The following is a 288358-nucleotide window of genomic DNA, read 5'->3' as shown; positions in this document are numbered from 1 at the left end:
CACAGTTACAGTGCCCTCCATAATTATTGGCACTTCTGAAAAAGATGTGTTTTTTAGCTTCTAATATGTTTTTTTATTCAAATAATATGGGACCTAAATGGAAAAAAGAGAAAAATCCAACCTTCAATACAAGTGCATTCATTCAGTGGGGAAAAAAATCCCACATAAAGAAAAAAATATTTGACATCAAATAATGTGTGTCACAATTATTAGCACCCCTGGTGTTAATACTTTGTACAACCCCCTTTTGCCAACAAAACAAGGTCTGGGGACTGAGATGGCCATGGGAGGAGCTTGATTTTGTGTCTGGTGAACCATTTCTGTGTAGATTTGGCCATATATTCAGGGTCATTGTCTTGCTGAAAGACCCAGTGACGACCCATCTTCAGCTTTCGTGCAGAGGGCAACAGATTTTGATTTAAAATGTCCTGGTATTTCAAAGCATTCATGATGCCATGCACCCTAACAAGGTTCCCAGGGCCTTTGGAAGCGAAACAGCCCCACAGCATCACTGACCCACCCCCATACTTCACAGTGGGTATGAGGTGCTTTTCAGCATGCGCATCTTTCGTGGCACGCCAGACCCACTTAGAGTGTTTGTTGCCAAAAAGCTCAATCTTGGTCTCACACAAAAATACACACGGTCCCAGGCTTCAACTGGGACCGTGTGCTTTGGTCAGCTTTGGTGCTTTGTTGTGACTCAGATCAGAGAATCAAAGGGGCCGTTCAGGATTGATTTGCTTTATTTAAAGAGTGCTGAGGGTGGGTGTGTGGTCTTTTTTCCCATTTACACTCAACTTTCAGATAGTAAGTAAACATGACGGTAGCTTCAGGAACGAATCGCACTGCTGTGAAGGGAGGAGAAAGAATAACTCCAGCCAGCTTTGCTCTTCTTAAAGGGCCAGCATCGCAACAAATGAACCAAAGCACACATACAATGGGGATTTCATAATACATAAACATCTGAGTGTCTAAAAAGTTACGAGTGCATTGTTCCACTGCAGCGATGGGAGATAGGTCATTGGATAAATGCTGAACTTCTCCCACCCATTCTATGGCTATTTATTTCAGAAAATATGAATGTGCATGTGTCACTCCATGAAAAAAATGCAACAAGTGCTATAAGGGTAATATTTTTATTTATTTTTATTTTGAAATAATAGTCTTCCTACAGTGTTTGGCTTAAAACATTTTTTTTGGAAAAGTATTTTACGAGCTCTAGATAATTGTTTCACAGGCCAACTTTAAAAAATGTGAGATGACAGGTAATCGCCATTGTGTTTCTTAGCCATTTTATACTATAGTCTGTACTGCATTTAAATGTGCAAGTGAAACAAAAAATAAGTTTTATCTACATTTTTTTAAATACAGTATTTGATGTTGTATCGTATTTTGACCCAGGTTTAACGAGGTGCATTTTATCGTGATTTTGGGTGTATCGTCCCATCCTTAGTAGAGTAGCCAAAAGTTATACTCAAGTGAGAGTAGTGTTACTTAAAAATAATATGACTCAAGGAAAATTAGTCATCCAAAAAAACTTACTCAAGTACAAGTGAAAAAGTATTCGGTGAAAAGCATAGTCAAGTGTCAAGTAATGAGTAACTGCTTACAATGTCTGATTTATTTTTCAACAATATTACTATAAACAGTGGGGCAAATAAGTATTTAGTCAACCACTAATTGTGCAAGTTCTCCCACTTGAAAATATTGGAGAGGCCTGTAATTGTGTAATTGTCAGCATGGGTAAACCTCAACCATGAGACAGAGAATGTGGGGGGAAAAAAAACAGAAATGGTGGAAAATAAGTATAAATACTTTGTTATGTACCCTTCGTTGGTAATAACGGAGGCCAAACGTTTTCTGTAACGCTTCACAAACTTTTCACACACTGTTGCTGGTATTTTGGCCCATTCCTCCACACACATCTCCTCTAGAGCAGTGATGTTTTGTGGCTGTCGTTGGGCAACACTCACTTTCAACTCCCTCCTCACCCCGTGGCGTCAAAATGATAACAAGAACGGTGAGCAAAAATCCCAGAATCACACGGGGGGACCTAGTGAATGACCTACAGAGAGCTGGGACCACAGTAACAAAGGCTATTAACAGTAACACAATGCGCCGCCAGGGACTCAAATCCTGCACTGCCAGACGTGTCCCCCTGCTGAAGAAAGTCCACGTCCAGGCCTGTGTGCGGTTCTCTAGAGAGCATTTGGATGATCCAGAAGAGGACTGTGAGAATGTGTTATGGTCAGATGAAATCAAAATAGAACTTTTTGGTAGAAACACAGGTTCTTGTGTTTGGAGGAGAAAGAATACTAAATTGCTTCCGAAGAACACCATACCCACTGTGAAGCATGGGGGTGGAAACATCATGCTTTGGGGCTGTTTTTCTGCAAAGGGACCAGGACGACTGATCTGTGTAAAGGAAAGAATGAATGAGGCCATGTATCGAGAGATTTTGAGTAAAAATCGCCTTCCATCAGCAAGGGCATTGAAGATGAGACGTGGCTGGGTCTTTCAACATGACAATGATCCCAAACACACAGCCAGGGCAACAAAGGAGTGGCTTCGTAAGAAGCATTTTAAGGTCCTGGAGTGGCCTAGCCAGTCTCCAGATCTCTACCCCATAGAAAATCTGTGGAGGGAGTTGAATGTCCATGTTGCCCAACGACAGCCCCAAAAGATCATTGCTCTAGAGGAGATCTGCATGGAGGAATGGGCCAAAATACCTGCAACAGTGTGTGTGTGAAAAGCTTGTGAAGAGTTAGAGAAAACGTTTGGCCTCCATTATTGCCAACAAAGGGTACATAACAAAGTATTGAGACAAAGTTTTGGTATTGACCAAATACTTATTTTCCACCATGATTTGCAAATAAATTCTTTAAAAATCAAACAATGTGATTTTCTGTTTTTTTTCCCCCCACATTCTGTCTCTCATGGTTGAGGTTTACCCATGCTGACAATTGCAGGCCTCTCTAATATTCTCAAGTGGGAGAACTTGCACAATTAGTGGTTGACTAAATACTTATTTGCCCCACTGTGTATATGTGTGTATATATATATATATATATATATATATATATATATATATATATATATATATACACACACACATATATATACACATATGTAATGTATGTATACACACATATATATTATATACTGTTTGGGTGTGCGACGAGAGTGGATCCAAATGCAGACAGGGGTTATGGCGAGTATTAGTTTATTAGCAAGCACAAGCAATAAGGGGGTGGGTGTACGTCACTCTGCAAACAGACTAGTTGATCGGGCGACGAGGTGGTGGCGTCCACTGGCTTATGAAGATGGCTGATTGGCATTGCCAACAGCTGTGGCCGCTCCACCCGTCTGGCGTCCAACCTGCAATCAATAAAAACACTCACACCTGCCCAAGGTGGGCCAGGGCTCAGGAGGGAGTGGCCGAGGCCCTAACAATATACTATTTTTTTCGATTATTATTATGCTGAACAATAACTTATTACATGACTGTTTCACGCCCAAAAATACACAAAAAAATCGCTTTAAAAACAGTCTATGGGTGCCAATTTAACAATTGGGAGGGATGTTAAAATCGAGTAATGTTGACAGCAGGGGTCTATGCAAAATAGTTTATTTAATACTTTAAAAACGTCACATGGTTGAACAGGCTTATGTGATCAAAGGACTTCCGACTGCAAGCTTGTGTGGGGTCATGTAACTGTATTGATACTGTTAAGTCTTGCGATTCTTGACAAATCTGCTCAAGTAGAAGTAAAACATATGGTGTGGTAAAACAACTCTTAGAAGTACATTTTTATCAAGAGCAAGTGAATGTACGTGAAGAAGTAAATGTAGCGTTACTACTGTAACTACCAAATGCGGCCTGTTTATTATGACAGTTAGAAAAACACGAAACCCGTTCTTGTACATTTTTCCACACCTATTTATTGTGATGTGCTAGGCACAGATAAACAATAATGTTTCCTACCTTGAAAGTGACGTAATGGATGCTTGAGATATTTCAAACCTACCCAGTGTGATATAAATGCCTTTGAGTTCCATTTGGTGACAACTAATAAGCTCACGTCCTGTGTTGTGAAGAAATCATGAGCGGTCACCTGGTCCTCCTGCTGCTGGCACTGGTGGCCATGCCCGCCTATTCCCAGAATGGTATGCTACTTTTTTCATACAAGGCAAACGATGGGGGTTAAAATAACTTAAAACCTTTTGTATGTCCTTTTTAATTTGGTGTTATTAGGGAAAATTGACCTTTGAAGCTAAATATTTATTTTGAAATCCAGAGCTGCCTTAAAGTGCCTGTGACACGAAAAAGCATGTTTATCTCATAATACACGCGGTATTTTATGCTCTTGAACGAAATGGACCACTTGGATGTGTGTGGAAGCGATCGCTATATTTATTTAGTTTTTTGAATCCCGCGCCATGAAAATGAGTGACTTACGGTGTTGTGCCGAAAAATAGCCACCCCGTGTGAAAGGTCCCCCCTGACGGGAGCGCATATTTATAACGCTTTATTGAGGTGAAAACATCAAATTTTTTCAAAGACGCATTACAGTAATGGTTTAACGACTAAAATCTGTTTTAAATAAATAAATAAATTACAAAAAATATTAGTAGCCTATTGTATTTTAGTACCAAATCGTGGACTGGGCCACATACAGTAACCAACAGTAACATTTTTTAACAGAAATGTATTAGTCTACAGGTTTTCACGACAACATCTCAATGACAATCACACAGGTATGACATTTATTAGTTCAAGCAGAGTAAAATAATACATATTCACAGTACAAGATTTATTAGTTCAAGCAGAGTAAAAGAATACGTATTCACGGTAAGGCAAGGCAAGGCAAGGCAAGGCAAGGCAAGGCAAGGCAAGGCAAGGCAAGGCAAGGCAAGGCAAGGCAAGGCAAGGCAAGGCAAGGCAAATTTATTTATATAGCACAATTCAACACAAGGCAATTCAAAGTGCTTTACATCACATGAAGATCATAAAAATCACATTTAAATCAATACAACGTAAAAACCAAGACAATCAAAATCGGAAATAAAACTATACATAAAAATCGCATTTAATCACAAATAGAATAAAAATAAATAAATAAAAATAAAACAAAAACTACTACTACTACTACTAATTGAAATCAGCAATGGAGATAAGCACAAGAGGAATAGAAAACAAGTAGATTAAGATATATAGACAGTTATGGATATGCAGTGCTAAACAAAAGCATTTTTAGCCCTGATTTAAAAGAGCTAACAGTTTGAGCATAGTTCAGACGTTCATGTAACTTGTTCCAGAGGTGAGGAGCATAATAACTAAATGCTGCCTCACCCTGCTTGGTTCTTGTTCTTAGTACATGCAGGAGACCGGTTCCAGACGACCTTAGGGGTCTAGATGTCTTATAGGAATCTCACAAATCAAGCATGTATTTTGGTCAAAGGCCATTAAGTGTTTTGTAGACGAGCAGTAGTCTATCCTTTGACTCACTGGAAGCCAGTGTAGCGATTTCAAAACCGGCGTAATGTGGTCCAGCTTCCTTGTATTTGTGAGGACTCTGGCTGCAGCATTCTGTACTAGCTGCAGCTTCCTGATTGATTTTTTATCTAGACCAGTAAATATACCGTTGCAATAGTCCAATCTGCTGAAAATGAATGCATGCATAAGTTTTTTCATGTCTTGTTGAGTCAGAAGTCCCTTAATTCTGGTTATATTTTTTAGGTGGTAATAAGCAGATTTAGTGACGGACTTTAGATGGCTATCAAATTTTAGGTCTGAGTCAATAATTACGCCAAGGTTTCTGACTTGATATGTAGCTGTAAGTGACATTGTGCTAAGTTGCCTGCTAATCTTTGACCTTTCCTTTTTTGGCCCAAAAATGATCACCTCTGTCTTCTCCACATTTAACTGGAGAAAATTCTGGCACATCCATTCACTGATTTGATGAATGCATTTACCGGTACTCAGGGAGACTAAGGGACTATAATCATGTGGGGACACAGAAATGTACAGTTGTGTGTCATCTGCATAGGCGTGATAGGAGATGTCAAACCGTTCCATTATCTGAGCTAAAGGAAGCATATAGATGTTAAATAAGAGTGGTCCAAGAATTGACCCTTGAGGGACTCCACACGTGAATTTGGTTCGTTCTGACAGATGGTTTCTGATTGATACGAAGAAATCCCTATCATGTAAATAGGATGTGGACCACTGAAGAATAGTGTCAGTAAGCCCTACCCACTGTTCCAATCTGCTGAGTAGTATGTCGTGATCAACCGTGTCGAATGCGGCGCTGAGATCCAATAGTAACAGAACAGATGATTTGCCTGCATCGGTATTCCGACGAATATCATTTAGGACTTTGATAAGCACGGTCTCGGTGCTGTGTTGTGGCCGAAATCCAGACTGAAATGAGTTAAAAGGATTGTTTTGCATCATAAAACTGGATCTGTTCGAACACAACCCTTTTGATAATTTTCCCCAGGATTGTCAGGTATAAGAAAGTCGTTTCTGTGTCCATCGATTGGTAAGAAAAAGCTGTTTGTACGAGTGACGTGTGGGCGCTCCTGTTAGGGGGGACATTTCACGCGGGGCGGCTATTTTTCGGCACAACACTGGGAGAGCCCTATACTCGGCTTTTTCCCCTCTTCATGTGCCTGGCATTCTGTCAAATTTTCCGACCGATCAGAAATGGCAACTTTAGCCGCGAATACAGCGAATACACAGTAAACACTACAAATTTTTTTTCTATAAAGGACTACTTACGTTTGATCATGGATGGGCACATTCCCCGGCGAGCTCTCCTGTCCGTAGTAGCAGGGAAACGAGCTGTAAATTGCTCTCCGCCGGGCGGTTTGCCGATCGGCAAAGACAATCGACAACCCAGTTGTCATGTGAACTGATATGGGCTAGTTATGTGTGATTTTCCGCTTCGAAGACTTTGAAACATCACTCGGTTCGGGTTAGCATGTCTGCTAGCTGTCATGCCTCTTGGTTTGTTTACATTCTCCGAAGCCGGGGAAGGGAAATGACATAAGCCTGATTTAGGTGGCATAAAATATCGTTCGGGAGGTGCGACAGTAAAGGTGAAGTCGACAGTTTTGACCATTATGGAGTAATTTTGCCATGTCGTCTTCAATGAATGCATTTTTATCATTTCATATTCCATTTAGCACAAGACTGTTATTAGTCATGACCATGCCATTTATTTAGCTATTGGGGAAAAATACTTGGATAAAAATAATATCCTGTAAAAATATTGGAGTAGAGAGACTGAAACTATGACATTTTGAGGCTCTCTTCGTCACGTTTTCATCGTTTTGAATAATTCCCCCTTAACGGGCTGACTGGTCCTTCTCAAGCCATTTATTTAGCAATTGGGGAAAAATATTTGGATAAAAAGAATATCCTGTAAAAATATTGGAGTAGAGAGACTGAAACAATAACATTTTGTGGCTCTCTTGTCACGTTTTCCTCATTGTGAATACCGGTAATTCCCCATCAATTGGCTGCATACTGAATCAGATGAAATAGTTGACTCCGCTGACGTCATCCACCTGTTGGGGACGCTAGAGCCCTATAAATGGTAGGCGTGGCTAACCGGCAAATTAAAAGACTAATTTCTCGTCATCTGCTCTTTGCTAAATTGTTGTATATAGTCGAATCGTCTCAAAATATGATTCTAATTCACATAATAATCCTATTTAAGACTTTTTTTCTCCTGTCGTACGCACTTTAAAGGACGATGAATGAAGTGATTTGTGAATTTTTCAATACATTCATAGTAAATTGCAAATGTTTTCTACACTCATTTGGAAGTGTCAGATTACATTTCGGAGGGGAAAGTGCAATCATGATTTGGAGAGTGGATTGAGGACTGAAAAATAACCCATCAAAACTCAATGTCGACCCTCATTATTTGAGCGGAGGCTAGGAAAAAAATGGGTTCACTCTCATTGGAAACTACCAAAATAGAAACCATTTGCCTTAAGACCAAATTCTGAGCAAAAGACTCATTTTTAATACACTGTGTATTCATTGCTATTCTTTGGATCTTCTGAAAGTACGGTTTGGAGACGTCTGGAAACATGCAAATAAAAGGACTCTTGCGCAAAGCCACGACTGTCTGATTTAAATACATACAGTATATTAATAGTCTCACAATTTCTTTGCAGGTGCCAATGTAACTGATTTCAAAGAGGAGGAGGCAAAAGAACAAGAAATCAAGGCGGAAGAGGGAAAAGAGGAAGAAAAAGAGGCGAGAGAGGAGGAAGAGGAGGAAGAGAAAGAAGAGGAGGAAGAGGAAGAGGAGGAAGAGGAGGAAGAAGAAGAGGAGGAAGAGGAAGAAGAGGAGGAGGAAGAGGAAGAAGAGGTGGAGGAAGAGGAAGAAGAAGAGGAGGAAGAAGAGGAGGAAGAGGTGGAAAGAGAGGAACAGGAAGACGATGGACTATGAAGTGAAAAAAGATCAAGAAGAGGAAAGGGACATCCTAAGAGTACGGGATGAAGCACCGTATGAGGAGGTGACTGGAATTATTTTTGGGTGTTGAGGTGCGAGGACAACAAACATTATTATGAAAACATGTAGTGATTTTTCTGTAGGTATATTCAATTATAGAAAACTAGCAAAGCCTCAAGACTTCTTTTTCCACTCACTCAATTTGTCTCAATCAAAATGTCCAATTGTGCTTCATAGTAAATAATATATATTTCATAACCTATAAAGTAGATTTCTCTTTGTGCTTATAAACATCTGAACGTTTACAGAGTTGAGAATGCATTGTTCCACTGCAGCAAAACAAGACAAGTCATTGGGTAAATGCTGAGCTTCTCTCGTCCATTCTATGGTTATTTGTTTAAGAAAATATGAATGTGCATGTGCATGTGCAAACAAAATGTAACAAGTGCTATAAGGATATTTTTTAAATTTATTTTTATTTTGAAATAATAACTTTTCCAAAGTGTTTGGCTTTAAATGTTTTGTTTTCTGTTCTTTGAAAGTTTTTTTACTCGCTCTAGATAACATTCTATCTTTCACATTGCGGTGAGGTTTGTCATGTCATGGTTATTTCCTGCTTTATTTTTTAGGTATTTCCCTTGTTGTTTCAGAGCACTTGCCCTTCCTCCTGTCCTCCCTAATCACCAATTGGTTCCTCCTGTTTCCTATTACCTTCTGCGTGTATAGTACATTCAGTGATCCCTTTGTGTTGTGCCAAAGCGTCATCGTCCGCTGACGCGTCACCCGAGCCTGCTATTGTCCAAAGCCAAAGTCACCACGTGACTCCAGATTCGAGAAGAAATTCTTAAGGCTTTTGAGTTTGTTTGCTACTTTGTTTTCTGATGGTGTGTTTGTCCTCTGTGGTGTAGTGATTTTTGTTTTAGATCCTTCTTTATTTTTACCCTGATGGAGAGTTTGTAAAATAAACTCTTTTAACCAGTAACTCTGCATTGAAGTCTTGCCTCGAGTCCAGTCGTGAATCTTTCACAGCCCAAATCCACAAAATGTGAGATGACAGGTGATCGCCGTTGGGTTTTGTGGCTACTTTATACTGTAGTTTGTAGTGCATTTGCATTTACAACTGATACAAAAATGTTTTAAGTCCATAGTTTATTTTATTTTTTTTTAATTAATTATTTTTTTTACATTTTTTGATATTGTACCGTAACTCATTGTATCATAGCTTTTGGAGGTGCAGCGTATCAAGTTTAGGTGTATCGTTCTATGCCCCTGGTAGAGCAGCCAAAGGATTTACTCAAGTAAGAGTAACGTTACTTCAAAATAATGACTCAAGCAAAATTAGTCATCCAAAGAATTTACTCAAGTACAAGTGAAAAAGTATTTGGTGAAAAAAATACTCAAGTAATGAGTAACTGCTTACAATGTCTCATTTTTCAACAATATTATATTTTTTTCACAGAACGCCATCTACTAATATATTAACTGTCAGTATTAAACTGAATTATAACCTATTTCATGACTGTATTAGGTCAAAAAATACACACACAAAAAAAACACAAAAAACAAAAACCAAAAAAAAACATATCGTGCCAGTTGAATAACTGGGAGGGATGTTAAAATCAAGCAATGTTGACGGCGGCGCTCTATGTGAAATAGTCAAATTTTATTTTATTTTTTTTGTTTACAGTACATTAAATACGCTACATGATTGAACAGGCCGTTGTGATCATAGGATTTCCGACTGCAAGCTTGTGTGTGGTCGTGTGACTGTATTGATACTGTATGTCTTGGGATTCTTCACAAATCTGCAAATTCACAAATCTAAAAGTATGATGTGGTAAAACTACACTGAGAAAGACTTTTATTTAGTTATGCAAGTGAATGTTAAGAAGTGAATGTAGCATTACTAATGTAATTACCAAACGCCGCCTGTTTATTGTGACATTTATAAAAACACAAAACCCGTTCGTGTACATTTTTCCACACCTATCTATTGTGTTGTGCTTGGGACCGATAAACAATGATTTTTCCTACCTCGAAAGTTACATAGTGGATGCTTGGGATCTTTTAAACAGACTAAGTGTCATGTAAAAGCCTTCGGGTTCCATTTGGTGACAAATAACAAGCTCAAGTCCTGTGTTGAGAAGAAATCATGAGCGGTCACCTGGTCTTCCTGCTGCTGGCACTGTTGGCCATGCAAGCCTATTCCCAGAATAGTATGCTACTTTTTTCATACAAGGAAAACAATGGGGGTTAAAATAATAAACTTGTAAAACTTTTTGTTCTTTGTAATTGTGTGTTTTTAAGGAAAATTGACCTTTGGAGCTATATATATATATATATTTGAATTCCAGAGCTGCCTTGAAAGACGAGAATTGACGTGATTTGTGACTTTTTCAATATTCATAGTACACTGCAAATATACTGCTAAAAAAATAAAGGGAACACTAACATAACACGTTGTAGACCTGAATGAATGAAATATTTTTATTAAATACTCACCTGAGTATTTTTATTAAATACTCAGGTGATGAGACTCAACATTGAGTTTTAATTAGTTATTTTTCAATCTTCAACCAACTCTCCAAATAATGACACTTTTGCACAGTCCTCTCCAAAATGTAATCTGGCACTTCCACATGATTGTAGAATATACACTGCTCCAAAAAATAATGGGAACACTAACGTAACACATTGTAGACATAAATGAATGAAATATTTTTATTAAATACTTTGTTCGTTCCATAGTTGAATGTGCTGACAACAAAGTCAGACAAAAATTATCCATTAAAATGAAATGTATCAACCCATGGAGGTCCAGATTTGGATTAATACTCAAAATGAAAGTGGAACAATACACTACAGGCTGATCCAACTTTGATGTAATGTCCTTTAAACAAGTAAAAATGAAGCTTAGTAGTGTGTTTGGCCTCTGCGCGCTTGTATGACCTCCCTGCAACGCCTGGGCATGCTCCTGATGAGGTGGCGGATGTTGTCCTGAGGGATTTCCACCCAGATCTGGACCAGCACATCACTGAGTTCCTGGACAGTCTGAGGACCAATCTGTCGTCCTGTAGAAGATTCCAGGAGATGAGTAGTTACTCCAGGAGAGCTGGACAGGGCCGTAGAAGACCCTTAAACCCTCAGCAGGATCGGAATCCACTCCTTTGTTCAAGGAGGAATAGGATGAACTATGCCAGAGCCCTACAAAATGACCTCCAGCAGGCCACTGGTTTGAATTTTTCTGACCAAACAATCACAAATGGGCTCCATGAGGATGGTCTGAGGGCCTGACATCCTGTAGAGAGCCCTGTGCTCACTGCCAATCACCGTAGAGCTTAAGAGGCATTTGCCATCGACCACCAGAATTTGCAACTATGCCACTGGCTCTGTGCTCTTCAATGATGAAAGCAGGTTCAACCTGAGCACATGCAACAGACGTGAAAGGGTCTGGAGATGCCATGGAGAACGTTATGCTGCCTGCAACATTATCCAGCATGACCGGTGTGGTGGTGGGTCGGTGATGGTCAGGGGAGGCATATCCCTGGAAGGACACACAGACCTCTACAGGTCTACATGGCACCCTGACTGCTATTAGATATCGGGATGAAATCCTTGGACTCATTGTCATAAGCTACGCTTGTGCAGTGGGACCTGGTTTCCTCCTGGTCCACGACAATGCCCAACTTCATGTGGCTGTAGTATGATACAGTTGCTGAAGGAAGAAATAATTCATAACACTGACAGGCCCCCACGTTTGCCTGACCTAAATCCAATAGAACACCTCTGGGACATTGTGTTTAGGTCCATCTGGCAGAGCCAGGTTGCTCCTCAGACTGTCCAGGAGCTCAGTGATGCCCTGGTCCAGATCTGGGAAGAGATTCCCTAGGACACCCTCCGTCGTCTCATTAGTAGCATGCTCAGGCGTTGTAGGGAGGTCATCCAGGTACTTGGAGGCCACACACACTGCTGTGCCTCATTTTGACTTGTTTACATGAAAGTTGAATCAGCCTGTAGTGTGTTTTTCCACTTTCATTTGAGTATAACTCCAAATCTAGACTTCCATTGGTTGATACATTTGATTTTCATCGATAATTTTGTTGTCAGCAAACTCAACTATGGATTGAATAAAGTATTTAATGAAAATGTTTCATTCATTTATGTCTACAATGTGTTACGTTAGTGTCCCCATTATTTTTTGGAGCAGTGTATATTCTACAATCATGTGGAAGTGCCAGATTACATTTTGAAGGGAAATGTGCAAAAGTGTCATTATTTGGACAGCTGATTGAAGATTGAAAAATAACTCATCAAAACTCAATGTTGACTCAGTGTTGACTCTCATCACCTGATTTTATAATATGTGAAGTTGATTTCTTTTTGTGTGTTTTTAACTAGCTCTAGATAACATTCGTTTACAGCCCGAAATCCACAAAATGTGTGATGACGAGTGATCGCCATTGCGTTTTACGGATACTTTATACTGTAGTCTGTACTGCATTAGCATGTGCAACTGATACAAAAATAAATACGTTTTAACAAAAAATTTTTTCCTTTTTAAATTTAAAAATTTTATTTTTATTTTTTTTACATTTTTTTGATATCATATCATGACGTCATGTGACCCTGACTTTTCGAGGTGCATCATATCGTGAGTTTAGGTGTATCGTTCTATCCCTAGTAGAATAGCCAAAGGTTTTACTCAAGTAAGATTAGTGTTACTTCAAAATAATACGACTCAAGCAAAATTATTCATCCATAAAATTTACTCAAGTACAAGTGAAAAAGTATTCAGTGAAAAAAATACTCAAGTAATGAGTAACTGCTTTAAATGTCTGATTTATTTCTCAACAATATTAATTTTTTTTTTCACAGAACAATGCCATCTATATTAACTGTTAGTATAATACTGAACTATAACCTATTACATGACTGTATTAGGTCAAAAAACACACACACAACCCAAAAAATAGTTAACTTTTTTTTTTTTTTTTTTTTAACAGTACTTTAAACACGCTACATGATTGAACAGGCCGGTGTTATCATAGGACTTCCGACTGCAAGCTTGTGTGTGGTCATGTGACTGTACTGATACTGCACGTCTTGGGATTCTTAACAAAACTGCTCAAGTAAAAGTAAAAAGTATGATGTGGTAAAACTACACTTAGAAATAGATTTTTCTCAAGAAGTTATGCAAGTAAATGTAGGAAGCATTACTAATGTATCAAACGCCGCCTGTTTTTTATGACATTTAGAAAAGCACAAAACCCGTTCGTGTACATTTTTCCACACCAATCTATCGTGTTGTGCTAATGGATGCTTGGTTGGGATCTTTTAAACAGACCAAATGTGATATAGAAGCCTTCGTGTTCCATTTGGTGACAAATATTAAGCTCAAGTCCTGTGTTGAGAAGAAATCATGAGCGGTCATCTGGTCTTCCTGCTGCTGGCACTGTTGGCCATACCTGCCTACTCCCAGAATGGTATGTTACTTTTTTCATATAAGGAAAACAATAGGGGTTAAAATAATAAAATTCAAAACCTTTTGTACTGTATGTCCTTTCTAATTTTGTGTTTTTTAGGGAAAATTGACCTTTGGGGCTACATATTTGAAACCCAGAGCTGCCTTGAAAGACGAAAAATGACGTGATTTGTGACTTTTTCAATATATTCATAGTACATTGCAAATATAATCTACACTCATGTGGAAGTGTCAAATTACATTTTGGAGGGGAATGTGCAAAAGTGTCATAATTTGGAGAGTGGACTGAAGATTGAAAAATAACCCATCAAAACTCAATGTCGACTCTCATCACCTGAGCATAGGGTAGGGAAAAAAATGGGTTCTACCTCATTGGTAACTGTAAAAAAATGGAAACCATTTGTCTTGAGACCAAATATCTAGCGAAAGACTCATTTGTAATCAGAGGTGAAAGTGGCTAGAATTTCTTGCCGGAACTCCGCGACGTGAAGGTCGCCGCGGAGCCAGAAATTTTATTTATCTATTTATTCTTTTCTTTCATTTTTTTTTTTTTTTAGGAGGGGGTTGGGGGCAAAAAGGGATTTTCATTCAAAATTGTATTTTTTCAATGATTTGCAAAATAAAAGTTAACAAAAACAGCAATAACCCCAACCACCATCTCCTAATTTTTTTTTTTTTTTTTTTGAGCATTTCCTCACATACTAAATGCCATATCTCAACTACTTAAGAACATAGGATGTATATCAAAATTGAAGTTAATGTAAACATTTACTTTTTTTATAACAAACATATGAGTAACATGCTTTTAGAAACATAGTTACAAATGACATATTATAGAGAATGAAATGGAATATATTTTGAAGATCGCGCAAACATTGACTTTTTTTTTTTTTTTAATTATAAGGAAATGAATAAGTAGCCTAACATAAATGAACAAATATAAGTCCAAAGTACACATTGACAGCTCAGATGTTCTGAACCTCCCCATCAGAGCAAATAACACTAAATATGATAAATAAGCCTCCTCAACTCTTTCGTCGCTCTTAAAGATTTGATCCATTTTATGTTGCATTGTCCTTTTTTTGTTGCTTCAATTCAACAAGCTTTTTTTTTTTTTTGCTGTTCGAGAAAACATGCATATTTGAACCAATCAGAGCTAACTATCCCTGCTGATCACATGTCAGTATGTCAGCCAATTGAACTGTTAAATGAGTCCTCATCATCGTCAGACTCGGATAACTGCAGCAGCTGGGGCACGGATTACGCTACACAAGCACTTTAGTATGCTTGTTGTTAACACTTGTGTATGTAAATCTGATGTTGGTAGATTGTTTTCTTCTTGGAGATGAAATGCATGTGTGGCAGCTAAGCACTTTTTTTTTTTTGTTACATAGCGTTTTGACAGTTGCTGTCATATTTTCAGAATCAAAGCACTGTGTACCAGAACAGCATTGCGGCCCTGAAATTATACCGGAACCGTGTTCCTGACCGTTCTGGCCCACTTTCACCCCTGTTTGTAATACACTCCCTGTGACTTCATTGATTTTCTCTGGATTTTCTGAAAGTACAGCTTGGAGACGTCTGGAAACATGCAAATAAAAAAGGGCTCTTACACAAAGCCACCGCTGCCTGATTTAGGTACATACAGTACATTAATAGTCTCACAATTTCTTTGCAGGTGCCAATGTGACTGATTTCGGAAAGGAGGAGGCAGAGGACGAAGAAATCAAGGTAGAAGAGGTAAAAGAGGAAGAAGAAGTAGAGGAAGAAGAGAAAGAAGAAGAAGAGGAGGAACTGGAAGAAGAAGAGGAGGAAGAGGAGGAAGAAGAAGATGAGGAAGAAGAAGAAGAAGAGGAAAAAGAGGAACAGCATGGACAAAGAAGAAATAGAAGACATAGGGGACGCGGTAGAGGATCAAGCACAGGATGAGGAGGTGACTGGAACTATTTTTGGGTGTTGAGGTGTGAGGACAACAAACAGGCTTATTATTCCGAAAGAATAAAATGATTTTTCTGGAGGGAATAATTCAATCATAGAAAACCCCAGTAAAGTGTGAAGATTTCTTTTTCCACTCACTCAGTTTGTCTGAATCAAAATGTCAAGTTGTGCTTCTTAATAAATGATACATATTTTATAACCTATAAAGTAGATTTCTTTTTGTGTGTATAAACATCTGAAAGTTCACAGAGTTGAGAATGCATTGTTCCATTGCAGCAAAACGAGACAAGACATTGGATAAATGCTGAGCTGCTGATGTGCATGTGTCATTATATGAACAAAATGCAACAAGTGCTATCAGGGTATTTTTTTTAATTCATTTTTATTTTGAAATAACTTTCCCAAAGTGTTTGTCGTTGAACTTTTTTCTTTTTTGTTCTTTGAACGTTTTGAACAAGCTCTAGATAACATTCTTTCACAGCTCAAAATCCACAAAGTGTGTGTTAACAGGTGATCGCCATTGCGTTTTGCAGATACTTAATACTGTAGTCTGTACTGCATTTGCATATGCAACTAATGCAATTATATATATATATATATATATATATATATATATATATATATATATATATATATGATATATGATATATATATATTATATATATATAATAATAATATATATATCTTATATATATATATTAGGGCTGTCAAACGATTTAAATTTTTAATCGAGTTAATTACAGCTTAAAAATTAATTAATCGTAATTAATCGCAATTAATCGCAATTCAAACCATCTATAAAATATGCCATATTTTTCTGTAAATTATATATATATTCTGTAAAATAAATTGTTGGAATGGAAAGATAAGACACAAGATGGATATATACAGTGCCTTGCAAAAGTATTCGGCCCCCTTGAACCTTGTAACCTTTCGCCACATTTCAGGCTTCAAACATAAAGATATAAAATTTTAGTTTTTTGTCAAGAATCAACAACAAGTGGGACACAATCGGGAAGTGGAACAAAATTTATTGGATAATTTAAACTATTTTAATAAATGAAAAACTGAAAAGTGGGGCGTGCAATATTATTCGGCCCCCTTGCGTTAATACTTTGTAGCGCCACCTTTTGCTCCAATTACAGCTGCAAGTCGCTTGGGGTATGTTTCTATCAGTTTTGCACATCAAGAGACTGACATTCTTGCCCATTCTTCCTTGCAAAACAGCTCGAGCTCAGTGAGGTTGGATGGAGAGTGTTTGTGAACAGCAGTCTTCAGCTCTTTCCACAGATTCTCGATTGGATTCAGGTCTGGACTTTGACTTGGCCATTCTTACACCTGGATATGTTAATTTTTGAACCATTCCATTGTAGATTTGGCTTCCAGTTTTGGATCATTGTCCTGTTGGAAGATAAATCTCCATCCCAGTCTCAGGTCTTGTGCAGATACCAACAGGTTTTCTTCCAGAATGTTCCTGTATTTGGCTGCATCCATCTTCCCGTCAATTTTATCCATCTTCCCTGTCCCTGCTGAAGAAAAGCAGGCCCAAACCATGATGCTGCCACCACCATGTTTGACAGTGGGGATGGTGTGTTCAGGGTGATGAGCTGTGTTGCTTTTACGCCAAACATATCGTTTTGCATTGTGGCCAAAAAGTTCAATTTTGGTTTCATCTGACCAGAGCACCTTCTTCCACATGTTTGGTGTGTCTCCCAGGTGGCTTGTGGCAAACTTTAAACGAGACTTTTTATGGATATCTTTGAGAAATGGTTTTCTTCTTGCCACTCTTCCATAAAGGCCAGATTTGTGCAGTGTACGACTGATTGTTGTCCTATGGACAGACTCTCCCACCTCAGCTGTAGATCTCTGCAGTTCATCCAGAGTGATCATGGGCCTCTTGGCTGCATCTCTGATCAGTTTTCTCCTTGTTTGAGAAGAAAGTTTGGAAGGACGGCCGGGTCTTGGTAGATTTGCAGTGGTCTGACGCCCCTTCCATTTCAATATGATGGCTTGCACAGTGCTCCTTGAGATGTTTAAAGCTTGGGAAATCTTTTTGTATCCAAATCCGGCTTTAAACTTCTCCACAACAGTATCTCGGACCTGCCTGGTGTGTTCCTTGGTTTTCATAATGCTCTCTGCACTTTAAACAGAACCCTGAGACTATCACAGAGCAGGTGCATTTATACGGAGACTTGATTACACACAGGTGGATTCTATTTATCACCATCGGTCATTTAGGACAACATTGGATCATTCAGAGATCCTCACTGAACTTCTGGAGTGAGTTTGCTGCACTGAAAGTAAAGGGGCCGAATAATATTGCACGCCCCACTTTTCAGTTTTTTATTTGTTAAAAAAGTTTAAATTATCCAATAAATGTTGTTCCACTTCACGATTGTGTCCCACTTGTTGTTGATTCTTGACAAAAAAATTAAATTTCATATCTTTATGTTTGAAGCCTGAAATGTGGCGAAAGGTTGCAAGATTCAAGGGGGCCGAATACTTTTGCAAGGCACTGTACATTCAACATATGGTACATAAGGACTGTAGTGGGCATTTCACTCTACTGTCATTTAAATCTGTCTATGCTGTCCTCACTCCGAAGCGTCTACTTTTTCCAAAGCTAGACAGCTAGTGAACGACGCCATAATAATCAGACTTCTTCCTTTTTCATCTGATTTATTAATAAATTGGCCTCCAACCATTGTCCTCTTTAGACCGTCGTAAAACTACAAAAAAAAGTAAACAAGCATTGCATTAACAACAACGTTAGCTTAGCACGCTATACAGGTTCACTAAACATAAACAAAAAGCGTCTCATACAAAAAATATAACATTTCGCTTGCTAACATAATATGTACATTATTTACAACAACCATACTTACGGACAAATCTTGTCCAAGGATCATATAAGCACAACATTACAACGTGGGCGTCAACCCGAGATGTCGTGCAGCCATGTTGAACTGGCAAGACAACAATAAACCATGTCGCAAAGCGACCACAAGAGTTCGCTGTTAGACAGCACAAAAAGCCTTGCTGTAAAACTTACCAAAAGGCAGAATACTGTCTGAGCGGGACATGTGCGTTAATTGCGTCAAATATTTTAACGTGATTAATTAAAAAAATTAATTACCGCCCGTTAACGCGATAATTTTGACAGCCCTAATATATATATATATATATATATATATATATATATATATATATATATATATATATATACATATATATATATGTATGTGTGTGTGTGTGTGTGTGTATGTATATATATATATATATATGTATATATATATATTGTGGGGCAAATAAGTATTTAGTCAACCACCAATTGTGCAAGTTCTCCTACTTGAAAAGATTAGAGAGGCCTGTAATTGTCAACATGGGTAAACCTCAACCATGAGAGACAGAATGTGGAAAAAAAACAACAACAGAAAATCACATTGTTTGATTTTTAAATAATTTATTTCCAAATTAGAGTGGAAAATAAGTATTTGGTCACCTACAAACAAGCAAGATTTCTGGCTGTCAAAGAGGTCTAACTTCTTCAAATGAGGTCTAACAAGGCTCCGCTCGTTAACTGTATTAATGCCACCTGTTTTAACTCATTATCGGTATAAAAGACACCTGTCCACTATGTCAGTCAGTCACACTCCAAACTCCACTATGGCCAAGACCAAAGAGCTGTCGAACGACACCAGAGACAAAATTGTAGAACTGCATCAGGCTGGGAAGACTGAATCTGCAATAGGTAAAACTCTTGGTGTAAAGAAATCCACTGTGGGAGCAATTATTAGAAAATGGATGACATACAACACCACTGATAATCTCCCACGATCTAGGGCTCCATGCAAGATCTCACCCCTTGGCGTCAAAACGATAACAAGAACGGTGAGCAAAAATCACAGAACCACACAGAGGACCTAGTGAATGACTTGCAGATAGCTGAGACCACAGTAACAAAGGCTACTACCAGTAACACAATGCGCCGCCAGGGACTCAAATCCTGCACTGCCCGAAGTGTCCCCCTGCTGAAGCCAGTACACGTCCAGGCCCGTCTGCGGTTCGCTAGAGAGCATTTAGATGATCCAGAAGAGGACTGGGAGATTGTGTTATGGTCAGATGAAACCAAAATAGAACTTTTTGGTAGAAACACAGGTTCTCCTGTTTGGAGGAGAAACAATGCTGAATTGCATCCGAAGAACACCATACCTACTGTGAAGCATGGAGGTGGAAATATCATGCTTTGGGGCTGTTTTTCTGCAAAGGGACTAGGATGACTGATCTTTGTAAAGGAAAGAATGAATGGGGCCATGTATCGAGAGATTTTGAGTGAAAATCGCCTTCCACCAGCAAGGGCATTGAAGATGAGACGTGGCTGGGTCTTTCAGCATGACAATGATCCCAAACACACAGCCAGAGCAACAAAGGAGTGGCTTCGTGAGAAGCATTTCAAGGTCCTGGAGTGGCCTAGCCCGTCTCCAGATCTCAACCCCATAGAAAATCTATGGAGGGAGTTGAAAGTCCGTGTTGCCCAACGACAGCCCCAAAACATGACTGCTCTAGAGGAGATCTGCATGGAGGAATGGGCCAAAATACCAGCAACAGTATGTGAAAATCTTGTGAAAAGTTACAGAAAAACATTTGGCCTCCGTTATTGCCAACAAAGGGTACATAACAAAGTATTGAGATGAACTTTTGGTATTGACCAAATACTTATTTTCCACCATGATTTGCAAATAAATTCTTTAAAAATCAAACAATGTGATTTTCTGTTTTTTTTCCCCCACATTCTGTCTTTCATGGTTGAGGTTTACCCATGTTGACAATTTCTGGCCTCTCTGATATTTTCAAATGGGAGAACTTGCACAGTTAGTGGTTGAATAAATTATTTGCCCCACTGTAATTTTTAAAAAAAATATTTTTTTTACATTTTTTGATATCATCATGATGTATTGTGACGTTGGATTTCGATGTGCATCGTATCGTGAGTTTAGGTGAATCGTCCTATCCTTAGTAGAGTAGCCAAACGTTTTAGTCAAGTAAGAGTAGCGTTACTTTAAATAATGACTCAAGCAAAATTAGTCATCCAAAAAATTGACTCACGTACAAGTGAAAAAGCATTTGGTGAAATAAATACTGAAGTAATGAGTAACTGCTTACACTGTCTGATTTTTTTTTCAACAATAATATAATATTTTTTTCATAGAACAATGCCAACTATATTAACTGTTAGTATTATACTGAACTATAACCTATTACATGACTGTATTGGTGTTATGAAAAAATATCTGACCCTTTTGGAATTTCTCACATTTCTGCATAAAATCATCATCAAATGTGATCAGGCTCAGGGGCTGGACAACTTGCAATCATTAATGGAAGAACAAATTCAAAGGTTTATCAGGATGTTTTGCAGGAAAACCTGAGACTGCCTGTCAGACAGTTGAAGCTAAAAAGAGGATGGATGCTGCAACAAGACAACGATCCAAAACACAGATGCAAATCAACTTCAGAATGGTCTCAGAAGAACAAAATACACATTCTGGAGTGGCCAAGTCAAAGTCCAGACTTGAACCCCATGTGGATGCTGTGGCATGACCTAAAGAAAGCGATTCATGCCAGACATCCCAGGAATCTGACTGAACTACAGCAGTTTTGTAGAGAATAATGGGCCAAAATTAGTCCTGATCGATGTGCCATACGGATCTGCAGCGACAGGAAGTGTCTGGTTGAAGGGTATTGCTTCCAAAGGAGGGGGCCACTAAATATTAAATGTGATGGTTCACTTACTTATTTTTCCCCCTTCTGTCATTCTTTGTATACTGTCCTAGTTAAATTATGAAACCCTATAAATGTGGTTTTAGTTAAAGCAGACAGTGTTTTTTTCATCTGTGTGATTTTGACAAAGATCAGATGATGATGATTTTATGCAGAAATGTGTGAAATTCCAAAAGGTTCAAATACTTTTTCATACCAGTGTATAACCTATTACATGACCGGATTAGGTATAAAAATACACAAAAATAATAATAATAAAAAAACAAAAAAACACAGTATCATGCCAGTTGAAGAACTGGTAAGGATGTTTAAATCGAGCAATGTTAACGGCAGCGCTCTATGTGAAATAGATAAAAAAATTTTTTTTTACAGTACTTCAAAGACGCTACCTGACTGAATAGGGCGGTGTGATCATAGGACTTCCGACTGCAAGCTTGTGTGTGGTCATGTGACTGTATTGATACTGTACGTCTTGGGATTCTTAACAAAACTGCTCAAGTAAAAGTATAAAGTATGATGTGGGAAAACTACACCTAGAAATAGATTTTTCTCAAGACGTTGTGCAAGTGAATGTGAAGAAGTGAACGTAGCGTTACAATTTTAACAACTAAATGCCGCCTGTTTATTATGACATTTAGAAAAACACAAAACTTGTTTGTGTACATTTTTCCACACCTATCTATTGTGTTGTGCTAGGGACAGATAAACAATGCTTTTTCCTTCCTTGAAAGTGACGTAGCTTGAGATCTCTTAACAAACCAAATGTGATATAAAAGCGTTCGGGTTCCATTTGGTGACAAATAATAAGCTCAAGTCCTGTATTGAGAAGAAATCATGAGTCTGGTCTTCCTGCTCCTGGCGCTGGTGGCTATGCCCGCCTATTCCCAGAATGGTATGCTACTTTTTTCATACAAGGAAAACGATGGGGGTTAAAATAAAAGTTTAAAACATTTTGTATGTTCTTTCTAATTGTGTGCTTCTAGAGAAAATTGACCTTTGGGACTAAATATATATTTGAAATCCAGAGCTGCCTTGAAAGATGACAAATGACGTGATTTTTCAATAATTCATAGTACATTGCAAATATAATCTACACTCATGTGGAAGTGTCAGATTACATTTTGGAGGGGAATGTGCAAGAGTGTCATAATTTGGAGAGTGGACTGAGGATTGAAAAATAACCGATCAAAACTCAATGTCGACTCTCATTACCTGAGCGCAGGCTAGGTAAAAAATACGTCATTAGAAACTATAAAAATATAGATTATAAACCATTTGTAGACCAAATCCCGAGCAAAAGACTCATTTGCAATACACTGTGTCGTCATGCTTTTCTCTGGATCTTCTGTTGTCTGGAAACATGCAAATAAAAGGGTTCTTCCGCAAAGTCACGGCTGCCTGATTTAACTACATAATAATGATGATAATAATAATAATAATACATTTTATTTATAACACACTTTACATTTGAAAAACAAATCTCAAAGTGCACATACGTTACATTAATAGTCTCACAATTTAGAAGAAGATAGGGGGGCTGTATTCCCTCGCTTCTTTCTGGGCAAAAAAGCTCTAAATGACTGCAAGGAGGCTAAATATCTCGGACATTTTATAACTGATAATTTCTCAGACGACAGGGACATTCACCGTCAATCGGGATGAAAGTGGCTAGAATTTCTTGCCGGAATTCCCCGACATGAAGGTAGCCACGGAGCCAGAAATGTTGTTTATTTATTCATTTATCTAGTTATTTATTTTCATTTTTTGTGGGAGTCAAACCACCTAAAACTACTGAAATGCAAAGACAACTGTTTTGGCACAGTTATTTCAATGACACATACAAAAACTGATTTTCGTTCAAAATTATATTTTTTAAATGATTTGCAAAATAAAACAAAAACAGCAATAGCCCCAACCTCCATCTTCTAATTTTTATTTTCCCTCATTTCCTCACATACTAAATGCCAAATCTTAATTTCAACTACTTAAGAACATAGGATGTACATTAAAATTGAAGTTAATGTAAACACTTACTTTTTTTTTTTTTTTTTAATTATAAAGATATAAGGAAAATACATTCAGAAAATTAAGTACAAATGACTGCAGAGTGAAATGGAATATATTTTGAAGATCGCGCAAACTTGACTTTTTTAAAATCATAAGTAAATTAATAAGTAGCCTAACATAAATGAACAAATATAAGTCCAAAGTGCACATTGACAGCTAAGATGTTCTGGAACTCCCAATCAGAGCAAATAAAACTAAATATGATAAATAAGCCTCTTCAACTCTTTCCTTGCTCTTAAAGATTTGTTCCATTTTCTGTTGCATTGCCGTTTTTTGTCACATCAATTCAACAAGCTTTTTTTTTTTTTTTTTTTTTTTTTGCTGTTCCAGAAAACAGGCACATTTGAACCAGTCAGAGCTGTCTCTGCTGATCACATGTCAGTATGTCAGCCAATTGAACAGATAAATGAGTCCAGGCGTTTTGCTTTGCCGCGTGCATTCGCACATTGACGTGACTCCTCATCGTCAGACTCAGATAACTGCAGCAGCTGGGAAAACCTTCATGCCGTCCGTGGAATAAAATAAAAAATATTGTTGGAAATGGATTACGCTACACAAGCACTATACTATGCTTGTTGTTAACACTTGTGTATGTAAATCTGATGTTGGTAGATTGTTTTCTTCTTGAAGATTAAATGCATGTGTGGCAGTTCAGGATTTTTTTTATTTTTTTACATAGCGTATTGAAAGTTGCCGTCATATTTTTGGAATCAAAGCGCCACGTACCGGAACTGCGTTCTGACCCTCAATCTTATACCGGAACTGCATTCCTGACCGTTCTGGCACACTTTCACCCCTGCCGTCAATGCAGTAAACTTTATGCACAGGCAAACATGCTTAAGAGAAAATTTTTTATGCGTTCCATCCACGTGAAAATATCACTGTTCAGGGCATATTGCACACCATTTTACACTGCTCACCTGTGGACCAGGTACTTAGCGAAGTCCATACAGAGGCTAAATGTAGCTTATAATGATGCCTTGAGGCTGTTATTGCAGGTGCCTAGATGGTACAGCGCCAGCCAATTATTTGTCAGTTCTGGGTTACCCACCTTTAAAGCGCTACTAAGAAATCTGATGTATAAGTTCATGTGTCGGTTAAATGAGTCCGAAAATAGTATTTTAATGATAATAACAGATCCTAAAAATAGTTATAGATGTAGGTCAAGCATGTGGCGCCATTGGAGTAAAAGCCTGTTTGTTGTGCACAGATAGTTTGTGCCTTTTTCATGTTTTTGCTTTTTCAGTTTCTGTGTTTTCGTATGTCATTTTTCTATTGATTTGTGTGATATGGACACCCTGTGTGAATCTTGAATAAAGATCATATATATAATTTCTTTGCAGGTGGCAATGTGACTGAATTCAGAGAGGAGGCAGAGGAACAAGAAACTAAAGCGGAAGAGGGAAAGGAGGAAGCGGAGGAAGAAGGAGAGGAGGAAGAAGGAGAGGAGGACGAAGAAGAAGAAGAGGAAGAAGAATATGAGGAGGAAGAAGAGGAGGAGGAGGAGGAAGAGGAGAAGGAGGAAGAAGAAGAGGAGGAAAAAGAGGAACAGGAAGAGGATAGACAAAGAATAAAAAGATCAAGAAGAGGAAAGGATGGTCGTAATAGGACAGGATGAAGCACAGGATGATGAGGTGACTGGAACAATTTTTGGGTGTTGAGGTGTGAGGACAACAAACTGGCACATTATTCCGAAAGAATGAAATGATTTTTATGTAGGTAATAATTTAATCAAAGAAGACTCTAGCAAAGTGTCAAGATTTCTTTTCCCGCTCACTCAATTTGTCTCAATCAAAATGTCAAATTGTGCTTCATTAATAAATGATACATATTTTATAATCTATGAAGTTGATTTCTGTCATGTACGAGACGGAGGACCCAGTTGCGTATCGCGGACAAAGGATTTTATTGATATTGACAGGTAAGGGAAAACTATCAGGTCAAGCGATAATGGCAAGTTGACATACAGACCTATGTCTTTCGCTAACGATCTGACACTGGATGTTGTCTGCTCGAGGCTTTTATAGTTTTCTCAGTTATTCTTTATGACATCATAAAGGACTTTGTGATGCATGAGTATGAAGCGACATAATAAAGGGTCTTGTGATGTATGAGTGTGAAACAATATGATGAAACATTACTAGCTGAAATATTACACATGCAAGAAGATGAGACATTAATGGCAGAAACATTAATACATTAATGGCTGAAACATTAATACGTGACAGATTTCTGTTTGTTTGTATAAAAACCTGAGCGTTTAGAGTTGACAATACATTGTTCCACTGCAGCGAAACAAGACGGGTCATTGAACCCCCCTCTCAAGGGACGGCTCCAGAAGTCCCAAGGATTGAGCCCATCGAGGGCTACTAATCAGAGTCCATGGCCTCATCCACCGAGGGCATTGGGTCAATCTCCTCTTCGCCAGTGGAGGAATCAATTACCGATGGCACAGGTTCGGGTTCAGAGTCAGAGTCAGATGCAGGCATGGGCTGAGAGCAAGTCGCTCTAGGTCGACCCCGCCGGACGGACGGTTGGTCCGGATGGAGGCGGTGGAAGTCTGATATGAGGGTCCGATCTACAATCCGCCCAGCTGGAACCCACATCCTCTCCTCAGGGCCATATCCTTCCCAGTCCACCAGATATTGGAGGCCCCTGCCCCGACGGCGTGACTTGAGCAGGCGGCGAACTGTGTAGACAGGACCGTCTTCCACCAGGCGAGGAGGGGGAGGTGGTGCCGCATCGGGGACCAAGGGGCTTTCATGGACTGGCTTTAGTTTGGAGACATGGAAGGTTGGGTGAACCCTCATAGACCTGGGTAGTTTGAGTCGGATAGCTGATGGGCTGATGATCTTCTCGATGGGAAACGGACCAACGAACCTGGGTGCCAGTTTACGGGACTCCACTTGGAGTGGCAGATCCCGGGAAGAAAGCCATACTTTCTGGCCCACTTGGTAAGCAGGGGCTGCGGTCCGTCGTCGGTTGGCTCTGATGGCATAACCAGAAACAGACTTTAAAAGAGCGGTACGAGCTTGAGACCAGATTCGACGACATCTCTGTACGCAGGCTTGGGCGGACGGGCAGGAAGCGTCACCTTCCTGGCTGGCGAACAGGGGCGGTTGATAGCCGAAGACCGTGTGAAAGGGAGACAGGCCGGTGGCAGAGCTGGGAAGGGAATTGTGAGCGTATTCCACCCACAGCAGATGTTGCGTCCAGGAATGGGTGTTTCGTGAAGCCATGCAGCGGAGGGATGTCTCAAGTTCTTGGTTGAGCCTTTCCGACTGGCCGTTTGACTGGGGGTGATAGCCTGACGTGAGGCTCGCTGTGGCTCCCAGGAGGCGGCAGAACTCCTTCCAGAAAGAGGATGCAAACTGCGGACCCCGGTCAGATACAACATCCCTCGGTAGTCCGTGAATTCGGAACACCTGCTCCATAACCACCTGTGCCGTCTTCTTAGCAGTGGGCAATCTTGGCAGCGGAATGAAGTGGGCCATCTTGCTGAACCTGTCCACGACCGTGAGAATGACAGTGTTTCCTTCAGAAGGAGGGAGTCCAGTTACAAAGTCCATTGATATATGGGACCAAGGGCGTTTGGGGACTGGCAGGGGTTGGAGCAAGCCGGCTGGGGGACGGCTGATGGTCTTGTTCTGGCTACAGGTGGGGCAGGCCTTCACGAAGTCTTGGACATCTGTTCTCAACGATGGCCACCAGAATCGCTGGGAGAGCAGGTGGATGGTGCGTGTGACCCCAGGGTGGCAAGCCAGGTGGGAGTTGTGTCCCCACTGGATCACCTGGGACCTCAGATTATCAGGAACAAAGAGGCGATCAGTGGGGCAGGCACTGGGACCAGGCTGATCCCGGATGGCTTCTTTAACCTGCTCCTCAATGTCCCAGGTAAGCGTGGAAACTAGGCAAGATTCCGGGTTAACAGGACTGACAGGTTCAGGGTTTTCCGCGATTACAGGACTGACAGATTCAGGTTCAGGGTTTTCCGCGTTAACAGGACTGACAGATTCAGGGTTGGTGGGTATGATCGCCTCCCTCAGGCAGGTCTGATGGCATCTACTGCCCCATTCTCGTACCACTCCAGTCTCCCAATCTATGTTAGGGTTGTGCTGGCGCAGCCACGGATACCCAAGGATGAGAGGCTGACCTGGTGAGGGGAGCAGATGGAACTGAATGGACTCGTGGTGGTTTCCGGACAGAAGCATGGTCACCGGGGCTGAGATGTGGGTCACTGTGCCGAGTAGATGTCCATCCAGAGCTCGTGCAGGAACGGATGGGGAAAGTTGGTGACGCCGAATGCCGAGCTGTTGGGCCAGATCCACATCCATGATGTTGGCCTCCGCTCCAGAGTCGATGAGAGCGGTCAAGTGACGGGTGGTGTCAGACAGCAGGAGGCGAATTTGGAGAAGGGGGGGTTTACGAATGGGGAGAGACAGAAGACACGTTGAGCTCACCCGAATCTCCCCTACGTCTGGTGAGCTCTGGCTTTTGCCGGGCAGGTAGCGATTTGATGACCCTCACCTCCGCAGTACAGACACAGATTAAAGGTGAAACGTCGCTGGCGCTCTTCAGGGGTTAGGGCAGCACGGCCGATCTCCATGGGCACGGGCTGGTTTAACTGAGTGGGAGTAGCAACTGTAACAGGCTGAGAGGCAGCGGGTGCGTTCCGACCTCCCCTCTCTCGCCGTCGGGTCTGAATCCGACGATCAATGCGGTTTACAAGGGCAATGGCTTCATCAAGGGTTCTGGGTAAATCATAGGAGACGAGCTCATCTTTGATGTAGTCCGCCAGACTGTGATAGAATGCGTCGATCACAGCTTCCATGTTCCAATTGCTTTGCCTCACCAGAGTTCGGAATTCAATCGAATACTCCGACAATGACCGACTACCTTGACGGATGGTCATAAGGGCGCGGGATGTCTCAGCGTTAGCAAAGCCCGGGTCGAACACTTTGATCATTTCATCGGCAAAGGCATTGAAGTTGTTACAAGCTGGTGTTTGTCTCTCAAATTCCGCTGTTCCCCAAAGCCGAGCCCGACCAGTCAAGTGGGTGATGACGTATCCAACCTTAGCCCCTTCGGTTGAAAAGGTCCGGGGTTGCAGGGAAAATTGTACTTTGCAGCTTGTCAGAAACGCTCGTACCTGAGTTGGGTTGCCGTTAAAACGTTCGGGGTATCCAATCTTGGGCTCAGGAGCGTCAATAGCCAAGGCTGGGTTCACCGGAGCCGAGGTTTCTGGAACCAGATAATGGGATTGTGATGGCAATGGAGTTGCCAGTTTGGTGAGAGTTTGGATCACCTGAGTCAGTTGTTCTTGCTGTTGCTGGAGTTGCTGCTGGTGTTCTTGGCCGATCTGGATTAACGATGCGAGGTCACCAGACATCAGGGAGACCTTCTTTTCCGTTTGGTGAAGACGGTCCAGAACAGAGGGTTGATACGCTGGTTCCATTCTGGTCAGATCGTACTGTCATGTACGAGACGGAGGACCCAGTTGCGTATCGCAGACAAAGGATTTTATTGATATTGACAGGTAAGGGAAAACTATCAGGTCAAGCGATAATGGCAAGTTGACATACAGACCTATGTCTTTCGCTAACGATCTGACACTGGATGTTGTCTGCTCGAGGCTTTTATAGTTTTCTCAGTTATTCTTTATGACATCATAAAGGACTTTGTGATGCATGAGTATGAAGCGACATAATAAAGGGTCTTGTGATGTATGAGTGTGAAACAATATGATGAAACATTACTAGCTGAAATATTACACATGCAAGAAGATGAGACATTAATGGCAGAAACATTAACACATTAATGGCTGAAACATTAATACGTGACAGATTTCTGTTTGTTTGTATAAAAACCTGAGCGTTTAGAGTTGACAATACATTGTTCCACTGCAGCGAAACAAGACGGGTCATTGAATAAATGCTGAGCTTCTCCCGCCCATTCTATACATAGCTATTTGTTTAAGAAAATATGAATGTGCATGTGTCATTATATGAACAAAATGCAACAAATGATATAGTGATATTTTTTAAATGAATTTTTATTTTGAAATAATAACTTTCCCAAAGTATTTGGCTTTAATTTTTTTATTTTTTGTTCTTTGAAAGTTTTTTTAATAGCTCTAGATGACATTCTTTCACAGCCCGAAATCCACAAAATGTGAGATGATAGGTGATTGCTAGAGATGTCCCGATCGATCTAGTCCGATCACGTCATTTTCAAAGTATTGGAATCGGCAAAAAAATATCGGCCAAGCCTTTTTTTTAATATATATATATATTTTTTAATTAAATCGTTTTCTAATTGTATTTAACGTTACAGACATAATATGTTACACTTATCCAGAGTCTTTAGTTTCGGCTTAAGGTAGGGTTATCAAATTTATCCCAATGACGGCGGTAATTAATTTTTAAAAAAATGTATCACGTTAAAATATTTAATACCTAATGCATGCGCTGCACGACCTACCCACGTATTGTCACGCTCCATCTGTAATGGCACCGTTTTGCCAATACAGAGAGCTAAAAGGCAGCGTAAAATGAGTAGGGTGAATTTTGGCAGCCTTTGGAGACTTATTATAATTAATTAAAATCTTACAATCCCTCTCCCTACAATTAGAAATATCGAGGGAAGCAATGTGGGGAAGCAAGGTAGCAATTGATCTTTTCCTTAACACCTCATGTTACATCCCATCGCAGAGAAGATATATGAATTGGTAGCACTACGCACAGTCGTGGTTTTACTTGTCATGGTTCCACTTCCCATCATGCATTGAGCATGGCCTTCAGTATCATTTACTGAAAGCTCAACAAATACACTAGATGGCAATATTTAGTCCCAATAAACAAAGTCACAAATCTTTCTATCCGTGGATCCCTCTCACAGAAAGAATGTTAATAATGTAAATGCCATCTTGAGGATTTCTTGTCATAATAAACAAATACAGTACTTATGTACTGTAAGTTAAATGTATATATTCGTCCGAGTTTTGTTCATTTTTTTCTTAATGCATTGCCAAAATGTATATGATCGGGAAAAATTATCGGGAATGATTGGAATTGAATCGGGAGCAAAAAAAAAAGCAATCGGATCGGGAACTATCGGGATCAACAGATACTCAAACTAAAACGATCGGGATTGGATCGGGAGCAAAAAAACATGATCGGAACAACCCTAGTGATAGCCATTGCGTTTTGTGGCTACTTTATACTATGGTCAATACTGCATTTGCATGTGCAACTGATACAAAAATAAATACGTTTTTTTATTTTATTTTAAAATTTTGTTTTATATTTTTTGATATCGTATCGTGACGTATTGTATCATGGCTTTCCTAGGTGTATCGTCCTATCCCTGGAAAAGTAGCCAAAAGTTATACTCAAGTAAGAGTAGCGTTTCTTCAAAATAATATGACTCAAGCAAAATTAGTCATCCAAAAAACTTACTGCAGTACATGTGAAAAATTGTTAGTTGAAAAGAATATGTGAGTAAGAACTTACAATAGTGTACATTTTATTCACAGAACAATGCCATCTATCTATATGAAGCGTCTGCGTCTGAGATATAAATACCTGGATGAGCACTAATTATCTTTTACTTAACCCTGAAAAGACAGAAGTCCTTATAATAGGTCCCAAAAATGTAAGAGACTCTTTAACTGCCCAGATAGTCACTCTTGATAATGTAAGTGTAGCCTTCAGCACCACAGTTAAAAACTTAGGGGTTCTATTTGACCCAGACTTATCATTTAAAGCTCATATTAAACAAACATGCAGAACAGCCTTTTTTCACCTGGGCAACGTAGCCAAAATTAGAAATATTTTGTCTAAAAACGATGCAGAAAATTAACTCACACGTTCGTTATATCTAGATTGGATTACTTGATCTCCTTACTTGCAGCTTGTCCTAAAAGTTCTCTAAAAGGTCTTCAGCTAGTCCAGAATGCAGCGGCAAAAGTTTTAACGGGAACTAATAGCAGACAGCACATCACCCCTGTGCTCCAGGCCCTTCACTGGCTTCCAGCCGAGTTTAGAATTAAATTTAAAATCCTCCTTCTTACATTTAAGACCATTAATGGTTTGGGGCCATCTTATCTCACCAATGCTCTGGTTTCATACCGCCCCAACAGAACACTCCGTTCTCAGAATGCAGGTCTACTCGTAGTTCCCGGGGTATCTAAAAGTACAGTAGGAGTTAGAGCCTTTAGCTACCAAGCTCTGGTCTTATGGAATCAGCTTCCAGCTAGTATTAAAGAAGCCAACACAGTCTGTACATTTAAGATTAGACTAAAACCGTTCCTATTTGACAAAGCTTATGGTCAGGCTAGTTGAAATCGGACTTGACTCACAGTTCAGTCTGAGCTGCACTAGAAGCTATAACGCTGGGGGAAGTTCAGCCACTGAGTCCTATCCTATTTTCGTCACTCTACTTACCACTTGCCTTACTCCATTTCTCTTTTCTAATTCTAATATCTAGTTGACTAGTTTCTTCATCACTAGTCACCCGGTGTCCCCCCTGAGGGGAGAGGGGCTATTTTTCAGCGGCAGCCTCCTGACTATCCTGACCCCTGGCTGGATGGACGTCTTCGTTAACCACCACCCCCACCACCACCACCACACCTCGTCATCTGGCTAGATGGACCTCCTCTTGTTTATTCATTCCATTGCATCGCTACAAATTGGACCTCCTGCTGCTAATACCCACCATCAGTCCTGGTGCATCTATAGCCTGTCCGTCCTGGGAGTGGATCTCTCCTGACCGTGGTTCTCCCCAAGGTTTCTCATTTTTCCCAAATAGTTTTTGGAGTTTTTCCTTGCCGATATGGAGGGTCTAAGGATGGGGGTTGCCCAGGACTTGAACTTTATTAATTCATCTACTGTTTCTGACTGTTTCATATTGCCTCTGCAAAGCCCTTTGAAAGAACCTTGTTGTGCTATAGGGCTATACAAATAAAATTGAATTTAATTGAATATGAACTGTTATTATTATACTGAACTATAACATATCACATGAATTTATTAGGCCAAAAAATACACAAACATCATCATCAAAAAAAGTCTATCGGTACCAGATTAATAACTGGGAGCGAGTTTGAAATCCATGCTTTCGAGTAATGTTGACAGCAGTGCTCTATATGCGAAATAGTTCACTTTTTACGGTACTTTAAAGACGCCACATGATTGAATAGGCCGGCGTGATCATAGGACTTCTGACTGCAAGCTTGTGTGTGGTCTTGTGGCCAAAAAAGGAAACGTCAATGATAAGCAGGCAACTTAGCACAATGTCACTTACAGCTACAAATCAAGTCAGAAACCTTGGCGTAATTATTGACTCAGACCTAAAATTTGATAGCCATCTAAAGTCCGTCACTAAATCAGCTTATTACCACCTAAAAAATATAACCAGAAATAAGGGGCTTCTGACTCAACAAGACATGGAAAAACTTATGCATGCATTCATTTTCAGCAGATTGGACTATTGCAATGGTATATTTACAGGTCTTGATAAAAAATCAGTCAGGAAGCTGCAGCTAGTACAGAATGCTGCAGCCAGAGTCCTCACAAATACAAGGAAGCTGGACCACATTACACCGGTTTTGAAATCGCTACACTGGCTTCCAGTGAGTCAAAGGATAGACTATAAAATACTACTGCTTGTCTACAAAACACTTAATGGCCTTGGACCAAAATATATACCTACTTGACTTGTTAGATTCCTATGAGACATCTAGACCCCTAAGGTCGTCTGGAACCGGTCTTCTGCATGTTCCAAGAACAAGAACCAAGCAGGGTGAGGCAGCATTTAGTTATTATGCTCATCACCTCTGGAACAAGTTACCTGAACGTCTGAAGTATGCTCAAACTGTTAGCTCTTTTAAATCAGGGCTAAAAACGCTTTTGTTTAGCACTGCATATCCATAACTGGCTATATATTTCAGTCTACCTGCTTTCTATTCCTCTTGTGCTTATCTCCATTGCTGATTTCAATTATTATTAGTAGTAGTAGTTATTGTTTTATTTTTATTTTTATTTTTATTTTTGTTTTATTTTATTTTATTTTATTTTTTCTATTTGTGATTAAATGCGATCTTTTGTCTTGGTTTTTACATTGTATTGATTTAAATGTGATTTTTATGATCTTCATGTGATGTAAAGCACTTTGAATTGCCTTGTGTTGGATTGTGCTATATAAATAAATTTGCCTTGCCTTGCCTGTATTGATACGTCTAATTTGTATAATGGAGTCATGTTACTATTGATGCGACGTCTCACCGGTGAAATTTGTAGAGCCACTCTGAGCATATCTGACAAAAATAAAGTCAAATCTAATTCTGCATGCAGAGTAAAGCGGAAAAATGTAACGACTCTAGTGTATCCCAAAGTAGCGGAGTAAGAGTAGCGTTTCTTCACAAATCTGCTCAAGTAAAAGAAAAGAGTATGGCGCGTGAAACTAAGAATTCGATTTTTCTCAAGAAGTTATGCAACTAACTCAAGTGAATGTGAAGGAGTAAACGTAACATTATTAATGTCACAACCAACCGCCGTTTCTAATGGCATTTAGAAAAGGGATAGGTACAGCATAAAATGAAGATGAGTCCTGCTTTGAAAATGACATGGCGGATGCTTGAGATGTTTTAAACATTCCGAGTGAGATATAAAAGCCTTTGGGTTCCATTTGGTGACAAATAAGCTCATGCCCTGTGTTGAGAAGGAATCATGAGGGGCCACCTGGTCTTCCTGCTGCTGGCACTGGTGCCCATGCCCGCCTATTCCCAGAATGGTATGCTACTTATTTCATACATTGCAAACAATGGGGGTTAAAATATTTTTTGGAACTTTTTTAGTTAACTTTTTGTATATCTATTCCAAATCAGTATTTTAGGAAAAAATGAGCTTTGGGACTAAATATTTATTTGAAATCCAGGGCTGCCTTTAAAGAAGAGCACTTGAGTTTTTCTAGTTACAAGCCATCACTCAGAAGATTATTTACAATGGCTTGCAAGTGCAAACTTTCACTTATCGGAAGTGTACCTGCTGCATTCAAGTTGGATAGGTCATGCCTTTAATTTGAAATGTTCACCGTAAATGCGCACGCTAATGAGCTCATACTCCATCCATCCATTATCTTCTGCTTGCTCCGGGGTCGGGTCGCGGGGGCAGCAGTTTTAACAGGAAAGCCCAGACTTCCCTCTCCCCTGCCACTTCAACAACTTCCTCCGGCGGGATCCCAAGGCGTTCCCAGGCCAGCCGAGAGACATAGTCTCTCCAGCGTGTCCTGGGTCGTCCCCAGGGCCCCCCGCCAGTGGGACATGCCCAGAACACCTCTCCAGTGAGGCGTCCAGGAGGCATCCGAACCAGATGCCCGAGCCACCTTAGCTGACTCCTCTCAATGCGGAGGAGTAACGGCTCAATGCCGAGTCCCTCCCGGATGACTGAGCTTCTTACCCTATCTCTAAGGGAGAGCCTGGACACCCTGCGAAGGAAACTCATCTCAGCCGCTTGTATCCGGGATCTTGTTCTTTCGGTCACGACCCACAGCTCATGACCATAGGTCACGAAGCCTCTCCGTGAGTCATCACCTTATCGTGGTGGAGGGGTTTGCGTGTCCCAATGAACTTAGGAGCTATGTTGTCTGGGGCTTTGGGCCCCTGGTAGGGTCGCCCATGGCAAACAGGTCCTAGGTGAGGGGCCAGACGAAAAATGGCTCAAAAAGACTCCTTATGATGAAAAAGATTAATGAACTCAAGGTTCCCTTGCCCGGATGCGGGTTACCGGGGCCCCCCTCTGGAGCCAGGCCTGGAGGTGGGGCTCGAAGGCAAGCGTCTGGTGGCCGGGCCTGTCACAGCCCGAAAAGGCAACGTGGGGTCCCCTTCCCATGGGCTCACCACCTGTGAGAGGGGCCAAAGGGGTCGGGTGCGTAGTGAGTTGGGCGGCAGCCAAAGGCGGGGGCCTTTGCGGTCCGATCCCCAGCTGCAGAAGGTAACTCTGGGGACATGGAATGAGCTCATACTAAATTGCAAATATTTTCTTCACTCATGTAAAAGGGTTATGGAAATCGAATCACGAACCTACTGCCAAATGATGGTGCCAAATGTTTTCAATAATACATTTAGAACGTATCCCATTTATTTTTAAGGACAAACAACAGATTTTTGAGGACTTGAGCGTACATATAATTAGTTATGTCAAGAAGTTGAAACTAATATGTGAATTACTGGATCAAGCTGTGCACTCAAATTTTGTGTTAATGTGGGATAAATGGGGAAAAAGGTGAAGCTGGAGGTTATTCATGATAGGGGAACATTTGTTCATTTATGTTGTGAGTAGTTTTTTTTGTGGTACTTTTTGGCAGTGTGAATTATCACTTTGATCGATAAAAATAATGTCATTAATTGGAGAGCGGGTTGAGAATTGGGGGAAAAAAAAAATCTACAGTATGTCAACTTATCATCTGAGCGTAGACTAGAAAAAAATGGGTTCACCCCTGTCTAAAAAGAGTACAAAAATAGAAACCATTTGTCATGAGACCAAATTCTGAGCAAAAGACTCACACTGTGTATTCATTGCAAATAAAAGGAATCTTGTGCGAAGCCACGACTGCCTGATTTAACTACGTCTATACTCTCACAATTTCTTTGCAGGTGTCAATGTGACTGATTTCAAAGAGGAGAAGGCAGAGGAAGAAGAAACCGAGGAGGAAGAGGAAGAGGAAGAAGAAAAGGAGGAAGAAGAGGAAAAGGAAGAAGAAGAAGAGGAGGAGGCGGAAAAAGAGGAACAGGAAAGGGTCGGACTAAGAAGTAAAAAAAAAAAAGAAGATCAGGAAGAGGAGAGGGACATCCTAGCAGTACAGGATGAAGCACAGAATGAGGAGTTGGTTGGAACAATTTTTGGGTGTTGAAGTTGAGGACAACAAACAGGCTCATCATTCCGAAAGAATGAAACGATTTTTCTGGAAGTCATAATTAAATCATAGAAAACTCTAGCAAAGTGTCAAAATTTCTTTTTCCAGTCACTCAATTTGTCTCAATCAAAATGTCAAATTGTGCTTCATCATAAATGATACATATTTTATAATCTATGAAGTTGATTTCTTTTTGTGTGAATAAACATCTGAGCTTTTACAGAGTTGAGAGTGCATTGTTCCACTGCAGCGAAATGAGACAGGTCATTGGATGAATGCTGAGCTTCTCCCGCCCATTATATGGCTATTTATTTAAGAATATATGAATGTGCATGTGTCATTATGTGAACAAAATGTGATATTTTTTTTATTTATTTTTATTTTGAAATAATAACTTTTCCAAAGTGTTTGTCTTTAAACATTTTCTTAACTAGCTCTAGAAAACATTCTTTCACAGCCCAAAATCCACAAAATGTGAGATGACAGGTGATCGCCATTGTGTCTTGCAGGTACTTTTTACTGTAGTCTGTACTGCATTTGCATATGTAACTGATACAAAAATAAATATGTTTTAATTAAACAGATTTTTTATTAATTTTTTAAAAATGTATTTTTATATTTTCTGATATCATATCATGACGTATAGTGACCCTGACTTTTCGAGGTGCATCGTATCATGAGTTTAGGTGTATCGTCCTATCCCTAGTAGAGTAGCCAAAGGTTTTACTCAAGTAAGAGTAGCGTTATTTTAAAATAATATGACTCAAGCAAAATTAGTCATCAAAAAAAATTACTGAAGTACAAGTGAAAAGTATTCAGTGAAAAAAATACTCAAGTAATGAGTAACTGCTTACAATGTCTGATTTATTTTTCAACAATATAATATTTTTTTCACAGAACAACGCCATCTATATTAACTGTTAGTGTTATACTGAACTATAACCTATTAAATGACTGTATTAGGTCCAAAAATACACACAAAACAACAACAACAACAACAACAAAAAAACAGTATCATGCCAGTTGAGTAACTGGGAGAGATGTTACAATCGAGCAATGATGACAGCAGCACTCTGTGTGAAATAGTTAATATTTTTCAACGATATTTTAAAGACGCTACATGATTGAACAGGCCGGTTTGCTCATAGGACATCCGACTGCAAGCTTGTGTGTGGTCATTTGACTATATTGATACTATACGTCTTGGGATTCTTCACAAATCTGCTCAGGTAAAAGTATGATGTGTTCAAAACTAGTCTTAGAAGTAATTTTTTCTAAAGAAGTCACACAAGTTAATGTGAAGAAGTGAATGTAGCGTTACTAATGTACTGTAACTACCAAACGCCGGCTGTTGATTATGACATTCAGAAAAACATAAAACCTGTTCGTGTACATTTTTCCACATCTATCTGTTGTGTTGTGCCAGGGACAGATAAACAATGATCTGTCCTACCTTGAAAGTGACGTAGTGGATGCTTGAGATCTCTAAACAGACCAAATGTGATATAAAAGCCTTCGGGTTCCATTTGGTGACAAACAATAAGCTCACGTCCTGTATTGAGAAGAAATCATGAGAGGTCACCTGGTCTTCCTGCTGCTGGCACTGGTGGCCATGCCCACCTATTCCCAGAATGGTATGTTCCTTTTTTCACACAAGGAAAATGATGGGGGTTAAAATAAAAGTTTAAAACTTTTTGTATGTTCTTTCTAATTTTGTGTTTTTAGGGAAAATTGACCTTTGGGGCTAAATATGTATTTGAAATCCAGACCTGCCTTGAAAGACGACAAATTACATGATTTGTGACTTTTTCAATACATTCAGAGTACATTGCAAAATTATTCTACACTCATGTGGAAGTGTCAGATTACATTTATAAGGGGAATGTGCAAAAGTGTCATAATCTGGAGAGCGGATTGAGGATTGAAAAATAACCCATCAAACTCAATGTCGACTCTCATCACCTGAGAGTATGCTAGGATTTAATGGGTTTTGGAAAACTATAGAGAAATAGAAACCAAATTCAAATTTGTCTTGAGACCAAATTCTGAGCAAAAGACATTTGTAATACACCTTTTGTGTATTCATTGCTTTTCTCTGGATCTTCTGTACAGGAGAGGAGGAAGAGGAAGAAGAAGAGGAGGAAGAAGGAGAGGAGGAAGAGGAGGAAGAAGAAGAAGAGGAGGAAGAGGAGGAATACGAAGAGGAGGAAGAAGAAGAGGAGGAGGAGGAGGAAAAATAAGAGGAGGAATAGGAAGAAAAAGGAACAGGAAGAGGATAGACAAAGAAGAAAAAAAGATGGATGGTCGTAATAGGACAGGATGAAGCACAGGATGATGAGGTGACTGGAACAATTTTTGGGTGTTGAGGTGTGAGGACAACAAACAGGCTCATTATTCCGAAAGAATGAAATGATTTTTCAGTAGGTAATAATTCAATCATAGAAGACTCTAGCAAAGTGTCAAGATTTATTTTTCCTCTTACTCAATTTGTCTCAATCAAAAGGTCAAATTGTGCTTCATAATAAATGGTACGTATTTTATAATCTATGAAGTTGATTTCTGTTTGTGTGTTTAAACATATGAGCGTTTACAGTGTTGAGAGTGCATTGTTCCACTGCAGCGAAACGAGACGAGTCATTGGATGAATGCTGAGCTTCTCCCGCCCATTCTATGGCTATTTGTTTATGAAAATATGAATGTGCATGTGTCATTATAGGAAGAAAATGCAACAAGTGAGATAGCGATATTTTTAAAATACATTTTTATTTTGAAATAATAACTTTCCCAGGGTGTTTGGCTATAAAATGTTTTATTTTTTTTTTGTTCTTTGAAAGTTTTTTAATTGCTCTTGATAACATTCTTTCATAGCCCGAAATCCACAAAATGTGAGATTGGCGATTGCCATTTTGTTTTTTGGCTACTTTATACTATAGTCTGTACTGCATTTGCATGTGCAACTGATACAAAAATAAATACATAGGTTTTTTTCATTTTATTTTATTTTATTTTATCTTTTTTTTTTTTTTTTTTTTTTTTTTTTTTTTTAATCAAATTGTGACGTATTTTATCATGGCTTTTCGAAGTGCATCATATAGAGTTTAGGTGTTTCGTCCTATCTCTAGTAGAGTAGCCAAATTTTTTAAAATTCAAGTAAGAGTAGCATTTCTTCAAAATAATATGACTCAGGCAAAAGTAAAAGCAGTTGTTCAAAAATGTACTCAAGTACAAGTAAAAAAAATGAGTAACATTGTGAGTAACCGCTTGTATTTTTGTTGGATTTTTTTTTTTTAACCATGGTATTTTTTTTCTGAGCACAAAGTTATCTATATGGACTGTTGTTATAATGATACTGTACAATAACCCATTAAATAACCACATTAAACGAAAGAAACACACACACACACACACACACACAAAATTCACTGAATTCCGACGAGAGAAAAAAAAAAAAAAATTACATAAATGAAGCATTATTCGTCCAAAGACCACGAGTGCCCTCTGGTGGAAAAATAGTTTCTAGTTTGAAAAGTTAATAGTTCCATCATAATTACTATTATAAAATTAAAAGGATCATATGCCCGGTTTTCCATGGTCATTTGGTGCCAAATAAAAACTGGGAGAGAGGTTAAAATCCATGCTTTTGAGTCATGTTGAGGGCTGCGATCTTAGATGCTTTAAAGACAACACATGATTGAACGGGCTGGCGTGAACATAGAACAGCAAGCCTGCGTCTGATTGGTATAATGGAGTCATGTGAATATTGTTGCTACGTGTCATTGGTGAAATTGGTAGAGCTACTCTTGGCATCGCTGGCAAAAAAGAAGTAAAATAACTCTAATTAGTAGAATAAAGTGGAAAAATATAACAACTCTTGTGCAGCCCAAAGTAGCGGAGCAAGAGTAGTGTTTTTTCGACACAAACCTACTCAAGTAAAAGTAAAAAGTATAGCTCTGTAAAACTACTCTTAGAAGTAAAATTTTTTAAAAGGTTACTCAAGTAGGTAAATGTGCCGGAGTACATGTAACTGTTAGGTTTTGTGTTGGTTCCCTCCTAGCGTGTTTTTGTGATTGCCCATTGATTTCACCTGTTGTACCTGCCCGTAGTGTATCTGCCAACCTGCATCCTTCTGTGTCACCCATCTGTTCCTCGTTGTCTCGTTACCCCTCGTCTTTGTGTGTATACAAGCTCCCAGTTTCTTTTCACTCCTTGTTGCGTCATTGTCAGTGTCAAAGTCGAGGTCCTGTCCAAGCCCTCGTGTACTAGTCCCTCCGATAAAGTACGTTTTGTTTGAACATTGCCTTTTTGATCCCCAGTCCTTTTGGTTGTACTTTGTGTTTTTGTTAGTTATTATTAAAATGTTTTTTTGAGTTCACCGCCACCTGCCTTGCTACATTTTGTTTCCCTGCATTTGGGTCCACACCACCAGCCTGCCTGCATTCCGTGACAGTAACGCATGACCACCCACCACTGGTCAACCAAAAAACTTACTCAAGTTGAAGTGAAAAAGTATTATTTGAAAAGAATACCCAAGTCGTGAGTAACAGCTTACAATGTCTGATTTATTTTGAAACAACACTATACATTTTTTTCACAGAACAATGCCATCTATATGAACTGTCATTATTATACTGATATAACCTATTACATGACTGTATTAGGCCAAAAATACCCCCAAATCGTCATCAAAAACAGGCTATTGGTGCCAAATTAATAACTGAGAGCGAGTTTGAAATCCACGCTTTCAAGTAATGTTGACGGCAGTGTTGTTAATCTCACTTCAAAAAAGGTAATTACAGTTACAAATTACTTCTTCCAAAAACTAATTGAGTTAGTAACTCAGTTACCTCAATGTAAAAGTAATTAGTTACTCAGCAAAGTAACTGTCATTACTTTTCAGGTTCTACACGTTATTACATTATCCATTCTATAACGTCTTTCACATTGAATATGTTTATAATAATCTGATTGAATTAAACTGTCTTTTTGGTTCCAGAAAAAAAACAACATAGGTCACAGTTTTTACATTTTTTAAAATTTCCCCTATATAGGAGTGTAATGGTATACAAACTTTAACTTTCAAATGCTGTGAGAAAAAAGCCTTTTTGTTTGTCCTGTTGTACTGAACCCGCACTGAACCGCGATCCCCGTACCGAGCTATGTACTAAACCGTGACTTGTGTGTACCATCACACCTCTAATATATATACTGTAGATATTTTTTCAAAATGCAGGTGAGGCTCTGAATCTCTTCCCTCTCTTATCTTTGCTCTAGTTGTTTTGATTGAAAGAATTACACAAGGTTTATGGCTATGTCATTCAAGAAAAGTTTAGGGCAAGAGATTATTTTTGATAATAAAAAACAAAAACATTTCATTATTATATTGTAGCATCTACAAGGACAACGCGCACTTGGTGAAGATAATGCATCCCCAACAGGAAAACAGTCCATTATTTTCAATTAATCGTACCCACCTGAATGCCACGAACTGCAGGGGGGCGCAGTTCCTCGGGGGACATGCTTTTTTTTCTTTTTTTTTTGCCGTACTAGAATAAAGTGTACTTACACATCCACTCAGTGGGTGGCAGTGGCGCTCTCATTTTCAAAGTGGGCGCAGTATTTTTGAAGTAAGCAAGAGCACACAGAAGAGAGATATGAAGAGCTGTGCGCCGTTACCCAGCAACCCACTGTCTTCTCCGGTTCTCACGTGTCCGCCCAAGAAGTGCCATTTTCGGCTTGGGATCATCATGACGACCGCCCTCACCTATGGTTCTCCCTCGGCCGCCGAGAATGCGCTTTTTTCGGGCCGTTTGCCTTTTGGCTTTGACATTTAATACAGTGGTATAGGACAGGTTGTATTTCGCTTGGTTGTATTTCAGCGAAAACGTGCCGAATATTGCCAACAATCGTCCCGCTTTGTCAGTGTTATATAAGTAAACCAGTGAGCACTGTTAGCATGCTCAGTGCAAAATAACCCCACACCATTGCAAACTGGAGGTGATACTGCGAGCAGCAAGTAGCGAAAATAAAAACTGTCCTTCTGTCCAAAGACACTTTTTTTCTTCTATTCAATTTTGTTTTTTCGGTCAAATTTTTTGGCATATTGTCCTCATGAGTTAATGTTTCTATATATTGTGAATTTTTTTAATTATTTACTGATTTTATTTTTCAGTATCAAATGGTCAAAAATGTACCTTTAGTGTTTTTTTACAGTTTGGATGTGACTTTTTTTTTTTTTTTTTAAATTCAGGCAAATTGATGCGCGTTAAGTCTTTTCTGTTACAAACAAAACAATGTTAATAAAGTTATACTTTATAAGTTGACCTCTGTTATTTTCTCTAATAGAAAAAAAGGACACAATTTGAGGCATAGGCATACTTATTATAACTTATTATAGACAAATTATACTATTTACAGTGGCGGCCGAGTTTGGGGGGGCGCGAAACATTTACGTCTTCCTTGGAAGGGGGGGGGGGGGGGGGCCGTAACATAAAAATAATTGAGAAGCACTGTCTATGCTAACGCTCCGAGTCACCTAGCATCGCATTTGCAATGGTGCCACAACCCCCTTTCCCCCTCCCCTCTCTCACTCTGCTCTCTCCGTGTCTCTAAATTTCACGTGTGATTCAACCAAATTTTAGTAACGCGCGCCTTCTTTTGCTCAGTAACGATAATGGCGCTGCAAAAGTGGAAATATTAATTAATTAGAATACTCACTAGTCACTATTGACAAAAATAAAGCCTGTAGTAACGCCATTATAATTTAATGCCGTTATTAACAACACTGGTTGACGGCAGTGCTCTATGCAAAATGGTTTTTGTTTTACGGTACTGTAAAGACGCCACATGATTGAACAGGCCGGCGTGATCATAGGACTACCGACGGCAAGCGTGTGTGTGGTCATTTGACTGTATTGATACGTCTGATTCATATAATGGAGTCATGTGACTATTGTTGCGACTTCTCGCTGGTGAAATTTGTAGAGACTTAGGTAGGCATGTCTGGCAAAAATAAAGTCAAATCTAATTCCGTACGCAGAATAAAGCGGAAAAATGTAACGACTCTTCTGTATCTTAAAGTAGCGGAGTAAGAGTAGTGTTTCTTCACAAATCTGCTCAAGTAAAAGTAAAGAGTATGGCGCGTAAAACTAAGAAGTCGATTTTTCTCAAGAAGTTACGCTAGTGAATGTGAAGGAGTAAATGTAACATTATTAATGTAACAACCAAACGCCACCTGTTTCTAATGACATTTAAAAAGGGGATAGGTATAGGATATAATGATGATGAGTCCTACCTTGAAAATGACGTGGCGAATGCTTGAGATGTTTTTAACATACCACATGTGATATAAAAGCCTATGGGTTCCATTTGGTGACAAATAATAAGCTCACGTCCTGTGTTGAGAAGAAATCATGAGCGGTCACCTGGTCTTCCTGCTTCTGGCACTGGTGGCCATGCCCGCCTATTCCCAGAATGGTATGCTACTTATTTCATACATGGCAAACAATGGGGGTTAAAATACATATATTTTTTTTAAATTAAGGAAAATGGCAGAAGTGAACTTTTTAAAAATGTCTATTCTAGTTGAGTATTTTAGGAAAAAATGACCGTTGGGGCTAAATATTTATTTGAAATCCAAAGCTACCTTGAAAAACGACTAACTTGAATAAAGAATGAGTTTTTCTAGTTACAAGCCATCACTCAGCAGATTATTTACAATGAGTTACAAGTGCAAACTTCCATTTATAGGGGGTGTACCTGCAGACATCTGCATTCAAGTTGGATAGGTCATGCCTTTAATTTGATATGTTTACCGTAAATGGGCACTCTAATCTGCTCATAGTAAATAGCAAATATTTTCTTCACTCATGTCGAAGGGTCAGATTACATTTTGGAGCAGAATGTGCAGAAATGTATTGCACTGTTATGGAAATCGAATCACGAACCTACTGCTAAATGGTTGTGCCAAAGGTGAAAACAACAGATTTTTCAGGACTTGTGGATACCTATTATTAGTTATGCCAAGAAGATGAAACTAATATGCGAATTACTGGATCAAGCTGTGCACTGTAACTTTGCGTGTATGTAGGATAAATGGGGGGAAAAAGGTGAAGCTGGAGGTTAATCATGAAAGGGGAACATTTGTTTATTTGCGTGGTGAGTGTAGTTTTTTGTATTTTTTGGTGTTGTAAAGTATCACTTTGAAAATCAATAAAAATTACTGTCATTAATTGGAGAACGGGTTGAGGATTGAAAAAAAAAAAAAGAGAGTCTACAGTGGGGCAAATAAGTATTTAGTCAACCACTAATTGCGCAAGTTCTCCCACTTGAAAATATTAGAGAGGCCTGTAATTGTCAACATGGGTAAACCTCAACCATGAGAGACAGAATGTGGAACCCCCCCCCAGAAAATCACATTGTTTGACTTTTAAAGAATTTATTTGCAAATCATGGTGGAAAATAAGTATTTGGTCAATACCAAAAGTTCATCTCAATACTTTGTTATGTACCCTTTGTTGGCAATAACGGAGGGCAAATGTTTTCTGTAACTCTTCACAAGCTTTTCACACACTGTTGCTGGTATTTTGGCCCATTCCTCCATGCAGATCTCCTCTAGAGCAGTGATGTTTTGGGGCTGTCATTGGGCAACACGGACTTTCAACTCCCTCCACAGATTTTTTATGGGGTTGAGATCTGGAGACTGGCTAAGCCACTCCAGGACCTTGAAATGCTTCTTACAAAGCCACTCCTTTGTTTCCCTGGCTGTGTGTTTGGGATCATTGTCATGCTGAAGGACCCAGCCACGTCTCATCTTCAATGCCCTTGCTGATGGAAGGAGATTTTCACTCAAAATCTCTCGATACATGGCCCCATTCATTCTTTCCTTCACAGAGATCAGTTGTCCTGGTCCCTTTGCAGAAAAACAGCCCCAAAGCATGATGTTTCCACCCCCTTGCTTCACAGTGGGTACGGTGTTCTTCGGATGCAATTCAGTATTCTTTCTCCTTCAAACACAAGAACCTGTGTTTCTACCAAAAAGTTCTATTTTGGTTTCATCCGACCATAACACATTCTCCCAGTCCTCTTCTGGATCATCCAAATGCTCTCTAGCGAACCGCAGACGGGCCTGGACGTGTACTGGCTTCAGCAGGGGGAAACCTCTGGCAGTGCAGGATTTGAGTCCCTGGCGGCACATTGTGTTACTGATACATTGTAGCCTTTGTTACTGTGGTCCTAGCTCTCTGTAGGTCATTCACTAGGTCCACCCGTGTGGTTCTGCGATTTTTGCTCACCGTTCTTGTTATCATTTGGACACCGCGGGGGAGAGCTTGCATGGAGCCCCAGATCGAGGGAGATTATCAGTGGTCTTGTATGTCTTCCATTTTCTAATAATTGCTCCGACAGTTGATTTCTTTACACCAAGCGTTTTACCTATTGCAGATTCAGTCTTCCCAGCCTGGTGCAGGTCTACAATTTTGTCTCTGGTGTCCTTCAACAGCTCTTTGGTCTTGGCCATAGTGGAGTTTGGAGTGTGATTGACTGAGTTGTGGACAGGTGTCTTTTATACCGATAATGAGTTAAAACAGGTGCCATTAATACAGGTAACGAGTGGAGCCTCGTTAGACCTCGTTAGAAGTTAGACCTCTTTGGCAGCCAGAAATCTTGCTTGTTTGTAGGTGACCAAATACTTATTTTCCACACTAAATTGGAAATAAATTCTTTAAAAATCAAACAATGTGATTTTCTGTTTGTTTTTTTCCACATTCTGTCTCTCTTCGTTGAGGTTTACCCATGTTGACAATTACAGGCCTCTCTAACCTTTTCAAGTAGGAGAACTTGCACAATTGGTGGTTGACTAAATACTTATTTGCCCCACTGTATGTCGACTCATCATCATCTGAGCGTAGACTAGAAAAAAATGGGTTCAGTCTCGTCTGGAAATTCTACAAAAACAGAAACCATTTGTCTTGAGACCAAATTCAGGGCAAAAAAAAGTAATTTGTAATATACTCCCTGTGTATACACGGCTTTTCTCTGGATCATCTGAAAGTACAGTTTGGAGACTTCTGGAAACATGCAAACGAAGGGCGCTTGCGCAAAGCCACCACTGACTAATTAGCCTATATACATTAATAGTCACGCAAATTCTTTGCAGATGCCAGTTTACTTGATTTAGAAGAGGAGGAGACAGAGGAACAAGAGGAGGAGGAAGAGGGAAAGGAGGAAGAGGATGAAGAGGCAGAAGAGGAGGAAGAAGAGGAAGAGGAGGAAGAAGAAGATGAAGAAGAGGCAGAAGAGGAGGAAGAAGTGGAAGAGGAGGAAGAAGAGGAAGAGGAAGAAGTGAAAGGACTAAGAAGAAAAAAAAGATCAAAAAGAGGAAAAGGACATAAAAACAATACGGGTTGATTTGAAAAATACGGGTTGAAACATGGAATGAGCTGGTGATTGGAACCATTTTTGGTGTCGAGGTGTGAAGACAACAAACAGGAAACATTATTTCAAATGAATGAAGCGAGTAATCATTAGCTAATAATTCAATTAAAGAAAACTAGCAAAGTGTCAAGATATCTGATTCCACTCACTCAATTGGGACTGGAGTGGACATGAAAGCAAACAGAAAATATTCTTGATTAAATTGCCATAACAACCAATCGTCCATTTTGGCCACATACACAATTTTGATCATTTGCTTGTCCAACAGATTCTGCGTTTAATGCCGTTAACGGCAGCCATTACATTTGAAACAATGTCAAATTGTGCCTAATAATAAATGATACTTATTTTATAATCTATGATTTTGGTTTCTTTTTGCTTGTATAAACCCTTGTAATTAAATTGTATTTTACGGACTACTTTAGCCTATATATATATATATATATATATCTATATATGTATATATAGATATATATCTATATCTATATCTATATATATCTATATATATATATATCTATATATATATATATCTATATATCTATATATATATCTATATATCTATATATATATATCTATATATATATCTATATATATATATATATACATATACAGTGCCTTGCAAAAGTATTCGGCCCCTTGAATCTTGCAACCTTTCGCCACATTTCAGGCTTCAAACATAAAGATATGAAATTTAATTTTTTTGTCAAGAATCAACAACAAGTGGGACACAATCGTGAAGTGGAACAACATTTATTGGATAATTTAAACTTTTTTAACAAATAAAAAACTGAAAAGTGGGGCGTGCAATATTATTCGGCCCCTTTACTTTCAGTGCAGCAAACTCACTCCAGAAGTTCAGTGAGGATCTCTGAATGATCCAATGTTGTCCTAAATGACCGATGATGATAAATAGAATCCACCTGTGTGTAATCAAGTCTCCGTATAAATGCACCTGCTCTGTGATAGTCTCAGGGTTCTGTTTAAAGTGCAGAGAGCATTATGAAAACCAAGGAACACACCAGGCAGGTTCGAGATACTGTTGTGGAGAAGTTTAAAGCCGGATTTGGATACAAAAAGATTTCCCAAGTTTTAAACATCTCAAGGAGCACTGTGCAAGCCATCATATTGAAATGGAAGGAGCATCAGACCACTGCAAATCTACCATGACTCGGCCGTCCTTCCAAACTTTCTTCTCAAACAAGGAGAAAACTGATCAGAGATGCAGCCAAGAGGCCCATGATCATTCTGGATGAACGGCAGAGATCTACAGCTGAGGTGGGAGAGTCTGTCCATAAGACAACAATCAGTCTTACATTGCACAAATCTGGCCTTTATGGAAGAGTGGCAAGAAGAAAGCCATTTCTCAAAGATATCCATAAAAAGTCTCGTTCAAAGTTTGCCACAAGCCACCTGGGAGACACACCAAACATGTGGAAGAAGGTGCTCTGGTCAGATGAAACCAAAATTGAACTTTTTGGCCACAATGCAAAACGATATGTTTGGCGTAAAAGCAACACAGCTCATCATCCTGAACACACCATCCCCACTGTCAAACATGGTGATGGCAGCATCATGGTTTGGGCCTGCTTTTCTTCAGCAGGGACAGGGAAGATGGTTAAAATTGACGGGAAGATGGATGCAGCCAAATACAGGAACATTCTGGAAGAAAACCTGTTGGTATCTGCACAAGACCTGAGACTGGGACGGAGATTTATCTTCCAACAGGACAATGATCCAAAACATAAAGCCAAATCTACAATGGAATGGTTCAAAAATAAACGTATCCAGGTGTTAGAATGGCCAAGTCCAGACCTGAATCCAATCGAGAATCTGTGGAAAGAGCTGAAGACTGCTGTTCACAAACACTCTCCATCCAACCTCACTGAGCTCGAGCTGTTGCAAGGAAGAATGGGCAAGAATGTCAGTCTCTCGATGTGCAAAACTGATAGAAACATACCCCAAGCGACTTGCAGCTGTTATTGGAGCAAAAGGTGGCCCTACAAAGTATTAACGCAAGGGGGCCGAATACTTTTGCAAGGCACTGTATATATATATATATATATATATAAGTCTATATACAGTATATAGCCTTGTATATTACATATAGCCACGACATCTTTCTCTCCGTTTGTACCCTGCGGATTTTATAACGAAGCAGGTTATTTATGGATTTTTTTTTTTTTTTTTTTTTTTAAAATGCGAATGAGCTTCATATTTTCCTGTTAATTAAAAAAATGTTTTCATTTCACTTTGGGGCCTGGTGCTTCATGATGACTGAAGCTCCCTCCGGATGTTGCAACGAGCACGACACGAAGTTTGATTAAAAAACAGGGTTTAATTCGCTCTTGACAACTCTTGAAAAGCCTTGGCAACCCGTGAGAACTGGTCAAACACATACACAATGAAAAATACACTTAAGAATATATACAGAGATAATTGCAAATTAAATAAAGAAAGTGCACAAACCTCGTGGGCTCACATCCACAAGGAGCTAAAAAGTTCTTCTCCAAACTTCTTAATGCAGTCTTTTTAGGAGTTTGAACAACAAAAAAGAGCAGCACGGAGTTAGCTACCATCCGACCGCTCGCTCGCCTTTTCTTCTCCCTCGCTTAATGATTGCGTCATCCAAAAAGCATCGAGTAGAACAGTTATTCTCTAATTAAGTTCCTACTCACAAATCACCACCAGATGGCGGAAAGGTGCAAGTGCAAGTAAAATAAATGAGAATATGAGAGACTGTAACACTCCCACCAATCACTTGTGATTACTTTGCGTGACTAAAGGTCTGAACTTTTATAACAACTATTTGAAGTTATATTAAATAAACATTTTAATGGCAATGAGTGAGGCTGGACAATATCATTCGGCTTCTAGAAGTGTCACTGTCTTCTGAATCGGCCTTTCAAGGTAGACAGGTTTCAAGATGCGTTTCCCGCTACTATCCAGAGTTGAATCACTCATGAGTAGTTTCACTTTCCTCACTCTTCCATCTTGTCCAGGATACACTTCCACAATTTTTGCCAATTTCCACTGGTTGCGTGCGCTTAAGTCATCTTGTAGAAGCACAATATCATTGACTTGGGCATTTCTGCGTTCCTTAGTCCATTTCTGTCTTCTTTGAAGATTGAGGACATACTCCTTTCTCCACCTCGTCCAGAAAGTATTTGCTAAGAGCTGAACACGACGCCATCTTTTTCTAAGATAAAGATCCTCTCTTACAAATTTCCCTGGAGGTGGTGCAATGATCGTTGATTTCATCGTGAGTATGTGGTTCGGTGTTAGGGGTTCTGGGCCTGATGGATCACACAGATGGTCCGTTGTAAGTGGTCTGCTATTGACAATTGCCATTACTTCATACAGGAATGTGCGGAGTGATGGCCCATCTAGTTGTTTTCCAGATTGTTCGAGGATGGATCCAAGCACGCTTCTTATCGTGCGAATTTGCCGTTCCCATACACCTCCCATATGACTTGATGCTGGGGTATTCATGACAAATTCGCATTCAAGTCTTTCCAATTGGCCTTGATCCATTTCTTTGAATGCGTCCACAAACTCATTTCTGGCACCGATGAAATTTGTGCCTTGATCACACCTTATCTGTCGAACTGGACCTCGAATGGCAATGAATGCACGTAGGGCGTTGATAAAGGCATCTGTACTCAAATCTTCCAGCATTTCAATATGTATGGCTCGGGAACACATGCAGGTGATTACCAAACCATAGCGCTTCAACTCCTTTCTACCGTCTTTGATGTAGAAAGGACCAAAGGAGTCCATCCCACAATATGTGAACGGTGGACTGGTCTCCATTCGTTCTTCAGGGAGATCTGCCATTATCTGTTGTTCTGTGCGTCTCCTGAATTTTCTGCACTTCACACATTTGAAGATGAGTGATGATACAAGCTTACTGCAACCGAGAATCCAATAGCCATTGGAACGAAGTTCATTTACTGTGATACCTCTTCCTTGATGGTATGCTCTTTCATGATAATGTTTAGCAAGCAGCGATGACACATGACCTTTTCTTGGAAGAATCACTGGATGCTTAACGTGAGAATCTAAAGTGGCATGTGTAAGACGTCCTCCAACTCGAAGAATGCCTTGGTCATCTTTGAATGGGCATAACTTGTGCAGCTTGTTGACTTTGTCTTCAGTCTGCATTGTCTTTGAATGTTTAAGCGACTGCATAACATGAGAAAATGCTGTGTCTTGGACCAGTTTTAAGATCAGTACCTCTGCTTCCTTTCTGTCTTGAAGAGTACTTGCTTGACTGGATCCTTTCCTGGGATTCTTTTTGTCCTTCAGGAATCGTGTAAGTCTGGCAATAGCTTTAATCATTCTTGACCAGTTGGAAAATTTGCAAAGGCGATCAAGAAGTGACCTTTGTTCATTTGCTTGAGTGCTCAGAACTTGAACATTTTTAACTTCTGGGTCACAAACAGATAGCTCTCCCACCTTGACTTCAACACTGGGCACAACTTTCTGCCAGAGAAGAGCAGGGCCTGTGAACCAATTTGATCTTTGGAGCTGTTCTGCTGTCAACCCTCTTGACGCATGATCTGCTGGATTTTCTTCAGAGACCACATAGCTCCATTGCGTTGACTCTGTACTTTGTTTGATACGTTCTATACGGTTTGCAACAAAAACGTGGAATCTTCTGGCTTCATTGTTGATGTACCCGAGTACAACTTTGGAGTCTGTCCAGTACACTTCTTTTGACAGTGTAATTTCCAGCTCTCTTTTCAACATGTCACCAGTGCGAACAGCCACTACAGCTGCTGACAACTCAAGTCGTGGTATGGTTGTGACCTTAGAAGGTGGCACTCTTGATTTCCCCATTGCTAAGGAACAATGAACTTCTCCAGCTGTGCTTACTGCTCTAAGGTAGGAACACATTCCATATCCAGATACACTTGCATCGGAGAAATGATGGAGTTCATAGTGCTGAACCTTGAAGCTTGATGGTATGTAGCATCTTTGGACTTTAACTTTCACCAGATTTTGTAGGTCAAGAAGCCATGATTCCCAATGAGGTCTCAAACTGTCTGGTAAGGGGTCATCCCAACTGAGTTTATCCCGACACATTTGTTGCAGGATCTGTTTTCCCAGCAGGATAAAGGGCGACACAAATCCCAGTGGGTCAAATACTGACGCAACTGTGGACAAAACTCCTCTTCGTGTGAGTGGATTTTTCTTGACGACAATCCTGAATTGAAACTCATCCGACTCAACACACCACTGCACGCCAAGCGCTCTTTCTATGTGCATTTCACCTAGTGCCATATCCAAGTCTTTGGCTGCTACAGCACATTCTTCACTTGGGAGTGTAGCTAGGACTTTGGTGCTGTTGGAGATGAATTTGTGCAAACGAAGTTTGCCTTTGCTGCATAGCTCACGTGCCTCTTTTACTAGCTCAATAGCCTGAGGTTCAGTGTCAACACTTGCCAACCCATCATCGACATAGAAGTTGGTTTTAATGAACTTGATGGTGTCGTCACTGAAATGTCCTTCACCTTCAGAGGCTAGGTGCTTGAGTCCATAATTGGCGCAACCGGGGGAGGAAGCTGCACCAAAAAGGTGTACTTTCATCCGGTAAATGACAACCGGTGCTTCCACATCGCCATTCTCCCACCACAAGAATCTTAGATAGTCCTGGTCATTGGCACACACATGAAACTGATGGAACATGCGTTCAATGTCACACATAAACGCCACATGACCTTTACGGAAACGACATAAGACTCCAAGCAAGGTGTTGGTTAAATCTGGGCCTGTCAACAAATGGTCATTTAGACAGGTACCTTTGAATTTGGCGGAGGCATCAAAGACGACACGAATTTTACCTGGCTTTTGTGGATGATACACCCCGTGATGTGGGATATACCAAGCTGGTGTCTTATCACTGTCTTTTTCAGGAACTCTTTCAGCGTCGCCATGGGCTATGATTTCATCCATGAACTTTTTGTAGTCCTTGTAAAACTGCATGTTTCTTTTCAGCTTTCTTTCCAAGCATCTGAGACGATGGATGGCACATTCTTTGTTGTTGGGTAAATCAGGTTTTTCATTTTTGAATGGAAGTGGCATCTCATAATGTCCATTTTCTTTGTGTTTGATACCTTCTTTCAATTTTGCCATAAATCTGATGTCTTCTTGTGAGAGTTGTATGTCCTGTGTAGTTTTTTCAACAAAATCTGACTCCAGCATCTTTATGACATCTGCAGGCGTGACCATTTCTTTTATCTGAGTTCTACAGACATAGTGGACTTGACTGGTGAGACTTGAAGATGGTTGAATGCTTGGCATTACTTGCTTCACGATGATTTGGTGGCTTACACCGATTGCATCGCCATAATCAAGACTTGGATTGCCGAAGCCAACTATACTCCATCCCAAATCTGTTCTTTGCCCAAATGGTTGATTTTCTTTCCCTGAAACTATTTCTCGGGGAACAAGTGCTTGTGGGCAATTGTAGCCAATCAGAAGGCCAACATCACAACTTTGTAAAGGAGCGATTTCATTTGCGATATGCTCAAGATGAGGCCAAACCTTAGCTGTTTTTGGAGTTGGAATATGATCAAGGTTGGCTGGAATGAAATCCCTTGCATAAGAATCAGGTAGAGGAATTAATTTATTTGAATAAAATCCTCTCACTTGCAAACCAGATATCTTGTGACAAGCTATCACGGCATTTCTTGTAGACATTGTGGTGAGCTTTAGTTGGACTGGTTGAAGCGTGGTGTTCAGAGATCTTGCAGTTTCCTCAAGTATGAAAGTTGTGTCACTTTGTGTATCAAGAAGTGCATACACAAGAACTTCATTCTCTGGCTCCTTTTCATTTGACAGCCATACTGGGATGATGGAAGACGTATGAGTGTCTTCATCATTTTGCATAATTCTGTTAGATGTTGCTGCACTTGTTTGTGGAATATTATTGTCGTTTGGTGCACATTCTGTTTGTCTTGAATTTGAAGTGTTACTACTGTTTGTCTTTTTGGTCCTTGCTTGCACTCTCACTTCTTTCGCTTGGTCGTCATGAAGACAGGTTGGGTGTTTTTTACTGCAAGTGTCGCATGTTTCTCTTCCTTCACAATCCTTTGAGCGATGGCCAGACTTTAGGCATCCAAAGCATAACTTCTTTTCTTGGACTAATGCAAGTCTTTGACTGATTGGTTTGTTCATGAACTTCCAACACTTCTGTAGGCTGTGGCCAGCTTTCTCGCAGAAGATGCAACTTACATTGAAAGTCTTTTCATTTGTGTTAGTTGCCAAAACCTTTGTTTCGTAGTTTCTGCTTTTAACGACTTTTATCTTATCAGCTTCACTTGGTTTCAGAGCATGGAGAGATGTTATGGGGTTACATGCAATTTTTGCTTCAATGTTGAGGAACTCAACAAACTGGCTGAAGCTTGGAAATGTTTGACTTTGCTCTTGTGTTTCAGTCACCTTCCGATTCCATCTTGATGTAAGCCAGTCTGGCAGCTTTGACAGCATCTTTTGATTTTCATTGCAGTCATTGAGTATTTCAAGTCCTTTAATCTCTGACATGGCTGCCTTGCAACTTCGAAGAAAATCAGCAAACTCTTGTAACTCTATACTGCCCTTTGTGCTTATTTTTGGCCATGCATCAAGTTTGTCTCTGAATGCTTTGGATATAAGGAATGGATTGCCATACCTTTCGTCAAGGACTGCCCATGCAGCATTGTAGGCTGATTCTGTGCCCAACAGAAAGTAGCTATCTATGGCTTTTCTGGCAGGTCCGCTCACATATTTCCGCAGGTAATATGTCTTCTCTTCAGCTGGAATATTTTTCCTGTCAATGAGAGTCTTAAAGGAATTTTTCCAGTCTTTATATCTGAGTGGATCCCCACTGAACATTGCTGGTTCCGGTACAGGAAGTCGACTACAACTTATTGACTCAGCAATGACTTTGACAAGCTCTTTAGTACTTATTTCTTGATTTGGATGAGACACATTTTGAGTTGATGAGCAGGATTTACAATGTGAATCACTTATATTCGATTTTACTTCATTTTGTTGCTTGAAATTTGAATGAAGCAGCTCATGTATTTCTTCATCTGAACATGCGCTTTGCTCATATACTTGTTGTCTTGCCTTAGCTGCTTTCAGCTTCTTGATAGTCTCTAGCCGCTCTAGTTCTCTTCGCTTTGCTTCTAACATTCTTTGCCTTTCTGCTATTTCTGCTTCTTGTCTTTCCATTTCTTTAATATGGCTTTCTTGTTCAAGCAGAACTTCCAAGACTGCTTCATTGGCTGCAACTTCAGCAGCTGCATCTTGTCTTTTAGCAGAACTCAGACTAGAACGTTTTGAAACCTTCGAGTGACTTGAAGACTTTGTGATGTATGATTTGATGCTCATCATTTCAGAATTTGCAGAACTGAACGCAAATTCTGTTTTTACTTTTTCTTCGTAATTTCCCATTTTTTTCATTTCTAAACACTCTTCAGCAGATTGAATAATTGTCTTCGTCACTGCTTCACATGTGTCCATTCTTCGTCTTGTGTCATTATCAGGAAAATCAATGCGTCTTAACTCATCATAAGTTGTGTTCACAATTTTTGAAACTTCCGTAACATTGTTTACAATTTCACGCAAGAGATCTTCTGAGCATCCTTCATTCAAGGCTTTCTTAGCATCCTTAGCAGCATCTTTCCACTTTGCGTAGAAAACACCAAATCGACGTGTAGCTTTACTTACAAGCTCATCGTGCAGCTCTTGGCCCTTTTCCGTCAGCTTGCGGGTTCTTTGGCTCCTTTGTTGCTCTTGTTGAGTTGTAAGTACGTCAATTTTGGCACCTTCACTTGAAAGTGGTTGCTCAATATCACTATCTCTGCTTTTTGACCGAGACTCAAACGTTGCCATTATTAGTTTGACTTACGTTTGATTTGCTTGAAACTTATTGTGAAAAAACGCAATATTTGAATTGGCTATATTTTGAAAATGTTTTGTCACTTACAATTACTGCTAGAATTTACATACACAGTAAACTGCCTTATTTTCAAATGGAAATTAAAGATTCAATTTCAAGAAATATAGTTACACATACATTAGTCAACAATTACACCTTACACACGATAACTTCTTATTTCTAAAGCAATTAAACATTTGCTATTTAAATCACCCCAAAAATGAATGGAAAAACAATTAAACTCACATATAACATTGAATAAAACAGTGTATGAAATAGTGAATACGTTATATTACAGTCCTTTGACAACAAATGTTTCTCTTTTTTTTTTTTTTTTTTTACACCATGAAATGACTCAAGATTGTTTTCAAAAGTGGCTTATCTTGTCACACTCGTGAAGGTGGAGTTCACGTCGTCATTTAAGATGGCGGCACGATGGTCGTTCGCTCTCGCTCTGGCACCGCCTTCCTCGTCAAACCATGCGCCGAGTTGAACAGCTCTCACTCGCCCTGGCACAGTCTTCCTCATCAAACCATGCGTCGGAGTTGGAGAGTTCTCACTGAAGCTCCCTCCGGATGTTGCAACGAGCACGACACGAAGTTTGATTAAAAAACAGGGTTTAATTCGCTCTTGACAACTCTTGAAAAGCCTTGGCAACCCGTGAGAACTGGTCAAACACATACACAATGAAAAATACACTTAAGAATATATACAGAGATAATTGCAAATTAAATAAAGAAAGTGCACAAACCTCGTGGGCTCACATCCACAAGGAGCTAAAAAGTTCTTCTCCAAACTTCTTAATGCAGTCTTTTTAGGAGTTTGAACAACAAAAAAGAGCAGCACGGAGTTAGCTACCATCCGACCGCTCGCTCGCCTTTTCTTCTCCCTCGCTTAATGATTGCGTCATCCAAAAAGCATCGAGTAGAACAGTTATTCTCTAATTAAGTTCCTACTCACAAATCACCACCAGATGGCGGAAAGGTGCAAGTGCAAGTAAAATAAATGAGAATATGAGAGACTGTAACAATGACATTGCCACTTAGAGTATGGTCAAAGGCTCTACTTACGTTCCAATCTACAGTGTACTCTCAGTACTCCCTGTTCACAATTTTGATCATTCACTGCCAAGGCCCTTCTGGTTCAAAAGGATCCGGTGTTTATCGCTATTAGCGGCTGCCATCAGTTCCTAATAATGAATGATACAATGGTATCTGTACTTACAAAATCAATTGGTTCTGGAAGCAGTTTCATAAACTGAAAATTCCATAAGTAGGCACATTTTCTATGTAAATTTTCAAATCTTTTCCACGCCCCAAAAAAATTCAGACATAATTTTTTCAATACATAAAAATGCTCCAAAACATGTAACAAATACATGTTACAATTAGATTTATTGCATGTTTTGGCGTTGTCGCTTCCAAAACATGTAACAAATACATGTTACAATTAGATTTATTGCATGTTTTGGCGTTGTCGCTTGACCTCGTACCCACAATGCTGCATGTTTGTTTTCTGTTCTGGAGGCTTGAATAAAAACGGAGTCGACACACAAATACTGAGTCTCAGGGTGTGTTCAAACAATAAACAAAAGCTTTAATGAATGAGGCACATACTTTTCGGAATATGACTCCCAGTACATATCTCACGTTTTACAATCTAGTGGGCGTTTACTTTAATCATTCAAACCATTGGTCAACAGTTCTGGGGTTGTCTATGACTTCCCCTTATTTGATTATCAAAGACTTGAGTAGACTAAGGGGGAATCATGTTACACCTTTGTGGTCTTTAAAGGACTAAGATAACTGGGCTTACTATTGTGACACCAAATTGTGTATGGCGGAAAACACTCAGGTGACTTGAAGTTCCGCTCTGAGACCCCCAATTTAGCCAACTTTCAAAATTGTCCGATATGCATGTGTGATACATCATTGGAAAACTTAAAATCTCAATTTTCTGGAGGAGGACATTTAGAAAAAGAAGAAAAAAAAAAATTGAACAACAAAACCCTATCTGGAGGCAAGAGCACGCGAGAGCAGAATTACAGACGCCATGATTTTAACGAGATATTATCGCGTTCTTACCTTGTTTCGATCCAAAAACTCCATGTAGTATGTATCACTGAGTGTCAAGACAGCTGTGGCCATTCACAGCTGTATTTTTTTGGCAATTTTATGGGTGAAACATGGTAATATAACAAGGGTTGCAATGCAGAAATTGCAGACATCAAGGAGTGGTCAAGATTTCCTTTTTCACATATTTACCCTTTTAAACTTTAAAAAAAAATTTTTTCTTTGTTTGGATCGATTATCATCTAACATATCAGAAAAATGCGTCAGAAACAAAAAATATACAATTAAGCGATAGTTATGAGGTGAATATCCGTGACTTTTTTACAGACACCATTTTTTTCATTGTGACGTAATTTGTTTAAAAGTTAAAAATTATTCATTCATTCATTCATTCATTTTCCATGCCGCTTTTCCTCACAAGGGTCGCAGAGGTGTTGGAGCCTATCCCAGCCAACTACGGGCAGTAGGCAGGGGACACCCTGAACTGGTTGCCAGCCAATCGCAGAGTTATAAATATGCGAGTGAATAATGTTTTTAAGTCGTTTTTTTTTTTTTTTAAATGAAATATTAGACATCAATGAATGATTCGAAGCTAAAAATGACAGACATTTTGAATAATAAATATGATGAATTACCTTTTTTTATGGCTGGGTAGAAACAAAACCGGTTGCGTGACGTCTGTAAACGAGGGTTTTCAGGGTAAAACGGGAAAATTAAAAATAGTTCGGGGCTTAATGCACCATGAATCTGCTATGGCAGCATATAGACATATTGTCCTATCAAACACAACAGTTCTGTTGGCTTAAAATATAGCAGTTTCTTTTAAAGAGGAGTGCAAGAGCAGAAACTGCTTTTTCAGTCTTGTCTGTGTTTTCCGCCATATGGTAAAACTAACCGGAATGTGAATGCATGGTTGCTCTGATTGAGAATAAAATGCTACATACAAGTGAACATAGCACATGACAAATATAAAATAGGTTTTGCATAAAGTAATAGAATTTTTTTTAAAAATGCATAGCAGCATGCGAGTAGCAGCCCAATATGGTATTTTTGCCTTTCGTATCCTGAAATTTCTTTCATAACAAGAGGCAATATTTTCCCGTTGAGGTGTGTTGTCACCTGAAAATTCTGTTTGTAGAGACGTTCGTAAGAGGAATTACTGTACATATCTTCCAAAGTATATAGTGAATATTTTTGGGTTTAATTCCATTTTAAATGCAAGTATGGTTGAGAGCAGTGGTCCCCAACCTTTTTTGTACCACGGACCAGTGTGGGCCTTGTTTTCACGGATCGGCAATGTGTGGCAGAAAATTACAATAAATATAAAATAAAATGACAGGGCTAAAAACGAATATTAAGTGCTGAGAAAATGTAACTCACCATACGCCGAATCAACCTTTTTTAGCAGTGGCCGCTCCTAAAGCTCGACGGCAAATATCCTTTGTTGTAGCCATAATGAGCTCTTCTCCAATCGTGACAGTTTTCTTGGCTTTAGCAATAGTTCGCCACGAGATATGATGCTCTCAGTGCATTCGCTTTGTTGTCTTGTTTGCTAGGTTTTAGCCACATATTATGCAGAATGGACTTGGTTGTAGGCTCCTCTTCTGGCTCAGCAGGTTGCCTTTTCCCCGTAGAAAAGTTGTCCAAAGACGTCGCCGCCTCGCAGCACACAGCAAACAGCAGCAAATGTTACTGTTTACATTGACTGACGCTGGGCTGCTACAGGTGTGCAAACACCCCAGTAATGGCGGCCAACCACTAGATGGTGACGTACACAAATCTCTGCTCGGATTAGTCAGCAGAGTAGACAGGCATATTGATGAGTCATTAGGCACAGGTAATATTGTGGTCGTTAACAAATGATTTATTATCTCTCAGTGGCCCAGTAGCAAATGCGCCACGGACCGGTCATTGGAGTTCACTGGTCTAGGGCAGTGCCAGCATAGGCGAGCAAGGCGGTTGCCCAGGGCGCCATCTAGTGGAGGGGGCGCCAAATTGCTTTTGGGGAAAATAAACTCAGGGATAAAATAATACTCATACTACGCTTCCTGAACGTTTTCTAAGCGCATTTCAATATGATACATACAAAAAAATAAACAAAAGGAATTTATTCTATTCTAGACTGTATCCATAGAAAAGACCAAATGAATAAACGAGACGAGCGTCTTCTGTAAACATTCACACTTCTCTTTATTTATTTTTCTTAACCCTTCCTTCCTCGTAACCCAAGCATACTCATATACTGGCGCCCACTGGCGGCATGGCGGTATTGCAGATGAATAGCATAATAATCCCAATACACAACAGAATTTCAAAATGACTTCTGGTCTGAATCATGACCTGGCGCCCTGAACTTCTTGTTGTCCTTGTTTTGTTCCACATCATACGTGCATGTATTAGAAGGAGGTGGTCATATCAACTTAACAGAAGCATTGAGTGAGAGAAGACAACAGATGTAATACAATGGAATATACAGTGGGGAGAACAAGTATTTGATACACTCACAATGGGAAAACCCATTGGCAGTGTATCAAATACTTGTTCTCCCCACTGTATATTTTGATATCCCCACCAAAAATCCCAAAATATGTCAAGCAAATTTCATAACATCAGTGACACATAGAAAGAGAAAAACAAACAATCATTCATTCATTATAGGTAAACTGAGTAGGTTTGCCAACCGATCTTGAAAAAGGGTATTGTCCTGTATTTAGAAACAAAAGTGCTTTTAGTACGATTTGTCCCGTGTTATCATGAAACTCGAAAATAGTGTCTTATTTACAGAACGAACGAATATTAGTATGAGGCGATACAAGAACATGTAGGCTTGTAGGGAAAAACATTCACCAGCCTCTCCAATTTTGACAGATGAGCTTACGGAACAATGACAATACGAAATCCCACTCATCTCATTGGTTGATATACTGTCACTTGCCATCATGATAACGGAAGACAACATAAGGGGGACAATGTGAAACAATGTCGGAGAAAAGAGGATTGAGTGAAGCTTGAGTAAAAAGCATGTTCAAAATGATAATAATTATTTTTTGTTGTTGTTGTTTTTTTTGTTTTTTTTAACCTGTCCTGTTCAGCTGTTTGACACGGAGAATGGAAGTTTAAGTGCCCGGATAGTCTGAACAGTTTTAATGTTTCACATTGAGAGCCTGACATACTCCCTTTGTGATCATTCAACATACCTCATTTATTATGACAAAACAGCGAACAGGAAGGGGAACAGAAGAAAAGAAACACAAGAGAAGAAAGACAAGAAACACAAACAACACAAGAAATACATTGAACGCCTAACTACACTAACTACTAATATGTTGGTGCTATCGTCAGCTAAATGTATTTCCGGTTGACACCATGTAGGGGGCCTGTTGACCAGGGAAAGAGGGGGAAGAAGGTGGGGGAGTCTATAAGCTAAGTGATAGAAAGGGGTAGAGTGTACACAAATCATCTCTGTGATCTAGAACCCAGTATTCGTGCGAATCCCTTGTGGGTGAAAGCCCGTTGGCGACCGACCCTACGCCGCCCCATCGCCAATCCCGGCACCGGGACCCCCCGCCCGAGTGCGCCCAATCACATCCAGCCGCACGCGAGCCCCCCCGGGCACGCAACAGCCACGCAGACAAGCGGAGACGCCACGCGGGCGCCGACACAGGGCCATGGCCCCCACCCAGCCAGCCCGGAGAGGGAGGGCGGTTCTGGTGGGGGTGGGGGGGACGCAGCCCATCCCTCCTCCTGCAGCCCAGCAAAGGAGCTCCCTCATCCTCGTCCCCCCCGCCCCCCCGGAATCCAGGGTGGTCCCCCGGGCCACCCGCGGGCCCATCTACCGGCCCTCGGGGATGGCAAGAGGGGACGCACCACCAACCCCACGCCCGACCCCAACCCCGTCCGCCCACCCGGACCACAAGCCGCTGCCGCAGCCCCCCGGCCAACACGGCACGCCACGGGGCCCCCAGTGGTCCACCAAGCCCAGGGCAGGGCAGGGCCCCCCGCCGTAGCAGGCAACATCCAGCCGATACACCGCCGCCCAGCCAGTGATCCGCGGCGAGCAGAGGGCGGATAGTGCCGGATACCCAGTTAGAGAAGAGAGGGGAAGGCGGAGGCAGGAGAACGCCGAGGAGCCGCTGTGGGGCGACGCGAGACCGGAGCCCCGACCTCCCCCCACTCCCGCGGCCGGCATCCCAGGCAGAGGGGAGGCAATGCCTCGGGAGCCATGCCATAGAAAAAAAGTGTGGGACCCACCTACCACCCTGTTACTGTGCCTGCCAGGTTCCCGGCTGGCAGCCATAACCCAGCACCGTGATGGGATTGTGAGGGGAGGGTAGTGCAATGTATGCATTAAAATAGGAGATCTTTGTTTGGGGCAGAGGGACCGCTGCATGGAAATTCAGCCCAGCTGCCCGTCCCACCGCCCTTTGCCAGAGCTCTCCTGTGGAGTAAGATGTGTGTGGTGCATTAAAAAAAGGTGCAATGATGGTAGGGCCTGCCGTGAGGAGGTAACCGTGAGGCACCCCCCCACCAGGTCCCAACCATCCCACAACCTTGGTGTGTGATGCATTAAAAACAGGGGGGAGCCAGGCCAGGACTGTATGGCCCCGTCCCAACTCTCCCCGGAGAAATGAATGAGTATGTAAGTGCCGGGGTGAAAGGTATTTACAGTGCTGAAGTGAGGAGTGCGTGAGTTAAGAGGCAGGCTCCCGCGGGCGTGGCCCCGTCCACCGGAGCAACCGGCTGCAGGGCGGGAGAAGCGCCAGGGCCCCGATCAACCCCCGCCCCAGACCACCCACACGGCGCACCCGCAGCCCCCCCCCCCCCCCCCCCCCCCACACACACACACACAAAGGCTCAGGACCTTAAGAGTTAGATTATACAGTTTTAAACAGGACAGTTGTTAATTTTATTCGAGTATTTTTGTGTTTTTTTTCTATTAAAAATACATTGTTGATAATTATTGTTTTTCTGTGTGCTTATAACACTCAAATATGTACATAATTAATTTAGGTTTGAGTAAAATTAATGTAATATCATAATTATTAATGAAACAAAAAATATTTTCACATACTGTACAAAAAAATAATTCAAGAGTGACAGGCATCGGGCCAGTCGGCTCTACCAAGGAGGTGTCAATTATTTATTCATGTTTTTTCAGGGAAATGGCCTAATACCGAGGTCACGAGGGTGCTGGAGCAAATATTGGCGACAGTATGAAAAAAATCATTTTTTCCCCTTCTTTTTAATTAAAATGGAAATTTTTACAAACATCTGCTTCGAAAATAAATGACAAAAAAATTGACAGATGTATGCAGATATACACAATACTGGTTACATCATAATTACAAAATAATAGACTGTAATACAAACAAAAATATACGCAGTTTAACATTTAAAATGATATGGAAATTTTAACTAGAGGCTTCAGGGGAAAGAAAAAAATATATATTCATATATACATAAACACATATATTTTAATCAGTTTACTATTTTTTTAAAATGGCTAAATAGTCTTATTGATATAAGTGTATACTGTAATACAATTGATTGAAAAAATGTAGGTGGTTTCTTAGAGAACTTTTGTTCGTGAATAAAAAACGTAGCATAAACAATTATAAAATATATGAAATAATCAAAACTATTATCGCTGGGCTAGTAACAAATACAGTAATGTGCTGTAATGTCTGTTAAATTCATGTTATCGGGGCATGAAAAAATCCTATCCTCCGTGAACGCCGCAAGAGAAACGTCCCTCTTTCGTCATTACGTTGAATGACGTCATTGCGTTCGACCAATCACGAGGCGACCCTCGATCTCCGGAAAGAAGCAGATGATATGGCAGCTTCGAGAGCGACCAGGTGGAACTTGCTTTGTTAACACGACTAAAACATTGATTATGAACATACTTTGACGCAGAGAGGGTGACAAGACATCCGCTCAAAATGATTTACTTAATCCTAATTTCTGCATTCTCCGGAGCAGTGTTAACGTTGATTTTACAGTTCTTGTTGATCTACCGGAGGAGCCCGGAGCCCATAGAGAGGACAGAGCAGTACGCCAAAGTAGTGCCTGATAACGCTTTGAAGGATTACTTTAATACCCAGCATGTCGATCCAGGCCAGCTGCAGCAGCAGGACAGCACAACCTTTAGTGGTTCCAAGCAGCAAGAGGCCGCTACAACCAGACAGCAGGAAGCCACGACTGTAACCGGCGGCAGCCCCAAACAACAACAATCGCCGCCTGCGCACAGCGACTCCGTTGATGCGGACAAGCCCGAAAGCTGTCATTTCCTCAATGCAATCTTTTTGTTCCTGTTCAGGGAGCTGCGGGACACTCCTGTCGTCAGGCACTGGCTTACTAAAAAGATCAAGGTAGAGTTTGAGGAACTGCTACAAACGAAGACAGCGGGTCGGCTGCTGGAAGGACTCAGCCTGCGAGATATTTCTTTGGGTAATTCTCTTCCGGTCTTTAAGACGGCCAAACTTATGAAGCCGGTGCATCTGAACGAGGACGGCATGCCGGAGGAACTCAATTTTGAGGTGGACATAGAATACAATGGCGGCTTCCACCTTGCCATTGACGTGGAGCTGGTGTTTTGGAAGTCTGCATACCTGTTCGTTAAGATGAGGCGCGTCGTGGGCAAACTGAGGCTGCAGTTCACCCGAGTGCCCTTCACTCATTGGTCCTTCTCCTTCCTCGAGGACCCACTCGTGGACTTTGAGGTCAAGTCCCAGTTTGAAGGCAGACCTCTTCCTCAGCTCACCTCTATCATCGTCAACCAACTCAAACGAGTCATCAAAAAGAAACACACACTACCCAACTACAAAATCAGGTAGGTTATCAGTATTGTCTTTGTTATCATGTCCTTTGATCTTTCATTCATTAATCTTCCGTACTACTTATCCTCACGAGGGCTGCGGGGGTGCTGGAAGGTAAGTAACCCAGGTCAGGGGTCCCCAACCCCCGGAGTGGGGATCGGTACTGGTCCGTGGCTAACCACTTGACATGGATGTTGTAAACATACAATAGGCCCACTACATGTAGCAGAAAAATAAAATGCAGGATTTTACATTAAACAAAAAAATTAAAACTAAGTATAAATTATTCGCTTGAGCCATGAGCTGTGCTAACGACCAGGGACGTGCGGTGAGGTTCATGGTTGGTGAGGCACTGACTCCTTTAGTGTCAGATTTCCAAATATATAAACCAACAAGGGTAGCTTATTCAATTGGCTACTGGTTATTTCATATCTCATCAGCATTCTTCACAAAACACGCACACACGGTACATATTATCGATACGTAAAAGTAAGAAAATAACATGCATTTGCTCTACGCCCTCAATGTGTTGGTCGTCGCAATTCTATAATTCATGCAACATAAATGAGAGTAAAGAGTGGTGTACAAAACCACAGAATTCAGTTCTGACCTTTAGTGAAATATTCAGTTGTTTTTAAAACTTTTAATTCTGATACTTTAATCAATTTATTACAGATTGCTAAACATAAAGTGTGAAAAGAAAAACAAAGAATATTTTATTTAAGGCCAAAATTTTGTTTTTAAATATTCTATTGTTTTTTTCTTGGTCTAAGCTCTTTTTAAAAAACATTTTTTTTATAAGATTGAAATGAAAACTGTTTGTGCTCTTGCGCCTGTCCTTCACCACAAAAACCGGCGTTACTTTGGAAGGGCATAGGTTTGGTATCAACATTCGTAGGGACGATATAACAGCACGGGACATTAATTAGACCAAACAGATTGGATGAAGGGGGCAAAGGGCCACATTTCTCATGTATATGAACCTAATTAATTAATAGGCAAAATGATCAATGCAAAATAAATCCTTATCTTCTGATAATAACTTTTACATGCATTGGTTCAGATGATACACTGTTCGATTCAAACCTTTGTTTTCAAAAAATACTAAAGAAACATTTTGAAAACTTCCTCAATAAATGTCTGGTTTTTATTAGCAAACATAAACATAATGAAAATAATTCACTTAATAATGGTAGGGTCAATTCTATCCTTACAACATATGGAACTATTGAAAGATCTAAATTCTCTATATAACTGAACATTATATCATGCAAAAAAGGTAAGGTTGCTTAAAAGTTGGTTGGGACAATTTTAGCATCCTGAAAAGTTGGTAGTGTTATGTCCCTCCCGTCCCTATGCAAACCTACGCCCTTTTTGTAAAAGTCCTCCTTATTTTCCTTTACTTTAAAAAAAATCTCTCCGCTTCAGTGGAGAGGATTGCTTCAATTAGATCGTTCAGTGTTCTATTTGACAAGCCAGAAAACACAGTGGATGTGTCCAAAAGTCTAGCTAACCTTTCATCTTTCTCAGCAAAACCATGTAATCATTCTACATATATGCCACGTTTAGAAGAGCTTACAACCTCATCGTTACCACGAAATGTTAACTCCTGTTTAGCTAGGATGCAGGTTGCATTAATGAGGTCTCTCAAACTCTTTTCTTTACCTTAGCATTGAGGATGCTACCGTTGAGCTTCCGCTGTTCGTCAAAGCCAAATCGATCCTTGAGCTTCCAAAAGTTTTTAAAGCAATCAGGCTTTGAATGTGAGTGGTCGAGCTCTCATGTTTGCTGAGGCTTCGTGGTAGTTTTTTAATGTCACAATATCTCGTGTTAGTCCAGACATTGGGACAAGTTGAGAAGAAAAGGCAGGGAAAGCAGCAAAGGCAATTTTTCGAAGGACAGCCACATAGCCAGTCTTTTCGGGTATACAAGTCCGTTTGAAAAGCGCGAGTTATCTTCTGTCCCGTAGTTTGAAGCAAACCTTTTAGCTCCGGTGTTGTGTTAACCGCGTCCACATTTAACGGAAAGTCCAGTTTCACGTACGCCCCCTTGCAGTGCGGCAGAGTACTATCTGCCGCAATCTGTGCCTTTTCACTGCGGTTTTATTTCCCATCAGCAAAACTAAATATGTCGCTAACAAACATTAAACTTTAAGGGATAAAGACATTAGCCAGACTGTGGAAAATCAGGTCAAATAAACGTATCTGGAAACATTATAATGGCGACATGCAGATGTACGGCAACCAGCACGCTCCAATTCCATGTATCAACCCAGTTTGTAATGGATTGTGCAATCAGAGGTGAGGCTTTACTCGTTGCTGCCGCACCTCTCGTTTCATTTCTTTATTTGAACAGGAAATAGGCAAATTCAGCAATTTTGACTATAAAAAATGTTTGAAATAAGTCATACATAAAGAGCAATGGACAAATATTCATATAAATTTGATGCTATAATTATTTTTTTGTCATGATGACAGGTGAGGCTCTGCCTCACCTGCCTCCCCTGACCGCACGTCACTACTAACGACATACCCCGAAGCATAGACTTCATAACCTAATGACATGACACGGGAAACGGGGCCGATTCGTAGGGGGCCTGTTTTCAAAAACTTCAAATTTAAATATTTTCAAAACCAAAGCTGCAACCGACCTAAAACCAAAACAGGCACCTACCTTAGCCATATACAGTGGGGCAAATAAGTATTTAGTCAACCACCAATTGTGCAAGTTCTCCTACTTGAAAAGATTAGTGAGGCCTGTAATTGTCAACATGGGTAAACCTCAACCATGAGGGACAGAATGTGGGAAAAAAAAAAAACAGAAAATCACATTGATTTTTAAAGAATTTATTTCCAAATTAGAGTGGAAAATACATATTTGATCACCTACAAACAAGCAAGATTTCTGGCTGTTAAAGAGGTCTAACTTCTTATAACGAGGTCTAACGAGGCTCCACTCGTTACCTGTATTAATGGCACCTGTTTTAACTCATTATTGGTAAAAAAGACACCTTTCCACAACCTCATTCAGTCACACTCCAAACTCCACTATGGTCAAGACCAAAGAGCTGTCGAAGGACACCAGAGACAAAACTGTAGACCTGCAACAGGCTGGGAAGACTGAATCTGCAATAGGTAAAACGTTGGTGTTAAGAAATCAACTGTGGGAGCAATTATTACAAAATGGAAGACATACAAGACCACTGATAATCTCCCTCGATCTGGGGCTCCATGCAGGATCTCACCCCGTGGCGTCAAAATGATAACAAGAACGGTGACCAAAAATCCCAGAACCACACGGGGGGACATAGTGAATGACCTACAAAGAGCTGGGAACACAGTAACAAGGCTACTATCAGTAACACAATGCGCCGCCAGGGACTCAAATCCTGCACTGCCAGACGTGTCCCCCTGCTGAAGCCAGTACACGTCCAGGCCCGCTTTGGGGCTGTTTTTCTGCCAAGGGACCAGAACGACTGATCTGTGTAAATGAAAGAATGAATGGGGCCATGTAACGAGAGATTCTGAGTGAAAATCTTCTTCCATCAGCAAGGGCATTGAAGATGAGACGTGGCTGGGTCTTTCAGCATGACAATGATCCCAAACACACAGCCAGGGCAACAAAGGAGTGGCTTCGTAAGAAGCATTTCAAGGTCCTCCAGGTCTCAACCCCATAGAAAATCTGTGGAGGGAGTTGAATGTCTGTGTTGCCCAACGACAGCCCCAAAACATCACTGCTCTAGAGGAGATCTGCATGGAGGAATGGGCCAAAATACCAGCAACAATGTGTGAAAAGCTTGTGAAGAGTTACAGAAAACGTTTGGCCTCCGTTATTGCCAACAAAGGGTACATAACAAAGTATTGAGATGAAGTTTTGGTATTGACCACTTATTTTCCACCATGATTTGCAAATAAATTCTTTAAAAATCCAATGTGATTTTCTGTTTTTTTTCCACATTCTGTCTGTCATGGTTGAGGTTTACCCATGTTGACAATTACAGGCCTCTCTAATATTTTCAAGTGGGAGAACTTTCACAGTGGTTGACTAAATACTTATTTGCCCCACTGTATGAGTCTCCATGAGCAGCGGCATAAAAAAATTAGAAGTCGTTCCCTTATAAAATCCCGAATAATTATTTTTTATATAAGTATAACAAAACTTAAAATGGCTTAAAAAGTCTCAGATTTTACACTAGATGCACAAAAATCACCAAATGCAGAGATTATCACCTATATATTCAGGATCAATAGCAATATTTAACATATATGTTTTTGACCAAATTTTTTTTTTTTTTTAATTTACTGCAAGTTTTCAACAGCTAATAAATCACTCAATTCAACATCAGAAAATTAATACTTGAGGAAAACATGCAGAATCAATTATGAATAATATGTAAATAGATTATTAATAAATTCTGCATACAATCACAGCTTGTTATAGAATAGAATATCCCTTTATAATCTTTATACACTATATATTGTTAGCGAATGAACAGAGCTTTAGTGGTGAAAATCCATGTGAATAAATGCTTAAGTCCCCGAATTCTTCATAGATATGGACGTAAAACAGTCTTGTTTCTCGGTTAAAAGCAAAGAAACCGTGCAGTTAGCGTTTATTTTTATGTATATTGTCGGAGTACCATGCTACTCTGTTTGTGAATGAGGCTAGCGGCCGCCTGCCTCAAACAGAGCTTTTCTGGCGAAAATTCTTGTGAATAAATGCTTAAATCCCTGAATTCTTCATAGATATGGACGTAAAACAGTCTCGATTCTAGGTTAAAATAAAAAAAAAATGTGCAGGCAGCATTTATTTCCCGTAAATATTGCCAACTATGAGGCCAGTCAGTTACGAAAATTAGCCGCCTCCATGTTGAAACGAAGAAGAAAATTCCTGCGAATAAATGTTTCAATCACACATGCATGGTACGAAAAATATAGTATTTACCTTGAATCCTCGAACAAATCATTCCTGAGACAATCCTTCCTGTTTGTATGCAGTACAGCTTTCGTAGTTCTTCAGAAATCCAAGCTTAAATCAGACATGAGCCGTCTTTGGCTATTACTAAATGAAACTCGACCCCCTCTGATAAGGCGTTACGCAAAGAATGACGAAGTGTCACGTCAATAGGTAATGAAGTCTATGCGTCAAAGCAACAATGATCACTACTGGATGATAACGTTAGCAGTAGGAGTGAGAACTTCTTGGTACCTCACGATACGATACAATTTGCGATACAAAGCTCATGATAACGATGATCTGACGATATGGCGATGCAATGATTATCCATACATTGGTCAGGAAATCATTCTAGGATATTTTACAAACAACTAATATACAGAAAAACAAGCTTCTGCTGTGAATTGGAATGAGTTTATCATTAGTAGACGTCCAATCCATTTGAACTGGGAGGGTGGCAGCGAATGAACATTCGTTCATTTGCTGCCATCCCTAGTAGTGGCAGCCAATGCCAGGCAATGAGGTAATTTTGGTCCATTTAAGGTCATTTACCTGTTTATTTTTAGTTACTTCCTGTTGATTTTGGGGTATTTTATGGGTCTCTTCCTGTTTATTTTGAGTTACAGAACAGGGAATGACCTGGGAGTCACCCAAATGAATAGGCAGTGACTCAAACTCAACAGAAAATGACCTGTAAATGCCCTAAAATGAACAGCAAGTGACCTGTAAATGCCCTGAAAATCAGACAGACTGACTGTGAATGCTCTGGTTTCGAATGAACGAACGTTCCCAGTCTAAATGGATTGGGCTTCGAGCACCGTCAATGCAGCCTTAGAATTAACTGAGACCATATTATGGTGGAAAATTTTGGTAGCAACTTGTCGGTTCATTTTTATTATTTTTTTTAGACATTGACACCTTTTCAAAACGATATCTCGATTTTTGGTGGGAGCATATCGATAACCTTTTGGGATACAAAGTATCACGATATATCACCATTTCGATATTTTGTCACACCCCCTAGTTAGCATCTTACATTTTATTGCTTAAAAAACAATAAACAGCCGTCTTCTCTTTCTATAACAAGCAAGGCTAATGGCAGGGGCCATTTTACTGAGACATGTAGCAGCAGGGATGAAAACTAAAGGTAAAATGAAATATTCAGCAACCTGCCCTGTATTCCACGGACTGTTTTTATTTCTGCAGAAGGTGTTGAAATCTGAATTCTGTGATCGGGGATTCCTGTGGAGATTAAATAATACATGCCTGGCAGGCAAAACAACACCCATTGGACGCTCTGGTGGGGCGTTTTGCGCCAGCAGGCTGCAAGTTTGACATCACTGCTGTATCGTTCAAAGCCTTGACATCAAAATATGACTAAATTCCGATTTACTTGGAGTGGCTATTACCCGCAAACCAGTGATAATTGGCTATAATTATAAAGAAGGTCTCAGATCTTAAGCCAGTGCAACTGTGCCATGTCTCTAATTTGTAAACTAAAAATGCCACCACCAAATACGTACTATAATTTTCCAAATACAGACGTCCACAAGTATTACCAGTCCCGCACGAATTTACATTTCATTGTTTATTGTAAATGTGCGACGTCTCATGTTTCTTTTCTAGTCGCGTTCTTTTCTCTTTGTTTGTGTGCCTCCCTGAGTAAGGGAGGTTGCTTTGCAAATTTTATTTGCCAGTCTTCACAGTTTTCCAGCCGCAACTCATAATACGGCCCCACATTGGAGTATAACGAAGTGAAACTCCAAAACGGCTTGTGTGCCGCATCCAATTCCTATTTTTGTTCATGCACATTTGTGCCGAATGCAAGACCCAAACTTCACGCTGTACCACCATCATGTTTAACTATTAGTATATTATTTTTGTAAAATGCTGTGGACTGTGCATTCACGGCAGACATAATGTAACACGATCCTTCAAATTTGATTAGCTTTTGTTTCTATAATCCATAAAAATCTCCCAAAAACTCTAGGGAATCATTAAGATGGTTAGCAGTGTTTTTCACCATTGTTGTTTTCGTCAACGATGGCGATTACGAATATATTTTGTCGTCAAACAATTTTGTTCATGACGATGACGAGCTAAAAATATGTCTTTAAGGACTAAAACATAATGAGACAAATGCCAGAGTCGAAAATGCGACATAGTTTATGTCACATGTTCACAATCCATATCATTTTTATCATGTTTGTAGTACATTTGGATGTGCTCCCGAACACGATGGTTTATCATGCCATCTGACACATAAGGCATTTAGTGTTTTCAATTGATGTTTTTCTCAAGTCGACAATCCCATTGAACAAACAGTAGTTCATGATATCATATGATTGTCATTCTTCCCTCAAAGGCTTTTTCTTTGCTCGTTGTCATGAAACGGCTTGTTTTAACACCCAGGCAACGTTTGCTATTTACACAGACTCCTATTATAACCCCGGATTGTCCCTTGAGGTTTCAGGTCTGTTGGGGCACAGCAGTTCTCTGCTCATAGTCAGTTTGCCATTGGGCCTCTTTAACTAATGTAAATTTGTGATAATGTTCCTGATACAAACAAAATGAAGTGGAAGGGAAGTAAAGCGAAAATGAAAAAAATCAATTTAATTGGGATGGCATGTATTGAATAACCATGTTTAAGTGTCATTGACGGTGATAGATGTACAATCCATTTAGACTGGGAGGTCTGGCAGCGATCAGATATTTGTCAAATATTTTTTTGGTATTGTAAATGATAACTGCCAGCCCCTCCCAGTCCAAATGGACCGAACATCTATCGCCATCAATGGCAGCCAATGAGTTATTTAATAAAAACATTCAATCTGATCCAGGGACGGAAAGGCTGTTGATGTGTTTCCATAGTTTGAGTGTTGAAAGTGGTAATAGTCCAAAGTTATGTGTGGTCAATGTAAAAACAGAAGAAAGCACGCCCGTCCCATCAGACCATAGGACATGGTTCCAGTAATCCATGTGCTTTGTTGACATGTCTTCAGCAAACTGTTTGCGGGCTTTCTTGTGTACCGTCTTCAGAAGAGGCTTTCTCCTGGGGTGACAGCCATGCACACCAATTTGATGTAAAGTGCGGTGTATGGTCTGAGCACCAATAGGCTGACCCCCCCCCCCCCCACCTCTTCAATCTCTGCAACAATGCTGAAAGCAGTCCTGTAACGAGTCACATGACCTTTTGGAGGGAAAATGACAAGCAGTACTCAATTTGGACATTTAGGGATGTATGTATTTACTAAGGGGTGTACTCACTTTTGTTGCCAGGAGTTAAGATATTAATGGCTATATTTTGAGTTATTTTGAGGGGAAAATAAATTTATTATATAAGCTGCACACTGACTACTTTTCATTGTGTCAAAGTGTCATTTTGTCAGTGTTGTCCCATGAAAAGATATACTTAAATAGCTGCAGAAATGCGAGGGGTGTACTCACTTTTGTGATACACTGTACAATGCTATGGCAAAGCTATTATAGGTTTGTTCTAGACAATATATCGAAATGGTAAAGTATCGCAATGCTTTGTATCCCAAAAGGTTATTGATATGTTCCAGCAAAAAAATCGATATATTGTTTTAAAAAGGTGTCACTGTTGGGGGAGGGGGGTAGAACCAATAGGTTGCTACCAAAATCTTTCACTGAATGGTATCTGTGTTAGCTCACTGACTGCCACTGACGGTGCTAGACGTCCAATCTATTTTGACAGGGAGGATCAAAGATAGATTGAATGTCTAGCGACGTCAATAGCACTGAAACAGAGCATTCGCAGCCAGGCTTCCCAGTTTTGGGGGCATTTATAGGTTACTTCATGTTCATATTAGGGCATTTGGAGTTTCCTTCCTGTAGATTTTGAGTCACTTCCTATTCATTTGGGGACATTCCTGGGTCACTTTCTGTTCAGTAACCCAAAATCAGCAGAAAGTGATCTGTAAATGCCCCAAAATAAACAGGATGTGATCCGTAAATGCCCCACAATCAACAGGAAGTGATCCCTGAATGGCCCAAAATCAACAGGAAGTGATCCAGAAATGCACCAAAATCAACATAAAGTGACCGAAAATCAATATATTGCATATTGTCGAATGATTTCCTGACCCAGAGGGCTCACACTCCTCAGCGTCCTTGGTAAAGTCTATTCAGGGGTGCTAGAAAGGAAGGTCCATCGGGAAGTCGAGTCTCTGATTCAGGAGGAGCAGTGTGGTTTTCGTCCCGGCCGTGGAACAGTGGACTAGCTCTACACCCTTGGCAAGGTCCTCGAGGGTGCATGGGAGTTCGCCTAACCAGTCTACATGTGTTTTGTGGATTTGGAGATGGCGTTGTCCTGTATCCCTCAGGTAGTCCTGTGAGGGGTGCTTTGGGAGTATGGGGTACCGAGCCCCTTGGTCAGGGCTGTTCCGGTCCCTGTATGACTGGAGTCAGAGTTTGGTCCGCATTGCTGGTAATAAGTCGAATTCGTTCCCAGTGAGGGTTGGACTCCTGCTCTTTGGCACCGATTATGTTCATAACTTTTATGGACAGAATTTCTAGGTGCAACGAAGCGTTGAGGGGGTCCGGTTTTGTGGCCTTAGCATTGCATCCCTGCTTTGTGCAAATGATGTGGTGCTGTTTGCTTCATCAAGCCGTGATCTCCAACGCTCACTGGAGCGGTTCGTAGCCGAGTGTGAAGTGCTTGGGATGAAGATCAGCGCCTCAAAATCCGAGACCAAGGTCCTCAGTCGAAAAAGCGGGGCATGCCCTCTCTGGGGTCAGGGATGAGCTCCTGACCCGGGTGGAGGAATTTAAGTATCTTGGAGTCTTGTTCATGAGTGAGGGCAGAAGGGAGTGGGAGATCGACAGGCGGATTGGTGCAGCATCTGCTGCGATGCGGACTCTGCACCGGTCCGTTGTGGTGAAGAAAGAGCTGAGCCAAAAGGCGAAGCTCTCAATTTACTAGTCGATCTACGTTCCTACCTTCCCCCATGGTCACGAGCTGTGTGTCGTGACCGAAAAAACAAGGATACAAGCGGCCGAAATGAGTTACCTACCTCCGCATGGTGTCTGGGCTCTCCCTTAGAGATAAGGTGAGAAGCTCGGTCATCTGGGAGGGACTTAGGGTCGAGCCGGTTCTCCTCCGCGTTGAGTGGAGCCAGCTGAAGTGGCTCGGGCATCTGGTTCGGACGTCTCCTGGACGCCTCCCTGGAGAGGTGTTCTGGGCATGTCCCACCGGCTGGAGGCCCCTGGGACGAGACTATGTCTCTTGGCTCGCCTGGGAACACCTTGGAATCCCTCTGGAGGAGCTGTTTGAAGTGGCTGGGGAGAGGGAAGTTTGGGATTCCATTCTAAAGCTACTGCCCCCTCCACCGACCCCGGATCAAGCTGTAGATAATAAGTGGATGGATTTCCTAACCCATGGATTTATAATTGTTATCTCGGCATATTGTGCGATATCGTTAACCTTGTATCTCAAATCGTATCGTATCGTGAGGTACCCAGAAATTGCCACCCTAGTTTTGATCAGATGTCTCAATTGCGTTTTTAACCGTGTCACCAGAAGTGGTTAAAATGTGGTTAGGATATGCATAATTATATACTTTCTTTTATTGCAGTATTTTAGCATGTTGCTGGGAAGGGTAGCCTGGCAAACCACCAGGCTTATAAAGCACTGGGGGAAACACTGAAAGATCCCTTTGGGCTTTCATATATCTGTATTTAAGGCGTTCATTTAAACCTCCACACCATCAAGATATCTAACACTTAGTGATGAATTGGAAAATATGCAATAATCAGTACTAACATACCCCTAAAATAATTCATCGTAACAGTTGTATAGCCAGGTCATTGACTTTTCCGGATCGTTTTTCAGTAACTTTTGAGGGCAATGAGAGAACCTTTATTGTGTTACTGTTGAAGGTCATGAGTGAACTGGAATAATAAAGCTGGACATCCAATGGCATCAATATGAGGCGGTGTGTTGTCATACTTGATTACGTGTCAAGTTACTTCATTACAAATTAATGTAAATTTTGAGCCATGGATCCTACTGGCTTGGGAGTGCGTGTGAGCATGTGAATCTCTTACAGTCCAATCATCCAGAGGGAGAGTGGGAAGGATGATGTAATGGTAAGCAGCCTGAGTGCATCAAAATTGGACCCTGGGTTTTTCTGTTGTCGCAGATGGTAGTCATGTGGACGGGAGGGTTGGGACTTTAGCCCAGGTAATCCAGCCGTTACAGGTTTGTAGACTGAAATAGACTGAAAATTCCAGTTGTGGGAAGTATTACGTTTAAAGTAAAAGCCTTGTTTCAGTGCTCGAAGTTAAAGGAATTATAATATTTTCGATCGAGTGCATCCCAGCAGAATTTCAAAAAATAATGTAAAACGTGTTTTTCAATAGAAATAAGTGACACGACCAAACATAGTGAGGCTGCAGGCTGACTACACTTACAATAAGCAAATATCACGCATTGTGAACATATGACAGAAATTGTAGGCTTTACGACTTGTTAGACGAAAACTGGCAATGGTCTCATTATGTTATAGTCATGTAAGACACGTTATTAGCTCGTCATCGTTTCGTCATTGTTTGTCTTCGTCATCGTTAATAAATAAAAACACTTGTTATGAGAATTTTTCTCAGTGCCGTTATACATGGTACACTGGTAACTAGGGATGCAACGCTACAGTTAAGTCACAGTTACGATACGATTTTCGATACGAGGGACACGATTTTCGATTCGATTCAATACATTTAATTAGGGCTGTAGCTATCGAATATTTTACTAGTCGATTAATCGATGGACTAGTTAGTTCGAATAATCGAGTAATCGGATAAGGAACATGAAAAATTAAAATACCCGAGCTGAGCCTAAAACAGTCTAAAAATATTTTTTAAATGAGAATCTATGTACAACAAAAGAAAAATTGGCTAACTTACACAGAAAAAGTCCGCGAGCTTAAATGCTATACAATGCGAGTTTAAAAAAAAAATTTTTTTTTACAATGCTCTTAACAAATGGTTCAGACACATATTCCCACAAAAAACGGTCAAATATACCTTAAAACTAAATCATGAATGCATTAAAAACATTAGCGCAAACAAAAACGTGGCTAATGATGGTCTTAACAGGGAGCAGCTGGTTTCAGCCATGAGAAATGAGTTAAATCATATTCATTGGTCTTAACAGGGAGCAGCTGATTTCAGCCATGAGAAATGAGTTAAATCATATTCATTGTTGCCACCCAAATCAATTAAAACTACATAAAAAAACACTTTCAAAATAAACCAATACAACGCCACTTTAATTAAACGAATACTCGAAGCAACAAAATTTAAGTCGATTATTTTTTTCTAATCGAATACTCGAGTTAATCGATTAATCGTCGCAGCACTACATTTAATGCTCTTAATTTGCCACTCATTGGCTACGTTCATACTACAGGTCTTAATGCACGAATCCGATTTTTTCGTGTTTTTCCGACTCGAGTGAGGCATTAACTTGACGGTCTGAACGTGACAAGTCGCATAAAACTGGACCATTTAAAATCCGATCTGGGTCACTTTCGTATGTGGTTCAAGTCTGATCTGGGCCACATTTTTCCAGACTGTCGCGGCGGTCTGTACTGTCCAGTCTCTCAAATCGGAATTCATGTAGCAATTACGTCATCAAAAAGTGAGAGAGACGCTACGGTAGCGGTGCACCTGTGCGTCATTAGCGCCTAGCTTGCCTTGAACACGGCTTTTTAGGAAGGGTCGGACTTGACAACAGTCATAAAAAAAATAAAAATGGGTTGAGGATAAGCCTGAGAATGATCGGTTTTCTGTCTGCTTCATGTAAGCAATATTTCAACATTGCTTACACGGCCAAGAGTCGGGGCAAACTGCCCTTATGTGTGTGTGACATGCACGGACAGTGCGTGCATGCTATCGATCCATATACTTTGAATATAAGCCTAGACGGGGATTATTTATGTCTGTTATTTGTGTCCTATTTTTAAAAAGCAAAATATACCCCTGGAATGACGGATGACAGTCAGCATGTGTGGTCATTTGTTTTGATGCTTCTGCGCATGCGGGTCGTCTTGCTCAGCGCGCGTCGGACTGCGAATTAGTGCGCATGCGTAATACTTGAATAGTCTCAATAGACAAAGGCAGTATGAACGGGCACGCCAAAAAACAGATATGAAAAAAAAAATCGGATTTGTGCATTAAGACCTGTAGTATGAACCTAGCCTTAGTTCATCATGTAACCGTGAGTTAGCCCTCTGTGACCCACTGTCTTAACCTGTCTGTTGTCAAAGTGAGGTAATTCGTTGCAGCCAAATCGGCAGCAATATATTGCCGGACTTTGTTGTACGTATCCGTAAAGATAGTCTTTAATAAATACGTACAAGTGGGGATAGCATCTCAGCTCACCCAAAATGTTGCCAAACAACGGATCTGTACGATATTGAAGCTGACAAGCCACCTCCCCAAGTTTGTCTTTCCTCATGAGCAATGATCCTTGTGTGCCACAGCTCCCACCTTTCTTGCAATTTAGGGGAGGAGTGGAGGAGGGGTGCTGCTAACGGCAGAGTTTCTTTTTTCAAGGCAGAGCTGCGCCGGACATTTTAGCGAAAGACACTACAAAAATGAATTCGGAAAATACATTTTGGGAGCTTTTCATTTGGATCGAATGTTTTTGCGTATTGAATTGAAGAGGGCGTAGCGAATGGTTCATTTATAAAACTGACTATTGTTGCATCCTTACTGGTAACATTTATGTTCAAGATGCACATTTGAGTGATGTTGCGTTTACTTTTTGAAAACTGCCCCATAGAATCATGGAATAAAGTGTGGTTGTCTCATACAACCACACTGACTTCTGCAAGTACAGTCCAACCTGTCTATCGAGTAATATAGACACACACAAACCGACGCTAAACCATTATCTGACACACCTACTACAGGTCCTGAGGTGAGGGATGCATCCCACGCCTATTTGAGGATGACTGTCATGGCAGGACGTCCATGTAAAGAGAGAAGAGATGGAGGCAGCCATTTAAAAAAAACAACGAATTTTTTCGAGCAGTGGTATCGAACTTATTTTGGGTCGCAGGCCACATTTATGCCAATTAGATCTCACGTAGGCCGTGCTAGTTTATTTTTGGCCAAATAATTTAGCTCGCTGGCATTCATTTGCCCCTCCCAGTCAAAATGGATTGGACGTCTGTAGTCGTCAATGGCAGGCGATGAGTTCATTTTGTGTAACTTGAGTGTTATTTTAAGATAGTTACTGGTCACTTTCTGTAAATTTTGGATCTGTTGATTTTTTTGGGGCATTTCCAGAATACTTTCTGCTGATTTGGTGTCACTTTGTGTTGATTTTGGGGTATTTGTGGGTAAAGGTGTGCAAAATTTCCGATCCTTAGATTATTCGCGATTCGGCCGTGGAAGATTCGAGAACGATTCACAAACATCCAAATTCCGATTATTGAAATATGCGAAGTAAAGCGGAATTACACAACACTCAGCGCGCCGCGCGGTCTTCGGGACGGAACGGAGCGAGAGTAGCCAAACATCATGCTTCCCATTACCCGGCCCCTCGGGTAATGCCAATGCTCAACTCACGGCTCTAGCTCAACTCATGCAACGAGATAAAAAAACGCAACAACATACCTGACTGCTGCCGAAAAGCTGTACATCCATATAATGTTACGGTGGATATCATTTATATAGGACTAGATGCAATATAGATTTGCTAGTGTTAGCAGCACATCTACAAAAAGCTAGATGCGAACGTTATAAACGGCCGCCATCTTAAAGCAGTACACTTCCCTGCAAGGCTGTTGTAGCGAACCTTCCAAGCAAACCTAATTAACTTTTTATCTAAAATACTCCTAAATCGGTAAAATATTGACTTGAATCTATCTTTAAAATAGTTTTAAAACTTTCACATGTCGAAAGTAGACAAAAGGGAAATTATGGAATAACGGGAGCAATTTTTACAAATTTAACGGTTGATTCACAACATTAAATTAATTGAATGTAGTTTAAAGCTGCTGATACAGAATGGTGACTGGAGTTTTTTATTTAATGTTATTTTTGTATATTTGTTTACCATTTACTGCTATATGTTAACTTGATATTGAAATAGTAGTGTGGTTTAGCCTGAGAGTATTTTTGAACAATTTTGGAACTAATGTACAAAACATTTAAAAAAAAAAAAAGAGGAAAAAAAAAAGGAGGGGGGTGCATCAATAATCGTTTTATAATCGAATCGGAGCCTCTGAATCGTAATCGTAATCGAATCGTTAGGTGCCCAAAGATTCCCAGCTCTATTTGTGGGTCACTTACTTGTTAAATCATTGGCGGCATTGACGGTGCTAGACGTTTAGACTATTTTGACCGGGACGGGGCGAATGAACGAATGTAACTGTGGAAAGAAAGTAAGCAAAGTGCAGTAATGTACGCAGTCGATCACAAATCTATGGTTTTACGGCGCCATGGTCAAAATAAAAGCGTGTGATTTTGTATGCACTGTATGAATGAGCTACAATGTGCCTGTCAGGCAGATCAACCCCGCAACCTGGTTGGGCTTTACATTTGACACCCTTGGTTTAGGGCAATTGTTCAATTTGAAATGATCAAGCTGCTCTTATTTTCAGCCTACTTTCATGAAAGACTCATCATAGAACTGTATTGTAAAATGACCAATAATTTATTTTTCTGATCATTAAAACTTATGTTTTGTAATGTTTTCTTTTTCAATTCAGATACAAACCTTTCTTCCCGTTTCAAGTGCAGCCACCCCTGGGATCGACCTCTGATCTAGAATTGTCAGTCCAGGAAAGCAGACTCGTGGAAGGCCGGCTCAAAGTCACTCTTATTGACTGCAGCAGGTCAGTCATTTGAATTTAACGCTCATTTTGTGATGACGTGTTGTACAGGTAAATGCGTTCACCCATTGTTGGTTAATTTAGAATAGGCATTACATGTGTACACCATTCATCCTTGATTGGAAAATAGATATGCACTGTACAGTAAAGGTATGACAAAATATTGAAATGGTGATATATTGTGATACTTTGTATCCCAAAAGATTATCGATATGCCCCTGCTAACAATCGATATATCCTTTGAAACAAAAAAAAAAAAAAAAAGGAACCAACAAGTTGCCACCAAAATAGCTATAGGTGAATGAACGTTTGTTCATTTCAAACCAGAGCATTCGCAGCCAGTATTTTCAATTTTTGCGGTATTTATAGGTCACTTTTTGTTCATTTTAAGGCATTTACAGGTCAGTTCCTGTTCAGTTTGAGTCACTGCCTATTCATTCCTGGGTGATTTCCCGTTCTGTAACCCGAAATCAACAGGAAGTGACCCATAAATGCCCCTAAACCAATAACAACCCCCAAATTAAACCTGTTTGTTGCCCCTGACCACCATAGACATGAACAATCGTTTATCCGCTGCCATCCCTCCCACTTCAAACGGATCGGAGGTCTACCCGTCTACTGCAGATGGATTAAAATAGCTTGGTTTTCCTGTTTATTATCGTATTTTCTTCACTATAAGGCACACTTAAAAGCGTTAAGTTTTTAAAAAAGCTGACAGTGCGCCTTACCTTTGAATCAATATTGAGCCGCAACAGGTCTCACAGCAACTCGGAGCGCAGCTCCATCTAATAGATACATAACGTCACCCCAGCCTCTACTGTAGCGTCTATTCTATGCGCCTTATTCATTAAAAAGTTTTAAAATAGGCCACTCATTGAAGGTGTGCCTTATAATGAAGTGTGCCTTGTAGGGCGGAAAATACGGTAGTTGTTAGAACGATTTCCTGACCAATGTATTGATAATCGCTGCATCGCCATATCGTGAGATAATTGTCATCATGAGCTTTGTATCGAAAATCGCATCATATTGTGACGTAGAGCTGGGCGGTAAACCGAAAATTTACCGTCAGCGAAATTCTTCACGATGACCGACTAATTTTGACCATGTCGGTAAATTCGGTAAATTAATAAAACAAGAAAATAGTCTTTTCATCCCACTTTGACTTTGTGTTGTTCGTCTGTGTTCATTCCCCTTTAAGAAAGCAGCCAATGTACTTACGTAGGGAGTCACGTGATCATCAGGAAGCCAATCAAACAGAAGCCCGGTTAGCTAACGCTATCAGCTAACGCTACAAGCAAAACGTGATGGAGTGTGGCTTAAGGGAGGTCCGCCAAACTTTCACCCGACATTTAGTAGACTCTTGGTGTCATCCAGACGGACTTTCACCTGCTGTCCTCCATTGTTCTCACGATTTCCGGAGATTGTGCTTTCAGTGCTTTCTACTGGTAGCCAGGCCACAGGCTAACGCTAGCGGCCGCTAGCGGCTAACGCTACAAATGAACGTGATGGAGTCGGATAGCGGCTCTAACCTTGTCGAAACGGCTGAACTTTATGAGTGGATTGGGCACGGACTGCATCTAGCAATTACTATGTCGCGTTATTTTGTATCTGACTGTGTGTGATTTCTCTGATAGCTTTTGTGATGGTAAAGCATTCAGCATAAAGCACAATCCAACGGTGAAACTTAAATATGACCGAGAAATTGCCCCAGCTATTTTTCTGTATGTGCTTAATTCTGTGTCATTATTGCTATCATAAAATCTAAAGTGTTTCATTTGCAGAAGATCAATATAGCTTTAATGTGTGTCTGTCTGTCTGTCTGTCTGTTTGGGGGTTCATGTATGCGTGCATTTATTAAAAAATGCACTGGGGGGAAAAAAAACCCTGAAACCATAAAGTAAACACTTGTATTGAATAATTATGTCACAGCAGCCATTAACAATAAATTGTCTTTTTGAAGTGTACTGTTCAAGCTGCAAGTCATTTGTGTTACAATGACATGTTTGCACAGGCATATTGATTTTGACAATGTACATTGTTCAAGCCATACACGCTGTTATAAATGCTCATACTTGAATTCTTATTGTTTACAATACATTTTTATAAACTTAATGTTTAGACTGCATGTACAATTGTTAAGTATATCAAATTGAATGCTGGTAACTAAATCAACAAGAAACTGTTCATCTGTATTTCATGCATTGATTCAGATTTTCAAATTATATAACAGTCCGCTTGGGCGACTTTATCGTCATTTATCGTTATCGAGGTAAATCTGCTCAATTTATCGTGATACGTGTTTAAGGCCATATCGCCCACCCCTATTGTGACGTACCAAGAGGTCCCCACCCCTACTGTACAGTATATACCATAGTCATTGTGGATAAAGCGCTCCTACTGTGATTTACAGTTACTTGCTTTGTTTTGAATAAGGATATTTATTGAGGAATGTGTTAAAGAAGGAGAGATTATGAGCAAGTACTCACAGTTCTGCTGTTGGGGTTTTGATACCAAAGCTGCTACTTGTGTGTGTGGAATTTTTATGTTTGATTTCATTTTCAGTGTTTAATTACTATTATATGCCATGAGATTGGTGGCAGAAGACCGTAAAACACCATTTGTTTTGTTTGGGTGCTGCGGCTTCCGGGCCAGGGCCTCAAGGGGGGCCAGTTTGCGAGTGTAAAGGAGGTGTGGTTGGCCAAAGGCAGGGACAAACAGAAAGGTAAGATGATGCAGGGAGCTGTAATATAGTGTTTAAATAATAAAATATAACCCCCTCTCCAGCCACACCCGGGTCTTAGGGGGGGGCTAGTTTGCAGGTGTAAAGGGGGCGTGGTTGGGTGAGGGTTGGGCCAAACTGAAAGGTAGGATGATGTGAGGAGCTGTAATATATTTTTTAAGTGTTAAAATATCTCAAATCATTCCTGACTCAGCTGGTTGTCTGGAAGGGCCTGCAAAAAAAAAGTTTCCACTAGCACCGCCTCCGCACCAAACATTGGATGATCGTGTTGAAATGCCAAGGGTCCCGCGAATAATTATCCAGTAGGACCCCCACCTCAGGGGCCTGTTTATACTTACCAGACCCAGCCCTATTCATATTTGTTCCGCCACTGCCAACTTCCATTTACACCCTAAGAACAATGAGACAACCACTACGAATATTTAACCAATCAGAAGACAGCGACTATGGCAAAAGTTCAGCATGCCTGTGTGCGCGGTAATGGGTGGAAGGAGGTGACATTGGAAGTGGCAGCTTAGACTATGTGACGTAGAAAAGTTACAGAATTCTGAAACCGCTCGTTTTAATCGTTACACCCGAAGTCATAAAGTATTTAGTCCTGAGTCCGTCATGTTACAAGACTTATTGAAGTACCATGTTGGAATGAACATTGTTGATTCATGGTCATCTGAATGCCATTTTGTCAAAATCATTAGTTAAAAAAAGGCTTTTGGGTAGAAAAAAAACTGTACAACATAGCGCGTAGGAGGTGCACACTTTGCAAGTAAACACTGTGTAGGCTCCTGAAGAGGCTGAGTAAGGTCCAGCTATGTCTCTGCTGAACAGTTTTACGTACAAAACACGGGTGGATTGATAGCCCGAGACATAATAAAACACAAATATTATCTACAGAAAGAAACAAATTCTAATAAAATTTGAATTTTGACAGCGTTCCTTGTCTACTTTGTACAGAATGGGAGAATTTAATTTGGGAGGGAAAAATTTCTAAAGTGCTAAATCTAAATGGACAGTGAATCATTTTACAAGAAAAAAATTAATGTGAAAAATATACATACTGAATATTTTTTTTTAAGAAAGCTATTGTTAGAGGCGAACAAGCTTCACTATGACATTTGTTAGGAAACTGCTGCCCCCTATTGTGCTCAGGAGGTCAATGCAAAAACCCTTACAGTGCTATTAAACAGAAGCAACGTTGCAATGTCATCATTGATCTCGAGGAGCGGTGCAATTGATTTTTTTTTCCCGACAGAAAAATGTCTGTCCATGAGTATCTCTCTTTAACCACTTGACTCATGCAGTAGGACAGCGACTTGAAACAAACCGGGAAGTCTGAATGCAGGGGCGAAACAAATGTGAACAGAGCCCGGGTGTGATGAGCATAAACGGGATCCTCCGAATGGACTATCCAAAAGGGGTGGGGGGTTGGTGCTAGTGGACAATTAGTCATGCGCCCCTCCACACTGGGTTAGCAGGCTCCTAGTTAAAGCAGGTGGTGAAAAAAGAAAAAAGGTGGAGCTTGCCATTGAAATGAAGACTGAAATGATATAAAAATATCAGCGTGGAGTGCGTATCCGTGAACTGCTTGACAATACTCCTCCGACCTCTGTTCGCCAGTCTTCATAAATTAAGGTGACAATTATTATTGTGGTACCATCGTCAAAGAGATCGCCAGCTTCGTCAGGTTTTTAATCATTTATTTCAGAACTTGTGCAACACAACACACCAACTGTCCACTGCAGTTTATGCCAACAACAACTGGACATTAAAAGAGAAAGTAAAATGAAATCTCAACAGCACTCTCTCTCTCTCTCTCTCTCTCTCTCTCTCTCTGTCCTCAGCCAAGCGATGCGTTCAGGTACACCACGCAAAATACAACTGCCACATTAGAATCCGATTTGTTACATTGTTAGAGGTAATATTATTATTATTATGACTATTATTCTATTAGTAATCTGATTTTTTGTTCATAATTTATTTGTTTTGCTCTTTCCAATAGTAACAGCAGTATTTACAGTGCCCTCCATAATTATTGGCACCCCTGGGTAAGATGTGTTTTTTTAGCTTCTAATATATACAGTGGGGAGAAGAAGTATTTGGTACACTGCCAATGGGTTGGCAGTGTATCAAATACTTGTTCTCCCCACTGTATATATATGTTTTTTCCTAAATAATATGGGACCTTAATGGAAAAAAAAGAGAAAAATCCAACCTTCAATACAAGTGCATTTATTCAGTGGGGAAAAATCCCACATAAACAAATAATTATTTGACATCAAATAATGTGTGTCACAATTATTAGCACTCCTGGTGTTAATACTTTGTACAACCCCCTTTTGCCAACAAAACAGTACCTAATCTTCTCCTATAATGTTTCACAAGATGGGAAAAGACAGAAAGAGGGATCTTCAGTCATTCCTCTATGCAGAATCTCTCTAAATCATCTAGAGACCTGGGTCCTCTCCTCTGTCCTCTCCTCTTCAGCTCAACCCACAGGTTTTCAATGGGGTTGAGGTCTGGGGACTGAGATGGCCATGGGAAGAGCTTGATTTTGTGCCTGGTGAACCATTTGTGTGTAGATTTGGCCATATGTTTATGGTAATTGCCTTGCTGAGAGACCCAGTGACGACCCATCTTCAGCTTTAGGGCAGAGGGCAACAGATTTTGATTCAAAATGTCCTGGTGTTTCAAAGCATTCATGATGCCATGTACCCTAACAAGGTTCCCAGGGCCTTTGGAAGCGAAACACCCCCACAGCATCACTGACCTACCCCCATACTTCACAGTGGGTATGAGGTGCTTTTCAGCATGCGCATCTTTCGTGGCATGCCAGACCCACTTAGAGTGTTTGTTGCCACAAAGCTCAATCTTGGTCTCATCTGACCAAAGCACAGGGTCCCAGTTGAAGCCCCAATACCGCTTGACGAACTTCAGACGTTTGCGTTTATGATTGTGAGTGAGGAAAGGTTTTCTCCGTGCATGCCTCCCAAACAGCTTGTTGGCGTGTAGACAGCACCTCATACCCGCTGTGAAGTATGGGGGTAGGTCAGTGATGCTGTGGGGCTGTTTCACTTCCAAAGGCCCTGGGAACCTTGTTAGGATGGATGGCATCATGATTGCTTTGAAATACCAGGACATTTTAAATCAAAATCTGTTGCCCGAAAGCTGAAGATGGGTCGTCACTGGGTCTTTCAGCAAGGCAATGACCCTAAACATATGGCCAAATCTACAGAGAAATGGTTCACCAGACACAAAATCAAGCTCCTCCCATGGCCAACTCAGTCCCCAGACCTCAACCCCATTGAAAACCTGTGGGGTGAGCTGAAGAGAGTACAGAGGAGAGGACCCAGGTCTCTGGATGATTTAGAGAGATTCTGCAAAGAGGAATGGCTGAAGATCCCTCTTTCTGTCTTTTCCCATCTTGTGAAACATTATAGGAGAAGATTACCGGTAGGTGCTGTTTTGTTGGCAAAAGGGGGTTGTACAAAAGTATTAACACCAGGGGTGCCAATAATTGTGACACACATTATTTGATGTCAAATAATTATTTCTTTGTGTGGGATTTTTTCCCCACTGAATAAATGCACTTGTATTGAAGGTTGGATTTTTCTCTTTTTCTCCATTAAGGTCCCATATTATTTAGAAAAAAAAATTATTAGAAGCTACAAAACTACATCTTAACCAGGGATGCCAATAATTATGGAGGGCACTGTATTAAGGATTTAGTGTAGGTTTTTGGGATGTGGAATGAATTAATGGAATTATAATGTATTCTTATGGGAAAATCCTTCTCAACATACGACCATTTCGACTCACAAACAAGGTCCTGAAACGAATTAACTTTGTACGTAGATGTGCCACTGGAAAAGATTTTTAGAATTAAATTCAATTCAGATGTTGTCACATGACCTTGAACTCGCGGTTACAAATCCTCACAATGGTGGAGTTGAAACAATTCAGTGAAGAAGAGCCCACTTCAGTCCTCCACAGAAATGTGACCCGTCACCAGTTTTTGCTGCCTTGACAATTTATTACTTCAGGAGACGGTTACTTTTTACAGCATTTTATAGTTATCTGTCTTAGGTTGTCTTTGTAAAATTTTAAAAGGGTTTTGGATTTAGTTACATTTAGGTACAACATCTACAGAAAAAAATGGCATTAATTAGTAGTAGAAACAAATGTTTTTTTGTCTGATGTACTGTTTTCCCTTTGCCTGCAGACTTTTCATCCTGGGCTCATATGACAGAGAAACCTACGTTCACTGCACTATAGAGCTAAGCAGTCACCAGTGGAAGGAGAAAACGCGTAGCTCGATCAAACGAGTGAGTACCGTTTTTTTAAACATTTAAAAAAAAAAATAAAATAAATAAAGATCCTGATTAAAAAGACATACACAAATTCATCAATTACCGGTAATTTTTAATAGGACATAGAAATATTCTTTAAAAATTCATTCCACCCAAAGCAAGTATCAGAAAGACTTCCAAATAAGTTCGGAACTGAAATGAGTTTAAAATATTTGTTCCTAAATCAATGCAGACAGATGAACACTCATTGTGGTGTAATACAATTACTTCCTCCTCAAATGCCATATATTGCCTAACCCTGGTGTTATTGACACGTTAATACAAGACTATTTTCACTTTCCTTCCATGAATGAGATTATCCCATTGTTGACATTTGAGTGGCAAAGGACATTTTGAGGCCTGAAGCAAACCTTTTATTATTGCCTGCAATTTCCAGATAGCACAGTTATCGCTCCTTGACTAATGACCATTTTAGTGTGAAATGCCAGTCCTAACTAATGGCTTTGACGCTACCAAACATTCTTGTGGATTTCCTTTCCTCACATAGAAAAGTGACATTTAAAACTCTTTAAAAGATGATTCATATTGCTCAGTGGGAGCTGTCATGTTTAACCCTTGTCCAGCAGGTGGCAGTAATATACAGTATAACGTCCTTTTCCCCATTTCTCTTTTTCATGATTAGTGTTGTTTCTCTCACTCTCTCACTCTCATTGCTACAATACATGAGTTCATGTACTGTCTTTGGCTTATTTTATGTTATGTTAGATTCCATCCATTGTCTAATACAGGCTCATACATGCAAGTCAATGTTGCTAACAAACATCAAGCTTGTGTTTATCATAGTGGGTGATGTATAAATTACGTCTCTGTTGTAAATTTTCTTTTAAGTAAGAGGGGTCCAAAGAAAATTAAAAATAGACTGCAGGTTCATTGACCGTTGATCATTGGTTTAGGTTTCCTCTTCCTAAAATACTCGGTGAATATACATTGTTAATGTAATTACCACACTTTTCAGAGTATAATGTGCACTTACAATTCTTTCTTTCTTTCTTTTTAAATTTGTAGTGCGCCTTGTTAATGACTTGTTAACAACCTAGTTTTTTGGAGCATTACGACAACAGTAAAGTGCTCAAGAAGCACATTCATCATTCATAAAACTCATGAATAAGACATATAATAAATAAATGAAAAAAAAAAAAAGTTTGTTTTTCATTGCTCAAGATTTGCGCTTTTACTTATTTTTGCAGTATAGCACAAGGAGGGCTTAAATATTATGTATGATAAAAATGTTCAGCAATTACATGCATATCGTTTTAGAATGTTTGTTGTCATATCATTAATACCGTAATCGCAGATTTCCTTGAAATATTATGGAATAATTTTGAGCACCAAAATGTAATACAGTAGATACATACTCACTTACTATAATGGATTATAACGTCTTCAGTAGTAAATATGAAAAAGAAATTGTAGGAATGTTTGAAAGTGAACTGGCCACTCTACCTCATCCATCATCTATTCAAATTGTACCTCGTAATCCAGTGATTTTTGAATATTTGAACTTTCTCGTCCTGACACTTAGCCTTATCAGTGCAGCTCTCTTCAACTGTGTAGATTAAAAAAAATGTATGGGAGAACCTGATTCAAGGTGGCATTTGAGTCTGATTATCAGCCGTCTGCAGTCGGTGTGTCCTCAGCAGGACAACATAGTCAGGATCAAAGGGTTTGCCATCTGGAGAAGGTCAAATCGCCATCTTATTTACCTTCATGATTGCCTCGTAAGACCGTTCCTACTGTAGCTATTGCTTTTAATAGACATTTCTGTTGTGTGAGTCAGTGGTTTTCTTGTAAAATAAAAATGGAAGTGTTTGGAGGTTCAGACCGAACACCATTATTTTTTCGAATTTATAGTGTTTGGGTTTTCATTCCTTTAGGATCTTCACCTTATATTTTTTTCTACCCTTATGAAATACATCGATTCGTTTTCCTATATGCTGGGTTCACACGGTAATGAAAAATCTATGGAGGACCAGGAGTGCAAAAATTCAATAAATAAATACACAATTAAATAAATAATTAAAAGTGTCATTAAAATGCTTTTATTTCAATATTTATTTCAATTTTTATTTATTTATTTCAATTTATATTTATTTATTTCAATTTTTATTTATTTATTTCGATTTATATTTATTTATTTATTTCAATTTTTAATTATTTATTTCAGTTTATATTTATTTATTTCAATTTTTATTTATTTATTTCAATTTATATTTATTTATTTCAAAATTTATTACGATTTTTATTTATTTGTTTCAATTTTTATTCTTTTATTTCAACTTTTATTTATTTCAATTTGTATTTATTTATTTCATTTTAGATTTATTTATTTCAAAATGTATTTCAATTTTATATCTATTTATTTCAATTTGTATTTATTTATTTCATCATTTATTTATTTATTTCAACATTTATTTATTTCACTTTTTCTTTATTTCATTCTTGCACTCTTGTTCCCCGTGTGGCCGCATGAAATAATTTTATCTGTCATTGGCTCATCAAACTCGGTGGGCGGGCGTGAACTAGGCGGGGTTTGAGTTGATCGAGTAATAAGCGATTGCTTCGTCCTATTTCTTCCCAACATGGCGGCATTATCTGAGATTTTGCATGAGCTCTCTTGGGACATGTTAGATTTCTCAGAACAAATTGAAGCAGGACATTTGGACCCTGAGTACGTGTCCTACAAAACAGAGCAATTAGTTAACGTTATTGGCATCATCTCGGCTCTGTCAGATCAAGATGTTGATCGAAGAGTTTTCGATAGTTTAGAACTGCGGTCAAGCCAGCCTCCACTCGTAAAAACGAAGTCAAACCAGCCGCCCCTCATTTGGATTATTGTTTGCATTATGTGCATTACGGTAATGCAATGCGCTGGCTTCAAAATGCAATGACGTGGCTTCAGAGCGCAAGTCCCTTTATTAAATATATGGGGAAAAAAACGGTGACCTATTCGATAACGGGTCCACTTTAGAGAGACACTGGAGCAGCCCTAGACCCAAACTAAATCATTATCATGTAAAAATAATGTCGGAGTTCAGAGTAATACTACTTAGAAAACTGCTAGTTGTTTCTGTCATTTAGCCTTATTTCAAAACTTGATTAAAAAAAAAAAAAAAAAAAAAAATCTGGTAAATATCCAAGGACCGTTCCACTTCTGAGTTATACTAGAGTTTCCCGTATGCAGACATCAGCCCGTTTAAAGGCGCTGGCCCGCACGATGCAGAAGCCACAGACTGGACTCCACCATGGGCTGCTGGTAGAGTTCTCAGAGTGTCCTCGATTAAATTTGCTGCTTCTCTGAGCAGCTCTGGGCACATTTTGGACATATGTATGTTTTGCTTGGACAACACGCGAAATGCGTCAAAACCTACTACCGCTACACTGACCAGGCTACTAATCTTCGTCGTCTTTGTGATTTTGAGGGAACAATTATTTTTCAGATTATACGGATCTACACTGCCACCTTATGTATCGGGTGTACATAAAAATTAGCCAATGCCTCAGGCGTCAATCTATTATCTGAGATCGACTAGTTAAGACTTGCTTTGCTGAGCAACCAATCAGACGTTAGAAACTTTGACGAGCAAACGTGACAGATAAAATTATTTCATGGTTGCACCTCCAGAGGAACAAGAGTGCAAGAATGAAATAAATAAAAAGTGAAATAAATAAAAGTTGAAATAAATAAATAAATGATGAAATATATAAATAAAAATTGAAATAAATGAATAAAAACTGAAATAAATAAATAAAAATTGAAATAAATAAATAAAAACTGAAATAAATAAATAAAAATCGAAATAAATTTTGAAATAAATAAATGTAAATTGAAATAAATATACATTGAAATAAATAAATATAAATCGAAATAAATAAATAAAAATCGAAATAAATACATTGAAATTGAAATAAATAAATATAAATTGAAATAAATAAATATTGAAATAAATAAATAAATATTGAAATAAAAGCATTTTAATGACACTTTTAATTATTTATTTAATTGTGTATTTATTTATTGAATTTTTGCACTCCTGGTCCTCCATAAAAATCAACCTAAGTGACATTAATTAAAAATACCTTTTCCAGTTCTTCAAAAAGTTTCCAAAATTATTTATTTCGAAAAACTCGTGCCTGAAATATAAATAAATGGTTTCATGTGTTTGACGAGCACTAATGAAAGACTATCAATGAATTCTTGTGTGGCTTAAGTTTGTGGAAGAAAAAAAGAACATTCAGCCCTTGCATTGTGCAAAATAAATTTCAACTATATGTCACGCCAATATTACTTAAACCAAAGTATGAGTTAACTGAAATGACCAACTTACATTAGAATATGTACTTTTTTTATTCACCACTGCACTATCTGTCCACAGATCTATTAATTTGGCTTGAACAGAATCTGTTTTTGGGTCTGTACAGAGTAACAGTCTAGTAGCTCATCAATGGGATCTCCGACATGTTTTCCTTACCGTTTCGACTTTACGATGCCAGTGCCTCGTCCCCAGCACCATTAGATTCTGCTTAGCTAGTGCATAGTGCTTGTCTGTGTTTATAAGCCAGGAGTATCTTTGCCTTTTTCGCCCTCCTTTTTCATGGCCCCAAAGAAAGCTCGGTCTTCTAGATCCAGCCAAAAGAAAAGCAATTACTATGGAAACGAAGCTGAACATCATAAAAAGAACGGAGAAGGGAGAGACGCCGACGACCATCGGTAAAGACTTATGCTGCGTTTAACCGTGGCGAGAAAACACCTTGCTCGTTGTCAAATGCAGTTTTGTGTTTACACAGACCTCACGTTGCCAACAGTCAAAGTCGGCGAAACGAAACAATATCTGGTTTACCAACACTTTTAAAGACTTAAGATGCTTTAGATGTTTTAAAAGCACTTTTGTGTTAGCACAGACCTTATGTCGGTAATAGTCGATAGAGGTGGGAATCTTTGGGCACCTAGCGATTATATGATTATGACTATTATATGATTCGATTATAAATCAATTAATGATGCAGCCACCAGCAATTAGCTGCTTTTAATGTTTCGTACATTAGTTACAATAATTGTACAAAAATCCTCTCAGGCTTAAATAAACTGCTATTTCATTATCAAGTAAACAGTTCTAAACAGTAAATAAAATACTCAAGTCCACATTCTGTATCAGCAGCTTTAAACTTCATCCAATTAATTTAATGTTGTGAGTCAACTGTTACAGTTGTTAAAATTGCTCCCGTTACTCCATAATTTCCCTTCTGTTCACTTTCGACATGTGAAAGTTTTAAAACTGTTTCATCATATAAAGATAGATTCAAGTCAAGATTTTGCCGATTTAGGAGTATTTTAGATAAAAAGTTTAATAGGTTCACTGGGAATGTTCGCTATAAGATGGTGGCTGTTTACTAACGGCAGCGAGTTTGTCATTTCGCATCTAGTTCTTTATACATGTGATATCTACTGTAGCATTATGTGGGCGTAGTTTGTATCGGCCTACAGCTGCAGTCAGTTATTATTGTTTTTTTTATCTAGCGGCATGAGTTGAGCCAGAGCTGTGAGTTGAGCATGATGTTTCCTCTCGTCTGTTCCTCATTGCATCCCGAAGACCACGCTGACTGTGTTTTAGTTCCGCTTTACTTGGCATATTTCAATAACCGAAATTTGGATGTTTGTGAATCGTTCTCGAATCTTCCACGGCCGAATCGCAAATATCGATAAGAATCGGAAATTCCGCACACCTCTAATAGTCGAAGTCTGTGAAACTTGAAACTTCCGGTCCACGTAACGGAAATATGAGGACACCAATGTAACGAATCGGGTTGCTTGTATGCTTCGGGTTGCAATGTTGATGTGTTGAATGTTGTGTTTTCTGGGGTGTCCCTAAATGGACTGCGTTTCTGACTGGAGTAAAAGAAGGAGGTGTGGAGGAGTTGGGGAGTTGGTTTTGTTTTCGTTTTGTTGGTGTCGGCTACAGCTTACAGTATTATTATTATTCATTATATATATACAGTATACAGTATATATCATACATATACCAAAAAAAAAAACCGAAAGATAATAACGAGTCATAATTTTCTGGATTTTGGATTCACTAGTGGCTGTATATCTCACCATAATAGGTCCACCCCTACACTTATCAGCAAAAGAATCACAGTTCAACATTGAGAACCAAATCAGGAACACTTTGTGCTAAGATGACCTTGGAATCGCTGAGCGAATGACGTGTGATTTGTTGAAAACAAGGACGTGACTGATGACAAAAGATTGTAGTACAATGCTAGTAATTAACAGGCGCAATGACAAATGTCCATTTTTATCGATGTTCTGGCCTGTTGAAAAATGGATTGGCATAGTTTGGGCAGGCCTATTTTGATGAATGGGAACCTTCTTAGGTAGTATAATAATGATAATAATAATAATAACTAGAAACTGCAATTTCGGGAGAAATTACACACCTTGGTCTTTCCTCTGTGGAGATACAGATCTTAGCCCCACTCAGGTCTATCAATAGAATGGACCATAATGCCAGTCAATGGCACTAAACAATGTAAAAGCCATTAGAAAAAGATTGGGAGAATTGGACGTCCATGTCCGTCAATGGCAGCACCCTCCATAAGCGTCAATGCAATCGGGGACATTTGGGGGACACGTCCTAATGATATGTAGTCATTTTCTGTTGATTGAGGGGAATTCCCATTGAAAATGAATGGGAAAAATTTTGGACGTCCATGGACGTCAATGGTATCAACTTACATAAGCGTCAATGGAATCCAAGTACATTGGCATCAATAGAATGAACAAACATGAAGAAATGCCAATGGAAATGAATGGGAAGTTTGGACGTCCATGAACGTCAATGGCATCACCCTCCATAAGCGTAAATGGAATTGGGGAAGTTTGGGGGACACGTCCTAATGATATCTAGTCATTTTCTCTTGATTTGGGGGAGAAAAAAAAAATCCCATTGAAAATGAATGGGAAAAATTTTGGACTTCCAGGGACGTCAATGGCAGCACCCCCCATAAGTGTCAAGGGAGTTGGGGACGTTTGGGGTATACGTCCTATTGATATCTGGTCATTTTCTGTTGATTTGGGGAAATTTAGTTTTTTCCCCATTGAAAATGAATGGGAAAAATTTTGGACGTCCATGGACGTCAATGGCAGCACCCCCTATAAGCGTCAATGGAGTTGGGGACGTTTGGGGGACACGCCCTATTGATATCTGGTCATTTTCTGTTGATTTGGGGAAATGTAGTTTTTTCCCCATTGAAAATGAATGGGAAAAATTTTGGACGTCCATGGCCGTCAATGGCATCGACATCCATATAGTCAATAGAATCCAAGTACATTGGCATCAGTAGATTCGACATGCATGGCCGTCAATGGCATCAATGCAATGTAAATTCCATAGAAATCCCATTGAAATGAATGGGAAATTTTCCCATTAGAAATGAATGGGATAGTTTTTGGCAAATTACCGGGGAACCGTAAATTTTTACCAAATTCTGTATACAACTTTTATGCCCCTCACCGTCCCGGAATTTTTGATACCCAAATTATGTGATTTGGTCAAAAATTGTAGGACTAGATACATTTTGAAAAAAAAAAAAAAATCTGGAAAATTGCCGTTTGCGGGAAAACGGAAAATTTTTCGGGGCCCTTTTTAAAAAAGCCATCGTCGCGCAAAAATTCCGGACGTTTCGATATCTGAACGGTGCCGATCGGTGCAGCGGTTCGGGCTGTGCGGCGCGCCGAAAAAACGCGGAGAATAAGATGAATAATAATAATAACTAGAAACTGCAATTTCGGGAGAAATTACACACCTTGGTCTTTCCTCTGTGGAGATACAAATCTTAGCCCCACTCAGGTCTATCAATAGAATGGACCATAATGCCAGTCAATGGCACTAAACAAAGTAAAAGCCATTAGAAAAGATTGGGAGAATTGGACGTCCATGGCCGTCAATGGCATCACCCTCCATAAGCGGCAATCCAATCAGGGACATTTGGGGGACACGTCCTAATGATATTTAGTCATTTTCTGTTGATTTGGGAAAAAAAAAAAAAATTCCCATTGAAAATGAATGGGAAAAATTTTGGACGTCCATGGACGTCAATGGTATCAACTTACATAGGCGTCAATGGAATCCAAGTACATTGGCATCAATAGAATGAACAAACATGAAGAAATGCCATTGGAATTAATGGGAAGTTTGGACGTCCATGAACGTCAATGGCATCACCCTCCATAAGCGGCAATGCAATCGGGGACATTTGGGGGACACGTCCTAATGATATCTAGTCATTTTCTGTTGATTTGGGGAAAAAAAAAAAATTCCCATTGAATATGAATGGGAAAAATTTTGGACGTCCATGGACGTCAATGGTATCAACTGACATAAGCGTCAATGGAATCCAAGTACATTGGCATCAATAAAATGAACAAACATGAAGAAATGCCATTGGAAATGAATGGGAAGTTTGGACGTCCATGAACGTCAATGGCATCACCCTCCATAAGCGGCAATGCAATCGGGGACATTTGGGGGACACGTCCTAATGATATCTAGTCATTTTCTGTTGATTTGGGAAAAAAAAAAAAAATCCCATTGAAAATGAATGGGAAAAATTTTTGACGTCCATGGACGTCAATGGTATCAACTTACATAAGCGTCAATGGAATCCAAGTACATTGGCATCAATAGAATGAACAAACATGAAGAAATGCCTTTGGAAATGAATGGGAAGTTTGGACGTCCATGGACGTCAATGGCATCACCCCCCATAAGCGGCAATGCAATCGGGGACATTTGGGGGACACGTCCTAATGATATCTAGTCATTTTCTGTTGATTTGGGGAAAAAAAAAATTTCCCATTGAAAATGAATGGGAAAAATTTTGGACGTCCATGGACGTCAATGGTATCAACTTACATAAGCGTCAATGGAATCCAAGTACATTGGCATCAATAGAATGAACAAACATGAAGAAATGCCATTGGAAATTAATGGGAAGTTTGGACGTCCGTGGACGTCAATGGCATCACCCTCCATAAGCAGCAATGCAATCGGGCACATTTTGGGGGAAACGTCCTATTGATATCTAGTCATTTTCTGTTGATTTGGGGGAAAAAAAAAATTTCCCATTGAAAATGAATGGGAAAAATTTTGGACGTCCATGGACGTCAATGGTGTCAACTTACTTAAGCGTCAATGGAATCCAAGTACATTGGCATCAAAAGAATGAACAAACATGAAGAAATGCCATTGGAAATGAATGGGAAGTTTGGACGTCCCTGGACGTCAATGGCATCACCCTCCATAAGCAGCAATGCAATCGGGGACATTTGGGGGACACGTCCTATTGATATCTAGTCATTTTCTGTTGATATGGGGAAAAAAAAAAATTTCCCATTGAAAATGAATGGGAAAAATTTTGGACGTCCATGGACGTCAATGGCAGCACCCTCCATAAGCGTCAATGGAGTTGGGGACGTTTGGGATATACGTCCTATTGATATCTGGTCATTTTCTGTTGATTTGGAGAAATTTAGTTTTTTCCCCATTGAAAATGAATGGGAAAATTTTTGGACGTCCATGGAAGTCAATGGTGGCACCCTTCATAAGCGTCAATGGAATTGGGGAAGTTTGGGGGACACGTCCTATTGATATCTGGTCATTTTCTGTTGATTTGGGGAAATTTTGTTTTTTCCCCATTGAAAATGAATGGGAAAAATTTTGGACGTCCATGGCCGTCAATGGCATCGACATCCATATAGTCAATTGAATCCAAGTACATTGGCATCAGTAGATTCGACATGCATGGCCGTCAATGGCATCAATGCAATGTAAATTCCATTGGAAATCCCATTGGAAGTGAATGGGAACTTTTCCCATTCGAAATGAATGGGATAGTTTTTGGCAAATTTCCGAGGAAGCGTAATTTTTTTCCAAATTCTGTATACAACTTTTATGCCCCTCACCGTCCCGGAATTTTTGATGGCCAAATTATGTGATTTGGTCAAAAATTGTAGGACTAGATACATTTTGAAAGTTTTTTTTTTTTCACGGAAAATTGCCGTTTACGGACGAACGGAAAAATTTTCGGGGCCATTTGTAAAGTTTCCTGTGTCACGCTAAAATTCCGGTCGTGCCGATACTTGAACGGTGCCGATCGGTCTAACGGTTCGGGCTGTGAAGCGCGCGTTTTTTTTCCATTCAAAATGAATAGGAAAGTTTTTGGCAAATTTCCGGGGAACCGTAAATTTTTGCCAAATTCTGTATACAACTTTTATGCCCCTCACCGTCCCGGAATTTTTGATGCCCAAATTATGTGATTTGGTCAAAAATTGTAGGACTAGATACATTTTGAAACTTTTTTTGTTTTTCGGAAAATTGCCGTTTACGGGCGAACGGAAAATTTTTCGTGGCGGTTTGAAAAATTCCCATCGTCACGCGAAAATTCCGGTCGTGCCGATACTTGAACTGTGCCGATCGGTGCTACGGTTTGGGCTGTGCGTTGGCTCAAAAAAACGCGGAGAATAAGATGAATAAATAATAAGTACAATAAAGTTGCACAACAACATAACCTTGTTCTTTCCTTCAGAAAGACCAAGGTAATAATAATAATTTACACATGCACATAATACACATTAGATCTTTCAATCTCACCATTGTTTTCGTTGGGTTTCAACGTAAGACTGTTGAGTCATTGGTTCTGTTTAATTGGAAATATTGTACCTCTGTTTGATGGTTTTTAATGACTATTATTTTAAGTTGGGTGTATTGTGTTTGTTTTGTCTGAAAAATACCAAATCATCACGAATATTTCTATTTAGTTATTTATATTTTGTGGCTTTTATATATTGTGGTGCTTTTAATTTATTTGTTCTGCCACACTGTTTGATATGAGGGCTTGATAGAAATATGACCCAAGTGATAAGCGGCATTCCTTTTACTCCGGCTAGATTTTTATCGTTTAAATTTCCGTTAGTTTTAGTACTGCTGGGGAGCAGTTATATGTTTCCATCAACCGTCTTTCCACCGTCAAGTAACAAGTGTTGTTGTCATATGCTATTTCATGTCTTAGCGCACTGTGTCACTATACAGTACTTTACATTTTGTGAATATTTTTTGACATTACTGTCTGATTAGATTATATATCATAAAGAGTTATACCACCAAATATTGAATCTTGTTGACTTCAAGTCATCGTATGCTTCGGACTATAAGCTACTTTTTTCTCACCTTTTGAACCCAGCGAGGTTAAAGCAACATTAGGTAACTTTTGAGTTTTGGTCAATTTTTGCGACGCAGATGGACAAAAGTGGTAGTGTTTTGCCTTAATGAAGACTGCGTTTCCCATGAGGACCAGCGCATAGTATCGTAAAATCCTGATCTCCCAGTCACCTGCAGATGGATTGAACGACATTTCTGTTTCCAGCGGCTGTGTGAAAGATGAATAGTAATGAGGAATCAAGGTGTGGCTAGACAATAGCATAGGAAGGTGTTTGATTTCGTCTAATTTTTAATCCTGCGGCTTATAGTCAAGTGTGGCTTGTTTGTTGATTTATTTGGGTTAGTAGGTTTTTATTTTTTCATTATTAAACCAAACTTTATTTTGTATTAAATGTAATTAAAACTCTCATTTGTCATGACATTTTACTGTGTTGGCTGCTATTGACAATGATAGACATCCGATTCAATCAAAGCATAAACAGTGGAGCAATACATGTAGACAGACAATATAACTATACTAATAGGCATTTTTTTATCTTCACTTTATTTGACAGCGTTCTCATAAGACTGTCATAAATATGACATGACACTGTCATGGGCATTAATGAATGCTTATGACAGATGTCATTACGTGTCATCTGGCAAATGTTGTCACTAACTCCATTTATGCCCTGCTCTGAGCTTTTAAATCCATTCATAAGTGAGATAAATTGCTGGATGACCCTAAATGACATCTGTCATAAGCATTCATTAATGCTCATGACAGTGTCATGTCCTAATTATGATGGTCTTTTGACAGGCTTATGACACCGCTGTCAAATAACGTGTTACCGGTTAATATCTTTTGGTGTAAAATATCCCATAATACAGTAAGGAAAGCTGCGTCTTATAGACCCCAATCACCAACGTCACACAATCACGTGATCGCTGTATTGTGCTGCCATATTGTCCGTCATTGTGTGTCGTATTGTCAATGATCGTAGTTTGTAAAGGTGGATTCACTTGCAAATTATGGAAACCCCGGTGCTTTCAGACACTGTAAACTCATTGGATGAGTTGCATAAAAGCCGTTATTTGGAAAAGCTTCGGTCGATCCAGTCGCCAGATCCATATTTGATGCCCAAACCGGTTTCCTCCCTTCCGGTCCCGTCTCGTGCGTCAGAGCTCGTCCTGAGACCACAAAATTTCCAATCATACTCCAGTTTATGTCACGATGAGGAGTCGGGTACCCAAAATCGGCACCGGCCCGAATATAAACCGACATTTGGTCAGCTGAGCGTCACCGTTGTCACGATTGTAAAATGAAATTTGATCGACAACGGGCCGGTGTGTACCGAAAAATAGCTGCCCCGACTGAAATGTTCCCCCTGCCGAGAGCGCTTATTTATAATGCTTTATTGACGTGAAAACATCAAATGTTTTCATGGACGCATTACAGTAATGGATTTACGACTGTAAGATCAGTTTTAAATAATTAAATTACACAAAATATTGGTACTGTATTTTAGTAACAAATCGTGGACAGGGCCACATAACTATCTTTGAACAGAAATGTATTACCGTAATTTCCCGAATATAAGGCGCACCCGTGTATAATGCGCACCCCAAATTTACTTGTAAAATTTGGGGAAAATTATTGTACCCGTTTATAACGCGCACCCTAATTTTAGCACCAATAAATAGAAGAATACAAGAAAACAGAGCTCGTGTACAGATACAGAGATGTCATTTTACTGACTGGTGAAACACAGCACAAGCATAGCACATTGGTAGTTCAAAACATTACCGTAAACTGACAATATTTACGGTAATAATATGATTTGACAACTTCTCCAACTTACCAGAATCTAGGAGAAAACAAAACGGATGCGACTTTTCTTTTAAAGGCTGCTGTATAACTTGCTCGTTTCCTCATGATGAATAAATGTTTCTTCCATGGATTGATACGGTAAAACTACTGAACTATTGTTATTTGGGTTTGAGTTTTCCGAGGGACCGATATAGTTGACGGACACAGGAAGTGTGTGTCCTTACATTTGTTATGCTCCGAATTGTGGAGCTGCAATAAACGTCGACTCAAATGAGTTCAAGAAACTAAATTCTGTGCTTTATGAAGAGTGAAAAAAGCAGAATTTAACACAGACGAAATCATTCGGCCGATTAGTGTGAAGTATTACCGAAACAAAATGGTGACGTCACGTACCGTAATGGTCGGCAACGGGTCGCCGCATACGTTTCTTCAACACAACGTGGCCGTGTCAATGAAAAAAAATCGGTTTATATATATATATATATATGTAATACATATATATTTCTGTCTCCATCCATGTACCCGTTTATAATGCGCACCATGAGTTTACAAGTTGATTTTGGGGAAAAAAAGTGCGCGTTATATTCGGGAAATTACGGTAGTCTACAGGTTTTCACGACCATATCCCAATGACAATCACACAGGTATGACATTTATTAATTCAAGCAGAATAAAATAATACATATTCATGGTACAAGAAAGTCGTTTCCGTGTGGGCTCTCCCGTCAGGGGGGACATTTCACACAGGGCGGCTATTTTTCGGCACAACACCTGTTGTTGCGCTCACCTTCTTGCTGCGCGACCGTGGCGACGAGCTTCGTAGTCTCCGTCTGATGATGTCTGCGATCGTGTTAGCATCATATTGATGTTTTCGCCGCTGTCTAACGGCTGTCGACACAAACGCATCATGGACCGAGATAAACAAACCGTGCTGCTTTCGAGATTTGCCCTTTTAACAATGGCCACACCGCAACTACTAAAATGACCATTTATCTTCTCTGTTACTGCAACCAACCGACACACATCCCTTCACCATTTTGATTAAACAATGTTAACGATTGTCAGGAAGGTTTTTGGGTTCGTTTACTAGGCGGTGATTCCTTAGACAAGCAGAAAAACACGCAGTAATAGGAGGAATGTACGTAGCGGTAATATGTAAACACGATGAGCTGACGGACAATATGGCGGCACTAGTCAGGGGGGCGGAGTTGTGACGTGATTGGGGTCTATAGTCCGGTGCGGCTTATCTATGAACAAATAATGTTTTCGTGTCACATTTTGTGGGTTGCTGCTGATAGTCAGGTGCGCCTAATAGTCTGAAACTTACAGTATATTTACACTACTGAAACAAACTTTGCAGAACAAAGAGAAAAATGTCCAGTGACAGCAAAAGGTAAAAAAAAATCACAACCAAAATAGTTCAACTGATTGGATAACAAATGTTATTTTTATTATTATTATTGTCACATTTTAATATATACCTTTGTTTATGTAAAAAAATATTTACACGTAATTTGTTTGCAACTTTATTTTGTGCTACACAATTGACTTGCTAAAAAAACCCCTGTTGTATTAATAACCCTTTTATTATGACTATAATGTTGCGATGGCTTTGTTAAAATTGGGGAAAAAAGACATTCCCTCAATACATTTCCAAGGGATTCAAAATCCTCAAACTCAGGTGATTCGAACTCATTTGTTTCCATGTCATGCTGTCAATGATCTATTATTAGTAGATTTGCGCAATGTTTACATCGCAGTGTAAAGTAAGAGCGGCTTAAATATTGGCTACAATAAAAGTACTGCTAATTTAAAACGGGAATTACATATTTTTAAAACACCCATATATCGCTATTGCAAATGTTCTTGAAATGTCGTGATATAATTTACTGTAGAGGCTATATTGTCCACCTCTAGAACTGACCCTTTTTTGATGCGTACATTTTTTTTCCAGCCTGATTTTGATCTTCTATTGTTGTAAACATACGCAAGCTTCAACAAGTGAAGACATACGTACTGTACGTTCTCTTCAAATGATTATTTCTTGGATAGCTCCATGTGCCCTCTATCTGTCTCATAAATTGTTCAGCAAATTGGGCATGGTCAAGATGAGAATCTAGGAAATTTTGCGGGCAGTTACGTAGACCTTTGTCAAATTCCATGACGTGAGTGCTCTCTATTTCTTGTTGTTTTGCTGTTCAGTCATATCTTGAAAAATGGTCAAGTGTCTAGCTCACAGCTGTCAGCCAAAACCAACACTGAATGATAACACTTGATGCTAGATCAGCCCTGCGATGAACCCCTCCCCCATGTACAAACATTAGGCACGTATAAACACACCCTTTGCCCATTGGGCATTTGTTTGATGTTCCACTTAGGTGTTTTTGTATATCTTTGATGAAAGATGCTGATGAGAGAGCCTGCACCCCCCCCCCCCCCCCCCCCCACACACACACACACACAAAAGGAACGATGGAGTCCAAAATGGAAAATGTCGCTTTCTATTCAGGATTTGGATACCTTGTTAAAATAGTCATTTTCATCATAACCTTGGTGTATTCATGTAACACTATTGAAAATTACTTCATTCGTAGTTGATAGGTGAAATAAGCAGATGTACTTTCCAGTTAATTTAACAAAACCAGTGCAGCAGTCAAATTGCTGGTGCTGTTGGTTTTGGAGATTTTAGTGCTCTGTCACCAACGTTTTCATTGTGTATGTGCAGTGCCGCGCGAAAAATGTTTAATTTGGATGGCAGAGTGCTCTGATGGCTCCTTGCCGCATCTTGTAGGCTAGATTGTTGGTGGTGGTATCATTTCAGAATGAGGAAATGACCGCTACAAGTGATTGTGCTATAGTGGTACATTTAAAACTGCATGGAGTGCAAGTTGCAAGTTATGAACTCACTCACGGCCAGCTGTTTTCAGCTAATTTAATCTTTATAATGATAAATGAAAAAAAAAAAGATCTTGAAGTAAAATATAGCATTACCAGACCTAATTCCATTAGTTTACATTTCCCTGTTAATGTTGAACACATGATCATTTTCTGCCACCCTCCCCAAATCCTTATTTCTCCTTATTTAAGCATTATATAATATAAATCGATACTTATATATGAATGGAACTTTGTGTGTGTGTGTACGTTCCCTATGGACTGGCTGAAACGACTGGGCGGTTTTTGACAAAATGTTACACGGTTGTACTTTGTGTCTGGGAGTGTTCTTAGATGGGTATCATATGGGCCAAAGACGCGTCTCTTGCGGTTGCAATGTCACAGTTGGCTTACAAACTTGATGGTTCCATGTACAAATTTAAATGTGTTGTGATGATATGTTATGACTTTGAGTACTCCACAACAAGACGCTGGATTAAAAAAAAAAAAAAAGATAACATTTTCAGGAATATTACTAAGAGATTCATTTCGACTAGATATTCATACTGTAGCAACTGTGATTTATCATGTGTTACGTCCGCAATGGTTCATGGGTAGTTTTGGCTACCATGACTGAGAGTGGTGGTTGCCGTTGTTATTTTCTGGTGTTTTCTGTTCAGTAAATGATTGTCTAAACATTGATTTTGTACCCTATATGAGTATAAATTTGAACTCTATCTTAATGAAGGCATACTTATTAATTTTTAAAGAGTTCTCCATGTAATGCAGTGGCTTGATTTGCTTCCAGCTGTGAACATGAATTGTCACTCAATGCGAGCTTCACGATTGCCTTTTGTTCACCTTTGTGGTCCTTACGTACTTAAGAAAATAGATGGATATTCAATTGTATTTTAATACTTTATTATACAGCACATAGCACATAGCTTGTGTGAAATAGTCCATGAATAGAACAGCATTGTGCGTCGGTTCAACGGAGTACCCAACGGATCCAATCACCTCAGGTAATTTTCCATTTCGGGTCGATGGGCAGATGACACATTCATCATCTGTTTCCGTTTTTCCGTGTCCATTACATGCCCTATTCTAATTCTGTGTGACAATGTTAGCAGCAACGCAGTTAAAATTTGATTAAAGATGAGAGATTTTCCCAACATGTTTTTTTTCTTCTAATCACTTTTTCCCCTGATCAATTCTCCTCAAGGATGGAGTAAATTGAGCTGCCGCTTTGTGCATGACAGCCAGAGGCACAACCACATTACAGCTTTCATTCAGAAAGCTGTTTGCTGATCCTATAGCATGTGCTCTCATTAGTGAGGAAATTACATGTTACTGGTCGGTGACTGTTAACTGCACCTCTTCTGATACCTACACTGAGGAATCATTAGTCACATACTTCGCCACTGATACTTCAGAACGAAAATGTTCTTTTTTACAACGCCGTACTCTCTGAATTCCTTTGTACAGCCTTAATAACATTACATTATACATAACAATTATATTAACAATGTTCATCAGTTTCAGTGAGCATCCATATAGAATGTTGGGTTTTCACCTCTTAGCCTGTGGGTCAGCAACCTACGGCTCTAGAGCCATTGGCGTTGCCCTAGTGGCTCTCTGGAGGTTTTTCAAAAATATTTGAAAATGGAAAATAATGGGGATGGGAAATATATTTTTTGTTTTAATGTTGTTTCTGTAGGAGGGCAAATATGACACAAACATTATTCTAATTCGTTAATACTGTAATGAAGTTAAACTTGAGGCGGCATCCTACAACAGAGTAGTCAAGTGGTGCATCATTCTCTATAGGATGCACCGCAAGGAAAAATAAACATTTAATAATGAAGGCTCATTATGTATTTGTAGCCCACTTAGTCATTTTAATAATAGACTAATATAGCGTATATAGCTACATACAGCACGTGTTGCCTTTATTACAAGGCTTATATAAGGCTTTTAATTTTTTGCGGTTCCAGACATTTTTGTTTTTTGGCCCTCTTCCAACATTTTGGGTTACCAACCACTGTCTTAGCCAAAGGCCTTGCATTCACGTTGTTGTAACCGCTATCTGACACCAAGAACACTAATTTTGATAATCTGAAGGAAGGCCTAACAACTTTCCAAAAAGTAGACAATTTAATCCAAGTCGAGAATTTTCACAAATAACGAGAACAGCAATGACAACTGTCAGACCAACGGAGGGCAAAAACTGGACCTAGAGTCCAGGCGGGGAGGCAGATAGAAGTAGCAGTCAGGGCGGTGCCCAGGTGTGTCGCCAGTTTTGGATTGGGCAAAAGAGTTGATAGCAAATGATGTCTGGGTGACGCTGATTATCTTCTGTCGACGCACAACGTTAGCTTAGAACTATCTATCTGTCTGTTATCTTTGGCGAGGATGTGATGTGGATCATCAACTATCCGCATACTAGCCTGTTCTTATCAATAAGGCTAGGTTCACACCACAGGCTGAAATGACCCAATTCCGATTTTTTTTTTATGTTTATCTGACCTGAGTTGCATTGAAGCGGTACATTTCAGATTCGATCTGATGGTTTTAAATCCGATTTGGGCCACATTTTTCGAAATATGGTGGCATTTTGAACTCTCAAGTCTCCATAATCAGAATTCATGCAGCAATTACGTCAGCAAAGCGTGAAAGAGGCAGGGAGGACGGCAGCAATGGAGCTACTAATGTACTAAAACAATAGAAGCAGGCATGTGAATGATTATTGATTAGTATGTTAGCAAAAATACCATTTCCCTTCAAGGACCACATAGCCTTTGTTTGATTTAAGTAAAAGTAGCGTTACTTCAAAATAATAATAATAATATTCAAGTAAAAGTACTCATCCAAATAATGTACTCAAGTACAAGTAAAAAAGTATTTGGTGAAAAGAAAACTCAAGTAATCAGTAACATTGTAACTGCTTACGATGTTTGATTTTTTTTTTTTTTTTAAACAATGGTATTTTTTTCTCAAACTGAGCCAAAGAAATTAAAAAAAAAAATCATTGCATTCCGGCGAGAGGAAAAAAAACCCACAGAAATGAAGCATCATTCATCGAAAATGCACGAGTGCCCTCTAGTGGAGGAAATAGTTCCTAGTTTGAATAGTTGAACAATGAATACCTGTAGTTCCTTCATAGTTCCTATTATGAAATTAAAAGGATCATATCTCTGTTTTTTCGTGGTCATTTGGTGCCAAATAAAAACTGGGAGAGAGATTAAAATCTGCACTTTCGAGTCATGTTTAGGGCAGCGCTCCATTTCAAATACTAAAGTTTTTCAGTGCTTTAAAGACGCCACGTGATTGAACAGGCCAGCGTCAGATTGGTGTAATGAAGTCGTGATCATTGTTGTGACATCTCATTAGTGAAACTGGTAGAGCTACTGTTTGCATCACAAAAAAAAAAAAAAGTCCAATACGTAGGAAAAAAAAAACAAAAAACGTGTTAACGACTAGTTGAACCCAAAGTAGCGGAGTAAGAGTAGCGTTTCTTCTTCACAAATCTACTCAAATAAAAGAAAAAAGTATGGCTTTGTAAAACTACTCTTAGAAGTACAGTTTCTCAAAAAGTTACTCGAGTAAATGTAACGGAGTAAATGTAACGCGTTACTTATTTAACCATTGCCCGATATTTGAATTTGATAACTTGAACGACTTCCATGTTGGATTGAACTGTCTGGCAGAATCTCAATTTGATTTGGAGCATCAGCACGGTTCTCTTGACGTAGGCCACTGCCTTATTTTTAGCAGTTATCCCCACTTACTATACAATATGTAATTTATTATGCTCTCGAACAGAGATTAGAATTACACTAGCTGAACTGAATGGTGTAGTCATGTCCGCCGTCAATGGCAGCCATTGAGTTAACAGAGACACTATAGTTTAAGATTTTTTTTTTTTTTAAAACTGTGACCCCTTTTTAAAACCATAAATTGATTCTTTGCAGGAGCATATCGATAACCTTTTGGAATACAAAGTATCACGATATATCACCATTTCTATATTTTGTCATACCCCTAGTGACAAACATTGGTTTTCAAAACGGACATGAAATGCCCATCTGTGGAAATTTCCTTTCTACTTTTCTGAACAAATTACAGATGGTCAATGGCCGTGCTTTTATTTTTTAAGTGATTGTAGTCATATCTTGACGTCATTATTTCTCAATGCAGGTACTGTGATGACCAAACAAAAAAAGATGTGGGCGCACGAACCAAGGTGGCTTTTCATAAAAGTGCAAATTAGGCAAAGCTCCCGTTTTGTTTGCATGTGTTTCCATAACAACGTCTTTGTTCTGGATGCTTTTGAAATGTATTTGCTATGCTAAAAAGGAACCTGAAAATTCAGGTTTAGCCACATGGCAAAAAAATGTCAAATGGATCTTCATGGCTATTTATTGAGGGAAGTGCTATTGATTTCATCATTGTGTCTGCTCATTATGTTTTTTAATTTAGGCAAGTTCAATGAGTTGGCACATCTCATTTGAGTCATAGTTGTAGAGATAACCGTTGGATACATGGTGATGAGCATTACTGAAGTAATAAGAATATTCGGTTGCAAATGTTTGTGAGTAGGGATTTTATCAATTTCATCATACACTCAACACCCTCTGAAGTAATCACCAAATTGTTTAAAAGCCTCTGAGTGAGTCAGGAATGTACAAATCTGTTGCATTAAAGATAACCCTAACCCAAACCCTGTGGGATATGTGAATAAATGTGACCTGACTTTGACAAATTCATCAGTTCGCAAAAATACGTGTACAGTGCATACGAAAAATTCATTTTACTAGATAACTTTTCGAAGCTTTTTTGCTTCGTATTACGAAAAATGACTCATCATACAAAAATACTATGTACTGTAATAGGTAATTCCCACTCACAGCAATGCAATAAAGTAATTGCGGTTGATTATAAATGTAAACAAACGAAATATACACACAACAATGTGCTACACAAAGCTCATTTTATATGAAACAAAAGAAGAATATAAAAGGCACAAACAGGGAGATGGAATAGCTAGCAAGCAATGGCTGCCGAAGTTAGCCCGTCTTTTAGCACCAATGTTTGCTGTGAGTTTGTGTAGTGAACTGATAACAAATGAGCTGGAACTAGACATGTGCTGATTACCGGTTTCAAGGCATACCATGGTATGAAAACGTCAAGGTTTCAAAACCTCAAGGTTTCAAAACCTCAAAAACCGGAATTTTTTTTTTACCCTAAGGAAGGCTTTGGCTGAAGAAAAGTGACGGGCGGCAGCGGCTTAGAGGTAGAGGGCCAACCAACAGGCAATACCTCCAGTATGATTTTGCATTTATCCAAGCATCACTGACCCACCCCCATACTTCACAGTGGGTATGAGATGCTGTCTACACGCCAACAAGCTGTTTGAGAGGCATGCACGGAGAAAACCTTTCCTCACTCACAATCATAAACGCAAATGTCTGGAGTTCACCAAGCGGTATTGGGGCTTCAACTGGGACTGTGTGCTTTGGTCAGATGAGACCAAGATTGAACTTTTTGGCAACAAACACTCTAAGTGGGTCTGGCGTGCCACGAAAGATGCGCATGCTGAAAAGCACCTCATACCCACTGTGAAGTATGGGGTTGGGTCAGTGATGCTGTGGGGCTGTTTCGCTTCCATATTTAAGTTGTGGCACTCAAAGGGACTTAAAACAGTTAATGACTTTTATATTTCTGACACCAATGTTATGATGTCCTTTGATCAATTACGATTGAAATTTGGACTAGATAGGAAACATTTTTTTAAATACTTGCAACTCAGGAGTTTTATTAAAACAAATCACAGTCTCGATCTCCTTAAACCGCCTCTCTCCCTCTTAGAAGATTTAATGACTAAAGACATCCTTGGGAGAGGGGCTATCTCAAGGTGGTATACAACTTTAATGTATAACTCTCCTGAAAACTCAAAGGACAAAATGAAGGCATGGAGTCATAATTTGGTTGAGGATATAACAGAAAGGGATTGGGCTAAGTTGTGTGTGAATGCTCAAACTAAATGCATGAACGCAAGGCTGAGACTTATTCAATATAAGTGGATAATGCGAACATACATAACACCTGTAGAACTAAACAGATATAATAAAAACATTCCTGATACCTGCTTTAAATGTACAAGAGAAAAAGGTACCCTATTTCACTGTGTATGGCAATGCGGAGAAGTTAAGAAATTTTGGCACGAGGTAAAAAAGATGTTGGAGGAAGTGATTTTAAAAGATATTCCATTTGGACCAAAGTTTTTTTTGTTGGGACTGTTTCCAGAAGAACATAATTTTAGCAAACATGAACAGACACTTATTAATCTTGGTTTAACAATGGCGAAGAAATGCATTGCACTGGTATGGAAATCGAACTGTGGACCTTCTACTAAACAGTGGATGAATCACATGTTGTCAATAATCCCTCTAGAAAGCATGACATACATTTTGAAGGGCAAACAACAGACTTTTGAGGACATGTGGACACCTTTTATGAGTTATGTCAAAAAGAGGAAACTAACATGAGGGTCACTGAATCAAACTGAACTGTGATTCTGTGTTATGAAGGATAAAAGAGGAAGGAGGAGGGAGGAAGGAAGAAAGAAAGAAAAAAAAAAGTGAAACTGGAGCTTAATAATGGTAGAGGAACAATTGTTTTTTGTTTGTTTTTTTTGTTGGGGTTTCTTTGTTTTCTGGTGTGTTTTTTTATGGTATTGTTTTTGACGGTGTGAATTATTTGTTGGAAAATCAATAAAAATACAGTGGGGGAAAAATGTCCTGGTATTTCAAAGCATTCATGATGCCATGCACCCTAACAAGGTTCCCAGGGCCTTTGGAAGTGAAACAGCCCCACAGCATCACTGACCCACCCCCATATTTCACAGTGGGTATGAGGTGCTTTTCAGCATGCGCATCTTTCGTGGCACGCCAGACCCACTTAGAGTGTTTGTTGCCAAAAAGCTCAATCTTGGTCTCATCTGACCAAAGCGCACGGTCCCAGGCTTCAACTGGATTTTTCCCCCCACTGAATGAATGCACTTGTATTGAAGGTTGGATTTTTTTCTTTTTTTCCATTAAGGTCCCTTATTATTTGAATTAAAAAAATTATTAGAAGCTAAAAAACACATCTTAACCAGGGGTGCCAATAATTATGGAGGGCACTGTAATTGTGACACACATTATTTGATGTCAAATAATTATTTCTTTATGTGGGATTTTTCCCCCACTGAATAAATGCACTTGTATTGAAGGTTGGATTTTTCTCTTTTTTTCCATTAAGGTCCCATATTATTTAGAAAAAATATATATATATTAGAAGCTAAAAAACACATAATTGTTATAGATCCAATAATTATGGAGGGCACGACCCTCGTGAGGAAAAGCGGCATGGAAAATGAATGAATGAATGACTGTACATTAGGGGTGCAACGGTTCAGTTAGCCCACGGTTCGGTTTGAAGGTACAGGTCCATACAGGCCAGAACATCACGACTGTCCAACAGTCTGTACCCACAGGCTGTGAGGCTACTGAGCTCTGCCCCTCTCCCCTCTCTGCCCCCCTCTTACGGACAATAATCCACATCCACCAACAACAATAACTCAGAGCTGGTTTGCATTGTTGCAGTATGTCACTATCCACTATTTCCTCCTCCCTGACACTTACCCATTGGTTGACAACCAGTAGGCTGTACTTGATTATACTTGATTAACTTATCTGGGTTTTGCACTGATTTTTGCCTGTTTTCAACTGGTATGTTTTTGCTCTGCACTTTAGCACTGACACGACCTCATGCTGCTGTTGAATCTTTGCTGTACATATGTCCAAAACTGTGTCAATGTTTACACTTGGTACTGATGGGTATTTATTTTATGGGTTTGCACTTTGCACTTTACCAACTTAGCTGTATGAGCTGGATGGATGCTCCAAACAAAGTTTCGTTGTGCTTTCTTTGTAACAATGACAATAAATATTCTGAATCTGAATCTGAAAACCTCGGTTTTGGGATCACGGTTTCGGTTCGGTTTGCGTTTTGCAATTTTTTTTTTTTTTTTAAACTGCCTTCATTTTGCTTTTTAAAAAATGAAATAAACACTTAAAATGTAAACATTTTCGACTGTTAAAGCTCTTAGCTCTTTGGCTAGTGTAGTGACTGACTACTGAAATACACAGTAGTAAAAAAGTTACTTGGCAAAGTAACTGGTGATACCGTTCATGTTTTTTTTTTTTTTTTTCCATTAAAAAAACAAACAAACAAACAAACAAACCCCCCCCCCCAAAAACATAGTAACCTTTGCTATGTTTGGAGGTCATTTAATGTGAATCAACTGTTAAAGTTGATAAAATTGCTCCCGTTTTTGCATTAGTTCCCTTCTGTCTACTTTCGACATGTGAAAATTTTAAAACAGTTTCATCCTTTAAAGATAGACTAAAGTCAAGATTTTGCCGATTTAGGAGTATTTTAGATAAAAAGTTACTTAGGTTCGCTAGAAAGGTTCACTACAAAAGAGCCTTTCTGAGAAGTTACTGCTCTGAAATGGCGGCTGTTTACTAACGCTACCGAGTCTGTCATTTTGCATGTAGTTCTATATGCATGAGATATCTAGGCGTAGATTGTATGCTGTCGGCTACAGTCAGGAAATATTGGAGCCACCTAGCCTAGCATTGCGTTTGCTACAGCGTCTCAACAAACACTCTTCCCTCTCCGTGTCTGACTTTTCTCGTGTCATTCAACCAACGTATTAACGAACATTGTCTCGTTGCAGAAATGGTGACCAAATCCGAACGGATGAAAAAAAAAAACGTAATGCACGAAATATGTGCAGATTTTGAACGTAACGTACGGCGTACACATTTAAAAATCAGTGCCCACTTGTACAAATTACGACGAGACCATACAAATTGACAGGTATGAATTATAGTGGACCGTCACAGTTAGGTAGTAGCACTCTGTAGCACGGGACATCCAACTATCAGTGGTCAGGGAGAAACTATGAGCTTTAGCGAAATCATCTTCGATGGCTTTGCGTGCCATTTCATAAATGTTGGGGATTACGTTGTTGGAGAAATATGTCCGCGAGCGAACAATGTAACACGGGTCAAGCGTTGCAAATAAATTAACGAAGCCCGCCGTGTGTTTTCACTGGTGTCATCTTCGGGGTTGTCCTGCCCTGTGAAAGTGATATCTGTGGGTGATGCTGGCTGAGGTGCCGGAGTCATGTTATAAAAGTGTTGCCATTAGCATGGGGAACAAGCGCTGTGAGCAATGCTTGCATTTTTTTTTTCAATATTTTCTCTCCCTCTGCATTGTAGTCCACGGGGAAACGAAACTTTTGCCACACCGCAGATTTGAAAGAAGCTGGTGCTTCCTCAAAATTCGGTCTCTCCACTCCTCCGCTCACCATAGCTATTTTTTTTCTTTCTTGTTTCACTTTCACTTCGCTCGTAAGCGAAGAGAGGGCGTTACTCGGCTTCTATTACACAGGTGCCTGACAGCGATCCGACATTTACTTGTGGGGCGGAAATTTCTCCACAGCGGTGCTTCACGTCACACACAGGCACACAGAGCTCGATCAATTCATTCCACAAGCGTTCAGAATACATTAATTGCAAAACCGAAAAGGCGCGGTTCATAAAGGCGTATTGAACCGTACAGGGCAAACTGTACGGTTCGGCTTTGAACCGCAAACCGTTGCACCGCTACTGTACATGTAGCATTCTAGTTAGAAGGGTCAGGGAATATGCATTAAATTGAGCTATTAGATGTCTTGCATAGGATAAACAGCAATATTCACAAGTATAGTTTCTTCCTATTCTGAGAAACGAGAGCCGTTACATCCTCACTTCTCTGGTATAATGTTGTAATTTTATTAAAATAGGAAAGAATATACAAGAATTCAAAATAAAACTTTAGAATTTGATCAGCATGCTGGGCCAGAATGCTGCCAACTTTTAAGGGTCTACTTTAGTTTTTAGTAAGGTAGTCAAATGGTCAATCAATTATTGCTTTGTGTAAAGGCCGAGTTAAGGCAGAGTTAGGCTTTCGCGGCAGACCCCAAACTTTTGAACAGTAGTGTGTGTTCGGAATCGAATGGCCACATGAAGCGCTGACCCAGTCGGCCAAAAATGGCCTGCTTTTTAATCACTTTATGTCGTATTTTTGGTTGGTGCACTTCATCATTTATTGTGTATATATGCTTGCTGTGAGTCTGTGACTTATTTATGTGTCACACTTCAATTGCATGAAAGCACAGGTTTGGTGTCAAAAGAATTGTTTTGATGTTTTCAACGAGACAGTTCACACACTTGATACATCATCACTGATTGAGAGTGCCTCGGTGCTTTTATGATAACGTGTTTACCATCAAGACTTAGAACGCAGTTTGGGAAGTTCCATAGCCGCCAGAAATCTGCTATGGCTTCCCACTGGCTGGTTGTAGGACATGGCAAAAAAACTCGGGCTGGAGGGCTGTCCACAATTCTTTGCAGACATCGGACAAAACGCTGGACATATTGCTCGACGCCAGTTTGAAGCTAGCTGCCACAACTTGCTGGCTTCAACCCGAGGCTAGAAGTCGTAATGTGACGGCATCAACAGTCCGACAGACCGCCTCCGAAACAGTCATGTATATAACATTTGTTGTTCAATGTTGATGAGCTGAAGATCCATATTCAAGCCTTTTATGTCCATTAGCATTTTAGCATAGCAGTGTAACCGGAAGAAAACTACAAAGTTGTCAAGAGTCCCCCAAAACCCTACATACACAACGCCACACCCCTCTAGTAGCTTCGCGGTGAATTACAGAGCAATGCCGCAGAACTATCGAATGCTCTATGACGCCGTAGTCGCTTTGCCATCACCGCAACGCAGTAGCATAACTCAGGCTTAACCTGACACCTGCTTTTGTTATGGGGTCTGAGCACACCTATTCCATTTTGTGTGACATCATGGGTAACCAGTATAATAGGTGCTGACGTAAACACCTGAGCAATTATTGGCCATGCATCCCACCCCACAGCTCCCTCATCAGCACAAGGGTTGCTAATTGGATATGGCAGGGAATTGCTGTGTACTTGCCTCGCGGCGACTTGTACCCTATAACCATACACAAATCGATCTGACATGTGGTATTAGATTAAATTACCAAGCAGGGCAGTGACAAGGAAAAAGATGTGCTCAGCCTCCACCACTATATCTCACACGCACCCTGCCGAACCTGCTGAAGAGTGGGCTGATGTTCAGTCAGGCAACATAAGAACATGTTGCTCAGCTCCACATCCAAGCTCTGTCAAACTCGCCACATTCAGAGTAACACTACACCTCTCTGCTTGGAACACATATGTGCATTCAAGTTTTAGTCCATAGAAAAATTGCATTTGACGAATCAAATTAGGAGTCACACGTTGATGAAAATCAATAGTTGATGGTAGCTTTTCATGTCATGCAAAAGCTACCATAGATAATATTGTTTTTCTTTTTCAATGGCATTTATTCCCAGTAGACATGTGCCGGTTACCGGTTTCACGGTTTACCGTGGTGTGAAAACGTGGCGGTTTCAAAACCACTAAAATTTTCCGTCATACCTTAGTACGGTATTCGCTATTTTTCATGTGCCAAAATGCAGCCGAAGTGGCTTGGTGCGGCACCGCTCACCCCTTTCCGTTTGTTGCCGTGAGTGTCACTAAACAGCCAGCAAACCCAAAAACAAATCCTCCAAACACAAGGCTTACTTTTCTTCAATTTATTGAGCTCTCAAATCGTGGTGAAATATACAAATAAATACATTTAAAACGCTGTACAATTGTATTTTTCCACGTGTGATTAGGTTCAACAGGATAGCAGTAGCTCCATTAAAAAGTTCGCCAAAAACAAAACACACATTTTCCTTTCAAATTCAATATACAAACTAACTAAAACTTACAAAGACGAATGTTAGCCTAAGCTAAACTGGGAGAGCAGCTCCTTTTATGTCTCACAGCCGCTGAGTGAGAGAAAAGCTTGAATGCAGGGGGGAAAGAAAAAGAATCGCGTCAAAGATCGCTAATTGAGAGAGGAGGTCTCACTCCTCACTTTTTTTTTTTTTTTTTTAGATGAAACCTTTCCTCAACAATATTTACATTTTAACTCATTTATAAAATTAACTTATACATTTTTAACTAATTTATTAACTTATGAATTCTTTGTTCTTTTTAACACAAAGGCATGGCATCCTGTAGACTAGAGTTGACACAGTGGCTGAAAATGGCGAAACTTCACTTGAGCTTCCCCCCTCAAAAAAAAGTCATACAGTATATATTTTTAATTTTATTTAGAAGTGTTTTTACTTTTTATAGCAATTATTTTGTTCTTACTCTAATATTGAGCAACTTGAGCTGTGGCTGTGGGTATAGTCTAGGTTCTATTTATTTAAATTTTATATAATATTTGTTATTTTTTGTTTTTAATTTATATTTATTTAATTTATATATTTATTTATATATAATTTATTTATTTTCACATTATATTCATGTTCCAATTTGCAAATATGTTTTGAAAAAATCCTGTTCAATGGATTTTTTTTTTTTTTTTTTTTTTTTTTTTTAAAAACCCATACATCTCAAAGTTTTGGATCTATAATTGCAATACCGTGATACCGTGAAACCGCGGTATTTTTGCTCACGGTTATCGTACCGTGAAAATCTCATACCGGCACATGCCTAATTCCCAGCCATAGCCGTCTGAGCCATTCATATACCAAAACGACCGGAATTATCATGCGACGCGGGCTCTTTCGTTTGACACCCCAAAAATGACCGCTCGCGCCAAAAAGTGTTTTTTTTTTTTTTTTGAAAAGTGAAATTTCATAATGTTCCTTGCCCTACAATTTTTGCCCAAATCACACCACTTATACATCAACAATTTATTTTCAGTTTTTGCTAAAATTCTACAATTGGGCCAAAATTTGCCCAAAACAATCCATTAATTTCTAATGGCCAAAAATTCCCATTCATCTCCAAAGGCCTTATTCCCCAATCATTTCAATGGCACAAAAACTTCCATTTACAAATCTGTGCTAATGTAAACCGATTTGGTCATGGTAACCATGTAGCTAAATACACTGTATAACTACTCTCCATTTACCACTACTCATATTGATTTCCAACTCAAGTGACAACAGAAAGTGACACTGGAATACCTAACAATAAACAGGAATTGACCCTGAAATGTCTCAAAATCAGCAGGAAGTGCCTCGAAATGCCTCAAAATATTTAGGAAGTGACCCTGGAGTAAATCAAAATCATCAGGAAGTGATCCAATATGTACAGTGGGGAGAACAAGTATTTGATACACTGCCAATTGGCAATGTATCAAATACTTGTTCTCCCCACTGTATAGAAAGTGAACTCAAAATGTCCTCAAATCAGCAGGAAATTACCCAATATGAACAGGAAGTGAACCCCAAATGCCCCAACGTAAACAGGAAGTGACCCGATATGTACAGGAAATTTGAGATGTTTCAAAATAAACAGGAAGTGACCTGATATTCAACCGTCACAGCAAAGCTAACATCGCAATTTCTCGAGAAATTGCATTTCCTAATTATATAGGGCTGCAGCTATTGATTATTTAGGTAATCAATTCATCTATCAATTACTTTGAATAATCAAGTAATCGGATTACGAACATTTAATGTGTTGCATAACAAATTAACACATTTAAGATATGTTAAACAAGTGTTTATGCTTGCAATAAAATTTATTCTGCCTAGTTAAGATTACACTTTCAAAAGAGCATTAAATGCGAATACAAAATAAAATTTGAGTGTTTTTTCAAACTATGCGGGATTGCACTTTCATTTCACAAGAACAGTAAATGCATTTAAAAATAATATACCTGTGGCCTATACTACGAAGCCGGTTTTCTGGCTTAGCAGGGTAACTTCGAGAGTAACTTTATCACGTGCGACGTAAGTTCGCGGCTATGCGAGACTACGAAAGGTGGATATGTTGGAACCGAGAAGTGTTGCCATGGCAACACACGCCACACGCCAAACCTGGTCGTGTCAGAGTTAGATCTTGCTTAACATCAGGATTCCAATTAACCACGCTCTATTTAAACAGCACTCCTCCGCGGACGTGTCCTCCTGACAATGACAGCGTACTTGGACGACCCATACGACATTGGCGCGCGGATTGTGAGGGGCTCTCTCCGGAGGGCACGGGTATTTCGGGACCGCCAGAATCCGCTGGCGTACCCGGACGATGTACTCCACGAAAGATATAGATTTTCAGCTGAGGGACTACGTTACCTGTGCCAGCTGATCGAGTCGGACATAACTAATGTAACCCGCCGAAGTCAAGCCCTCACAACCGCGCAGATTGTGTGTGCCTGTCCGTGCGCTCTTACGCCAGGGACAATATATGTACTCCATCGGTGATGCTGAATATCTGCGTAAGAACACTGTATGCCGTGCGATTTGGAGTGGGGTATGGAAACGCTTCAAATTGATGCATTTATAATAATCATAGAAATATGTAAACTATTTAAACATTGAGAAAACTTGCGTTTTTTCTTCCAACTCGAGGAGATTAAATTAAATGTCAAATCCACTGATGGGACAGACGCACAAATATAAAAGATATAAATGTTTATTGAATATGCATCTTACAGTCTTGTTTAACTGTGAAAAATCGTTACAAAAGACGGGCTTTTATTTACGCAACAACGCATGGCATCCCCGCATTTCCTTCTTCTCCTGAGTCCTCACAAATATAACTTTTTTTTTTTTTTTTTTGTCGGGCTCGGGCCTGCAAATCAAGTTTATTGATCGGACTCGGGTCGGGCTGGATTTTTTAGGCCCAAACTAAAAAAAAGAACATACGTATTCGTACAGTCAAGGGGACTAAACATACAATCATCCTGTTTCGTGTGGTGATGCGTGACAATTATTTCTTACTGTTAATGTACCAAATCTTATTTTATTGTCCTGACAGCAGGCTTTATTTCTTTTCATGGACATAAGTAAACTGGCATATTGACGCATTCACAAATCACACGATCTGTAAATTCGCTGTCAACAGACCCGTTGCGCTCTACTCGCCGAAGCGGTGTTGGATTTCGCGGTGAGGGTGGATTTTAATTCCTCATAATTCCGCATGATCATCGCGCATTCCTCCTCCGTGAAGTAAGGTGCCCGTGCCATCGTCACAAGTAGTGTTTGACTCTGGTCACCGCCCCCTTTTATGTGAACGCGCAGTAACTCTGACTGGGTTGACACAGGTTCGACTAATCAACCTCATAATCAGCGTCGTAGCACCGACTGACCACAAACTAGACAACCAGGTTTTGTCAACTCCGGTTACCCGATGGTAAACTGGATTACTTCTGGGGAGGTTGAACTCGGTTCGTAGTATAGGCCACTGAGCTCTGCCTCAAACGATATAAAAAGGTAAATAAATGAGGATCTAAGTACAACAAAAGAACAGTTGGCCAACTTGCACAGCAAAAGTCCGTTAGCTTAAATGCTATAAAATGCTAACATTTTTTTCACTTAACAATTCTCTTAGAAAATCGTTCAAACATACGTACGTATATTCCCACAAAAACTTCCAAATATACTTCTAAATTATATAACGACTGCATAAACAATTTCTCAAACAAAAACACCTTATGTTGGTCTTAACAAGGAGCAGCTGGATTTAGCCATGTTAAACGAGTGATGGCATATTCACTGTTAACAGTACAAAGCAGTGTATCCACCCAAATCAATAAAAATAAATGCAACACTTTCATAACAAACATTACAACATCACTCTAATTCAGTGCTTCTCAATTATCTTCTGTTACGCCCCCCCAAGAAGACGTTAACATTTTGCCCCCCCCACACAACTCTCTGCCGCCACTGTAAATTGTATCATTTGCCTATAAATTATTAATATAAGTAAACCTCTGCATAATATTGTGTCCTTTTTCATTTTAAAGAAAAAATATATAGCTCAGTGCTTCTCAATTATTTTCTGTCACGCCCCCCCAAGGAAGAAGAAAAATGTTTCGCGCCCCCCCAAACTCTCTGCCGCCACTGTAAATAGTATCATTTGTCTATAAAATTACTATTATAAATACGCATCTGCCTAACATTGTGTCCTTTTTTTCTAATAAAGAAAAAAAGTAACATAGATCAACTTATAATAAAGAATAACTTTATTAACATTGTTTTGTTTGTAACAGAGAAGACTTAACGTGCATCAATTAGCCTGAATTAAAAAAAAAATTCACATCCAAACTAAAAAATACACTCAAGGTACATTTTTGACCATTTGATACAGAAAAATAAAATGTAATAAAATCAGTAAATAATAACAAATTAAAATTGATTAGAAACATTCACTCATGAGGACAATGTGCCAAAAAATTTGACCGAAAAAACAAATCTGAATAAAAGAGAGAAAAAAAAAAAAGTGTCCTTGGACAGGAGAGTTTTTATTTTTGCTGCTCACAGTATTTTCCTCCTTTGCAATGGTGTGGAGTTATTTTGCAATTAGCATGCTAACAATGCTCACTGGTTTACTGATATAACACTGACAAAGCAGGACGATTGTTGGTAATATTCGGCACGTTTTCACTGAAAAAATCAAGCGGCTTAACAATGAGATTGGGGTCTAATGTCTTTAAGTGGCGTCTTAATTGATTTGGCTTCTGGCTGTCTGCTATAATTATTTTTAGACACAGTAAACAGTGGTCTTTCATCATCACCCACTGTATTAAAAGTCAAAGCTAAAAGGCAAACGGCACGAAAAAAGCGCATTCACGGCGGCCGAGGTAGAACCGTAGGTGAGGGCGGTCGTCGTGACGATCTCAAGCCGAAAATGGCACTTCTCGGGCGGCGACGTGAGAACCGGACAAGACAGTGAGTCGCTGCGTGAGTGAGTCCGGTCGGGAAACGGCTTTCGAAAACGGCGGTGGCACACTGCTCTTCATATCTGTTGTCTGTGTGTGCTGAGTGCTCTTCCTTAGTTCAAAAATACTGCGCGCACTCTGAAAATGAGAGCGCCACTGCCACCTACTGAGTGGATGTGCAAGTACACTTTATTCCAGTACGGCAAAAAAAAAAAAAAAAAAAAAAAACATGTTCCCCGAGGTCACATGCGCCCCCCCTGGCATCGCTCTGCGCCCCCCCAGGGGGGCGCGCCCCACTATTTGAGAAGTACTGATATAGCTCAACTTACAATAGAGTATAGAAAAGACTTAGAGCATCACTTTGCCTGAATTAAAAAAAAAAAAAAAAAAAAAGTCACATCCAATCTGTAAAAATACATTCACGAGACATTTTTTGACCATTTAATAGTGAAAAATAATTTTTATTAACCCTTTATTGCCAAATGTATCACATTTGATACACCTAAAATTTCATGATTTTGAGACTAATTCAGAATTTTGACATTTGAGAAGTACTGCTCTAATTAAACAAAACCTTGAAGCACCAAACTTTGATTCAAAGCTTTTTTCCAATAGAATTGGGTAAATAGATTAATCGTTGCAGCACTATAGTTATAGTACATGTTTAAATAATTCAGGTTTAAAGAAAAGCCTCATTTTTCAGACATGTTTGCCTTATAAAATACAACATAATAGCATTATAAATATCAAATGTATGTTGCTTTTTTTCATTATTTTTCTTTTTATTCTTGCACTGCAACAAAATTCTATTGTTATGCGCTTGATTAGGCTACTATGCATTGTGTAGCATGAATTTCACTACATTTCAAGTGTGTTGTGGTTGCATTGTTTACAACCACATACTTCAAAACCAAATTTTCAGATTCAGTATCAGTTCAGTAGGCTACAGATGATCGTTGTTGAAGAGTTCCTATTGGACTGATGCATTTGATGTCTTACCTGTGTTTGCTGTGCTTGGCGTAGTCTCTCTTTTATCTATCTCGATGGAAACTCTCTACCCCGCACCATGGCGGCTATAACCCAAGCCACAAATGTATTTTTTTCTTTTGGTTGTTTTTTTTTAATCAGCAGTCATTGGGATCAAAGAGAGACTAGTGTATGTCCTGAAGGAAAAAGAGACCACTCCAAAGTAGTGTTTCTTTGCCATTTGAACATATTAACCTTTCATTTGTTCCCAGTGGCAGTACAGATAAAAGAGAGGCTAGATTTGCTGAAATAAATGGTAAATTGTTCCATTTACATCCTGCTAGCAGGTGCTTTCAGTTCTCTGTCTTGCTCGCACGCACACATGGACACACATGCACTTTCTTTTTCACTGTCCTCTTAAAAAAAAAAAAGTCGACAGGAAACCAGGAGCCACTTGCTGCTTGTGTCAATGTTAATTTTGTTAGTCACTACTGCTGCTGCAGCGCACACACCTCTGAGTGGAAGCGCCACTTCTCCAAAATTAAACTGCAATTTATAACGTGCCAATGTTTGATCAGATTTCTGCCACCAACGAATATTTTGATAGTTGTTTAATCAATAATTTTTTTGATGAGTGGATTAATTTTTTAAAAATATAATTCTCGTCACTTTGCTGTGGTATGATAGAATGTTTTACATTCCATCCTGTTAGTCGACTAATACCTAAAATATTCAGTGATTAGTGGACTATTAAAATACATTTTTGGCAGTCCAATGTATGTGTGTGAATATACTGTGTGCTCCAAAAGTATTGGAAGAGCAAGTTAAATCCTTTTTTTTTTGTATACTGAAGACATTTGGGTTTCAGATGAAAAGATGAATATGACACAAAAGTTCAGAATTCCAGCTTTTATTTTGTGGTTATTACATCAAGATACATTAAATGACCCAGGAAAGATTAGGTTATGTGGCTGGCGGTTCATGTGTGGAGTTTGCTGGAGTTGAAGCCATGAGCTGTGCTGATGAGTAACGACATACCCCAAAGCATAGACTTCATAACCTATTGACATGACAGGGGAAACGGGGTCGATTCGTAGGCGCCTTATTTTCAAAAATTTAAATTCAAGTATTTTCAAAACCAAAGCTGCTACTGACCTAAAACAGTCTCGATTCTTGGTTGTTCTTCAAAAATCCAAGCTTAAATCCGACATGAGTGTGTGCCGTCTTCGGCCTTTACTAGAAGAAGCTCGGCCCCCTATGAAAAGTAGGGTTGGGAATCTCTGGCATGAAGCCGATTCGATATGTATCTAGTAGAGCTGTCCCGACTAGTCGACATAGTCGACGTCATCGATGACGTAAATCCGTCGACGAGCACAACATCCCGTCGACGGTTAATGAAGGGTTAAAAAAAAATACATGCGTGGAAAGTTCAGAATGTCGGATGCTCTGTATGCAAGCGGGGAAAGCGGCACAAAGCCAAAAAAAGCGCACCAGAGTGTCCAAAACATTGACTTATTTCAAAGAAACAACGGAGGGTACACTCTTCTGTCCTGTCTGTTCAATGCCAAGCTTGGCTGCACGTCGGCCGTGAATAAACACCTCAAGCGCCGTCACCGTTTGTAATTTTTTTTTTTCTTTTCATTTTTTGTACACCAGAGGGTGCTGTCGCCTTACTGAATAATAATGTTTGATTGACAATGGGCTTATAAGTGCTATTAGTATTGTCTTTAATGCTAACTGAAAGGTTTATTTCATGTTATGGTTTATTTTATGGTATAGAAAATTATATAAGGTTAAAAGGTCATAAATATATACAGTATATACAGTGATTGCACTCAAGGGAGAGATTGTCAATCATAAGGTAATAAATTAAGGTAAAGGCAATTCAGGCAATTCATTGATATATAAATAAGGTTTAAAAGGAAAAAGGTGAAAAGTTTTTGTTAATTTCTAATTGTGTTGTTTTATTTGTGTGCACCATAGCTCTTACGGTGTGATTACATCAAGGATGGAATAAAAGTTGTAAACCATCAGTTTAAGAGACCACCTTTTCAATCAGGGATGCTACACTAGTAAATTCTATCAGCATTTGAACTAATTGTTTATTTGTGATTTATTATTATTTATGTGTTTATTTGTACTTTAATAAATAATTTAAGTGTTCCAATATGTTTTTTGTGAATTGATAAGCGTCAACAAAAATTTCATAGCTAAATTAGTAAACAAAAACAAAATACATAAATTTTTTTTTTAAATTATTAGATTAGTCGACTAATCGTAAAAATAGTCGGCTGACTAATCGGGAGAAAATTAGTCGTTTGGGACAGCCCTAGTATCTAGATACACAGGTTACGATTCGATTAAAAAAAATGATAGTTTTAAGGCCGAGCGATTCGATACGATTCGATACAGTATAAGAACGATACGGTTCGATAGAGTGAAAACGATATGATAGTAAATATTTTTTGTGTTTGTTTGTACAGTATTTTAAACATATAAAAAGACCACATTTCTAATAAAGCAAAATTAAACAACAAAATTTCATACCAATGTTATGTTTTATTTTTTTATGAAAAAAAAAAAAAGGCTTACTATATGACTGTCATTTTGTTGGATGGGATTGATAATAAAATAAAACTCCAGTGACAGACAACGATTAAGTGCAGTAATTCAATTAATGTATTTCCTGGTGTTTTTAACACAAGAGGTAAGTAATTTAAGTGCAAACTTTCAACGTAAACATCTTACAAACAAAAAAATAAAAAAATATTAATTATATGCAGCACTTTTGTTTTCCTGGGTGCGTTGAAAATCAATCGCTGCACGTCGCTGGCGTCGGTGATCACACTGTCCATTGTTTTAGCATGTTGCTTCGTTGCCACTACTAGTTTCGTTTTGGGCTGTGAAGAAAATGCTACGGAGCGTGCGTTACAGTGGTTTCCTTAGCTCTCGCGTTGTTATGAGACGCGCGTGACGATCGGGTAATGACGGCGACTAGTAGCGGTTCTGCCGAAATGCATGGGAAGTTGAGGCAACCCCGACTGTGATTAGTGCTTGTCCATATTATATCATGCGTGCGGTCTCGATCTAAGTGCGCTGTGTGGTGAATGACACAAGAGCCGCGTGTGAAGTAAAAGCTAAATTATTATCATATTAAGCAATGCATTGAACTAGGTATTAGAAGCCGATTCTTGTGCTCGCGATGGGCGAATTCTATCTCTGCTATCGGTTCATGGAATATTTAATGGCTAATTACTGTCGAATGGTAACTTTTCTATCGATACATCTGTATCTCTCACCTGTAAAACCGGATATCCGGTCGTATCGGTTTATCGTTCTCAAGCTTAATGAAAAGGCGTGACGCAAAGAATGACAATGTGTCAGGTCAATAGGTAATGAAGTCTATGCCCGAAGGCACTTGTGGAACACCAGCTCCTATAATTATTAGCTATAAGCACCTAGCCTATATCTCCTATTAATCCATACCCTCATCCCAACACTGTATTTTGATGATTTCATTTTAGACGAAATAGGAATGCTCTGTGCTGTGCAAGGGTAAACATGCATATATGTGTACTACGAGTGTTTAAAGTGTGCACGGCGTGGTGGAAGAATTTGCAACTGTTTGCTCATCAAAGCCAGATCCACGTAGATAATGGCACAATAGTGTCATCGTTGCCAGTTGTACAGCTGCACACACAGTAAGATCACTGATCTCATGAATGCTTCTCAGCACCTAAAGACTCATGCAGCTGTTCATACAAAAAGCAGCATATTTTTCTAAGGGGTTTCTCTAAGGCAGGGGTGCCCACACTTCTGTATTTACGGGTATGTATTAGGGGTGTAACGCTAAAAGTCACGGTTTGGTACTTCGGTACAAACAAAATGGCTTCTTTCTATCACGGCATTTGAAAGTTAAAGTTTGTTCTATTGGCTAAAACTAAAAAGCAGCACTTATTAAAGTGCAAAAAAACGTAAAACATCAAACTTGTGAATTTCTTACATTTTTAATTCACAGATTATGTGCAAAAATGGACAACACACCCTTTTTTGTAGGGATGGAATATGTTATAACAGTTATAAAGTCAGGTAGCACTTGTCAGCTGGCAACCTTAGTAATTGTTTTATAAAAATAAGATATTATCATTAGTTCTTGATTCTTGAGGTAATTTGATGAAAGCATGGTATTAAACCGTAACCCGGTTAACTTGTTGGGGGGGGGGGGGGGGTGTCCCTTTGTACATCCATAGTGTCAAGAATAAACATTACCAAGCTGTATATTTATCACATATCATAATTAGAGGGTATCCAGGATTTTTATTATCTAGTACTTGTGACATTGTCATTCATTAGTTTCTTGTATTAGTTCTGTTCAACATGAAATTCCTATTCTATTCTGCTGTCTGTTCGTGAATAAATTTTGCCTTGTGTTTGATTGGCTGAATATTTTTGGTAAATGCTAAAGAAATCGTCCTATGTGGTAGCTGAAAAGGCCTTCAGCCTCCATTCTCCTGACAGTGCAACGTTGTTATAGTCTGCATAGAAGAGCTGTAACAAAGCCAGGAGATAGAGACACACACAAACACAACCCTTAAATGGTAACCAAGCCTTTTTTTTTTTTTTTTAAAAACTGGGCATAGCTGATTAAGGTTTTCCTCACCTCAGTAGTATAATTTTCGGATTTGTAGCTTGGCATTTATTGGCCTGTCACATGGTATTTAGACTAACACCACACTGTATATACAGTACCTGCTATTTGTTCAGTAATATTTACAGTACACATCCGCCATGATCCGCACATACACATCTCGAGCTAAATAGACACTTAACAGTAAGTTGAGACTCATTTTTAATTGCTGTTTTCCCACGTTATGTAATCCATATATTTATATATATTTGCACATATACCTTTTTTTTCCTGTCGACTTTTTCGGTTCGGTCTTGCAAGATTGAAAAAATGCATGGAAAATGCAAAACATTGCACTGATAGGCAAAAAAAACCCCTGCAAAACTAACGCAAAAACTGCAGAAAAAATGGCAAAACCGTGAAAAACTGCAAAAACAAACAAACAAACAAACAAACAAAAACACATACAAACAAAAAAACCCCCACCAAAACAAGGAAAAAAATCACAAGACAATCAAAAATTGACAACTTAGTTGATATTTTAGTTTCATTCTGGGCACTTGTTAGCTGCCATTGACAGTGTGAGACATCCAAATAATGCTGACTAGGAGTCATGTTGACTCCTCCCAGTCAACATCTAACCTATTGACGGTGCTAGACATCCAAATAATGTTGACTGGGAGTCATTTTGACCCCTCCCAGTCCACATGAATTGAACGTCTAGCGCCGCCAATGGCAGGCAATGAGTTAACAAAACCACAAAATGAATAGAAAGTTATTGAAAGTGAAAAATGTCTCTTGCGGTTTTCTCGTCCTGAATCTTCCTCCTCCTCCAAGAACGACTCAAACATGTATGGCTGTATGTTACAGGCTTCCTCTGGATCGACAATATCGCTAGAAAGAGCTCAACGCTCAATGTTAAATCCGCTGAAATCGTTACTCCAGTGACGTCATCACTAAGATGGAGGTGCCGGCCGGAGCGCTATATTTTAATTCCAATAATGATCCTATTTAAGATTATTTTAGTTGTCGTATAAACTTTCAGTAAATAAGTCTTCAATTTTGTGGGCTGATGGAGATTTTTCTCAACGTTTATAGCATTGCATGCTATTGTGGCAAGGAGAACCCCAGTCATCAATCATTTTTAGAAGTTTATTCCACTGGACAAGGACTTGAACATGCAAAAACATAATGAAAACACTGACAAGAAGCTGCACACCCACACGTAGACGAGCACCCACTCAAGTTCCCTACAGTGTGTCACTCACTCGGCCGCACATCAGCACACGAATTCAACAGCTTGCGTCTTTACATACTACATACATAATACACATCTCTGTTGTATTATGTTTTATACAGTGAGTGAATGTTATTAATTTGAAAGCACATAACAAATAAATGGGAGTGAGCTTGAAAAGATGACGCCTATGATTTTTTTTTTTTGCTATCACAAGCATGGATCAGGATCAAGACGGTCCATCAATCACAGAGCTCCTCTGTAACCTTCCTTGTTGCCATCTTGTGTAGATCATCAGCTTATTCATGCCAACCCTAACTCAATCACAGACTTCCACCAGAACCATAACGAATTACTGCAGGGAAAATTACAGTCATTTGTCTCAGTCGAGCCAAGTCGTATTGTCTCTCTTATTGTGGCTTTTTATACCATGGTATGTACCATTATCGTTGGCTTCTCCTCCTCCTATTCCACTATTTTGAGCTGTATTGTCAGCTATCATATTTTACAACAATAAGCCGCCAACCAACAAAGACCACTATCGTATGGCATTTGTTTCTGATATGACTGAACATGAACATCCTTTTGGTCTTGATGCAGTTTACCTCTGCATCTGAACAGTTTTACAATGTGGGATATGTGACTTGTGAGCTGCTGCTGTCATTACAGCAGGCGGGGGCGGGGTTTAATTGCTACTCTTTCATCTCACAATGAATTGCCACTTTCGATTTAAATTGTAACAGAAGATGTCAGTGGTTGGCACTAACATGACACTACCGCTCAGAAGTGAGTGGTATTTTTAAAATAGTATTTATTGTGATGTGGAACACATTTGATCTTTTAATTCAATTTACTGTAATTTCCCGAATGTAAGGCGCACCCGTGTATAAGGCGCACCCCAAATTTACTTGTAAAATCTAGGGGAAATTATTGTACCCGTTTATAATGCGCACCCTAATTTTAGCACCAATAAATAGAAGAATACAAGAAAACAGAGCTCAAGTACAGATACAGAAATGTCATTTCACTGACTGATGAAACACAGCACAAGCATAGCACATTGGTAGTTCAAAACATTACCATAAACTGACAATATTTACATTAATAATATGATTTGACAACTTCTCCAATTTACCAGAATCTAGGAAAAAACAAAACAGATGTGACTTTTCTTTTAAAGGCTGCTGTATAACTTGCTCGTTTCATCATGATGAATAAATGTTTCTTCCATGGATTGATACGGTAAAATGAAAGTGAGAACGTTTAAGTCGGAAATCCGTGAGAGCTCATCGCTGTCAACACGACAGTAACAATAGCAACTATTGTTATTTGGGTTTGAGTTTCCCGACGGACAGATATAGTTGACGGACACACACAGGAAGTGTGTTGTTACGTTTGTTATGGTCCGAGTTAGTTGCGGAGCTGCAATAAACGTTGACTCAAATGAGTTCAAGAAACTAAATTCTGTGCTTTATGAAAAGTGAAAAAAACAGAATTTAACACAGATGAAATCATTCGGCCGATAGAGTGAAGAATTACCGAAACAAAATGGTAACGTCACGTACCGTAATGGTCGGCAACGGGTCGCCGCATACGTTTCTTCAACACAACGTGGCCATGTCAATTAAAAAAAATCGGTTTATATATATATATATGTAATATATATATATTTCTGTCTCCATCCATGTACCCGTTTATAATGGGCACCATGATTTTACAAGTTGATTTTGGGGGAAAAAAGTGCGCGTTATATTCGGGAAATTACGGTAGATTTCTTATTAGCTTGTTTATAGAACGACTTTGCAACCAAACAAAGTGCAACCAACTTAAATTTTTTTTTTTACTTTCTTCTCCTTTAGATGATCCAGCCATCTAACACTTCATTTTTACAGATGAACCTTTTCAGAAACTTTAACTGTATGGTTTAAATTTAAAGAAATGTCAGAGACATGTAAACATTTGGATTTTCAGCAACTTTCATATCCGTGTGTATTAGGAGTGTGCCATCTTAGGCATCCCACGATTCGATTTGATTACGATTCAGGATGCTCTGATTCGATTTTTGAACGATGATCGCAGTATTGACGATGATCGATGCATTGTACAGTACTGTTTAATAAAGTAGCCAAACAAATTTATGTCCATTATTTATTTGAAATATCATTATGACTCAACAGGAAAGATGGTGAAGAGAATAGGTAGGGGTGAATTCCTTCAATGGAAACATGCCCATACAACAAAAAGCTGCTGATTTATTTATTTATTTTTTTCAAGAAAGTGCAAAAACATTAACCATTTTAAAGGGAGTACTTATTTCCCTCAACAATTCAATAAAATTTACACTGGTGGAATGAATTCCACATTTTCTGGACACAAACAAAGTGTCTTTAGAAAAAAAGACTTCTTTTAACCAATATATTTTGTTTTCACAGTGTTACAGGTGGAAATCACAACTGCTCTTGTCACATTCATTACAGCGCGCGCACTTCTCAACCCCTCTCTCCCGCAACAACAAATTTCTGTACTATTTCGCATGTTACTTAATCATGGTTTTACACGTTCTGCATATGAAATACACGTTAGCGAATTAGCTAATTAGCTTAGCGCTCGGCGCTAACTATTAACATCTCAAAAACAACAACATAAAGGCTAAACAGTACAAGAGGGTTCATGTACTCACCTCTTATAGACGCACACAGGTCTTAGCAACACACTCAGGACATTTTTCAATTGAAATGCCTTAAAAGCTGTACAGTAGGAAAGACAAGGAGCAACAAACTATCTCTCTTCCCGTCTCGCTCTAAAAAATAACTTAAGCACATTTTGTGCCTGCCTGTGTCATACACAAATTTATTTTCCAGTCTTTTAAAAAGGAGCAAATCTCTCTCCCAGTAACTTGGAGCATCCATCATAACGTTGTGCGTGCGTGCGTCCGTTAACGGTGTCCGGGCGGCAGACGTGTCTTGAATTTTGTTCGGCAACGAGCGTCCTGTCATAAAGTTATGAGTGAAAATCATCGTTTTTTTAACCTTTATGAATCGTAATCGAATCGGCACGTGTCAAATCGCGATGCATATAATAAGCGATTTTTTTGGAACTCAATAGTTCGAACATTTTCTGTTTGTCCCTTGGCTAGCGTTCAGTCAGACAACCAATAAAACACAACTACACTTACTGATAACTTGGGTGTGGGTAAACTTCTTTTCCCACAACTGCAATGATTAACATTTTCTGTTGGCTGCCATTTATTAATGAAAAATCTTTATTTTTGTTATTATTTCATTACAGACTGAGGTTATCAAGGGGCAGTGTGGCAGCGTGGGAATGACGTTCAGGCATGTGCCTGCCAGTGAAGGGGATGCAGTCCACGTTAGCATCGAGACGGTGACACCGAACTCCCCCGCAGCCTTAGCAGACCTTCAGCGAGGCGATCGCCTCATCGCAATCGGAGGTTTGCGATGTTTAATAAAATTGGACTGTGAGAGATTCTGTCCATTAAAACAAAGTCATCCATTTTTGTTTCTTTGGACAGGTGTCAAAGTGACATCGTCAGTTCAAGTGCCCAAACTTCTGAAGCAGGCTGGAGACAGGGTAGTGGTACTGTATGAGAGGCCGGTCCGCCACCAGACTCCGTCCCTCGGAAGCTTGGGAACTCTTCAGGAGGGATTTGGGCAAATGGAAGAGCCGGGTTTCATATCCCAACCAGGCGGATACGAAGAAGACCCGGCCCCCATCACCACTCTGTCTGACATAGCTGACAGTAAAGACATGGACTCTGAATTTGAAGAGTTAATTGTGGACTCCAAACCCAGCCAGAATGTTGGCCCCATCAGCTCCAGTGATACTAAAGATGATTTCTTACTCACAGTAAGCCAAAGCCCCAAAAAAACTGTGGCCAACTTGGCTTCTAAACCTATCGGGAGTATATCCCCCATCCTCAACCGTAAGCTAAACCTAGTGGGGCTTCAGTCACCGTTAAAGCCCCAACCTAAAGAATCGCCAAAGTCCTCACGACAAAAGGCAAACAATGATTCAGGAGATAGTTTGCAACGTCCCGCTATACCACCTCCACCACCACCATCTTGTCCCCCAGTGCCACCAAGACCTCAAATACGATTGTCATCTGCAAGCTCAGAAACTATTTTCACTGAAACTGTTGATTCTGCCGCAAACACAACTCCCACCACTTGTACTGTGACGACTACAATCAGCGCTTCTGAAAAATCTCCTGAAAAAGCTCCCCTGACTGGAACAAATGATGATATGGCTGGCACTGACAAGAGCGGTGTCAAACCCACTGAGGGAAAGTCTACCAGGCCATCAGAGTCCAGTGATGATGTTTCAATCTCATCATTTCCTGGTAACAAGGGTGACCAAGCAAAAGACAAAGTTTCAGAGAGTTCTTGCAGCACACGGGATAGTCTAGAAGAACACTCTTTCTGGGAGTCTCCGGAATCTATGTTTCGTAACCAGACAACGCGCTGGCCTAAGGCCTCTGTTGTATTTGAAGTGGAAAGCAACCATAAGTACCTTAATGTGGCTCTTTGGTGTAAAGATCCCTTTAAGCTGGGCAGTTTGTTGTGTCTGGGTCATGTCAGTCTCCAGCTGGAGCATGTAGCCCTTGAATGTTTGGCAACATCTTCAGCAGAGTATCAGAGCACATTTAGACTTGGACCTCCAGAACCTAGAGCTAACGTCAGTCGCACTGCACTACGCAGCCTCAGCACTCACAAAGGCTTCAATGAGAAGTTGTGTTACGGAGATGTTACTTTGAATTTTTGTTACCTAACAGGGGATGAATTAGACTACCCCGGACAGACAGAGAGAGAGCGTGAGGGAAGTCTCCATGATGAAGATATAAGGGAGCGGGAGAGGGAAAACATCTCCGCAGCCCCTCGAGATGACTTGGCCTATGGTTCCATGCAGCTTGTTGAGGTTCGCCACAACTTCCAGGACACTCAGTTCCAAAACCCTACCTGGTGCGAATATTGCAAAAAGAAGGTTTGGACCAAGGCGGCCTCACAGTGTATGATCTGCGCCTATGTTTGCCACAAGAAATGCCAGGAAAAATGCCTTGCAGAAAATCCTCTCTGTGTGGCGGCAACAGAACGCCGAGGAGCTGACCCTGAGGCCAAATCCACCATCAATCGCGCCACCACTGGCTTAACTCGCCATATTATCAACACTAGCTCCCGCCTTCTCAACCTACGCCAGGCCCCTAAGACGCGTCTGGTTGAACAGGTGGTAGATGCTGTGCCCGGAGCTGTGGATCCTTCCCCTAAACATACTCCAAACACCTCGGACAACGAAAGCAGCGACACAGAGACCTACACGAGTGGCGCTAGCCCCTCGAAACAACCTTCCGGCAGTGGGGGAAGCAGCAAACTTGTCCGCAAGGAGGGTGGTTTGGACGATAGTGTGTTCATTGCCGTGAAAGAGATAGGCCGTGACCTTTACCGAGGTTTGCCCACAGACGAGCGTTCCCAAAAACTGGAGCTGATGTTGGACAAGCTGCAGCAAGAAATCGATCAAGAGTTGGAGCACAACAACGCTCTATTAATAGAGGAGAGGGAGACCAGTGATCCCAGGCGTAAAGTCCTCATCGCTTCGGCGCTATCCAAGTCTGGGGAAAGACTCCAGGCACTCACTCTGCTCATGATTCACTATCGTGCAGGAATTGAGGACTTGGAGTCAGTAGAGAGCACATCCCCTTCGGAGCAACAGTGCTTTAAGGGAAAAGGAGATAGCTTAGAGGAAGAGGCCCTAATGGGAGCAGAGGTCTATGACAGTGACATTTGCAGCCCGGTGGAACTGCAACTGTTGGATGACATTACAGAGGAGCAGATCTGTGTGGAGGCGCTCCACTAAATAAGACTTGAAAGGAGAAAGTGAAGGAACATTTTGAACTTGTGTCCCCTTTTTTTTGTGGGGAAGGGTTGGAAGGGGTTAGACCTGGAGATTTTTTGAAAGGGGGATACCGTCCATTTTTTCCCCCCACCTCTCACAAAATACATAAAGAAATTTTATGCACCTGTTAATGAATTCATTCTGCACTGTGTCCATGCTTTAGGTTTTAAAGGGAAATGGAACACTAGTGTTGCTGGTACATTGTTGAATCAGGTTATTTTTCTGAGGATTCAAAATGTCTTTGTAAACGTTAGCCCCGCTCAATGATGTTTTCATTCGATGCAATTTTTTTTTGTGCAAGGAAAATAAGTTGTTCAACAGTGGTTTACTGTTAAGGTCAAATTTTCTTGAGCTGAGCACTGCAGTCGAGGCCTCTGACCTTTTTTTTCTGTTTTGAAGCACTTTTAAATGCAGACCTTTGTAGAGATGATTTTTTTTGTTGATTTCAGCAGCTGCAAAATGATTGTATTGGATATTGTTTTGATTTTAGTTGTATGACCTCAGCCGTAAAACGTGTTGTTTTTGATTGATTTAAAAGTGACATTGTCCCCTTGTTGATGGTTTTAAATAAATTCTTTGGGTGTTTATTTCATCAACGTTACATGAGAAACTGATTTATCATTGTTTTGTTTTGATTAATTTTTTTCTTTTCATCTACTTTGCAATTAAAGTGTGAGAAGACGATAACACTGGAGAACACAATTGCTGTTGTTTTATAGGTCTGACAGCTTTTTGTAATGCGTGTGAAATCCAAAACCAGAGTCAGTTTTTCTGTATCACACCAAATTTTTAAAGTATGAGATTCCCGCTTTCTTAAAAAGAAAATCATAAAACACTGTTCTTAACGTATCTGCTTATTTTATACACTATTTCAAATATAAACGTACATTAAATATGAAACGGGTACAACTGCAATGCTTATTTAACACTTTTGTGCATCTAAACCACATAGTAAGTAGGTAAACTATGTAGAAAAAGAAACTCGACGACGTTAAGAAAAACTGAGATCAATTTTGGATTTTGCACCCAAAAATGAGTTCCAATCAGCTTTCACACCGAAAACCTGAATTTTCCCCCCTAAACTGTTTCCTAGTGTTTTAGTAAACAATTTTCTGTGTGATATCATACATGCCATCTGCCTTCACGTGTGATGGGAATGCCCATATGTGTGTCCTATTTTTTTTCTTTTTTTCTCTACCTAATCCATCGTTTGAAGTCTTTGACATTGTCTTTCAGTCCTAACAAGCCACGTAATCCCTATCTGCTTTTGTCCTATATCTTGAATACTCCTGAAGAGCAACTGGAGGTATTTATTTCTAATTTAATGACAATTATTTCTGTTGTTATTGCCACTTCAATTATGTTATCTACAAATACATTTTGATCCCACTATTAGATTGCCAGAAATGTATCTGGTATCTGTTGGTTATCATTGGAATGATAATAAAATTGAAAAATTGTCGCTAAAAATGAACACAATGCAAGGCATTGCACAATACAGGAAGTCCTCGGGTTACGATGTCCTCGACCTACGTCGTTTCGACTTTACGACGCTTGAGCCTCGTCTGTCATTCAATCCCCAGCGCTGTAGTTTCTGTTTAGCTAGTGCATAGTGCTGTTTTTGTGCACAGGTTGTAAAATTGCCTTTTTTGCTCTCCTTTTTTCACACATTATTGCCCCAAAGAAGAAAGCTGGGTCTTCTAAAAGAAAAAAAAAAAATATGGTGAAAGGGGAGAGCGACTAGCATTGGTAAAGACTTACGTTGCATTTTAGACATTCTAAAAGCAGTTTTGTGTTAAAACATACCTTACGTCAGGGGCGGAGCTTTGGGGATTGGTGGCGGCACCCTGGCCCAAGATTTAGGGGGTCTAGTTTGCCGGCGTAAAGGGGGGTGGTTGGCCGAAGGGAGGGTCAGACAAAAAGGAATATGTGCAGAGCTGTAATATAGTGTGTAAATGTTAAAATATAACCCCCGCTCTCCAGCCACAGCCGGGGCCCTCAGGGGCCTAGTTTGCTCGGCGTGGTTGGGCGAGGGGAAGGTCAAACAGAATGGTAAAATATCTCAAATCCCCCCGCTCGACTGGTTGTCTGGAGGGCCCTGCTAAAAATGTTCCACTAGCATTGCCTCCGCCCCACACATCGACGATCACCTTGAAGGGCCCGCGAAAGTGTAGACAGGTCTGCAAAAAAAAACATCTACTAAGACCCCCACACGACGGAGGGTCACCTCAGAGAGGCCCGTTTCTACTTATCAAACCAGGGCCCTATCCACATTTGTTCCGCCACTGCCTCACATTGGCAACAGTCGAAGTCCGCGAAACATTCGGTTCACGGAACGTAAAAATAAGGACAGTAATTTAAGGAATCTGGTTGCATGTATGCGTCAGGATGCAATGTTGATGTGTTGAGTTTTCTGTGTCCCTAAACGCACCCCGTGTCTGTCTGGAGTGAGAGAGTGAGGGAGAAAGCTGTTCACAATAGTCGTGTTCTGTGCTTTTGGTTGCAAATAAACCACTGAAAACCCCAACTCTTCATTCACCTCTCAGCAGTAAGGGTAAGTAGAGCATCTCTTTTGTTTCTATTTCAATGTTTTCAATTTTTTTAGACAAAATATTTTGACGTAAATTTTTGACTTGAATGGTGAAATCCGACTTGCGCGGAAATTCCGTTTTCATCACTAGTATAGGAACAGAACTCATTCGTAACTCGAGGACTCCCTTTAATAGAAAAGCTACACTAATCGGCACCAGAAATGTTGGTAATGAAACCGGTATAAATATTCCAAATGCTGCAAAATTAAGTCATTTTATTTGATAGGATGTATTATTTGATCAAGTGCTCCCTAATTTAAATAACTGCTGTGCTCAATCTCTGTCAAGTTTAGTTTAACTCATAAAGACCATTGATCTGGCCTACAGGACACCTAAATAAACAGATATATTCTTTCCAGCCTTTACCATCTTCAGTAGTAATCATTTATGTTGGATTATTTCTCCCAAAAAAATAATCCAATAATTAAAAACCAAGAAAGCAAAAAAATACCCCATTAATTCCACAACACAGCGTGATTAATGGTGCACAGACAATCAACATGAGATGATCACATTCACATATCAGCAATACATATCAAGACTGAAGTATGATTGCGATAATCAATTAGTCTTTTGGATTTTAGTTATTGTCCCAAAATAATTCTACGCCTAGAAAAATTATGTGACATATTCACCCCGCCAACTGCCCATATATAGCTTGGATAGGCTCCAGCACCCCCGTGATGTTTATGAGGATATACGGTTTGGAGGATGAATGAATGAAAAATTATGTGATGTTAAAATGATTTTATTCAAAATTCTGCCATAACTTCAAATATAACTGCAAATTCTTATCAGGCGGCGTTCAAGATAAATTAAGTGGGATGGAGCACTTTTAACACAATGAGCAAATGTCCCTTCGTATTAGAACCTGTAAAATTCTGAGGTCCCGGTCTACCAAAACCTAGTTTTGGGTTTTTAGGTTCTAGGGACATAATATAAATGGGGGCAGGGGGTTGAGCATAGTCTCATGATATCGCAAGAATGAAAAGCGTAAATGTAAACGTCTCATTTTTTTGGGAAAATCTATGTCTAAATTGTCTATCTCACACTAAAACTTGACATCGCCAAAAGCCTTTGTAGTAATTTAGATATACCGTATTTTTCGCACTACAAGTCAAACCTGATTATAAGTCGCACCAGCCATAAAATGCCCAACGAAGAGGAAAAAAACATATATAAGTCGCACCGGAGTATAAATTGCATTTTTTGGGGAAATTTACTTGATAAAATCCAACACATAGAACAGATATGTCATCTTGAAAGGCAATTTAAAATAAAAATACAATAGAGAATAAAATGCTGAACGAGTGTAAAGTATGATAATGTTGCATGCTGCATGAACAACAAAATGCAAACGTGGCCGGTATGTTATCGTAACATAGCTATTAAGAGTTATTCAGATAACTATAGCATCAAGAACATGCTAACAAGTTGTCACTCAAAATTACCAAAATAACATGTGAAATGATATAATAATGTGTTAATAATTTCACATATAAGTCGTTCCAGAGTATGTCGCACCCCTGGCCAAACTATGAAAAAAAACTGTGACTTATAGTCTGAAAAATATGGTATTTCATTCCCATAGTATATATTTAAATAGTATATAACTGTACAACTGTAGTGTATTTTTCCCCTTTTCAGTGTTTTCCTATAAACCTCCGTAAAAGTGGGAAAAAACACTGCCTGTATTGCTACCAAATTGAATAGGATTGACCACATTTTTTATTTCTCACTTGAACTTTGTCACACTTTGGTAGGTGTTTGTGTATGTTGGCTGAATGACCTCGATACATGTCACAGTTTGTCACTGTACAGATTTTGTGCAATATTCTTATGTTGGATTTGAAACAGAGGATTAAGAATGAATGTCTATATTATTTCCATTTTGTTTTTCAATGTTTACCCTGCGTACTTCTCCATTAAAGTGTGCGCCCAGAACTTGGAGAGGTGATCTTCACATTGTAAAACTCCCCTCTAATCCTGCCAAACTTTGCTTTTGCCTCCGCTGCTGCTGTTACAATGTGATCGACCACAGTACTGTTTCTCACTTGCTTGTGTGCCCATCACAGCTTTTCAGCAGGTGAAGATGTGTTTGGTCTTCAAATGATTGGGATTTTGTGCAGTTTTTCTGAAGGTTCATCTAATGAAGCTTTATTGTACTTAACCTAAATAAACAAGTTAAATTGATTGATTGTGGCTTGTGGTTGATCTCCGGCATAAGAATTAAGCTCAAACCCACAAAGCAACAACCTATTATTTCAGTGAACGTTACTTGAAACAAATGGAGGGACAATGCCAACTTTTGCGTCAGGCGTACATGGATGTATAAAATGTCTGTACTTGTAACTTGTTTGAAGGGACACTTGTTTAAGTGACTGGACATATGTATTTTAATTGATAAGAAATGGGATATAGATATATCACGTGAATGTGAGTGGACTGACAAAGGGTATAGCTTAGGCACAAAGGTGTGTAGTAAGGCGTTACATTTATTCTGTTATGTTTACTTTGTTTTGAGAAAAATGTACTTCTAAGAGTAGTTTTACCATGCTTTACTTGTTCATTTTCACCAATGAGACAGAGCAACAATAATCACATGACTCCATTATACCAATCACACGTAACAATACAGTCACATGAATACACACAAGTTTGCAGTCGGCAGTCCTACCATAATACAGTAGTGATCCCTCGTTTTTCACGGTTAATGGGAACCGGAACCTGCTGTGATAAGTGAAAAACCGCAAAGCCGCCCCCCCCCCCCCCCCCCCCGAAAAAAAGAAACTGCTATATTTTAAGCCAAAACAACTGTTGTGTTTGAGAGAACTATATGTCTATATGCTGCCATAGCAGATTCATGGCGCATTAAGCCCCCGAACTATTTTTAATATGTCCGTTTTACCCTAAAAACCCCTGTTTACAGACGTCAAGCAACCGCTTTTGTTTTAACACAGCCGTAAAACGAAGGTAATTAATTATATTTATTATTGAAAATGTCATTTTTAACTTAGAATCATTAATTGATGTCTCATATTCCGTTTAAAAAAAAAAAAAAAAAAAAAAACGACGTAAAAAAATTATTCACATATTTTAAACTTTTATGTCACAATGAAAAAAATGGCATCTGTAAAAATGTCATGGATATCTACCTCATAACTATCGCTTAATTGTATTTTTTGTTACTGTCGCATTTTCGCCGATATGTTAAATGATAAATAATCGATCCAAACAAAGAAAAATTGAAAAAAAAACCACACGTTTAAAAGGGTAAATATATGAAAAAGAAAATCTCGACCACTCCTTGATTTCTGCGATTTCTGCATCGCGACCCTTGTTATATTACCATGTTTCACCCATAAAATCCCCCAAAAATCCAGCTGTGGCCATTCACAGCTGTGTCTTGACACTCAGTGATACATGCTACATGGAGTTTTTGGATCGAAACAAGGTAAGTACGCGATAATATCTCGTTAAAGTCATGGCGTCTGTAATTCTGCTCTCGCATGCTCTCACCTCCAGATAGGGTTTTGCTGTTTAAAAACATTAAAAAAAAAAAAAAAGAAAAAAAAAAAAAGCCCTCCTGTTCAAAATTTTTCTTCCCGCAGAAAATTGAGATTTTAAGCTTTCCAATGATGTCTCACACATGCATATCGGACAATTTTGAAAGTTAGCCAAATATGGGGTCTCAATGTGGAACTTCAGGTCACCAGAGTGTTTTCCGCCATATATATATGTTAATAATTGGTTTTTAAGCACTTCAAATGTAATACTTTTGATAAGTTTTAAACGTGTTACTGTCCCACTGAATTATTTTAAAACCAGAATAAAGTAGAAAAATGCTTATCTTATTAAATGAGTCCACTTAAATTTGCTCAAACTGCTCACTTACACACAGCGAGTTGCTACAGCAACTGTTTAACAAGTTAAACGATGATTGACGCATGCGGCGCTTTGAAGTTTTGGCTTCCAAGGCATCTCTGACAAGATCAAACCCTAACATCTGTCAGTCATCGTTAAGTTTAATAAGCAACTCCGGTGCACTGTCTGACCAAGAAAAGGAGGACGAGGGAGAGTGAGACTGTGATCGGATCGAGACAGCTCATCTGTATTTATTTTTTTTAACTGGTAAAAAAAAAAAAAAAAGCGCGATGGACTGAGGGCAAGAAGTTTAAAGCGTGAAGTGGCGAGGGATCCCTGTAAACCAAAATCTTCGAATTCCGACTGAAAAAATATACAGAAATAAAACATCAGCCATACCCTGTCCAAAGAGCATGAAGCATGGTTAAACATTTTTTCTACCATGAAATTAAAACAATCATATCTCCAGGTTTCTGTGGTCTATCTGTGCTGGGAGAGAGTTTGAAATCCATACTTTAAGAAATCTTGTTGGCAGCGCTCCATGTTAAATGCTGTAGCATGGCACTTTAAAGCAAAATGACTGGTCATGGGACTCGGAGGAAGACTTGCGACTCCAAGCTTGTGTTTGGTCAAGTAAATGTAAATGAGTAAATGTAAATGTAAGGCTGAACTACCGACCTCTGCGTGGCAACAATAATCACATGACTCCATTATACAATTCAGACGTAACGATATGAACACGCATGCTTGTAGTCGGACGTCCTATGATCACGCCGGCCTGTTCACATGGTGTCTTTAAAAAACTGGGGGGAAAAAAAAAAAACCTAACATAGAGCGCTGCCGTCAACATTACCCAAAAGAGTGGATGTCAACCTCTCTTCGGAGATATGATTGTTTTAATTCCTTAGTAGAAACTATATTTTCTCCACTAAAGGGCATCCATGCTCTTTGGACAGGTGGTATTTCAGTTCTGTAGACTTTTTTTTAGTCAGAAATGGAAAATTTTTGTGTATTTTTGGCCAAATATGGTCATGTAATAGGTTAGGGTTAGTTGAGTAATATTATTTTGAAGTAATGCTACTGTCACTCAGAGTATTTTTTTTTGTCTTAGAGAGTCAGAAGTTCATGGTGACAGCATGTTGAGTTTTACTTATATAATGATAAAAGTACAGTGATCCCTTGCTATATCGCGCTTCAAACTTCACGCCCTCGATCCATTGTGGATTTCTTTTCAATTAAAAAAAAATTATCCAGCATTTTATTTAAAAATTAAGATACATGCATGTACTGTATACATGTGCAAATCATTTTGTTTTATATAGATCTCATTTATAACATTATTATTACATTCACAGTGCCTAAAAAACATTTATTAAAATATACACATAAGTTTGTTTTATTTTTTTAAACATGTCTTATATGTATCGCTTTACAATGCTGTTAAATCTGATACTGATCTGATACATTGAACACCCTCCCCAAAATGGAATAAATAAATAAATAAATAAATAACTTATAAATTATGTAAATAAGCTCCGCCTTTGCCTGGCGGATTTTCAATTTTTGCAGTGGGGGCCCATTTAACCGCGAAAAACAATGGATCGCTGTATTCAATCCGTCTAAAAAGAGGCAAAACAATACAAAAACAAATAAAAAATATACTGAACAAAAGGTTAGCGTGATACTTTTGTTTTTGCTTCCATTTTTCGTGAGGTGAATTCAAAAGATCAAAACTTCTACTTACACAACAGGCCATTTCCCTCGAATAAAATTCGTTGCCAAGTGGCTCGCAGGCCGGATCTGTGGTTGGGGAACACTGGTTGAGTCCAGCTCATGAAAAATAGGAATTATGTTTGAGATCTTCCTCATGGCTTTTTCCCTTCCACATTTGAATGGATTTATAATTTATAAAGCATAATAGAGTGCATCGTGTAGGCATCAGTGAAGTAATTAAGGGCCAGTGTCAAGATGGATAGCAATTACTAGGTCTGCTCCCACATTTTCTTGTCAAGCTAACTCATTTCGCTGCCTTTCATCCTTTGCAAAGACTGTTAATATTTTTGACAACAAATTGAAAAGGATGAACAGTCTACTACAGTGGGGCAAATAAGTATTTAGTCAACCACTAATTGGGCAAGTTCTCCCACTTGAACATATTAGAGAGGCCTGTAATTGTCAACATCGTATTAATGTATTATACCTGTATTAATGGCACCTGTTTTAACTCATTATTGGTATAAAAGACGCCTGTCCACAACTTCAGTCAGTCACACTCCAAACATTACTATGGCCAAGACCAAAGAGCTGTCGAAGGACACCAGAGACAAAATTGTAGACCTGCACCAGGCTGGGAAGACTGAATCTGCAATAGGTAATACGTTTGGTGTAAAGAAATCCACTGTGGGAGCAATTATTAGAAAATGGAAGACATACAAGACCACTGATAATCTCCCTCGATCTGGGGCTCCATGCAAGATCTCACCCCGTGGCGTCAAAATGATAACAAGAACGGTGAGAAAAAATCCCAGAACCACACGGGGGGACATAGTGAATGACCTACAGAGAGCTGGGACCACAGTAACAAAGGCTACTATCAGTAACACAATGCGCTGCCAAGGACTCAAATCCTGCACTGCCCGACGTGTCCCCCTGTTGAAGCCAGTACACGTCCAGGCCCGTCTGCGGTTCGCTAGAGAGCATTTAGATTATCCAGAAGAGGACTGGGAGAATGTGTTATGGCCAGATGAAACCAAAATAGAACTTTTTGGTAGAAACACAGGTTCTCGTGTTTGGAGGAGAAATAATACTGAACTGCATCTGAAGAACACCATACCCACTGTGAAGCATGGGGGTGGAAACATCATGCTTTGCGGCTGTTTTTCTGCAAAGGGACCAGGACAACTGATCTGTGTAAAGGAAAGAATGAATGGGGCCATGTATCAAGAGATTTTGAGTGAAAATCTCCTTCCATCAGCAAGGGCATTGAAGATGAGACGTGGCTGGGTCTTTCAGCATGACAGTGATCCCAAACACACAGCCAGGGCAACAAAGGACTGGCTTCGTTAGAAGCATTTCAAGGTCCTGGAGTGGCCTAGCCAGTCTCCAGATCTCAACCCCATAGAAAATCTGTGGAGGGAGTTGAAAGTCCGTGTTGCCCAACGACAGCCCCAAAACATCACTGCTCTAGAGGAGATCTGCATGGAGGTATTGGCCAAAATACCAGCAACAGTGTGTGAAAAGCTTGTGAAGAGTTACAGAAAACGTTTGGCTTCCGTTATTGCCAACAAAGGGTACATAACAAAGTATTGAGATGAACTTTTGGTATTGACCAAATATTTATTTTCTGCCATGATTTGCAAATAAATTCTTTAAAAATCAAACTGTGATTTTCTTTTTTTTTTTTTTCACATTCTGTCTGTCATGGTTAAGGTTTACCCATGTTTACAATTACAGGCCTCTGATATTTTCAAGTGGGAGAACTTGCACAATTAGTGTCTGACTAAATACTTATTTGCCCCACTGTATGTACAATCAATATAAATTGTGTTGTAACTCTCAAGACTGGTTTTACAAGTAGTCTCGGGATGACCTTTTGAGGGTATCGTCTTGATCTCAAATCCCAAAAGTTTTGTTCTTGTCTGGGTATTGGACTGGGATTATGTATCAAGACCAGCAGTTTAACTTCATTAATTGATTTAAAGGTGCTCTTAAATGGTGAGCATGGCAAAAAATGAAAATGACTGCACTAACGTAATTTTATATGTAGAAAACAATTTTGGCACTCAAATCTGGAAGTTTTGTTGTTGTTGTTATTTTGCTTTTATTTTACTATTTCATAATTATTCCGGGAATTATTCAGGGAAAATCCACCTTTTTCCCCATCAATTTTGGTTGTGACATCACAACCAGAATTAGCGGTAGAAGATGGATGGATCGATGGATGATTACCATTCCTGGTTTCCTCTGTCTTTGGGCAAAACCCATGCTAGTCTGTCCTTGGTTGTCCTATTGTATACTGCTCACAAAAAATAAAGGAACAAATTCCTTTAATTTTTGTGAGCAGTTTATTATCTGATGAAGCCTGATTGGATCAGTGGTGAAGTGTCTTCTAATACAACCAGAACAATTCAGTCGTGATCGATTTAGTACCCTGGGTGAGATAAAATAGCATCAAATGGATAATATCTGCAGAGAACAGAACATCTAAACAACTCATTATTATCACGATTTTCCAAATAGAAATGTGGAAAGCTGACCTACCTATTCTTGCCTCCATCCTTAGAAATGAGAGCATCAACTTTTAATCAAAGTCCTAGGAAAAGCAGTCGATGGTATCTAAATCTGCCTCACATGCTGATTAACTCAAAAGGAGCTTAATTTCTAAATGGCTCACTTTTATATTATAGTCCAGGTCACTGAAGTCAAACAACTGACATTCTTGTAATACACATTTTTCTAGATGAGAGCAGACATAGAGATAACACCTTTTTATGAAATTTCAACCTGTGGCCTGCAGTACCCACAAAGAATTCTGAATTGTTGTCAACGCACGAAAATATAATCAACTCATGTACACAAAAAAATTTGGCTAATACATAATAAGGCATGATACACTAGCTCCATGCAAATGCTCCAATTATGAAAAAAGGAGGGCGATAAAGGCAAAGACATTCCTGGTGCACAAACACAGACAAGCACTATGCACTAGCGAAACAGAAACTATGGTGTTGAGAACTAAATTGGAATGCTGATGTATTACCGAAGTAACAGCGGGCTAAAAGGGCTCCTCCACTAAAGCTTGACTGATTTACCTGTATGTCAATCAAAAGATAAATGTAATAGGAAAAAACGATGTGTTATGGAGCCCCCCGGGTGCCAGGGTAGAATTATTATTATCATTTTTTTAACAGCTAATCTGTACCCACAGTTGCAATCTATACCCCCAAAAATGACTGAACTGTTGTCAGAGTTTGTTAATCTGGAACCACAGTTTGGCCATGACCCGGGAAAAAGTAGTCATCAATACCACCTGTACTTGAAACGACCTTGACTACTAATGCTTTGGTTTAACCTATGGATGTGCGTCCATGTGCTTTTTTAAATCTTTTTGCATATTTGTCAAATGTGGGACAAAGTGTGGCTGGAATACATGTGGATGTATGGCCAGCCCTGGGCATAGGCAAGCTAGGCGGTTGCCTTGGGCACCATCTAGTGGCGGGGGCGATTGATTTAGGGTAAAAAAAAAAAAAAAAAAAACCTGAAAAAAATTTCTCATGCTACACACCCAGAACATTTTCTAACATATCAAGTACAAATATTTTCTGTTTCCAACCTGAATTGCATTAGCCACCTGCTATTTTGTGGCACATATGACAAAGGGAGGAACAGTCCACGCTTACAGTATATAAGCACATCCACTTGACGAAAAAGGACAAATAATGGCAGGTGATTAAATTAACCGTCATTCAAATTCATGTTTTCAAAACTAAACTAAAATTACCACATAACAACGAACTAAATAGTGTAACAAGCAATCAATGAAACTGGAACAGTAACTAAATGAATAATTAGCACAAATTAGGTGACATTTATAGATGTGTTATTTACATCTGTAGTTCTGCAATGCATGCTAGGAGGCATAAAGCATGTTGCACGACAACAGTGTTGACAGCAGGTAGCAGCAGAGGTTGTCTGTCTTTCCCATTGGAAGTGAGATTACATTGAGCACAAACAAAGCTTCTTAAAGTAATGAAGCTTTGCAACAAATCAATTCAAAGCTTCATGTTGGTTCATTCCTCAATGGTGCTATCAAGTGGTCATGAAGCCCAAGAGGCAAACCGTGTTGAGAATTCTATGGCTATTTGCTTAACAAAATGATACGAATGTGCTTGTGTTACTTTATGAACAAAATGCAACAAGTGCTATAAGGATAATATGCTATTCATTTATATTTAGAAACAATAGCTTCTACAGTGGCAAAATATAAAATTTAAAATACATACTAGTATAACTATATATTTTTGGGGGGGCTCCTAGCTACAAGTCGCCTAGGGTCGGTCGGGCCTGTGTGGATGAAATATATGCTTATAAGAGAAAATACCTAAACATTTATGAAAAGTAGCATTAAAAACACCAGTTTGTCCTGCTAATCCTTTATTATGTTAATACCAATTGTACTGTTAAATCTTTGTTTTGATATTTTAAAGCAATAGAGCAACAAATAATTTTTACAATGCAATTATGTACATTTCTTTTCACAATTACCATCTTTTCCTCCTGTATTTTTTATGGCATAAATAAGTGGGTGACCTACATTAGGACACTACAAATACTGTTTTCCCTTTTATTTGCAAATTCTAACTTGCTCACATAATTTTCATTTAAAACAGTAACAAATTCAGCACATGTTGAGTTTGACCTTCCAATAAATAGTTTTACTGTTCTCCCACTCAATTAATAGGTCATATACAGTTACTGTCACTGACACCATCATCCACAACTTTTAGCAATTTCGGCCAAGAGGGTAAAAAAAATCACGTACAAGTTGGGTATATTGGAAACATGGGACAAAAAGGTGATTTATGACACCAAACGGACATGAATTCAGTGACAATTTGAAATGACTGAACATTTTCTCCAGCACCGTTCTACTCTCTACAAGTGCTTTTAAAAAAGCTGTCTATAACAAATAAGGCTGTTGGCGCTTACATGGTGCACTTGCAAACATAGATCAAGATCAACTTTGGTTTTTCTTGGTACAAGCGCTAATAAGAGAAACATAGAAGACAGACTGCAAGATATTCACATGGAAACATCTTGGCTGCTTTGTTTTGTTGGTGTTTTTTTCATGGTTCTTGTTTTTTATACAACAAAATAGATACTCTGAATCCTTGCTCAAGTTACCCTGCATGGTGGATTTCCTCTTAGTCATAATCATCATAATCTGGATCCATGTTTTCACCTTGGTAGTAATTTCCCTGCGTGGAGTAGGATCTCGTCTTCATCGAGCAGTTGGTGTCCATCAAAATAGCCTGAAAGACAGATAACAAATGTGATTCAACTATGATAATATATCTAAGATTGCCTTTTTCAGTTCACACAAATTCAACTGCAGCTTGACAAACACAAACACAATGCTGTACACACATATCATGTTTGCAGAAATATAAAAATCACAATATGAATTTATAACAGTACAAATGTTGAATTCAGTGAAAATATCTATCAGTACTCCTGAGGTGATACAATCTATTTGGAGGTGGTGTAGTAGTAATTTTTGAAATATTTTGAAGTGATTTTTATTTCTGATTTCAAGTACCCCGCAATTAACAACAAACTCATAGCCCACTCCCCTCCAAAGAATGTGTGCATCGCTCAAAAACCCGCTCTTCAAATACAGTAGTTCAGGGTCTATAAGATATGCTTGATTGTATGACCATTATACTCTGCGGGTTATACAAGTTTGCTCTCCCACAGCTATTATAGGCGCTCTCCAAAGCTATTATGAAGAATATAGTTTTAGCCCATAATCATGTGCTTACATTTTTATTACCGGCAATTGCTCACATTCTGCTGATAAATAGATACACACACATATGTTGATTCATCACACAATGTCTCAGTACTTTTCCACCAAGCTACTTCGAGTGCAAATGTGTGTTTAAAACAAAGTTATCTTGCTCGCTCAAGAGTGTGACTGTTAATTTAATCAATGAGTGTGACTGTTAAATTAATAAATGACTAGAATAAGGAACTTGCCCGATCAAAAATGCCACGTTAGACAGTGTTGTAACTATATTCTGCCCAGCAACAAGCCCTCAATAAAAGTCTGCAGTGCGGGGAGCTCTGAGAGAGACTTCAATGAGACGCTCTTAGTCACGTTGCCCGATCTCAGACCTCTCCCCAAACTGCAGTTGGTAAAAGTCTACTCTCTGACTCCTGCCTCCTTGTGTCCTGCCTTTGTCACCTCACTCTGGGTCAACAACTAAATTGAAGAAGGTGTTTTAGACCCAACAGGGTCACAAACCTTTTTGACCGAGAGAGTCAAAATACTCAAAATATTTTAAAATGTGATCCGACGAGAGCCATGCAGTGTGTGTGTGTGTGTGTGTGCCTATGTATGTGTAAATAGATATACCGTAATTTCCCGAATATAAGGCGCACCCGTGTATAATGCGCACCCCAAATTTGCTTGTAAAATCTAGGGGAAATTATTGTACCTGTTTATAACGCGCAACCTAATTTTAGCACCAATAAATAGAAGAATCCAAGAAAATAGAGCTCGTGTACAGATACAGAAATGTCATTTTACTGACTGGTGAAACACAGCACAAGCATAGCACATTGGTAGTTCAAAACATTACCATAAACTGACGATATTTACGTTAATAATATGATTTGACAACTTCTCCAACTTACCAGAATCTTGGAGAAAACAAAACAGATGAGACTTTTCTTTTAAAGACTGTTGTATAACTTGCTCGTTTCATCATGATGAATAAATGTTTCTTCCATGGATTGATACGGTAAAACGAAAGTGAGAACGTAAGTCGGAAATCCGTGAGAGCTCATCACTGTCAACGCGACAGTAACATTAGGAACTATTGTTATTTGGGTTTGAGTTTCCCGAGGGACAGATATAGTTGACGGACACAGGAAGTCTGTGTGCTTACGTTTGTTATTGTCCGAGTTGCGGAGCTGCAATAAACGTTGACTCAAATGAGTTCAAGAAACTATATTCTTTGCTTTATGAGGAGTGAAAAAAAGCAGAATTTAAAACAGACGAAATCATTCGGCCGATTAGAGTGAAGTATTACCGAAACAAAATGGTGACGTCACGTACCGTAATGGTCGGCAACGGGTCGCCGCATACGTTTCTTCAACACAACGTGGCCATGTCAATAAAAAAAAATCGTATATATGTAATATATATATATATTTCTGTCTCCATCCATGTACCCGTTTATAATGCGCACCATGATTTTACAAGTTGATTTTGGGGAAAAAAAGTGCGCGTTGTAGTCAGGAAATGACGGTAATGTATGCAGTATATACGCTGTTGAGCATCATAGTAGCTGCTAAGATAAGTGGGTACATGGATCAATACATAACAGAGGCATTGGAAGAAACACCAGAGGACCAAAACACCAACTGCTGGTTGACAGAACTGTCGCCCGAGACTGCAAAACCAGACAGACAAATCTGTGCACTGCTTGGATTGATTACCAGTCAGTCTATGACTCAATGCCGCACACATGGATCCTGGAATGCCTGATGCTGTACAAGGTCAACACCACACTAAGAGCCTTCATTGCAAACTCAATGAGGCTGTGGCAGACCACCCTTGAGGCCAACTTTGAGCCAATTGCACAAGTCTCCACCAAATGTGGCATATACAAAGAAGATGCCCTATCTAATCCCTCAACCAATTGATCAACAAGACTGGCTATGGATACCAACTTAAGAATGGGGCCGCAGTCAGTCACCTCCTCTACATGGATGACATCAAGCTGTACGCTAAAAGAGAGCGAGACATTTCCTCAATGATCCACACCACCAGGAGCTACAGCGGGGACATCGGATAGTCATTCGGAGAAATGAAGCCGAATGGTGACAAAGAGAGGAAAGGTAGTCCAGACAGAGGGGGTTGCACTACCATAGGGCAGGAGAGTAGATGTTGAAGAGAGCTACAAGTAGCTTGTAATACCACAGGCAAATGGTAACCACGGAGAGGCCGCAAAGAAAGCTGCAACGGTCAAGTATCTGAAACGAGTAAGGCAGGTTCTGAGAATGCAGCTCAATGGCAAGAATAAGATCTGAGCAATTAACAGCTATGCTCTACCAGTAATCAAATACCCAGCTGGGATAATAAGCTGGCCAAAGGAAGAAGTTCAGACCACAGATGTGAAAACATGCAAACGGCTCACCATCCACAGAGAGTTCCACCCCATCCAAATCCAGTATCCAGAGGCTATACGCTAAGCGCAGGGAGGGAGGCTGAAGGTTAGTGAACATCAGGAGCACTATCCCTGACTACTTCCCTCCTTATCTTCTCGACCTCTCTGCTGCATTTGCTACTGTTGATCATCACATCCTCCTTCACCGCCTGCAACATAATATAGGTATCTCTGGCACCGCCCTTCAGTGGTTTAACTCATACCTCACGGGAAGGACCGTGTTTGTAGCCCTGGGGGATGCTAAATCCCACCCTAACACTGTTGTCTGCGGCGTCCCCGAGGGCTCTGTGCTCGGTCCAACTCTCCATTTACATACTATCCCTCGGTCGTGTCGTCAGCAGGCATGGAATACAATTCCATTGCTATGCTGACAACACACAACTATATTTCAAGGTCACTCCGTCCTCCACCCCCTCCTCCTCTGTTTCTCAACTTCACTCCTGCCTGGAGGAGATAAAGGCTTGGATGAGTGAAAACTTCCTGCAGCTGAACAGTTCCAAAACAGAAGCTATTCACATTGGTACTCCTCACCAGCTCCATTCCGCCCCCATTTTTGGCCACAAATGTTCCCTCTCCCCTTCTGTGACTAATTTGGGAGTCAGATTTGACCCCCATCTTAGCTTTAACAATCACATCAATTACATTTGCAAAACCCCCTTCTTTCACCTCCGCAATATTGCCAAACTCCGGCCATCTCTCTCCCGTCCTGCTGCAGAGAGACTCGTCCATGCCTTTATCTCCAGGTTGGACTATTGCAACGCACTCCTCACCGGGATCCCTGGCAAGAGCCTACAAAGGCTTCAGTATGTCCAAAACAGCACTGCCAGGGTCCTGATGAGGGTACGTAAACATGAGCACACCACCCCCATCCTTCACACCCTACACTGGGTCCCTGTTCACCTCCGTATTGAATTCAAAATCCTCCTTCACACCCATCACTGTCTACACGGTGTAGCCCCCACCTACCTCACTGAACTCCTCACATCACATACTTCAGCCAGAACCCGGTCAGGCCAACAGCACTGTCTACTCCCGCCCAGGACTTGGCTCAAGACTATGGGCGACAGGGCCTTTGCAGCTGCTGCTCCCCGTCTGTGGAACGCCCTCCCAGACCACCTCAGAGCCCCGCAGACGGTGGATGCATTTAAAAAAGGACTAAAAACTGACCTTTTTAAAAAAACTTATTCTAGCAAATTTTATTTGACTGTCTTACTTTTATCTGATTGGTATCTGATTTTATCTGTGCTTGTGTCTGTTTTGCTTTTACTCTTTTATTCTTAGGCTTTTTATTTATTTTATTTTATTTATTTATTTTTTTGGGCAATGTGCACTTTGAGATTTGTTTTTCAAATGTAAAGTGCGTTATAATTAAAATGGATTATTATTACTATTAATAGAAAAACGAAATGAAAATTGGAAAAATCCTTCCCGCGGATGTTACCAATATAGAAGTACAGAAGTTTAATTACATATGTCATTGTGGGTATCATTGAACTAGACTTTCAGAGCAATTTCAATATGTTTGAAAGCTTACAATTTTTTCTTCTTGTCCAGGTGGGTTCCTCAGGAAAAGGCAAAGGGGAGCAAATAAAATGTCTACTATTCCAATAATGGTCATCAACCATGGAAAGCCTATACTTTCAGCTATGGATCCTCCGATTGATGGACCTGAAAAAACGTAGAAGACGAATAAGATAACATTCACATTGTTTAAAGCGAAAAACAACACTTTTATCAGGTGCATTTCAGCAGAAAGAATCTTACATACAATCACAGCAATCACAACAATACAGGATTCATTTTTCTCATATGGGGAAGCGGAGCAAAACATAAATAAATCCCAGTATTTCCAGGAAGTGGCTCCTGGCATGGGGGCAGGCATTTTACCAAACTATTATAGCCAATCAAATATATTGCAGGTTACCTCTCGTGACATCATCAGTACCCATTCTCACATGCACCCATGCTCAAGTCTATCAGTCTGCATATATGGCTGTGCTTGTTAGTAGTGTCATTTTTTTTGTGTTTATCATTTCTGCGTGATTTTTTTGTGTTTAAACATTAACTTTCTCCGTTGTCAGAGATCTAACAAACGGGCGGTTTACATAGTACTTACAGTGGGGCAAATAAGTATTTAGTCAACCACTAATTGTGCAAGTTCTCCCACTTGAAAATGGTAGATAGGCCTGTAATTGTCAACATGGGTAAACCTCAACCATGAGAGACATAATGTGTGTGTGTGTGTGTGTGTGTGGGGGGGGGACAGAAAATCAAATTGTTTGATTTTTAAAGAATTTATTTGCAAATCATGGTGGAAAATAAGTATTTGGTCAATACCAAAAGTTCATCTCAATACTTTGTTATGTACCCTTTGTTGGCAATAACAGAGGCAATATGTTTTCTGTAACTCTTCACAAGCTTTTCACACACTGTTGCTGGTATTTTGGCCCATTCCTCCATGCAGATCTCCTCTAGAGCAGTGATGTTTTGGGGCTGTCGTTGAGCAACACAGACTTTCAACTCCCTCCACAGATTTTCTATGGGGTTGAGATCTGGAGACTGGCCAGGCCACTCCAGGACCTTGAAATGCTTCTTACAAAGCCACTCCTTTGTTTCCCTGGCTGTGTGTTTGGGATCATTGTCATGCTGAAGGACCCAGCCACGTCTCATCTTAAATGCCCTTGCTGATGGAAGGAGATTTTCACTCAAAATCTCTAGATACATGGCCCCATTCATTCTTTCCTTTCCACAGTCCCTTTGCAGAAAAACAGCCCCAAATCAGGATGTTTCTACCCCCTTGCTTCACAGTGGGTATGGTGTTCTTCGGATGCAATTCAGTATTCTTTCTCCTCCAAACACGAGAACCTGTGTTTCTACCAAAAAGTTCTATTTTGGTTTCATCTGACCATAACACATTCTCCCAGTCCTCTGCTGGATCATACGGGCCTGGACATGTTCTGGCTTCAGCAGGGGGACACGTCTGGCAGTGCAGGATTTGAGTCCCTGGCGGCACATTGTGTTACTGTGGTCACAGCTCTCTGTAGGTCATTCACTAGGTCCCCCCGTGTGGTTCTGGGATTTTTGCTCACCGTTCTTGTTATCATTTTGACGCCATGGGGTGAGATCTTGCATGGAGCCCCGGATCGAGGGAGATTATCTATGGTCTTGTATGTCTTCCATTTTCTAATAATTGCTCCCACAGTTGATTTCTTTACACCAAGCATTTTACCTCTTGCAGAATCAGTCTTCCCAGCCTGGTGCAGGTCTACAATTTTGTCTCTGGTGTCCTTCGACAGCTCTTTGGTCTTGGCTATAGTGGAGTTTGGAGGGTGACTGACTGAGATTGTGGACAGGTGTCTTTTATACCGATAATGAGTTAAAACAGGTGCCATTAATAAAGGTAACAAGTGGAGCCTCGTTAGACCTCGTTAGAAGTAAGACTTCGTTGACAGCCAGAAATCTGGCTTGTTTGTAGGTGACCCAATACTTATTTTCCACTCTAATTTGGAAAGAAATTCTTTAAAATTTTCTCCACATTTTGTCTCTCATGGTTGAGGTTTACTCATGTTGACAATTACAGGGCTCTCTAATCTTTTCAGGTAGGAGAACTTGCACAATTGGTGGTTGACTAAATACTTATTTGCCCCACTGGAAATACTTTTAGCAACCGTCTTGCACATGAAGGTCATTTATATAAGGTGTCTTTCCCTTTAATGAACATGGTTCACTATGAAACAATTACTGACTGACATCTACCGATAATTGTGGCTTCGAAATGAACAAGTATGGAAAATGGATATTGTTGTCGAACTATCATCTCAATTTACAAAGTACATCCCAAAAACTATTCTTACCTACTGTTCTTAGTGAAGAGGTGAGGCATCAAAGCACATTCTACTGTGGTGCCTAAACACACAACAAGCATTCCCCTAATAGACAAGCACGAAGGGAAGAAATCCATTTATTGTTTGGAAAGTCTCTGCATTGGTGCATTGGTCCTTACAGTAGTAGTGTTTATTTTTGTTGGGACTTATTAAATCAGCTGATTGTTTGTCTGAATGACTGTCTCCATATTGCATTAGGTTGACTTTTAACCTCATTATCTTGGTGTTAGCATGAATACGATAACTTTATATTTGACTAGGTTGTTTACATGTGCCGAGTCTGGTGTCAGTTGGAAATGCCCCATAATTAGATTCTCTATTGCCATATAAATATTCAGAAAGTTATTCAGCTCCCTCACTATCTGTCCTCAGAGAAGTTGATATCCAAGGCATATATACAGTATATACTGTACATATAGGCAAGCTAAGCGGTGCCTAGGACAACTAGTGACGGGATCTGTCGTTCACTTGAGTAAACGAATCCATTCCGGTTCGTTCAGTAAAACGATTCGTTCAAACGAATTGTTCAACGAATCGTTCGCCCCCCTCATCTCCCTCCCCACCCAAATGAATCGTTCGGTTAGTGAACGGGAAGTGACGTTGCCGAACGAATCACCAAAGACCGCTTCGCAGTATAACTGAACGGGAAGTGACATTGCTTGGTCCCTCCCTCTCTTGCACATTGACCACTCGTCGTAGTTTCAGAAATGAGTGACAGGCGATATCATTCTGCTCTCAGAGACAGCCTCGTCTCCCTCCCGCTGCTGTAAAAGCGAGGGAGAACTTCCGCGTCGTCTGTCCTAGTTCTATGGGCTCAAAGTCATGGCTCGTGCTTGCATTTCGAATTAGGACACGGTTAAACATTTTCCTTTTGAGGGGGAAGTCGGGGTTTGGGGTCGGGGGCGCACGGACTTTCTTTAGCATGATCTTGCTCACATATACAATGCTGCTGCTAACAGCCAACGCGGCATGCCTGCTGTCACGAAAATAAAAATAAATCGAAAGTTTAATTTCTAATTATGGAACGGCCAACACATCATATTAACCTCTCGCTCTGTTGTATTTTTGTTTTTTATTATTAAGATGATCGTTTTGAATTTTTGCACTGGTATTAATAAATAAAATAATCCGGTCAGCTCCCCTGTCGTCCCCGCATCTCAGATCGTCAAATGCTGACGAGAAATAATTGTTTGCTTTATGATTTCGCCTTTCTACTCTCATTAGTCTGTTAAGAAAAATGTAGACATATTGCGACATCTCCCGTGTCCGCGCGCTTTGTTTTTGGGGCGCTTGAGTAGCACATGATGGACGGATTGACATAATTTGTCAAACCAACCGACACCCTCTGACACGAAAAAAAAAAAAAAAAAAAAAAACACTCGGAAAAAATTGACATGTATATACAGTTTCATTGCAAATCAGTATTATGGTGATCATACTAAATATTATTTTTTTTCTGTGCACATATGAGGTACATATCGCTGCCATGAAGCCTCCATATAGTGACAGTTCTCTGCCCGCTTCACTGCCGTCACGCGACCGCAGCTCAGGTTTTGCTTGCCTCGCAGCTACGCGTGTTTTAAATTACTGTAAATTTGATAGTATATCGTCATAGGCACAGTCCCGAGTCTGTTGAGAAAAGTAGAACACTAAACCATGCTCGCTAGATTTGTGTGGTGTTTTTGTCTTTTTGAGCAGCATTTGATAGGCTCCACGTTAACAAATATGTGACAAAGTCGTTTCCTTTCATTTTATGACTCGTTCACCGCATAGTCATTACTGGAAAGTCAAGTTAGCAGCAAGCTAGGTCAGGAACCGGAGGACCGAATCACTGAACGGGAAGTGACAAAACTCAGTCTTTCCCCCCTGCCTGCACGCTGGCTGCTTATTGGCCACACGTGGAAATGAGTGACATACGCCATGATTCTGTTTCCGCTCCCTCCCCTGCCCGCGATGAGGCTGGCGTCTGATTGGTCGTGTGCGATGTCAGAAGACGCTGCCGCTTGCTCAACGCCCTCCCACGCAGCGAACAAGCGCCACCAACTTCATAGAACGAATCAGTGCAGATGGTGATTAGTTCGGTCTCGTTCACCCAAACAATTCGTTCAAAAAGAACGAATCGTTCGCGACCGATACAACACTAAGGACAACATCTACTGGAGGGGGCGGCAGAATGCTTTGCGGAAAAGAAATCCTCATGCTACTGTCCTCGAACGTTTTCAAACATAAAGTACATTTCATTATGCTTCAAATAAAAAAATATTTGTGGTTTCTGACCTGGATCGGATTAGCCACCTGCTATTTAGTGGAAATCATGTGGCAGGGAGGCACAGTTCACTCTTACAGTATGTAAGCAGATCCACTTCACGAATGATGACAAATAACGGCAGATGATTAAATTCAAACTCATGGTTTCAGAATGACACCAAAATAATCACATAACAACAAATTAAACATAACTAGCAATTAATGAAACATCTGAAACAGTAACTGAAGACATATAATTGAAACAGAACATAAACTTTAAACTAGGGCTGTCAAAATTATCGCGTTAACGCGCGGTAATTAATTTTTTAAATTAATCACGTTAAAATATTTGACGCAATTAACGCACATGTCTCGCTCAGACAGTATTCTGCCTTTTGGTAAGTTTTACAGCAAGGCTTTTTGTGCTGTCTAACAGCGAACTCTTATGGTCGCTTTGCGACATGGTTTATTGTTGTCTTGCCAGTTCAATATGGCTGCACGACGTCTCGGGCTGACGCCTACGTTGTAATGTTGTGCCTATATAATCCTTGGACAAGATTTGTCCGTAAGTATGGTTGTTGTAAAGAATGTACATATTATGTTAGTAAGCAAAATGTTATATTTTTTGTATGAGACGCTTTTTGTTTATGTTTAGTGAACCTGTATAGCGTGCTAAGCTAACGTTGTTGCTAATGCAATGCTTGTGTACTTTTTTTTTGTAGTTTTACGACGGTCTAAAGAGGACAATGGTTTGAGGCCATTTTATCAATAAATCAGATGAAAAAGAAAGAAGTCTGATTATTATGGCGTCGTTCACTAGCTGTCTAGCTTTGGAAAAAGTAGACGCTTCGGAGTGAGGACAGCATAGACAGATTTAAATGACAGTAGAGTGAAATGCCCACTACAGTCCTTATGTACCGTATGTTGAATGTATATATCCATCTTGTGTCTTATCTTTCCATTCCAACAATTTTACGGAATATATATATAATTTACAGAAAAATATGGCATATTTTATTGATGGTTTGAATTGCGATTAATTGCGATTAATTACGATTAATTAATTTTTAAGCTGTAATTAACTCGATTAAAAATTTTAATCGTTTGACAGCCCTACTTTAAACATTATTTACAGCGCCGCATTGCATGCTAGGAGGCACGACGAGTGAGTGGCAATATGTTGTATGACAACAGTGTTGACAGCAGGTGGCAGCACAGGTCTTTCCCAAGGGAAGTTAGAGATTACATTGAGTAATGATGGTCAAATAAAGCTTCTTGAAGCACTGAATCTTTTCAGCCAATTCATTCAAAGCTTCATGGTGGTTTTGCTTGTCTGTTTGCTCTATGGCGCTATCAAGTGGTCTTGAAGCCCAAGACAATTAACAATTCTATGGTTATTTGTTTAAGAAAATGATATGAATGTGCCTGTGTTACTACAGTGTCTTACAAAAGTGAGTACACCCCTCGTATTTCTGCAGATATTTAAGCATTTCTTTTCATGGTACAACACTGACAAAATGACACTTTGGCACAATGAAAAGTAGTCTGTGTGCAGCTTATATAATAGAGTTGATTTATTTTCCCCTCAAAATTACTCAAAATATAGCCATTAATATCCAAACCCCTGGCAACAAAATTGAGTACACCCCTTCGAAACTACGTACATCGCTAAATGTCCAAATTGAGTACTGCTGCTCTTTTTCCCACCAAAATGTCATGTGACTCGTTACAGGAGTGCTGTTAGCATTGCTGCAGAGATTGAAGCGGTGGGGGGGGGGTGAGTCTGTTAGTGCTCAGACCATATGCCGCACTCTACATCAAATTGGTGTGCATGGCTGTCACCCCAGGAAGCCTCTTCTGAAGACTGTACACAAGAAAGCCCGCAAACAGTTTGCTGAAGACATGTCAACAAAGCACATGGATTACTGGAACCATGTCCTATGGTCTAAGGAGACGGGCGGGCTTTCTTTGATCTTTTCTTTGATCCAGACCAGTCTGAAAACCAGCATCCCGGAATCGTCTTTTCATTGTCGACATTGACAGTGGCGTTTTACGGGTACTATTTAATGAAGCTGCTAGATGAGCACCTGCGAGGCATCTATTTCTCAAACTAGAAACCAGTATGTACTTGTCGTCTTGCTCGGTTGTGCAGCGGGGCCTCCCACTTCTCTTTCTACTCTGGTTAGATCTTGTTTGTGCTGCTCTCTGAAGGGAGCGGTACACAGCGTTATAGGAAATCTTCGATTTCTTGGCAATTTCTCTTATGGAATAGCCTTCATTTCTAAGAACAGATTGTCGAGTTTCAGGTGACAGTTGTCTTTTTCTGGCCATTCTGAGAGTTTAATCAAACCCACAAAGGTGGTGCTCCACATACCCAACTAGCTCAAAGGATGATCAGTTTTATAGCTTCTCTAACCACCTAAACTGTTTTGAGCTGTGCCAACATAATTGCACAAGGTTTTCTAATCCTCTATTATCCTTCTAAGGCAACTAGCAAGCACAATATACCATTAGAACACTGGAGTGATGTTTGATGTAAATGGGCCTCTTTACAAAACTACGTAGATATTGCATTAAAACCGGATGTTTCCAGCTGGAATAGTCATTTACCACATTAATAATGTATCGAGTCTTTTTCTAATTAGTTTAATGGTATTTCCATTGAAAAAAATTGCTTTTCTTAGGTGGCACAACTTTCCTATATTGATCTTTTTCACAATGTTGCTCTGTAATATTCTTTAATTTGAAAATATTAAAATACTGTACCTATATAAATTTAGGGTTGAAATCGACAGTGAGGTTAAACAATGCAAGCATTTCAAAGTGAACACGGACTATCAGAAGCTTTAAATCTGATGCGAATTAGGTTTGCAAAACAGCAGAGTGTCAACAATGTGTGTCCTTCGAGCCAGTTGCTGCTGGCTGTAAAATATAAACAAAGGCCTCTGGTTTGGTGTCATATCATTACAAGTTCCAAGGTTTTGTGCGACATACTGCTTACCTAGAGCAAATCCCATGCAGAAAGCCACATCAGCAATGGCATACACACTTCCATAAACTGACACGTGCCGCAAGTCCACCAAGTATCCCATTATAGGCATCATAGAAGAGTCCACCATGCCTGTAACAAATGGTGAACAGGTGACAGATTCAGTGTGGCATGTGAAGCTGGCAGTATTCTAATTATAATTGTATGTATATGTACAGTGCCTTGCAAAAGTATTCGGCCCCCTTGAATCTTGCAACCGTTTGCCACATTTCAGGCTTCAAACATAAAGATTTGAAATTTAATTTTTTTGTCAAGAATCAACAACAAGTGGGACACAATCGTGAAGTGGAACAACATTTATTGGATAATTTAAACTTTTTTAACAAATAAAAAACTGAAAAGTGGGGCGTGCAATATTATTCGGCCCCTTTACTTTCAGTGCAGCAAACTCACTCCAGAAGTTCAGTGAGGATCTCTGAATGATCCAATGTTGTCCTAAATGACCGATGATGATAAATAGAATCCAAATGTGTGTAATCAAGTCTCCGTATAAATGCACCTGCTCTGTGATAGTCTCAGGGTTCTGTTTAAAGTGCAGAGAGCATTATGAAATTCATATCATATCATATCATATCATATTGAAATGGAAGGAGCATCAGACCACTGCAAATCTACCAAGACCCGGCCGTCCTTCCAAACTTTCTTCTCAAACAAGGAGAAAACTGATCAGAGATGCAGCCAAGAGGCCCATGATCACTCTGGATGAACTGCAGAGATCTACAGCTGAGGTGGGAGAGTCTGTCCATAGGACAACAATCACTCGTACACTGCACAAATCTGGCCTTTATGGAAGAGTGGCAAGAAGAAAGCCATTTCTCAAAGATATCCATAAAAAGTCTCGTTTAAAGTTTGCCAAAAGCCACCTGGGAGACACACCAAACATGTGGAAGAAGGTGCTCTGGTCAGATGAAACCAAAATTGAACTTTTTGGCCACAATGCAAAACAATATGTTTGGCGTAAAAGTAACACAGCTCATCACCCTGAACACACCATCCCCACTGTCAAACATGGTGGTGGCAGCATCATGGTTTGGGCCTGCTTTTCTTCAGCAGGGAAAGGGAAGATGGTTAAAATTGACGGGAAGATGGATGCAGCCAAATACAGGAACATTCTGGAAGAAAACCTGTTGGTATCTGCACAAGACCTGAGACTGGGACGGAGATTTATCTTCCAACAGGACAATGATCCAAAACATAAAGCCAAATCTACAAAGGAATGGTTCAAAAATAAACGTATCCGGGTGTTAGAATGGCCAAGTCAAAGTCCAGACCTGAATCCCAATCGAGAATCTGTGGAAAGGGCTGAAGACTGCTGTTCACAAACACTCTCCATCCAACCTCACTGAGCTGGAGCTGTTTTGCAAGGAAGAATGGGCAAGAATGTCAGTCTCTCCATGTGCAAAACTGATAGAAACATACCCCAAGCGACTTGCAGCTGTAATTGGAGCAAAAGGTGGCGCTACAAAGTATTAACGCAAGGGGGCCGAATAATATTGCACGCCCCACTTTTCAGTTTTTTATTTGTTAAAAAAGTTTAAATTATCCAATAAATTTTGTTCCACTTCACGACTGTGTCCCACTTGTTGTTGATTCTTGACAAAAAATTAAAATTTTATATCTTTATGTTTGAAGCCTGAAATGTGGCGAAAGGTTGCAAGGTTCAAGGGGGCCGAATACTTTTGCAAGGCACTGTATATTAGAGCTGTCCCGACTAGTCGACATAGTCGACGTCATCGATGACATAAATCCGTCGACGAGCACAACATCCCGTCGACGGTTAATGAAGAGTTAAAAAAATATATGCGTGGAAAGTTAGAATGTCGGATGCGCTGTTTGCAAGCGGGGAAAGCGGCACAAAGCCAAAAAAAGCGCACCAGAGTGTCCAAAACATTGACTTATTTCAAAGAAACAAAGGAGAGTACACTCTTCTGTCCTGTCTCTTCAGTGCCAAGCTTGGCTGCACGTCGGCCGTGAATAAACACCTCAAGCGCCTTCACGCACTTTGTAATTTTTTTTTTTTTTTTCATTTTTTGTACACCAGAGGGTGCTGTCGCCTTACTAAATAATAATGTTTCATTGACAATGGGCCTATAAGTGCTATTAGTATTGTTCTTAATGCTAATTGAAAGGTTTATTTCATGTTATGGTTTATTTTATGGTATAGAAAATTATATAAGGTTAAAAGGTCATAAATATATACAGTATATACAGTGATTGCACTCAAGGGAGAGATTGTCAATGATAAGGTAATAAGGTAAAGACAATTCATATAGGCAATTCATTGATATATAAATAAGGTTTAAAAGGAAAAAGGTGAAAAGTTTTTGTTAATTTCTAATTGTGTTGCTTTATTTGTGTGCACCGTAGCTCTTACGGTGTGTTTACATCAAGGATGGAATAAAAGTTGTAAACCATCAGTTTAAGAGACCATCTTTTCAATCGGGATGCTACACTAGTTAATTCTATCAGCATTTGAACTCATTGTTTATTTGTGATTTATTATTGTTATTTACGTGTTTATTAGTACTTTAATTAATGATTTGAGTGTTCCAATATGTTTTTTTGTGAATTGATAAGCGTCAACAAAAATTTCATTGGTAAATTAGTAAAAAAAAAAAAAAAAAAAATTATTATTAGATTAGTCGACTAATCGTAAAAATAGTCGGCTGACTAATCGGGAGAAAATTAGTCGTTTGGGACAGCCGTACTGTATATGCTGTATTTTTTTTCATGTCACACACTTACCAATGGCAAAGCCAACACCAAAGTTTGGGAGAATTAGACCATATATATTCCTTGCAAATGGAACCTATAAAAGGCAGACACAAGTCACAAATATAGTACTGACAATAGTAGTAGGGGAAGAAAATCCATAAAATTAGTATTCTACTTTTCATGTTTAAGGTTGTGATGAGCTGGAGACTATCTCATCTGACTTTATAACAAAGGCATTACACTCTGAACTGGTCCCAGTGAAACACACGAGAAACATTAATCCTTACATTCACACTAGGGGTGTGACAAAATGTCGAAATGGTGATATATCGTGATACTTTGTATCCCAAAAGGTTATCGATATGCTCCTGCCAAGAATCGAGATGTCATTTTAAAAAGGTGTCAATGTCTAAAAAAAAATAAAATAAGAAGGAACCATCTAGTTGCTACCATAATCTTCTACCATAATACCTAGACAGCAGACCGACATTGAACAAACGTTGATTTTCCATCAAAATCATCAGTATGGTTGACATCAAAATTTTCGACATCAACTGACGTTGAAACAACGTTGTTCTAAAATATGTCAGGCGATGGTTGGGTTAACATTGTTTTATAGTTGATGAACTAATATTGGCAAACACAGTAGTTGATTTATGATTGACTGGGAAATATGTTTGGACAGTCATCGAATTATGGATGAGCGGGCATTTTGGTCGAATACATAACATTGATTCAGCGTGGTTCCAATATTATTAATAATCGTAATGATATTTAGGTTTTGTAAGGATTTTAACTTTGAAACAACATTAACTGAGGGTGCAAAAGTGACGTTGATTCAACGATATAAGATCAACAGCGGACTGTTGATCCAACATCTTTTCAACGTCGGTCTGCTATCTGGGTAGTGTGTGGTAAATCTAAGGCTGCATTAACGGTGCTCGACGCCCAATACATTTAGACTGGGAACATTCGTTCATTCGAAACCAGAGCATTCACAGTCATTCTGCCTGATTTTCAGGGCATTTACAGGTCACTTGCTGTTTATTTTAGGGCATTTACAGGTCATTTCCTGTTGAGTTTGAGTCACTGCTTATTCATATGAGTGATTCCCAGGTCACTTCCTGTTCTGTAACTCAAAATCTAACAGGAAGTGACCCATAAAATACCCTAAAATCAACAGGAAGTAACTGAAAATCAACAGGTAAATTACCTTAAATGGCCTAAAAGTACCTCATTGCCTGGCATTGGCTGCCACTGACGGCCATAGACATTCAATCCGTTTGAAGTGGGAGGGATGGCAGCGAATGTTCGTTCATTCGCTGCCACCCTCCGAGTTCAAATGGATTGGACGTCTACTAGTGATAAACTCATTCCACTTCACAGCAGAAGGTTGTTTTTCTGTTTATTAGTTATTTGTAGAATATCCTAAATGATTTCCTGACCAATGTTTTGATAATCGTTGTATCGCCATATCGTCAGATCATCGTTATCGTGAGCTTTGTATCGCTAATCGTATCGTGAGGTACCAAGAGGTTCCCACTCCTAATTCACACCATCAATGGGTGGGAATTTAACTAAGGCTTGCAACAAAATCAGACGAATACACATTGTAACACTACAAACTCAGTAACGAATAATAATAAAGATGATGATGATGATCATAATACAAGTATACAAGCTAGTTTCCACTGACTCGACTATACTTACCCCTATTACACAGATTCCGACAACCACCATCCCGATAAGGGCACAAAGCCATCTGTCAGAATTAGAATACAATAGAATAGAAAGCCTTTATTGTCATTGTACAGAGTGCAACGAGAATTAAGCTACTATAACGTGCACCACTTAAGACAGAGGCAAAAGTACAATAAGGCTAATGGTGTTATACTTGTATAGCGCTTTTCCACCTTAAGGCGCTCAAAGCGCTTTACACTACATCGTCATCTGCCTACTGGTGACGCAGCACCAGGAGCAATGTGGGGTTCAGTATCTTGCTCAAGGATACTTAGGCGAGTTCATCAGGGCACAGAATTGAACCCACAACCTATGGGTTGGGGGACAACTACTCTACCACTACTCTAGCCACGCACAGGTTACAGTGTGCACAGATTGGAAATAAAGTGAATAAGTGGCGAGTGTCACACTCTGCTGCTGGCTGGATTTTTTTTTTTTGCTGCAGAGCCATTTGTGGGTACGTTTCCGCCGTCGCACCTGCAGTTAATTCCAGCTAATCAACATTAGTATATCAACACCGGCGATTCGAGACAACGGTGCCGAGATATTAGCTTGCTGGTCGCCATTTGACATCTACTACTTTTGAGCAGAGGTGTGTAGTAACGCGTTACATGTACTCTGTTCATTTATTTGAGTAACTTTTTGAGAAAAATGTACTTCTAAGAGTAGTTTTACTAAGCTATACTCTTTACTTTTGCTTGAGTAGATTTGTGGATTAAAAAAAAACGCTACTCTTACTCCGCTACTTTGGGCTACACATGAGTCGTTACATTTTTCCCCTTTATTCTACATTTTAGATTTATTGTTATTTTGCCAGCGATACCAAGAGTCGAGACGTCCCTGGTGTATTACCGGGGTAGCTCTACCGATTTCATCAATGAGATGTCGCAACAATAATCACCACGCCATTATACCAATCAGATGTAATAGTAATAGTAATATTATAGACAAATGATACTATTTACAGTCGCGGCAGAGTTTGGGGGGGCGTGAAACATTTACGTCTTCCTTGGGGGGGCGTAACAGAAAATAATTGAGAAGCACTGCTATATATGAGTTTAAATTTAAGCGTTTTCCGGTAAAATATTGTCTATAAAAGTTGTAAAGCAATGAAACAAACACCAAAAATGAATGAAATGAACAAAAAAATATATTTTTATAATGTGTCAAAATCACTTTTTTAAAACATCATGTGACTAGCACCTTGGACGGTCATTTGCTTTGCTTAGCCAAAACCACTCGAGGACCGAAGAGGCAAGATGGATGTACGTCATGTTTTTTTCAAACTTAAGCTTTCAAAAGCGACAACAACTACTGAGCAAGAACCAAGCAATGAAAATGTGGACCATAAACGCCAGAGAGCACCGCCAAAATGGTGAGCGGAGTTTCAATTTGCCCCACTAAAGACGCTAATTGTACAACCACTAAAGACGCTAATTGTACAACAGAGCCACCACCGGTCTTGCCAATGTAGTTACTCTGTCAAAAATTGAATCCCCTGGCCGCGGGAACGCACACAAACACACATTAGGTACGAGTTATATTTACTTAAACAATTAATTGAAGCCAGAAAAGAACCACAGTTATATATTTTGAAAATTTATAAAACTGGAGAAACTCCATATAGGATTTGAATTACAGTAATAACAGTTATAGGTCATCCTAAGAGGAAAACAGCAAAACATGGCCTCTTTTTGCGTTCAGTACATATGTTCTCCAGAATTTTTATTTATTTATTTATTTTTGATGGATGGGCCATGTTTTAGAACCTCGTCGATAACTACATCACCAAAACACGGAAACCAAGCAAATCAGTGTAGCGCAGTGGCTTCGCCCAGGATAGACAATTTTTGACGGGGGTAACTACATTGGCACGACACCGGCGGGTGTACCATATTCAATGGATGACGATGTTGGCGAAAAGTATAGCTGTCCTAAGCAGCCTGATTTAGAATTCCCCTCAAGAAGGATGGCAAACAAAAAAATGCTAATTTTCAACTTATTATTGTAAATATTCTATTCTTTATAGCTGACACTGCGTTTCGGGGTCATCAACATGTTGTGCCCCCCCGCCCAAAAAGTCAAACTCGGTCCATGGACTCGGGTGAAAAAATATGCGATCGAGACATTCCTTATTTCGACTCTTTTTTGTTCTTTAGCTATAAGCAGTTAAGCATCATAAACAACATTAGTAGTGAATGAATTAAAGGGATGGTCTACATTAAAACCTTTGTATTACAAAATCAAATTGTCATGATCAAAACAAAATATTCAATCTGGAGCTTTGGGTTGGTGACTATTAAAATTGTAATTTTACATAGATTGTTTGGACGACTTGTGGTAGATAACAAGAAGTATCGTGTGAAAGTCATTTTTAAACCAAGAAGTGTATTGGACACTAAAAACCAAGGTTAACTACCAATCCAAGAGAGTATGTATTCACAGAGACATTATGACGTACTTTAGCATCAAGGCTTCAATGAGACCAGGCTCACAAACATTAAAAACACTGAAATCTAATTTTGAAAAGCGGAAACAGATATCGCACCCACCCGAGGGAGTGAAGCAAAGGCTGAGAACAGATAAGGCTTATTTCCCTCCTACCTTCCCATCTTGTGAGCCAGCGTTCCGAAGATGTAGGTTCCAATAAGGTAGGAGATGGATGCTGGTAAGAAAGCGACTCCTAGACAACACACACAGACACATAGAGAAAAAACAAAGCGGTACAAAAGACTGAAGGTGTGGTAAGGCTTTGGAAGATAAGCAGATTGTATCAGTGCTTCATCATCGAGCTGCTGTACATCTTTCATTGTCTGTAATGAAGACCTGTGCTTTCCACCTGCCAGCACATGACACCCTAATATCCTGTTTGTCGTTTTATTTTTATCAGACCAAGATTTCATATACAGCAAACTGAAGGAACAAACCAATAATTATACAAACCAAGTATTTAACCAGAGGAAAAAAAGCGTTTATGGCATTGCCAATTGTTCAACAGGTGCGGCGAATGGCTTCCAGTTAGGAACATAATACACACGTGCTCACATTACCTAATGATTTTCTCGATGTTTAAAGATTACATTATTTAAAATGTAGAACTCCGTTGCCTTATTAAATATGTACAGGCACCTATCTTAAATAGCTTTTGGTTAACAATATTCACATTTTAGCTGCTGCCAAAATTTATAAACACATTTGTGAATTCCATCGTCATGTTCATGATCAATACTTTTTATGTATATGTAGTATGTAATATGTATCTTTCCACCATCATCATGATAAATGTATTTTTTTGTGTGCGATTTTTAAATCGTAAATGCGAATGAAATACTACAGCAAGTGACTTTAAAATAATAGTAGACCATATTTTGGACACAAATCCATCCAAGAAAGTGACATAAAGGTAATGACAATTAGATCCTAATTAGTCTTCCTTTCTCAGCTGCCTTGGCCCCACACTCTATAAATCTCCAAACAGAAGATGATGTCAGACCAGGGTCCGAACTTAGGAGGGTGTACCCGCACCCACAGTGGAAATATTTTTGTGGGCCCCTCCAGACAACTGGCCAAGAGTTTGTCCCTCCCCTTGCCCAACCACGCCTACTTTACGCCCAGAAATGGCGCGCCTTAAGCCGTTTTCACACACATATCCAGGGAAATTCCCATGTAAGTTAACGCGGGATTTACTCGCGTCATTGCTTTCACGCATGCAGAAATATCCCGAGAATGACGAGGGTTGGACACTTGCAAAGACTTGTCCCGTGCTGCCCACTGGTGCTCTCTGCACGGGGAGGGCTGCTGGTGCGATTTTATAACCCGGACATTACATCATTTTTTTGTTTGGCATTGGGTGTCGCAATGTTGGTCAAATCGTGTTTTGTTCCAGAGGGAGCGTTCCCGACGTCGTAACTGCAGCCAATTCAAGCTCATCAAGACTATTCAAGCCTAGGCAATCCAAGAGAAGGGTGTCAAGATATTAACCCGCTGGATGCCATTCGACACCTCTGCCGCCCTTGTTTTGAAATCTCCTACGTTGTGCTGGTATTTGAGTGTATTTGTTTTGTTGTCTTATCGGCTCTCTGCCTACTGCTTAGGTTAGTATTATTGATCCCTGTCGATCTACTGTCATGGACCCATTGTGTTGTTCCCCCTTTTGATTGTATTTAATAAACCCTTGAACGCATCCCTCCATTGTTTTCTGATTTGAAGTACAACCTTGTTTCAGCAGTAGCGGACCCTAAAGTCGGCAACAAAATAAACCACACATTTCCAATGATGGACGATGGACTGTCTTCCTCGGCTCTACGATCCTGTAGCAATCTAATTTCGTTACGTTTTCAGTTTAATTTAGCTATTTCCAGCTTGCTATGTTGATAATTGCGATGTCTATTTACCGCTTTTCGTCTTACTGCGAAGAAGGAGGAAGTGACGATCGGCCCACCATGTTATTTACGTCATCAGCTATCGTGCTGTGACCCGGGAATTTAATGCCTGCTTTCACGCACAGCGCTTCCCGGGAAAGTTCCGGACATTATACTAAGACACGACCCGTGAAATGTCCGCGTAATCTCCGTGTCAGTCGGCCCGGGAAATTTTGTTCACATACAAGGGCTGCATGTTTAAATCCCGCGATTTTCCCAATGTTTCGGCGTGTGTGAAAGGGGCTTCAAAGAAACCGGGTGCGATCGCACCCCAAGCACCCCCCTAAGTTCTGCCTCTGTTTCAGTATTTCTGCGTGTGTGTAAGGGGCGTCAGTATCACTGCTCTAATTGCTGCCGTTTATGTAGTCAACAACACAACTTGACTCCAAATTACAGGAAAGAATGAACATTACCCCAGGACAGGTATGCTAGCTACTACAACTTTACCTAAACACTACTTACTTCTATTCATTCACTCATTCATCCTCCATGCCGCTTTTCCTATATAGGCAGGTCAATCGCTTTTGTAACTATCAAAATAACATTCCCCCCCCCAGTCTCCCCCATTGTGATGAACATGTAGATGGAATAAGAGAAAAGACAATCAGATACTTTAGAGGAATGAAACCAAGCCACTGGTTTTGGTATGTTGATGACACATTGGTTGACTTTGGGGAAAAAAGTACAGTGGTACTTCAACAGTTTTGGTATGTTGATAACACATTGGTTGACATTGGGAAAAAAAGTACAGTGTTATATCTACATATGAATTTAATTCGTTCCAGGACCTTGTTTGTAAATCGAAATGGTCGTACGTCAAGTGGGATTTTCCCACAAAAATATATCATAATTCGATTAATTCGTTCCACAGCCCAAAAACCTACACTATATCCAGGGGTGAAAGTGGGCCAGAACGGTCAGGAACGCAGTTCCGGTATAATATTCAGAGCAGGAACGCAGTTCCGGTATAAGATTCAGGGCCGGAACGCTGTTCCTGTGTATGGTGCTTTGATTCCGAAAATATGATGGCAACTGTCAAAAACGCCATGTAAAAAAAAAAAAAAAGTACAAAGCTGCCACACATGCATTTCATCTCCAAGAAGAAAACAATCTGCCAACATCAGATTTACATACACAAGTGTTAACAACAAGCATAATAAAGTGCTTGTGTAGCGTAATCAGTTTCCACTGATATTTATTATTTATTTTATTCCACGGCCGGCATGTAGGTTTCCCCAGCTGCTGCGGTTACGATGACGAGTCACGTCAATGTGTGAATGCACGCAGCAAAGCAAAACGCCTGGACTCATTAAGCCATTCAATTGGCTGACATACTGATATGTGATCACCAGAGATAGTTAGCGCTGATTGGTTCAAATGTGCATGTTTTCTGAAAAAGTAAAAAAAAAAAAAAAAGAAAAAAAAAAAAGGGCAATGCAACAGAAAATGGATCAAATCTTTACGAGCAAGCAAACAGTTTAGGAGGCTTATTTATCATATTTAGTTTTATTTGCACTGATGGGGAGGTTCAGAACATCTTAGCTGTCAATGTGCACTTTCGACTTATATTTGTTCATTTATGTTGGGCTACTTATTCATTTCCTTATGATTTAAAAAAGGCAATGTTTGTGTGATCTTCAAAATGTATTCAATTTCACTCTGCATAATATAAGTCATTTGTACTTATTATTTTTTAATGTACAGTACTGTGCAAAGGTTTTAGGCAGGACACCTGCCTAAAACTTTTGCACAGTACTGTATATATATTTTTTTTAATAATTACATTTATTAAGATCATGGAAGCTTCCACTTGGGGAAAATATATACATACATTATATCCTGTATGTACATAATATAATAAAAATATACAGTACTGTGCAAAGGTTTTAGGCAGGTGTCCTGCCTAAAACTTTTGCACAGTACTGTATGTTACTTATAGCTATATTAAAAAACACAACAAAAAGTAAATGTTTACATTATCTTCAATATTAATATACATCCCATGTTTTTAAGTAGTTAAAAATTGAGATTTGGCATTTAGTATGTGAGGAATGAGGGAAAATAAAAATTTGGAGATGGATGTTGGGGTTGTAGCTGTTTTTGTTAACTTTTATTTTGCAAATCATTGAAAAAATACAATTTTGAATTAAAATCAGTTTTTGTATGTGTTATAGAAATAACTGACCAAAACAGTTTTCTTTGCATTTCAGTAGTTTTGACCCCCCCCCAATAAATAAATAAAATAAATAAAATGTGGGCTTCACGTCGGGGAGTTCCGGCAAGAAATTCTAACCACTTTCACCCCTGGTATTTAGTATTTGAGGAAATGAGGGAAAATAAAAATTAGGAGATGGAGGTTGGGGTTATTGCTGTTTTGGTTTACTTTTATTTTGCAAATCATTGAAAAAATACAATTTTGGATGAAAATCAGTTTTTGTATGTATTATAGAAATAACTGTGCTGAAACAGTTTCCTTTGCATTTCAGTAGTTTTGTATGTATTATAGAAATAACTGCCAAAACAGTTTTCTTTGTATTTTAGAAGTTTTTGGGAGGTTTGACCCCCCCCCCCCCCCCCCCCCCCAAAAAAAAAAAAAAAAAAAGAATAAAATAAAGAAAATAAATAAACAAAATTTCTGGCTCCCTGGAGACCTTCACGTCGGGGAGTTCCGGCAAGAAATTCTAGCCACTTTCACCCCTGACGATATCCTTAATAAATACTGCATGTACAATTACAAATAGCAATTACACATAACAAAACAAATAAATTATAAATACAAATCATAATAATAATAATGATATGAATAATTTAACAAATCGGATTCCAATATGGCTGTTGTGTTTTGCGTGCTGTACCTTAACGCAGAGGCTGACATGATAGAGTGAGAAAGGTGTGGTAGATATTTTACTTTTCATGTTCTGTTGATGTTGGCGTCGGCTACGGCGGACAGTAGGCGTGTTGTGTTCTGAAATATGTTATCAAGAACCTGACGAATTCCTTGCCGATGTTACACTAATAATAATTGTCACCTTAACTTATAAAGACTAGCGAACGGAGGTCGGAGGAGGACCGTCAAGCCAGTTCACTAACGTGCACACCAAACTCATAACGCTCACATTCTTCCTATCATTTCAATGTTAATTTCAATGGTAAGCATCACCATTTTCCTTTTTTTACCACCTGCACTAATCTTCGGGGGGTCCATTTTGATTTCTCCCAGAAGAAAATCCGCCGTGGGTCAGTCTCTCGGGAAAACAATGAAATTGCGACACGGTCATAAATCGTCGTATTTCGAGCATGTCGTCATATGTCAAGACAAATGACGAGTCAAATTATTCGTTGGATGTCGAAAGTATCGTATGTCGATGTGATCGTATGTCGAATTACCATTCTATTGATGTGTTTTGGACTGATTGTTGTGGGCAAGGCAGAGGTCTGAAAATGAAGGCCCAGAAAACCTATGCACATAGACCAGTAACTGTTCTTGACTCCAATCAACAAGGAGAGCACAATGCAGGTATTATCAGAATCCCTTTAGGACAGAGCAGAGAAGATCCATACTACAGACAACAGAAATTAGAAGGAGCAGACACTCATCAGGGAGGCTCTCTGCTTCTGTCCTATTTGAGCCTGTGACCACGTACGTACTTTCAAAGAGAGTGTCACGCTCATAGATTTTATAGAAAAACAAATAGTTTGTCAAGATGTAATTATGTACGTATATCATATTCAACTCCCCAAGTGTCATGGTGTCCCGCTAGGTGGCATACGAGCATCTCGAATCAACAGAATCCCCCAATCTGCGAACCTGCTGCTCATCTTTGTTGTCTCCCTGAGCACACTGCGGCCCACGGTGAGCAACATCAGATGTGCACCGTATTTTTTGGACTATAAGTCACACCACCCCAAAAATGCGCAATGAAAAGGTAAAAACATATATGTCGCACCGGCGTATAAGTTGCATTTTGGGGGGAAATTTATTTGGTATAATCCACCACCAAGAACAGACAAGTCATTTTGAAAGGCAATTTAGAATAAAAATATAATAGAGAACAACAGGCTGAATAAGTGTACGGTATGATAACATTACATGACTCATAAATAACGAACTGAGAACATGCCTGGTATGTCAATGTAACATAGCTATTTAGAGTTATTCAGATAACTATAGCATAAGGAACATGCTAACTAGCACCAATGATATAATAATGCGTGAATAAGTTCACATATAAGTCACTCCAGAAAATAAGACGCACCCTCTGCCAAACTCAGAAAAAAACTGCAATTTATAGTCCGAAAAATACGGTACATAGCGGCCACACACCAGTATCACGCCTTTTCACGCCTATTAGCATTTCTACTGCCCGTAAATTATTTAGTAGTTAAGAGCATTTAATGATTAATATCCATAATTAAAATATCTTAATAAATGTCACTGGAATACACACCAATCTGACTTAAATTGTACCTTATTTTTCACGTCTTAATATATAGGACTTGCATTTGGTGTACTGATATGTCAGTGCTCTCATCTACTATCAGTGTATGCCAGGGTGCATTTTTAACACTGCACATAGTCTCGTTCTCCACTATATCATTGATTGAGTTTACAAATTCAAAGGCATAGTTTTTACTTCGCCAGCTTTCTGGTATACTCACATACTTTGCCATGTGATTGCGGATTTGTTGAACTGACACCATTGACGCATTCATTTCGATGGCAAGTAAAATATTGTCAATGAGAACTTCAACTTGCTCTGGGTCAGATTTTATTTTGTGGCACAGCTCGTTTCTCTTCTGTCGGTCTTTTGCATTCTCCCGCAATAATGTACCAATCCCCTGTCGCATCTTGCGTCTTTGTAATTTTCAACAGCTTTCAAATGACTTTTCTGCTGAATATGACGCTTGAGGTAGTCCAACTTCCATTCAGTCCACATTTTTCCCTCTGAAAACTCACTTGGTACTTTGACTTCAGTTTCACCGCTTGTTCGTCTATTTGCACATGCTCCGTCAGCCACTCCTTCTTATGTGAACCGCATTTCTTTTTTACTTTGGCTTGGTGAGTGGATGTGTCGCTGCCCGTTCGTTTCGCCACGATAAGGGGTTGGCCTTTACATCTCTCAACTCTGCCGTACTCATGCACTCTTGTCAGCTTGCTAACCTACACCACGCGTGTAGGCTGGGCAATACACAAGCAATGTCAATGCTATGATTGGCTGCGTAGCGGAAGTGAACCTTATCGTATTATTTGCTGGACACCTGTCACTCACCGAGTTACAACATACGTTTCTGTTGATTTTTTTTGCTTTGTGTGCAGCATTGAATTTCTTGTGCGCAGAGTAGGTGCCAGCAGTGCGCGATTGCGCATGCGCGAAGCTTAGAGGGAACATTGCCCTTCACTGGCTTCATGTCGAGTTTAGAATTAAATTTAAAATCCTCCTTCTTACATTTAAGACCATTAATGGTTTGGGGCCATCTTATCTCACCAATGCTCTGGTTCCATACCGCCCCAACAGAACACTCCGTTCTCAGAATGCAGGACTACTGGTAGTTCCCAGGGTCTCTAAAAGTATAGTAGGAGCTAGAGCAGTGGTTCCCAAACAGGTCCTCAAGGATCCCTGTGGGTCCTGGTTTTTGTTCCTACCGATTGAGCACAGAACGTTTAACCAATGTGGTTTCTGATAAAACAAGCAGCACCTGACTACAATCAACTGATTACACTTAAAACACCAGATTGGTACACATGTGTCGTCCTGTTTTGTTGGAAAGAAATCCAGCACCCACAGCGGCCCGATGTGGAGTAGTTTGGGAACCCCTGAGCTAGAGCCTTAAGCTACCAAGCTCCGGTCTTATGGAATCGGCTTCCAGCTAGTATTAAAGAAGCCGACACAGTCTGTACATTTAAGATTAGACTAAAAACGTTCCTATTTGACAAAGCTTATGGCCAGGCTAGTTGAAATCGGACTAGACTCACAATTCAGTCTTAGCTGCACTAGAAGCTATAACGCTGCGGAAGTTCAGCCACTGAGTCCTATCCCCTTTTCCTCACTCTACTTACCACTTGTCTTACTTTATTTCTCTTTTCTAATTCTAATATCTAGTTGACTAGTCTCTTCATCACTTGTCACTCAGTGTCCCCTTTCCCTCCTCCCCTCTGGGGAAGGGATATTTTTCAGCCACAGCCTCCAGACTATCCTGACCCCTGGCTGGATGGACGTCCTCGTTGTCGTCATTATAGCCGTGACTACTGAAAACAATCAGTATAAATGTTTAATGGAACATTTTTCGGAGCGGCAAATCTCAAAAGCACCTTATGGTAACAATGACTGATGCATCACGAGTCCAGAACTGGTGATCAATATCAAGAATTGTAATTCCTTCCAGAATTGATTGAAATACAAAAAGACTCGTCAAAAAAGCAGAAAAGAGGCCTCCAGCATTCAAACTGACCAAATATTTGCACATTAAATGATCGGTTTTAAGCACAAAGCCATCGCGAGAAAAAAATTGGGGGGGCATGCGTCAGGATGCCCAGCAACAGTCAGCAACAGTCAAGATGTAAAATTCCGATAGACACTTTGTAAACATGAAAACAATACCGTAGCAAGATGCTTCAATAAAGAACATTTTTAACATTTAAAAATATATTAATTCCACATCCCCCTGATTTGGTCCAGACTCAAAGATTTAATTCTAAAATACTATACTGTTATTGTGACGAGTCCACTGACCCAGATAAAACTTAAAAGTGTGTTTATCTTGTGTAAAAGTGCAATGCAACAATTTGTAAATACCTAGCTGCCATTTCCTGGCACACATGGTCTCCATCATCCAGATTGGTAGTGTTGGCTCCAGCATGGCAATGGCCATATTCCCGAAGCAAATGGCACCTGAGAAGAAACATGAAGGATAAATAGAATGTTTTTCTTACCTTGAAAAAAAAATACACGACAAAGAATTTTGATTGACTGAAAGCAACTCTTGGTCTTCAGTGCTCTGCAGAGGTGTGTAGTAATGCGTTACATTTACTTAGTTATATTTACTTGAGTAATTTTTGGAGAAAGAGTAGTTTTAGAACATCATTCTTCTTACTTGAGTAGATTTGTGAAGGAGAAACGCTACTTTTACTCCGCTACTTTGGGATACACTAGAGTCGTTACATTTTTCCTCTTTATTCTGTGTGTTAGATTTGAATTTATTTTTTTCCTGCAAAATACCAAGCAGATGTAACAACACCGAGGGCGTAGGTATGATCTGAAAATTGGTAGGGACGATATAACAGCATAATCTCCATGTACACTTTTTGCTGGGGACAGGACATTAATAAGACCAAACAGATTGGGTGAACAGGGGTCTGGGCTACATTTCTCATGAATATGAACCTAATTTATTGATAGGCTAAATGATCAATGCAAAAAGAAATCTGTATTGATTTAACCTAACTTTCACGTGTATTGGTTCAGGTGATACACCGTTCAATTCAAACCTTTGTTTTCAAAAACTAAGAACGAAACATTTTGAAAACTTCCAGAATAAATGTCTTAAGTTTTAGGCTACACTCCCCACTCCTTGTGCTATGAAACATAATTTGCAGAAAATTCAGACTTGTTTTGTGTTCTTACCAGCTGCAATTACAATGTATGGATCTCTCATGAGGGTCAACAATGGCGTCCCCTTCTGACTCTTAAAGACAAACAAAAACAAAAATGTTTTGTGGGGCATTCGTTTGGAAAGACCTGTTTTATGAAACCATCATCGATGTCTATTAGATTAATGTAATGGAGCGAAGAGATGAAATTTCTTACCTCTGGCTCGACTTTGGTGGGCTGAAGAATAAAAAGCTGTAAAGCTGTTAAGAAACATGTCATTAAATAATAATAATAATGACAACAAATGAAGATTTACTATTATAAACTGTGTGGTCAACCTCCATCAAAAAGAGCCAGAAAAGCCAGAACGAGGAATGGCGCAGTCTTTCCAACAAACTCATACATCACACTGCCAAACGGGGGTCCAACTGTAGAGAACAGACCCAACTGTCAGTGAAAAAAATAATGATCAAATGCAGTTGAAATGTTTCTACTGACTGTGAATGACTTGGTATCCTGATACCTTTGCCTGTACGGTCATAATTTTTCAAATGGTTGCTTACCTAAAACCCCCATTGCCAGACCCCCAAGGGCAATTCCGATCGCATGTCCTCTCTCCTCATCATCTGTGTACACACTTGCAAGCATTCCCATCCCTGAAAATACACCCAAACACATTATACTAACATGAACTGATCTGATTTGACAATTCAGTCTGCACGCATGGTGCAAGATGGGGATATTGTGTTTGCGTTGCTTAAGATAATTAGTGAAGGGGGGGCGGGGGGGGGGGGGTTCCAGGCAAAGATAGCTGGAGACTACGTTCCTCTTTTTAAAGGTTTTTGAAATTCTCTAAAATGGAGAAGAAGATGACGACACACAATTCATAACAACTTCAAATAAGAATTATGGATAAAACATAGAATAACGTATCAGGTTAATTACGGACAAAAAGGAAAGAATCGTTTTAGAAAGTCCAGTTGTAAAACAGCCCAACCCACCACCATCTGAGGTGGGATGATGAGAAAAAGGCTCCTTCTCAAGGGAAGTGACGAATGGGGCTGATTTCATATTGTTTATATGCAAATCAGCAAGTTCATCTCAGCTTCTGAGGGTGAACCATGAATTCATACACGGTGGAAAAATACAAAGTGTAAACAATAAATTCATATGTCCCCCTTTTTATATCTTTGAGAAGGAGAATAGACTTCATAATGTATTGACGGGACACAGGGCGCACGGCCGATTCATAGTGGGCCTATCTCCATCAAAGCTGACCGAGTGGAAACACAGACAAAGAGCTTTTTCCGTTAAAAATTCTTGTGAATAAATTTTCAAAACCCTGAATTATTTATTGATATGAACATAAAACAGTCTCGATTCCTGGTTAATAGCAAAAAATCCGTGCAGGTAGCATTTATTTTACGTAAATATTGCGAACTATGAGGCTACTCAGTATGGAAATAAGCGGCCGCCATATGTAAACAAAGAGCTTTTTCCGTTAAAAATTCTTGTGAATGATGCTTAAATCCCTGAATTCTTCATAGATATGGGCGTAAAACAGTCTCGATTCTTGGTTGAAAGCAAAAAAAAAACACAAAAAAAAAACGTGCAGTTAGCAGTTATTTATGTAATTATTGCGAAGTATAATGCCAATGCCGTAGCTGCTAATTCCTCCCATTGATTTTTTTTCACAACGTTTCAAAATGCATGCATGGTACGAAAATTATAATAATTACCTTGAATTCTCGAACAAATCACTCCTGAGACAATCCTTCCTGTTTGTATGCGGTATAGCTTTAGTACTTTTTCAACCTAAATCCCGCGTTAGATCCCTACATGTGTTGACAAACTGCAAATAACTGAAGCGGACTGTAGAACAGCCCCTACTTGAAGGTGTTGCACAGTGGCTGATGGAGGGACCCGTCAATACAATTATGAAATCTATGAAAGGAGAGTTCAAATGTTTACAGAAAAGATAACAGGCACTTCCTGAACAAGCCTGAAGACAGTAACTAGATCGGTTGGAACAAGGCCGTTTGCTAGTGAACAGTCCGATGATTTTTTTAATTTATTTTTTTAATTCTCTATTTTTTTTTTTTTTTTCTTTTCACAATCCCCCTCCATGGTGCTAAAGCTGTTGTGAATTCCAAACTGGAAGAACAGAACATCAATAGAGAGAGGCGATTCTTATAAGTTTAGAATATCTTACATATACCATATAAAAATAATCAAACATGTGAGTCAAAACAGCTATCAAAAGCAATTTTCCAAATGATTTAGCTGCCTTACAGAATGAATACCACTGCAATGCCCTGAAAGCAATAAAAAGATATTTGTGTCACAAAAAAAGTTACAATATTTCTTGATATGTTTCGTTTCATAAAAAGCTACTTTTTTCAAATTTTTTGGGGGGTGTGGGGCAAGCGTCTGAATTTGCTTACCCATGTTTTACTTCAGATGACTAAAGAACAGAAAACGGTAGAATCACATTTTTTTATCGTGGTGAGAGAAGGATGTACCATAATTTTTGGACTATTAGCCCTTTATCGCAAATGTATCACATTTGATACACCTAAAATTTCATGATTTTGAGAGTAATTCAGAATTTCGACATTTCTTTTTAAAAAAAAAAAAAAAAAAATGATGGATGCAAGTCAAAACATGTATCTGCAGGTTCCATGAGAAAAAAAAAACATAAACAGGATTTAGCTAGAGTTATAGATATTAGAGCGCTTATTCCACATATTCATTTTGACATTTCATTAGGACCTTATTTTTACAATTTTGAGATTCTCTGATAATTACTTCATGTTGCAGATCTTTAAGGCTTTGGACCCTGCGGCTTATAGGCCAGTGCTTTTTATACAGTATGTGGATTTTGCAGGCCGATAAGGTGTATCTCTTTAGTAGGGTTGTTAAAAGTATTGTATTGAGTCTGAAAAGTTGTATCAGGAAACAATATTTGGTTTTTGGGCTAACACAGGTAAAAAGAATTTTGTTGTCATAGGGTAAATTTGATTTCGCTCGCTGCCACCCTCCCAGTTCAAATGGATTGGAAGTCTACTAGTCAAACTCTTTGAAAGAGTTTTAATTTTTCATGAGCCACAAGACTAGATGTCTATAATCGTGCAATGGCACTGAAAGAGTTCCTAAAAAAACATTACAGAGCATATTGTGTATTTCTTTAGTATAGATATCAAGTTGAAAATATACTATCACGACAACAGTAGTCTTTAGGTGTGACTATCCCTGTGGCTTATCGTCCAGTGCAGCTCATGCAGTACTTGAAAAAATTGTTTTCTTGTCAAATTTGATAGGTGCGGCTTATCTATGAACAAATGTCATTTTCATGTCAAATTTGGGGGGTCCGGCTTATGGTCAGGTGCGCCATATAGTCCGAAAACTACAGTACCGTATTGGCCCGAATATAAGATGTATTTTTTGCATTGAAATAAGACTGAAAAAGTGGGGGTCGTCTTATATTCGAGGTCTGGACATTATACCCATTCACGACGGTAGATGGCGCCAGATATCATTGAAGCGATGTTCTGTCATGGTAGATCTCAGCTACTCTGAAGTTTAACCAGTTTGCATCATTTCATTGCAATGTTTCTCCTTATTCAGATTTGTTTCAAGACTACAGTTACAGTTAGACTTCACTTTGATGGTTAATGCAGTTATTGCAATTTTGTTGTCTTATTTACATTTCTTTCCATTCATTTACAAATGTGATTGCACTTTAGTTTACATATTTAAATGTTCAGATATTAAGATTTGAATGAGGCAAAATAACATGCTTTTTCTCTCAAATATATTGTTATAATCATTTGTTTCTGATGTACTTTTCTGTATAAAAATTAATATGGTGTTCAAAAAGTCTTTTTTTCAAACTTGAGTTTTGAAAAAGGGGGGGTCGTCTTATGATTAGGGCAGTCTTATATTCAGGCCAATACGGTATATTCTTTCATTTGTTAGATTTAGTATATGTGTAGTAAAAGAACACCATGTGGTGTGGGCTTTGAAACATAAGTCATATTCATCCAAAATGGCTGTCAATCAAGGGGTTGTATTATTTATTATCATAGCATATGATTCAGCTTCCCTATTATAAATGTGGCTTCCATTGTGACCAAATATACTGCAATATATCGTGCAACGTATTGCAAATGGATGAATACATGACTAGTAAGAATGTAATGGTATTTGTATTTGTCGTTACGGGCATCGCGGTTCGGTGCACGCAGACAGATGGAGTATACATTTGAGAGAGAAAAAAAAAATCCATGTCTGAGTTAGTCCTCCTCCAATCCCGGGGGCGGTAGAGGTAATGCGCCTAAACTAACAACTGACATTACGGGAAAAAATGAACGAAAACGTATTTATTTTATATTCTCAAATTAAAAAAAATGCATTTATTATACTCTAGCCCTAGGCTAAAGTCTTTGAAACACTGAGTGAGTATTTATTTTTGCACTATTTCAAGTGATGCTTTTCAGGTTTACTGTAGGACTACTTGCACTTTTTTTTTTTTTTTTTTTTTTAGCAAATATAAAAATATATCTAATGTTCACTCAAGGGTTCAATCCCAATTACCGTGCCTGCGTGGGTTTCCTCCGGGAACTCCGGTTTCCTCCCACATCCCAAAAACATGCATGGTAGGCTGATTGAACACTCTAAATTGTCCATAGGTGTGAGTGTGTGCGTGAATGGTTGTGTGTCTCCTTGTGCCCTGCGATTGGCTGGCAACCAATTCAGGGTGTCCCCTGCCTACTGCCCGAAGTTAGCTGGGATAGGCTCCAGCACCTCCGCGACCCTCGTGAGGAATAAGCGGCATGGAAAATGAATGAATGAATGTTCACTGGTAATGGTTTATAGTTAACTGTGTGTAATCCAACATTAAAAATGGTAGTCCTCTTTTTAATAAAAAAAAACAAGGTTGTCAGCTGTGCTACCTGACTTTAACTGTTACCTCAGTCGATTGCTACAAAAAATTGTGTTTTTTCTCTTTTTGCACATACACTGTAAATTGAAGAATGTTACCGCAATAAAAACACAAATTCACAAGTTTGAGCTTTTCTTCTATTTATTTTGCACTTTAATAAGAGTTGCTTGTTAGCCAATAGAACAAACTTTAAAGGGTACCACAGATAAAAAGTCATGTAGTTCCTTTAAGATATATGTTAGTATGAGTTATAATAATTTGATATAAAAAAAAACCCTTCTTAATGTTTACGTTTTAATAACACTTGTAAAATTAGTTTAACTAGTAGGTCGCCATTGTTGTTGACGACGCAATGCACTCTGGGCGGTGACGTCACTGGGCGGCGCTGCCGGGCTACCACAGTGTCCCTCTTTAGCTACATAAATATATGTCGGTTCTGCCCTTCCAATTTGAACCTGATCGGAAAAGTGATGAGCAGGACAGCACTGTAGATATATTTCACAAAATACGAGCAGCAGAAGCAATTAAATGAAGGTCTCCAGTAGGATTCGAACACGCGTTTCCCATGCGACAGAGGAGCACATAGACCACAGACTACACTTCCGTGTGATGTTACAGTCATGATTTTTCTTATAAAGCAATCGCAATCCACATGCATTGTCTGTCTTTGTGCAGTAAAACCTGAATGGGAAGCGCAACTTAAAAGAAAGCGCGGCTGGCTTTACCATGGAATAAGAAATGCGGCTGGCCTAACCACGGAATAAGAAAACGCGGACTTCAGACAGCAAGCGGACAACAATAACATAGGGATTGCGTAAAAGGGTTTATTGAACATACACAAAAAACACGATCGCGAAAAGGGAGACACAAATATGGTCCGTGACAGTAGGTCTGGATCAATAAAAAAAAATGAAAAACACTCGAGGGAAAACTGCAGTGAGAGGCAGACAAACGAAATAAACAAGGCAATGATGCAACTAGCAATGAAGGGATGTACAAACTGTCAAATGGCAGCGAGTCAATATCTCTGCAAGCCGCCTAGGATCGATTCAAAGACACTGCTGATGAGCTGGAATTGGATGCAGGTACAACATTGGTAACTCATTCAACAGCTCTGTAACAAAACAATCTGACCAGCAGCAGAATGTAACGAAATCATGCCAGACGTCCTACTAGCTTCGCTTGCTAGCTTGCATTAGCTATTCTCCCAGTCCAGCCCAACCAAGTCATCACCCCCTGTGTGCATTGCGCGCATAAAACATGAAGCCCTCCATAGGTCAAAACATGTATTAAATATAACAGATTTTTAAATCCATGACAATAACATACGTGTTTCTAATAACATATTTTAGTAAAACAGAATTGTGGCTTATTAGAGCCTAACAAGTCTTTTAAGACCGAAGTTCCCTTTAAATTGCAAATGCTGTGATTTAAAAAAAAAAAAAAAAAAAAAAAGACTTTTTATTTTTCCTGTTGTATGTACCGAACCCTTACCGAACCGTGACTTGTGTGTACTGTTACACTCCTATGAGAAACATATGAAGCCAATGAGTTCTTACCAGCAACAGATGAGCAGGAGGAGCCTACACCTTGAAGTGATCTGGCCAGAAACAGCAGAGCGTAGCTCGATGAGAAGGCGAACACTTCACAACAATAAGAATAAAATAAATATCAAGCACTTGATTTGATTTTAATAATCAACAAGTGTAATGGAACTTACTAATTGTGGAGATGAACATTATACAGAAGCCAATGAATATGGGGAGCTGGTATCCAATCCTATGGGCAAAACAAAATAATTTGCAATTAATCTGTTATTATGTATGTCTATATTCTGACATATAATGGTAATCATAAGCTTTTTTTTGTTTGTTTGTTTTTTTACAATTTTTTGTCTTTTGTTTTATAAATGATGATTTCTTATTTAAAAGAACACTTCTATGATGAATAGCTTTTATATTCACGGTACGTAGTCGATTTGCCTGACTTGCCTTGTTTTGTCCTTCGTCAGGAGGGAAGGTGACCATGCACGAGTAATCGTGCTGTTCTTGGTCTCAATTGCACCCTATCTGAGAGTGCGGCTGAGACACTAAATACTACCTTGGAGGTGCATGCCAATAATGTTAGCGCACTCAGAAAGACAAAATAAGCTGTGAATTTTCCCATGAATGATGACGGAGTTGTAACAACCACTGATGCTTCTCATCCCTCAAAATGTACTGACATCATTGCTCTGACACTTTTTGGTAATAAAATACGAGATCCAGAATTTGTTTATCGTGATATTGATTTATTACTTAAATGCAATTGTGCTGCTATCCATGTGTGAAAATAAGCAAATCCTTTGCCCACACAGGTGAATGCAAATAATCAGGAATTCTGCTCCGTTTAACAGCAGAGGAGCAAGGAACATGAAGTATGAAACGTTTTTATGCCCCTTAATTTTAAAATGTCACTGCTGATTTTAATGTGTGCTGGATATCCACATAGATAAGATCAGAAACGTCAGCTTTTCAAACCAGGAGCTCCTGAGAAAAACATCGTCATCATCATTCTGCTATTGGACTCCACTCATTGTCACCATGAGCATATCGATCCCACCATTCACTACGGGTGTGGCAATACATCGAAAAAGTGATATATCGCGATACTTTGTAGCTCAAAAAGTGATTGATATGCTCCTCCCAAGAATCAATACATTGTTTTAAAAAGTTGTCCCAGTTTAAAAAAGGTTGCTACCAAACTCTCCCATGAGAACAGTGTCTACATTAACTCACTGGCTGCCATTGACGGCGCTAGACATCCAATTCATTTTGACCGGAATGGATGTCTAGTGCCGTTAATGGCACTGAAACCAGAACATTCACAGCCAGTTATCCCGGTTTTGTAGGAAGTGACCTGTAAATGACCCCAAATGGAAAGGAAGTGATTGAGAATCAAAAGGAAATGACATGAAATGCCCCAAAATTTACTCAGTGCCTGGCATTGGCTGGCTCTGACGGCCATAGATGTCTAATCCGTTTGAAGTGTTCAAATGGATTGGACGTCTACCAGTGATAAACTCATTCCAATTCACAGCAGAAGGATGAAAAGAGCTTGTTTTTCTGTATTTTAGTTGTTTTGTAGAACATCTTAACAAATTTTGTTTAAAAGGCGGACAAGGTGCTGAGAACACACTGAGAACTTCAAACTTCCAAGCATTTTCAAGGACTTTACGCAAAATTCAAGCATTTTTCAAACCTTGAAAACACGACCGTAAAATCCAAGTATTTTCAAGGCATTCAAGGACCTGTACAAATCCTGTGTATATACAAAAACACATTGGTGCTGTAGAACCGTAGAGTTGTATGATTGAGGGAGTGCACTACCTCACTTGGCTCACTTTCGTGCCCACAGTTACTGTACATTCGTTCATTCGCTGTCTCCCAGTCAAAATGGATTAGACTTCTAGCACCATCAATGGCAGCTAATGTGTTAACAACCAACAAGTAGTAGCCTGGAAGTGTTTGACAAAGCAAAAGTAACTGATGCGAGGAAGCTCCAGCCAGTGGTGGTGGTTCCATGCAGCGGTCCCACTACCCTAAGCAGGGCTCTCCTATTTTAATGCATACACTGCATTACCCTCCCAACAAAATCCCATCACGGTGCTGGGTAATGGCTGCCAGTCGGGGAACTGGCAGTCACAGTAATAGGGTGGTAGGTGGGTCCCACACTTTTTCTCTATGGCGTGGCTCCCAGGGCATGGCCTCATCTCTGCCTTGGCTGGCAGCCGCGGGATGGGGCAGGGGCTCCGATCTTGCGCCGCCCCGCAGGGGCTTTTCAGCATTCACCTGCTTCCGCCTTTCCCTCTATTCTTTGCCTGTGTATCCTCCCTGCGCTCCAACACGGGTCGCTGGCTGGATGCCGGTGGGTTGGCTGGGTGTCGCCTGCTCCGGCGTAGGTCCTTCCCTGCCCTGGGCTTGGTTGGCCGTTGGGGGTCCCGTGGCATGCCGTGCCGGTGGTGGGCCGCGGTTGTCGCTCGTGGGCCGGGTGGGTGGGCAAAGTTGGTCGTGGGGGGTGGTGTCGCGTCCCCTTATCCCATCCCTGAAGGCCGGTTGATGGGGATGCGGATGGCTCGGGGGACCGCCCTGGATCCCTGGGGGATGACGATGGCCCCTTTGCTGGGCTGCGGAAGGAGGGGTGGGCTGCGCTGGCTCGCCCCCCCCAATTGGCTGGGGAAGGGCCATGGCCCTGGGGCGGCACCCATGCGGCATCTCCATTCATCTGCGGGACTATCACATGTTAGATGGGACTCACGCATGACCAGATGAAATTAGACACACTCAAGTAGAAAACCGCGGTGTCAGGAGTAGCGATGGGACAGCATAGAATAGGATGCCAACATACTCACTCTCAAAAGGGATTCACACAAATACTGGGTACTAGACCACAAAGCTGATTTGTGTACACTCCACCCCTCCCAATCACTTATCTCTCAGACCACCTCAGGCCCCTCACATGGTGTCAACTGGAAATACAACTAGCTAACGATAGCACCAACATATTCATAGTTAGTTAGTGTAGGCGTTCAATGTATTTCTTGTTTATGTTTGTGCTTCTTCTCTCTCTCTCTCTCTCTCTCTCTCTCTCTCTCTCTCTCTCTCTCTCTCTCTCTCTCTCTCTCTCCCTCTTTTCTTCTGTTCCCCTAAAACCCCTTCCTGTTCCCTTCCTGCTGCATTCTCCTAATAAACGAGGTACGTTGAATGATCACAATGAAAGTATGTCATACTCCTACGTGATACATTAAAACTGTTCAGACCAATCGGACACTCAGATCTCCATTTTCCATGTCAAGCAGCTGAACAGGACAGGTTAAGAAAAAAAAAAGTAACTGAAAGTAACCAAAATTTACACAAAAAGTGCCTCTAAGTATTTTAAAATGGAAGTGATCCAGCATAAACTCATTGCCTACCATTGACAACAATAGACGTCCAATTCACTTATACTGGAAGGACTGATTGATGGTGCTCGACATCCAATCCATTTTGTCTGGGAGTGGCAAATGAACATCCGTCGCCCCCTCCCAGTCAAAATGGATTGGACGTTGAGCGCAGTCAATGGCAGCCACAAGGTTCACTTATTTAGCCATGAATATTCTAATCTATCGATCTAATTGCCATAAATGTGGCCCGCGAACGAAAATGAGTTTGACACCCCTGATTTAATGGTTCAAAATAATTCTAATGATGAAATTACATGTCAGTTTCCACACTAAACCACAAACTCAAATAATGGTGTGAAACTGCTCAATGATGATTTCCATGTTCTGGGTTTTCATTTCCATTCGATTCAAATATCTGACTAAACAGATTGTTGCACTTGTGTAAATAGTAGGATGTTTAAGATGTAATTTGTTTTTCGTTTTTACAGATTCTCACAATATGAGCTTGCAACTGCCACTGATAAAACTGCTGCACTGACACCTAATTGGAAATGAGCAAATACCTCACCTGTTGGTGAGTGGCCCTATGAAAGGATTGGTCAGCAGCTGCACAGTTGCCTTGGATGCAAATAACATCCCCACTTTGACATTCTCGTTGATCAGCTTGCTAGTGGAGCGGGGGCAGTCGGAGGAGTTCTGCGCCAGCCAAGCGGCGGTTGTGGGCACGACCGTGTCTGTCGGGCCGACTGTGGCGTTGGACCCCGACAACCTCACTGTGTTGTCGTATAAAGACACAATTCTATCGAAGGCGCCTGAAGGAGTCTGTGGTTGCGATGAGGTGTTGTTCAATGCCCCATCTGTTGATTCATCCAGGTTGTACAGGTAGCTGGGGATGATGGGCACTGTTGAGCACACAGACGCATCAGATGACTGATGAGATGAAATCTGACATGTCCACTGACTGATGTATTAGGCAGGATGCTATTCTAGATGACAGTACTACATGTGTATGAACAAAAACGTTGCGTTTTGCTTTGTCTACTGCAGCCATGAGTACAAACCTCGGGAAGGATTCTTGATATGAATATTCAAATTATTATTATTTTTATTATATGATGAACCAGGTAGAAAAAGACATGTAATTTACACCCCTTTATTAAAAACAGGACGTCTGAAATGGACAGTGCAAAACAACAAAACCTTAAACATAACAAACATTTTGATGAAACAACTCTTTAACAAGTACTGTCTCAAATGAAAAACAAAATCTATGTGTTTAATTGGGATTAAATAAAGACATATGCAGACATTGCAATTCTGAAGATTTGAAAATGATTAAGGTCTCCTAATGATTAGCTGATCATTAAAATAGTTAAATTATTTGACATGTGGTTAGTCAACTTAGTGATCGATTGATTGCACCTTTACTCTAATTAATTTGTCTATTAATGCTGTTCTTAAAGGCTATCAAAAGCATACGTACTCTATTCAGGTATCCAACTACCTACAGTGTTTCTGCCTCTACTCCAACCAGAATTAAACTGAATTTTACAGATGAATAGGACTCCATCTGATGCTATATGCAACTACAAAATAAGGATTTTTAAAGGCAGGATATTCCCTTTTTGTTACAACAAGAAATATTACGCTAGTGCCGATTAGCAGTTTTCAACCAGCACTCAGAGGACTTTATTGCACCGTCTGATGCTTGATCCCATTTCAGAAGAACCTTTTAAGCTCCGTGGTTGTTTAGACTTTGTTTTTGCCAAGGTGTGCTACAACACATTTGTTATGCTAGCCTTAGCGCTGATAGCCAATAGCCCTGAGTAGTGCTGCAACGATTAATCGATTAACTCGAGTATTTGATTAGAAGAAAAGATTCGAATGAAATTTTACTGCTTCGAGTATTCGTTTAATTAAAGTGGCGTTGTAATGGTTTATTTTGAAAGTGTTTGCATTTACTTTTATTGATTTGGGTGGATACACTGCCCTCTAGTCTGCCTCATTTCACATGGCTGAATCCAGCTGCTCCATGTTAAGACCAACATAAGCAAGTTTTCGTTTGAGCTAATTTCTTTTCTAGTGCATTCGTAATTTAGATTATTGGAATATTTAGCCTTTTTTTGTGGTAATATGTGTCTGAACCATTTGTTAAGAGCATTGTAAAAAAAAAAAAAAAAAAAAAAAGCGTTAGCATTATACAGCATTTAAGCTAGCGGACTTTTGCTATGTAAGTTAGCCATTGTTCTTTTGTTGTACATACATCCTTATTTATTTATTTATTTTTATACCGTTTGAGGCTCTGCTCAGGTATTTTACTTTTTCATGTTCCTTATCCGATTACTTGATTATTCGAACGAACTAGTTCATCGATTAATCGACTACTTAAATAATCGATAGCTGCAGCCCTAGTTTCAACAGTTTACATCGAAAATAAAGACATTGATTGACTGCAAATGGTTCAATATTAGATGAAATGTCTTGTTTTATAATTGTTCTCTACCTAAAAAAAATGTTTTATCCGATTACTCGATTAATCGATAGAACTTTCAGTCGAACACTCGATTACTAAAATATTTGATAGCGGCAGCCCTAGCCCTGAGTATATTATATGCTTTGGAAGGGATTTTTAAGAGGACTTCATCTGCTTCAAAAAGAGGATTTTATTATTTCTTCTTGTAAATTTAGTGACCTGTTTTTTAAAGTTATGTGTTTGTTTTTAAGGTTTCAGACTACCTCAGATGGACTTGTGTTATCTTGTTCCCCCGAGTGATAAGGCACTGCATATGAATGATGAGGATGCAACTTGGCGTGTTGATGCGTGTTTGTTTAGGTGATGAAGATATTTTCAATACAATATTTTGGTGTACCATCTCTTTATGTAAGTATCCCATATTAAAGGGAACCTCTGACTTAAAGACTTGTGGGCTCTAATATGCCACAATTGTTCTCTTTTACTAAAATATGTTATTAGAAACACATAAAATATTGCCATTGATTCAAAAATCTATAATATTTCATACATATTTTGACCTACGGAGGGCGCCATGTTTTATGGCTGCTCGGGGTGATGGCGTAAATTGTCATTGACACTCGACGAATACTACCGGGTAACTGCAATTCCTTCTACGCGGTGAGACATCCAACACATGCACTTATTGGTTAAAAGCAGCGAGTACTTACTATTAGTGTTTTTATTTAGTCTTTTATTACCTTTTCATTGCCTCAAAACACCGTTTTGCATAGGTTTCCCTCTCATACATTGTGCATTGTGTTTTCTTGTGGTAGCTTTAAAGCAGATTGTTCATCTGTTGACCACATTAGTCACGTAGTATATTTAAACCAGCCTTATTTGATATTACTACGCTTTAGTATTTTCTTAAGGCATCTTTAGTATGTTCTATCTGTACAAAACAAGCTGAAAGCGCACGGTAGTAATTTGGGTGTCAAATTTTCCTCTTGTAGACATTTCGCCGGTTTAGCACATTTTGGCAGAACACCTTTTTTCCCTACTCTAGTCTCCTTTCATCCCATCTTTCCTGTTCATTTTGCTTTTGCTGCTCGTTTTGTGAAAAATCGACAGTGCTGTCATGCTCATTAATGTTCATCTCGGGTTCAAATTGGAAGGGTTGAACAGATGACATGTTTATGTCGCTATAGTCATATTCTGGAAGCCCGGCAGCATAACCATGTGACGTCACCGCCCTGCGGCGTCAGCAACAATGGCGACCTACTAGTTAAACTAATTTTACAAATTGTATGAAAACGAAAACATCAAGAAGGGGTTTCAATATAAAATTATTTTAACTCATAATAACGTTGATCTTTTAAAAACCACAAGTCTTTCTATCCGAGGATCCCTTTAAGTTAGGAAACCTGCACTTTACAGTCAGGTGTGGCATACACAGTACAGGGCAAAAGTTTGGACACACCTCATTCAATGCAGCACAAATGATGGTACCAAACTCATTGTTAAAGCAAGAAATTCGACTAATTAAGGCATACTTATGAAGTGAAAATCATTTCAGGTGACTCCCTCTTGAAGCTCATTGAGAGAATGTCAAGAGTGTGCAAAAATTAATCAGAGCAAAGGCTGGCTACTTTGAAGAAATTAAAACATATTTTCAGTTAATTTCACCTTTTTAGTATAGTATAGTAGTATGTAATGCCACATTTTTATTCATATTTTTGGTACCTTCAATGTGAATCTAAAGTGTAAATAGTCATGTAAAGAAAGAAAACGCACAAATAAAAAGGTTTGTCCAAACCTTTGGCCTCTACTGTATATGGATTTTTTGTCCTTTTTTGTCCTTTTTTTTTTTTTTTTTTTTTTTTTTTTGAATTTGGCTGGGGCAGGTGCGTTTCATAGTCTGGAAATTACAGTAATAAACAAAGTACAAATGATTGTGGAGATCTCACGGAATAATAAGTTTCCAATAAATTGAAAAGTATATTTCAAAATGCTTAAGGCCAATACGGAGGTATGGTACTGGACAGGCCTTATGGTCACACAAATTCACACACTTCATAGGATCCTCGCTCAAACAATAATCATTAAAAAAAAAAAAAAAAAAATGCATCCTGAAACTATCACTTGAACTAAAAACAATCTACAATGAGTAAACCAGCTATATTTTGAACATCAGCAAAGCATCTGTAAAGTAAATTCCAGTAATTTTATTATATAACTGACATTTCCAGCACATTGAGGAAGCGCTGGACTTGCACAGATTGTCTTGTACATATAGCCTTCTGTTTTTATCGACAGGAAACAACGGGCGAGATCTAAATTAGAAATGACACGCAACAAGCAATGGCAGCCAGACTCAAACCAGGGATGTTCAGTTCAGCACCCGCAGCCCCCCGAGGCCACGACAGTGCCAGGAAAAGGAACTTTATTTAGAGTAGGAGGGACGGGGATGTAATGCACAAGACAAGAACAGACGAGACACAGCCAGCAGCTGCCAATATACGTACTAAAAAAGAAAATTATATACTCTATGTGTGTATTTAGAGCAAGATGTCTTACAGATGTCTTTTTCTGACAGCAAGTGTTTTTTTTCTTTCTGTTGTTAAAATTGCGATCAAAACAATAGCTGCATTGCTGACACTGACAGTTAAAAAAACATGGTAGTCACACACTAAAATACATTCATATGACATTTGGGGGAATAGGGGGTAAAAAAGCCATTTTAACTAGAGTTGAACGATAATGACTTTTTAACCGATAACCCGATATTGTCCAAATCCAAAAATCAGATACCGATGTCAAACCGATATATACGGTCGTGGACTTAACATATTGTAGCTGATTGTATTGTGATGTCCAACTGGATGCTTTTAAATGCTAAATGTAACAACTTCAAAGTTTCCCACATAAACATACCGTGAAAAATAAGAGAACCGTTTCAAGTCAAGGGATTATTCCCAAGATGTATTTTGCTAGGCTTTGGAACAGATTCTTGTATTTTATTACTTTTCTTAGTGTCTATTTCTTTCTAGTAATGCTGTACTTATAAGTAATGAGTTTCTAATTGATTATTTTTCAATCATTTATTGTTCATTTAATTTTTGCGCCATGAATGCAAATGCTCTGCTCACATAACAAATCCCAAGCATCTTAGTTTGGAGACATCTAATGGTCAATAAGCATAGCTACTGTGCTAAGCTGTGACCAGCCCTTGTACAAAGGCAGAAGGCTTCTTTGACATTCACTTTGAAGTAGGGATGGAAAAACCGAGGCTTTCGAAAACAATGAACCACTTTTGAGACAATTGCCTAAATTGAATCACTGTTTCGAGGCGTTTGACACACTGCAAGAGCTCCATCTACTGGATAACCAGTGCATGTTTCCTTTTAAAACTAAAGTTGTCAAATTGCCTCAGCATTACATATCCAATAGAATGAAGTGGATGTCGTCTATTTCAACTGTGAGGTCGTGTTGTCGTTAAGTGTGATTTACACAATTAAAGTTGACCTTTTTAAGCCCGTGTTATTACTTGGTCTGTGAAGACATGTTCAAAGCAGTATTTGTAATACACAACAGTGCTAGTCTTGTAAGTGGCCCGTCCTAGATGTTGGGGAGTAACTCTGTATTGTTAGTTTTTTGTAAATATTACAGTACAGTAAGCACAGTGCTTTATTGCATACTATAAAGATTTCCAAAATCATAAGATGGAAATAATTGAGCCGAATAAAAGTAAGGAAAGGTATGTGAAATATTTTATTTTTTAATTAAGTATAATTCCTGGGGGGGTGGTTGTGTCGTATTTGTATCTATTCTAAATAAACGTATGCCACTATCTAGTGTATAACAATGTGAATGAATTTAATAAAATTTAAGTGATAATGATATTCCCACTCCTGACTTGAAAATGAGCAAATGTTTGTAGCACTCGCGAAAAAAACGCCGCTGCGTTATTCTGCCACTTTTTATTGCGTTCCCACCGATTGAGCGGGCGGGCTCCCATCGAGTTTTCATTTTCCTGCGGAAACAGTGTGACTCGCTGACACATCTGTGACGTTCGAGGCCTCGTCTGCAGTGGTCACGTGATTTTTGGCTTGCTCGACGCCGTTTTCGGAGCACTGCTTTGACACACCTCTACTTCATTTGCTCGAATCAGATTCGAGCAGAAAGGCTCGAGCATTCCATCTCTACTTTGAAGGCAACATGCCCAAAATCAATAATGAAAAAGTGATCATTTTAAAATGCTTTTATATAAGATTAGAAGTAACAATTCTGCTATCATTAACATATTTCACACACATTTAACCAGAAATGAAAGCATACATGACAAATTGGAACTGAGGGTGGTTTATGTTTTTTGGTATTTTGGAGAAAGCTGCAGCACCTGGAGAAAACCCAAACCAAATAGCAGAGGTGGACTGGCCATCGGGCGTAATGGGTACATCTCGGTGGGCCGACACATATTTTTGGGCCGGTGATGCTATTTAAAAAAAAAAAAAAAAAAGTTTCGGCCGTGGCACGCAGCGCATTTATTGGTCAAATTTTTGTTAGATACCTCAGTGTTCCGCTAGCCCCGCCCCCCCCGGACAACTGAGATGGAAATGAAAGAGAGGAAGGTGCAGAGACCTGGCTGAAAAGCCTACAGGTTGACGCGGCGAAAGAAGAATAACTGATATGTTTATTCACACAAAACTCTCTACAGGCGTCAGCAAAAGTGGGTACGTCGACAGGCGCTGTCGCCATGTTTCGTGTGCGTGCGTGCATGCGCATGTTTACGTGTGTGTGTGTACAGGTAGAATAATTAACATAAAGAGAAAAATCAATGAGTAGACTAGACTCTAATTTACAGTGTTGTTTTAATTTTCTAAAGGGTTTACAGGGTCTACAGTTTTGTAGCTATTATTTCCACGATGTTTAAAATTTATAACTATATATATATTTGTAGTTGTACGTTTCCCCACGGTTGGACTAATAATAGTTTGTCCCATTTTATCTTATGTTAAACTGTTAAGCATGTTTTTAAAATTTGTAGCAGCAGCAAAAAAAACAAAACAAAACAAACAAAAAAAACAACGCTTATTAATTAATAAACAATAAAATAAATTAAAATCAATAAATATAATGAATTATTAATGAATTAATAAACATCCTGTGCCCCTCTCTCTCCATGTATTAGGCCAGACTGATGAAATAGGAATGGATGAGTCACAGGGAGAACAAGCAGATTATAATTACTGTATTTCTAAAAACATTAGTGTATATGTATACATATATTAGGGCTGTCAGGTAACTAAAAAATATATATATATATTTGTAATGAAGTAATTGATTTAATCCCATTTTAATGTCATATCTGCTATAGGTCCCCTAATAAAGACTTCTAGGACATTATAAAACTGTAGTAGTGCATGACTAATCAATTGATACAGTAAGAAGAAAAGATTTGAAATCCCAATTTATTATTGCACTATGACCATAGTCACATTTTTCCCCCACCAGCCCATATTTTGTACGCAATTTTCACAATCTTTTTAAACGATAATACATTCAGTAACTATTATACGGGAAAACAGTCTACAAGCTACGATACGGTAGCAACATCCCAGTTTTAAGTTTTATGGGAAAAAAAAACGATGTTTCATAAAAATAATAATAATAATTAGGGCTGTCAAAATTATCGCGTTAACGTGCGGTAATTAATTTTTTAAATTAATCACGTTAAAATATTTGACGCAATTAACGCACATGTCCCGCTCAGACAGTATTCTGCCTTTTGGTAAGTTTTACAGCAAGGCTTTTTGTGCTGTCTAACAGCGAACTCTTGTGGTCGCTTTGCGACATGGTTTATTGTTTTCTTGCCAGTTCAATATGGCTGCACGACGTCTCAGGCTGACGCCTACGTTGTAATGTTGTGCTTATATGATCCTTGGACAAGATTTGTCCGTAAGTATGGTTGTTGTAAAGAATGTACATATTATGTTAGTAAGCGAAATGTTATATTTTTTGTATGAGACACTTTTTTTTTTATGTTTAGTGAACCTGTATAGCGTGCTAAGCTAACGTTGTTGCTAATGCAATGCTTGTGTACTTTTTTTTTTGTAGTTTTATGACGGTCTAAAGAGGACAATGGTTTGAGGCCATTTTATTTATAAATCAGATGAAAAAGGAAGAAGTCTGATTATTAAGGCGTCGTTCACTAGCTGTCTAGCTTTGGAAAAAGTAGACGCTTCTCTTACAGAATATATATATAATCTATAGAAAAATATGGCATATTTTATAGATGGCTTGAATTGCGATTAATTACGATTAATTAATTTTTAAGCTGTAATTAACTCGATTAAAAAATTTTATCGTTTGACAGCCCTAATAATAATACATTTTATTTATAACACACTTTACATTTGAAAAACAAATCTCAAAGTGCACATTACCATGTAAAAAAATAAAAAGACTAAGAATAAAAGAGTAAAAGCAAAAATAGACAGAAACACAGAAAAAATCAGATAGAAATCAGATAAAATAAGATAAAATTAGCCAGGGTAAGCTTTTTTAAAATGATAAGTTTTTAGTCCTTTTTTAAAGGCATCCACTGTCTGCAGGGCTCTGTGGTGGTCTGGGAGGGCGTTCCACAGACAGGGAGCAGCAGCTGCAAAGGCCCTGTCGCCCATAGTCTTGAGCTGAGTCCTGGGCGGGAGTAGACGGTGCAGTTGGCCTGACCGGGTTCTGGCTGAAGTATTTGGTGTGAGGAGTTCGGTGAGGTAGGTGGGGGCTATACCGTGTAGACAGTGATGGGTGTGAAGGAGGATTTTGAATTCAATACGGAGGTGAACAGGGAGCCAGTGTAGGGTGTGAAGGATGGGGGTGATGTGCTCGTGTTTACGCATCCTCATCAGGACCCTGGTAGCACAGTTTTGGACATACTGGAGCCTTTGTAGGCTCTTGCCAGCGATCCCGATGAGGAGTGCGTTACAATAGTCCAACCTGGAGGAGACAAAGGCATGGACAAGTCTCTTTGCAGCAGGACGGGAGAGAGATGGCTGGAGTTTGGCAATATTGCGGAGGTGAAAGAAGGAGGTTTTGAAAATACAATTGATATGATTGTTAAAGCTATGATGGGGGTCGAACCTGACTCCCAATTTAGTCACAGAAGTGGAGAAGGAAAATTTGTGGCCGAAAAAGGGAATTGAGGAAATGGGGGCGGAACGGAGCTGGTAAGTAGTACCAATGTGAATAGCTTCTGTTTTGGAACTGTTCAGCTGCAGGAAGTTTTCACTCATCCAAGCCTTTATCTCCTCCAAGCAGGAGTCAAGTTGAGAAACAGAGGAGGAGGGGGTGGAGGACAGAGTGACCTTGAAATATAGTTGTGTGTCATCAGCATAACAATGGAATTGTATTCGATGCCTGCTGACGACACGACCGAGGGGTAGCATGTAAATGGTGAAGAGGGTTGGACCGAGCACAGAGCCCTGGGGGACTCCACAGATAACAGTGTTAGGGCGGGATTTAGCATCCCCGAGGGCTACAAACTCGGTCCTTCCCGTGAGGTATGAATTAAACCACTGAAGGGCAGTGCCACAGATACCGATATCATGTTGGAGGTGGTGAAGGAGGATGGGATGATCACAGTATCAAATGCAGCAGAGAGGTCGAGAAGGATAAGGAGAGAAGCAGAACCGGAGTCAGAGCTCATCAGAAGGTCATTGGTGACTCTGATGAGCGCTGTCTCGGTGCTGTGGGATGGACGAAAACCGGATTGAAATTTTATATAAATGGTTTGATTTAAGGTGGTTGTGAAGTTGGATGGATACAATTTTAGGGCATAAGGGCCTCCATGGGGAAGGTTGACAGGTATGTGATATGAGGTTATAGTTGCTTCATTTACAAGATTTATTTATTTATTATTATTTTTTTTTTAAAGGCACAAATCACCACGCTCTTTCTTATTGTCCCATCAGTAACACAAGTTGGGCCGCCCAGGACAGAAAAGCCAGGGCCCTTTTTTGGTTCCAGTCCACCCCTGCCAGATAGGGATACCAAGCAAACTCAGTATAAGAGGGCGTGAGCCAAGATTCAAAACCAGGGACCTCTCACCTGGGAGGCAGACATTTTACTGCTCCACAATGCTTTTAAACCAAGGGCGTAGGTTTGCATAGGGACGGTAGGGACATAACACTAGCAACTTTTCAGGATGGTCAAATTGTCCCCACCAACTTTTAAGCAACCTTATTTGCATTATATAATGACTTCAGTTATATAGGTAATTTATATTGTCTTCCCATATGTTGTAAGGATAGAATTGACCGTACCATTATTAAGTGAATTACAGTACTTTATTTATGTTCAGACTTACATTGACCCCTTTTCACTTGCTGAATGCGCCAGTCCATTTTTCCCCCTCAAATGCACGTTTGATTGGCTGATAACTTAACCCCCCTCCCCACACACACACATACACATTCAAAGAAAGAAATACAACACGCTGCCTCCTCCGCCTCCTTCGAAGACGAGGGATATTACAAGTTTAGAAGCAGCCACTGTAAGTAACGTAAAAATGTAAATGTTGTGTAGATGGGAAACATAACACTAATTTGGCTACTGAAAGTCCAACCTGCATCAGAGTTAGCATAACATTAATCTGTGTGAATTTCTCGAACTCGAGGAGGACGCAGCTTTGAGAGAAATATCTTCCTGGATATTTTCTATTGTTAACATAAATTAAACTGTAAGAAATGTAGTTAACCAAGGTTTACCCCCTTCTGCCCAGTTTTCATTTTTATTTTATTTATGTGGTCTTAATGCAGCACAAAGGAGCTTTCATTTTTTGTTGAGTTTGGCTGTACTTGTGGACAAAAGCAGTAGGGTTTTACCTGAAAGCTCCATTTTTATATATTTTTTTCCCTGACTAAGAAGTTTTTTTGTTATATTTAATTTATTTAGACAGACAATTTTGTGTGGCATTAAGACAAATGTTTATATATATTTTTTACATTCCTGGATAGTTAAGAGATGATTGACAAGTTTGTATTTCTTGTGTATGTTAATATAATTTGTGTTCAAATAATACAATTTAAATTTGCTATAAAATCCAGACATTTATTCTGGAAGTATTTGAAAACAAAGGTTTGAATCGAACGGTGTATCACCTGAACCAATACATACTGTATGCATTGCAAAAAATAAAAAACAAAAAACAACAAATTCCCTTGTTGAATTGACATTCAGCTAGATATATGCTCAAAACATTATTTTAAAGCATTTTTTGTCTTGATTTCAGTGAAAAATGACCGACTTTTTGATGCATGGGCTTAATAAGAACAAATAGTAATATTTACTGTAAGTAAGTGGAAGAACCTGACGCATTAATCTGTTTACTAGCCTTTAACACTCAAAACAAGATGAAGAAAATTATTCGACTAGATTTAAGAAAAATTAGATTTAGACGTTATACTGTAAATTTGTGGTGAGAAAGTTAGTATAAGTCAATACAGATTTATTTTGCATTAATCATTTAGCCTATCAATTAATTAGGTTCTTATTGGTATAAGATATGTAGCCCTGACCGCCGTTCACCCAATGTGTTTTATTAATGTCCCGTCCCTAGCAAAAAAAGTGTACATGCAGATTATGCATGATTATATTGTCCCTACCAATATTGACACCAAACCTACGCCATTGCCTTCCAGATAGGCATACCAACCAAACTCTACATAACAGGGCGTGAGCCAAGATTCAAAATCAGGGACCTCTCAACTGGGAACCAGACATATTACTGCTTCACTGCCTTTTAAACACAATGTATTTATCTTTTGATTATCGCTGTGTTTTAAGGAACGTGTAGTATTTAACAGATTGATATTAAAAGAAGAAAAAAAAGAAGAAAAAAAACACAAATCTACATAGGCTTATAGATAATAAATTAATATGAATTTATTTTACACTGACACACAACAACAAACATCAACATGCATATTTGCAATCATGGAGAAATATATAAGGGTTTAAAGCACAACAAAGAATACGTGGGATATGCACACACACATAGTAGAATAAATCTTTTGTTGTTGTTTTTTTTTTAATCCTCGTACAGAAAGAAAATATATTCATCTGAAAGATCACGCTCAAGATAACGTTAGAATATATTTTTTAGATTGTCAAACTGCCTTTTTTGTGTGACCTTTGCACTTTATTCTGGTAACTATAAATAAACGCGTGATTCTGAACCCCCGTAATCCTTAAAAACGCCCCGTGAGCATTTAAATCACCGATTGCGCCTAATAAGGCGTGCGAAAAACATTTGCACCTACCGACCACGGTGAGCAGCATGTTATCCAACAAGAGAGCCACAAAAACAATGAAGAGAATAAGTTTCCTCGACTGCCTTTCCTCTCTTAGCCAGTTGAGTAAATGAAACTGGCGGAAGTCGTCTAGTCTCCCCATGGTGTTAATTCCGTCAAAAAAGCTGGCCGTGGGGGTAACAGGTGGTCCTGTGCGGAAAGAAAGTGGTTAGACCCAGAAAAGCGCTCTAGCGGAGTACACTAGCCGTGAAGATTTCCATCTTACCCGGGATGCACAGAGGTCAGCGGCAGCCTGGCAGACCGGGCAGCGACTGATGCGCTGACTCTTTCTACTAGCTGCTGACGTCATACAGCACGCAAGAGGCGCACTTTTTTTTTTTTTTTTTTTTTGCTAACAGTACATTACAGACAAGCCAGCCGGACCCTCAAATTAATCATCAAACGCACGGGATCTGTCACATTCAGTCTTTTTTTTTTTTTTTTTTTAAACAGAGCGGCTACTTTACTGTCTCATTGAACATGATGATGCAACTCTCGCAGATGTAGTTTTTTTCCCCTTATAATAATAATAATAATTATTATTATTTTAACCTGTCCTCTTCGGCTGCTTAGACCCAGGGATCGCGTTAACCGAATATTTTCCGTCGTTGACCGTTTTTTTAAAACGGTGACGGAAAAAACTGAAGTCCGTCCGTCATTTTGACAGGTTGCAATTCACACCCCAGACCACAGGGTGGCGAGTGAGCATATTAATTAGCTATTGTCTCTCTTAATGCATGACGTCGTTGGCTATTCTGTCAGAATATTGTAGCGTCACCGGGGTCTGGTGGCGGCACCGTGATTGACACATCAACGCGAGGTTCTTATTGGTGCACCCGGTGTGCCAGCGCGTCATCCAATTGGTGGACTAGATTGCCGCCTGTGTATAGACCTCAATCACATGACGTCACAACTCCGCCCCCCTGACTGGAGCCGCCATATTGTGTGTCAGCTCGTCGTGTTAACACATTACCGCTACGTACATGCCTCCTATTATGGCGTGTTTTTCTGCTCGTTAACAATCGAAATGGTGAAGGCGTGTGTGGCGGTTGGTTGCAGTAACAGAGAAGATAGACGGAGAGACTTGAAGTTCTACCGTATTCTGAGAGACCCGAAGAGGAGAGCTAGATGGACTGCCTTAATTCGACAAGAAATCTGGGCACCAAAAGATCACCACAGACTATGTAGTAGTCATTTTATATCTGGTAAGATGCATTTAATATATATTTAGAAGATTTTGGGCTGACAACCACAATTAAGATCATTGTGTGACGTTGGTGATTGGGGTCGATATAGTTGCCTCTTTTTCTTTGGGGGCGGAGTTGTTGTTTTGTTGGTGTTGTTGGCGGTAAGCAGGGTAAAAAGAGGGAGAAAAATACCACGACTTCCGTGTCTAATTTTTCGCCGCCAAGCAAGCGTTACAATATTAATTAAAAATGAATGAAAACGAAATACTATTGAATATGTCATCATTATCATTTTAAAAATTTAAGTGACGGGTAAAAATAGATTATGACCGGATTTTTATGACCCTGTCAGTCAAAATGACAGACAACGAAAATGTCTTGCGCAACCTCTGCTTAGACCATACACCAGTGTTGAAAGTGGGCCAGAATGGTCAGGAACGCAGTTCCGGTATAAGATTCAGGGCCGGAACGCAGTTCCGGTATAAGATTCAGGGCTGGAATGCTGTTCTGGTACACGGTGCTTTGATTCCGAAAATATGACGGCAACTGTCAAAACGCTATGTAAAAAAAAAATTTTTTTTTAAATGCTAAACTGCCACACATGCATTTCATCTCCAATAAGAAAACAATCTACCAACATCAGATTGTCTTCGCCGATCGGCAAACCGCCTGGTGGAGAGCAATTTACAGCTCGTTCCTCTGCTAATATGGACAGGAGAGCTCGCCGAGGAAGCAGTTGGACAATGACCGCTGAACATTTACATGCCAATTCATGATCAAACGTAAGTAGTCCTTTATTTAAAGAAAGTTTGTAGTGTTTACTTTGTAATCACTGTATTCGCGGCTATTTTTAACTCAAAGTTGCAATTTCTGATCGGTCGGAAAATTTGACAGCACACCGGGCAATGAGCACAATAAGCCGAATATAGTGCTCTCCCGGCCGGTGGATATGCGACAAGCAGCCGGGGTTGTGCCAAAAAATAGCCGCCCCGCATGCATGTCAGCCACAAAATGCAAGCCACCTACATATTAAAATGATCCCAGTATTTGACATAAAACAAAACACGATGTTTACTCACTTCCTCGTAAGTCCCATGGTCCCACAGTAGTAGGGCTTGTTTTTGCCAATATCCACCGGTGAATTTGAACCTTTTGAAACCCTAAAAAGGTGCACATGCCTCTCCTCGTACAGCAAGATTTTTCTACAGCCGTTTGGCTGGCGTGATGCGAAAAATAAACGTATTAATCTGCTAAATCAGATGAATGAGTCCTTCTTATACAACAGTATGACTGTATAGTGAAGAGGACTCCTTCCTCCGTACACGTCACAGTGCCCTCTTTCTCAACTCGAGACTGTTGCCGGAAGTCACTCATTTTCATGGCGCGGGATTAAAAAAACTAAATAAATATAGCAATCGCTTCCACACACATCCAAGCGGTCCATTTCATTCAGGAGCATAAAATACCGCGTGTATTATGAAATACAAAATGCTTTTTCGTGTCACAGGCACTTTAAGGGGGGCCGGGGGCGCAGCCCCTGCTGGCCGAAAATGTCATTGCATGCAACTGACTTTCCTATATATGGATTTCAAATGGCGTACCGCAAGCAACACGTCACTTCCGCTCATTAATATTTATGACGTTAGCTACTGTTGCTAAGGGAGGAAACGCCACCGTTTTTCCCCAAGAGGAAATGAATGGAAATCGTGTACGAAGGAGATGTTTACAAAGCTAAACCTACCAAATCTCTCCGAAAATGATGTCCCTGATGACAAATTCACTTGCAAAAATGTGTAAGTACATAAAAATGTTCAGTTAAAGAGATGGCTTGAGTGTCGAGGGCTGAAAAAGACAAAAAAAACGGGCTGACCTTAGCATAGCCTTAGCTTTTTTATCGACACCTTTTTCTTACACGACTGACAATGACATTATCCTGTTTCAACAAGCTATTCTTTACCACCAGCCCAGTCTTTCCTATATATTATATCCTCTGATCGTCCTACGTCTCTGACCGTTCTTGGGGGTAATTTATATTTTGCGTAGCGATGGCAAATGCTACTCAGTGACAGCCAATGAACACTTTTAATTTTTTCATTGATAACAAATCTTAATAGTATAATTTATTTATATTTCCCCCTTACTAAAGTTGTTTTTTTTTTTTACAACAGAAAAGGTAACAGTGGCAGTCAGATACCATTTTAATTATTTTCAGGTCAGTCATTGTCAGACAAAAGCAGCACGGCACAAAGTCACGCTAAAAAATAAGTTAAAAATATCAAATTGGCTTACCTATTTGTCCTCTAAAAGACCATGCCAACCCAACAAAATGTTTACTGCATATGAAATGTGAATGAATACACCGAGCTGGTGTTAAAAGTCCGTGCAAGTTGATTCTTTCTTCTCATTTTTTGAGTTTTTTTTTTTTCGTGAAACGTATGAAGAAAACATCCTTCATATGTCGTAATGTCTAGAGTTGTTTCTACAAGTTCCAAAAAAGCAATGTGTGATCGGCATGTTTGTTTTTGAAAGATTACCGGAGAAAAGTAGCACAATTAACATGGTTTCTATGTGAGGGCGGGTCTGTAATGTCCCACTTCGGCTTTACTTCCGCTTTACCATGCGACGTCACGGTCTAAAAATAGCATGCGTGCGATACGCCATTAAGATTTTGCCGGTTAAATGTCTTTAAAAGCTGTAAAGGAATAAAACAAACAACAAAAATGAATAAATAGAGCAAAAAATATATATATTTTCATAATGGGTCAAAATTATTTTTCAAACAGATCGTGCGACTAGCACCTCATTTGCTTTGCTTAGCCAAAACCCTCTGAGGACTGAAGATGCAAGATGGATATTTGTCATTTTTTCAAACCACAGCTTTCAAAAGCGACGACAACTACTGAGTGAGAACCAAGGGTTGAAGATGTCGACAATGAAACACCGGAGAGCACCGCCAAAATATTGAGCGGAGTTTCAGTTTGCTACACTAAAGACGTTGATTGTACAACAAAGCCCACACCGGTCGTACCATATTCAAAGGACAACAATATTGGCCAAGCATAGCTTTCCTAAGCAGCCGGATTTAGAATTCCCCTAAAAAATGGGAAACAAAACAAACACTTCCCCACCTCATTTTCAACATATTATTATGAATATTTATGATTGAAATATTTAGTCAAAAAGGATGCGGCGTCTACTTCTCCTTAAGTAAGACAGAAAAGGTGTGCGCTCACACACACACAGTTGGGATGCCTGTATGTACGAGCATAGGCTAAGCTACTATCTGAGCATATATCTTGTAAGTAAATTTTATTGCTGACACTGCATTCAACATGTTTTGCCACCCCGCCACAAAAGTCAAACTCCGCCTATGGCTTAGACACGGAGAATAGGAATCTGAGTGTCCTTATGGTCTGAACAGTTTTAATGTATCACATTGCAGTTTGATATCCTCTCGTTATGCTTTATTTACAGAGGTGGGTGGAGTAGCCAAAAATTTTACTCAGGTAAGAGTAGCGTTACTTCAAAATAATATAACTCAAGTAAAAGTATAAGTAGTCATCCAAAAAAATGTACTCAAGTACAAGTAAAAAAGTATTTGATGAAAAAAATACTCAAGTAAGAGTAACATTGTGAGTAATTGCTTACATTTTTGTTTAAGCTTCTACTGTACAACAACTCATTACATAACCAAATTAAGCCAAAGAAATAATAATAATAATAATAAATCATTGAATTCTGGCGAGAGGAAAAAAAAAGACAGAAATGATGCATTGATCGTCTAAAGAGCATGAGTGCCCTCTAGTGGAGAAAATAGTTCATAGTATATATATATAATAGTGAATAGTTCCTTCACAGTTCCCATTATAAAACTTAAATGAATCATATCTCCAGTTTTCCGTGGTCAATCGGTGCCAAATAAAAATTGGGAGAGAGGTTAAAATCCTCTCTTTCGAGTCATGTTGAGGGTGGTGCTGAATATCAAATACTTTTAATAATTTTTAATAATAATTTTATTATTTTATTATTAAATAATAATTTAATAATTTTTTAAAGTGCTTTAAATTAGGGCTGTCAAACGATTCAAATTTTTAAGCCAAGTTAATCACAGTTTAAAAATTAATTAATCCTAATTAATCGCAATTAATCGCAATTCAGACCATCTATAAAATATGCCATATTTTTCTGTAAAAAAAAAAAAAAAAAAAACACAAGACGGATATATACATTCATCATACTGTACATAAGTACTGCATTAGTTTATTATAACAATAAATCAACATGATGGCATTAACATTATTAACATTCCGTTAAAGCAATCCATGGATAGAAAGACTTGTATTTCTTAAAAGATAAATGTTAGTACAAGTTATAGAAATTTTATTTTAAAACCCCTCAATGTTTTCGTTTTAACAAAATTTGTAAAATTTTCAAACAAAAAATAAACTAGTAGCTCAGCACCACCAATTCTCATGGTGCTGAAAACCATAAAATCAGTCGCACCCAAGCGCCAGCAGAGGGCGACAAAACCCCAAAAACACAAGTAACAAGTGCACATGACACTGTACTGTCATTTAATCTGTTTGAGCGGGTCATGTGCATTAATTGCAGGGGTCGCGTTAACCGAATATTTTCCGTCGTTGACCGGTTTTTTAAAACGGTGACGGAAAAAACTTAAGTCCATCCGTCATTTTGACAGGTTGCAATTCACACCCCAGACCACAGGGTGGCGAGTGAGCATATTAATTAGCCATTGTCTCTCTTGATGGATGACGTTGTTGGCCTTACTTGGAAAAATGTCAAGGCAACTGAGTGTTTGCCTGGCACTGCCTGACTGTTCTTCCTGTATTTTTCAAACACTGAGAGAAAAGTCTGGGACACAGCCTCTTGAGTAGGTACAAAATCAATCGACAAATCAGATTTGTTTATTTGCGTGACGTGTTTTTCAAGAGCAACGTCACTCTTGCGCGCCGAAAGTCGTCTCTACAACAACACGGATGGCGGGAGAGCCGAGAATATGTTCCAATCCGCGGTAAATTTAGTTTTAAAAGAGCTAAAACACATCGACACGAGACATTGACAACAGTCTGTCTCGCGCTAGCCATGTTGAATAAACTCCGTTCTCCTCATATGTTTACTTCCGCGCGCAAGTCCCTCGTCCTGCCCTCGTCGCTTTGCTAACGGCACGTCTGCCCGTCGCTGATTGGTGCACTCCGCTGTCTGTTTGCCTCTTGTTAAGCTTGTTCGGACAGAATATTAATTAAAAATGAATGAAAACTAAATACTATTGAATATGTCATTATTATCATTTTAAAAATGTAAGTGACTGTAAAAATAGATTATGACCGGATTTTTATGACACTGTCAGTCAAAATGACAGACAACGAAAAAGTCTAGCTCAACCTCTGGTTAATTGTGTCAAATATTTTAACGTGATTAATTAAAAGAATTAATTATCGCCCGTTAACGCGCTAATTTTGACAGCCTTACTTTAAATACGCGAAGTGAATGAACAGGCTGGCGTGATCATAGAACGGCAAACTTACGTGTGATTGGTATAATGGAGTCATGCGATTATTGTTGTGACGTCTCATTGGTAAAATTGGTAGAGCTACTCTTGGTATCACTATCAAAAAATAAAAATCTAATATGTAGAATAAAGAGGAAAAATGCAACGACTTTTGTGCCGCCCAAAGTAGCGGAGTAAGAGTAGCGTTTTTTCTTCACAAAGCTACTCAAGTAAAAGTAAAATGTATGGCTTAGTAAAACTGCACTTAGAAGTACATTTTTCTCAAAAAGTTACTCAAGTAAATGTAATGGAGTACATGTAATGCGTTATTACCCACCTCTGTTTACTAGGAGAAAGCAGCGAGCATGAAGGGGCTACGTGGGGACAGAAAGGAAGGAAGCAGACGGCAGAGGAGAAGAACAAACAACAACAAGAAATACATTGATACACGCCTATGCTACCTGTGAACAGATTGTCAAGGGTTGCCAACTCCCTGAAAAAACAAAAACAAAGGGACTTCTCATTGTTAGAGCCGGCCCGCCCGATATCCATCACCCTTTAATTATTTTTTTTGTATGTGAAAAGTGATTTTTTTTTTAATTAATAAGAATAATATTTGAAGAATTTACTTAATTTACATTTACTTGACCACACTCAAACTTGGATCCGCAAGTCACCTTCTGTGCGCTATGGCCAATCATGTGGCGTATAACATGACCATCAAGATTTGTCGAAAGTACGGATTTCAAGCTTTCTCCTATTTTGATTTTGAACATTCATTATTCCCCTCCCAGTCAAAATGGAGTGGATTTCTAGTGCCCTCAATGGCAACTAATGAGTTATGAGTGTGAAAGGTTTAGAAAGCCAAAATTTGCATGAAGATTAAAAACGGAGGAAAGTGTACAGGTAGTCCTCCGGTTACGAACGAGTTCCGTTCATATGCTATCGACGTAACTTGCACTGTAAAGAGTGAAGCTCCACAATTTCATTGTACGACTGTATAATGACAATTAAGGGCTATTCTATTCTATTCTATTCTATTCTATTCTATTCTATTCTATTCTATTCTATTCTATTCTATTCTATTCTATTCTATTTCCGCGTCAGTCAGAATCAACCCTTTAATTAGCCCTAAATGACCCCCCAAATCTTAAAATAACTATACAAAAACATGTAGTATACGTCATTGTACTGTCCTCGCTAGACAGTGAGCTAAGCTCCAAACTGACGATGTCAGAAGTCCGTGTTGTTTGCTGACTTTATTCAGCTACTCATGACATCAACACTTGCAGAACAAAACTAAAACAAAAATAAAATTTAGGCAATTTCATCTTTAATAACAGCAATTCCAAATTGAGTTTATAACTGGCTGCTGATACGCCAATAACAATCCACACATACGATTAGCATCTATTGGTTAACGTCAGCACGGCATCAAAACAATCACAATAACTCGCCCGAAGGAAAAGGCACAATAAACACTACCAAATGTGTTACATACAGGTGTTTCCTCTGTGGATGCTTCACAAGCAACAAATGTGAGCGCAGGCTTCCAACCTTTGGCCTCTCACTCACTTAACTGGTTAACTCGCTTCTTCGTGTGTATATGCGCTCTTACTCGCGTGTGGAAGTGCTACCTGCTCTACGGTAACAAAAGTCAACAGTATTAAAAAAAAAAAAAAAACTGGAGACGATATGCATTGTAAAGTTGAAATCACATAAGTCTGGTAAGTTTTAACCTGCGGACTACTGGAAGTCACTCACAGCAGGGGTTGCTGAGGATGTTATTTTGTTTTTCCCATCTAAAAACAGCCGTTTCGGTATATGTCATGCTCACGCTTTCTCTCCATACAAGGCGTGCACAATGGCAGAACAAACGCATGCTGCATAGTTTACATATTATTACTGGGCTACTACAAAGACAGCGTTGTATTTCACCAACAGTGTGTGTTTTTGTATTGGAAATAAGAGCGCCCGTGTATTATAATGTAAATCCCCACAACTAGAAGGAGCAATGACACACAAACATGTTTGACAACTAAAAGGCAATAAGCCGCGGTTTAACACGCACTTTTAACAACGCTCAGATAAATTGAACACGAATATCCAACAGCGCTCTGCACGGTTGCAGTTCGACAGCAACAACGAACAATAATAGGGCCACAATGCGAACTATTAGAAGTTCTCCATAGTCTAAACCTGCAGCAAAATTTTCCTCGCTTGGCACTAATATAAACTAGCATAATCATCTTCATTTTCGAACTCAAATTGAATTTTATAAAATGTCGCTGTTCTGTAAAGAAAAAAATCGCTAATTCGTTTTTGGGCCATGTTAATGTCTCCTCTGTCAACAGTTAACTTTTCTGTCCCAATAGCACGTTATCCAACTTTACTTGATTGCAAACAAGATGTGGTGACCATGTTATTGTCATAAAAAAAAAAAAAAGAAAAACATACAGTATATTTAATCATCAAAAATAAATCAACCAAAGCAGTTTTTCCTCACCAACACCAGGGGTGCTGCAGCACCCTCAGCACCCCACTTCCCGTGCCATTGATCATAGTTGCATGACGGCAGATACATTTTGGTTAAAGTTTTGTTGAAAGAAAATATTGGCAAACTTCAAAAGAACAGCTCGCCACTTAAAAGTTGGTCAATTATAAAAATTCAACAAACGAGGCTAATTATGGGGAATTCTAGGCGTCTGTGGACAGTCAATCACTTTGCGATCATTTAGTTATTTATTTGCTATTTGTTTTATTGTGTTATTTGAGGGTTTGATGAATGAAGAATGTGGGTCTTGAACACTTTACTGTATTAGTATTAGAATTCAACATTATGATACACAGCCTGAAAGAACATCTATTCTCCTGCTTTTTTGTTCTCCACCTTATCCTGCACTACGGACAGAAAATGTCATATCAGTTTTGAAAAGCAACGTTTGTTTTTGATCAGTTATTCGGACAAACATAAAAATCATATTGCAATGTAAATCACACCAGTGACTGCAGAAATAATTTGTCACTGTCTGTTAAAAAGCTGTGTTAATTAATCATGTTAATAGTATCAACATGTTGTTTTTTAGTCTTCTAAATTGTTGTTTTCTTGATTAAAGTTTTTACATGTATCTTTGGCATCTGCATACATCCAGAAATACAGGGTGACCCAAAAATTCTTGAAGTCTAGTGCTGACCACTGTTAAGAGAAAAAAAAAAACGGGATGTTTTGGGGGTGGTGAAGCTATAATTTAAAATTCACCGTGTTAATTTAAATAGGTATCATACATACTGACAAATTTAATATTCCTTAAGAGTAACCTCAGTATCATGTATCACCACCATTACCAATGCTTGAAAAAAAGCTTTTATTAAATCACAGCCGCATTATTCGATATTAGAACTTAATTCTCCTGCTTCAGCACCAGGCGACATGGGCCTCTTAGTGCAAATAAAGCAGAAAATTCCTTAATTTATCTATACAATCAGCTAAGCGCTCATTTGACTTCCATGTTACTGCACCACCATCGTGTGTTCATGGATTGTTACTGCAGTTTGATTCAAAAACATTTCCATAAACGTTGGTGCGCTTTATTACATAAACTCAGCTTTAATTGAAATATGAAAAAACAAAAATGCAGATATATATTTTTTGAGGTAATCGAGTTTTTACTAAGTGTCTTTAAAGAAAGAGGATGAAAGCAATGCCTTCCACTGACATGTGCACTTTTAGTTTAAATCTGGTGAATCCTCGGAAACAATCACATTGGCTGATGAAAGAGCAATGTGTGGAAAAAAGACTTTGGGGGAAAAATGATCTTGTGGCACGAGTTGCCCCCAGTGCTGGGTAAATTATGTCATTGGGGAAAAAATACACTGGGTTACTACAAGTACACGTACAGTGGGGCTAATAAGTATTTAGTCAACCACTAATTGTGCAAATTCTCCCACTTGAAAATATTAGAGAGGCCTGTAATTGTCAACATGGGTAAACCTCAACCATGAGAGACAGAATGTGGAAAAAAAAATCAGAAAATCACATTGTTTGATTTATAAAGAATTTATTTGCAAATCATGGTGGAAAATAAGTATTTGGTCAATACCAAAAGTTAATCTCAATACTTTGTTATGTACCCTTTGTTAGCAATAACGGAGGCCAAACGTTTTTTGTAACTCTTCACAAGCTTTTCACACACTGTTGCTGGTATTTTGGCCCATTCCTCCATGCAGATCTCCTCTAGAGCAGTGATGTTTTGGGGCTGTCCTTGGGCAACATGGACTTTCAACTCCCTCCACAGATTTTCTATGGGTTGAGATCTGGAGACTGGCTAGGCCACTCCAGGACCTTGAAATGCTTCTTACGAAGCCACTCCTTTGTTGCCCTGGCTGTGTATTTGGGATCATTGTCATGCTGAAAGACCCAGCCACGTCTCATCTTCAATGCCCTTGCTGATAGAAGGAGATTTTCACTCAAAATCTCTCGATACATGGCCCCATTCATTCTTTCCTTTACACAGATCAGTTGTCCTGGTCCCGTTGCAGAAAAACAGCCCCAAATCATGATGTTTCCACCCCCATGCTTCACAGTGGGTATGGTGTTCTTCAGATGCAATTCAGTATTCTTTCTCCTCCAAACACATGAACCTGTGTTTCTACCAAAAAGTTCTATTTTGGTTTCACCTGACCATAACACATTCTCCCAGTCCTCTTCCTGATCATCCAAATGCTCTCTAGCGAACAGCAGACGGGCCTGGACGTGTACTTTCTTCAGCAGGGGGACACGTCTGGCAGTGCAGGATTTGTGTCCCTGGTGGCGCATTGTGTTACTGATAGTAGCCTTTGTTACTGTGGTCCCAGCTCTCTGTAGGTCATTCACTAGGTCCCCCCGTGTGGTTCTGGGATTTTTGCTCTCCGTTCTTGTTATCATTTTGACGCCACTGGGTGAGATCTTGCATGGAGCCCCAGATCGAGGGAGATTATCTGTGGTCTTGTATGTCTTCCATTTTCTAATAATTGCTCCCACAGTTGATTTCTTTACACCAAGCATTTTGCCTATTGCAGATTCAGTCTTCCCAGTCTGGTGCAGGTCTACAATTTTGTCTCTGGTGTCCTTCGACAGCTCTTTGGTCTTGGCCATAGTGGAGTTTGGAGTGTGACTGACTGAGGTTGTGGACAGGTGTCTTTTATACCGATAATGAGTTAAAACAGGTGCCATTAATACAGGTAACGAGTGGAGCCTTGTTAGACCTCGTTAGAAGAAGTTAGACCTCTTTGACAGCCAGAAATCTTGCTTGTTTGTAGGTGACCAAGTACTTATTTTCCACTCTAATTTGGAAATAAATTCTTTAAAAATCAAACAATGGGATTTTCTGTTTTTTTCCCACATTCTGTCTCTCATGGTTGAGGTTTACCCATGTTGACAATTACAGGCCTCTCTAATCTTTTCAAGTAGGAGAACTTGCACAATTGGTGGTTGACTAAATACTTATTTGCCCCACTGTACTTGTATTACAAGTACAAACGTGTATTTGTAGTACGTGTAGTACGTGTGCTTATGTACTACAAGTTCGTGCGCTTGTACTACTTCTGACGCTGGAATCAGCTCCGGCATTCCTTGATCCTCGTGTGGATAAGTGGTTTGGAAGAGGAATGAATATATGATATATATACTCCATATATACTCCAATTGATTTTTTGTTTAGGATATGTTCAACATAAAACCAAATGAATCCATTAGTCGTTCATCACTGTCAACACAAAAAGCGAATTAAGATTTTGTGTGTGAGTCCAGCCTATTGCAAATAAAATAACAAGAACAAAGGACTTGCGGAATGATGAGATGGAGTCCAATAGGTAACAGGTGAGACTACCCATAGGAATCAGCAAAGGCAGACAGTCAGACGCCTCTGACATGCACTTTTGATTCTGTTAAACCACACCTTAAAGTAAAAACCAAAGGAGATACAAGGATAGTGGAAAAACAGATTGACAAACAGTATCTTGCAGGCAGAGAAATATGACAAATATTCTATCAAGATACCCAGATGATTCTTTAATATCCCGTTAGGTAAATGCATTTTGCACATGCAGACTTCCCCCCCCCCCTTTTTTTTTTTCCTCATGCTTTGAGATAAATGGTCATCCCTAATGAGACATGGCTACTTTTTAACATTCTGAGCCTTTCAAACATTAGAGAACTTAGTCTACTTTCACACTGCAGGCAAATTCTGATTTATTCGCCCATTTTTGTCATGCAATATGAAAAATGCAACTCCAATTTTTTTCATATTCGACCTGGGCTCATTTGTATGTGGATAATCTGATGACTATCCGACATCCGTGCAATATGAACGCATATCGGCATGAATGTGACTTATAGGTCATCAACAAGTAAAACCACGGGTGGACAGGTGAAGACAAAACCATATTTTTCTTCTTCTTCTTTTTTTTTTTTTCTTTCTTGATACCGCACGTAATGTTGGCTCTGGCTGCATAAAATCCTCGAAGTTGCCACAAAAGCGTGACGACTGAGACCTCCTGAAGGTAACCTGTGTGAAGTTGGCCCCCCATCAGATGTACATTTTTATTCAAATAAGTCAATTGTTTGTGCGATGTTTGTGCCGGTTTGTGCTGTAAAAAGTTTTGTTTGTTCTGCTATCGTTTTTGAAATATTAATATATAATTTTATAGTTCAATCCGAGGTCAACCTGCCCCCAACATTTTGAATAAAAATGTCAAAAAATGGTGTCAACCGTTTGTGCTTAAAATGCTTTTGTTTGTGCTGCTATCGTTCTATAGATATTGAAATATTAATTTTGAGTGATGACAGGGCAGAGGTGGGTAGTAATGCACTACATATACTCCGTTATATTTACTTGAGTGACTTTTTGAGAAAAATGTACTTCCAAGAGTAGTTTTACTCAGCCATACTTGTTTACGTTTACTTGTGTAGATTTGTGAAGAAAAAAATGCTACTCTTGCAACTTTTGGCTCCTCAAGAGTTTACATTTTTTCCTCTTTTTTCTACAACATAGATTTTTTATTTTTTGCCAGTCATGCCAAGAGTAGCTCGACCAATTTCACCAATGAGCGGTCGCAACAATAATCACATGACTCAATGACACAAGAACATATAAGGAGCTTATTCTAAGTCGCTAACGAGACTGACCTCCAGCATGGAAAAAACAACTGCACCAGGGTCAAATTAGGGCATTCTGCCGGACACACAGACACCACATAGTGTTCCCATAACAAAAAGTGGAGGAATTTCAGAGACTAAAGATAAGGTAGTCATAACATGCCTTAACAATCAGCTCTGTCGCAAAGACAGAGCATTATTCCATCTGCTGACATACGTGAATGCTGTCGAGTTTTGATTAAATCTGTAACAATTTTTGTGTCATGGAACTGCTTAACTGGGCACTAAGTACTTTGGACAGGATTTTCTCAACAATGCAACCTTCATCGAGCCAACGCCCATGTCCGGCCAACACTTTCACATCTATATTTTAATCAATGACTGTTGGGAAGATAATTCATGAGTAAAAAAAAAAGTACTGTACTTGTATCATTGTATCACAATGTGAAATGCCTACTCTATCATGCAAAGATTTGCGTCCTTTGGTTTAATAGGGACGGGATTTAATAAGCCCAGGCTTCTCCCGTCAGCCCTTGTCTTGTCTTTTCTTCGGGTTTCTTCGGGTTAATCTCATCGCAATGCTATCCTGTAACTGTCAATGATACCGATGATGATGACAATAAGCAATAAACAAACTCCATTACACCAATCTGACGCAAGCTTGCCGTTGTATGATCGCGCAAGCCTGTTCTATCACGTGGCATTTTAAAAGCACCATAAAAAATAAAGTATTTAACATGGAGCGCTGCCCTCAACATGACTCGCAAGCGTGGATTTAAACCTCTCTCCCAGTTTTTATTTGGCACAGACTGACCACGGAAAACCGGAGATATGATCCTTTTAATTTCATAATAGCAAATATGAAGGAACTATTCACTATTCAAACTAGGAACTATTTTCTGCACTAGAGGGCACTCAAGCTCTTTGGACGAATAATGCTTGATTTCGGTGTGTTTTTTTCTCTCTCTTTTTTTTTTTTAATTTCTTTTGCTTAATGTGGCTATGTAATGGGTTATTGTACAGTATCATTATAACAACAGTTTATATAGATAAGTTTGTGCTGAGAAAAAAAAATCCATTGTTTAAAAAAAGAAATCAAACAAAAATAAACAGCTACTCATAATGTTACTCATTGCATGAGTATTCTTTTCACTGGATACTTTTTTACTTTTAATTTTTTTGGATGACTACTTTTACTTTGACATGAGAAATATTATTTTGAAGTAACGCTACTCTTACTTCAGTCAAATTTTTGGCTACGCTACCCACCTCTGTGACAGGGTGATGTCACTCGCAGCCGCCCATCTACGACAGAATGGAACTACAATGGTGCTCTCCATAAGTGCTATGTTTGTGCTGTAAATGTAGCACAAAGTCATGCAGTAAATGGGAGGCTGCGAGTGATGTCATCACTACAAATTAAAAGTAGAATATCTAAAAAACCGTTGCAGCACAAATGGAACAGAAATTATTTACACCATTTTTAGTCATTTTTAATAAAAAAATGAGGGCTGGTTGATCTCAGATCGACCTATAAAATAATTGTAAATATTTAAAAAAAACAAAAAAAACCTAATTTTTATATAAATTTGCGTCTGATGAGGCCAACTTCACGGAGGTCCGAAAAAAGGTCAGAAGGGACTACGTATATTTACCCCCGTAAACACATCACGCAAGTGGCAGTATCCATGAGTGTGACCTCACGGATGCATTCCCTTTACAGTGAGAGTCGCATATGTTGTTTTCAATATGAACAGCTATACAAACAGGAAAAATAACATTTGGGCATCACGCCATGCGGTGTGAACGTAGCCTTAGTCCTTGGCTGTATTAGTGTTTCCCCTGCTTATGATGCTAATACAGTGGCGGTAGCAGTCTACAAGTCGTGTCTGGCTAAGCTTAAATGCCATGGACATGATGGCCATGCCTGCAATGATGAAGAGTGAGGTGAGCATAAAAAAATTGGGATGTTGAGGCACAATGTCTCCAAACCCAATAGTTGTGAGTGTGATAAAACAGAAATAGTAAGGGTCAAATCCCTCCATTTCTGTCTCCCATATTGGAAGAATGAGCCCTCCAAGGAAAATGTAAGCAAACACGATGAAAAGAATGAGCACAAATGGTACATCCAGCGCGTCCATAGTGTCTCCCATTCCGGTGAAGTCCCATATGGCAAATCCCTTGGGCAACGGTGGCATTTGATTCAGTTCTGGGCAAGACAGGCTCCTTAGCAATGGCCCCGTATGCAGGAGATTCTCTTTGGCAAGAATCTTCTCAAAGATCTCTCGATTTTTTTGGAGCTGAATGGAATTGGACTTCACTGTCACTTGACTTTGCAAGACTTCCCGGACGTTGAGTAGTTCATGAATCACAATGTCATTGCTGTAAACAATTGTACCGTCTTCCAAAGTCCGATGGTTCGACTCTCTCACGTTCCCGCAAAGTGTCAGTTTGGACAGACAGTGTGAGCGTAGGACTTTGAAGAAGGCATGGATATGAACAATCGCTTTGGTCAACAACGTAGCCATGAAGTCTCCGATATCAAGCATGACTAAAAGCATTAGCGGAATGCCCACCATAGAATACAAGATACACGCCACTTTACCAGGTAGGGTGACTGGATAGATGGCTCCATAGCCTGCGAACGACACAGAACAAAATTAATACTTTGAGCTTGAAATAAAGAACGTACAAGCACACTCTGCAAAAGGATTTTCTGTCAAACCATTCAGGATTGGCAGGGACAACAATAAAGAGAAGTGCTTTTGTGCAATGTAATTTTTAAAATTTAGATCTTAAAATCGACACAATCATATTCCTATAATTCTGTTTATACATATAGAGAAGAGAGAAGTTTTATTGTGAATTGAAGCGTAACTGACGCAAATGCAAATGGTTGATTTATTTTTCTTTTGTTCAAACACCACATATTTTGTTTTTCATCATATTTAACCTAAATATAAGACATTGTTGAAAATTGGGAATCCTTTAGAAGCCAGAAAAACAAAGAAAATGATCCAGTAATTTAGTTTTTGGCCCTTTTTCTAAAAACAGGTTAAAACGAGCTGGTTTGTACCTCGGTAACTTTTGTATGTCACAAGGACTGAACTCCCACCACTTCTAGGTCCCGCCTTCCCTCCCTCTGCACCAACATCTCCAGAAAACTTTGAGAGAAAAACTATAAGTGACTAGTTAGCAAAGCTACTTCTTTAGATAGTTGTGAAACTTGTCTAGTCAAGGTCTGTTTTGTCTATTATCCACTGTAGTTGCATAAAGTATCATGATGTCCTGTCCATATGAAAGCATAGGCGGAGTTTGACTTTTGGGGCAGGGGAGGCACAACATGTTGATGACCCCGAAACGCAGTGTCAGCAATAAATTAACTTACAAGAATATTTATAATAATAAGTTGACAATGAGCGTTTTTGTTTCCCATCACTCTAGAGGGGAATTCGAAATGAGGCTGCTAAGTCAATACTTTTAGCCAAGATTGTCATCCATTGAATATGGTACGTCAGCCGGAGTCGTGCCAATGTAGTTACCCCAGTCAAAAATTGTATCCATTGGGCGGAGCCATATGGAGGTAGATTTGTGTCTTCATTATTCAATCAAAAAAAGTTGCTTCAATTAAAAAAAAAAAGTTGCTGCAATCAAAATATATATATATTTCAATAAAAAAAAAGTCGCTTCAATCAAAAAAATGCCAAAATAAATTTGAAACTGAAAAAAATTGTATGCGACAGCTATTTTTCTTTGATTGATTTGCTTTTTTTTTTTTTAATTGGAGATTTCAATTGAAGCAACTTTTTTGATTGAAGTAATATTGATTTATGTTTGGGTCACATTTTGGCTAGGATGTTTTTGTCTTTATTATTCAATCAAAAAATAAGTTGCTTCAAAAAAATGTATATTTTTAAAGAGAAAAATCATTTAAATAAAAAAATTCAATCATACAAAAACGTTTTTGAATGCGAAAAAATGTTTGACATTGAAAAATTTGCATTTGAACACTTCATTTTTCATTGAAAAAGTTTTCTTTGATTAAAGCAATCCTTTTTGTGTTCGGGCCATACTATGGGTAGGACATTTGTGAACAAATCATTACATCAATACCCCAAAAAAGTTGCTTCAATCAAAAAAAATATTTTCAATCAATGAAAAAAATCATTTGAAAAATAAAATTGCCCTCCCTAAATTTTTTTTCTTTACAGTATACAGTATTACTGTACGACTACTTCTACTGTAAAGCGTCTTTGAGCATTGGTAAAAGCGCTCTACAAATAAAATGTATTATTATTATTGTTATTATTATTATTACAGTATATGCAAAGCAAATGACCGTCTAAGGTGCTAGTCACATGATCTGTTTGAAAAATTTTGACCCATTATAAAAAAAAATATATTTTTTCATTTCATTCATTTTTGTTGCAGTTTTATTGCTTAACAAGTTTTTTATATATAGGAAAGGCAATTTCATGCAATGACACTTTTTGGCCACGGGGGGGGGGTCTGCCCCCTCTTAAAATCCGCTTATGCCTAAAACAGCACCCTGACTAGATAATGCGTGTCACACTAAATCACCGGAAGCAGGGGCGGACTGGGACTAAAAAGCAGCCCTAGACTTTGACTCAGCCCAGCCCACAAGAATCGCTGTACGAAGGGAAACACAGACCCTCTAGGGGGGTCTGGAGCATGCCCTCCCGGGAGAAAATTGTTATGCCATAATTAATCTTGCCACACAAATAATAAATTTCAAAGAAAATACAATAACCATTTCAAGACAAATCCAGTATACATAACCTTCATTGGAAAGTATTAACCAGAAAACAAAACGATATATAAATTATTAAAAATATATATTATATCAATTTAACTACCTAAACTTTAAAGTAAAACCATTCATTTTATTAATATTTTTTAAAAATATTTCTTCTGAATTAATATTGCTGCTGCGTGTGAATACATTGTTTTACAGCTAAAATATTTTTTCTTAGGAGAGGGATAGTAGGACGAGCATACTGTAATTTGACACGATTGCAAACGGGGACATGGACTAGCTGGCACTAACCCTTTATTTGCCATTTATTTCATTCAAAATGTAGCTACCTTGTGGATAACAATTGCCAATATACCTAGCAAGTAACCCTCTTCATCGCTACTTACTTGCCCTGCGCTTTTCTGGGGAACTTCCACCAGCTCATCATTACCCTCTGCCTCGTCTGTTGTCTCTCCCTGCACCGGCTGCACGTGAGAGCGGCTGCCGCTCCCACTCTCACCATCGCCGGGCTGTTGCTAGCCGGTGTGACTGCTGCTCTCAAACATGTGTGTCAACTTGTGACATTTTGATGCTTCGCTCTCGAGTTTCTTCAGTTTTTTCTCTCTAATCTTCTCCACCCTTCTCTTTTCTTTTTTTTGCCACCACCATCCATATTGTTTATCCACGCTCGTCGCTATTTTGCTTCCACAAGGAGTAAGGCTTTACCAAAGTAGGTTATTCTGCGCTTTCTTTGTTCTTCTCCAATCAGATTGGCGGTTAACAGCCTGGCGCATTGCTGCCACCTGTTGGATTGGATGTGAACTGTAGATAATCATTGAGGATAGGGGGGATTAAAAACAGTGATGTATGTATGGCGACCGCCGGCAGTCCAGAGCCGTTCTGTGATCCTCCAGAAGCTACAGATTACCAGTATGCCCCTGAGGCCGGAAGTGGTTTGTCTTGTTGCCTGCTGAGCTCATTTTGGATAGATTGTACCGTTATGCTTGTGTTTTGGAGGCTCAGGCAAAGAGAAAACAACACAAACAAATACTTAAAAGTCGAAATGTCATGTCAGAGGGTATTTTACCGAGTTAGATGGTTTGGACTTAACTTCACTGAGTCTTTTTTTCCATTAAAAAATAGAGAAGATATTTTACCATTCTGTGTTCTTTTGGCACCTGATGGCAATGGTAACAGATGCAAATGTTTCCATTTTATTACAGAGTAAAGACGACCTCCATCTAGCCGGCATGAGCGGTACAATTAGACTCCCCAATCGAACAGTGAAATTCTTCCAGGAACATCTTCAGGACTTTCTTCCTCCTCTAAACCAGCTTTCAACTTTGGCAGAGGGCAATGGCAAATGAACAGGGATTGAGGCAAGCAGGAGAGCCTAGAGGTTTGGAGTTCAACAAGATGTGGGGAATTCCGGGAGGCAAACAGGGAAAGAGGAAGCAGACGAGTCAGAGATGGCTCTGACAGAAGATGACAGAAAACTTATGAAGTTGGCGTTGTCCTTGTAAATGTGCATTCGAATTAAAAAAAAAAAAAAAAAAAAAAAAAAAAAAAGAGATGATCCACTTGCCATCACTTCTCACATTAACTTCTCTATTTAATAACGTACTCATCACTCCTTCCACTCAGGTTAAGCGTATGGGTGTCATCCTTGACAGCAAGCTTTACTTCCGCTCCCATATTGACAACACAACCCTCCATACCGCCGCCACTCTCATTTGCAGTCTAGTCACCTCCCGGATTGACTGTAACTCTTCCTCGGTCTCCCAAATAAATCCCTCCAGAAACTGCAGCTCCTCCAAAATTCAGCAGCACGCCTCATTACTCAAACCCCCACCACACACCTCATCACCCCCATCCTCCGCCAACTCCACTGGCTCCCAATTAAACACAGAATTATGTTCAAGATTCTCCTCATCACCTTCAAAGCACTTCACGGCCTGGCCCCACCCTATATGTCTAACCTCCTCTGTAGGGGAGGCTGTGAGAGCTACTGCTGAGGAAGGATGCTCACTGACTTTTGGAGACATAAGGTCTGTATGAACACAAAACTGCTTTTGGCGACGGCTTGGCATAGGGCGAGCAAGGTTTTTTCACGCGGAGGTTTAACTTTTGTCTGAACGCAGCATAAGTCTTGACCGATGTTTATTGGGGTCTCTCCTTTCTCTGATCTTTTTATGATGTTAAGCTTTGTTTCAATGGTAACTGATTTTCTTTTGGCGGGACCAGCATTGCTAGAAGACAGTTTTCTTCTTTGAGGCCATAGTGTGAAAACAAAGATAAGCACTATGCACTTGCTAAGCAGAAAAGGCACGGGCGTCGTAAAGTTGAAATTTTGTAGGTCGAGGACATAGTTACCCGAGGACTCCCTGTGCTGCCTCGGGACTATGGCAACCGCGATACCCATATTAGGACTAATCAACTACGAGAATAATAAACTGAGAGGTATTAGCGCCACCTCCCAGTCCCACCAAGACACCCCAACCAGTTTTTGTAAGTAGAGCAGTAGAACCGCACCACCGCCCCGATAACTTGCAACCACCTCCACTAACTCCACCACCCGTCCATTAGTGCGACTGAAGCACAATGCTGGGTTGCACACACCCAGGAGAGCAACAGCCCGCCTCCCGCTAGCAGGACTCATTTATTGACCAAAGTCGAGGGCAAACCCGGACACCAGAACAGAGAGGATGACTGCGGGTACTAAAAGGTGAAAGGGGGCTCTTAGGGGATCATGGGAGTGGAGCTCCCCCACACCGTGGCCATCCACTTAAATGGGAAGGAGCCAAGCCATATGTGTGGAACCCACATCCCAACCTATTTTTATGGTTATCAAAGCCTTTTTATCGACAGCTGTGATAAGACATGCGTCACATGAGAATGCTGTGTAGAATGAGTCCATTTGACTTGCAGTCTCTTCTTAAGCATTTTCACAAAGTGATTTGTCATTTGAGACTTCAAAGATCCCAATAAACCATTTTCGTATGGGAGTCAATTATCTACTTTAAACAGAGTATATTTGCTGCGGTGTTGACCACAATGTTGTTTCTGGAAAGCTGAATTAAGTCCACAGCCACAACACATACAGATGAGAATTGGCTTTTAACCCCTAAAAAGCACTCATCACCTATTTGTGGTGATGGTAAATGCAACCTCCTTTCCTCTGTGAGTTGCAGGCTACTGCCATTAGCCATTAGCTAACTCAATCACTTATTCTATGACTGAGTACAAAAAAAAAGAGGGCATCAATTTAAGCATTCATTCATTAAATTGTAAAAATGAAATAAGTGAAGGGAAAAATTACTTATAAAAAAAAAATCAAATAAAAAAAAAAGATTTAAAAATTTAAAATATGTGAGTGAATAATTTTTTTAAAGTTGATTTTTTAAACGAAATATTAGACATCAATTAATGATTCTAAACTAAAAATGACAGACACTTTGAATAATAAATATAATTAATTATCTTCGTTTTATGGCTGGGTTGAAACAAAAGCGGTTGCACGAGGTCTGTAAACGGGGGTTTCCAGGGTAAAAAGGACATATTAAAAATAGTTTGGGGGCTTAATGCGTCATGAATCTGCTATGGCAGCATATAGACATATTGTTCTATCATACACAACAGTTGCTTTGGCTTATATATATGTATATGTGTGTGTATATATATATATATATATATATATATGTGTGTGTGTGTGTGTATATATTTATATTTAATTTATATTTACAATGTGTTACGTTTTTGTTCCCTTTATTTGTTTTAGCAGTATATATATATAAAAACAAATAAAGGGAATAAAAACGTATTGTAAATTGTAAAAACGTATTGTAAATTGTAAATATAAATGAATGAAATATTTTTATTAAATACTTCGTTTGTTCTATAGTTAAATGTGCTGACAACAAAATTACAGAAAAATTATCAATGAAAATTGAATATATCAACTGATAGAGGTCTGGATTTGGAGTTATACTCAAAATGAAAGTGGAAAAACACACTAAGGCTTAAACTTAAACTTTCATGCAATGTCCTTTGAACAAGTCAAAATGAGGCTCAGTATTGTGTGTGGCCTCCACGTGCCTGTATGACCTCCCTACAACGCCTGGACATGCTCCTGGTGAGGTGGTGGATTTTTTGCTGAGGGATCTCCTCCCAGATCTAGACCAGGGCAACACTGAGCTCCTGGACAGTCTGAGGAGCAACCTGGCTCTGACAGATGGACCTAAACATAATGTTCCTGAGGTGTTCTATTGGATTTAGGTCAGGTGAACGTGGGAGCCAGTCAATGTTATCAATTCCTTGTTCCTTCAGCAACTGTTTCCATACTCCAGCCATATGAAGTTGGGTATTGTCATGGACAAGGAGGAACCCAGGTGCCACTGCACAAGTGTAGCTTATGAAAAGGGGTCCAAGGATTTCATCCCGAAACCAAATAGCACTCAGGGTGCCATTATCTAACCTGTAGAGGTTTGTATGTCCTTCCTGAGATATGCCTCCCCTGACCATCAATGATCCACCACCACACCGGTCATGCTGAATGAAGTTGCAGGCAGCATAACGTTCTCCACGGCATCTTTCATGTCTATCGCATGTGCTCAGGTTAAACCTGCTTTTATCGGTGAAGAGCACAGACCCAGTGGCATAGTGGCAAATTCTGGTTGTCTTTGGCAGATGCCAATCGAGCTCTGCAGTGATTGGCACAGGGCTCACTATAGGATGTTACGCCTTCAGGCCATCCTCATGGAGCCCGTTTCTGATTGTTTGGTCAGAAACATTGACACCAGTGGCCTGCTGGAGGTGATTTTGTAGGGCTCTGGCAGTGTTCATCCTGTTCCTCCTTGAACAAAGGAGTGGATACCAATCCTGCTGAGGGTTTAAGGATATTCTGCGGCCCAGTCCAGCTCTCCTGGAGTAACTACCTGTCTCCTGGAATCTCCTACAGGACGACAGGTTGGTCCTCAGACAGTCCAGGAACTCAGTGATGTTTTGGTCCATATCTGGGTGGAAGTCCTTCTGGAGAACATCTACCACCTCATTAGGACCATGCCCAGGCATTGCAGGGAGGTCATGCAAGCAGGCAGAGGCCAAACACACTACTAAGCTTCATTTTGACTTGTTTAAAGGACATTGCATTAAAGTTGGATCAGCCTCTAGTGTGTTTTTCATTTTGAGTATAAATCTAAATCCGGACCTCGATGGGTTGATACATTTTTCATTCATAATTTTTTGTCTGACTTTGTTGTCAGCACGTTCAACTATGGAAAGAACAAAGTATTTAATAAAAAAAGTGTTCCCTTTATTTATTCTTTTTTTTAGCAGTATGTGTGTATATATATATATATATATATATATATATATATATATATATATATATATATATATATATATATATCCAGAGGGCGGTAGAGGTGATGTGCCTAAACCAACGACTGACATTACGGGAAAAAGAAGACAAATCAAAACAGATGAAGAAAAAAAAAATAACCATTGATCACTACTAGGAAAGTTATGGTGATTGTAGAGTAGGTATAATCAAATTTTAACTAACAGTATTACTAACACTTTTGAAGTGTGTTTATTTTATATTTTCAAGTAAGGAAATTATTATTTTACTTTAGCTCAAGGCTGAAGTCATTGGAACACTGAGTGTGTATTTATTTCTGCACTATTTAAAAAAAAATGCTTTTTTTGTTTTGGAACTATTTGCACTTTTTTTTTTTTTTTTTTTAATTTTAGGCAACATAACATATACATTATATGTTATTTGGGAGTGTATGTTCAGTGGTAATGATTTACAGATGTGTAATCCAACATTGAAAATGGTAGTATCTTATTTATCTAAAAAAAATTACTATGGTTGCCAATGGTGAGTGCTACCCGAGTTTAACTGTGACCTCAGTCGATTCCTACAAAAAGGTTGCGTTGTCTATTTTTGCACAAAAACAGTGAGTTAAAGAATGTTTGATGTTTTCATCTATTTATTTTCATACAGCTTGTCTACTCTCCATAAATATTTACTACTATTACAACTAATTTTTTTTTAATCGTTGTTACAAACACAGTACTGTAGTAAGTTAACTTCAAATGATGAACTCTGAAAACTAAACAAGCCATTCCTCCTGTTGCTCCAGTGAGGCTTAACGTAAAGTGGATACCATCTGTCTCTTCTAAAATATTCCAACCATCTAACAGCAGCTGCCTCCCACCAAAGAGAGGCACTGGTTGCGAGTATTTAAGGGGATCATAGCTTGTTGGCAACCATTTTCTTTTCTTGTGCACTAATGTTATTTATCACTCTATTGAGTATTAGTGTTTTATCTATTTTATGGTTTTCGGTGGTTACATTTTTTTTGTTACGCATGTGTAAACAACACGAAAGATGGCCGTTCATCCTATTTTCACCAAACGTCCGTCATCATTCTCAAAGTTGACAGTGTTTTAATGAAATCTACCATTTTCTAATTAAATGTTCACTTATCTTTAAACTCTAATGTAGAAGCTTACATTAAAGAAATCCTGGACAGTCTATTAAATGATTTTAATGGCAAAATAATGTCAGAAAAAGCCTACTTCGATTGGGGTTAATCAGTTGAGCACTTTAAATGGTTGGTAGTGTGCTGACTTCCATTTAACCTGTTTAAACATATTGCACTCTATTTGGAACATAACCACATACCCAGTTCTAAATGCAGTTGGACACGCAACCACATAGCTCAGTAAGTTATATTTCTTCCACTTGTTGATATACAGTATGTTTTTTCAGATCACAGACTACATTAATGATAAAAAAAAGTTTTTTTTGTTTTTTTAATATCATAAAATCCTGGCAGAAGCTACTTTATAGTATGTCAGTAGTCCAATAACATATCTTTGCACTTGATTTCGAGTCCAAGTCACCTGATTTTGAGGATCTGCCAATACCGAGTACCAGTCTGATACCTTGGCAATTTATTAATTTATTACAAAACATGCAGTACATTGTTTTTGGTTCCTTTTGACACTATCCTTGTTTGCAGTGTTGTTTTTGGCAGCCCCTTTAAATTTCGTCTTAGTCTTAGTCTTTTGGACGATAATACTGATTCGTTTTAGTCGTATTAGTAGTCATAACAAAATGAGTTTGTCTTCGTCTAGTTTTTGTTGACGAAAACCCCAAACTAATTTCGTATAGCTTTAGTCGAGGTTTACTAAAAATGTTTTCGTCAGTAAATTTTTTTTTTTCCTCAATAAATAAATCAAGCTTTCCAGCTATTTCAAAGAACATTGACAAACACAGCGTCTACAAGGACAACGGCAACTTCGTGATAATACACACTCAGCAGGAAAACAGTACACTATTTACAATTCATCAGACCCACCTGGATGCCACTGACTGTATGTAAAAAAAAGTTGTCCGAGATTGTAAGAGGACTCTCGCCGTTAGCATTTAGCTAATGCTAACGCGAATGCTAGGTTAATGCTACGAGTAACATTTAGAGTGTGATGATAACTCACCACGGACCTTTAAAGAATAAAGCAACGTTAAATTCTCCCTATGCAAGAAGAGAAAACAAATCTTACCATGTGAAAGGAATAAGGAAGGTTGAAGGTGAAGGTTGGGGGTGGGGGGGTGCAGCACTTCACATGAGTGACACAACCAGACACTACTACGATGCAGGCTAACTACACATAAAATTTCACACATTGTGGACTGAACATGTGTCAGAAACTATTGCGCGTTTTTGTCTGGCACTCGTCTCGTTATGTTTTAGTCATCCAAAAGACGTTTTTAGCTTGTTATCGTCTCGTCATCGTCATGAAAAAAGTGTTTGTTGACGAAATATTTTCGTTATCGTATTGACGAAATCAACACTGGTTTTTCGTCTTGATTATTTTGTTGCTTTGTAACCATTAAAAAAATCTTTAAAAAATACAACGCTTCCTTTTTCACCTGATTCCAATCTTTTAACAATAATGATACTGCTAAGGGGCACAGCCATTTTGCGATGTCTGTTTTACTAATGCACATAAAGAGTACAGGTGCATGTGATATAGCGTTTAAAAATCTTCCGTAGTATAAAACATAATTTTTTTGTTTGTTTGTTTTGACGATATCCTTGTACAAATTAGTTTGTGGCTTTGCAGCCCTTAAAGTAAAACATATACTGTATATCTTAAAAACCTGATCGTTTTCACCCGATTCTGAATTTCTAAAAAGGCCCGATTTCTGATCACGTGATCGGATCACGGTCATTCTTAATCATTATGCATCTGGATTATTTTGTTGCTTGTTAATGCTTAACTGATCCACTGCCATTGACAACGATAGATGTTAAGGATGGCTGGCAATGATCGCTGTCAGCCCCCAGTAAAATTGAAATTGGACGTTCATCGCCGTCAATGACAGTCAGTGAGTTAATACCTAAAAATTACAGAAAAAAAAAATTAATAACGTTTTAAAAACCTCTTTTTCATCCGATTCTGATCTTGTCAAAATGACCCAATGATCTGGCCGATGTCCGATTGATATTTTATTTGCATTATGTTCTATTATCTACTTCATTACAGGTATTAAGGGTTAGGTTAGGTATACGGAATCATTCAAATGTGTTTGTTGTTTTATTCCGGTTTTACCCCAATTATAAAATGTGATGTGGTGTTTCAGTAGTGCTTGGAACTGATTAGGGCATTTTCATAGAAAACACTTTCGGAATTTTCAGGTTACGAAACTACTTCCAGAACCAATTAATGTCGTAAGTAGAAGTAGCACTGTATCTTATTTTCATATAAAAGTCACCAAGCCGGCGAGTGCTACCTAACTTTAACTGTTACCTTAGTGCATCCCTACAAAAAAGGGTGTGCTGTCTATTCTTGCACATAAACTGTAAAATAAAGAATGTTAGAACAATAAAAACACAATGTCACAAGTTTGTCGTTTTCTTTTATTTATTTTGCACTTTAATAACAGCTGTGTTTTAATTTTAGCCAATAGAGCAAACTAACTTTCAAATGCTGTGATAAAAAAGCTCTTGTGTTTTCCGTTATACCGAACCTTTGCCGAACCGTGACATCCGTACCGAGGTATGTACCGAACCATGACTTGTGTAAACCATTACACAACCTACTACTAATGATTTAGATTTTTTTTTCAAATTCTCTCAGAGCTATGTTCATGGTAGGTTTTACGAGACGCAAACTTAGCATCATTGTCACAAATACTGCAAAAATATTTTTAGTTCAGAGTATTTCCAAGTCTGTATTATGTTTGCCATTGACCATTCAGGACTCTGCTTTCAATGTTTCAATAAATAATTGTGTTATATTTCACCAAAATCAGTGTTATCAGAAAGATAGTTCGCATCAAGGGCGTAGGTTTGCGCCCAACATTGGTAGGAATGATATCACAGCATAACCTGCATGTACACTTTTTGCTAGGGTCAGGTCATTAATTAGACCAAACATGTATGAAACATGAATATGAACCTAATTAATTGATATTCTAAATGGATATTCTAAACACACAGGCCTACAGGAGGACACTTCTCTCTAAATTTAACAGATTAGCAAATTCACACAGTTTAATGTCTGATGCAGGTCAGACTTTCAGTAGTAAAATTAGTTGTGTGTTCCCCACTTTTAAAACATTGACGTCGTTTTACATTACTCACAGTGGCTGCTGCTGGCTGAAAAAAAAACTTCTGATATCCCTCCTCTTTGAAGGGGGCGGAGGAAGTGGCATGTTTTCAACATGTTGTATTTCTGTCGGTGCTGTGAGTGCGTGTGTCTGTGTGGGTGGGTGGGGCCAAGATGACAATCAAACGTGCATTTGAGTGGGGAAAAATGGAAAGTGAAAGGGGGTAAATGTAAGTCTGAACGTGATGAAAATAATTCACTTAATGATGGTAGGGGTCAATTCTATTCGTACAACAAATGGGAAGACCATCAAAATTACCTATATAACTGAAGTCATTACAGAATGCAAATAAGGTTGCTTAAAAGTTAGTGGGGACAATATGAACATCCTGAACAGTTGGTAGTGTTATGTCCCCACCATCCCTTTGCAAACCTACGCCCTTGGTTTACATCTACGTATTCATTCGTGATGACCTTTTTTTTAATTATAGTTGCCAGATTAAATGCAGTTTGGTTTTCCATACCTAGCTTTAAGTTATTCACATCTGACTGAATCCCGATATACTCACCAACCGTTGTGAAGACTGTGCATACGAAGAACATTGCGCCAAAGAATGTCCACATGTCAGGTGTTTGGAGCCATTTGGTCTGAAAATTCTTCATCTTATGCTCCACTTCTATCACTATGTTTTGGTGAGTAGATGGATGTTCTAAAGTTGAAAAGCAGAGTTAAGTGTGAGCAAATTCCGCATCTATTTAGGAAAATATTTGATATTTGACCTGCAAAAGAATTCACACGACATGATACAGTACGGTTGAGTCAGTATAAGTATGTAAATATAAATCAATTGCATAATTACTTGTCAAACATACTGGTGAGATTCTGGACATGCAGGATAATGTCGCCCAAGAAGTCATGGTATTCCTTTTTCATGGGAGGTGCCCTTCCTTCGATGTATTGGAACAAACACGCACCCAGTGCTGCGTAAATGACCAAAGACAGGCACAGCATTACGTGAGGGAGCAGCTTCCACATCCGCACTTTGCACATATTGGCCTGGCTGAACGGGCTTTTTGCTTGCTTGTCTTGCGTAGCTCTCATTTTCTCCTCCGTCCTCTTCTTCCTCTACCACTGCACAGCTTTGCCAGTTGGAAGTGTCTCTGCCCGTCTTGCCTTGATGCTCCACAAATGTGCTCTGGGTCTGCTCAGACAATGTGAGCATGGACACACATGCACTGCATTATAACACACACACACACACACACACACACACATTCACATTACTAACACAGCACTTGCACTCCCAGTAGACCTAAGCGTATTGCTTCCTGCGGTGCAGTTAGTGCAAGGCAAGAGTCATGGTTGGACTACTTTGGAAATCAAGATCACTTAAAGGCCTGGATGGGAATATACTTAGGAAAATCCTACAATTACAGAGATTCCTAGATGTTCACTCCTCCTCATTCAGATTTAAAAATTTTCTAACTTGGAAAGTAAAGTAATTTAAAAAAAATTCAAACCCATTCTTAATCGCAAAAGGAAATGTAGATTGCACCTTTTTTTCAGGAGAAAATCCAATAGTTCATTTTTAAATGCCCGTCCAAGTGCCCCGCCATAAAAATATTGTACAACCAGTCAAAGTGCAATCCTTTTAAACAAAAAACGAATGTTTTTCAAAAACAAACAAAATTGAAGGAATTGCATTTTTCCCCGAGAAATGTGTGTCAGTGTTAAATTCGCAAGAATACATCACCATATCTCATAGACAGTGCTCCGCAAAAGGGGTGACATCAGCGCTAAATTCTTAGTAAAGACCATTTTCAAAGCCATTGTATCAGATAACACATTTGCATCATTGTCTTTGTGTGTGACTGACACGCTTTTGATTTTTTTTTTTTTTCCATCCTGGTACGTTGTCATATTTTATACAAAGAGTGGGACTGAAAAATACGAACCGTATTTTTCGGACTATAAGTTGCACCTGGGTATAAGTCGCACCAGCCATAAAATGCCCAACGAAGAGGAAAAAAACATATATAAGTCGCACTGGACTATAAGTCGCATTTTTGGGGGAAATGTACTTGATAAAATCCAACACATAGAACAGATATGTCATCTTGAAAGGTAATTTAAAACAAAAATACAATAGAGAACAACATGCTGAATAAGTGTACAGTATGATAATGTTACATGATGCATGAGCAACGAAATGCGAACATGGCCGGAATGTTAACGTATCAAAGCCATTAGGAGTTATTCAGATACAGTAGCTATAGCATAAAGAACATGCTAACATGTTCACCAAACCATCAGTGTCACTCCAAAACACCAAAATAACATGTGAAATGATATAATTATGTGTTAATAATTTCACACATAAGTCGCTCCAGAGTCGCACACCCAGCCAAAGTATAAAAAATAACTGCGACTTATAGTCCGAAAATACGGTATATGTGCATACACATTTAAAAGAAATTGAATATCATGAAAAAGTTCAATTATTTCCATAATTCTGTTTCCCTAACAGTCAGAGATTATATATTCAGGGCCCAAAATTGAAGTGATTTCAAGAATTTCTATGATTATTTTCACATATTTTGGGCTTCAAGCTCATAAAAACCCCACAAAAAATTGACATGCATTGAAAACAGTAAAGACATCAACCCAAATTTTGCAGGCCATGTTTTTTTTTTAATTGTGTCATCTACTAAACTCAAAGCTCAGGTGCTATTAAAGGTGCAATATGCAAGATTTGGACTTCAATTATTGTTAAATGGCCCTAATATTTCAATAAATATAAGAGAAACATGTATTTTGGGAATACTTCTTAAAAAAATAAAAAATCATTACGAATCAAAAAGGAGAAATAAGACATGGCCATGCATATATGTTGTGCATTTGTACTACAAGTATGTTTACTTATACTATAGTTATGTTTACTAATAATCAATAATTGTACCCAATTATGGTTATGTGTATAGCTAGTTCCTGGATTATGAACGCGTTCTGTTCCTACGCTGGCAACGTAACCCGGTGTCATGTTTGTGTGTTCTCAGCTCTTTTTTCTTTATTCAGCTCCTGATTGAACCAGACTGGCAGGGTAACACAACACACCTGTGCTTGATTGGGAAAGCTCAATATTTAAGGAAGCCTGTCACCATCTGCTAGTGTCGGACTATTGCTTGCTACCTGCCTTGCTTACCGCCGTGTTCTCATCGTCGTTCTTCGTGCTTCCCGACATTCTACGGTCGTGGTCTGGTTTGATCATTTTTACGTTTGTGCTCTTTGGACTTTGTAGTTAGGATTTTGTACTCTGTTATATTCGCGCCTTTCTTGCGTGCTCTCTTAGTTGTAATTTGTTACACTCGCGTTTTTCCAGCGTGCTCTCTTAGTTGTAATTTGTTACACTCGCGTTTTCCAGTGTGCCCTCTTAGTTGTAATTTGTTACATTCGCGTTTTCCAGCGTGCTCCCTTAGTTGTAATTTGTTACACTCGCGTTTTCCAGCGTGCTCCCTTTGTTGTACTTAATAAATACAAGCATTCACTCTACCTGATCTTCTGGTCTGTGTTTGGGATCCACATCAACGGCTTGCCGTTCATAACACCCTGATATCCGCGTAAATCGGAAACAACCCTTTAAGTTCCCCTAAATACTCCCCAAATCTCAAAATAACTATCCAAAATCATGTATTTTACATCATGTTAATAAAACGAAGTAAATAAATAAGATACTGTACTTACCATTAATGCTAATGGATGGTGAAAAAGGTACACTGAGTATGCTGGGTTGTTCGCAAGTGGTGACACAAAAGGTCTTGTTTCACTGATGTTTACTGTAGTTTTACTTTTAAACCACAGACACAATGTAGAACACTTTGGCCTGCGAGTGAACATCAGACTCTACTTTGTTAGTAGACAACAGAAAGCGACCTGATTGGGTGTGCGTTCACTGTCATTAAACTTATAAATTTTACTATTTTAAATAAACTTGTAAACAAATTATTGTTAACAAGAATTCCCAAGTCCCAAGAATTGTACAATGGCGACAGGAAAACAAAAAGGATCCACGCAAAAAAAAAAAAAAAAATTGCGCATCGTAGAAATGTTCACTTAACCTTAGTGAGGCAACAGCTTCTCTTATTGGCGAAACAAATATTTGCAGGGAAACTTTACAGCTGTAACACTGAGAAAAATATAGAGCTCAAACACACACTCAATGTTACGCCATGTTGGCATGTTGTTTTGAATGTCCTCCACTGTAGATTATTTACCGGACAGTGAAATGGCGATTTTATATTCTTTTGAGATCTTTTGAAATCCCTTACCAGACTCACAAGTGTCTACAATCTTCTTTCTGAAGGCCTCAGACAGCTCCTCTGATCTCACCATGATGTTCTCTCACTTCAACGGTCAGGGGCACACCAAACTAAATGTGAGGTTTAACTAAGTCAAGCCTCTTCAAAAACACTGGGTAATGATGTTTTAATCATGTACACCTGATGTGATACACCTGCGTTTGATTTTAGCCATTTTAAGTGGGATTGAATTTGGGGGTGTCCTAATTTATTCCTCAACAGAAATTGCATTTATTTAAAATTTAATTTTACAGAAAGTTATAAAAAATCTTTTTTTTCAGTTTGAATTGTTTAGTTCTATTACTTGAATGTTTTAAGATTGTTAAACTTGATATTAAATATCCATACGACCAAATATGTGAGAAAACACACAGGCTTCCATAGGTTTTTTCACATGACTGTACATATGTGTACTTGTACTACAATTAAGTGTTCTTGTACTATAAGTACTTGTTCTTGCGTGTAGTTGAACTACAAGCACGTGTACGTTTACTACAAGCACGAGAGATTAAACGTTCTGCTTCGTGCATTAAAGTCCCATTTAAAGGATTGTAGGTGGTGGAGAAGGGGATAAACACTACACTTAACTTGCACGGTTGTAGTAGTTGTGGCGTGTTTAATTCTCCTCTCGCATGCTCTCACCTCGAGATAGGGTTTCGCTGTAATTTTTTTTTTTTTTTTTTTTAATGGCCTCCTGATCAAAATTTTCCTCCCCCAGAAAAATTGAGATTTTAAGCTTTCCAATGATGTATCACACATGCATATCGGACAATTTTGAAAGTTGGCCAAATTTGGGGTCTCAGAGCGGAACTTCAAGTCACCTGAATGTTTTCGCCATATCTTATAGTTGCTACAGTTAAAAAGCTTGTAGTTGGATCGTGGGATCGAGCTGACAGCCCGCATCGAGGCGAGCCACCGCCTCCATCCCCAGCCTCTTGCACCCCCAACCCCCTCCCCACGGGGAGAACGACGTAGTCTCGATATATGTCCATCAACGTACAGTAAGTGTTGCTATGAGGCACATCAATTTTGTATTCCCTTGCCTAACAGCGTTTCCCACCTGTAAACAAACGAACAAAAAACACGTAGTGTTTAGCAACAGGCTAGCAGCAGTAATTGTAGTAAATAATATTAAACATCATAATTACAATCATCATCCTAATATCAATAGCAAAGGCAACAAGTTGTTTCATGCGCCAGATTTTAGGTTTCGTATTATTACAGCACATACCTTTCATAAAACAGTGGGAGCATGACTACACGAATGCCCGGGACCCGCGGGACAGCCAGCACCCATGGCTTGAGGAACTGGTTTGGTTCTACATCTGCCTTCATGAAGACAAAATTCCTGGGTTTGTGTATTAGGTATGTGGATGTGCAGGTACTGGAATGCCTCAGAGCTTTCTGATGGCGTTTCCATCCACTGCCGTAGAGTAAAAATAAATTAGGGCTGTCAAACGATTAAAAATTTCAATCCAGTTAATCACAGCTTAAAAATTAATTATTCGTAATTAATCGCAATTCAAACCATCTATAAAATATGTCATATTTTTCCATAAATTATTGTTGGAATGGAAAGATAAGACACAAGAAGGATATATACATTCAATGTACTGTACATAAGTACTGTATTTGTTTATTATAACAATAAATCAACAAGATGGCATTAACATTCTGTTAAAGCGATCCATGGATAGAAAGACTTTTAGTCCTTAAAAGATAAATGTTATTACAAGTTATAGAAATTTTATATTAAAACCCCTCTTAATGTTTTCGTTTTAATAAAATTTGTAAAATTTTCAATCAAAAAATAAACTAGTAGCTCGCTGTTGTTGATGTCAATAATTACACAATGCTCATGGTGCTTAAACCCATAAAATCAGTCGCACCAAAGCGCCAGCAGAGGGAGACAAAAAACACAAGTAACAAGTGGACATGACACTGTGCTGTCATTTTAATCTGTTTGAGTGGGGCATGTGCGTTAATTGCGTCAAATATTTTAACGTGATTAATTTTAAAACATTAATTACCGCCCGTTAACGCAATAATTTTGACAGCCCTAAATGAAATATGATAATATGTTACTTATCGTAATATGTCACCCTCGGCCACTTCTTATAGAGTAAATACCTAAGTCGCACAAAAATGCCTTTAAAAGTAAGCCATTCCTAACATGTATAACATTACTACACTGCAAAAACACACCTCCTTAAAGCTAGTCAGTTTTAGGTGTCAATCTATTGGAAATAAATGAAATTATCTGCTAGCGCTTCAAGTGTATTTCTCTCAGATTTCTTGGAAGAAAAATAGCCAGCTGAAAATAATCTTGACAGTTTTATTTTAAGCAATACATTATTATACTTGATCCTAAAAAAAAAAAACTTGGAAGAAGGAAAGATTTTGAATAATATTTGTGGCTACAGAATATTATTGTTATTTCAATACAACAGGAATGTGCATATTTAAATTGATAAGTGCCAATAAGTTTTGATTATCTACTGTGACTGTAATTGAGCAGACAAATAAGGTAAATTAATTTGAAAAGTGATTGCTAATGTTATATGCTTTGTTGCACACTGTGAAAATGATTAACTCAAAAGAGCGAGATGTCATGTACCCATTCTGCAGCGCTTTATTTACATTTGCGGCACTCACGACATTTGCTTTACAGCAGCTAAACTGATACACGGCAGTACTATTTGGACGGGGTTGGAGCTCGCATCCCCGTGCTTGTTGTTTTGTGCCTGAGTTTTGTTAAGCCGAAAATAAAGGCGGCACTACAAAGTCATCTGACCGTTTGACCGTTACATACTGAATGCATTGGCCGGACAGGCCAGAGCGGCTGGCTCCATCGGAAGATGGCTACTTGTCGAATATCGGTCTCGAGTCGCGCCGATGTTTAGCCTTAGATACGAGTTTACCACCCGCCTTGGGTTTTATTTCCAAACAACCCGACTCTGTATCGTCACAAGCGCCGTAGTTTAGCTTAGTTTGTGTTTACAATAGCTTTAGCATTCCCGCTAGCAGCAGCCTCGTATTCGTTCCAAAAATCTTTTTTTTAAACCTGTCCTGTTCAGCTGTTTGACACAGAGAATGGAAGTCTAAGTGCCCCATGCGCAGCCCATCCCTCCTCCCGCCGCCCAGCAAAGGAGCCACCGTCCCCCCCCCGGGACCCAGGGTGGTCCCCTGGGCCACCCGCGTGCCCATCAACCAGCCTTCAGGGATGGCAGGAGGGGACGCATCACCAACCCCACGCCTACACCCACCCCCGCCCGCCCACCCGGGCCACGAGCCACAGCCACAGCCCCCCAACCGGCACGGCACGCCACGGGACCCCCAGCGGCCCACCAAGCCCCAGGCAAGGCAGGATCCCCCGCCGGTGCAGGCGACACCCCGCTGATACACCGGCGCCCAGCCAGCGACCCGCGACGGAGCGCAGGGCGGATGCCCAGCCAGAGAAGAGAGGGGAAGACGGAGGCAGGAGAACGCCCAGGAACTGCCACGGGGCGATGCAAGATCGGAGACCCGACCCCCCAACCCATTAGCCAGTGATCCGCGGCGAGCAGAGGGCGGATAGTGCCGGATACCCAGTTAGAGAAGAGAGGGGAAGGCGGAGGCAGGAGAACGCCGAGGAGCCGCTGTGGGGCGACGCGAGACCGGAGCCCCGACCTCCCCCCACTCCCGCGGCCGGCAGCCGAGGCAGAGGGGAGGCCACACCCCGGGAGCCACGCCATATAGAAAAAGTGTGGGACCCACCTACCACCCTATTACTGTGGCTGCCAGGTTCCCGACTGGCAGCCATCACCCAGCACCGTGATGGGGGTGTGAGGGGAGGGTAGTGCAATGTATGCATTAAAATAGGAGAGCTTGGCTTGGGGCAGTGGGACCGCAGCATGGAGTTTCTGTCCAGCCGCCCGTCCCACCGCCCTTTGCCGGAGCTCTCCTGTGGAGTATGATGTGTGTGGTGCATTTAAAAAAGGTGCAGGGATGGCGGGGCCTGTGGTGAGGAGGCAGCCGTGAGGCCCCCCCCTCCCAACAGGTCCCAACCATCCCACAACCTTGGTGTGTGGTGCATTAAAAACAGGGGGGAGTCGGGCTGGGACTGTAAAGCCCCGTCCCAACTCTCCCCGGAGAAATGTATGAGCATGTAAGTGCCAGGGTGAAAAATATTTACAGTGCCGAAGTGAGAAGTGCGTGAGTTAAGAGGCAGGCTCCCGCGGGCGTGGCCCCGTCCACCAGAACCACCGGCCCCAGGGCGGAAGAAGCGTCAGGGCCCCGATCAATCCCCGCCCCAGACCACCCACGGCGCCTCCGCGACCGCCCACCCCCCTCCCACCCACCCCGCACCCCGAGCAGGCGCCACACCAAGCGCCGGCGACCAGGGGGCGTCCACCCCACCGGCAAGGGACAGCAAGCCTCACCCTAGGCCCCGCGGGCCCCAAGAGGCCCCGCCAACGACCCCGCCGGCCGGGGGGCAGCCGCGGCCGCCGCGGCCCAGGGTGGCAGACAGGGCCGGAAACAGACCAAGGGGAGGGAAGCGCACCCCCCACAACCCACCCCCGGGCCAAGAGGGGCGCGCGGTATGGCACCAGAGGGCACCTCCCCGGCACCCGGTACAGGGAGACGCGGCTCCGGCCGGGCGGACCTGGGAGGGAACCATGGCTGCCGCATACACCCCCCGGCCCCCACCCCATCTCCACCCCACCCCGGCCGGCCGGGGAAGGGCCGCGGCCCCGGACCGGCACCCGCGCGGCCCCCCCACCCGCCCACGACACCAGCGCGCGCCCGACGGGACCCCCCGCACAGCCAGACGCAACCAGACAAGCCCCGGCCGAAAATCCCGGGGGCCAAGACCGGCGGCGGGACGGCCCAGGGCAGGACGGCAACAAACTCCACCTGTAAAGCTGATAGAAGAAGAGGTTTATCAAACACCATTAGATGTATGCCAAGGACCAGTGAAGTGTATTATTTACGCATAGTTCCTTAATTGTTCCAAGTCTGATAAGTAATATATAGGGTGTTCCAAAAAAAGTTGCATATGATCCCCAGTAGCTGGAAACCAAATTGTCTATGAGTATCCTTGTAAAATAAGCCCATTGACCGACTAAACTGTGAAGGAAGAAAAATTATTTATTACATGCTGTTGGGAGTGTATAAAACAGTTTGGATTTAAACATGTCCAGTTTCCAGCTGCAGAAGGATGCATACAACTTCCCTGGACACCCCGCATACATCCATTTATGTATACATTTTTATTATTTTTGTGGCATTCCTTCGCAGGTGAGAGAGAATCCTTAGTCTATGTTCATTATTCTTGCGACCGTTTCCCACTGTTGTTCGTATTTGTCCATTTTATTTGTCGTTCCAAAAATCTTTGTGATGCAGTTTTAAATGGCTGCTGGGTTAGTGGTGTTGAATGAGGACGCTTTCTTTCCGCCTCGTGGAACTTCTACGGTGCATGTTTCGCAGATGGCGAGAGCTCATTTTTTTAGTAACAGCGGCCATAATATACAACTGCTTCTTGTCGTGTAACTCCGCCCTCTCAGCCCCTCCTCCCTCAGGGGCTTCAGAGAGAGGAGGGGTTGATGAGGCGGCGTGCTGAATTCTTCGGTTGCGCACATTTGGAGGCTAAATAAAATATATAATTATCGGATTGCATTATCGGTTGAATTTTTTTACTATCTGGATTATCTGTGTGACGTCATAATTGCCATTATCGGCCGATAATTATTGGTGACCGATATTATCGTGTATCTTTAGTTGTGGTATTTCCAAATCATGTTTTTTCAGGGTTTTTAGTGAGTGATGCCACTCCAGCGCCATTGAAGTCATTGGTAAAAAAAAAATTGAAAACGGAAGTTGTAGGCAGACATAAGGAAGTAAAGTGGAAGTACCTCGGAAACTTGTCTATGGAATGTACATGCATGTTCAAAAATGTTCATGAAGCGTAGCATTTTCCCCCCAAAACCAATTTGCCACTAGATGGCGCCCAAGGCAACCCTCTAGCTCGCCTATGCTGAGGTGCCACTGGTTACATTTCATGAGAATAGGGATGTTCTAATAAAATCAGAGCCTAATCAAGGTTAGGTAACTGGAGGGGTTTAAAGGGCGGGTAATCTAATGAATGCTGCGTTGCTTCTTGGTCCTGCCTCAGGTCCTCTTGGTCTGTTTACATGTCTGTTCTGTAGCTAGTCTTTGAACAAGGTCTAAAGTGAGTCATATTTTGATGTCGGTATCTGCACGTGAACTCCCGTGTTTCATGTGAATTATGAATTTGGATTTAGTTGCGGCTTTAAGGGCTATCTTCAGTACTTTGCTCATCACAATAGATAAACATTTAAAGCGAATGTGTGGCTCTATATGTACGCAATATGTATGTGGAATATTCATGGTATATTCAGAGCATGTTTTTGTTAACAGGCTCCATGATTGGTTCGTCATTTTTGGCTGGCATACATGTACTTGTTAACATAAACACCACTGAGTCTGGTCTCCTACATCCTATTACTCACTGGGCAAGTGTCATCATACCACAGCAGCTAGTCAGATAAATAAATGGACTTCATTCCGCAGCCTACATTTCTTAAGACAAGTAGTCAGCTGGTCAGATGGCGCTAATGTGACTAAATAGGGTATATTGGGGCCTGCTGCAAAACGTTGAAGTAAAATGATTATTTTCTGTGAATTACGTTTTAAACCATTTTATAATCAGCAAATTGATGTAGTTTTTTTCTCCCTGTTGCTGATGAACATTAGGAATTGATAACTGTCATTGTTTGTTGGAAGTTAAACCTTCTTTTCTTTAGGGATGCAATGTTATACAAGTGTACTAATAACAATTTTACAAATGAAACTATTTGTAGCCATATTTGGGTGTCCTGAAATGTTTTCGTTTCCCTCGGGGAGGGGTCATAGCAAAAAAAGCACTGGGTTAGGAACTGTGTTAGGGTTAGGCCACTAAATGACATCTATAAAGATTCTTTCATGTTCATAACAGATGTAATTTCATGATTATGACAGTCTTAAAAAGTCATATAAAGCATTCAAATAAAGTGTTACCAAATTTTTCAATTGTAATTTTATCACATGACAAAAGAACTGCAGTAAAAGTAAAAATCCAGAGTAGCACAGGCAGGGATCTTTTATTCTGAAAAAACTCAAGAGACTTTCTGTTCAGATTCTTTTATTGTGAATTTAATACCAAAGTGGTACATTTTGTTTTTGGAGCAAATTGATGGTAAGACGAAACCTGTTTCCTCTGTTGTTTTAATAATTTCTGGATGCTACTGCAGAATTATACGTAGTTTTCAAAATAATAACTTGGAGACACAACCATTCTCTTCATAACAAAGAAGCTACCATGGCTACTGTGAGTTACAGCCAAATGCGTCATTGCGTCTTTTTGTTTTTTTCTCTTCCTCCGTGCTTTGGTTGTAAATCAATTTCATGATCCTACAATGCAAACTTGGTTCTTTGAATAATGTTAAAACATTTGCCAATATAATTATAGTTAGTCAGTTACAGTAAAATATAGTATATATATATATTTTTTAAAATATTTTATGCTTTTTGACTGTATGCTGTTTTGACGCTGCTGCAATACCTGAAATTTTAAATGGAGAGTAATATATAGCGCACTTATCTACATTGTTACAATGCCAAAAGCGCTTCACATTAGCACACGTTTACCCTGTTACCCGAACATTCACACACTAACGCTGCTGTAGCCATGTAAGGCACTGCCAACCCATTAGGGGCAAATTAGGGTTCAGTGCCTTGCCCAAGAGCACTTCGACAGTGGGCAGTCGTAGCCGGGACTCGACCAGCTGACCCTTCGGTCCCAGGACAATTCGAGCTACTAACTGCACCACGGCCGCCCGTTTTTACCTTATTTTATCTTGTTTTAGCATAACTTACTTTAGCTTATCTCAGTTTATTTTACAATTACAAAATCTGCCACGATTTGATTCAAGGTCCTACCAGTGATTTAATATAATACTATGTACGCATTTAACACAATCCAAAAGCAATTACAAATCCAAAGCAGTTTTGTTGTTTACAGTTTTATTGCAAGAGAGAAAGAGAAAGTAACATAGAACTAGTGCTGCAACGATTAATTGATTAACTTGAGCAATTCGATTCCAAAAAAAAGATTCGAATTAAATTTTGCTGCATTGAGCATTTGTTTATTAAAGTGGTGATGTAACGGTTTGTTTTGAAAGTTTTTCCATTGTTTATTGATTTGGGTGGATACACTGCCCTCTAGTGGCAAAAATGAATATGATATAACTCATTTCCCATGGCTGAATCCAGCTGCTCCCTGTTAAGACCAACATAAGCTAAGTTTTTGTTTGAGTTAAAACATTTTTTAATACATTCGTAATTTAGTTTATTTGTATATTCAGCCGTTTTTTGTGGGACTATGTGTTTGAACCATTTGTCAAGAGCATTGTAAAAAAAAAAAAAAAAAAAAAAAAAAAAGCAAAAAGCATTTTATAGTATTTAAGATAGTAGACTTTTGCTATGTAATTTAGCCAATTGTTCTTTTGTTTTACTTAGATCATTTTATTTTTTTATTGTTTGAGGCTCAGCTAAGGAATTTTAATTTTTTATGTTCCTTTTCTAATTACTTGATTAGTCGAACTAACTAGTTCATCGATTATTCGACTACTATAATAATTGATAGCTGCAGCTCCACATAGAACACTGATGTACATTTAAGACCTTCATTGTGACCAAATCAAATGTTTACAGCACAATTTAAATATGTGAATATTTTTACAATGTTTAAGTTGTTAACTCAGACTATTCCAAAATTTCACTCCATGTACAGACACACAAAAGCTTTTGCGAGTTGTTTTAATTTTAGGAAATGTGAACTCCCCGTAACCTCTTAATTTATATTTATTTCTTGAATGTTGTTGTTGTTGTTGTTTTTGTTGTTGTACATTTGCAGGTAACATATTGTTAAAAGCCTTATACAGAATTATAGATTCGTTATAATCGACAAGGTCTTGAAGTTTAAGCAATTTAGATTGAAGAGGTAGTTCATGGGTGTGATCCAGAAACCCGGTCTTACGAATGATGCGAACTGCTCGTTTCTGTACTAATAACTAATGGGTTTGTCGTATTATCATAGGTATTCCCTGACACTTCCACACAGTATGTGAAATACGGAATAATTAAAGTACAGTACAGGAGTGCATTATGATTGAGATATATTTTAACATTATCAGGTGACTTTCAGAATGGGAGATACTGATTATGAAAGTGGTTCCAATTTAATATCCGCGGCACTATTACTCAAATAGTGAAAATATTTCCAGATCGTCACCAACAGTAGCTAATTATTTTTTGGCCATTAACCTTATCCAAATTTAATGGCAATTAATTTTGGAAAGCAAGCAGTGGACTATAAGACACACTCCAGTACATTTTCTCATTTCTTATCAGACGAATTTACTTTTTTCGGATGCCATTTTAGCTTTCAAGACCTTATGCAATGTTTCCATGATGAGGTCCTTGTTGTTGATGACATTATAAGATGTCAGTTGCACCAGAGAGTCAAAATCTTTCTCTTTGTAGCTGAGATTTCCAGTGGTGAATGGGGAGTTGCTGCTGTGCACATCCACTTTTCCAGCTTTGATTTCTTTCGCGGTTTTGCGTTTGACACCTGGGAAGCCACAATACAAGATTATTGTTTGTAATATAATGTACAAAACCTATAAAGTATGCAATTAATTTCAATTCAATGCCAGTTGGCAAACAATCTGCCAGCCTAAAGTAGGTACTGAGACGCCCTGTGTATCCACTATCTTCAACAAAGGCTTAAAATGATGAAATAGCTTATAATCGTTCATGTTTGTCGAGGAAACATACCTGGTTGTTTGAAATGCTTGAATGAAATATTGACAAGCGGGAAGTGAATCACAATTGGTGCCTTGGGATTCTCCAGATCTTCAAAGATATAAATCTCCCTCGGGGCTTCTTCTTCCAGATGGGTAAAATCAACATTGGGGAAGGGGATGTCATGGTCTTTACAGTAAGCTGCTGTTCTCTTTATCTCCTGTTAACATGAATGTATGATAATACAAATGGAACATTGCAATTCCTTTCAAACAGTTCAACGAAAAAAGATGTTCAAGTTTACCTTGAAGATGTCTTTTGGATTCCAGGAATAATCAAGGACTATAATAATATCCACCTCTCTTTCTGGACGAAGGATGGGAACACAGCCAATATTTATGTGATGACCAGAATCAATGAGCTGTAGAATGGGGTCTCTAGGTGTCAGTAAGTTTGGAAATGCATCAATGTGAGTTCCTGGGAAGATAATTCAGTCAATGAATAATATCAATAACTTGATGCAATCCAACAAATAACAGTAACACAACATGTTTGTTAAAAGAGCTTTATCTTGGTCAGAGTGTACTGCAACTAACGCGGGACAATTGATCCAAGGGGCTATGAAGGTAAGTGTTCGCAATATATCAAACACGCCCAAGAGTTTAAATTTAATTTTGTAATCTGCAGTCAGGGTTTCATACAAAATAATAAATAACTCTGATGCCAATTGTTGCGAATTAGTGACATTCCAGATCAAAACAGCATCAATGTTTTTTTTATTTTATTTTGTTTTTAACATAGATTTCCACTGTCACTAATTTGCATCATACATAAAATTATATGCACTTTGTTATTGTGTTATTTGTATTTATGTATGTGTTGTTATTTTGCCATTTCAGAAATGCCAGTGCAATGGTAAACTTTTCTGACATTGTAACATTGACTGTCTACCTTTCCAGGCTTTGAAGTTGCGATTGAAACTGTAGTTTGAGTGGAGATGGAGACCATTCATGAAATTGTATACTTCTGAACGAATTGGGCGATTCCTCAAGAAATCACTGATGACTCCAGAGATGTGTGTTGATGGAGCTATGAGCTGTGTATCCAGAGTTTGAGGTTCATTATCAGCATCTGTCAAAAGAAGAAGAACAGAATCACTTCACTGAACTATTATGACTAGGATTGTTCCGATCATGTTTTTTTTGCTCCCGATCCGATCCCGATCGTTTTAGTTTGAGTATCTGCCGATCCCGATATTTCCCGATCCGATTGCTTTTTTTTTTGCTCCCGATTCAATTCCAATCATTCCCGATAATTTTTTCCGATCATATACATTTTGGCAATGCATTAAGAAAAAAATGAATAAAACTCGGACGAATATATAAATTCAACATACAGTACATAAGTACTGTATTTGTTTATTCTGACAATAAATCCTCAAGATGGCATTTACATTATTAACATTCTTTCTGTGAGAGGGATCCACGGATAGAAAGACTTGTGACTTTGTATATTGTGACTAAATATTGCCATCTAGTGTATTTGTTGAGCTTTCAGTAAATGATACTGTAGCCATGCCCAAATGCATGATGGGAAGTGGAACCATGACTGTGCGTAGTGCTACCAATTGATATATCTTCTCTGCGTTGGGAAATAAAATAAGGTGTTAAGAAAAAGATCAATTGCTACCTTGCTTCCCCACATTGCTTCCCATGATATTTCTAATCGTAGGGAGAGGGATTGTAAGGCTTAAGCCAATTAAAAAAAAGCCCCAAAGGCTGCCAAAATTCACTCTACTCAATTTACGCTGCCTTTTATCTCTCTATATAGGTAAAACGGCGCCATTACAGATTGAGCACGACAATGCGTGAGTGGGTCGTGCTGCGCATGCATTAATTGCGTTAAATATTTTAGCGTGATACATTTTAAAAATAATTAATTACCGCCGTTATCGGGATAAATTTGATAACCCTACCTTAAGCCTAAACTAAAGACTGGATGAGTGTAACATATTATGTTTGTAACGTTAAATACAATTAGAAAACAATTAAAAAAAAATATATATATATATATATTAAAAAAAGGCATGGCCGATATTTTTTTGCCGATTCTGATACTTTGAAAATGACGTGATCGGACCCGATCGATCAGGACATCTATAATTATGACTATTATTTTCATACTATTATCTACCGCAGTGGTTCATGAACTTTTTATAGCAATTACCAACTCAAAGAAAATTTGACTCTCTTTATTAGTACTACTCTTAGTTTAGATGATTTTTTTTCTTTTACCACAGACAATTGTTTTAGGTTGTTTTAATCACCTGATGAAGGCGGAAGTGTTCGCAACTATTACTCTTAGTTGTTCCAGAATATTTGAAAAGAAACATTCAAAGTTTAACTTTTGTAGTTTACCTCACTGTAAAAAATAAACTAGGACTCGAAAGAGCGAACTTCAAACTCTCTCCCAGTTTTTATTTGGCATCGATAAACCACAGAAAACCGGAGATACGATTGTTTTCATTTGACAGTAGAAAACATACAGTATTGGCCCAAATATAAGACGGTGTTTTTTTGCATTGAAATAAGACTGAAAAAGAGGGTGTCGTCTAATATTCGCGGTCTAGACATTATACCCATTCACGACGCTATATGGCGCCAGATATCATTGAAGCGATGTTCTGTCATGACAGATCTCAGCTACTCTCAAGTTTAACCAGTTTGTATTATTTTATTGCAATGTTTTTCCTTATTCAGATTTGTTTCAAGACTATAGTTAGAGTTAGACTTCACTTTGATGGTTAATGCAATTATTGCAATTTAGTTATTTCATCACAATAGATTGGTTTATTTACATTTCGAAAACCAGAAGCCATTAATTTACGAATGTGATTGCACTTTAGTTTACATATTTGAATGTTCAGATATTAAGATTTGATTGAGGCAAAATAACATGCTTTTTCTCTCAAATATATTGTTATAATCATTTGTTTCAGATGTGCTGTAATTATTTTCTGTATAAAAATTAATTTGGTGTTCAAAAAGTCTTTTTTCAAACTTGAGTCCTGAAAAAGAGTAGGTCGTCTTATAATCAGGGCTGTCTTATGTTCGGTCCAATACGGTATTTATCTGTGCATGTGTGCGCACTAGACAATAGAAGGCACTCATCATCTTGGGACGGGACAGCTGACGCTTTACTTCTTCTGTATATTTTTTCAGTCGGAATTACATAATTGCAGTATATATTTTGACCTAACATGGTAATGTAATAGGTTATAGTGGAAACAATAATAGTTCATAGAGATGCCATTGTTCTGAGAAAAAATATACAATGCGGGATACCCAGGTCAATCCTATGAGTACATTAGCTAAGCTAATGTGGTATTAGATTAGGTGGATAGAGTGGCCAAAAGTTTTACTCAAGTAGGAGTAGCATTACTTCAAAATAATCTTTCGCAAGCCAAAGTCAAAGTACTCATCCCAAAAAATTACTTTAAGTCTTCAACTCTCACTGGGGCGGTTCACAGCCGAGTGTGAAGCGCTCGGGATGAAATTCAGTCCCTCCAAATCTGAGACTATGGTCCTCAGTCGGGAAAAGCGGGAATGGCATCCCTGGGTCAGGTATGAGGTCGGTCCCTCAGTGGAGGAGCTTAAGTATTTTGGTCACGAGTAAGGGAGAAATGGAACGTGAGATCAACAGGCTGATCGTTGCAGCGTCTGCAGAGATGCGGACTTTGAATTGGTCCATCGTGGTGCAGACAGCTGAGGCGAAGCTCACTATTTACCAGTCGATCGACGTTCCTACCTTCACCTATGGTCACGAGCTGTGGGTCGAGACCAAAAGAACAAGATTCTTGAGATTGCGTGTTCCCTTAGAGATAAAGTGAAAAGCTCGGTCATCCGAGAGGGAATAGGAGTAGAGCCACAGTTCCTCCTCGGAGAGGAGCCAGATTTGGTGGATGGGGCATCTGATTAGGACACCTCCTGGACGCCTCCCTGGTGAGGTGTTCCAGGCCCTCCCACTGGGAGGAGGTCATGGGGCTGACCCAAAACACGCTGGGGACACTGTGTCTCCCGACTGGCCCGGGAACACCTTGGGATCCTCCAAGAAGAGCTGGATGAAGTGGCTGGGAGAAGAAAGTCTAGGCTTCCCTGCTGAAGCTGCTGCCCCTGTGGCCCGACCTCAGATAAAGCTGGAGATGGATGGATGGACGGATAGATGGATGGATGGATGGATGGATGGATGGATGGACGGACGGATGGATGGATGGATGATGGATGGAGGGACAAGTAAAAAAGTATTTGGTGAGAAGAACACTGAAGGAATGAGTAAGATCGTGAGTAGCCGCTTACAATGTATGATATTTTTTGAAGCAAGGGTATATTATTATATATAGCACAATGTTACTGTATCTATATGAACGGTTGTCATTATACTGTACAATATATCTAATTTTGCCCCACTGTAATTTGATTCTCACTCTTACCCAACCACTGCGATTCCTTGTATGCAAATGTGCTCGCTTAACCACGTGGTGCGAAATAAACAGAGTGTGTGTGACCAGCATCGTCAAAGTGTCTCTGACCATGGCAGCAGGAAGGATCTCTCGATAAAAAGTTACATCGATCTTCTGGCCGTCCTTTCTTGCCAAGTTAGGTGCAGATAAACCTAAGGTTTAAACCTAAAAGTTTCATTGGTCGTTTGAGCCCGATTGGCCAGCACACAGGGATGATCAACACCCGAGTTCCTGGCCACTAAGACTTTACTGTTAAGCGGTTGTGCTTCTGACATGTTAGCATCTGAAGATTGATGCAATTCCGAATAACAGCAGGAAGAAACAGCCAGGTGTATGTAGAAGTTCTTGTTATCTTCTAACTCAAGTGAGGTGCATATAAACCTAATGTTTAAATTTAACACAGAATAATTGGGGTTTTGACAATAAACCACACAAATAACAACAGACAAAAAAAAAATGCAAGAAGCCCCATGTTGCAGTTCAAAGAGGCCTAACTTATCTAGTAGGTTATTTAGAAGTAGCTTTACCTATTTTATCGATATTCAGCCCAAACAAGGAATCAGAGTCTCCTTCTGAACCAGTTGCGATCCTGAATAATTGAGTCAGGTTGACTGAAAAGCAACTGCTCCATATACCTAATTGAAAAGAAAAGCATTTAAATCGCTTCATTCTTCTTGAATGATTATTTCAGTAGGATTAAAAAAAAAAAGATCTTACCAATCAGATAAGGGATGCGGATCTCTGGGAGTTTTTTGACAAGATGACCCAGAAAGAACTGACTTCCAAAGTCTTCAGTTCGCACAAAGGTTCCATACTTTTGAAAGCCAACTTCAAAAGGGGTGAACTCACACCACTCTGGTAAAGTAATTAGTAATAACGTCAGGACGTCAAAAACATACCCATTCATTTTAATGGCCAAAATTGCCCATTCATTTCCAATGGGCCTATTCGGCGTTCATTTTAGTAGCACAAAAACCTCAATTTTTGCTTATTGATTTACAACCCGTGACCCGATACAGACAGGAGGTGACCAGATATCAAGATAAGTGACCCCGAAATTCTCCCAAATCGACAGGAAGTGAACTGATATCAATAGGAAGTGACACTAGAATGCCTTCAACCCAACAGAAAGTCACCCAATATGTACACAAAGTGAACCTGAAATGCCCCCAGATCAATAGGAAGTAACCCCGAAATAGCCCCAAAACCACAGAAAGTTACTCTATATGAACAGGAAGTGAACCCGAAACTCCCCAAAAACAACAGGAAGTGACCCGATATCTACAGGAAGCACGAGATGCCTCAAAATCACCAGGAAGTGACCCGATATACCATGCATCACAGCAAAGGTACCATCGCAATTTCTTCAGAAATTGCATTTTCAAGTTTGTAATGTTCTTCATGTGAGGTGCATTTTGTGTTGCAAACATCAAACTTTTTGCATTCGTTCAATACCTGGTAAAGTGAGCAAAAAAATACAAGTTTTGAAAATCATATTTACCAGCCTCTGAATCAAAGCCTCTACTCTCCTTCATATTGACAGCAGTGTAAATGGGGAAAGGGTTTTGGCCTTCATTTATTGTCCTCTGCTGCTCAGAGAGTGTACTGGTAATTTTCTGCATGTGTCAACACATATTATGATGATTCTTTTTTAAGGAATGCATAGTCTGAGCAAAAGTACTGTAGTACTCAATGTTCCACTTACCTGACCAAAAGCAATTTCTTCATAAACCAGACCTGCCATATCAGCAAGTGACACAATATGCCCTTTATTCATTTTTTCTTCCATTTCTTGTCTATAATATTCCAGTTTCTTTGGAGAGAAGACATTCAGGACACCCTTGGATAGCTCTTTTCTTAAGTCAGTGATGGTACTGTCTATACTGTCCTGAGACCAGTTCGAGTCTTTAGACAAGGCAGTCATAGCCCTGGTTAGAAAAACATCATAACATGACAAGATCGGAATGAGTGGTGTTCATGTGTCCAAGATAATGCCGAGATGGTGTTTATTTCCAGCCAAAAAAAGGCTTTGAGTATATCATATTCACAATGTAAGACACGGTTGCATTCTTTTTATTGCTTTAGTTACAAAAGCAATCAACTCACCAAGTTGATCCAGAAACTCCAGTGATATAGGAGACAGTGTCTAGGAATTGTATTTCCTTTAGGCTCTTTAAGCTACCAAGCAGACCTGTCATTGCTCTAGCTCCTCCCCCCGAACCCACCAATGCTATAGTTGGCACCTAAATAATGAATACACAGGGGAAAAGATAACACATTTGGTCAAATCAGCAAGCATGGGAAAAGTGTCATTTTGATGAAGATGTGAGAAGCTTTTGGTCAAAATAATGACCACCAGTAGAGAATTTTTGGTGGGTCAGAGAGTCAATGGGATCCAATTTGGCAGATTTTGAATTGTCTTACGCAACGTGCTTTTAATTCTAAAGCCGCATGACATCTGATTGGCTACAGACGAGCTATGTTTAGGATGTTATGTGCTTCTCGGCTCAAAAAGATCCACACTCGTGACTGAGGATTTCACAACTAACACAATATTGAGAGAGACTTAAGCATTTATAATGTCCTGGTTAAGGGACACATTTGTTACACTTTACAGTAAGGGTCCAAAAAACATTCAGTTAGGTTAGCAGCACCCAAGGACTCACAGAGCAATGTTTCTCATTTTAAAATAACATAATCACTTACTAGTACCAGTATACATTAATAACTATTTATTAATGCACTAATGTATATGTGAATTAATGTTAACTAATGTATTATATATATTATAACCTAACCTTAAGTATGGTATTATTTCACGTGAACGTACCTCATAAGTATTACTTAACCTTAATTAACCATTACTGAATGTTTTTGCACCCTTATTGTAAAGTGTAACACACATATCCCTTAACTAAGACATAATAAATGCTTGAGTTCCCTCCTCTTAAACTTTATTAACCATTACTGAATGCTTTTTGGACCCTTATTGTAAGTGCAGCACACGTATCCCTTAACAAAGAAATTATAAATGCTTACGCTCCTCCCTCTTAACCTTTATTAACCATTACTGAATGCTTTTTGGACCCCTTTTGTAAAGTGTAGCACATGTGTCCCTTAACTAAGACATTATAAATGCTTAAGCTAACAAACCCTAACCCTATATAGGCCTATATATATTTTCAATTTTCCCAAACTACTAGTTACTGTCTGGTTATGCATTAACTAATGCATTACCTCATGTTAATTAATATATTAATAAATGTTAGATAAGCAATTATATTAATTATTGTAATTTTACTTAAGCATTAGTTATTGTCTTAAAATGCATTAACACATGTTAATTAACAAATTAATTAGGGCTGTCAAAATTATCACGTTAACGGGCGGTAATTCTTTTTTTTAATGAATCACGTTAAAATATTTGACGAAATTAACGCACATGTCCTTCTCAAACAGATTAAAATGACAGTTTTGTCACCCTCTGCTGGCGCTTGGGTGTGACTGATTTTATGACCATGAGAATTGTGTAATTATTGACATCTACAATGGCGACCTACTAGTTTATTTTTTGATTGAAAATTTTACAAATTTTATTGAAACGAAAACATTAAGAGGGGTTTTAATATAAAATTTTTATAACTTGTACTAACATTTATCTTTTAAGAACTGCAAGTCTTTCTATCCATGGATCGCTTTAACAGAATGTTAATGTTAATGCCATTTTGTTGATTTATTGTTATAATAAACAAATACAGTTCTTATGTACAGTATGTTGAATGTATATATCCGCCATGTGTCTTATCTTTCCATTCCAACAATAATTTACAGAAAAATATGACATATTTTATAGATGGTTTGAATTGCGATTGATTACGATTAATTCATTTTTAAGCTGTGATTAACTCGATTATAAATTTTAATCGTTTGACAGCCCTAATATTGATAAATGTTAGATAAGAGATTAAATGAATTATTGTCATGTTACTTAAACATGAGTTATTGTCTAAAAATGCATTAACTAATGTCAATTAAGGGAGCCTTATTGTAAAATGTTACCGCAAATTTTTCCGAACTCAATGCGTTACGCTTCGTATCGTGATATATCTTCGCACGATATTTCGTCCCAAATCTAATGGCTATAGCATCATACTGTAGATGCTTACCTGATCTGGTGATGGTGGAGAGTCTAGACCAAAGAGCGTTTGCACTTTCTGCCCCACAAAATGCTTTCTCTTCTTCAAATACTCTTTCTCTTGTTGTGGAATGTCAAAATCGAGACGAACTGCAACATCGTCATCCATGCTGCAGATTTTAAAGGCAATAACAAAAAAATTCAGTCAATACTTGTATTTATCAACACCATCGGTGCGTTAATGCATATATAGTGAATTTGAACCAATGTAAAGTGCTTTGGCCTTGGTAAGAATGTGTAGATAAATGCACAATATAAATACAATGAAATGAAGATAGGTACCAGTCATGTGTCTCAACATTTAAGTCAACTTCATCCTGTGAAAAGGAAAAACACACAAGTCAGTCTATATTATAACTTGGATTTAAATAATTTGTATAAGTAAAATAAATGGAATATGATTCTGCTGGGATTTTCAAACAACTAAATTGTTAATTTCTTGAGCCAATGTCTGTACTCGGTAAATAGCATGAATCATCAGCAACATCATCTCAGTCTAGAGCAATTATCAAAATGGAGAAACTTTGATTGAAAATAGTATTTCCAACTCCAGTATACAGCAGTGGTGGATGCTGGTATTCCAAGGGGGGGAAAGCTCAAAGTGTTGTTGACGAAAATACTGTATCACATCAAAATGACAACACATTGTATCGAAATAAAATGATGTGTTCGCTCGGAAATATGCAGCATTTTAGACTTTTTAAATACTGTACTTTACAATTTGTTTCTTCGAAATTTTCACGTAAACTCTAAACAGAATTGTTGGTAAACAACGTGTCTAGAGTATTTTGTACAAAGAATCTTACTGTTTTCTTCATGCGCTACACAAATACAGTTATATTACCTGGTCAATGATGAGGGAAACTTTGCTTTTCTGTCTAGGTGATAGGGGCTGAAGCCTTGTAGAACTCGAGGTGATACCATCAGCAGAGGACTGAAAGATATTCAAATAGATCCAAGAGAGCATAACTCCATCAAAGATTTAAAGAATTGTTCAGTGTCATGAAAAAATATTAAATAATACATTTTACACATGCCAGTTTTCACACCCAGGGATCAGACAGCCAAGGTCCCCGCCTTGGTCTGCCACCCACAAAGCCCACAAAGCACCTGTCCTCCAGTGGGTGGTGAGCCCACAGGATAACAAGCCTATGTATACGGTTCGGGCTGGGCCCGGCCAGGTCCCATGGGCTAAGGCCTGACGACCAGGCCACATGGGCCCCAACCCCAGGATTGGCTCCAGGGCTGATCCCCAGTACTCCTCTGCTACATATTCTCTTGCTGCTTTCTTCCATCAGGGTCTTCTGAAACCGTTCTTTGTCTGACCCTTCACCTAGGACAGTGGTCCCCAACCTTTTCTGCACCATGGACCGGTGTGATCTGGGCCTTTTTTTCACGGACCGTCAATGTGTGGTAGAAAATCACAGTAAAGATGGGGCTAAAAACGAACATTAAGTGCAGGGAAAATGTAACTCCATACGCTGAATCAACCTTTTTTAACAGCTGCCTCACCTAAACTTGATGGCAAATATCCCTGATTGCAGACAGAATGAGTTGTTCTCCAGTCGGGAAAGGTTTCTTGGCTATTGCAGAAAGGTTTCTTGACTGTAGCAATACGGTTAGCCACAAGGTATGATGCTCTCAGTGCATTCGCTTTTGATGCCTCGATTGCCAGCTGTTAGCCACATATCACGCAGAATGGACTTGGTTTTAATCTCCTTTTCTGTCTCAGCAAGTGGCCTTTTGCCCGTAAAAAAAGCTGTCCGAAAACGTCCGTTTCTCATCTTCGCTAATGTTTGAGCTTCTTATTTCTGGGAACAAATCTGATGCGCTGACGTCATTATCGAGGACAAGACTAATGTAAGCAAAACAAGCAGAATTACCTCATCCGCCATTGCTAAGGTGTGCCGCCTGCAACACACACAGCCATCAGCAGCTAACAATATTGTTTACATTGAGTGACGCTGGGCTGCTATAGGTGTGCAAACACCCCAGTAATGGCAGCCAACCACTAGAGGGCCATGTACACAAATTTCTACTTGGATTTGTCAATAAAGTAGACAGGCATATTGATCCGTCAAGAGGCACAGGCCAGATTGCGGTTGTTAACAAAATTATTTATTATTTCTCTGCGACCCAGTAGCAAATGCGCCACAGACTAGTACCTGTCCCCTGCCCGGTGATTGGGGATCTCTGACCTAGGACCAATCTGAATGTTGCGGGCACTTAGTCGGGAGGTTGTGAGCAGAGGTGGGTAGAGTAGCCAAAACTTTTACTCAAGTAAGAGTAGCGTTACTTCAAAATAATATTACAAAAGTAAAAGCAGTCATCCAAAAAATGTACTCAGGTACAATTCAAAAAATATTTGGTGAAAAGCATACTGAAGTAATGAGTAACATTGTGAGTAAGTGTTTACATTTTTTTTTTTCTTCAAACAATGGTACAGTATAATGATGTAGCCCAAAGTAGCGGAGTAAGAGTAAAATTTTTTCTTCACAAATCTACTCAAGTAAAAGTAAAAAGTATGTCTTAATAAAATTTCTCTTATCAAGTAAATGTAACGGAGTACATGTAACTCGTTACTACCCACCTCTGGTTGTGAGGTCTTGATTTACCATTCGATCTACAGTGTATCACAAAAGTGAGTACAACCCTCGCATTTCTGCAGATATTTAGGTATATCTTTTCATGGGACAACAATAACAAAATGACACTTGGACACAATAAAAAGTAGTCTGTGTGCAGTTTATTTAATAAAATTATTTATTTTCCCCGCAAAATAACTCAAAATATAGCCATTAATATATAAACCCTGGCAACAAAAGTGAGTACACACCTTTGAAAAAACGTACATCCTTAAATGTCCAAACTGAGTACTGCTTGTCATTTTCCCTCCAAAATGTCATGTGACTCGTTACAGGAGTGCTGTTAGCATCACTGCAGAGATTAAAGAGGTGGGGGGTCAGCCTGTTAGTGTTCAGACCATACGCCGCACTCTTCATCAAATTGGTGTGCATGGCTGTCACCCCAGGAGGAAGCCTCTTCTGAGGACGGTACACAAGAAAGCCCCCAAACAGTTTGCTGAAGATATGCAAACAGTTTGCTGAAGACATGTCAACAAAACACATGGATTATTGGAACCATGTCCTACAGTCTGATGAGACGGGTGGGCTTTCTTGTGTACCGTCAAGCAGTGACAAGCAGTACTCAATTTGGACATTTAGGGATGTACGTTTTTTCAAAGGGGTGTACTCACTTTTGTTGCCAGGGGTTTAGATATTAATAGCTATATTTTGAGTTATTTTGAGGGGAAAATATATTAACTCTATTATATAAGCTGCACACAGACTACTTTTCATTGTGTCAAAGTGTCATTTTGTTATTGTTGTCCCATGAAAAGATATACTTAAATACCTGCAGAAATGCGAGGGGTGTACTCACTTTTGTGATACACTGTATGTCCCTACCCTCACCAATGAACATGAACTTTGGGTAATGACCAAAAGAACGAGATCGCGGCTACAAGCGGCTGAATTTAGTTTATAGATAGGGTGAGGAGCTCGGTCATCTGAGAGGGACTCAGAGTAGCGCTGCTGCTTCTCCATGTCGAGAGGAGGCAGCTGAGGTGGTGATGTGGTGATATGGTGAGAATGTCCCCTGGAGGCTTTCCTCGGGAGGTGTTTCAGGCATGTCGAACTGGGAGGAGACCTTGGGGTGCACCCAGGACACGCTGGAGGGATTTGATCACTCAATTGGCCTGGGAAAGCCTCAGGATTCTCCCAGAATAGCTAATGGAAGTGGCTTGGGACTCTTTACTGAGTCTTCTGCCCTCGCAAACCCAATATGGATAAGCGGGAGACTACGATGACATTTTACACATTTTCCTTTTGCACAGTAAAATATGTTTATATTTAGAATACATCACTCATCATATACAGTAAAAAAGTTGCACACAAATAATACAGACTATCAAGATTAATTATAATTAATTCTCTGAAACTTACTGAAACTCCAAGTTCAGTCTCCAAGTCTCTGTTGATGTAGTAACGCAGCTGGCATATTTCATTTGCCGATAAAGTCTGATTCTCAGGATAGGCACCCCGAAGCTTCATCACTTTGCCTAGATAATCTATGGAAGGCATTTACAACAAAATACTGTATTGATTGACTCGTGATTGGTGATAACTCTGCAATGCAATGCAATAGATTAGTTGTCACTTAAGCCTCATTCAGACATACAGTAAGTACATGACTTCATGTGTTATTTGATCCCAATTTACACAGATTGCTTCTTTTTAGACATAGGGCCATGCACCTCTTCATTCTTGGTTGGCTGCTTTTAGACATGATGAGTAAACGGGCAAGCTCATTAGAGGTGGTCTTTAAAATCAGACGTTACAATGACATGTTCTCAATAAGAGTGTTTAATTCTAATTTACTGTATGTATATAAGAAAACACAAGCTATAAAAAAAAACCTTACTGTTTAAACACATCCTATTCACAAAGTGAGTTTTTGTACAATATACACTCGTCTGACAACTTCTTATGGTTGTAAACCACGAATCCTGCACCGTCCTATTCAAAATTTTAACAGTATCTTCCTCAACCCTAAGACCGAGCACCTGTCAGACTTTGTTCTCTTTCTAAATTGCCATCTTGATTGTTTCTATGTTCTTTGCTTACAGCTTATTAGCATGTTTTATTTTGTGTTATGATGAAAAAGAACAAGGAAATCAAGTGTGGTACGCCAGCGCGCCCTATGGTCATATGCTAGCAATGTCATCAACCTTTATGTCTGAAATGTAACATTACCATTTGTATTCATATAACAACGCCTGATTTATATGAGCAGGAATTGTGACTAAGTCACAAGTTAACATGTAACGTTGAAGTACAATGAACCAACAGATTCTGTTCAAACATAGCTTAAAGTCACATTACTGGAATTCAGGACATATCTGTAATGTGCTCATTATTAGCATGCACCAGTACAAAATATGATTTTTTTTTTTTTTAATTATGAAGGTCTGACATACAATTAAACAAAAGCAGAATAGTTACATTCCACAAGGATAACATTACCATTTTTGTTCAGCAACTTGTCAACATTGATGTCCAAAACAGAGAATGGAGCGGCCTAAAAAAAGTACATGTTAGACATATTTTTACAGTCGTATGAAAAAGTATCTGAACCTTTTGGAATTTCGCACATTTCTGCATAAAATCCCGATCAAATTTGTTCTTCTCTTTTTCAAAATCACACAAATGAAAAAACAGTGTCTGCTTAAAATAAAAACATCCAAACATTTATAGGTTTTCATATCTTAATGAGGATAGTATGCAAACAATGACAGAAAGGGGAAAAATAAGTAGGTTTACCAACACATTTAATATTTTGTGCCCCCCCCCCCCCCCCTTTTGGCAGCATTAACTTCAACCAGATGCTTCCTACAGCTGCAGATCGGTCTGGCACATTGATCAGGACTAATCTTGGCCCATTCTTCTACAAAAACGCTGTGGTTTAGTCAGATTCCTGGGATGTCTGGCATTAATCACTGTCTTTAGGTCATGCCACAGCATCTCAATGGGGTTCAAGTCTGGACTTTGACTTGGTCACTCCAGAATGTGTATTTTGTTTTTCTGAAACCATTCTGTGGCCTATACTACGAAGCCGGTTTTCTGGCTTAGCAGGGTAACTTCGAGAGTAACTTTATCACGTGCGACGTAAGTTCGCGGCTATGCGAGACTACGAAAGGTGGATATGTTGGAACCGAGAAGTGTTGCCATGGCAACACACGCCACACGCCAAACCTGGTCGTGTCAGAGTTAGATCTTGCTTAACATCAGGATTCCAATTAACCACGCTCTATTTAAACAGCACTCCTCCGCGGACGTGTCCTCCTGACAATGACAGCGTACTTGCACGACCCATACGACATTGGCGCGCAGATTGTGAGGGGCTCTCTCCGGAGGGCACGGGTATTTCGGGACCGCCAGAATCCGCTGGCGTACCCGGAAGATGTTCTCCATGAAAGATATAGATTTTCAGCTGAGGGAATTCTTTACCTGTGCCAACTGATCTAGGCGGACGTCACTAATGTAACCCGCCGAGTCAGGCCCTCACAACCGCGCAAATTGTGTGTGCCTGTCCGTGCGCTCTTTCGCCAGGGACAATATATGTATTCCATGGGTGATGCTGAATATCTGCGTATGAACACTGTATGCCGTGCGATTCGGATTGGGGTATGGAAACGCTTCAAATTGATGCATTTATAATAATCATTGAAATATGTAGACTATTTAAACATTGAGAAAACTTGCGTTTTTTTCTGCCAACTCGAGGAGATTAAATTAAATGTCAAATCCACTGATAGGACAGACGCACAAATATAAAAGTTTATTGAATATGCATCTTACAGTCTTGTTTAACTGTAAAAAATCGTTACAAAAGACGGGCTTTTATTTACGCAACAACGCATAGCATCCCCGCATTTCCTTCTTCTCCTGAGTCCTCACAAATATAACAATTTTTGGGGGGGGGGGTGGGGGGGTGTTGTCGGGCTCGGGCCTGCAAATCAAGTTTATTGATCGGACTCGGGTCGGGTCGGGCTGGATTTTTTAGGCCCAACCTAAAAAAACAGAACATATGTATTCGTACAGTCAAGGGGACTAAACATACAATCATCCTGTTTCGTGTGGTGATGCGTGACAATTATTTCTTACTGTTAATGTACCAAATCTTATTTTATTGTCCTGACAGCAGGCTTTATTTCTTTTCATGGATATAAGTAAACTGGCATATTGACGCATTCACAAATCACACGATCTGTAAATTCGCTGTCAACAGACCCGTTGCGCTCTACTCGCCGAAGCGGTGTTGGATTTCGCGGTGAGGGTGGATTTTAATTCCTCATAATTCCGCATGATCATCGCGCATTCCTCCTCCGTGAAGTAAGGTGCCTGTGCCGTCGTCACAAGTAGTGTTTGACTCTGGTCACCGCCCCCTTTTATGTGAACGCGCAGTAACTCTGACTGGGTTGACACAGGTTCGACTAATCAACCTCATAATCAGCGTCGTAGCACCGATTGACCACAAACTAGACAACCAGGTTTTGTCAACTCCGGTTACCCGATGGTAAACTGGATTACTTCTGGGGAGGTTGAACTCGGTTCGTAGTATAGGCCACTGAAGTTGATTTACTTCTGTGGTTTGGATCATTGTGTTGTTGCAGCATCCATCCTCTTTTTAGCTCCAACTGTCTAAAAGATGGCCTCAGGTCTACCTGCAAAACATCCTGATAAACTTTTGAATGTATTCTTCCATTAATGATTGCAAGTTGTCCAGGCCCCGAGGCAGCAAAACAGCCCCAAATCATGATGCTCCCTCCACCATGCCTCATGGTGGGGATGAGGGGTTGATGTTGGTGAGTTGTTCCATTTTTCCTCCACACAGGACGTTTTGTGTTGCTCTCAAACAATTTAACTTTTGTTTCATTAGTCCACAAAATATTTAGCCAAAACTTGTGTGGAGTATCCAAGTGCCTTTTTGCCAACATTAAACGAGCAACAATGGTTTTTTTTAGACAGCAGCGACTTCCTCCGTGGAGTCCCCCCCATGAACACCATTCTTGGCCAGAGTTTTGCATATAGTGTGCACAGAGATATTGACTGTGCCAGTGATTTCTGTAAGTCTTTAGCAGACAGTCTCGGGTTCTTTTTTAAAAAATTTTTTTTATTTTTACCTCTGAGTATTCTACGCTGGATGGCCACTCTCCGGGAGTGAAGCAACAGAGCCAAACTCTCTCCCTTTGCATTCAACTTCTCTGACTGTTGACTGATGAACATCCAGACTTTTAGGGATGGTTTTGTATCCTTTCCCATCTTTATACAAATCAACAATCCTTGATTGCAGGTCTTCAGACAGCTGTTTTGCCCGAGCCATGACACACATCAGACAATCAGGTGTGTGTTTTATAGTGGGCAGGGCAGCTTTAAACCACTAATCAGTGATTGGGCACACACCTGACTTAAAATATTTGGTAAAAATTGGTTTCAATTGCTCTTGAAGTCTCCTTAGGCAGAGGGTTCACCTTATTTTTCTCCATTCTGTCATTGTTTGCATGCTATCCTCATTAAAATGTGAAAACCTGTAAATGTTTGGGTAGTTTTAGTTAAAGCAGCCACTGTTTTTACATCTGTGTTATTTTGAAAATAAGATCACATTTGATGGTGATTTTATGCAGAAATGTGAGAAATTCCAAAAGGTTCAGGTACTTTTTCATACCACTGTATGAATCAAAATGATCACTAGCAACTACTATATTTACATAAAGTGTGACATTGTCTGTAATGTTTCCCTTATAAAAATGTGGTGCTATTGATGTATCTTACCAGGAGGGTTCCATTACTAAGATATTCACAAGGCGGTTCCTCACTAAAATGCAAAAAGAAATAAAATGTGATGTAGTTGTAATAGTGTACAAGGCATTTTAGAAAATTTCCAGGTCTAGCGTCACAAAAGATGTACCGGTATTTCAAAACTAATTGACAAACCAAGCAATTTCTGCTTTAATGTGGGCCATATACAGTATATTAACCAAGAGCACTTTAGTTTCAGCTTCGTTCTTATTCTATTCTAATAAACAGTGCAAAACTAGTATTACGAAAGGTAAGGCAACTAATTACTTCTTTTGAAGTATGTAATATCAGTTTTTTTTGTATAGCTACTTGGCGAACGACAAAATGGAACTTAGGCTATATACTAGTACTAGTATATTTTTTTTACCACCGAGAGGCTTTTTTATTTTTTTATTTTTTTGGGGAGTACTACGTTTGTGAGATGTATGGTCCCGTAAATATGGTCATTTGTAGTTTAGATTTGAAATACAGAATAGCATTTATACCTGGCCAACAGCAATAATATCTTTAGTATCAACTGTCCCGGAAATTTTCTGAAACGCGTTGTATTTCTCACATTTGAGACCCCTTTTTTTGTTCAAATTGCAATTAGGATGAGCTTCTCACCTGTGGAGCATCTCAAACTGCATTAAAATATGGTCCGTTGTCTAAAAAAAAAAAAAAAAAAAAAAGAAAGATGAAAAGGTATTAGAAAGCCGTCCATGAAATCACCAAAACTTCGTCTAGAACAGGCACATGTATGGCTTTTTTAACCCTTTGATGTGGTTCAGTTTTGTATTAAGTAAATGAGTATTTGAATACAATTTATTCTGCCGCTTGCTAGATCTAACAAAGAAGTTCCTTCCCTTCAGCAGCAAAATCAAGTCAGGCTCACTGTTTTAATGTTAGTCAACAGGTAATGAATTCACCAACTATGTAAAGTCATGGTCGGCCTTGGAAGGTGTACCCAAGTGTACCTCAGTGTTTGAGCAATTTACAGGCATGGTTTCCAGTGTGTTGAGTGTTAAATGTTGCCATCTACTGGTCTAGAAGGTCCAATAAAACAATTGTTCAAAGGTTTTCTTCCTTCCTTTTTTTTTTTTTTTTAACCCTTTCCTGTAATGTATCACATGGGAGTTTGATATAATCCCATTGTGGTTGTTTATTATGTTTTATTTATTAGGAAAAAGCAGCGAACAGGAAGGGGTTATTGAGGGGACAGAAAGGAAGGAAGCAGACAGAGGAGGAGAAGAACAAACAACAACAGGAATTCCAGTATTACACGCCTATGCTACGTATGAACATAGCGGTGCTATCGTTAGATAATTATATTTACCGTATTTTTCGGACTATAAGTTGCAGTTTTTTTCATAGTTTGGCGGGGGGTGCGACTTATACTCAGGAGCGACTTATGTGTGAAATTATCAACACATTATGATATCATTTCACATGTTATTTTGGTGTTTTGGAGTGACACTGATGGTTTGTAAACTTGTTAGCTTGTTCTTTATGTTATAGTTATCTGAATATCTCATAATAGCTATGGCCACGTTTGCGTTCTGCCTTTGGAAATGTGTGTATTATTGACTTTTTTATATTGAAATGCATGCTTTTAGTTTGTGGCGCTTTCACGCCCAAGTGGGAGCGCTCTCGAACTTGTTTACACAAAGAAGAGTGCTCACATGCCAGAAGAAGACGGACAGCTACGCAGCGTCTGGGCGAGTGGGTGGGAGAGAGAGAGAGAGAGAGAGAGAGAGAGAGAGAGAGAGAGAGAGAGAGAGAGAAACACGGCTGCGAACCTACGTTCATTGTTTATGCTTATAAAATATCTCTACAGAGGCAACACCTGTGTGCATCATCTTTTCTCTTGTTCTTGTGTGTTTTCCACTGAGATTCCACCACGATCGGACGCTTACAGCCAGTTGTGTGGTTGTTTGAATGATGTGCTAATGCTACCAAGCGTTCGCTAACTGTTTGTGTCATTGCTGTAATAGCAGCTAAGTATTTAATTACGCTGATGCGAACCTGTTTGGTATCGAAGACGATTTGTATTATTTCTATTTTTAGTTTCACTCTTCAAATGATGGTGTCATAACGACGGCCAAAATAAAGTCAGCAAATTATACGGACGTCCAGCGGCGTCATTTGGGAGTTTAGCAAACTGTATAGCCAGGACCGAGCCGTAGAATCCTGGTGAGGACAGTATATTCGCATTTCGTTGTTCATGCATCATGTAACATTATCATACTGTACACTTATTCAGCATGTTGTTCTCTATTGTATTTTTATTTTAAATTGCCTTTCAAGATGACATATCTGTTCTATGAGTTGGATTTTATAAATGATCGTAAATTTCTCCAAAAAATGCAATTTATACTCCGGTGCGACTTTTATGTTTTTTTTTCATCTTCGTTGGGCATTTTATGGATGGTGCGACTTATACTCAGGTGCGACTTATAGTCCGAAAAATATGGTATGCGTGGACACCATGTGGAGGGCCTGATTTTAGGTTTTGATATCTTACGGCTGGGGGAGGGGTGTCTGCTTGTCAAGAGGACCCCTGCAAAAATTGTAGGGTATTAAGAAATTATATTTTCCCCTCTACACCATCACTGTGGCCAAAATGTTTTACAGAGGCTCACGTTCCCACACGTTTTCATACACCAGTGGGAGGCTCTTGCCATTCAAAGGACTGCCAGGTACACTGGGGGTAATTTAGGGTTCAGTGTTTTGCCCAAGGACACTTTGATAGTGGACTGTTGGAGCAAGGATTGAAACATCCAGGACAAATCGCTCTAGCAACTGAGCCACAGTCAATGGTCGAAACAAGAACGCATGACACAATAAAGCAACAATTAATAATGTGAATTAATGTTGCAGCTAAGACACAATCCAGCAGCTTCACTGACTTTATGCACAGATGAACCACTAATGTCACCAGTTTAAAGGTCTTAATTGGTCTTGAAAATAATCACGAAACATAGAGTAGAGAGAGTTCCCCCAAATTATGTTACTATTGTTCATTTTTACCTCTGGATTTAGTGTAAACGCTATTGTTTCTTTCTTTCCCAGGGTGAGGTTGTTGAGGTCAAACAGAATAGTTGAAATGAGGTCATCTTGTGACATTAGGTCTTTGTCATACAGCTTGATCTCTAGAACATTCTGGAGAAACAGGACAATCTTACTTACAGTATCACAGGCTGCAATTTTCATATAATCTCCTTTTTACATGGTAAGACTGTCATGTTTACACTCTCATTTAAAATGTAACACATTTTTTTCCCAAAAAACACTCATTTTATGAAGTGTCTGCTGATTTTCTGTGAACTGACTTTCAGATGGGAAGGGACTCTAAAGGTGAAAGTTTCGTTCCACTCTGGCTTGTATTTATTGTGCACTGTTGTTGTGTTGAATACACTTGTAGTCGCGGTAGGAAGGCAAAGACTGACATAGCAGTCTGACTCTGAAACTGTAACACATTACAAGGAGGAAGAAAAAAATCGAAAGTATTGTTGGAAAATTTTTAACTGTCCATTGAAAAAGTAACCATAAAAAAATAAATGACTTTAAAAGAAAAGATGAAGGTGTACTTACAGTAATCGCTGGAGTGACTGGTTTTGGCTTTAAGTACGGTAGCATTTAATTTCCAGTAAGAAACCACTTCTTTCTGTTGGATGATGAAACACAACCATGTCATACGGGATACTTTTTGCATCTTCTTCACTGACAGAACTGGAGTTAAACCTCAATTCAACAGACCTTGAAATAGGAGATTTGTGATAAAACGGATATCATCCGACCAAAATAGTAGTGTACTGAAATGGACTGTATTGGGTGTTTTTTTTTTTTGGTCTTTAAAAAAGGTACATGTTGTTTATATTCTGGAGCCTGTTGGGGTTTCTTGTGAGGTGATGTAGAAATGATAAGAGAGTACGCCATTCTAGTTGAACAAGTGGAAGGCTCGTGTCTTCTAATAAGCCCTAATCAGACAGCTGTATCATACCTCACTGAGTTGAGAAGAGCCCTGTCCCCCATTCGAACTTTGTTCATATACCCCCGAGAACTTATTTCTGCTACCTGGCCCTATAATAGATTGGAGGGCAGTCCCTCACCTCAAGAAGTGTGGGTGGCCTCGTTGTGCAATCAAAGGCGTGGCAACACAACTAGCTCATCTCTGAGAAGACAATTTAGCCTGTTCAACTAACTTACTGCAACGTTATAGAACAGCAACTGCCAAATAATTCTGTTCAGATACTACAATAGTAACAGGTAATCAGAATTACGTATGACCATTTACTGCAAAAGTAAGAGGATCTTTACTTATATATGGCGGAAAACACTCAGGTGAGTTGAAGTTCCGGTCTGAGACCCCCAATTTGTCCAAATTTCAAAATTGTCCTATACGCATGTGTGATGCATCATTGTAAAGCTTAAAATCTCAATTTTCTTGGGGAAGAAAAATTTTGAGCAGGAGGGCATTTAAAAAAAAAATTAAAATTAAACAGCAAAACCTAACTGCAGGTGAGAGCACGCGCCATAAATCGGCTATGGCAGCATATAGACATGTTATTTTATCAAACACAACAGTTCTTTTGACTTAAAATACAGCAGTTTATTTTAAAGAGGGGTGCAGGAGCAGAAACTGCTTTTTCAGACTTGTCCGTGTTTTCCGCCATATACAGGTAGTCCCTGGGTAATGACGTACCCAACCTGATTCAAGTTGGAGTCTTGTCCCCCATTTTGTCTCTAGTTGTTTTTTTATGTCGCCTAACAGTGTCTTCACTGCCATTTTGTCGCCATTATGTACTTAATTTTGACGTATAACTTATAATACATGTTTTTGGAAAGTTATTTAGAGATTTAGGGGGTATTTAGTGGTACTAAAAGGGTTCATTCTGACTTGCGCAGAAATTTGGGCTACTTTGCCAGCGCAGGAACGGAACGCGTTCGTAACCCGGGGACTACCTGTAAATGGAATTTTGTCTGCCTTTGTCTGAAAATCCCTTTTTGTTGAGGCCACCGTTAAATGTGCTGTGATGCCACGTTGTGGCTTTGTGTCTACTCCACAACAAGACGCTGGACTTTTAAAACAGTTACATTTTCACAGAGTACTTATAAAGGATTCTTAATCTCTTATCTTAATCTCTATAGAGCCTGTTCAAACTAGCGGCAGCCTAGTGCGAAGGGTTCAGCGGCAACCCGTTAATTGTGTATGTGAGAGCGGACTTCTCGGAGAAAGCGAGCGGTAGACGACCGTCTCGAAGGGGAACAGCAAGTTTGAATGAATTTGCGCCAAGAGGCGGGGCCCAAAATAGAGCCTTACACTATTTTCAGACCGCCGCCACGCTGACGTCATCAACGCATCCAATAGCAGAGGGGCAGGTGTATTTATATCTGTGCTATCAGACTGTTTCGGCAGATGTATATAGTCAAATCACAGCCGACAAAACCTTGATAAATGTGCTTTTATTTTTAACCCTTGTATTGTGTTGGGGTCAGAATTGACCCGTTTTCAAATTTTCGTATGCAAAAATCAATGGTACTTTAGTTTAGACATACCCAAACTTGAAAACAGGTCATTCTTGACCCGAAAACAATATACTGCATAAGTTTAGTATTTTCAGGCCAAGTTAATTTACAGATCAAATTTAATTCACTAGCAAAAATATGGGATGATTAACACAAGACAAGAGTTAAAGTTTCGCAAGCACCGGGACACTCGCAAAATGACTCTCATGACCTTTCCTTGCTAAGCAAAATGGTTCCTGGATGTGCGTTTGAGTTGAAATGTAGTTCACGAACAACAAAAACCTATTCACCTTCTCACTGAAACTAGTAAAACTCATCTACTAGTATTATAAGGCCCTCTACTCCTTGAAATAGGAAAAGTCTGTGTTTTCTACAATGAAAAATAAACGCATTGGTGCTTGGGACCATGGCAGATATGCATGCCGCTTTTCACTTCCTGACAGAGTCTACGTCAGGCTACGTAGCTACTCCCATTTTGTGTTTGCTGGGGACCGCTCTTCACACTGGGCTGACGTGAGTGTGAAAAGGCCTTAAAGGCAAGTTTGTCTGTGTGTTCCTGTTTTACGGACCCATGAAACGGCTCGGCGGATTTAGACTAAATTTTACATATATGTGTCTTATGTGTCTGGGAGTGTTCTTGGATAGGTTTGATCTATGTACGTCTCCATTTAGAAAATTAATTCAAAACTTAAAAAAAAAAAAAAAAGTAGCATAGCAAATGCCAATTTTGTACTTTTTCAAACGAGCAACGGCGGGCCATACTGCTAGAAACATCTATCCAGCATACTTTTTTTTTTTTTAATAATGGGGAAGCCCTGATTTCAAGGTTTCTTATGTGTCGATTTAACAAACTTTGGCCTCAACAACCCAGCACAATTAGTATGCCCGGCAACGCCAGGTCAAATAACTCAGATACTTCAGATACTACAATAGCAATAGGTAATCGCAATTACGGATGACCACAGTCCCATAAAGAGAAATCTCTTACCCCTAAATGTTTTTCTGTATGGTGATTGTCTGCTTTAAAGTGTCTTAAAAAAAAAGAAAACGGAACAATGATTAAAGGCCATATCATTTTGGATGAACTGTGATATTAAATTGAAAAGAAAAAAAATGTTACCTCTCCTTCACCTCAAAGGCAATCCAAAGTTTACCCTTAAATGAAATAAAGACAAGGGTAACGTATGATTACGTTATTTACTTAACCTATCAATGTGTATTTGATTTATTTTCCCAGTTCAATTATTAGGGGGTTGAATCTTAGCTCTTACCATCTTTATCTTACTGTACCTGAGGTTGGATGGCAAATTCCTTAATTTCCTTCTTCCCCACATTCAGAGTGCTGATATCAAACACAAATCTTTGAATCACATCGTCATACATGGTGTCCTCATCGTATAGATTTATCTGGAGTGTCGTCTGGGAACATATCACAATATTTAGTTAAGTATAGATTCCAGTTGTGAAACTGTCAAAACTTTAGATAAGACTCATGGTTGATTTGGCGCAAGTTCAGAGAGTTCATGAAACTTTACAGCTTAAGTTTTAGGGGGGACAAAAAGCTTCCCAAATTTAGGAATGTGTTTCGTGCAGTGCAGGTCCACACATGCATGTTGTACTCAGTGAGAAGGCATGTTGGACCAGGTGTTGGTAATTTGCAAAAATCCATTCATTCCCGGTTCAGATATCAAAGATCAAAACGATTACGTCAAGTTGAACTTGAACTTGAATGGAATCTGGTAAATTAAAGTAAATTCATTCACATTGAAAATGACATGGTTCAATCTTGTTCCTATGCTGGGATATCTTTAAGTGTTAAAATGTGGTTGAGGTCGCAATAATATTTGGGCAAGGTCACACCTTAAGATGACTGAGGAGCTTAAAATCAAAGGTTTGGTTCCATTCTGGGTTTCTGCTGTTGTTGACAGTATTTGTCTTAAAAACAATTGCAGGTGGGAAAGCCAAGGTGACATAGCAATCAGCCTCAGAACCTGAAATGTAAAATAAACAGGTATTAATAGAATTCTTCTGTTTTAAGAATGCAAATTATTCATTTCAATGTAACAATAAAACCCAAAACATTCAGATGATATTCTCACATACAATAGTCTGCTGAGCGAATGTTTTCTGCCCGCAATACCGTGACACTTAGCGTCCAGGAGGAGCTGGCCACATTCTGTAGAACCATTGGTTGGTTGATTGGTTGGAAGGGAAGGAAAGAAAGAAAGAAAAAAAAGAATGTCATTGATCACAAATAATTCAAGGTATTCCTTGGTTTTAAGTATTGCTATTTATCATGCCAGAGGACACATTTGAGACAGATTTTTTTTCTCATCATATAAATGTATGCAATTTTGGGGACACAGTTGGTGATATAAGTAATACATACATTTTAATAATTATTTAAATGCATTTCTTGTATATGAAACATAACACAAAGTAAAATATAAGTAGCTTTGTTCTCCCTCTTAACCTGAATACCGATCAGTCATCCAATAGCAACTTGAAGTTGGAAGTTGAAAGTTTGAAATTCGCTGTCGAAAATGGGATATTTCATGGGATACTTAGTTAAGATGGTGGACGTTTGAGATTACGGCAGCCCAATTCAACGCGGAGTCTATTAAGAGTGTAACGGTATTTGTATTCGTCATCACGGTTCGGTGCACGCAGTCAGACGTTTGAGATATAATAAAAACATTTTAAAAATTAAAATCCATGTCAGAGTTAGTCCACTCCAATCCAAGGGGGCAGTAGAGGTAATGCGCCTAAATCAGCAACAGACGTTATGGGACAAAAAGGCAAACTAACAGACGAAGGAGAAGTTATCATTGATCAATACTTGGAAAATTATGGCAAATACAGTATACGGAGTGGGATCTATCAAATGTAGTATTACTTACACTTTTTCAGTGCATTTATTTTATATTTTTAAATCCTATTACAAGAGATGCTTTTTCAGTTTTGGAACGATTTGCACTTTTAATTTTATTTTAGCCAATGTAAAAATATATCTTACATGGCAGGGTATGTTCACTGGTAATGGTTAACAGTGAACTGTGTGTAATCCAACAATGAAAATGGTTATGCCTTATTCCTATTAAAAAAAAAAAAAAAGAAAGAAAAGTTATCAAGCTGGCGAGGGCTACCTGACTGTTGCAAATTCACAAGTTGGATGTTTTCTTCTATTTTTTTTTGCACTTTCATGAGAGCTGCGTTTTAGTTTTTAGTCAATAGGACAAACTTTTAAATGCAGTGATTAAAAAAGCCTATTTGTTTTTCCGTTGTACTGAACCCATATAGAACCGTGACCCCGTACCGAACCGTGATTAGTGTCTACTGTTACACCCCATGTATATGCTTTACATGTAAATATTCACATGGCAGTGAACCCAAACGCACAGGACACAAACTTTTTGTGCTTATTTCCTCTGGAAATATGTAGGTACATTAGCACCCATCCAAACATGCTGAAACCCAGCACAGCTTCTTCCCTGGGGCTGTGAAATCTATCACCCCATCTACCCCCCCCCCCCCCCCCCCCAACACACACACACACAGACTGAACATTAATCACAGGGGCTTTACAGTACTGCACTGCATTTCATTGTGTTGTGTATTATTGCCTTAAATGATTTTTATACGATGTGTGCAAGTGAGAGTAACTGCAAAACAATTTCTTTGTACCATGTGTAAAGCGTAAATAGAATTCCTTTGAATGTCCAACGAAAATCTAAACAGTTTTTTTGTCTCAACGTACATTGTAACATGACAGCATACCCAGTTTAAGATGTTTGGGTTGTTTGTAAGAAGAAATCCATTTTATATTTTAGTTTCAGACAAAATATAAGCATTAAAAAAAATCAGTTATATTGCTACATACAAGTAAACAAAACAAACCCTTACATTTAAGGAAATTTCATACTTGTTAAGTAGCAGTCACATTAATATTAATGGTAAAAAAAAAAAAAAAAAAAAAAAAAAAAAAAAAACTAATCGCTACGCAGTCTGAATGTCAAAAATTGTTATTCGATATTTTCTGCATGCTATGGTATACTGGGGTCGGGAATCAATAAGCTTCGGCTTCTCCCGTCTCCCCTTTTCTTTTTGGGTTGAATTAATTGTAAACACATATAAATGCTGTTTTTTGGGGATTCGTCATGCCCGAAGGACATAAATAAATAAAGAATAATAATAACAACTTAACTGTTGAATTACATTATCAGGAAAAACATTGACCCCCCCCCCCCCCCCAAAAAAAAAAATCTAGTTATTCTGTAATTACAAATATCTAGATGAACTAACTACAAAGTAGTTACAAGATGACCACAATGCCATTAACATGTTCGGCTTTAATGTTATTGATTAAACTTACCATTGTCTTTGTGTGTGGTGTGATCTTACAGCTGGGTATAAGTGAATGAAATTTTTTGCACAATCTGCACGAACTTTAAACACCTAATGATGTAACCAAACCTCACAGGGGGAGGTGCTTCAGACCCGTTGCCTCCAGCAAAAAACATTCCAGTGCTCAATTTTGCCATGATTGAAATCCGTGACCCGTTGTGTAATTTTGTTTAACAAACAGGTATCACACGCAGCTCCTTCCATGGTTCTTCGCATTCATCATCATATTATTATTATTATTATAATTACAGAGTTCTCAAGTTATGAAAATTGTTTAGAGACTGTGTGTGATCCTTCAGTGTTTTCTAGGTTTTTTGGAGTAGCGGAGGAAGTAATACATTTAAATTAATACATTTTGGATTATAATTTGAATTATTTTGTATTTATTGTATAACACGTATTTAATTTTAAATCAAGGGCATACCGCTATTCCCACTACCAACTTTTCAGGATGGTCAAATTGTCCCCGCCAACCTTTAAGCAACCTTATATGCATTATATAATGACTTCAGTTATACAGATAATTTAGATTGTCTTCCCATATGTTGTAAGGATAGAATTTACCCTACCATTATTAAGTGAATTATTTTCATTATGTTCACTTACATTTACCACCTTTTCACTGGCTGAATACGCCGGTCCATTTTACTCCACTTAAAACACACTTTTGATTAGCTGATGAGTTGACCCACACCCAACACACACACGCACGCTCACTCACACAGCCCCAAAGAAATACATATCGACAACATGCCGCCTTCTCCGCCCCCCTTAAAGAGGAGGGATATTAGAAGTTTGTTTTCGGCCAAGCGCAGCCACTGTAAGTAGTGTAAAAAAAGATGTCAATGTAGTGGAGGTGGGTAACACACCACAAATTTTGCAACTGAAAGTCCGACCTGCATCAGAGTTAGCATACCATTAAACTGTGTGAATTTGCTAACCTGTAAAACTAAAGTTGGAAGCTGCTCCGAGAGAAGTGTCCTTCTGTTAGTGTTTTCTCTGTTAACGGTAATTAAACTGAGAAATGTAATAAACTCTGGAAACTTTCGAACCAGAAAAATGTGAGCAGGAAGGTGCTTGGAGTAAGATGGGTGCTGCATAACCTCATATGTTGCTCACACAACACAACATGCACAAAACCCCCGTTCACCCAGTCTGTTTGGTCTTATTAATGTCCCATCCAGAGCAAAAAGTGTACACACAGGTTATGCTGTTATATCATCCTTACCAATGTTGTGACCAAACCTACGCCCTTGTTTTAAAAGATACATTTTTAGATTTATTGAACGGAAATATTAACAGAGAGTCAGGGGCGGAACTTAGGGGGGTGCTGGGAGCACGACTGCACCAGGACCCGAGCCTCTAAAGCTGGGTTCACAACGCAGATGTTAATGCGCAAATCCTATTTTTTCGTGTTTTTCCGATCTGAGGGAGGCATTAACACCTTCAGACCCGCATTTTTTCTGCTGATAAAAAAACACACACACAAAAAGTTAACTCTACTCCACTTTTTTTGGTCGGTGGTATTTCATGCTTTTATTGGTTATTTTCTAATATTAATGTTAATGTGTTTTTAATGAGAAATGAGCACTTCACATTATCCTTTTTGAAGTTGCGTTTGGTCAGCCATTTTCAAAGAGCCAACAATAGCAAAGAGGGCGTACCAAAACTTATGATTTGATTTTGATGGGTAATGTTTCATCCAATCATTCATCTCCCAGAAATTGCAAAAGCAACTAAATTCAGTATATTTATTGGCAGGCCCGTGCCGCCCATAAGGCGAGGTAAGCAAATGCCTAAGGGCGCAGCAGCGTCCATAGGGGCGTCAAGAAAAAAATTCAAATAATATTTGATGATAGTATTCAAAAAATGATACAAAACAGTAAAACTAAAGAACAACAAAACCGTTCGTAATAAGTCTTCAAATAATAATGAAATAATTTTTCCAGTGTGCCTCTGCTCGTTTCACTTTTTCCTGTGATGCGATAATTTCACCACAGACCCTAGTCTCACCACCTAGTAGACCAGCGGGCTACCTGAAAGTGCTATTTTTAGCCTCCGCAATTGAGCGATGTTACGGTGACAAGTCAACTTCATGAAAAGACAAAAGCCCTTTGGGTCAGAAGAAAAAGAAAGAAGAGATTATTGCCGTGAAGAAAAACAGAGGTTTGTTGTGATGATTGTTTCAACAGCATAAGCATGTATGCAACTGCAAGCTAGCGGTTATTTACATAGAGTTTATATGACTTAATGCTAAAGCAAAATTATACCGTATCATTAGCCAGGCTGTTGTTTTAGAAATATTTTCAGTATTTAGCCAGCTGTGGATTAGTTCCAGTTAAATTTACTCCCCCTCCCATTTTAGAGAAATTTGGACAAGGTATATGGGGGACTTGCTTATTATCATATAATGTGAACCACTTTTACCTTGTGTTAAATTGTGATTTTCAAATAAATTTGCCTTGCCTAAAAGTGCCAAGGTTAATTAAATAAATACACCATTAAATATGCAATTAATAATTTCAAAGTTCTGTAGTATGGGGGACTAAAAGTGCCACGGATTTAAATGTAAACATTTGTTATTAAATGTGTCATTAATTCATTAAAATGGCGATCACATTTACGTAAAAAATATTCAATTTATTTATTAATTTTTTGCTATCATATATTATTTATTCATTATTATTGGATAGTCCTGTAAAGATGCAGTGCTTCAAGAATTTATTTTCTTTTGACTACGCCCATCAAAGATAGTGGCCGGATCCAATAGATGGGCACAGTAGGCTGCAAGAATTTAGGCGCTATTATGGTTATGTCATGCTGGTTTCACAATCAACAGCTATTTGTCTAATATAATGTAACATTCCACTTTCTTATCTAGATGCTCTTCTGAAATATTTTCCTTCTACCGCTGTACATCCTGGGCAATCTTTTACAGCGAACTTATCCACATCAGCACCAAGTCCAAGCCCACATAGTCCAGGAAAGAAGTGCACCTTCAAAAACAACTGTCATATGAAAGTGCAATAGATGCTTTTGCATCAGTGACGACAAAGTGAGTAAGGTTATAGGTCAAGGTGGAAAAAAAAGTTTAAAGTGTTCTGTGTGTCTTTATATAGGTTTGCGTGGATGGGTTAATCATATTGTAATAACAATTGTAATTTATTCATTTGTTTTTGAAGTGTTTTTTATTGGTGCTTTTGAATAGTTATTAGATCATTTTTCTTTTAATTTCTGCACTTGTTTGTTGTTGTCTTTTTTATATAATAAAATACAAAGAGAAAATGTGCTTTTTCAGTTTGAGTGTTTAAATATATGTGGTGAAAATAGAGGGGGCGCCAACAAATATGTTGCCTAGGGTACCAAACTGGTCAGGAATGGCCCTGTTTATTGGTTTAGCGACGCGAACGCGTCATGTCCTTCAGCAGCATGCTTAGGTCTGAAGGGGTTAACTTGACGGTCTGAACGGTATAAATCGTATAGATGTAGTGCATTTCAAATCCAATCTATGTCACTTTTGTGTGTGGTTTTAAATCCAATTCGGGCCACATTTTTCAAAATATAACTCAAAGTCTCCTAAATTGGAATTCATGCAGCAATTACAGCAGCAAAGAGTGAAAGAGCCAGGGAGGGGCCGCAAAAAAAAAAGATCTATTTGCACCCCGACTGCATATCCACACCGGGCGATCGTCTTGAGAGGCCCGTGAATAATTGTCTAATACTAGCATACCCTGTGTGGGAAGATCCACTCGGGGTGGGTGGTTCCTGTTTATGCTCACTGCACAGGGCCTTGTTCCGCCCTGCATCGAGTATTATTAAAAAAAAAAAAAAAAAAAAAAAAAAAAAAATATATATATATATATATATATATATATATATATATGTATATATATACAGTATATATACAAAATAAAGGTACAAAGAAATAGCCTCATCTCGTTTTTCTCTTCTGAATAATAGCGTGCCATAATTAACGTAAGACTAAAGCTATCAACATATTTCTCAGAGTCATGAACAAGTTAGCTAACTACTGGGTGGGTCTGTGACGGAGCACGCAACGACGCACACAAATTTTCTGTAAATTGTATATATTTTTTTGTGCACCTCCCCTTTTTTTTTTTTTAAATACACAATGGTGCACTTTGTTTGTTGGATTGAAAACCTAATGAACCACATAATAAACCATATAGTGACAATTATTCGCGGGCCCCTCTAGACAATCGGCTAACACTTAATTATATTACAGCTCCGCATATCATCTTAATTTCTGTTTGATCCTCCCCCCGCCCAACTACGCCCACTTTACACCCGCAAATTGGATTCGGGTGCAGTCAAACCCCCCTAATTTCCGCCCCTGGTCAGGGGCATGTGTTCTAGAGCAAAAACCTCTAATATCATTGATTTCCCAAGACGTTTACACGTACGCGGAGTTTACAGCCCCCCCAATCCGGTGGCCGAAATATGTTATTGCATGTAATTGACTTTCCTATACGGTGTATACGGATTAAAAATTAAGACTTTGTCGGTAAAATGTTGTCTATAAAAGTCAAAAGTAAAGCAATAAAACATAACAACAATTAATGAAATAGACAAAAAATATTTTTATAATGGGTCCAAATAATTTTTTAAACAGATCATGTGACTGGCAACTTAGTTACGGTCATTTGCTTTTCCTAGCCAAAAACTACCTGAGGACAGAAGAGGCAAGATGGATAATGACATAATTTTTTTCAAAACTAAGCTTCCAAAAGCAACAACAACTATTGAGTTAGAACCAAGGATTGAGGATGTGACGCGTGGAACACAACAGAACTACCACTGGACGTACCATATTTAATGGATCTTGGGCAAAAGCATAGCTGTCCTAAGCAGCCTGATTAAGAATTCCCAAACAAAAAAACGTTCATTTTCAATGTTTTATTTTAAATATTCCTCCTTGGAATATTCCGTCAAAAAGGATGCCGTCTCCTGTTTTGCTTGCCGGCATTTTCAAACTGACCACGGTGACGATTAGTTTCGCAAGGAGGGTGTGGCTGGGAAAAACTTGGCTTGGTAAACTTGGTAAATCGGATATCTATGCGGAACGCAAAAATTGGCATTTACTTCTCCACAAGGTAAGACAAAAAAACGGGCACCCCTCGCCCCACACACACTCACAGCTGGTATCCCCATGGGCTAAGCTACTCACTGAGCATGTATCTTGTAAATTAATTTTATTGCTGACACTGCGTTTTGGGTATATCAACATGTTTTGCCCCCCCGCCACAAAAGTCAAACTCTGCCAATGCATTTACTGTGATTACAGCACTACTTCAGTTAAACTAGAATTGAAATCAAATTTATTAAACAGTTTAGGACTTAGAGTATTTTTAAGAATATTGCACATTGGTATGAAAATTGCCCGGGTTCGAACTACCTCACGTGATGAGTGATATCGAACAGAGCGGCTCAGACGTCGCCCGAGTAACAAGGTCTGCACCCGGTGCTGAGGAACCAGGGCACTATGGCAAGAAATGGGCTACCGGAACACGCAACAGACAGCAATGTACACGAGATGCAAGTAAGGCACTGTTGGAATGCTTCTACTCTAGTAACTCTAGTGAGCCGGGCTACGTGAAGTGAACGTGGGGCGTATGGATATATATTAGGGCTGTCAAACGATTAAAATTTTTAATTGAGTTAATCGCAGCTTAAAAATTAATTAATCGCAATTAATCGCAATTCAAACCATCTCTAAAATATGCCATATTTTTCTGTAAATTATTGTTGGAATGGAAAGATAAAACACAAGATGGACATAAACATTCAACATACTGTACATAAGTATTGTATTTGTTTATTATAACAATAAATCCACAAGATGGCATTACCATTTTCAACATTCTTTTTGTTTAAGGGATCCACCGATAGAAAGACTTGAAGTTCATAAAAGATCATTTTGAGAACAAGTTATAGTAATTTAATATTAAAACCCCAATTAATGTTTTCGTTTAGTACAATTTGGAAAATGTTCAAACTAAAAATAAACTAATAGCTCGCCATTGTTAATGTCGCTGAGCAGGACGTCACATGGGCTCCCTGCTGTTCTTCCACAGTGTCTTTAACTACATAAGGTAGTGATTGAAATACACCACAAGGTGTCAATAGTTTTAAATTAATTAGAGATATAGCCAAGGCAAAGTCTGAGTAAGTTTTATGTGTATTTTGCACAGCTATTTTGATTGGGAATGCCAGTTGTCTTTGCATTGAGCGCTTTTCTTTTTGTGAACATTATCTTTTTTTAAGAAAATAAGAATATTATTTTTGTTGCACTTTCACTAAATGATACTGTAGCAACTTAACTGTTCCACCCAAATGCATGATGGGAAGTTGGGCAACCGTGACTGTCAGTGGTGGCTGCAAATGGTATATGTTCTGCGTTGTGAAAAGCATGTTAAGAAAAAGATCGTGTCCTGTCATTTTTCCCCCACGTCGCTCGCCACAATAGTTACAGTGGGGAGAACAAGTATTTGATACACTGCCAATGGGAAAACCCATTGACAGTGTATCAAATACTTGTTCTCCCCACTGTATGTTTGTTGTGACAGAGTTGCCAAAGTTTATACCAATAAAAGGCGCGGTCCAATGAACGCCTGTGTCCACTCGCATTTCTCTGCCTTTTTGCTCTCAATGTGCTAAAACGACATCATTGTAAACTGTTTGAGGCAATGCATGAGCAGGTCATTCCGTGCATTCGTTAAATGCGTCAAATATTTTAACATGATTAATTTTAAAAATTAATTACCGCCCGTTACCGCAATACATTTGACAGCACTAATATATATATATATATATATATATATATATATATATATATATATATATATATATATATATGACATACTGTAATTTCTGGGCTATATAGCGCACCTGATTATAAGCTGCACTGGCCAATTTTCACAAAATCTTAGAAACATACATATCCACATATATGCCGTACCTGACTATAAGCCGCAGGTGTCCATGTCTTACCATTATATACAGTATTTACATAGATGTTAGACAGAAAGAATAGATTGATCAAAAATATATTTATTAACCAGATAAACACTCATCAACATCACCAACACGTGTTGTCTGAATGCTTAAAAACTAAATTTAAAAAACTGGTCACTACATTTGCAAAAATAAATAATCCACTTCAACTTGAAGAAGATGAAATCCTTTTAAAAACAATTCACAGCTAGCGCTAACCCTAATATAGTAGCTTTGTTGTAGCAGTCAATGGCAATAAAGCCCTCCAAGTGCCAGTTGAAAACGGCTAATCAACGCGAGCATCGTGTTCTATTGTCGTATCAAATAGTGGATGCCTGTCCATTAAAATGTTTTTTTTTGTTACAGCATTTGGCATCAGATTACCGTATTTTTTGGACTATAAATCGCACCTGAGTATAAGTCGCACCAGCCCAAAAATAACATATAAGTCGCACCGGAGTATAAGTCGCATTTTTGGGGGAAATTTACTTGATAAAATCCAACACATAAACCAGATATGTCATCTTGAAATGCAGTTTCAAATAAAAAATACAATAGAGAACAACATGCTGAATAAGTGTACAGTATGATAATGTTACTTGATGCATGAACAACGAAATGCGAACGTGGCCGGTATGTTAACGTAACATAGCTATTAAGAGTTATTCAGATAACTATAGCATAAAGAACATGCTAACAAGTTTACCAAACCATCAGTGTCATTCCAAAACACCAAAATAACATGTAAAATATATAATAATATGTAAATAATTACACACATAAGTCACTCCAGAGTATAAGTCGCACCCCCAGCCAAAGTATGAAAAAAAAAACTGCGATTTATAGTCCGAAAAATATGGTAAGCTATATTCATCTATAAAAGTTTTTGAGTAAGTCTGATGAGCTTCTGGCAAGCCTTATCAGTACTAGTGTAGCGGCTTAGAGCTACAGTATGTCATGGCAAAATTTGGAAAGCCATTCACTTATAAAATGTCTGATAATCCAGTTTATTGTTTTTAACAAGAAATTTAAAAATTTATTTTATTTTGGCACTCTTGTCATTCCATACCAGTCCTGATAATGTACTGCCAAACCGATTCCTTGTTAAGAAATCAGTCACAGTGCACATGCAGTAGTGACACATTTTCTTGCGCATTCACACTGAGTGGAAATTCAACCAATGTTGTCAGAAAAATGTGCACTTCTACACCATCATGGGTGGCTTAGGTGCAGCATACCCCATTAGAGGTGCATCTACACTATCTACCATGAAGGAATTTGCAATTGCAATTTATACATTTGTTTAGTGGATCTCAAAGTCAAATCAATTCAACACAATACTTTAGCTAAATTTATGTGAACTACAGTATTGACTCAATTACTTTGCATTGAAACAACACCAACTTCTTCGACCACACGAGGGCCCTAAAGATTAAGTATTTTGGGTTCTTTCATATTGCTGTGTTCCAGGAGCATTTGCTATATCGTAAATGGCCATTTCATCATAAGTTATTATAAAATCACAACAAAGTAACATGTAAATACTAAAACAGATCTGCTCGAGGTTTAGTTATATTTGTTTTGTTTGTTTGTTTAGTATGCTGTAAACTTTGTCCATAAAGGTTTATAGTACACTTGGAAGTTGACTAAATGTAATAAAATAACGGGGTGAGAGAGGATGAAAAATCCAATTAAATCCGGAGTGAATCAATTTTATCTTAATTGCAGCATTGATCTTTTTTATATTCAACTGAACGTAACACAGAGTATCGGCAGTGTTCTTATAAACTGTCATTGCTTCATCTTCACAATGCCAAACATGAAATCTGATTAAAACAAGCTCTTGTCAGCCTGACATTATGATTATTATTATTTCTTTTTTTACTTTGTTTTTCTGTTTTGGACAATTATTCAATAGACATGTTTAGAGATTAAATGAGTGGCTGAATACAAAGCAGTATTATGCCCACACGATAAAATGCAACAGGTAAACATAATATGTCTTTGTAGTTGAATGATGCTTCAACATTAAATAATAAAATGGCATCAAAACAAAATCATTATTGGTTTTCATTGGTTTAAAATTCGATTTCTCAATTGAAAATACTGTTTTCACTTTTGAACATAACAAAAGCCATGCTGGAATTTCTGGGCGATTATCAGGGACAGGGAAATTGCCATTAGGTAAAATATCTTAAAAGCAATCATATTTAGATCATAAAAACACCTCGATCAAGAAGAATGATGAGCTACAGTACCCTGTAAATCCTTTTTAACTGTTGGCATTACACATCGTTGCATAGTTGCAATAAAAAAAGATAGTGTCAGGAGTTCAGCAATTAGAGGTACTTAGGCCTTACATGCAGTTTGGTTCATTACACTCGCATACATATTTTATATTTTGAAAGGAAAAAAGTAAATGTTTGCCCAAGGACACCTTTTATACAGCATTTGAATTGGTGTTTTAATTAGAAAGCTTATCACACGGTGACATTCAGATGTTTTTGATGTATGAAAATGAGTAAACCCATTTAACTTTTACCTTAATACTATGCACACAAAATCGCTGGCCGCTTCTTAGGTATAACTACAAAATTCACATGACAGCAAGAGGTTAATTATCATATCTAGATAATTCCGTTCACTCCTGTGGTAGGATAGATTTACAAATCACATTTCGTGCATGAAGATAAAAATGTGTGTAAAAATGTATTTCAACCATCACAAATGTTAATGCCATTAATGTTCCTCAACCTACAGTTAAAAAATATATATATATATATATATTTTTTTTAAATATATACTTTCAAGACCATTACTGACCATTTGGATTACCATATTTTCAGACTGTAAGTCGCACCTGCCAAAAAATGTGCCATAAGGGGAAAAACATATATGAGTCACACTGGAGTATGAGTCGCATTTGGGGGGGAAATTTATTTGATCGAAATCCAACACCAACAACAGACATGTCATCTTGAAATGCAATTTAAAATAGAAATATAATAGAGAACAACATGCTGAATAAGTGTAAGGTATGCTAATGTTAAATGACGCATAAACAAAGAACTGGAAACGTGCCTGGTACCATGTTAACTTCCCAGTTGTTTCTATTTGGTTTTATAAGTTACTGCCTATGTTGAAACACAGGCCTTGAGCGCCCTCTTGTGGTTTAGTGTGAAAATGACATGTGAAATGATATGGTAAAGTAGTAATAATTTCACACGTAAGTCGCTCAAGAGTAGAAGTCGCACCCCCAGCCAAAGTATGATAAAAACTGTGACTTTTAGTCTGAAAAATATGGCAGTTTCACATGAAAATCCACAACCGAGACACTGATATCTATAATATGATTTATGAATATGAAACAGACATTTTTTCAGGGCTCACATTTAACATTTTAGACCCCTAAATCTTTCGCTTGGCCCGTTTTGGTCAAGTGCACCCAAATGTTTGCTTACCCAAGGCAAATGTTATAAGGAAAACACTTGTTGTTATGTCATTAAGGGGTGCTGAATCCAAATCTGGTTTTATTTATTTTATTTGGGGGGTGGGGGGGGGGGGCAAGATCTATGAACAAACTAGATATAACACTAGTTGGCACCTAAAAATAGCCCAATAGTAACAATCTGTAGATACATGTTATATCATGTTTTAGTCAACTGCAGACACTGCTACCAAAGTGGTCCAGTATGGGAAAATCATTCAACTAAGAGATATTATCCATTCATTCGTTCATCTTCTGAGACACTTATCCTAGATGGGGGTCACGGGATGCTGGAGCCTATATCCCAGCTAACAACAGGCAGGAGGCAGGGTACACCCTGACCTTGTTGTATGAAAATTTAGTCTAGGAGAATATAAGCAGGGAATATAAGGTGCCTGTTTATTTTTTACCTTTCCTTTTTTGGCCCAAAAATGATCACTTCTGTCTTCTCCACATATTACTGGAGAAAATTCTGGCACATCCATTCATTGATTTGATGAATGCATTTACCCAGGGAGACTAAGGGACTACAATCATGTGGGGACACAGAAATGTAGAGTTGTGTGTCATCTGCATAGGTGTGATAGGAAATGTCATACTGTTCCATAATCTGAGCTAAGGGAAGCATATAGATGTTAAATAAGAGTGGAATTGACCCTTGAGGGACTCCACATGTGAATTTGGTTCGTTCTGACTGATGGTTTCCGATTGACACAAAGAAATCCCTATCATGTAAATAAGACGTGAACCACTGAACAACAGTGTCGGTAAGCCCTACCCACTGTTCCAACCTGCTGAGTAGTATGTTGTGATCAACCGTGTCAAATGCGGCGCTGGTATCCAATAGTAGCAAAACAGATGATTTGCCTGCATCGGTATTCCAACGAATATCATTCAGGACTTTGATAAGCACAGTCTCGGTGCTGTGTTGTGGCCGAAATCCAGACTGAAATGAGTTAAAAAAGATTGTTTTGTACCTGGATCTGTTCAAACATAACAGCAGTAGATATTCAGTCAGTAAAAAATAAGCGAAAATAGATGAAGAGGAAAAGAAGTATCAGTAGCCTCAAACCGGAAAACCATTTCTGTATTAGGGGCCGTTTCATTGTTGCCCCTCTAATGTATTTGTTGTTGATTTAATTAAAAACAAAGCAACTAAGACTGATTAGCAACCTCCTCTGCTACATAATTGACCAGAGTAATATCCCAGATGTTTGACTTATAGGTTTCTAACTTTCTATACTCTGATTAAAAGTGTTACTCTTATTTTTTTGAGCAATCTCTACTCTACATTCAGGACATAAGGTAGAGATGAATTTAAATTCTGTGTCTCTGTGTCACTGGTGATAAATTAATATCTAAACTAAACTAAAAGACAAAATTAGTTCAATATTGTTTATATAGAGTGGAATAAATGATGTCCCAAAAGTCACTACAGGTACATTTTTTTTTTCAATTTCATTTGTTCAGTCAAATTTATGCCCATAAGCTTTAAATAGTTTCAGCTTAGCTGTTCCTGTTACCATTGGCTCACCAATTTACATTGAAACCTTTATAATACTTGATTGCAACTAAGTACACGTATGGGAAGTTTAATGGCCATCACACTACTTGAAGGTGTAAAAAAAAAACAAAAATAGAATATGACACTTTTCTTGACACACCATGTAGCAAAAGACTTGCCAGTACCCCTACTGTTAAAAAAACTTATGATGCAATATTTTGGCAAAGCATGAGAAAGTCGATATCTGGGGGGCTGCCTAGAACCTTTAATGGATTTAGGAGCTCACTATATCGGATTCTTCAGAGTGTTATAAAACGTTCCCAATTTTGCAATATTTGAAATAAGTAATACATTAGGATGTTTAACAATAGATATCGTCCAGTAAAAATGATGATTTGAATTTATACACCAGTTATCATATTTTCATGTGCATGCTTTATTTCTGCCTTATTTTCTCTTCAGAAGCTTTTAAACTGGAGTATACGAGTAATTATGCTGTACTGCAACTTTGAAGGCTTTATTCTGTGAACATGTACTTGAAATCATGGAGGAAAATAAAAAGGCCAAGGAAAAGTTAATACCATGTGAGTCTTCGGTAGGACTAATCTGATAAATGAACAAAAAGAATGCATCACCAATGGGTTTAAAAGAAATTGAACGCTCTCAAATGGTAAACTAAGATGTAAAATAGCAAAATAAACGGTGGGGGGTAATGCTGTATTTAGCAGGCTTTTGTAATTTTTGCTTTTGTGGCTGTTGCACTTGAGTGGACAAGACGACAGAAAATCACGACGTAACTGTTGCAGCATTTAAAGATGTGCTCAAATTTCACCAGTGACAATAACCACTGCAAGGCGCCATCTGCGGTACAAAAGGCTGTCACCTAAAACTATTCAGAGAAAACATACAAGGGAGGGGGGTGTCACTGTTCAGGCTTTGTAGTATATTTGAGGCTGTCCATGCTTGACAAAAGCTGATTATTACAACAGCAATTGAGATACTTTCAATGGCATAACTACATGCAGAGGTGGGTAAGAGGTTAGTGTTGCCGCAGTTCCTAAGAAAAAGTAAACTGATTACAGACTACTTGTTACTAATTATAAAATAACTTAGTGACATTACCAGTTACTTACAGCGACTGCCAACAACTATACCATTCTTTACAGAATGACAACAGGTCTAAGTAACACTATTCTTATTGGTTCAACATCAGCAATGTATAAAAAGTTGAATTTAAATGAAACATAAAACAAGAAACAAAAGTTTGCCTACCACAAATTTTCGTGCACACAAATACAGCCTTTTTGCATTCCAGCGAGGATCTACCTATCCGGTGGAGTTCACTCCTATATACAGTGGGGCAAATAAGTATTTAGTCAACCACTAATTGTGCAAGTTCTCCCACTTGAAAATATTTGCGAGGCCTATAATTGTCAACATGGGTAAACCTCTACCATGAGAGACGGAATGTGGGGGATGTGGAAAAAAAAAAACAGAAAATCACATTGTTTGATTTCTAAATATTTTTTTTGCAAATCATGGTGGAAAATAAGTATTTGGTCTATACCAAAAGTTCATCTCAATATTTAGTTATGTACCCTTTGTTGGCAATAATGGAAGCCAAATGTTTTCTGTAACTCTTCACAAGCTTTTCACACACTGTTCCTGATATTTTGGCCCATTTCTCCATGCAGATCTCCTCTAGAGCAGTGATGTTTTGGGGGTGACGTTGGGCAACACACACTTTCAACTCCCTCCTCACCCCGTGGCGTCAAAATGATAAAAAGAACGGGGAGCAAAAATCCCAGAACCACACGGGGGACCTAGTGAATGACCTACAGAGAGCTGGGACCACAGTAACAAAGGTTACTATCAGTAACACAATGCGCCGCCAGGGACTCAAATCCTGTAGCCTGGTACACCAGACTCAACGCTGTTCCAGCTATTGAGTCTGGCCACCATTGCCACGGAAACAATTTCCAGGGCGGAGCAAGCCACAGCAAACAGACAGCGGAGTGGACCAATCAGCGACGGGCAGACGTGACGTTAGAAAAATGGCGACGGCAGGACGAGGGACTTGCGCGCAGAAGTAAACATACGAAGAGAGCGGAGTTTATTCGACATGGCTAGCGCGAGACAGACTGTTGTCAATGACTCGTTTCGATGTGTTTTTGGTCATTTAAAACTGATTTTACCGTGGATTGGAACATATTCTTGGCTCTGCCGTTCACCATCTGTGGTGCTGAAGAGACGACTTTCGACGCGAAAGAGTGACGTTGCTCGTGAAGAACACGTCACGCAAATAAACGAATCTGATTTGTCGATTGATTTTGTATCTGCTCGAAAAGGCCGTTAATGGGATGGTTCCCAGACTATTTCTCTCAGTGTTTGAAAAATACAGGCAGAATAGTCTGGCAGAGCCAGGCTACAAATCCTGCACTGCCAGACGTGTCCCCCTGCTGAAGAAAGTACATATCCAGGCCTGTCTGTGGTTCGCTAGAGAGCATTTGGATGATCCAGAAGAGGACTGGGAGAATGTGTTATGGTCAGATGAAAACAAAATAGAACTTTTTGGTAGAAACACAGGTTCTCTTGTTTGGAGGAAAAAGAATACTGAATTGCACCATACCCACTGTGACGCATGGGGGTGGAAACATCATGCTTTGGGGCTGTTTTTCTGCAAAGGGACGAGGACGACTGATCTGTGTAAAGGAAAGAATGAATGGGGCCGTGTATCGAGAGATTTTGAGTGAAAATGGCTGGGTCTTTCAGCATGACAATGATCCCAAACACACAGCCAGGGCAACAAAGGAGTGGCTTCGTAAGAAGCATTTCAAGGTCCTGGACTGGCCTAGCCAGTCTCCAGGTCTCTACACCATAGAAAATCTGCAGAGGGAGTTGAAAGTCCGTGTTGCCCAACGACAGCCCCAAAACATTACTGCTCTAGAAGCGATCTGCATGTAGGAATGGGCCAAAATACCAGCAACAGTGTGTGAAAAGCTTGTGAAGAGTTACAGAAAACGTTTGGCCTCCGTTATTGCCAACAAAGGGTACATAACAAAGTATTGAGATGAACTTTTGGTATTGATCAAATACTTGTTTTCCACCATGATTTGCAAATAAATTATTTAAAAATCAAACAATGTGATTTTCTGTTTTTTTTTTCACATTCTGTCTCTCATGGTTGAGGTTTAACCATGTTGACAATTACAGGCCTCTCTAATATTTTCAAGAGGGAGAACTTGCACAATTAGTGGTTGACTAAATACTTATTTGCCCCACTGTAACTCCTGTTATCACATCAACAGTCATTGATACAAAGCTGACCTCATCATTGCAATCTTAATATTATGTTCAGGGGTGAAGTGGGCCGGAACAGTCCGGAACGCCGTTCCCATAAAAGATTCGGGGCAGAACAGTGCTTTGATCCTTAAAATATGACTGCACCTGTGAAAGTGCTATGTTAAAAAAAAAAAACTGCCAGGCTGCCATGTACGCATCTCATCTCCAAAAAGAAAACAATCTACCAACATCAGATTTACACACACATGTGTTAATACCAGGCATAACAAAGTAGTTGTGTGGCGTCATCCGTTTTCACCGCTATTTATTATTCATTTATTCCACGGGATTAATAATAATTATTTCACGTGAACATACCTCATAAATATTACTTAACCTTAGTTAACCATAACTGAATGTTTTTGGATCCTTATAGTAAAGCGTAGCACTGCCTGGTTATGCATTAACTAATGCATTAGATCATGTTAATTAATATATTAATAAATGTTAGATAAGGGATTAAATTAATTATTGTCATGTTACTTAAACACGGGTTATTGCCTAAAAATGCATAACTAATGTTGATTAAGGGACCCTTATTGTAAAGTGTTACCATAACTTTAATCAGATTAATGGCTTTAAAATAGTAATGCGTTGGATGATTCGTTACTGAAAAAAGAGGTTATGCAAGAGTTACGCGTTACGTTTACTCCATTACTTGAATAACTTTTTGTGAGAGTAGTTTAAGAGTAATTTTACTACACTGTACGTTTTACTTTTACTTGAGTAGATTTGTTTCCACAGTGGCTCTACCACTTTCACCAGTGAGACGTCGCAACAATAATCACATGACTCTATTGTAGCAATCAGACGTTACAATACAGTCACACGATCAAAAACAAGCTTGCAGGTGGAAATCATAGATTACGCGTGAAATTTTTAAAGCACCATAAATAAATTTACGGTTTTCCATAGACTGCTAATTTCAGCATTAATCGAAAGCAAGGATTTCAACCTCTCTCCCAGATTTGATCTGCCACAGAAAACCAGAGATATGATTGTTTAGATTTCATGGTAGGAAATATGTTTTCTCAGCCAGAGGGCACTCATGCTCTTTGGATGGGTGATGTTACCTTTCGGTGGATTTTTCTAGTGGGAAAATTCATTTATTTTTGTGGTTTGTTTGGGCCTAATATGGTCATGTGATAGGTTCAGAATAATAACAACAGTTCATTTACGGTATATGATATTGTGCTGAGAAAAACGTATATCATTGTTTTGAAAAATATCAGACATTGTAAGCAGTCATTACCTGCGTATTCTTTTCACCAGATAATTTTTTATTTGTACTTAAGTAAATTCTTTGGATGATTACTTTTACTTTTACTTGAGTAATATTGGTAAACATAGGTCAGACACATGCATTGAGACCAGTTGCAAACCACTTTTACAAAGTCATCTAATAACACCTTGTCCATCGTTCCACAATACACAGACAGTCTTTAAAAAAAAATGTTAACAATTGCTTTGATACTCAGGTTAATAATGAATTGCCAACAAAGCACATTACATTTAAACAACTGTTCACTGTAATTCAGTGCTGCCAGGAAACAAATTGGAACATTTACTAAAAATTGCATATTTGAGTTACATCACTGAGATATTTCACTCTACAATAGCATTGCAAGCACATTGATGCAGCCTTTATTTTGGCTTCTTCTGCAAATTAGCAAGACAAAAAGAAACCAGTCTTTTAATCGAGTTGTCAGCAGCAAAATATTGTAAATATGCAACCTAAATGAACACACACTGCAATTTAGCAAGATTATTAGCTCAGCTATCAAAACTGCTAAGAATTAAAGACATTTTAAAGCTAATTTCAGCTGCAAAAAAACTCGATATGAATACCACCGTTTTTAATCACAGCCACAAAAATGCTTTATGGATTCCTACAATGCTTTAAAAAAAAAAGTAATAATAATAATTTTGGGAGAAAAAAAACAACATCAGAATCCGAGAGCAGAATTCAAGCTCAGCTTCCACCACAGCTGAAAACAAGCTATTTAGAGGGTTCAAGAACAGCTTGCTCTCTTACTGTGGAACATAATCAGAACATTTTTAAACATAAAGAAAGCCTATGAATGTAACCATTCATCTTGAGTTACCATGTTGTCACTCAGAATTCACAGCTCTCCAAGGCCTACGCTCTCTACAGAAATCTACCTTGTATTGGACAACCTAAAAGGGATTTCTAACAAAGTACTAAGTAGCTCCGGGTCCTACTAATGCAACCACAGAGAGCCAACTTACAGTATTCCATTCAAGTTGGCACTAATAAAAGGTTAGACTAGTAGCAAACATTTCGGCTTTCTTGTGATGTGTTAACTGTTTCTATGTTTGTGCGTATATGTGTGTGTCACATCCAGCTTTGTTTTCACACTGGAAATAAACAACAGGTCTGAAAACAAAGACAACCATTCGGCCTATAGAAATAGCTTGTAACTACAGCTTCTCTTATTCAAGGTAGTTGCATATTATTTAGACAGATTTAGTCATACACTCAAAAGTGTACAGTATACTAAGCTTTCATATTTTCAAAAGGTGTTGGTGTTAAAATGATGCTATGTATTCAGTCCATGGGTGTGGTAATAATTTCTCTACTGTACAGCTTACAGTCAGTGTGGAAACATCTTGCTAAATTGATATATTTAAACATCCATTAAAGAATGTGAATTTGGGAGTTTGAGGGTTCTGCGCTGTATCTCCGCTGTTCCTAGGACTGCACTCTTCTGGACTGAGGCTTCACTTGTTTTTCCTAGCATCTGCTGGAGTCATTCTTCCAGCTTGGGGTTTACTGCCCCGAGTGCTCCTACTACCACGGGAATCACGGTAACCTTCCCCTTCCACGTCTTCTCCAACTGTTCTTTCAGCCCTTCTCCACCTTCTTGTGTTCCTTCTTCCTGATGTTGGCTTCAGGTGGTATTGTCACATCTATCACCGTCACTCTCTTTTGCTTTGTCCACCACCAAAATATTCAGTTGGTTAGCTTGGAGCTGTTTGTCAGTCTGAAAGCTTTTAAAGTCCCACAGAACCTTGGCTTTGTTGTTCTGAGCCTACCTCTGTGGCGTGGCCCATTGGGATCTGGGCACTTCCTTTCCATACTGGTTGTAAATGATCCTAGCCACTTGGTTGTGCCTCTCCATGTACGCTGATCGAGGTAGCATCTTACACGCTGCTATGGTGTGCTGGACTGTCTCCGGAGCATTTTTGCACTGCCTGCACCTCAGGTCTGATCTGTACTGGTAGCTCTTGGCCTAGATGGCCCTTGACTTGTACTCAGGGCCTGTCCTTCCAATATTAATGGACTGGACGATTCAGCATGCTGAAATGCCAAATCTGTTCCGCCAGTTTCTACAAAAATATCCAGATGGGTGGTGAATGGTCCACAGAACAAAATAATAAATTTCAATAAAGTTATGATTTAAAATATAATAATATAGTAATTACATAATAATTAATAATATAATATAATAATTTCACACTGCTATGGCATCAGTGGAACTAGCACAGAAAAGCACTAAACAGTAAGCATATACAGTGGTGTCTTGACATACGATCGCTTTGACACGTGATCTTTTCAACATCCGACGTAAAATTTGACTCGCTATTTGTTTATAAATCGGACAACATGCTCGAAATGCGACTATTTATGACAGCGCCGCAGTTTCTTTGTTTTGCAAGACGAACGCACAGCGGATTTTCTCGTGAGAAATCAACATGGTTTTCAAGAATGTTAGTGCAGGTAGTGAAAAAGGAAAAAGGTGAGGCTTACCATCGAAATGAAAATGATAGAAAAATATGAGCTTGGTGCACGCATCCGTGAACTGGCTCAACAATACGACCGTGGAATGTCTACGATCTCGACGGTCCTCCTCCGACCTCCGTTCGCCAGTCTTTATAAGTTAAGGTGACAATTATTTTTGTGGTAACATCGTCAAAAATCGCCAGCTTTGTCAGGTTTTTAATCATTTATTTCAGAACTTGTGCAACACAACATGCCTACTGTCCGCCGCAGCTCAACAAAGTGAAAGTAAAAAGTCCTTCTTTCACTCTGTTAAGTCAGCCATGCGTTGCGTTCAGGTACACCATGCAAAACACATCCGCCACATTAGAACCCGATTCGTTACATTATTACAGGTATTATTATTATTATTATTATTATTACAATTATTATATTATCAATCTGATTTTTATTATTATTGTTTTTTTTTTCTCTGTGTAATTGCTATTTGCAATAGTACCTGCAGCATTTATTATGGATTTAGTGTAGGTTCTTGGGCTGTAGAACGAATTAATGGAATTATAATGTATTCTTATGGGAAAATCCTGCTTGACATACGACCATTTCTATTCACAAAGAAGGTCCTAGAACGAATTAACTTCGTACAGTGGGCACTGTCAACTAAATCCAACAGATGGTGCTGTATTTCTACCTTTCTAATAGTTTTATAGTCAATACAGAGTAATAATTTTCACTGAAGGTTACGTTGCACTAAATTTTATTGTCTATGCAATTTATAATGTAGATGCAAGATGACACAAGTGTTTGGTAACTTTTAAACTAATTAAAGTGCAGCAGACATTACAACATGACTGTCATATGGTTGGTGCCCAACTATTTCTTCATAGTCCATGGGGTAAATCCAATCAAATCACCTCCCTTTTAGTGAGGGAGAGTACTGTCTGCCTCAACTTCCACTAAACTAAAAATGCAACACGAATATGAAGTACTGATACATTTAATTTTAAAGGCTGAAAACATACTGCAGATCTAACGAGACAAAAAAAACTAATTTCCAATTAAAAAGCAACGCAACCAAATTAATAAGGAGATGAAGTGCTGGACATTTCTGGATTAAACAAAGAACATCAACATCACCGACAACTAAAATGTTAAAAATTGTATTTTTTTAATCATGATGGATCGATTTTTATACAATATTTTTGTACCCTGCCTTCTGCCCGTACTTAGCTGGGATAGGGTCCGGCGCCTCCGCGACCCTCGTGAGGAAAAAGCGCATGGAAAATGAATGAATGAATTTTTTATTATGTTTTCATAATGAAGTGAAAGCCTGAAAACTCATACCATATTTTGTGTCTGTTAAAAATTTGTAGTACATGTTACAATTACAATAGAGCTATTCTATTTTGATTTCCATTTGGATTTGTAATGCATTTATCAGAGGTGCTAGCTGTAAGGTATTCTCAATCACATCCAACTTGGTCAGTGGCCATAACCATTATGGCTGTTATAATGAGCTCAGTAGCCTTACTGTAGTGGCAAATACAGTACATCTTGTTGATGGTAGCTTTGCATGTCATGCAAGAGCTACCATCTATAATATTCCTTTTTTTTTCAATGGGGTTTCTTCGGCGCCAAAACCATTTGACCCACCAACACCATTCATGCACCAAAACTAACGGAATTATCACCGGACGCAGGGTCTTTTTTGTTTGACACCCCAAA

At 39.2% G+C, this 288358-nt stretch overlaps 8 protein-coding genes and 1 long non-coding RNA gene across 11 annotated transcripts; 5 read left to right on the top strand and 4 right to left on the bottom strand.

Annotated features, from left to right (window-relative positions):
• The first annotated feature begins 4033 nt into the window (after positions 1-4033).
• On the top strand, positions 4034-9922 carry LOC130923458 (histone H3.v1-like). Its single transcript, XM_057849191.1, has 2 exons — positions 4034-4167; positions 8194-9922. Exons 1-2 carry the CDS (start codon positions 4104-4106, stop codon positions 8469-8471), a joined length of 342 nt encoding a protein of 113 aa, XP_057705174.1. The 5' UTR covers positions 4034-4103; the 3' UTR covers positions 8472-9922.
• Positions 9923-13788: 3866 nt separating this feature from the next.
• Positions 13789-16072, top strand: LOC130923460 (troponin T, skeletal muscle-like). The gene is made up of 2 exons (XM_057849194.1): positions 13789-13957; positions 15635-16072. Exons 1-2 carry the CDS (start codon positions 13894-13896, stop codon positions 15883-15885), a joined length of 315 nt encoding a protein of 104 aa, XP_057705177.1. The 5' UTR covers positions 13789-13893; the 3' UTR covers positions 15886-16072.
• Positions 16073-22406: 6334 nt separating this feature from the next.
• Positions 22407-32358, top strand: LOC130923459 (histone H3.v1-like). The gene is made up of 2 exons (XM_057849192.1): positions 22407-22567; positions 25086-32358. The coding sequence occupies exons 1-2, from the start codon at positions 22510-22512 to the stop codon at positions 25358-25360; spliced, it is 333 nt and encodes a 110-aa protein (XP_057705175.1). The 5' UTR covers positions 22407-22509; the 3' UTR covers positions 25361-32358.
• Positions 32359-38154: 5796 nt separating this feature from the next.
• Positions 38155-39697, top strand: LOC130923222 (uncharacterized). Its single transcript, XR_009064675.1, has 2 exons — positions 38155-38288; positions 38767-39697. It is a non-coding gene; the product is annotated as an uncharacterized LOC130923222 (long non-coding RNA).
• A 9661-nt stretch (positions 39698-49358) lies between these two features.
• LOC130922529 (uncharacterized) lies at positions 49359-56989 on the bottom strand. Of its 2 annotated transcripts, XR_009064519.1 has the most exons (3): positions 56763-56989; positions 49552-56678; positions 49385-49467 (listed from the first exon to the last, which is right to left on the bottom strand). XR_009064519.1 is itself a non-coding variant. In XM_057847317.1 (2 exons), exon 2 carries the CDS (start codon positions 55963-55965, stop codon positions 49945-49947), a length of 6021 nt encoding a protein of 2006 aa, XP_057703300.1. In that variant the 5' UTR covers positions 55966-56678; positions 56763-56989; the 3' UTR covers positions 49359-49944. The 2 variants fall into 2 exon arrangements, 1 of the variants encoding a protein (XP_057703300.1); XM_057847317.1 differs by having other exon boundaries at positions 49359-56678.
• A 6896-nt stretch (positions 56990-63885) lies between these two features.
• pdzd8 (PDZ domain containing 8) lies at positions 63886-138643 on the top strand. The gene is made up of 5 exons (XM_057848124.1): positions 63886-64915; positions 80600-80725; positions 87679-87781; positions 130744-130906; positions 130988-138643. The coding sequence occupies exons 1-5, from the start codon at positions 64026-64028 to the stop codon at positions 133321-133323; spliced, it is 3618 nt and encodes a 1205-aa protein (XP_057704107.1). The 5' UTR covers positions 63886-64025; the 3' UTR covers positions 133324-138643.
• A 7096-nt stretch (positions 138644-145739) lies between these two features.
• On the bottom strand, positions 145740-198454 carry slc18a2 (solute carrier family 18 member 2). Its single transcript, XM_057849247.1, has 16 exons — positions 198312-198454; positions 198056-198235; positions 185853-186186; positions 182084-182142; positions 181923-182006; positions 175982-176074; positions 175757-175846; positions 175635-175678; positions 175452-175512; positions 174624-174719; positions 166013-166091; positions 163379-163430; positions 161699-161762; positions 158906-159025; positions 151308-151441; positions 145740-146848 (listed from the first exon to the last, which is right to left on the bottom strand). Exons 2-16 carry the CDS (start codon positions 198186-198188, stop codon positions 146741-146743), a joined length of 1551 nt encoding a protein of 516 aa, XP_057705230.1. The 5' UTR covers positions 198189-198235; positions 198312-198454; the 3' UTR covers positions 145740-146740.
• Positions 198455-213433: 14979 nt separating this feature from the next.
• Positions 213434-230745, bottom strand: kcnk18 (potassium channel, subfamily K, member 18). Of its 2 annotated transcripts, XM_057848984.1 has the most exons (4): positions 230623-230745; positions 227170-227532; positions 226866-227006; positions 213434-214554 (listed from the first exon to the last, which is right to left on the bottom strand). In XM_057848984.1, exons 2-4 carry the CDS (start codon positions 227396-227398, stop codon positions 213731-213733), a joined length of 1194 nt encoding a protein of 397 aa, XP_057704967.1. In that variant the 5' UTR covers positions 227399-227532; positions 230623-230745; the 3' UTR covers positions 213434-213730. The 2 variants fall into 2 exon arrangements, with proteins under 2 accessions (XP_057704967.1, XP_057704968.1); XM_057848985.1 differs by lacking the exon at positions 230623-230745 and having other exon boundaries at positions 227170-227534.
• Positions 230746-237914: 7169 nt separating this feature from the next.
• pla2g4f.1 (phospholipase A2, group IVF, tandem duplicate 1) lies at positions 237915-267535 on the bottom strand. The gene is made up of 25 exons (XM_057849248.1): positions 267513-267535; positions 265244-265316; positions 265001-265131; positions 264431-264559; positions 264261-264295; positions 264129-264171; positions 261206-261278; positions 260944-261080; positions 260642-260773; positions 258239-258279; positions 257606-257648; positions 254297-254351; positions 253217-253341; positions 250057-250146; positions 249495-249529; positions 249184-249322; positions 247124-247260; positions 246723-246945; positions 246519-246633; positions 245735-245872; positions 245545-245652; positions 241450-241629; positions 240803-240975; positions 240532-240718; positions 237915-240325 (listed from the first exon to the last, which is right to left on the bottom strand). The coding sequence occupies exons 1-25, from the start codon at positions 267513-267515 to the stop codon at positions 240102-240104; spliced, it is 2769 nt and encodes a 922-aa protein (XP_057705231.1). The 5' UTR covers positions 267516-267535; the 3' UTR covers positions 237915-240101.
• Between the last annotated feature and the right edge of the window lie 20823 nt (positions 267536-288358).

The sequence above is a fragment of the Corythoichthys intestinalis genome, chromosome 10 (assembly GCF_030265065.1).
Source record: "Corythoichthys intestinalis isolate RoL2023-P3 chromosome 10, ASM3026506v1, whole genome shotgun sequence".
NCBI lineage: Eukaryota > Metazoa > Chordata > Actinopteri > Syngnathiformes > Syngnathidae > Corythoichthys > Corythoichthys intestinalis.
Note: the sequence above shows the minus strand (reverse complement) of the source record. Positions and strands in the feature narration are given on the sequence as shown.

Coding starts and splice junctions, on each gene's coding strand:
- pdzd8 (XM_057848124.1), top strand. CDS start 64,026: ATGATTTACTTAATCCTAATTTCTGCATTCTCCGGAGCAGTGTTAACG. Junction 64,916..80,599: donor CTACCCAACTACAAAATCAG/GTAGGTTATCAG, acceptor TTTTCAATTCAG/ATACAAACCTTTCTTCCCGT. Junction 80,726..87,678: donor ACTCTTATTGACTGCAGCAG/GTCAGTCATTTG, acceptor CTTTGCCTGCAG/ACTTTTCATCCTGGGCTCAT.
- kcnk18 (XM_057848984.1), bottom strand. CDS start 227,398: ATGAGAGCTACGCAAGACAAGCAAGCAAAAAGCCCGTTCAGCCAGGCC. Junction 227,007..227,169: donor GCATGTCCAGAATCTCACCA/GTATGTTTGACA, acceptor TTTCAACTTTAG/AACATCCATCTACTCACCAA. Junction 214,555..226,865: donor CACAGTCTTCACAACGGTTG/GTGAGTATATCG, acceptor TGTCGTTCGCAG/GCTATGGAGCCATCTATCCA.
- slc18a2 (XM_057849247.1), bottom strand. CDS start 198,188: ATGGGGAGACTAGACGACTTCCGCCAGTTTCATTTACTCAACTGGCTA. Junction 182,143..185,852: donor ATAGGGCCACTCACCAACAG/GTGAGGTATTTG, acceptor TTTTGCCCATAG/GATTGGATACCAGCTCCCCA. Junction 175,513..175,634: donor CCACCAAAGTCGAGCCAGAG/GTAAGAAATTTC, acceptor TTTGTCTTTAAG/AGTCAGAAGGGGACGCCATT.
- LOC130923458 (XM_057849191.1), top strand. CDS start 4,104: ATGAGCGGTCACCTGGTCCTCCTGCTGCTGGCACTGGTGGCCATGCCC. Junction 4,168..8,193: donor GCCCGCCTATTCCCAGAATG/GTATGCTACTTT, acceptor ATTTCTTTGCAG/GTGCCAATGTAACTGATTTC.
- pla2g4f.1 (XM_057849248.1), bottom strand. Junction 250,147..253,216: donor AGACTGAACTTGGAGTTTCA/GTAAGTTTCAGA, acceptor AATATCTTTCAG/TCCTCTGCTGATGGTATCAC. Junction 249,530..250,056: donor TTTCCCTCATCATTGACCAG/GTAATATAACTG, acceptor TCCTTTTCACAG/GATGAAGTTGACTTAAATGT.
- LOC130923459 (XM_057849192.1), top strand. CDS start 22,510: ATGAGTCTGGTCTTCCTGCTCCTGGCGCTGGTGGCTATGCCCGCCTAT. Junction 22,568..25,085: donor GCCCGCCTATTCCCAGAATG/GTATGCTACTTT, acceptor ATTTCTTTGCAG/GTGGCAATGTGACTGAATTC.
- LOC130923460 (XM_057849194.1), top strand. CDS start 13,894: ATGAGCGGTCATCTGGTCTTCCTGCTGCTGGCACTGTTGGCCATACCT. Junction 13,958..15,634: donor ACCTGCCTACTCCCAGAATG/GTATGTTACTTT, acceptor ATTTCTTTGCAG/GTGCCAATGTGACTGATTTC.
- LOC130922529 (XM_057847317.1), bottom strand. CDS start 55,965: ATGGCAACGTTTGAGTCTCGGTCAAAAAGCAGAGATAGTGATATTGAG.